Source organism: Equus asinus, chromosome 24 (genome assembly GCF_041296235.1).
Source record: "Equus asinus isolate D_3611 breed Donkey chromosome 24, EquAss-T2T_v2, whole genome shotgun sequence".
NCBI lineage: Eukaryota > Metazoa > Chordata > Mammalia > Perissodactyla > Equidae > Equus > Equus asinus.
The window spans coordinates 19127355-19367245 of NC_091813.1; the positions used below are offsets into that span (position 1 = coordinate 19127355).

Genomic DNA, 239891 nt, shown 5'->3' on the forward strand with positions numbered 1-239891 from the left:
AATAGTCAAAAAGCCTTCAACATAAATACAATGCTTAAGACAAAAACGGCATTCTGCATATTAATACGCAGCAGACGAGGTTGCTTTTTGCTTCTGTCCCGCTGTCACCGCTGAGGGACTTGTCTTCCTTCCAACCGTGATGAGTTCATCTGTGTAAAAGAAAGAGAAAATACACACCCCCTCCATATTGTGCCCAGTAACGTTCTGTTGTTCGCGGAATATGGGGTCTGTGACTTCCCCTCTCAAGTTGTTAGTTTTCGTCCTCGACATCCACGTTCCCTCTCTCTTTCCGTGTCCTCTCTCCGGTCCCAAGCGGGCCCCTCGCGCCGTCCGCCCCCGGTTTCCGTCGGGCCCGCGCCCCAGCCCGGCCGCGCCGTCCACAGCGCTGGGGGCCCTGCCGCCAGGGGCAGGGGACCCCGTGCTCCTTCCGCCCGGGGACCGCGTGTCACCAGGGCGCAAACCTGCCGCTGCGGACTCAGAGCAGAACCTCCTGAGGAAACTATTTGTGGAAACTGGTTGGCTTGGTGACTAACTTTTGACAGAAAAACCCATTTGCGGTAGAGTCAATAGTTACTGTTTGCGGAATGATCGACAGACGTACAGATGTGGAGCTCGGCTGTGTAAGAGCTACAAAAATACCTAAAGAAATGGAAGACGGGCTGTAACGGAAGGACACGTGGCCATCAATCAAGAGTCAGAAAGGCGCAGACGACAGCACGAGCCAAACCAACAGCGACCCTGCGCCGGGAAGCCCAGCTCCCAACCCCCGCAGGCCGGAAGGGAGCCCCGAAATACTCGTCGGCCCAAACGCCGGTCCAGGGCCCGCGTCATGGTCCAGGGCCCGCGTGCAGGGTCCTCGCCGGGCCCGCGCTCGGCTGCGTCCCGGGGTCTCGGTCCACGCGCAGCGGCGCCGACCTGTCCCCCGTCGAGGCCGGGATCCGGGCGGGCGCGCCGGGGACCCAGCCCCGGGGCGGAGCGTCTCCTGCGCTGGAGCCGGAGGCCCCGGACCGGCCCAGCGGGAGCCCAGGCCGCCGCCGGGCGCCCCCTCCCGCGCCGCGCGGCCAGGTCCCCGCGCTCGCTCCTCGCCTCGCGGTGGGGCGCAGGCGGCGGCTGCAGCGCCCGTAGCGGCGAGAGCCGCGCTCCGCCCGGGCGAGCGGGTGCCCCGCCCCCAGGCCCCCGCCCTCCGCCGCGACGCGGGGCCCGAGCATCGCCCCTGGGTGCGCGCTGCGCGCAGGCGCCGCCGCGGGGGGCTGGGCCGCACCTTCTCTGCCCGCTGCCTCCGGGCATTTCCGATTCACCGGCCGAGACAGAATCGGCCGCAGTCCGCTCAGAGCTCCATCTCAGACCCCAGCCATAGGCCATGGGACGTCCCTCCTTTGCCCAGTTGGTGTCAAGGGTCAGGATAGCCTTCGTGACCTCCGCATCCTTCACCCTCCTTATGCTGCCAAGGGCTGTACATTCTACCTCTTTCTCCCCTTTTCCTCTCAGGCCTCTACTCCGTTCCTATTGCACCTGCCTGAGCCCGGGCGACTGCCCCCACCGATCACCCTCCTCGGGTCTCAGAATGTAATTACTGGCAAATCCACGCCAGGACGCAGTGACCTAACTTAAACGCAACTCTGATCACGTTCTTCCCAGCTTAAAACTTTTTGGTGACTCCTGATGGCCAGCAGCATGAAAGGCAACACCCTCTGCGTGATCTCAAGGTCCCTCAAGACCTGGCCCCTGTGCTCTCCCCAGTCTCAGCCCTCCTCGCGGGCTCCAGGAGAATTGAACAGACTCCCTTCTCCGTGGTTACGTCCCCGGCTCGTCTGACTAATTCTCTCACCTTTGAGTCAAGAGCTCGGCTCTGACATTGTATCCTCCGGGACGGCCATCCCAGCTGGCTTAGACGACCTGTTGGGTCTTGAGGGCACGGGCATGTTTCTCTCCGTTGTAACAAAGATCGCTGCTCCAGCTATGTAGTTATTTTTCTCACCCCACTCCTAGCAATTTATGACCTGGGTGCTCTGTACCAGGCACAGGCTTAAGCAGGTGTTATGAATTATTTAATACTTACAACTACCCTGTGAAGCAGCTTCTATTATCCCCATCATACACATGCAGTATGGGCTCAGAGAGCTTAAGAAATTTGTCTAACCTCACATGGCCAAGAGGCAGGGAACTCAGGAGTTCCTATTTTTTCAAATCACCCTCCGAGCGAGTGTGTGTGCAGCCAGAGTTGAAAACCACTGCTCTAGCCTGTGAGCTCCTGTAGGACAAGGGGCCACGGGTTTCATCTCTGGACCTGGCACAGCTACTGGGACAGAGGAGGTGTTTGTGGCATACCCTGAGGTTTTATTTGATCCTGTCCATCACTCTAGAAAGCAAGCCGTTCAGGAATCATGACTGCCGTTTTTAGATGTGCAAAGAGACCCAGAAAGTTAAGTGACTTGACGGTTCATAGATGGCAGTGCCATGGCTGAAGACTAGGAACCTGCGACTCCTCCTATGGGAGGAGTCTTTTCACCATCTTAGCTTTTTCTGGGACAGGCTCCCAGAGGAAGATTTCGTTGCGATTCTTCCTGGAAACCTTTGGCAGTAAGAGATTCGTTTTCACATCTGACTGGATTTAGAGCATCTGTGGGGCCAGAATACAGAGTTGAGAGGGACTGCTGACAAAAACAAAGAGGAGTAGCAAACGCACTTGGCAACATGGCTATTTTGATGTATAGCCTCAGAAGGAATTGCTTGAGCGCAATTATCTCAAGATAATTGCAGGCCACGAAGCCACCAAGGTTGAAGGGTTTTTAAGTAAAGGAGTAACATGATCAGAATTGAATTTACTAAACACACATACACTCACCACCACTAAGAGTGCAGGGCATGTGTTGTCTGGGACAAAAGCAAACACAGGTAATGACGTCCATAGCAGGGCTGTTCATAATAACAAAAGATGGAAACAACCACATGTCTACTGGCAACAGAATGGTTACATTGTGATACGGTCACACAATAAGTATTAGTAGTGAAAACGAATGAATTATACCTTGTGTAAAAACATGAATAATTCTTGGAAATATGACAAAATTATTGTCGTATGAAGAGACAAAGTATGCCACCAAAAACGCAGAAGATATTAGACAGCACTCAGGCTCCTTATTTGTTAAAGAGAAATGTGATATCCATGTTTACACTTGCATACAATATATACAACTTGTTTCACAGATACTTGAGTGTTTATAATTCACAAGGCATCTATAAGTACATGTTACATGTGTTATATAAGCACATTATACACTTGGTATAGGTGGACTGTGAAAACGTGGGTGACGGCACAAATGTTAGTAGTGAGGAGATAACTGCATCTTTAAAATAGAGTTTAGCAGTGTGGAGTTCCTTGAAAAACTAAAAATAGAACTACCGTATGATCCAGCAATTCCACTTCTGGGTACATATCCAAAGGAAATGAAATCCGTCCCTCCAAGAGAAAGCTGTACCCCACGTTCACTGCAGCATTACTCATAATAGCTAAGCGTCCATCAGTAGATGAATGGATAAAGAAAATGTCGTGTGTATATATATATAATATATATATGATAGTTCACACACAGTGTGAAATATTATTCAGCCATAAAAAAGATGAAATCTTGCTATTTGTGGCAACATGGATGAAGCTGGAGGACATTATGCTAAGTGAAATGAGCCACAGAAAGACAAACGCTGTGTGCTCTCTCCTGTATGTGGAATCTAAGAAAGTCGAACTCGTGGGAGCAGAGGTGAGCAGTGGTTCCCGGGGCAGAGGAGGATGGGGAATCAGAGAGGCTGGTCAAAGGGCACAAACTTTCAGCTCAGAGATGAACAAGATCTTGGGATGTAATGTACAGCAGGGTGGTTATAGCTACTAACACTGCATTGTGTACTTCAAATTTGCTAAGAGAGTTGATCTGAAGCGTTCCTGTCACACCAAAAAAAACCCAAAAGGTAACTTATGTGAGGTGATGGATGTATGAATTAACTCGATTGTGGTAATAATTTCACAGTGTATATATCAAACCATCACGTTGTACACCTTAAATATATACAATTTTTATTTGTCAATTATACCTTAATACGTCTAGGAAAAAATAAAATACAAGTTTAGACCAAAAAGTGATAAGAATGAACTAATGAACACATATTAAAATGAAACTCCTACTCTTTTTGCTAGCGATATTTCAACTATTTCTGTCAAAGGAGTAAAATATTCGCATTTCTTAGATTTCTTGGAAAAATACTGATATTAGGTAAAATAGGGAAAAGCAAATAGGAATTGAGCAGGTAATACACACAATATCTTGAGACACTTTCTATATGCTCCTTAGTACCACAAGATGACAGAATTTAGAATCTATATTTATAACCTTTGCAATATTGTACTAAGCCAAAATGCTTGAGTCATAGTGTTCCAAAATAAAATTCCATTTGTAATATAGGCCATTTTAACCATTTCTCTAAATTAAAAGAAACTTGCTTTAACTAGGGATCAACAAATTAATAAATTTCTTAAGTAACTTCTACGTAATTTTAATAACTTGTAAGAAGACATTGAAAACTTTTCTCAAAACTCAAGAAAGTGTGTCTTAGCTTGCCTTTCAACTGACAAGAATTATGAAAAGGTTAACCCACAAAGTAACTTCTTTTAAAGTCTTGACTGAATCTTAATTTTTTTATTTTTTTAAAGATTGGCACCTGAGCTAACAACTGTTGCCAATCTTTATTTTTCTTTCTGATTTTTCTCCCCAAATCCCCCCAGTACATAGCTGTATATTTCAGTTGTAGGTCCTTCTAGTTGTGGCGTGTGGGATGCCGCCTCAGCGTGGCCTGACAAGCGGTGCCATGTCCACGCCCAGGATCTGAACTGGTGAAACCCTGGGCTGCCAACGCGGAGCGCGCAAACCATGACTTGGCCACGGGGCTGGCCCTGAATCTTACTTTTAAAGATAAGCCATTATCTGAGTTTTGGTCTCACAATATCCAGCACATTAAAATTATTTACATAATACTTTCATGTTCCTAAAATAAAATGTCTCATTTTTGCATATTAGGGCTAGTGGTGGACAGGCATCCAAACTGTAATAGAAAAAAAATTAGCGTTTCTCAGGCTGCAAAGCTCTATTCATGCGGTTAGAATCTGACATTTCTTATTATGTTCAGGGCAGCTATTTTGCCCTAATTCCATTTCTGAGTCTCTTGGCTCATGACTTCATGTAAAAAATTAATCAAGGCAACACTCCTAAACAATTTCAAAGCATATGTAGACTTGCTCTTAAGATTTCCACTGAATCATCCCTTGCCTATACGTAGTGATGAAACTACTCCCTGGTTAGATGAGCACAACGTTTGGCTTAATAAGCTGAATAAATTTTATTGGTACCAATTAATGCTTACAGTTAAGTTACAGTTTTGATATATTAGGTATTATAGATGGAATACCCATCACACATCACATGTGCACTTCTGGCCACACTTATGGATCAGTGTACACTGGGTTGCATCTCATGCATGAAATTACGAACTGAGACTGGCAGAGAAAATTATTCAAGGACTGTGAATCAGCATTCCGAACGTAACATATCAAGGGGTTAGAAGCCATGGCAGTAATGTAAGCAAAAATGTTACATTGACCTCATGACTAAAATAAAGCCAAAAACCCTTCAAATGCTCCAGCCTGTTTAGTAGCCACGAGACTGTGCCTTGAAGAACTCCATCTACAGGGACCAAGGGCCCCAGCAGCTGCGCTCTGAATCTCATCACTGCCTTTGTGCTGTGGATTCCCACTTCCCTGAGGCTGCTCCCAGCCAATACTGGGTACGCAGGAATCCTAAAGCAGGTGCATACCTGGGAGACCGGGGACTCCTCTGATGGTCAACTTTGGCTCAAGGACTCTCAGTTTTCCTGCCGAACGTGTTGTCCTTAGACTCCAAGGCCATCGAGGATGATTTCACCCAACCCTACTTCCCTCTCTCTTTCACTTGCGGTCTGACTTACATTGTGGTCTGAGGGATATCCCAGCCTTTTCTGGCTCTCTCCCAATTTTCCTTCACAGGCATTTCCTTTATTCAAAGCCTTGTATGTTTAATCCCCTCTTGGGGGACCTGGACTAACATATATATCTAGAAATCTGTTGGGGATCAATTAAAAGTAATATGATCCATGCCAGATTGATGAAATTTGTTAAATCCTAGATATTAGCAAACGATTATGGGTAGTACAAGGTGTGGATTATCTAATCAACTTTTTTTACTTTACAGATGAAGGAAGTGAAGCTCAGACATGAAATTCTCAACTCCAAGCCCCGTTCATTCCAGTCCACTGTGGGGCCAGCACGTCTAGCTAATTAGGCAGAGAGGTGCTTCACTGAATCCTTCCCAGCGTTCTTTTCCCCAACAAAAGCAAAGGTAATCAACAAAATGTGTTAAGCGTGAAAAGATTACAAATATAAGGTACTATATTGCAAGGAACAGAAGTTTTGTGCTTTGGTTTTTAATCTGACTGTCTAAATAACGGGGAAACTTAGCCTAGAACAAAGTTGACGTCACCACAAGAGAAAGCAGTAAAAAGTGGCTGCTGAAAAGGAATTTTTCCTGGCTGGTTCTTCTGAGTATACTAGGTATTAGGATGCTTTGGAAAGAAAAAGAAAAGGTACTCAAGAATGTTTACCTGCAACTTTAACTTAGAAATGTACCTTAAACAAAGCCCGTTAAACACAACTTCTTATGGAGAAACGATCATTAACAGCACAAAACCACAAATCACTCCCTCACATGCTTAATCTGAATTGTCATGTATTACAGCCTACGTATTCTTTATACTAAAATTGAGATTGTCAGTAAGTCAATAAAAATGTATGCCAATCTGACTCAAATTCTAGGAAAACAGCAACAGCTTTATAAATCTCATTTTGTATAGCTGCTTAACAAGTGAAACTTTTTCCTCATTCCTCTTTTTCCTGGAAATTTCACATTTTTGAGAAAATACTTCTGCGAACTATTCCTTTGAAACATCTCTATTACAGAAATCTCTGAATATTGAAGTATTTAGCGCCTAGTCTAGTAACTTACACACAGTAACAAATCAATAAAATTCTTTTATTAAGTGTATACACTAAAAGGCAAATGAACTTTTTTTTAACCTTCAGTTACTTTGGAATTAAATCACATTAGGGTACCCACAATCTTTAATTGTTAGTTATCTTAATATTTTGCTAAGCTGCCAGCGCATTAGAAACTCTTAATGTGCCAGCCTTTCCATAACAGCGTCTCTGGTATAGAGTCTGCTGAAATTATACACTGAATGCTTTATGTGTCACCAGGAGAAAAAGGGCAACTAATAAAGAAATCACGAGGCCTTACAAAATAGTTTAGAAAAACAAGTTTTCTATTTATTTAAAAATAAGTTTGTAGTTACTACATTGCAGGGACAGGAATTCTTACACATACATTCTAGTTTGTATAAAAGGATTCAAAGAATTATGCATCAAAACTAACATAGAAAGTGTCCACGTAACAGTAAAGAAAGGTCCGATCAGTATGTACAAAAAGCAAGGGCGCTGCCGTTCTGGTGCGAGACTGCGCTTCTGACATGATACTCCAGGGTTCCGGAAGGAAAAAACAAAAACTGCAATAAAGCTAAATAATTAATTTGTCTTTAAACTCTGTTACTTATTACATACAACAGATCTGTTTGTGTTTAACATTGTTTTCTGTACAAAATAAGCATAATTTTAATTTGAAAATGTGTCAGTTTCAACTTTAACCCTCTAGGTCAGTTACTTTTTAAAAATTGAGCTACATTCTACACGTCTAAATATCATGTGACAGGACTTAACAATTCTCTAAAAGATCTTTAATAAGACCCCGTCTTCTTGCAGCTTTAATATGGTCCAAAAATGTAACTTTCTTTTGTCTCAATTTATAGTTTATCACTGTGATTAATCAACACGCATAATCTCTAAAGTAACGAGCATGTGTGTGCACCTGCACCCTATGCGTGTGGACTATACATCATCGCAAACCTACTCACTTAGCTCCTTAAATGTAGAAACTCATAGCCACCCACTATCATGTATTTGGTTTGTGCCGTATAAGGTTAATTTCCTGATGATTTTATCTGCATTAAAAAAGTATTTCAACAGAGTTATCAAAACTAAAAATAATCTATCTTTACAGCTCCTAACATTTTCTAATTGTTTTACTGCAGCGTGTACAAGGTTTATCTCCGGAGCGTCAAAGTGGTACTTACAGTCTCCTGACTCAGTGTGACCTCTTGGCACTATGTAGTACGAAATGGCTCTTCATTTGGAGTGTTTATTAGCTCAGTATAATTAAGAAGAAAAATAGTTTCTTAGTAAATGTAATATTAATTCAGTTTGAATCACTTGGAAATTTGGGGAACTGACGGGAAGCTTAAGGAGGGAAGGAAAAGGTGTATTTTTCCAATTTTAATAGGAAAATCAATTCTCACCTAACTATAACTAAGCCACTTCTCAACCTGCTATGTAAAATACACTTTCTAAGTATGGGAGTAATTCACAGAACATAAAAGTACTTCCCCCCGTTATGACTTTTAAAATTATGTATTTCCTGCATATAAGGAGAATACTTTTAGCCCTTTAAACACTCAAATATTTTGGTCCTTTCAACCTACTCAAAAATAACTTTCAGGTGAACAAAACCATTCAGAATAACAATTTGTTTTCATTAGATGGAAAACTGAAAATCGAAACTGCTTCCAGTGGACATTTGAGAGAGAGATATAGGTATGTCTGAATGTATAAAACGGAATGCTGGAATTCAAGTAAATGCTGTAACTGGAGGAACTAATTTATATTACAAGTCGTATTTTAAAACCTAAGTATTCACTACTAATATCACATAACTAAAAATGTTGAGTACATTTGTCAAAATGTCTGATTAATCTACTGCATGGCAGATAAGGGACAGTTCTAAATGCTGCATGAGGATCTTTTTGCTAATCTGTGTTTATGTAATTCATTTCCAAGTGATACTAAGTTCAGCCAACCTCATGTCTCAGATGTGACCTAATCAAGCTCCCAAGTATTCTATACAGTTATTCTAATCAAATTTAAGGAGGAAGATAGTTTTGTACTAGTGCTATCAAATAAGTCTTCAAATCTGCGATGAAGCTGTGCAATAAGAATAATGGAAACAAGGCCAACGAATCCTTAGTACATGAATGTACGCAGAAGATACTCCAATGCCATAATAGCAGGTTGCAAAGGGTAACATTTTAAGAAGGTATATATCCAGTGCCTGGAGTTGTGAGACTGCAATTAGATTCGATGTTTAAACTGCTTACTTCCAACATTTTATAATTTTATAAAATTGGATTGGGACTTGAAAATATTGGGGTAGAGGGAGAGAATATTAGGGTTATGTACTTAAAAATACATAAATTTACATTTCCCATGCTTGTAACAAGTTATATTTCTGAAACCTTGAGGTTTTTTTTTTATTGCTCACCTAAGACAACTGCCAAATTTCCGTTTGGCCTATAAACAGAACACACATGGTGTCACTGTCTCCAAGAGGGTATTTTTTCAAGTGGTCAAACAGAACAAAAATATGGTGATGACTTAAATTTATCAATTCAACTGTTCCAATATGTAGAAGCTAAATTATAAAAACATAAACCCTAAATATATCTGGTATTACTAATACATTTTTAAGTGTTTTAATTACAAAGAATCCAATCCAAGTCATTTTGCTTTACTAAGAAACCAGTGTCTAATAATGTCCAAATAAGGTCATAAATATACAGTGTCTTTAGAACAGAGTAATACATTTACTTCTTGCAGGTAAGACGGTAAATACTCATTTCTTTGCTTAAGAGTTAGAACAAATCGATACATCGTACTAGAGGCATATTTCACTCTAAGACTGTGTACGCTCTTCCTTTTTCTGTATACACTTTAAAACTGTACACATTTTTTTACAAAAATGAATTTATAGCCTATTTTTTTCTAACACAATGCAGATAACATCAGGAAATTATGTTTCAAATAGATTGCCTTCAAAAGCAACACATTACTTCAATGACAAATTTCCAACATAGACGGTATTATTTTCAATACTGGTGTAACTGAAAGACTCATTTTACTATACAACCAAGCCGTCCATTTCTGCATTATGAAGAGTTTAACTACTTAATTTTAATTATATAGTTAAATATATTTGTTAGAAAAAAATAAATATACAAAAAACCTGAAAAATTTGAAATTATTTTTCAACTGCAAAATCACAGCAATCCAGTTAAGATCTGGAAAATGGTTTACTTAATTTCACAGGAGGATCTCTGTACAAATTTAGTTACAAACGATCTAAAAAGCCCAAATGCATCACTTTCCATTCTTCTTCAAGACAATTAAATGACAGCTAACGTATTTCCCTACCAGCACTAAGTAAAGAAATAATTATGTAATGTATTTTGCCACGGTTCCATTAAAGACTTTATTTTTCTACATCAGGGTCATGCCGATACATATTTTTCCATCCTCACTTTTTAAAAATGTAGTATCTGAAAATTTTGGTTACATTTTTGTACCATACCAGTCCTCAGAAAATACTACATTCTTTAAACTTTTAAAAAAATGGACAATAAGTTTTAAACAATAGAAATGGTATTTATGTTGGTTTTTAAGGTATAAAATAACTGTACCATAAACAAATAAATAACTGCTTTCCTTTCCCATAGCAGTACATATAGCAATACATTCTCCTAAGTCATATAGTTATCATTTACAATAGACAACTTAATTTCACTAATGATGCAAAAAATAATAGAATACAAGGCACAATCATTAAATGGAATTTTTCTTTAGGGTGTATATTGACATACCAGCGTGATAAGGATACCGTAAAAAGTGCAGAAAAACACAATGTGCAATGAGACCACTGTATAAAACATGATTGCATAAAAAGTGATTTGGCCTATTTTAACCTTTAATAATTGAAAATAACCAATCTTCCCCTTAAAATTAAACTATAAAGTATGACATTTTAAAATTATTTTTATTCTACCACTATCTAAAAAATCCTGAAAAAAGAATTTATACCTGGGTAATAGTATATAAGTATGTGTTTGTATATATATTTAATTATACCCATTTAGCAATATATACACATACACACACAGACACATTTCTCTGTAAGTCATTTTAGCCTATTAGATATGTCTAAAGTTTAGAAATGACATTAATCCAGATCAACAAGTAAACATCAAATCCCATACCTTTTTCCTGTATTTTCCTTGAATCCTTTAACCACTTAAACATTTTTTCTAAAACATCTCTGTCAAAGGACCCACCAGTGCATTATTTTCTACTATTAGTACCAAAAAAAAGATACATCTCAGCATAACTCTTTAATAACTTGCACTTTAGAATAATATATAGCCTTTCCAATATTGAAAAGTGTATGCTGTCCTGACAGTCAAAAACAGGCTTTCCACTGCACTGATTCTCAGTCTTTGGCACAATAAACAGAGATTGAGTGATTGATAGAAGAATCAAGGTCTGAAAAATTAGACAGTCAAATGTTTTCCAATGTGGATATGTTTCCTTTTCATCAGTACATTTTCTCTTACGTTTGGCAGAAATGGAATACAGCAAAAAGCCTCCTCTAGATTCTTTGTAGATGAACATTCTATAATTTAAAATTAAACTTTTTAGGGTATCAAATGGTGGGAATTTTATATTTATCTTTAGAGGAAACACATTTCTTAACTTACTGCTACTCTGTAAGTAGCACTCTGGTGACATCTGTCTTCCTAGGGGCACGACTTTTGTATCATAGAAATGTACCTGGCTTGGTCAAAAATAATTCATTTTAACATGAAATGCTCTATCACTAGGAATATTATGCTCCTTACGAGTGTAGCAGAATTGTCTTTTCCAGAAATAAATTGGGAATTCATTATAGGTCCTCAGTGTCTTTTGTTTTGAACAGTGAACGAAATGAATATTGAAATACATAACCTATCTAAGGGCAATAAATAGCAAACATTTAAAATATATATGTATATATTTATATATATATATATTCATTTAAAGAAGTGAAGTGTCTTGGAAATTTGTTGGTTTTTTTGCAAATCAAATCATAACATTCTCAAATCCACCATAGCAGCAAGGAAGCAGAGCCTGGGTTCTACAGATTCCTTAACTGTACCTGCTTTAGGATTTTGAAGTAAAATATTTTGGTACAAGTTACCAACCAATTAAATTAGCTTTTGCTTTTTCAGTCAACTTTCGGACTCGTCCTCTACTAGAAGTTCCAAAAGTCAAAGAGGTGTCCTCGAACAGCAGCTGCCTCTGCTCCTCTTCGGAGTCATCCTCGTTATAGAAAGCTGTCCTTCGCCCTTGGTTTCTAGTTCTCATGTGGGGTTCAGAGCCTTTAAGTTCCTCAAACTCTTCTTCCTCATCCATAGGATCATCTGTCTTTTTTCGGTTACTTCTCCTTAGCATTTTAACACTTGTAGGAACTATGAGATCTGAGTCTACTTTTTGTGTCTTCATCTTCCTTTTGGGTTTTCTGCCTCCACGACTCTTTTTCTGTAACAAATCCTCCTTTACAATATTAGTTTCAGAAAGAAAATTGCATGTTGAAGAAGGAACTACTTCATCTCTGATGGGATGCACATTATTTTGCTCTGAATTTTCTGGCTTTGCATACTGTTGCTTTTTGGGCTTTCTACCCCTTTTCTTGTGTATAACTTCACCACTATTGGTATTAACTTCTACCTTAGGTTTCCTTCCAGGTCCCCTCTTCACAAGCTTCGATGGCTGCCCTCCATGGCCATTTACTTGAATGCTTCCTGGTACAAGAGCATTGTTCTTACAATCTGCTAAAGGCAACACGGCACACTTAATGTATGGAAGTGCTTTTTTATTTGACTCTGAAACTAGTTAATAAGGCATTGCTATACTTACATATATATATAACACAATCTTATTTTTTTAATAAAATAAAAGACAAAAAAAGGCTAATAGCTTAATTTTACCTATTTCCAACTTAAAACTCACAGAGAAAGATCCTTATTAAAGTCATTAATGACCTCACATGAGGCAAACGAAATTCAGAGCAAATAAAGAACTGGTCTCAGTTAGAATTATGACAGAGCCGGGATGAGCTGAGATGTCCGACTCCTGCTGCCTTTACTACACATTCTAATGCGTGAGCATTGTTTTCATTACACAAATGACCCTGTTTACTTGGACGGAGCTTAATAATCACAAAACACTTTATTTACCTCATTAAACACAGGGTTTTCTGTATTTCTACTTTCAAGCAGCTCAATTACAGAAAATAATAGTATAAAATCCATGGACTTTTAACTTGGTAATAAGCATATCATCCCCCCTTTACTTTCCTCGAATCACTTTTTCCAACAGGGATGGAGGAAAAAGGAACTATCAAGACTGGCATGATTCTAACTCTTATTTGATCCCCTTTTGGATGTGATGTTTATAACCCCTCTAATATCAGAGAAGAGTTTATGGTTTACATGTTTCCTTACATTCCTCAGAACTAAAAAGGATCCCCTTTCCTAACGCTACTATGCAAGAGGTTCAGGAAGGCATCTACTGGAATGACTTACAGTAGCTATATTCTCGGAAGAAATTACCATGGCTCTGACATTCTTCATCCATCCTATCCACAAGAGTAGAAGTAAGTTACTCTTGGTCACAGATTATATTCTACAATTGTTTAAAGAGGATTAAAAAAACTAACTGGCAGTTTTCTTCACAGACTCTTTTTGAAACAGTCCTATCTCCTTACGTAAATGAATGGCAAACAACTGATTGACAATCATAAGCAACAGTGATTGCACTGTCAGTCAAATCCACTATGTGCGCCACCAGTACCATGAGTAAAATCCCACTGCAACAAATTCCACAATAAAGGCCATTATACTTCATGAAGAAATAAAAGAAAATTCTAGAGATTAAATTCTAAATCTGTAGGATCTGGAGATCAAGATGAACTGCCTTTCTGTGGTTAAAAAAAAAAAATGCTATTACCCTTTTTGATGAAGGAAAAAGATGACATACATGCACTACCACTAGCTTTGTTCATCCAAAATTCTGAAGTTTTGTCTGGTTGTGGGGGGTGATCTGCAAGGCAATATTCTACGGGAAATCCATAAAGATATGGAGACTGCTTTCAAAGAGAATGCTTCTTCATAATGGCTTTTTTTGTCATGCTTTTGAATTGTACTTCGTAAATATCAAGAAAAAACCATCAAGAGACTCACAGAAGGTAAGAAGGTAAGAGCCAGCGGCAGAGGGAGAAGGCAAAGCCCTCAGCTCCTGACTCCCACAGCACAATGATTTTCTTGACATTAGTGGCTTTCCACAATGATGGGGGGAAGCAGGGGAGAAATGCGTGCATGCAAGTGTGGGTGCTTGAAGTAGTTAAGTATTTTCTAATGAACAATTACACTTGACTAGTCTGAGGATTCTGTGTATCTCTTTGTTTTACATTAAGACACTGACAAAAGTCTAAACATTCAGTCCATATACCCACTGTAAAAGTTTATAAAAAGACCTGATGAACTCCTAGAAATGGTCCACGTTTTGTGTGGATATGCCCAGATGCATTTTCTGGGGAAAGGACTGCAGATTTCATCAACTTTACAGAGCAATATATAACTGAAAATGGTTAAGAACTAACGCAGCTCTCTTAAAAATGAATTTGGGGGCTAAAAAAGTTGAAAAACCACTCATCTGAACCTGTGCTGTTCAATAAGGCAGCTAATAACCATGTGGCTACTGAGCACGTGAAAGGTAGCTATGCAACTGAGGAACTGAATGTCTAATTAAATTTGAACACTGAAGCAGTGTGCATTTTGAAATATTGGTTACATGTTGAAAATGACACTATTTTGGATATAATGGGGTAAATAGAATGTATTATTAAAATTGATAATTTCACCTGTTTTCTAGTAGACCTTACTAGGAAAATTTAAAATTACATATGTGGCTTATATTATATTTCTACTGGATAGCACTGCTCTTGATTCTTAATAGTTAATTCAAGTGTCAATATTTACATAATAAGTCATCATTATTTAATAGCTGATTGTATTTCAATCATATTGGCTACTGGACCTCCCCCCAACATAATGCTAGAACCAACTCACTATATACATCTGGTTTCTCTAGGATTTAGGAGTGGCAGAAGCAAGGCCAATATACTATTGAAAACTCTGAATTCAGTTCAGAAAGGAAGCAAATATAAAAATGTAAAAGACTCATATACAAAGCCACTTGCTTATGTATTCAAACACTTACTGTCTGCGATATACTAAGTGGAGGTGATTAAAACATGAGTAATTAAATATGAGAGTTCAGAATCTAGCGCAGATAGACACATGATAATTCTATCAACATTATACGTGCCTCCAAAGACAATGAACAGGGTATCCTGGGAACATAAAAAAGTGTTTGATTCTGTCTAAAGAACCCAGGAGAAGGTTTCCTGGAGAAGATGACATATCAAAGTGAGACGAAAGGTAACAGGAAACATTAAACTGGGAGGAAAAAATCATTCCAAAGAAGGAAGAAAAGTACAACAATATTCAGGGACTTCCACATGGTTTAGGATGGCTGGGACATAAAAGGGAGAAAGAAAGAAAGGAAAGCTGGAACGTTAGGCAACAGCCAAGTAATGAAGAGTCTTATATAACACACAAAAACATTAAAATCTGATTCCATGTATGATTTGCAGGCAGGGAAGAATTTTAATTGTGTGCATATGTGTGCGCATGTGCACGTCTGCTAGAAGTGGTCAGAAAGATCACTTTGGCTGCAATGTGGAAGACGGACTGGGTAAGCAAGAGATGAGAACCGAGGCAGTTAGGAAACCAGGACAGCAGTCAGGTGAGAAATTAAGGCGGCCTGAATTAAGGTCGTGGAAGTGAGAATGGAGAATAGCAAATGAATTTTAGAGATGTTAAGGAGGCAGAAACAATAGAAACCAAAGGCTATCACGTAGATTTGGATGCTGAAGAGAAAGCGAGGATGATTCCCTGATTTTAAGCTTATGCAGGTGGATAGATCCCAAAGCCATTAATCACAATGAGGACATTTCAGTAGAAAAATTAAATTGTGAGAGGTTTCTGAGGAGAACACTGAAGAGGAAATGGTTTAGAGACACTTTGGAAGTCATGACAAAAAATGCTTATTCTTAAGCTGCCTGCTGCCAAGACGTCCCAAGTGTTTTAACATGTCACGGGCTGTACTCCATCAGTTACTGTCTCCACCTTTCAAACACAAAGCTTTTACGACGAAAATGAGCAGACAAAAGAACCGAGAGGCATAACTGTAAAGGGTCAGATGTCATACACTAGAATAGAGGTCTGGCTGTAGACGATCTTTATTTAGTAAAGGTCAGGGTGTTGAATTTTGTGATGTAATAAAAAATTTTTTCTAGAAAAGCGAAAACTGCTACATTGGGTTAAATAAATCCAATTTAACTTACAACTTCTTGGATACACTTTTTTACGTTTTGTAATAATGAGGTTAGAAACTAATTTACATCATTAAAAGCCTTTGATTCTAAAATTTTTATTTCTAGAGAGCAAGCTTCTCTTGGCTTTTTAAGTTTAATGACAATCTAGTGTGCTTTGGGCACAAAGCTGTAAATCCAAGGGTGTCTCACTGAACCTATCAACTAATACGGAACGTGTGACTTTTAAATGAGCAGCCTGCAAAGTCGATCTAAAGGCCAACTCCAACAAAAGCATCAGTTTTAAGAAAGATCTCCCGCATCCTGGAAGACACAAATAACCCCTTACCTTGCTCAACGACAGCTGGTGATTTTGAAAGAGTAGATGTCTTTGAGAGTACAGAGGATTTCATTTTACGTTTGACTGGCTTTTCCTTTTCCATGTTTTCTTTTGCAGAATTATTCCTAGTGCCGTGACTAAAACTGGACTGACCAGGACTTGAAAGAGTATTCAAGGTTTTGGAATGTTTCACGGAATTCTCTAGAACTAAAACACACACACAAAATGAAAAGCTAAGAATTAACCTAAAAAGAAGCAAGAAGGTTGGGATTACTTTTAAAAATTAGCCAAGAGGACAAAACCTGGGGGATGCTTAAAGCTTCCTTACAAAATCTACTTTCAAATAGGGAAAAAGCATACTCAAATAAACGCTTCATAGTTTCAGACCTTTTAGAAGCTGTCCAGTCACTTCAGGAACATGAAGGCAAGTCTTGGCAAACTGTTAATAAGTCTGGGTACTAGGATTTAAATTCAGGCAGTTTGGATCAGTTGCCGTTTTTAAGCATTAGTCTACACTGACACTCCTAGACTCGAATTTTCTTCTTATTATTAAAAATTAAAACAAAACAGGAGCCAGCCTGGTGGCACAGTGGTTTAGTTCACACGCTCCATTCAGTGGTCCAGGGTTCACAGGTTCAGATCCTGGGTGCAGACCTAGCACCACTCGTCAAGCCACGCTGTGGTGGCACCTCACGTAAAATAGAGGAAGATTGGCACAGGTTAACATTAGCTCAGCAGCAATCTTCCTCAAGCAAAAAAAGAATTAGACTGGTAACAGATGTTAGCTTAGGACCAATCTTCCTCACACATAAAAAGTTCAAACAAAAAACAATAAAGAGGGCAAAACCACCAGTGTTTGCTGGAATTTTCTAAAATCCAGTATGTTTTATTTGGCAAAGTAAAAGCTTAAGTTAAAAAAGTCATTATTTATACTTCAATTAGAAACTGTAACTGATTCTTACTTGTTTTCCCTGGCATTGCAGATGTATTAGCTTTTGAAATAAAAGTCTTGGTTGCTGAAGAAGTAGACGGCTGCTCAGTGCTAACTGGATCTACAACCACTCGGTTGCTTCTGGTTCGAACTACAGAACTGGATTCTGTTTTCCCATTGATCTGGGCAGCATTGTGTCTTGGTGGTACTGATCGTGTAGGTGGAGAGAATGGAGAGGTAGAGATATCTGACTTTAGCTGGGGTTTTAAGATCCTTTTTTTCCTTTCAGGGCTGTAAATAAAATAGTGTCATTAGTCATTGTTACATCTCTATGTGGGTGAATAAAACACAGTTTTAAAATACTGTTGAATTCAGTATTTGTACTATTATGAAATATGTTAAAATATGAGATTTGTAGTGGATTTCATATGGTTGTGAGCCTTTGAAAAGTGAATATTTAGTGAAGGATCGTCATAAATGCTATAGTTATATGACAGAAAGCATGATGCCACCACTATCCTAAAAATGCTGTTTTACTGTACAGATTTAGCAGTTTGAATTTAAGCACTTACACTAGTATAGCTTTAGTTAAAAGATTAAAAATCCTCCACATCATAGGAACTTGCATGTCAAATATATCATTCTGCAATATAGGGAATAGTAAAGGAAGTATTAAAAAACACCAAGTTCTATCATTTAGATGACAAAGTTACAGATCAGCTGATGCTATTTAAAGAAATCAAATACCTTGATGCGGCACTACTGGAAACAGAGCTGCTTCTGTTTCTCTTCTTCCTCCTTTTGGTTATTGTATTTCTTTTATGAAAACGAAGAGCAGATTTATAATCTGATAAAACTGAACTAATGTGTTCTTCGAAGAAAGCAGACAGGCGCAAACTCATACTGTAAATCTACAGTAAGAAAAAAAAGACTATTCAAACATTCCTCAAAGGAAAATGCCTACTCAGTAAATATTAACATACAAATATTTTTCCAGCAAAAAGTTTTTAGAATTTAAATATTACTTTTTCCCCCAAGCTCTTTTGATACAGAGTAAAACTGAAGCATTTTTACAATTAAAATATTTTTAAATTTAGATTAGAAATCTTCCAAGCTTTCAGATTCTTAAAAAGCCCTACTAAGGACAAAATTCCTGTGAACTCTACCATACTGAAACATCCCTGAAGGCCTGACCCTGTTTTCCATTGCCACCTAGACTAGCAACTACTCCTTCTCATTTCATGCCCGTGTATCACCCTTTTGTGATGTCTTGTCTGGCCAAAGAGAGGTAAGTGATATTAATAGTTTTACTCATTTTTATAAATCATTCACAAAAATGCTCCTTTCCATTAACATGGAAAATAACCGGAAAAGTTAGGCCTACATAGCCCTAATATATACCCAGACAATATATATGTGTTATCTATTCAATCACTTTTTTTTTCAAGAAAAGTAACCATTCCTAAACATTTGTGATATCAGTCCTATTTCACAGAAGGAACAAAGCAGAAAGATGTGAATTCTTTTTTCCACTAGGATACCATTAAGAACATAACAGAAAGTTAATTTTGCTCTAAATTTTAAATAAAAGCAACATTTAGTTACTTAACGTACTTTCCTACTGATTTCATTTAATTTAAATGTAACATAAAACAATTTAATTATATACCCTTGATCTTTTGCTTGGTGTATATGCTTTGGAATTACTAAAAATAAGTCTGACATCTTTACACAACTCCATTGGTGACTCATAATTCCCGGCCTCTAACGTTTCTCTGACAGTAGCAAAATCCATTGGAGTGTCAATGATGTCTCTGTAGTCCTAAACGAGGAAAACAGGTGGTATTATTAATATCATCATTACTACCATAAAGCATTTCCCCTCAGCACAGGGATTCACACGGTTTCTGTAATGAGAACAAGTCCTAGAACCATTAATAATCATTCCTTCTTTCCCTCATCTAGGCTCCCTTTTTTCTAATAATTTTTATTTTTTCATGCCCTCTCTCTTTTATTGTCATCAACACAGGATTTTTCTCATTCAAGAACCTACAAGTTATGCTTTCTTCCCTTGGGGAAGAGGAAACAGGGTGGAGTTGTGTTTGAAAAAAATTAGCTCTACAACTACAGATCTAAGTTTGATGTAAAAAACCTAAAACTTTATACTACCTATAAACTCTAAAGGCTGAAACATAATCCTAACTTTAAAAAAAGGAGATAAGGAGATAAAAACAACGGAAATATGTGAACATACCATACGTGTGGAGGCCTGAGTTCTAATAACCTCAACTTCAGTACTACAATTGGGAACTTTGCAGTAATCGAGAATTATGAATGTAAACAGCTGTCATAAAGCCTATGCACTTCACTCTACAGAGAAGTGGACTCACTCAAAGTCACCACCTATCAACTGTCTACAGAATAAGACAAGAGATGAGAAGCAATAAAAGCAGACAAGTGCAAGCAGAAAAAAGTAACAGACCAGTATGAAATTATCCAAATATGGTATCTTTTAATGGGGATACAGACTACTACACCTTTTCCAGAGCCCCAGAGTGTGTGACTAGATTTTTCAAAATGTAACTTGCCTTTGCACCACCAAGTTTAAATTATGATCAAATGTGTCTGACCATAAAGCAAACAGGATTACTACCCTCTACAAATAGGGACAGTTTTATTTCTTCCTTAACAATCCATATGCCTTTGACTTCCTTTTCTAGCCTTAGAGCGTTAGCCAGAATTTTCAGTACCATGGTCAAGACCAGTGGTAAGGATGAACATCCTTGCCTCATTCCCAACCCCAGCATGAAAGAATTCGGTTTTTCATGACTAAGCATGAAACCGTTGTAGAGTTTCTAATAGATGCTCTTTATCAAGTTATGGAAGTTCCCCTTTATTCTTAGTTTCCTTAAGAGTTTTTATCATTAATAGTGTTCTGTTTTCTTAGATTATGTATTTGTCTATTTGGCATCTATTCATCACAGGGACAATTACATTGACTGTATTTTTTTATTCTCTGTATTCTTTTTTTTGAGGAAGATTAGCCCTGAGCTAACATCTGTGCCTATCCTCTTCCACTTTGTATGTGGGACACCTGCCACAGCATGGCTTGACAAGCGGTGCGTAGGTCCACACCCAAGATGTGAACCAGTGAACCCAGGGCTACCAAAGCAGAATGTGCGAACTTGACAGCTGCACCACCAGGCTGGCCCTATTTTCTGTATTCCTGATGCTCTGGCATTTTGGAGGCCTTAAAGACCTAAGAAGAGACTGCCCTTCTCAGGGTTAGCCAATTCTCAGATACCAAAGGGCTGCACTGGGACCATGTCTTTCATATGCAAACCAACCACCTCCGTATCTAACTCACACAGCAAGCCAATATTTCCTTTGCCCGGAATCATCTCAGGGCCAGGTACCAGACAAAAAGAGCGCACTCCTCTGCCCCAGCAACCACTGGAATTATTCAAAGTAGCCAATCCTAAACTGTTTACCCTGCCCTGTCCTGCCTTTCTCATGGAAACCCCAATAAAGGCTCTGGCCTAAGCTTTCCCTTGCTCCTGTCTTCTGCCACCTGACTAAATCCTAGTGTTTCTTCTGTGGCCCTACATGGCATTTGTTGACTCATTCTAATAAACTTCTTCCTTCTAAGCCTTGTATTCATTTCCTCCTGTGGCCACAGTGACTGTACCGTGCTTTACCATATCCAACTGTACATTTTTAGAACAAAAGGCTATTGAATTTTGTCAAATGCTTTTCTGCACTGATATGATCGTGTGATTTTTCTCCTTTAATATGATGAATTACATTGATTAATTTTTGAATACTGAACCAGCCTTACATTCCTATAAAAAACCCTACTTGGTCATGGTAGAAAACAATTTTTAAATACTGCTGAATTCTATTTGCTGGTATTTTATTAAGAATTTCTGCATTTTCCTCTTTTGTACTGTTTTTGTCTGGTTTTGATATCTGGCTTCACAAAATGAGTAGAGAAATGTCTTGTGGAAGAGATTATGTAGAAATTGTGTTAATTAAACATTTGGTAGAATTCTCCAGTGATGACCTCTGGGCTTAGAGATTTCCTTTTTGAAAGCTTTTTACTACAAATTAAATTTCCTTACTTGTTAGAGGGCTATTCAAATGATCTAGTTCACACTGGGGGAGTCATGGTAGTTTGTACTTTGATAATTGGCCATTTCATCTAAAACGTCAAATTTCAATGTGTAGAGTTGTTTGTAGTATTCCTTTTGATATCTGCAGGGTCTGTAGTGATATCCCCTATTGCATTCCTGATACTTGCAATTTTTCTCTTCTCTTTTTAGCTTTCTAAATCTTAACAGAGGTTTGTCGATCTTACTGATCTTTTCAAAGAACTAGCTTTTCGTTTTATGGATTTTCTCTATTGTTTTTCTGTTTCCAGTTTCATGGATTTCTGCTCTTTATTATTTCCTCTCTTCTGCTCACCTTTGGTTAATTTTGGTCTGCTTTTTCCAGGTTCTTGAGGAGAGAGCTGGGATTACTGATTTGAGACTCTTCCTCTTCTGATGTACTATTTAGTGCTATAAATTTCCCTGCATTGTTTTAGTTGCAGTCCATAAGTTTTGATATATTGTATTCATTTTTGTTGAGTTCAGTGTTTTTTTAATTTCCCATAAGACTTCTTTGATTTGGGGCCGGCCCGTGGCCGAGTGATTAAGTTTGCGTACTCTACTTCGGTGGCCCAGGGTTCGGATCCAGGGCGCAGACATGGCACTGCTCATTAGGCCATGTTGAGGCAGCGTCCCACATGCCGCAACTAGAAGGACCCACAACTAGAATATACAACTATGTACTTGGGGGATTTGGGGAGAAAAAAAAAGAGAGAAGATTGGCAACACTTGTTAGCTCAGGTGCCAATCTTTAAAAAAAAAAAAAAAAGACGACTTCTTTGATTCTTGGAATATTTACAAGTGCACTATTTAGTTATCAAGTGTTTGGAAATTATCCTATTACTTTTCTGTTACTGATTTCTAGTTTGATTCCATTGTGGCTGGAAAACACACTATGATGTTTTCTGTTTGCTCTGTTTTTACTTTTTTCCAATCTTCTTGTGGGTCACTTGAACAGATTTTAGAATTCCATTTGCTTTATCTTTAGTGTTTATGACTGTAACTTTTTTTTTTTATTTTTTGCTGAAGAAGATTCGCCCTGCCAATCTTCTTTTATCTTGTATGCGGCTTGCTGCCACAGCACAGCTGCCAACGAGTGGTGAGGTCTGTGCATGGGAAGCTGCAGGGGAGTGCGCCGAACTTAACCACTAGGCGACAGGGCTGGCCCCCTGTATAGTTTTTTAAGTGGCTGCTCAGGTATAATACATACATAATCACCCAGAATATACTGGTGTCAATAACATTTTACTAATTCCAGTAAAGTATAGAAACCTCCCCTCCCCTTCTTTTCTATCTTAATGTTCACTGATTCTTACCTCCGTCCTTTACAGGGAGTTTCTTATTTCAGTTATTTTTTTTTAGTTCTACTATTACCATTTGGTTCTTCTATTTTTGAAACTTTCTTAGTACGATAAGTAACTTTTGATTGAAACCTGGACATTTTGGGTATAAGACCAGATTTTTAAAAATCTTATGTTTTAGCAGGCTTCCCCTGACACCACTGCGTGAGCTAAGAGGGGGCACTGCTTCGTCACTGCCAGGTCGGGGTGGAGTCCAGGTTTCACCTGCCCTCCAGTGCTGATATTTGAGAACTGGGGAGCAGCAACTTGAACCTGCTGGGAAGGCATCCTTACTAGGCTTCCACTGATACCATGTAGGGTGGCAAGGGAGTACCTTCGCTACTGCATGGATGGTGGCCTTGTTATCACTGATGGTGAAGCCCTGACTCCCCATTAGGCTTTCACTGATACCATCCAATGAGGCAGGGCAGGGGTACCTCATACTGCCAGGTGGGGGTGGAAGTCTAGGCTGATATTTGGGATGTATGGAGATGGCTCTGCACTGGCCTTTACTGACGGTAAAGCAGTGAGACAAGTGTTTCTGTGCTATTTGGCTGGAGGAGAGCAGTTATCATTTATAAGTTTTTTGTGTCACTAGGCTGCCCCTTTCCCGGTCCTTTGGCCAGAGAGAGTAGGCTTTTCTGGTCAGTGCACATTGGCATTTCTAGGTTGCCAGTTTCTTCACTATCCAAACTAGGATATATAAGGCAAAAAGCATACCCAAGAAACTCACTACTGTGTCATCACCTGTCTGCCTTCTTCTCTCCACCTTTCAGAATTTTCTTATATTTGTTTTATACATAACATCTACAATTTTTAACTCTACTTACTGGGAAGAAGAGGGGAAAGTATGTCTACTCCTTCTTTCCAGAAGAAGAAGTCCAATTACACTGTCTTTGACCAAATATTTTGAAATGTCTCACTTTTTTTTTTTTAAAGATTTTATTTTTTTCCTTTTTCTCCCCAAAACCCCCCAGTATATAGTTTATTCTTCGTTGTGGGTCCTTCTAGTTGTGGCATGGGATGCTGCCTCAGCGTGGTTTGATGAGCAGTGCCATGTCCGCGCCCAGGATTCGAACCAACGAAACACTGCACCGCCTGCAGCGGAGTGCGCGAACTTAACCACTCGGCCATGGGGCCAGCCCTGAAATGTCTCACTTTTAAGTGACTTTAGAAAGCCATGCAATAAAATCAGACTTAGTACCTTTTAGTAATTTTGATTTTGGCAAAAACATTGTATTACAGTCTACCTTATGTATCAAACCTCGTCTAAATGAATTGGCTATTTACAGAAATTAAACTCATCCTTAGTGGAAGACTGTCAATTAAAAAAAGATATTCCAAAGACTGAACCCCTGACTCTTAAGACAGCTGCAGGGTGGGGGGTCTGGAGAAAAAGTAGTTACAACATTGCTTTATGCAATGGGAATATCATCTGAACAGTGTTCAATCTCTCTACCCTCTTAAGGGTAACTAAGCACTTGGATGGAATCTATAATTACTTGAATATTATGACATACTGACTTTACAAACTTTGTAGATTTTGGGAAAATGTTAGAAAAATGATATACAAAATTTTAATGTTTTGCAAAACTTTGGTTAAATGTCAAATTTATTTATGGAGAATACTTCATTTTTCCTGGTTTCTATCATTCAGTACAGTATACGATAGCCACTCAATAAACCTCTGCTGAATAAATGAATGTGGCAAAATATTTACCATGCTAACACTCATCAAAAAAGTTTAATTTTTAAAATCTTGCTTTGAATATCTGATTAAATTCAGAATATGAATATTTTCATACAAAAAGCTGAAGTATGAAGAGCATAATCTGCCTTAAATATTCTGCTAGAGTAACGCTAAGTTAATTTATAGTTAGTTCTGAAATTATAAAAGGCAGATTATCCAGTTTTCTCTTCTCCTCTGTGACAGTAATAAAAAACAGTCAATAGCCATAAGTCTTCACCCTCCATCAAGGAGTACCAAAATAACTAAGAGATCAAATTAAAATTTTTTCTTGTTTCTGCTATTTTTGCTGGCTAACACTTTTAGCTGGTGGATGGAAAGGTTCTAAACACTATCATCCTCCTTATTTTGAATACTTAAGAGAGACTGCATTCCTACATACTGCTTATTCCCTAAGAATATTACATATAGCTCTGGTGCACCAGACACAGGAGATAAGGGCTCTTGTTCTTGCTTTGTCAATAAACAGCTATATGTCTTGGAAAGCTGCTTCACCTGAGCCTCAGTTCAACATCGGTGAAAGGAGACTGTTGGACCATAGTCTCCATTCTCTTTCACATTTTCTGTAGAGTTGGCTTAACATTTTTTTTTCCTCCTTAGAGTTCTGATTTTTCACTACTATTCCAGGTAAAGATTTTTTACTGCTATACCCTGCTCAGGAGTCATACATTTGTCAAATGTTTATCAACCTTAGAAAATGCTCAGCCATTAATTCCTCAAATATTGCCTCTCTCCCACTGAAATGCCTGTAAGATACATTTTGGACCTTCTCATCCTATCCATATCTCCTAATCTCTCTTGCAGAGAGTTTAATTTCAATGATTTTATACTTCATCAGAAGTTCTACTTAGTTTAACTTTTTAAAAATACCTGCCTCACTCCTTTCCCCCCTCAAATAAGGTCTTTTTTTCCCTTACGCGTCTCACCCCTCCATTTCTCTCTTAAACCAAAATGACAAAGTTAATTGGCAATATTCTTCCTTTCTTGATTGTACACAAAATAACAGTCATCTTACAATGAATGGTGTTTTAGATTTGATGACGTATAATATTTCAGAATAATCTATTACCTCAAGCTTTTGGGGACAGAGTGCTAATATTTCCATTTGCTGTTTCTATCATCATATACGCGATGGATCACTCTCATATGGTTTGTGATTTATTTTTATCATTCGTTCCTCATCACAAGGACTGGCTTGCTTTTCTCTCCTTCTGATGAATTTCTACACCACAAGGGTAGTGTAAAACTGGACTCTAAATCCACATAGTGCAAGCTTAGGGAGACTTCTCTCCTCTTGACACCTGAGTGCCAGACAGACACATTCTTCCTTGTGGAATGAATTACTCTACTCTTCTCATTTGAGGGTGACGTCTCAGTTCCAATCTCCTTCCTCACCATGGCTCACATGGCTTCACCTGTCTCTGCATGGTGATAATACTTGTGCCTCTAGAATCTAGACACTAAAATCTCTCTCTTCTTATAAAAAGAACAACAAACAAACACATGGCAACGGAGATTGGATTGGTGGTTTCCACAGGGGGAGGGGGGGACGGAAAAAGGAGTAATTAGGCTCACATGTGAGGCGATGGACTCTAACTGGTTTTTGGGTGGTGAACATGATGTAATCTACACAGAATTCAAAATATACTATAATGTACATCTGAATGCTAAATAATGTTACAATCAAATGTTACTGTCATAAAAAAAAAAAAAACTCTCTCTTCTTTTTTGGAGAAAAGCCCAGAATAACAAACAATTGCAGGCACTGGGTAAATTATAACTTATTTTCAAAAATACACAGTTGGGCGTGTAAGAAACAAAGGGAAATCCACAGGTTCCAAAAGACAGAGAATTGAAAACCAGAGCATGTAGCATGAGCTCAGTTCTTCTAAGAGTTTTTTGGAGGTTAGGGTTCGAATTAGCCCAGTTTATCACATTGCTGGAATTAAAGATTTACCTTCTATATTTAAGATTCCATGTTTCTTGATTTTTAAATGACAAGAAAAGGCATTTTATGATATTAATCTATTGATGAAATTTCTCTATTTTCATCACTGCAAGTTAGAATACATGCAGAAAAACCAGATAATGAAGTCAGATGATACTACAGATCTCTTATAAAATATTTCATTTGAAAACATAAAGGTTACTGAACTGTACAATATTTAATAACTGAATAAACGAATAAAAAAATTTTAGGGGCTGGCTCCATGGCCAAGGGGTTAAGTTCACGTGCTCTGCTTTGGCAGCCCGGGATTCGCCAGTTTGGACCCTGGTTGCAGACCTATGCACCGTTCATCAAGCCATGCTGTGGCAGCATCCCACACAGAAGCACTAGAATGACTTACCACTAGGATATACAACTATGTACTGGGCGAGAGTCATTTTAAGCTAAATTTAGATTGCTAAGAGTGCATGCTAAAATAAATACTTGGATCATGTCTACTCAACCTTGTTACCATGAATTTCATAAAGATCAAACCTAAATATAGATAAAAATGCCACCTTACATTTGTATTAGTGCTTCAATTTGAAAACTATTTTAATGTATTCTTATTCCATCGCTATAACCCTGTAAGGAAGGTTAGGTAGGTGGTTATTATTCTAGTTTCCTAAATAATCACCATAATAAATCCGTGGAATTAGTGTGGAGAAATAAACAGTAAAAAATACTCAGATGAGAAAACTAAATGACTTGCTCAATACCGTACAACTGTAAGAGACAGAGCTGGGACCATAACCCAATTCTTCGGAGTCTTAGTTCAGGGTTCTTTCTATTTTACCATACCATTCAACTTGGATGCTCTATATAATCAAACAGATAATGAGAACATGTGTAAAGTAATGAAGAAATAAACTATAATCATAAAAAATAACAACTTAAACAGCAAACTCCCATGGATAAGATATACAGCAAACTGACAGGTAAAGAAAATATTTTCAAAAATACTTACTGGATATTCAAGGAGATCTACTGGCTGGCGGAAAGGCTCAGAATCTTCACACTGAAATATGAGATTTAATAATTCTTGACATTGTTTCTTCCATGCTTGAATATCATAAGACTGAGCTCTGTTACGTAATCTTCTTCTAGGCTGATGGTCCTAAAATAAAAATGTTCAAATATATTAACATAATAACACTTTTAGTTTGTATTTTTAACGCAGTCTTAGATAATAAGGGAATATACAGTAATTCAAATAATGGAAAATATCATCCACCTAGTTCTGAAGACCATGCATTCTGTGATGGAAACCAATCTGGAAGAAATACTTAATCTGTCTTTAAAAAAACTAAGAGTTAAAAAATGCCTTTAATACCGTTTAATTCATATTAAGTACTTCTTTTAAAACAAAAAATACATTACCTTCCTTTTTCGGGTAGACGTTCCTGGCACATCAGCATCTTTCTCTTCTTCCTTTGAAGCAATAATTTCTCAGATTCATTAAACATTCTAGATTTCATTATACTCTACAGTTGTTTATATACCAATTATATCCTTTACACTTTGGACAACCCATAATATATACAGCTGGAACACTTTTACAAACTCATTAAAATTCTCCCCCATCCCTCACTGTTCAACAAATTTTTTTGTAACGAGAAAATTTTGAACCATTTTTTAAAAAATTAACCACAGCATTAGACAGGAATAATTTTTATAATGGCATTTATCTGAAAACTACTATGTGTAAATTTCTTTTCATACACAGAAGACCAATGTAGTAATTATAATGAAATATTAAATACCTCAGAGTCAGACAAAACTTTCTTCTTCATTGAATTGTAGAGTGGAATTATGTTATAACAAGTCTGATCCCTAAATAACACGGAAATGTTAGTATACAAGATTAGAGTCACGAGACGTTTTTTCCTTTAAATCTGTTACTAAAACCACATTTTAAGATAAAACTTGAAGTTGAAGGCTTTCTGATTGGTTGCTTCCAAATCCCCATGTGCACACATTTGCCCCTCTGGAGCCTCACCTCTGGCCTGTTTCATTACACCAAACCCAGTCCTCACCTCCCCGTCTGTGCTCAGGTCGCTGCTGGGATGCCTTCTCTCATTTCTCAAACCAGAAGGGAAATCTAACATATCCCCAGCCTTCGGATTTCTTCTTCCCTTCATTGTCAAATGTAGGCATTCCCTAAAATTTTGTCCTGAGTCATCGTCTCTCAACACTCTACCTTTTGCCCTGACAACCTTATGTAGTTGCAGTTTATCTGTGTAAATGAATTCCAAATTCCTATAATTTGGTCTGAATCTTCTTCTCCTGAGATTACTACCATCATCGAAAATCCCCATGTCTAAACCCAACTGTCACTCCTCACTTTTCCTCCTTTTTCTATTTTTTTAACAGTATTACCATTCTCACAGTCATGCACAGTTTTTCACTATTCCTTTCCTTGCCTTATTATAAACGCAATCACTGGCCAAGTTCTGAGTCCACCTTCAAAAGCTCTTGGTATCTACCTCTTTCTCATTTCTTCTCACTTGGTCAGTTGTAGCAGGCAATCTGCTGTTTATGCTTTTTGTCTCCTCCCTATCAATTGGTATTAAACCCTGCAGTCAAATTAATATTTTTTAAGGCATAGTACGCATCATGGTATCTTCATGTTAAAATACTTGCAACAGCCCCTTACTCCTAGTGCTCGTATTTTACAAGTCTAGTTCCTTAGATCAGTGTTCAAGGCCCTCCTTGATGTGGCCCAAACTGGAGTTTACAGCACTGTATCCCTATTACTTCTGCTCATGTGCTTTCTACTTGACCCAATTTAAATTGCAAAGTTCCCTAACAACTCTTCACTGTTCTACCTCATGCCACTCCTTATCCCTAGAATGGATATCCTTTCATCTAACTTTGCCTACATCTATCAATACCTACCTTAGCCGTAACATCTTAACATACTTCTCCCCTGTACCCGAAACCCAACTCTCTCAGCTAGAAGGGGCCCTATCCTTCATCTAAACTTTCATACAAACTCTCTTGTTACTTTTTCCTTACATTATTCTTTATCCTCCTACAAAATTGTAGTAAGAGGATAAATATACATTTCTATCTCCAAGTATCTATTACATCACTCTGTACGTATCTATTGCTAGAAATTTGGCCAAAAAATGCAACTAAAAAGTAAAATAATCAAAATTTCAAGACATACCTAACATCTTGAAAATTAGCTAAAAAGGGTTTTAACAAACTTCATATACCTCTAAAAAATGCCAGAAACTTATTTTTAGATAGATACAATATACATGCTTTAAATATTATATTAATCTGTCCTTATAAGGCATTTCAAAACAACTATTTGAAAGAAATACAACTTCATTGACTACTCCATATATAATTATTTCATCTAAATTATTTCACTAAAATATGAATTAACTATATCACGTGGTTCTATTGATTCATATCTCTTTGGAAAAACGGATGCACATACATATACATATAATACTTGTAAAATTACAGACCAAAAACATTATAGTTAAAATATTATAAGGTATTGTAACCAAGTTATATAAACTCTTCCGAGGATAATGAATTCCTGATTATCAATTTTACTGAAAAGCAGCAAAGCATAGCAATAATAGACCCCAAACCATTTGGAAGGTGACAGATTTCTTTAGAGAATAAAGTAGAGGAAAGGCATAAAGTTTATCTTACTAATTTTCTTCGGTGTTTTCTTATATTCACATTACCTACATTCCTTAGCAAAGAAAGAACAGAAAACAACTAATACCGGGAAAAGGGACCCTACGATTATGCTGAGTAACGAGAATGAAGCTGGAGATGTTTAAAACATACAAACAAAAGCCTCAATAACTACTTCATGTAAAAACGAAAGCTGGTAGTGCCTAAATGTTTAAACTTAAATTACAAAATACATTATCTCCTCTTAACCAGAAAAAGTTATTCATATAAATAACCTTAATATGAACTCAGAGCAACATCCTATACAAAAACATACAACTCATTCCTTTAGCTTCAATTTAGAAGGCTCAATTCATTCTATGGCTACACAAAATCCGTAAGACAAGGAGGTCAAGGCGTGGCGGCTGCCTTGCGAAGTGTAGTTACCACTCTCGGGATGGGATCAAAGACAAGGAATCAACTCGACTCTGAAGGAGAATCTTGAAAGTTAAATGTAGTTTCCTGCTAAGCTACTATAATGTATGTGTTCATAAGCTTGACAAGGGCAATATAATGTTAAGATGAAAAATTCTCAAATCAGATAGCAGAGATTTATTGTGAAAACTAAAAAAGTTAGCCTCAAAAAGACTCAGTTTCCTTAACTGTAAATTCCAGATAATGATCTCTCCCACCCATAAGATTATTATTTGGCTTAGAAGAACTATTTCAGGTAAAGCATTACATGTTCAATAAATACTATTATTATTACTATTATTGTTGTTGTTGTCCAACATTTGGATTTAGATAAGGATCCTTTTTTTTTATGTTAATTGTAGAACACAACTGTAACACAACTTTTAGGATTTCACACTATTAGCCAATGAACTACATGTTACTTCTTTAGACATAGACATTATATGCTTCCTACTTTGAGTGGAACTATGTTTACAGCACAGCACGTGACATTATGTATATAAAAATTCACTTTATTTTACAGTTTGACATTGTACATTTTAAAATACTGCCATTAATTATTACAGTAATCATACTTATATGGAAAAATAACTCACTTTATAAAATGTAGAAGAAGGTCAGTCACAAATTTAGCAGATTTCACAATAGGGCTTCCAGGCTCATTAAAGGTTCGTGTATTATGTTCTATATATCGAACTTCCCACATTAGGGAGGAAACCCGCCTTTAAACAAACAAAATACATAAGTCTTAACTTCATTATATTTAGAAATACGTGCACACAATTTAAAATCAAGACATTCTGACATTAATCGCAGTCTTAAATCAATTATAAAACATACACCTTAAAAAGTTACTTTCAAAAAAAATATAACCTCATTTGTGTTAGGGACAAAAAACAGAGCAGCAACATTAATTATGTATTTACATAGAAAATATCTAGGTTAGATATACTAGACTACTAACATGCCTTCTTTTAGGGAGAGACTGTCTATAGGGGGAGTAGCAGGACAAAAGAAACAGGAATTTTTAGTTTTTGGTTTATATATTTCTGTCATGTATGGTGTCATTTTTTGGTAATAAGCATATCTGACTTTTCTATAAAAAAAGAAACAATTTTAATCTAATTATCTAACTATTATCTAACTAGGAATCAAATGACATGTAAAAACGAAAAGCTAACTGATAACCTACTTATGAGATATAAAAATACAAAAACATGGTGAACATGTTAGTTTGCCAAGAAACCTAACTAAACGAAAATTAGTTTGTGAACACTGAATTGACAATACTATAAACTTTGGTGTTTTCTTTTATTTCTGAAAGTAAAGAAAAATCCAAAGATGATTCGTAGAATATCATCTGATATGTGGTCTCACTTAAAATAAGGAAGAAAACACTCAGAAAATCTGAGGTGTGAACAGAAATAAAATTATATGGACTTAAAAAAATATTATATCTAATTGTGGCTACAGAAGCAGAAAGAAAAGCCTTTATGCATTTCACATAGTATTCACAACTCATTCTAATATAGAATTACAAAGCTGTGTGTATAGTAAGGCATTAGATTAACACCAGCAGGGCAAACTGATAGTAGTAGTTTAACAAGACACTGAACTAGAAGTTTCAGAGAGGAAAACCATAAATTGTAAGAAGTCTGAAGCCAATGAGTAAAAGAGAAGCAAAAAAGCTTGAAACAGTGAAATAACACATGAAAGTATCATTGTATTAAATAAGAACATAACTCGGGTCTATATATTATAGGTTGAAAAACAGGCACTTCCTAATTTACATAAGGATTGTGTTCCAAAAACTTTTTTCCTAAATTCGTTACTAAGCTAGGCTAATGCAAAAAAGCCTATTTAAGTTGTGATGTACCTTGAAATATAGTAAACCTTAGCAAGTATCATATCGAGCAGTATTTCTAGAGAAAGTATATTTACAATAATAGTGGAAGATGCTGTAAGCTTGTATTTCTAGCTGTAGTCCAACTACTAGTGTACAGAACAACTCTTTCTCTCCCTGCTATCCTCACATGTCTTACTCAATCTCTGAAGCACTAGGTGTAACTCCTAAGGTTTAGCAATTTAGGCGTCTAGGGAGAAAGATCGAGATAAGAATTTCCTCTCCATTTTCTCTCAAACTTCTAACATGTGGTGTTGAAAAAAGGTTTAAAGAAGTGTGCTTCAAGGGTACCACGGTTGGAGGCATATATCATAGGTGATTTCCTTATCTCTATGCTTTTGACAAACATCAATGAAGCAACAGCAGAAACACCTCAAGAAATCAGAAAAATCTTCACAACTTGAAGTCTAATATCTTAGTTTTCTTTATTCCAGTGGTTCTGAATCAGGGTTGCTTCTGCCCTGCAGGAGACATTTGGCCTAATTGTCTGGAGACAATTTGGTTTTTACAACTAGGGGCTGCTATTGGCACCTAAAGGGTAGAAGCACAAGACAGTCCCTCATATTGAAGAATTTTCTAGTCCCAAATGTCAGTAAAGCTTTTGTTGAGAAACCCTGCTTTAGTCAGTAAGGAATAACAAATGGTGCTTTCAGTGTCAGGTACACAAAAGTACCAAATTAGAACTATAATTTAAGTAATAAAAAGAACCAAAGGCACATTTTATATAGAAAAATACAAATACAAAATATGAGTAAAAATTTCCGTAAGTTAAAATGACTAACAATGTAAAAAACTGCAGTAACATAAAACTGGTCACAAAAGAAAGTTCCCATGCAGTATTATTTAAATTGAAATATTGTTGGCCTGCTAAACAAGTCACATTAGAAAAATGAAAACTGGGGGGCTGGCCCCGTGGCCGAGTGGTTAAGTTCGCGCGCTCCGCTGCAGGCGGCCCAGTGTTTCGTTAGTTCGAATCCTGGGCGCGGACATGGCACTGCTCATCAGACCACGCTGAGGCAGCGTCCCACATGCCACAACTAGAAGAATCCACAACGAAGAATACACAACTATGTACCGGGGGGCTTTGGGGAGAAAAAGGAAAAAATAAAAAAAAATCTTTAAAAAAAAAAAAGAAAAATGAAAACTGGAAGTATGATTTCATTATGTAAAAACTATAGAGTTAAACTTAGTTTTTTGACAAGAGATTTTAGGCAATAAACCTACCAAGCCCATCCAAGATTAGAACTCAATGTTTATCAAAATTGTTAACTGGAAAAAGAAGCAAATTACTTGAAATTATATCTATTTTTTATAACTCTGGTTATATTCCAAGCTAAACTACAACGATGAAAAATATTCTGAATTTTCCTAATTTCATTTTTCATAAGTATTTATAAGGTGAACATAAGCAAAATAAAAAAATACACAAGTTTTTATATTATTCTAAGAAAAATCCAAGAAAAAACAAGTATTTCAATATGATATCCAGGAGAAAATGAAATACTTAGGCTTGCTTTATAAAATACAGTATGATGACAGTGAGCAGTGACGCAGATTAGCAACTAGGAAAAACTATCTAGGAATCATATTCCAGGTGTAGTCCATAGACCAGCAGCATCAGCATCTTTGGGAACTTGTTAGAAATGCACAATCTCAGGTCCTACTCTAACCCTATTGAATCAGATTCTGCATTTTAACAAAATCTCCAGGTGATCTGCATACACATTAAAGTTTGAGAAACACTGCTATAGATTGCTAAGTGGGTGAAAGGATCGTAGCTACAGCAAATACTTCTAACCTGTAAAACCTGTTTTCCAGTCTTTGTTTAATTGTACTTAAATCCGTCGGATACGCCACTACAGTGCAATACATGGGATAGGCCTGCAGATCCACAGGGGCCACAAATGCTGAAGCAATATCTAAAATAGATAAAACAAGTAAGTTTATAAATTTATTCTTGTATTGCTAAAAGTACTTCATGGACAATGCGGTTTGAATTAAGACAAGATCTGAATCACACAACCATTAGTCTGATGCTGTCTTTTCACAGAAAATGCAGAGAGTTTAGCTAACCTAACAGAGTCTCACTTTTTATTATGTCTACATTTACACTGCATAATCTAGGGATATCTGTTATTCATAGATTCCTTAGAAGAAAAGCGGTCACAGATAATATATAAATCCGACCTATTAAGAACATACACATACATTTCAATAATTAAAACTTGGCTATTTCTGAATCTGCATGTTTTTGACAGTTATTCTGTCAGTAACACTCTAATACACTGCATTGAAATGTAACTTTTCACTTTCTTAAAACTTATCACCTTCTCTCATCTTTACAACATAATTATGTGAAATATCAGGCAAGCAGAGAGGAGGAAACAGATCCAGAAGTCTCTGACTCAATGTCACTGACCCAATGGCACACAGTAAACTGATAAAACTCTAGAACCTAATTAAGATCACTCCTCATTTTTTCGCTCATTCACATACAATATAAGACAACTTCATTTCCTACAATGTTACCCAAAATTGTTTAAGATAGTATTTGAGACAATGTTTATACAGTGCTGACATTTTCTAAGACTTCAGATGAAAATATTACCCAATATATGTCTCTAGTGTCTTCAGCTCTTCTTATTCATCTTAATTTCTCCCTAGACTCTTTGAAACTGATTCCTTATTGATAGAGTGGGTTGCTACAAACCACACTAGTTTAGAATTATTTTGGAATCCCACAGTTCAAATAATCAAGTTTTGTGGTCACTGCTTTCTTTTCCCAGTGAGGCAAAGTAGTTTATGTACCTTCTCCCCTCCCCTTACAAATAAATATTCTCTTGAGTATAGGTACCGAAACTTAAAGGGGAAACTGGTGCAACTATCCATATAATTGTGATTCAGCCTTCTGCTCCCCCCTCCCAATTCACTGTCAGCCTCAATAGGTCAAGAGTTTTGAAATTAGGTTCTGGAGGATTCCGATTTTTCAGAGGTAGCCCTGGCACTTCTGAGGGCCCTCACTCTGAAATTCGGCTAGAGGAACCTCACTCATAACTGTTTTAGATATTTAAGTCCTGCATAAGATCTCAAAAAAAAAAAAAAAATTGAAAACCACCAGCTTATGATATTGTGAAAAAAAATTTTGTTTGAATAAGAGTATTTTTCCTTTCCTTTGCTTTCTGCCAGCTTTTTCTATATTCACGTGTTACTATTATTATTTACCTAGTGTCATCAACTGGTTTATTCCTGCAACAATTCTTTCACATTCTTCATCCCTGGGATTGGAACCCCATTCTCCATCAAGAGGTTTATAGATCAATGATCTACATTCAACATCAGTTAAAGGAACACTGGTACCTAGTTCTTCAGGAAATACAGCTGAAATACGCAGAAATAAAAGCAAATTTAGTGAAAATATGTGGTAATTTACTAACACTTAGGTTACCTTTAGAAATTAGAGTTGATATTGTCATAAAACTGAAGTATAATTTTGTAAAGATTTGGTAAGTATATTATTTTCATTAAAGAAAAGTATGTTGCAAGGATCAATAAAATTTAAATTATTTTTTAAAACATTAATTTTATAAATAATTCTTTGGATAAGCATATAATTACTTCTCCAAATATATCTGACAACTTCATTTATTATCAGAGATGAAAGCAAATGTATTTCTACAAAATGATACAAACGTAAAAGTTTTCTGAATCATTTCATTATATAATCTCCATATTTACTTTGATAAAACATACACAAAGTGAAATTGAACTAATGTGGTATTTCTCAGGAATACTTCAACAGAAGCCTTAATTTCTCTATATGTAGAAACAGAGGGAATTATGAATACTGACAGACGATTCTTATGCTTGTTGCTCTAAAATGATGAAGGTAGGCTTTCTGAATGCCTGAATCTTTAACTGAATCTTTAAGAAACTCATTCGAGAGTGGTGGTGACATAAAATCTACAAATCTGCCAAGTAATTTTTTCTTTGAACTAGATTTCATCAGAGAAACATTAGGAAATATGCTACTATTTGTGTACAAAATTCCTCTTCCTCACAAAACATAACTCTATGGGTGCATATGTATGTGTATTCAAATAGGAAAAAAAACAACAAAAATCATCCCCTCCACACACAGATATATTTAGGCAGGAAACAAATAGTATTTTAATCCCACTAACTCATTTTAAGAAATACCCCAGGCATTTCAACACCGATTAGCTTCAATTCTCTCATATTCACAATAGTCCAACGTGACTTCAAACTCAAACTTTCACAAAGGAGAGAATAAAACCAGAAGCTAAGCCAGGGTTACAAATTAAGATATTTTATAGTTTTACACACCTCTAATTTAGCAGTGAGATGAAAAATACATTATTAGTATTAAATTTTCAAAGCAATAATTTCTAGAAAGAACTAGTCTTGAATAATATCAAGATGACCATTTTCTCATTTCTAAGGTTTACCAGATTTGGTTTACTCTTTCCAAGTTACCTTTTCTCTGACTTTTTAGAACACAATAACTAGTGAACTCCTCCAATTATAAAGATTATTTCTACTGTGTCACAAGTCAGATTTTTTTCCTTTAAAAAATTTTTATTCTTATCTGATAGTAAAACATACTATTAGAAAAAATCAAACAATAGAGACTAACGTAAAAGATAATTTGTGGAAGTCCTCATATTCCCACTCTTTATAAATAATCATTATTAATGATCTGGAATATAAATCCTTTCAAACCTTTTTATACATATACTATTATGTTTTGTATTTTTTTTAAACTGGAACAAAAATGGCCAATGAGGTAGAAAGAAAATGCAATCTCGGGGACCAGGCCGGTGGCACAGGAGTTAAGTTTGCACATTCCCACTTTGGCGGCCCAGGGTTAGCAGGTTCAGATTGTGGGTCCAGACCTATGGACGGCTTGTCGAGCCATGCTGTGGCAAGTGTCCCACTTATAAAGTAGAGGAAGATGGGCACGGACATTAGCTCAGGGCCAGTCTTCCTCAGCAAAAAGAGGAGGATTGGCAGCAGATGTTAGCTCAAGGCTAATCTTCCTTAAAGCCAAAAAAAAAAAAGAAAAGAAAAGAAAAAAAAAATGCAATTTCCAGGTTTCAGCCACACTGGTCTTTTCTCAGTTCCAGAAAGATGTCATACTCACTACCTAAGACTAACTCTTAAATCCTAAGGCAATGTGTCAGGCCATATCCAAGATGACAGTTATTATTATTATTAATCATAACTACTTACTCATTGAACCCTTACATGTGTCAGGCTCTATAATAAGCACTTTACACATATGTCATTTAATCTTCACGGCAGCCCTGCAAGGAAGGTATTCATTTACACAATTTCAAAGGCTGAGTCCTAAGAATCTGGAGTTTTGAGATTTTAAGGAACTTGCCAAGATGACTTACAAAATGCAGAGCTAGGATATGAATCCATGTCTCACTCAAAAGCCTGAACTTTTAATATTGTTATACTCTAAGTATTCTGCTGGAGTTAAAAAGAAATCTTTGCTCCCAAGTGCTCACCTTCTAGGAGTGAATAATAATTAGCAAAACATTTTCATATTTTGCTGTAATTAATTAAAATTAATTTCAATCTTCCCTCGTAGACTGTAAGTTCCAAGTGGGCAAGGATTATTGCCACAATAGGTTTGCAATAAATATTTGCTGAGTGAAGATTTTCTATTTGATCTTTACAACAACCCTATGCGGTACCAAGTTAGCAAATCAGATTCCTTATTTAAGAAATTAATTCCATAACGCAGACACAAAGAGCCTTAACATACACTTACCATTATTCGGTATAAGTTCCATATCCCAAGGACTCATCTTTTCTGTATCTCCATTGTCCCAACTTAAAGGAAGGAAAATCCTTACATTAAAAAATCTAAATACTGTATTCCAATTTTTATAAAATCACATTATAAAAACAATTGCTTCAGTGTTTAAAAGACGTTATCTTTTATCATTTTATTAATAGACAGGGAAAATATTCAAAGCAAGTCAGGCTGAATTAAAATACAACAAATATTTTCTTACCAAACATTATAGCACTGAAACAAACTATCAGGGTACTCAGGTTGGAGAGGTTCCTGGCTTTCAATCGTTCCAAACCACCAGGCATCATCTATAACTGATCTGAAACGGTCACCTGGACAAGAAGAGAAGCCATCTCGTTACTCTGAAATGTACTACCGCTGCTGTTCCTTTTTTCCAAAGTATTCCTTTAAGATACTTAAGATATATAGGAAGTCACCTACACACTCCCAAATAAACTAAGTAAATAAATAAAATCAGCAATACTGAGCAAAAAATAGTTATTTAAGAAGCACACCTGCACTGCCACTTACCAGTTTCTAATACCATTTCTTACATTTTAGGGTAAGGAGAAACACCCTCTTACCTTAAAATTTTTTACCAATCTAGCACTCCAAATTCATCAGTAGGACTATGCCCGAACTTTTCATTCAGATAAAAATACAGTTTAGATAATTTCTGCTCAACAAATATTTATAGTCTATCTTTAATTTCTTATTTTCTGGAGGCAAGTTCTTCCAAACAACAATCAAGAAACCAGCCTAAAAACAAGAGAAACAAAAAAAATCCAACCTGCCTTCCTTTGTCTCAATCACCCGTAAGTTACAACACTCATATATACACTCATTTTCCCTTTCCTATAAAAATTAAAAAAAGGGAAACAACTAATGTTTGTAAAATAGACAGCACTCCTTGCATCCCTTTCCTTATCTCATTGTGTCCAGCTATTATCATCATTACTGAAACCGCTTTCCTCAAAGACCCTAATAATCTATCTTCTCAGCCTTCCTGTGTCCTATCAATCTGTAAACCACCCTCTTCCTTTTGCCACACATTCCCCTTCCTTGGCTTTCAAGGTACTCAGTGATTCTTCTCCTGGTGAGCATGGGTTAGGGTCTCAAAGACTTGAGTCCAAATAACTTATCTGTGTGATTTTGAACAAATTAACCAGTTATTTTAGAGCTCATCTGAATCAGTTTCATTTTCAAACTCATAAAGAGAAAAGTATTTGTTAATGCTTATGAAGACCTACAGCATAAAATGAATTAAAAATTTAAAAAACAAGATAAAAGAAATTTAATGATAAGAGAGAAAGCTGGAGTCAGGAGTAAGTTAACAGAACACAGCTGCATGCTGTTGCATTGCACAGATAAACTTTGAGGGGGTGTGCACTGGGACCCAAATGCAGATTCCAGTATTCTAACAGCCAGTGTTGAGGCAGACATGATCTATTACTAGATTGAGTCTCTAATGCTCCTCAGACACATATTAGTGATACTGAGCTTAGTGAAAGCTACTATATAATTTAATAAACAGCGTCCTTGACACCACCACAACCTTATAGTAAACACCATGATGAGTTTCCTAGAGCTATTTCTTGTGATCCTACAGAGACTGATGATATCATGCTGAAGAGGAAGAACTGGATCATGTGTGCCTAATCACAATGAACAATACTGTATAATGCTAACAATGAAGTTAAGCAAGGAACACACTGCACCATTCAGAGTAAGCCTTAAACATTTCTAAATATTTAAGACAGGCTCAAGTAATTACTATTGATGTAATTTTAAATGAGAGCTGGTACGCAGATGCATATATCTTCAGAAATAAAAGGCCAAATAGTAGTATTAACTTTAGAAGAAATACTAATCTATAAATTTAGGGGGAAAAAACCTATAAGATCAAAATGAGAAAATTCTGATATACATCCATCTGAAATATTTCTTTGATTTGTCCATTGTTTGCCATATTTCTTTGATTAGGTTGTTATCAGCTCATTTCTGGAATATTTCTGGACTCTGACTGCTAATATTTGTCCTGCAATTTATTGGCAGATGCACGTCCTTAAAAAGATAAAATTTCTCTTGTCAAGTAACACATGCAAATAATTAAAAAAAAAAAATCAAACAACATACCAAAGGCTTATAACCGAAAACTTAACTTTTTACACTTTTCTAAATACTGACTAGATTGCTATTTCTTCACTCATCAATTTCAGACATTAAATATTGACCTCTCTCCACATACGTGTATGTAATCCACATTCAGTTTTTATCAGAACGATGTAAATGTTGTTTGCTACTGCGCCAAACAGCATACAACTCCTTCCTTGCATAACTGCTTCATTGTTTTTATGATTGTCTTTCTCTGAATGTACAATTAAGTCTTCCCACATTCTCTAACAGCTCAAACTATAAAACACTCTTCCATATAATTTCCCACAAAGTCAAACACATTAGATAATTTATCAGTTCCATTTTTTTTCCCTGAAGACTTCACTCTTGGAGGACAACGTCTTCTGGACTGGTTGTTTTATAGACTTGCTAGACAGATGCTATCCTGTGACTTGTGTTGACTGTTACCTGGGAATTCCCTTCAGCTCTTTCCTGTTCTGGACTTCCTGTTTCCTGGGGGGTTTCATGTCTTTCTGGGTTTACTTACTTATTTGATGGAACACATCTTTCAAAGCTTCCAGAGAAATGGTACATGGGATGTAAATTTTTAAAAATAATTCCTATATCCCTAATTACAATAACCTGCATTTCCCTAATTTTTCTTTTTAGAGCACACATGTAAATTTCTAAGTTTATCAGGACCAAACAAGAAAAGACAAATCACCATGCCAACGCCTTCCAAGGGCACTGGAGGAAGGATGGACTGGCATATCAACTGATCTGCTTTTTCAAACCAAATATGCCATATTATGTACCACACCCCACTCCAATATGACAAAGAGTGACCCTATTTGAAATTTTTACAAGAAATAGTCTAATGAATAGTGTATCTATCTGTACATAAATTAATGCATCTTAAACACATGGAAACTTTTAAGGATTTTAAAGTTTCTTTGAGCCTTGATTACAATAATAATTTTGAAGATTATAATAGAGTTAACCAATGAAAGAAAAATGTGAGTTTAGCTTTAGTCCTAGTCCAAATTATGAAACATTCTGAACTGGAAGACTCCTTTTGCTTCAAGTTTGAATTATTAATGTTTTCAACAAGTACAACAGCTAAAGGAATAGCTATAGACAATCTTATAACACATAGTTACCAAATTATAAGAGAGAAAATGTTTACAATTTCAGCATCAACTAGATTAAAAGTATTTTCATTCTTTGAAAAAACTTTAAAAAACATCTGACAGAGTGTCTTACTTTGCCATTCACATTCCCACAAACAGCAACAAGATTTCTCTGATTTTTTCTAAATTATGAATAATAGTAAATCATTTATTAGACAAAAAAAAAAAACACAAAAAAACACCTATGGCTTCTAAATAAATTACCCACCTATATTCCACCGCCTATATTTCGCGTCGTCAAATTGTTGTCTCAAGACTAGGAAATCTATAACGTCAGGCATATCATGGTATCTAATTATAAACAGAAACAAACTGATTAGGTCACATACCTAAAAATATCTAAAAGATGTTCATATTTATCTGAATCTTCAATAACAATCTACAATACTAAGAAACCACTGCCTCTTTCAACAGTCCTTACTTCATGGTAAATGATCCACCAGTCAGTTTCCCAGTATCGGGATCTAGAAAAGCAAGCTTAAGGCAGCAAAGAGTAGGCAATCCTACTTCATACTTTATTCCAACTATTTTCATCAGTTCTTGTTCCTGAGAAAGATAAAGAAAATAAACCATCTTCACAAAACAAATCACAGGATAAACTACTAAACATAATCCAGAAAACATTTCTGCACTTCAACCTTGATCTAGGTAGTGGTTACTGTGCGTGCATATGTAAAAATTCATTGAGCTACGTACTTAAGATCTGTGTACTTTATAGTATACAAGTTACATCTCAATAAAAAAGGGGAAAAAAGGGAAAACTTCATCGAAATAAGAGTTTCCAACACAGTTCCAAAGACCTCTAAATAATTTTGAACTATTGCTGATAAATCCAGAAATAGTTACCAAAGTTACAAATGTGAAGTTTACCTTAGACATAGGTGTTGTCTAATTTTCACTATAATTACATTTTGTACCCAACTTATAAGCTACCAAAGTATATAAATTCAGTCAAGCTTGTGTTTCTTTGAAAATTAAACATCACCTACTCCCCAGGATTGAGCCAATTAAAAAAGGTGATCTTCATGATACAGTTTCTTACACTGAAAATACTAACACTCAGTACAGTTTTCTCCATAATCCATAATTGTATCTTTTTGGACTATCAAATAAATACCATACCCGTAGTTCCATTTTATGCCATGGCTGTTTTTTGGGATTGATACTATAAATTTTATTTTTCCGGGCCATTTCAACATATGCTTCATGTCCTTGTCGGAAATAATAAACCTAAAAAGTAAAGTCACAATTTAAAACTTGAATGTGTTTCCTTTAACCCCAGACACAAGGTATTGGCTAAAACTGCACAGAGAGAATTTCACGTCCTTTGAACTAGAAAGAATTCTATTTTGATTTTTTTTTTTCCTTCTTTTCCTCAAGTTGACCTACCATCACTTAATTATAACCAAAGTGTTCTAAATAACAATACTTTGGTTATATATACTAAGAAATTAAGATGAGCAATTTTTTTTTGGTTTTTTGCTTTCATCATTTTATTTTTAGATTCAAAATAAGTTAATTTATGTTGCGTAATAAAGTAAGTTGTAACTAGGGGACAAGATTAATTTACTATTAACTTGTGTACCAAGTGATCTGTATATATGCAGAAAACTTTAAAATGAAAAATGTATTTCACATATACTTTATCTAATAAGGGCAGCAAGGTGTATATTTACCCTCCTTTTATGAAGATCAAATGAAAATGACTCCTGACTACCATCCTGCAGAACTAGCATTTGAAACACAGCAGTCTGACATCAAGTGTTTTTCTCACCACTAAAAAATCGTAGAGCTTGTTAAAAAATGCTATAAAAATTTTTAAAAATATTAAGTCCTTAGTAAGATTTTAAGATATCCATTATTCTACATATTTTCATTCTATTCATTAATATCATTATTGCTCCAGTTGTCTGGAACTTCATATGAAGGAATTGTGAATAATGACATCCCTATTTAAGCACCAACAATTAGAGACAACATAAACATTTTGAAAGGAAATTATTCAACCAGGAATTACACACTTTCTAGCCATCTTTTAATAACATATTGAATATAATTTAACCAAGCATCTTCTTGATGCTGCAGGATCTGTCGTACTAAACTACAGTAATGGGGTAATGTTCTGTGCTCTTTAAGTTTTCTTAGGCAAACAGGGTCTCTAAACGAATTATTTTAGATGGTTCTTTAGAGCTACTCTTGCATTAAAAAATTTTTGTTCTTTTTTTTTACAGTCAACTGCCACTTTCTACTGCTAATTAGTGCGCTTTGTTAAAGAACACTCTATTTTAATTTCTAATTTATCACTGCTAATCTACTGGATACCAGATAATGCTGCCTCTTAACACTTATGCATAAAAGAAGACATAAACCACTGAGTGGGAAATTTTGATCTAAGATCTTACATGTTTCACTTCAAATTCGTACGTCAAAAATGATGACCAATCACCTTTTCTTAAAAATGAAATAATATTCTTTATTCTAAGGTAATAGATTTTTTTTTAAAGATCTAAGAAATAAATTATGAACACTGTAGGTACTTAAATGAAACACTTTTATGAAATAAAATTAAATGAAAATAAAATGCTGAATTTTGTTTTTCCTTTAATCAGTTACATACTTAAAGCCTTAGGCTAAGAAAGCTTAATATATTTTAATTTAGAAAGGAAAAGAAAACCAGCAATAAAATCCTATTAAAAATCAGATACTCGTTTTTAAAATGCCAACAAAATTTCCGTTCTCTTGCAGTATTTACAATAGCCTCAAAAAAGATCATTAGAGCTTTCCTCCCAATTATACTTTTTCCATTCATACCTACAAACATCTAAAATGAGATACTTCCATGAAACCGCTGAAATTTTCTAGAGTTCTGTATCAATAGCCATAGAAAATCTTTAAAGTTACTTGAAAGAAACAAAAAAATGTTTTTAAAAATGTAAAAGTACCTCATCACCCATCTGTGGCACAAATGGACATCTTCGGGGAATAGTATCTGTAATCCATGTTGAAGGTAACCATTCTTCTAATGTCAAACCATTTTCCGTTAGTTCTCCTACAGCCAATCTCTAAGAGTTTAGAACATTATAAAGTACTATTATCATAAAAACTCCTATCAATCTGCTCCTTAAAATAACTATAAGGGTAGTTAAATAAAAGGGAAAGGGGATCTTTGTACCAAAATGAATATTTTTAAGTATTAAAAAATATCTTATTCTAGGAAGATGGCAGGAGTGGCAGTGTAGTTATTCAAATGTTTATCCAAATCCTCCCATTCAAAAAGAACTAGATCAACCAAAATTCTACAGACTACATTCACAACAAAACTAGGTGACAAGATATTCCCACAAACCCCAAAGTATGAAGCTTCGTGTAGTCTCCCTTCCTCTCAAAATTCTATCAGTTTTATAAACATTCCATTTAATAAACCAAGGCATGTTTGAGGTCTTTTGTTTTTAAATCCTAGGCATAGTGTGTTATGAAGAACTAAATAAGACATTTTCATATGGGCTGAGCAGTGCAGGATACAGAAGGCTGTTTACATGGGCTGGACACCAGACTTGCACATAGCCCAAGAATACTCCTTTCCCCTTTTTCAAGTAGCTATTTCACACTGTTGGTTCACAGCTTCTAACAAAAAAAATTTTTTTCCAAACAAAACCTTGTCAAGCCAGGTCCTTTACTTTTTAACTTTTGTGGATAAATATAAAACCAGGCCTCTGAGAAAGTTTTTATACTTTGCTGGTCACCCACAACTGGCCATCATGGTCTGGATGTTGTTACCTTACACTTAGGAAAAATGGATTTTCTAAGAGCCTTTGAAACCTAATATTATTTTATAAGTAGAGAAACTTCATGTAATTGACTAAGAATGTTTTGATTCAGTATTTGTACACTAAGACTTGTAAATTTTATTCTCTTGTGTTTTCAAAAAAGAAGGTAGCTATCACTGTGAGTTAATACAGGTTCACTAAAAGAAGCAATGTCATAATGGACTATCAGACAACACTATTTGCAGCAGGTACTCCCATGGTTGCTATTCAATATTCATTTTCCTTTTCTTCCTTTTAACCACAACTTGCTGTTTCTCAGTCAAACATCAGGGGCACTCTCGCTTTGGAGAGTAACGGGGGGGGGGGTGCATTTATTATATGTGAGATGGGTCCAATGGAAATATTTAGTCAGAAGAGTGATAGGATCTGACTTTTATTTTAAAAGGATCACTCTGGATGCATCAGAGCAGGAATCTGCAAATTACGGCCCACAGTCCAAGTCCAGCCTACTGTCTGCTTTTATAAATCAAATTTTATTGGAACACAGCCACACACATTTGTTTATGTATTGTCTATGACTGCTTTCAGGCGACAACAGCAGAGCAGCTGGTCTTCTAGAGAAAAAGTTTGTCAATCACTGCTTTAGAGAACAGACCCTCGGGGGAAAAGTGCAGAAGCAGGAAGACGGACGGAAGGCTACTGCAGTAACACAAGTCAGAGTTCATGGTGGCTCACACTAGCGTGACAGAAGAAGTGGCAAAATGGTCAAGTGCTGAATATATTTAGAAGACAGAGCCATGATAACTCTCTGATGGACTGGATGTGGAACATGAGAGAAAAAGAGGGACTAAGGATAACACCTGGGTTTTGGTGTAAACCATTAAAAGAGCTGTCACTGCTAAGATGAGGAGGATTGGAAGGCAGCAGGTTAGAGAAGAAAGCTTAGAAAATCAATTTTGTAATTAGTTAGATCTGAGATGTCAAGTCAAATGGTATCTACAGATATTTTGTCCAGTTATTGAGTAGTCATTGCTATTATGCACTGAGTACATCACACAGAGTCAGAGATTTTATCAGTTTTATAATACTGAGGTTTTGAGTTCAAGTATTTGAAAAAGGTTTCCTTTGACTTAATAAAAAGAAAAAAGATAGAAAAACTCTGAAAATTGTTAATTCCAGACTTGATATGTATTATTACTTTCACCAGGCAAGTATTTCTCCACATAAGGAAAACACCTATGTCAACTGTGCCAGCTAACAATTCTTACATGAAGCCAGGTAACTTGGATATTAAATAGGAATGATCATATTTAAACTGTAGACTGTGGCATAGCCAAGAATCATTATGAGGACAAATCTTATTCCCCAATAATTCTTGGGGAACCTAGAATTTTTAATTAAAGTAGATTTCTATCACTTAGTACTTAAAATCACTTAAGGGATAAAATGCATTGAATTTCATTCAGTCCTCAAAATTTCCAGCCTCATGGGCTGGCCTGGTGGTGTAGTGGTTAAGTTGGCACACTCCACTTTGGTGGCCCTGGGTTCGGATCCTAGGTGCAGACCTAGCACCACTTGTCAAGCCATGCTGTGGCAGTGTCCCACATAAAACAGAAGAAGATTGATACAGATATCAGCTCAGTGACAATCTCCTCCAGCAAAAAGAGGAAGACTGGCAACAGATGTTGGCTCAGGGCCAATCTTCCTCAAAATTACAAAAGACAATTTGATTTTTTTTAATTTTGAAGAAATAGGTAATCGATTTCTTTCCTTTCTATCCATGGAAATTTTTCTAGGCCCATCTGAAGTCTCATTTCTTCTGGAAGACTTATCTGAAACTCTAAGATAAGATGACCCCATTTGATTTGTGAGTTATCATCTTTAAAATTAATCTGGCAATTAAACATATAGATGATGTGATAGTTGTTTTTCTGTTTTTTTCCTGAGGAAGATTTGCCCTGAGCTAACATCTATGCCAATCTTTCTCTATTTTATACATGGGTCACTGCCACAGCATGGACACCAACGATTGGTGTAGGTCCACATCCAGGAACTGAACCTGGGCTGCTGAAGTGGATTGCACCAAACTTAACCACTAGGCCACAGGGCCAGCCCTGTGATCATACTTTTTGGTGTGTGTGTGTGTAATTGTTCTATTTTTATCTCAGGAGATTTAAGCAACTTGTTAGTCACACATTGTTTTGAGAATAAGAACTGAGTCTTACTCTTCTATTCATGCACTGTGTTGCTTTATAAATTCTAAGCACTTGATAAAAATTTATTAATTTTCCAGAGTTCCTAGAAGCATAAGGGATATATATGTCAGATACAATCTGAGATGACATTACTGAATCTCTGGAGAATTCTACTTTTTAACAAGCATTTTCTATATCTGCCTTACCGTTTTTTGCTTAATTAGTTCAAATAGAATTAATAACATGGAAAATATTTTCCTTTTTTCATATGTGGAATATATATCAATTACTCAATGATCCCTCTCTAGTTACTTTCCACCTCTACAATTCTACAATAAGAAGGGAAAAATTATTGTTTGAGATAACAAGAAGACTAAAGAATATGAACAATTTTTCTACTCTTAGATCCACTGGTAGGCTAATACCAACCCATATGAACAAAATCCAAATTAAAGAGAATAGCCCATAATATCCTAACCTTATGCTATTTAAAATCTATCCCACAGAAATTTCATGGCAGACAGATCCTGACACAATACTCAAACAAAACAATGCAATTAAAATATGCCAAATATTACCAGTGGATCCAAATGTGGCACTGCACAAAGGAGCACAAGGTATTAATTTGTCGTTTATCAAATCAAGGGGGACCAGGTGAAGTAAATGGCACTCTTGGGACAGAAGAATTATGTTCTCAGAGTGACACAACACTGCAAACCTCAAAAGTTCATCAAAACTTCTTAAGATGAAAAAAAAAATGTTTACCTTACTAGCCAGATTTACGGCTAAATCAGTTTTCTTTAACCAACTTGTCTACCACATAAAATAATGAATCAACCTACATTTATCATCACTAACAAAGCAGAAAAGAAAAGCTGTGGGCAAATGTATGGTATTTTCTTTGGTAAATCTTCCTCAAACAAGCAAAGGAGGTGACAAAAAGAACAGCAGGAAAAGCAAAGGAGGTGACAGAAAGAACAGCAGGCTGTGGAATTCAAATTAAAGTAATTCATAATTATAAGGCTGAAACAATCAAGAGCTCAACTGATGAAGATACAATAAACACTTCAGAAGACATATTCTTAAAATTTTTCAAAGCTCTCTGGGAATAAAGATTTGACAGTCTCCCTAAATATTTAATTCTACAAATGACAATCTATATTTAATTCTACAACTGGCAGAAGTTTGGAAAAAAATCTTCCTTTTGTTTAATCAAATATGCTTCCCACTTACAGTCTTTTGGGAAACAGAAAACATATCCCTTGTATTTCATTTACTTTAGAGCAAAGGTTAAAAAGCTCTTATTGTTAAAGAATTCCAACTCCACAAGAGCTGACAGATCTTATTTCTATAACATTTCTCTCTTTCTCTAATCTGTCTCAAATTATCCACAGATGAGATATAGTAATCAAAACAGTACTGATGCAAGGATGGTCTAATTGTGGCGCACACACTCTGTGAATTAATAAAGGCCTGTTACAACAGAAGGTTCCAACTGTAGATTCATACGAGCCTTGTGGTCAACTATGCTAACTTTTGTCATTCTTATTCCAGGTGATCCCCTATGCTTTGTTTATTTTCAGCAATAACAATAAGGATGGTTAAAAGGCAAGGGCAATTCAAAGACTAATAAACTATATGCTTTGTAGCATTATATATTTTTTACATACATAAATAAATAAATCCCACCGTATTGTCAAGAAAAATCTGTTCATAAGAGTAAATGCTCAATATTTAAAATATGAAAATTCTACAACTAAATACTCGCACACGCTAAACATTTAAAACTTCAGTAAACTAAATATATTTTGGTATTTATTCTCCTACCATGTACTTCTGAGATTTTTCTACTAATCCTTGCCGGTACACCTCAACAATGTTTATTATGTTCACAACTGCACTTTTAAAATGTGTGCTTTGTTTTCATAGAAAACATTATATTTAAAAAAAATCAACCTTTTGTTTTCTTTCTTTGGGCTTCTTTTTCTTTGGTGATATTGGTCCATCTTTTTCTTCATTCACTTTTTTCCTTTCTTTTTTAATCTGTTTTTGCTTCTGTTTTTCAGATTCTTCTTCTTCATCTGAACTGCTTTCTGCTTTCTTGGTTTTATACTTAGGAATTTTCTTTGGTGGCTGCAGGTTAATTCCTGCATCTGCTGTCCAGTCAGAATAATCACTGGAGTAGTCGCTAGAAGGAAAAAATGCATTTAAAAAATACACACACGATATATACTTCAAGACTTTGTTTTATGAAAAATGTAAAGAAAGATCATAAATAAAGAAGAATGACAGAATAGTATATACTAAACGAACTAAAAATACTTCCCTCTCAACTCATCTTCTAGTTTCTTAAACTTCTGTAGGCTTACCTTACTTAAATATCTCAAAAAAAAAATTAAGATAAGTAAGGCCATAGCTTTAATTGAAACAAATTTAAGGGCCTTCTATGATTTTAACAAAATATTGATTTCTGAGAGCTACAAATGTTCAAAATATTGTGGGGCATACAAAAATGAGCAGAGGGTCACAGTCACCTTCCTCAAGTCGAGAGCAGAAAGATAGCTGGCCCCAGACAGCACAGGAGGTACCAAAATTGAGGAGGAGGTGGCAAAGGGGATTCCTTTTTTGAAGGGAGGTGGGAGCTCTTGACAGAGGGAACTCCCACAGAAGAGCACTGGTGCCCTCCTGGTAGCTGGATATTGAACTGGCAGGGTCAGAAGTGTTCCTGTCCAGTAGGAAGGTTGTGCTTTAAAATTTAGTTAGCCTCTCCATACACCTTAGGTATATCCTACGCTTCAGAGCATGCCATGATTCAGAAAAATACAGGCCTTGGTATTTTATGTATCACTACAATCATGTTTACCATTTCTTTTCAGTTTACTTTCAACAGACCTAAGTTTTACTGAACTAACATTGTTGTAAAATAAAGAATCCAGTTATTCTATTTTGTTTTAATTTTAGTACGAGAGAATATTACTTGATTTTGTACAGTTTTAAAAACATTACTGCCTTAAAGAAATCCAAATTATGTTAAAATCAATAATTTGTGTGCCTAGATTAAGCGATCTACGACCCCATTCCTCTAAAAACACTGCTGATAACTCTAACACTGAAAGGACAGATTTTTCTGGAGTTTTATTCCACTACCACCACCTCTTCCCCCGGCTCAAATGTCTTCTAGAGTAAAGGTATTCACCTATAGGCCCCCAAGAATAATCATGACAGATAAGAATCAAATAATTAAGTTGTTTTCCAGTATAATTTCATGACTTCATTTTAAAATTTAAAGTGATTTTAAAGAACGTAAATAAAAGACATTTTCAGACATTATTCTGGCTGCATGGAAATGCATCTGCAAAGCAAACATCTATCTAAGAACAGGCTGTCCTCAACTTATGAGCATTTATTCACACTAACCCCAGCCACGGTCACTGTAAATGGTACCTGCCAAATACTCAGAGCTGCTACTCTCTGGAGCACTCAGCTCTTACAGAAAGTCTTCTGCTGCCAGCATATACCTAACTACAAACCCCAGAGCCCATGTTCTTTACAATAACCCTCATCTGCTAAAACCACCACTGCTCTTTCAATTCAAGAACCTCTATGTTGTTTCATGGTTTGTGATAGTCTATTTCCATTGCTGAGCTGAAAGAAAGTGAGTTTTTCTCTCACTGCCCTGTTTCAAATACAGACAACTACCAGACATAACCATGGGTACTGGCAGATCATTACTGGGAGTCACTGTTGTGGGAATAGTAAAGCCCTTGATTCTAATACTGATATAAAAGGAATTTTTATAGCCTCCACCTCTTGGTTTCTTTGGCAATTTTAAGAGCTACTGCTGCCGAAAATAAGTGTAAAGGACTAAACATAATTCCCATTCTCAAAGGCTACACTCCTTCTTGCTACTAAGACCTTACAAGGTCAGCCAAGGCCATCAGCTTTATCACAATGTGAATCACCAGCATAAAGAGGGGAAAGAATCCTCACTGACATGGTCAAATAGGGTGAGGTAACAAGAAAAAAGAAAGCTTATTCTCAGTGCTAGAAGAAAACATTATTAGCATTCAACAAATCCCACTACATAAGATAGCTAATTCTATAAGATTTCATTACTTTTATAACTTAATGCTCAAATATTTCTAAAAACCAGTAATGAAACTAGTTTGTGGTTCAGTATTACGAAAAATAGCATTCAGAAGATAAAACATCAACTAAGAAAGTTAAAAGCATCATTTTGTAGATCTAGTTGCAATACCCCCAATTTTTTTTCTACTAGAGAAAACATGTCAGAAAGAAAATCTCTTAAATTTTGGAAACTACAGAAAAATCTCTGAAGAGGAACCAACTTTAATCCCAAAGAGACTTTTAAATATGTTGCTGGTAAAAAAAGAATCTTCAGCTTTCTAAAGGTTCTATAGTATGTTTGGAAAGAGAAAAAATACATGAAATTACCTAGAACTGCCATCACTGTGCCACGCTCTCTCTTCCTCTTCAGATGTTCCGCCACTGACAGCAACAACTTCACCTTCCTAAAAGACGTTGAATACATATTTTATTGCGTAATTTTACAAAACAACAATATGTAACTGTAGAAAATATCACTGATAATCTAATATAGCCATGCAGCACTTAACAGTGGAAATATGTTCTGAGAAATGTGTCTTTAGACGATTTCGTTGTTACGAAAACATCAGAGTATACTTACACAAACCTAGATGGTACAGCCTACAAATACACTTAGACTATCTGGTAGTAATCTTATGGGACCACTATAGTATGTATACGCAGTCCAGTGCTGACCAAAACATCATTCCGTGGTGCATGACTACAGTACCAATCATATTAGGATATTTAAGTTAAAACCTCATTTAAATTAGTTGGAAAAGATCTTATATTTTTACGCAAAAAATTAAGTGTATTTAATAATTATTAAATGTATCCAAATTATTAAACGTATCCAAAGATTAATACTTATTAATATTGGATCCAGAGCAATCTCTTGGATGATTAACATATTTTGTTGTTTCCCCCTCCCCCCCAGCCTCAAAACATATATTCTACATTGAATGATATCAAATTTCATAGTTAACATTTGAAATTAATTCTTAATTCTTGGGTCTTTTTTAAAATTTAAGCTTTCTTGAAATTTCTACAGATGCTTTGACAAGCTTAAAATTAGTAACTTTTATGGTTTATTATTACTATATCAAAACAGCTTTATCATACAGAAAAAGAATATTCCAACTCTGGTAATATTTTATCCAAATGGTAGAATATTAAAAACTACCCAAACACTCTGTTTCTCTTTAGTAAATATTCTCTAGTCAAAGTAGGATATTCCTGTGAAGCCATTTTCTTCATTAAAATTGGGGTTTTTTGAGTCACAAAATCTTATATAACTTCTCCCTTGCTCAAATAAACTTCATGCTCAACAAAAATAGCAGCTCACATTAATTAAGCTCTTACTGTATGTCAGAAACTATTTTAAGCACTTTATATATATATCACTCCATTTGACCTGGACAAAAGACTGCTGGTGGTAAGGAGCAAGTAAAGAAAAGAAACCAAAGCTTAAGACCGTTAAGAAACTTGCCCAAGGCAGTACAATTAATAAGCAACTAAGCCTGATGTGAACTCAGGACGTTTTACCCCAAAACTTAGACCACTCTCCAAAAGAATGGTTCAGTGTTATTACTTGCTGGGCACATTCAGATCATTTCCTTTACTGATTAAATAAAATAGTATATTTTGAAAGAAAAGTTTTCCTTTTATGATGGCTTATTAATGAAGAATGTGTATTATATAAATTTTCCAGAGTTTTGAAAACTAAGCAAATATAAAAAGATCAAAATTCAATAGGTTTTATTTAACCAAATTTAATCTGTGAATATAAGTGAAAAAAATCTAAACAAATGATCTGATTATTCTCACCCTTAGTATACTACTTTGTTAAAGAAGAAAAGAAACATACTCCCACATTCTAAACACAAAATAAAGACGAACTACATGGAAGTACAAAATACTTGAACCAAGGAAAACCAAGATTCTTTCCATGAATTAATATATTGTGCCCAAGGTGATAGTCTGTTCTCAACATATCCCTCTAGAAATTTATTCAATTGCTCTAAAACAATGTTAAACCATAAACAAATTAGTTTTGAAGACAAATGATGGATTTAGTAAATTTTTCTTATGTAACAGATATACCTGGAAATGTATGTTTCTAATAAGGCAAATCATATTTAAAATATTTTATAGAAATTTACTATTAAAAGAATCATACTGTACATCTTCAAAAATAAACATTTTATTTATTTATTTATTTTTTGGTTGAGGAAGATTAGCCCTGAGCTAACATCTGCTGCCAATCTTCCTCTTTTTTTGCTGAGGACGACTGGCCCTGAACTAACATCCATGCCCATCTTCCTCTATTTTATATGTGGACGCACGTGACAGCATGGCTTGATAAGTGATACAAAGGTCTGTATCTGGGATCTGAACCCACAAATCCCAGGCTGCCAAAGCACAGAGCGTGAGCTTAGCACTATGCCACCAGGCCAGCCCCAAGAAACATTTTATAAGGCAAATAATTAGCCCACACATATTTTATGTTTTGTGTGTATACTGAAATTGTCATGTATCAAATTTATGTAATTATTGCTAATTACATAATTTGATCTTTTTACCAGATTGGACATATCATTTTGACCTGGCCATACTAGGACCTAAAGCCACTGCAGACTAACTTATAAACTGTAGTTAGAAGGGGCCGGCCTCATGGCCTAGTGATTAAGTTCACATGCTCTGCTTCAGCGGCCCAGGGTTTCACCCGTTTGGATCCTGGGCACGGACCTATCAGTGCTCATTAAGCCATGCTGAGGCAGCGTCCCACATAGCACAACTAGGACCTACAACGAGAATGCACAACTAGGTACTGGGGGGCTTTGGGGAGGAGAAGAAGAAGAAAAGACTGGCAATAGATGTTAGCTCAGGGCCAATCTTTAAAAAAAAATAAATTGTGGTTAGAATACTCTTCAGTTTGAGTTAATACTGCCCTGTCCATAGAGAATATACTCAGAGAATTCCCATATATGTCTAACATTGCAAAGCACAACACGGGTTCAAAAATGTACAGCCGTCAATATCTAAGATCATAGTGAGTGACCCGGGGGTGGGGGGGCGCGACAGGTAGAGTGGGGGAAGGGAAGGGAGATGGTTCTAAGTGCTCAATAAGATTATTTGTGATTGCAAATTGATTGCCTTGTTGAAAAAATATATAATTTAGTAGGACAATGATATTTATGGAAATAATTATACATAAGGAATATTTTAAAAATTACATTGAGAAAGCTATAAACTGGTACAGAGATTAAAAACTAATCCAAAGTGCCAAATGCCTATTGATTAGTTATTACAGTTAAAGACTAGAGCTTCATGGTACCATTTAAAAAGTTTGGCTTTAGAGTAAAAGGAACCTGTGTTTAATCCCTGCTTTACCATTTAATAGGTAAATGTGTAATCTAAATGTCTTTGAACCTCAGATCCCTCATAGACAAAATGGGAAAATGGGAATAATTAATTCATATGCATTTGTTTTGTGCATTTGATATTACGAATATGTGTGCCATGCCTGGAACATACATAGTAGGTCTCTGGTAAATGGAAGCTATCACTCTCATTTATGTAAGACCCGGAAATACCATGTTTGAGCTACATCTATAAAAGATCAATTAATGTGAAGAATGAAACTCATATTAAAAAACAAATAAAAAGGGAAACAAATTTATGAATGTGCTGAGATCTTACATCTGAAGAACTAGTGCCATTTTCTATTTCTTCCGAAGGTCTAGGAGTCTCTTCCAATGCAGATCTCGTACGATAATTGTGTTGATTCGCTTGCTGCTTTTTAGATTCTCCAAGATCGAGGAAATGCTCATGAGCATGATTCTGGAAAAAAAGTACATTAAGTTTATTTATAGTATGCTTAAAGAGCATGCTTTTTACTGCAAAAGTTGTATATTTTTTAATTATAAAAAAATTCATTCATAAGATACCACATAAGCGGACTAGAGATTACAGTAGCAGCTCCAAATATTTTTAAATTACATCAAGTTAAATGACAGATTTGTGACGATCTGTTGAAATTTACTTACTGATTGATAAGTTATAAAAACTCTTTTTTTCCCCTAAGTGACACAGATTTAAGGATTCATATTAACAGACTAAGCCTAACATTGAACTCTCCTGTACCCACACTAAATCCATATAACAGATACAAGAAAGAGGACCATGGGCTGTGACGCATATGTAATAGGCAGAGGCAAACTGGAATCCAAAACAGTGATCACAAAACTACCTTGCCACTATGAGGCTAGGATACCAGATAGCTGGCTATCTCTTCTGCTGCAGACAAATGTGGGAGAAGTCTTCCACAGCAGATGAGAACACAACTAACAATCACCAATAAAAATCGATAAAGTTCAACACGCTGACAGATGAACAAACTCAACAAATACAAGAATTTACACTTGAAAAAAACCAAACTGGGGAATATAAAAAATAAAGGGAAAATAATAAAGATTACCTTCAAAAAAAGAGTAAGATTGACATCAGACTTGCACATACAATATATCATACAATAAGAAAAAGGAGCACTATCTTTAAAGTGTTGACAGAAAATAGCTTTGAACTTATAACTATATCTTCCTTCCTTTGAACCTACAAATAAATCTTCACTTTTTTTTCCTTATTATTAAACTTTGCTTTGATGGGTCTCAAAATTCTTTGACAGATTTTTGGTGAAGTTGTTTCCATTAAAAAGTACCGATTTAAAAATTAATTAACTTTAAAACTGCTTCACACAGAAAAAACAAACAGTCCACAAACCATTCCCCTTTCCTTCAAGGGTTTACAAAGCATTATCATTAAACGGTCTTTTACTTTTTAAACTTAAATGGCCAAGTGAGATAAACAGCTCTGAGATTGTTCTTCCACCAATGATTAAGATGAGGTGGCAGGTAACAGGGACAATAATCACTTAGTCACCCCCCCCCAAGATTTTACTTTTTTCCTTTTTCTCTCCAAAGCCCCCCAATACATAGTTGTAAATTCTGCGGTGTGGGTCCATCTAGTTGTGGCATGTGGGACGCTGCCCCAGCATGGCTTGATGAGCAGTGCCATGTCTGCGCCCAGCATTCGAACCAACGAAACACTGGGCCACCTGCAGCGGAGCACGAGAACCCAACCACTCGGCCACGGGGCCAGCCCCAATCACTTAGTCTTTTGAACTTTCTGGGCAGTCTTGGTGACCTTGCCAGCTCTACCAGCCTTCTTGTCCACTGTCTGTCTGTCCCATGCTGTCTCATGAACAGCAAAATGAACCAGAGAAGAAGAGTAAAAGAAGCTCTCAACACACAGCTTGCTAGGAACCATATCAACAACGGCAGCATCACCAGATTTCAAGAGTTTAGGGCCATCTTCCAGCTTTGTCTCAGATCAAAAAATTTTCTCCTTTGGTTCAGCAAACTTGCAACCAATGTGAGCTGTGTGACAATTCAGCATAGGTGCACAGCCAGCACTGATGTGGTCTGGATAACTGCATCATCACCTGAGCTGTGAAGCCCCCTGCTGCCATTGGTGGGTTATTTTTGCTCTCACCATCCATGTCGCCACGACGAGCATCTTTGCCAGACACATTTCTTACAGTGAAGCCCATACTGTCCCCAGGAAGAGCTTCATGGTGTAGTTCAACAGACTTCACTTGAGCTGTAATGGTAACTGGAGCAAAGGTAACCACCATGCTGGGCTTGAGAATACCAGTCTCTGCTTGGCCCACAGGGACCGTACCAATACCACCAATTTTGTGGACGTCCTGGAGGGGCAGGCACAAGGGCTTGTCAGTTGGTCAAGCTGGTGGCAGGATGCAAATCCAGAGCTTCAAGCAGCACAGTTCCACTGGTTAATTACCATCTTTACATGTGACTTTCCATTCCTTGAACCAAGGCATGTTAGCACTTTGGTCCAGCATGTTGTCACCATTCCAACCAGAAATTAGCTACTGTGTCAGAATGTTCTCTTTGTTTCAGGTGTTCTCAAATCTCACTATAATGCTTAGTTGAGGTTTAAAATTTTTTATCTTATATTAGTTTTTCCTTATTTATCCTGATTGACACAGAAGTAGTCAGAGGTTAATTCTAGGAATTTCTGGTGCATTACTTTTTTTAACTCTTCCCTCCCTCTGTATATTTTCTCTTCTTCAAAGGCTCTTATTAAATAATGCTTATGCTACTACTACTAATTGTGCCCCCATATATATACATATTACATAAATATACATAAACCTATGTTTTTTACATTTCTCTTATTCTCTCCAACATTTTATCTCTTGTTGATGCATTCTGGGAGAGTTCTTCAACTTGACTTTCCAGCTTACTAACTCATTTTCCAGTGTTATATATTCCTCTCTTCAACTCATCCATTGAGTTCTTTATTTCAATAACAATATCTTTCATCCCAGTATCTCTAACAGGATCCTCTCAAGAACTGCTTGTCGTTTCACCTTCTTTCCAATATCTCCTCATATCTCTCTAAGAAGGTGCTATTTTGCCTATTTGTTCTGTGCATCCCATTAGTTTCCCTGTGTCTATCATAAGTCCATTTGTGGTGTGGCTTTTTTTCCCCCATCACGCACTAGCTTCACAAGCATGTTGGGCGATAATACTACTTGGGGAAGGAGAGGAAGAAAAAGAGTAAAAATCTAGGTCTTGCTTTGCACTCCTAAAAAAGATTCTGGATGTGTAGCGAGAGACGGTATGTACCTCAAGACCTATAATACTGCAATGTGAGTTCAACCATTCCCTGTTCCTCCATCTATCTCCACCCTTCAGTTTCTTCTCCATAACCAGAGTTGTCACTAGAATTCTTCCTTGCACTTAAGCCCTTCTCTTGTCAGGGCAGCCACTTGTCATAACCAAGTGAAATAAAAGACATTTTCATATACAAGGACACAAGATTTACTCCACACAGATTCTCTCTGAAAGGATTACTGAAGGGTTTCCTAATTTTTGAAAACTTTGGGAAATACGTAAATGTATAAAAAGGCAATAATATTCAGCTATAATCTCACAAATTTTGAGTAATCCATTGTTAAGGATGCAATGTACCATGCTTCTTTCATTTAACATATTTACCTACTCAAATCCATTTCATTAAAAATTGCAATTTGTTGGGCTGGCCCCGTGGCCGAGTGGTTAAGTTCGCGCGCTCCGCTGCAGGCGGCCCAGTGTTTCGTCGGTTCGAATCCTGGGCGCGGACATGGCACTGCTCGTCAGACCACGCTGAGGCAGCGTCCCACATGCCACAACTAGAGGAACCCACAACGAAGAATACACAACTATGTACCGGGGGGCTTTGGGGAGAAAAAGGAAAAAATAAAATCTTTAAAAAAAAAAAAAAAAAAAAAATTGCAATTTGTTCCATTTTGTATAGCTCTATCCACAATTTTATACAGAAGTACCTCCTTATCCACACTCGCTTTCCATGGTTTCAGTTATCCGTGGTCAATCATGCCTCGAAAATATTAAATAGAAAATCCCAGAAATAAACAATTCATAAGTTTTAAACCTCAAGCCATTCTGAGTAGTGTGACAATCTCACTCTGTCCACCCAGGGTGTGAATCATCCCTTTGTTCAGCCTATCCATGCTGCATACACAGTACCTGCTTTCAGTCACTTAATGAGCCATCTCGGTTATCAGATGGATGGTTGTGGTATCACAGTGCTTGTGTTCAAGTAACCTTTACTTTATTTAATAATGGCCCCAAAACATCAGAGCAGTGATGCTGGCAATTCAGATATGCCAGAGAGAAGCTGTAAAGCGCATCTTTTAAGTGAAAACGTAAAAGTTCTCAACTTAGTAAGGGAAAAAAAAACCACGTGAGGTTGCTAAAATCTGTCGTAACTTTTATTACAGCATATTGTTACAATTGTTCTATTTTATTATTAGCTATTGTTAATCTCTTCCTGTGCCTAATTTATAAATTAAACTTTATCATAAAGAAAAAGCATAGTATATACAGGGTGTGATAACTAACTGTGCTTTAAGGAATCCACTGGGGGTCTTGGAAAGAATCCCGTGGCTAAGGGGGAACTACTGTATTTCTTTAGGATAAATTAAAAGTCAAAGGACATAAATGTTTTTAATGCCTTAGTAAATAATGCAGTGGAAGAGAAAGCTGGTTGTCCACCAACATCTGTTCTCCCCCTCTTGCACAAAAATAAAATTTTCTTTGTTGGAGTTTCATATGATTAAACTTTGGCCAATGAGACATCTGACACAATGTTGCAGAGCAACTTTGAAGAAGCTTCCTGAGGAAAACCATTTGTGCCCTCTGTATCTTCCTCATTGACTTGATCCTCCACTCTGCAGCCTTAAGTGAAGATGCTGATATCTTGAGGTATTAGGTAAAATTCAACACACGAGAGGATCAGAAAAACGAAAGAGCTTCAGTTTTCAATACTGAGGGCATCGTACCAGGCCTGGACAACCTACTCAGGCTTTTACATCAGAAATATATTTTCACCTTGTTTAAGCCACTTTAATTTGGGGACCAAATCTACTGCCAAAAGTCAACTTTATAACCACTTTCTAAACATTTTTTGTATTAATATATACTTTCCTCTATTATAAGAAGAAAAAAAACTATAACTGAGATGAAAGATGGCATCTCATAATTTGTACATCTGCTATTATCAACGTTAATAACCTAATAAGTGTGATTTCAAACCTTTCTCCATTCACATAAAATCTGAAAAGCAAAGGTGAGGTCATATTATAAACATTATCATTTTAACTTACTTTTTCACTTAACAATAAACACATCATGAACATTTGTCTAATGCAATGGAGTGAGCTCTAGATCACGGATTAAAAAAGCTGTATAACATTCCACAAGTACAGAGATGGCATGACATCCTACCTATCTTCCACCAATGAACACTCAAGTTATTCCAGTTTTTGCTCCCAAACTATAACTATCCGCATGGACACGCATACATACGTATAGACATTCACATGAGTACTTTTCTTTCTTAAAAAACAGTCTTCAAAGTATCACTACTGGCTTAAAAGATAAGCACATCCTTTTAATTTTAACAGATATTATCATATGCCATCCATAAACGTGTAAGCAACACAAACTCTCACCATCATTACATGAGTTTATGTCCCCACATTCTTGGATTCTAAGCAAAGCATACAAAAAAAGGCATGCTTTCCAGTCACCATGAAAAAAAAACCAACTAACAGCAACAAAAAAACAAAAACAAAAGGTTATTTCAGATTATACTAACAAGAATTCTCTGTGGGGTCCTAACGATCCTAGGGTATGATATCCTTAGTAAAGGAAAACATAAAATAGCAAAGGACTACTTGAGTCCTTTAAAGAATCACAAAACTTAAGAGAGCTCTAGAAAAGGATATTAATTTAGAAGGTTTAAGGAACTAAAATAAAAATGAAGGAGCATAAGGCTGGGTCAAGAGACCGATTATCTTTTCTTTGTTTAAATCACTGCTTAGGTGGTGACTTGTAACTGAAAAGAATTCCATATACATTTCCTCAATTTCAGATTCTAAGGCTCTGAAGCTTTCAAGCTAAGATGATTAAAAAAAAAAAAAAGGGAATGGAAGAGTGAATAATTGTGATTCCTTGATACTCAGGTACACAACATGTAACTCTCCAGATTAGGGCATGAGCAACTGAAATTCACTAGATCCAGAAGTTTTTCCAGAAGAGGATGACAGAGAAACCAAGAGGGCAAACTGAGAGACAATTTACCTTTTTTAATGGAGAAAATAAAAATTGTTATTTATAGCAGCATAGCTGACTTGAATATCTGCAATAAGAAACAGGTGCAAAACAGGAAAAAAAAGAAAAATGCATAGGACAACAAACCAAAAGCAAAACTGTTTTAAAGTGTGCAACCAATGGCAGAACTAAAAAAAGATCTTGCTTAGGCTCATGATATCATTTGTTAGATTTGATGGGCATATAATAATTGGCATTTGAGTAAAAGGTATGCTAGAAGGTAGGAAACGTAGAATTAAAATTTTTAAATGGTAAACACAATAGATAATTCAAAGAGATACTGAAAAATTAACTATATTAATTTTATTTCATTAATATCCTGTTTATGATGTTACCATTTTTAATTAAAAAAGGGCCTTAAAATGGTCATTATATTTATGAAGCAATTATTAAACATCAAATTAACTACTATTTACCTTTGAGACACTGGGTATTTTATTTTCTTTTGGAACAGTGAAATGTTTTCTTTTCTCTTCTGACCTATAGGTCTTTATTTCTTCTTCTCCCTTCGCAGTTCTCCATTCTTCTTGCCTACTGAAAGAGAATTAAAAGCCATATATACATGTTAATCTAGAATTTTTACAAATGACTTCTCCCTAAAAGGAATGTCACGTGTCAGAGAAGGAATGCTACTCCTGGTGTTTTCTTTTCAGACAGAGGTACACGATAAAGATTTCTTGAGTCTGAGCTCACAACATTCGGCATTACATGACTGGAATACTGGAAAGGCAGACTCTATCTACCTGAAGTTCATACTACTGTTTCTGCTGTAGTCTTTTGGCAAATCATGTATTAGGTTCATGGGAACATGGTTATTCCTAAGGTAACTGCTCCAAGGGTTAGAAATTGGGTTTATTTATTTTTTTAAAATTATGTCAGTGTAGGGCTTATGCTGTCTGTGATAATCTTGTGTACCATATAGATAGCTGGAATCTTTAAGGAAAAAAAAAGAGGGAGAACAGAACTTCGAGGTTGAACTAGCATAACTCCTAATGCTCTGAAAGAACTACATTCTCTCCAGTGAAAGGTAGGTCAGGCTTCAGCTACTGAAAAAACTTCAGCTCTATCCAGGCATCAAGCTGAAATTGAGCAACAGAAAAAGCTGAGAACATTAATTATGAACTTTAATTTCATGGAAGCTGAACTCAGAAGGACAAGAGAATTTTATTTTTACTTTAATTCCTTAAAAGTTTAAAGTTTGTGAACTGCAAGGGTATTAACCTTTCCCTGAAGATTCCACAGTTGGAAGGGAGTTACTACTCAAACTTGGAATAGCTCTATAATGTTGATATTTTATTACTAGAATATATTCCTGTCACTTTACTTAACTGCAGAATCTCTATGTGGCTGGTTATAATTCTGAATGGGAAATAAAATGAGTAAATTTAAATCCTGTGAAAAGAATATCCTTAATTTTTTGTTTGATTTTGACAATTTTTTATTTTATTTTTTTAAATTAAACTTTTTATTGAGATAACTGTAGATTCAAATACAATTTTAAGAAATAAAACAGAGAGATTACTTGTATTCTTTACCTAGTTTCCTCCAATGGAAGTATCTGGCAAAACTATAGTACAATACCACAACCTGGCTGTTGACGCTGATAAAACCCACTGAAATTATTCAGAATTTTACTTCTACTTATGTATATGTTTAGTTCTATTCAAGTTAATCAAGTGTAGGTTTGTGTATCCACCACCCCAGTCAAGATACAGGACATTTTCATACCACAAAGATCCCTCATGGTGGCCTTTTAATAATCATACCCATCTTTCTCTTCTCCTCCTCAGCCCTTCTCCCCTCCAATGTCTAGCAATTACTAATCTGTTCTCCATCTTTATACTTTTGTCATTTCAAGAACAGTCCATAAATGGAATAATACAGTCTGTAAAATTTGAGATTGGTTTCTCACTCAGTTTAATTCCCTCAAGATTCATTCCAATTGTGCCAATAGCTTGTTCCTTTGTTTGCAGAGTAGTATTCCATGGTGTGGACATAGCAGTTTGTTGAACCATGCACCCACTGAAGGAAATCTGGGTTGCTTCTAGGTTTTGGCTATTAGAAATAAAGCTGCTATACATTTTCGTACAGGTTTTTGTGTCTACATAAATTTTCATTTCTTTGAGATTAAGTCCCAAAGAGTGCAATCACTGGATCATATGGTAGTTGCATGTTTAGGTTTTTAAGAAAGCAGCAAACGGTTTTCCAGAGTGGCTGCACCATTTTACATTTCCATCAGCAGTGCATGAGTGATCCATTCTCCACATCCTACCCCCTGCATCTGGTGCTGTCACTATATTTTAGCCATTCTGTTGGGAATAGATTATTTCAATGTAGTTTTAATTTGTATTTCTCTAATGGCTAATGATGTTGAATATTTTTTCATGTGTTTACTTGCCATCTGTATATCCTCTGATGAAATGTCTGTTCATGTCTTCTGCCCATTTTCTGATTGGATTGTCATCTTTACTGTTGAGTTTTGAGAGTTTTTTACATATTATAGATAGTAGTCCTTTGCTGGCTATGTGATGAGATTAATTTTAATTAATGTACTAGTCTGACCCATTTAAGAACCTTATAGGGGCAAACTTTAAATTACCTATCAGTAGGTATATCGCAGGAAGATTCTCAAAGCAAGAGTACTAAGTGTTGGGGCAAAGCTCCAGGTTGAATATTCTGTGAATTAATGGCCACAGTCTCACCTGACCACAGGCTCAATTGTTAAGCCCAATGAAAAAGAGATAAAAAGGTGAAGAATATTTGAAGAGAAACAAATCTTCCCCACTCCTCATGTTTTCTTCCATGTGCAGGGACCTCTACCAAGTAGCAACCCACTCCTGGCCTCTTATCACCTCCTTACTCATTCTTCTTCAGGGGAGGAGGAGTAAGCTAATTAATTGGTGTGCTCTGGAAGGAAAACTCAGCTCAGCCTGGCCCAGTCTCATGCCACTTCTTACAATGTACACATTCTGCTCTGCACTTCAAAGAAGTAAAACAACTGCCTTCCGTGGGGAAATACACTATAGCCAAGTGCTACCTGTGTTTGGGGTTCAGTATTAGGAAGCACACTTTCATGCAGGTAAAAGCTACATTCTTCACAGCTGTATCAATAATAAATAGTAATATTCTCATTTCCTATCTGTCTATTCTTTTGCGTTTTCAATTACTTCAGAACTCTTGTTGAAAAGATAGGTGTTATTTATTGCACCCCCTACTAACCTTAACATTAGAATTAAAAAGTGGGCAGGAATCCAACTAAAAATATACTAGGGGAGTTATTTTTTTATTAAGAACATCTGGGTGTATTTGTCACCAGATAAAAAATGATTGTTTAAATTTATACTTTAGGTATATATTTAACCCTAAATCTTAACACAAATTTGAAGTATCATCCAATCAAAAAGCATAATCTATATAAACAGATTAAAAAATATTTAATTACTATTATCTTTTGAGTTTAAGAACTGCAAAGTCCTAAAATCAAATTCACATTTTGATTTTCATATTTTTATTATAGTATAGTATTATATGTTATATATGTTATATAGTCAGTATTAGTTAGGTTCATATGGACCACATTCATGAACATTTCATTACTAAAGAATCAAAAGAACTGGATATAAAGTATTCTCATAACACAGACCTTGAGAAAGGATATCAAATCAATACTTTATAAATGTATACTTTTAAATATTAAAAAAGAATCATTTTAACATGTAAAAAAGTTTATATAATGTGTTACCAATAAATATAATGTACTTTCACTATGCTCTGATATCATGTGAACAATAGTAAAGTCCATAAAAAACTTAATTATAACGTTATGAAATGTTTTAAGATGCAAACAAGACAGTTAAATATGCTACTCAATAAAATCTCATCTTTAGTCAATCCAAATTTATGATTCCCCCCATTTACCGTAACACATCACCCCCTCATATTATTTACATGAATCACTCTAGAAAAGAACATATATTGAAATTTAATTTTTCTCCAGAATCATCAATAGTTTAAAACACAGGGTCTTCAGATAAATTTAAAATATAGAGCTGAAAAGGTATTTTGGAGACTTTAATTCAAAACGAACATAAACAACTGTGTTACATACAAATTTACAACTCCCCTTACCTGGCTACACCAGCAGACAGCTCAGGTACTACCACCCTTCGACTCCAAGCGACAAGATCCCGCTCTGTGGCTATTTCACTTCTTGGTGCATTGCTGTGCATTTGCCGTACACCTTCAATTTGTCCACTGCGCCTTAGTCCTACATTTGGTGGTGAATGAACCTCTGAGGTAGAACTTACAGAACCTAAGTGAAAAAATTAACATAAGTTCTATTTAGAGACACTTCTCCATTAGCTCACGACGGAAAAAAAAGTCTATACTATTTTCCACATGAAACTTCATACTGTATAAATGACTAAAATACCAAATCAAGAACTACACTACAGGCAAAAGTTTAATAGAAATAAAACACGGTTCTTCAGTTGATTAGATAAGTTAATTAATCAAAACTATTGACTGTTAAGTCCCAAAGATGTAAAATCATTACTTGAAAAAAAAAACGCTATGTATTTTTGGGAAAACTTTATAAGAAAAAAAACCAGACAAACTCAAGAACATTTATGGTTCATAAATGTGCTTTAACTTTTCTCTTAAAATTTAATAATATACAACAATAACAGTGATGAGATATTTGACAGTGTGGCTTTGAATATATTTTTTAAATTACGGAATAAATTGATTTTTAAAGTTTTTCTAAGTTCTACATGTTTATTACAGAAAATTTGGAAGAATACATATATTAAAAAACTCATTACCTACAGCTTGAAACCTTATATTATGAACATTTTCACAGGTCATAAATACTCTTCAAAAACATGATCAGTTTTGCAGCCTAATATTTTATACATGTACCATAATTTGTTTAAATGCTTTTCTACTGTTGGGAGATTTCGACTGTTCCAGTTTAATATTTCACTTAAGAGAATCACTGCTTACCTCTACTTAAACGGCTGGTATTACTGATACCTGCTTCACCAGAACGTCTCAGGTCTTGCTCCTGTTGTAGTCTTTGAATCATGCTGTCCAGTGGGCTTATCTCCTGGTTTGCTTGCTGACTTAAAACTTGGTTCAGTCCTATGTAATACCAAGCAAAATGCTAAGGATACTGTAGTCAACTATTCAAATCATTTTACTCATTAACTTGACTGTGAGTCCAGAATTAAATATAAATATTGCTTGCGTAAAAGACCTAAAATGATCAACTATAAATGATGAGAGTCAAAAAAGGGAAACATGCCCCGCCAATCTTAATTTGTTAAAAATAACAATAGTGATGATGATCCCTAACTTTTACTAAGTGTTCACCATGATTCCGGCACTTATTTAAGCCTCACAATAACTCAATTAGGTATATATTATTAACTCTATTTTACAGATGAGAAAACCAACATAACTACTCAAAGTCATATATTAGTAAGTGACAAAAGTAGGATTTCATTTTAGATCACAGTTTTTTTAATAAAGGCAAATGTGACTACCCATCCTATCAAAGAACTTTACTGCTTCATTTATTCAACAAATTCTCAAGTGTCTACTATGTGTTAGAAACTACGCCAAGGAATGGAGGATTCAGTGGTGAATAAGAGACATCAAGGTCCCCGATCTTCAGGGATCTAACACTCTAACATCTAACTGAACAATAAACCAATACATAAAAGCAGATTGTGAAAAATGCTGTTAAAATAAAAATGATGATGAGAAAGAGAAAATGGGGAAGGAAGAGAGACGGTGAATCAGAAAAGTGAAAAAAACCCTCCTTGAGAAGGCAGCATTTGAGAATTAGTCATCCATGTAAAGACCTAGAAAACAAACACTCCAGATAGAAGGCAAGAGTTGGTACAAAGGCTCTGAGGTAGGAAGGAACCTGGTGTGTTTTAACCCATCCTACTTTTCCAGCATCAACTCTCATTCGTCCCAGTCACATGGAATTACTTGACTCTCCTCCTTTCCTATTAGTATAAACACCTTTATGCTCTGGAGCTTTTGACCACAACACTCCCACTTCAAGTATAAATGTGATAAATATTAACGTATCCTTCAAGCACCAACTGAAAATGGCACCTCCATGGTATTTCCTCTGTGAAATATTTCCAGACTACCCCTGAAAGAATTAGCTGCTATCTTCTTTTACTTCCTCAAACAATATCCAGTAGTCCTCCCCTATCTTCAGTTTTGCTTTCTGAAGTTTCAATTACCTGTGATAAACTGCGGTTCAAAGGTATTAAGGGGAAAATTCCAGAAAGAAAAACTCCTAAGTTTTAAATTGCACACCGTTCTGAGCAGTGTGATGAAATCTTGCACCATCCTGCTCTGTCCTGCCCTGGACATGAATCATCCCCTTGTCCAGCATATCCAGACTGTATAGGCTACCTGTTCGTTAGTCACTTAGTAGCCATCTCAGTTATCAGATCGACTGTTGTGGTATGCCAGTGCTTATGTTCAAGTAACCCTTATTTTACTTAATAATGGCCTCAAAGGATCATTAATCTTTTATTACACCTAATTTATAAGTTAAACTTTATCATAGGTATGTATGAATAGGAAAAAACATAACACATATAAGGTTTGGTACTATTCACAGTTTTAGGCATCTGCTGGGGGGTCTTGGAACATATCTGTCGCAGATAAGAGGAGACTACTGTATACATGTCTTGGTACTCAGCCCAACACAGAAGGGAAGCACACTACTTAGTTCCTCCAAAGCATGGATTGTCTTAATTACCTTAATATTCTAATTCTAAATCTTAGCACAAAGCCAGGCATATAAAAATGTTCAATCCTGCTGAATGAATTAAAAAATGTCTAAAAGTTATCAGACATATGAAAGCACTGCCATGAGAGCAGAGAAGGGAGAAATTAATATCAGGTGTGTGAGTATATAAGAGGATTTGATGAGATCAGACTTTTAAAGTGGGCTGGGAAGAGCAGATACAAAGGATATTCTCAAATGAAGGAGTGGTAATAGGAAGGAAGGTGTAAGGAAAAGGGAAATTAAGCACATAATGTTATTTCATTTTATAAGAGAAAACTAAAATTAAATGGGATAAAATAACTTGTCCAAGATCACGAAGCCAGAAAGTGGTAAAAGTAGACAGAGGTAAAAGTTGTTGCCTGTGCATGCTTCTTTCCCAGTATGTCGCTGGGAAAACATCTCATATTTGAACACTGATGAGTAGTATGATGTAGAACAAGTTTACAACTGAGGAAGTACATTTAAAGTGTACTGTTCAGTGTAAATATAACAAAACTGCATTCATGTCACCTTATTATTATAATAGCCATCATCTATTTTTATCTAACTCTAAGGGATTTCCCCAAATAAATTTTATTATAGATCTGAATTTGCAAGTAGAAATACAGGTTAGAAATGATGCTGAAGTTCTTTCAAAAAGTATTATTTCGTGTTCTATTTTTATACTCGATAAGTCTAAAATAATGAAAAAAATGATGTTTACCCTGAATTCTGTGACCTAGAACATTTAAAAATTCTGTGACTCACTCTGAACCTGTAACTATTGCTACAGATTCTCTTGTGGCCCTGTACTAATCACTGGCATCTATTTCATTTTCAAGCTCAAGTCTACTTCTTCACCGTAAGGGCAGCTAAGTATGGAAGAAAGAACAATGGACTTGGAGTCAGAGCTGGGTTTGAGTCCCTGTGATTCTACCTACTTTAACTTGAACAAGCCATAACGTTAAATTTCCATCTTCTCAACTTCTAGCTTTGGGATACCACAGATAAAAAGATGAAATGACATATTACTTATAAAAGCCTTTTATAAACTGTTAAATGGCAGAAAAAGTAATAATCACAACTAAGTGGCACTGATATCTTAACAAGTGAAATCTTTCCTTATTTCCTTGTGCCTGAAATCTCAGCCAAGGTATCTATTTTGAGACCTGGGCAAGATCTGCTTCTCGCCAATTTCCCTCTAAGAGAATGGAAGACATTTATCTTTATTTCAGTCTTATGACCAAGACTTCTAACAATTAAGACTTCTCTAATCTGAATGCCTGCCTAGACTTCTTGAATATTATGTGTTCAAGGATTCTTTGAGTTCATGCTGTGTCCACATACCGAGATATTTTAGTTTCATGTCCCACAGATATTCAGGTCTGCTGGACTGCACTACTCTCTACAAGCAGCAGCAGGGACTACTGCTCTAATGCTGCTCCTCCCCCTCCACCCTGAGTAGGCATGTCTAGTTCCAACAGCAGCCCTTCCTATCCAATATGTCCATCTTCATTGCCATTTCATGACCAATCCTTTAAGAAAAATAAAAGGTGGGTTCTCTATAATGCAATGAGACTGATTTTTACTGTGTTTACAGAATCTAAATTCATTATTTAAAAGTTACTTATTACATATTATATCCTATGTGTGTCCATTATATCTAAGTTTTGTCCATTATGCTAAAGTCCAGAACTTAAAACATTTTTATAAACATTTTTCTAGTCTAAAATATAACAGAAAGATTCATAATTGCAAAACTAGCTTAACCTTCTTTATGGACTCTCTCAGTTACTTTCACTTAATAAATTAGTGCTACATTTCTTGTCCAAAGTTGGTAAAAAGGGGTAAGGAGTCGTCTGTAAACCTTGTTTCCATCTAAACTTTCATTCAATTCTTGGACTAATTTGACTTTCACCCTCCATTACTTCACTAAAACAGATCTCAACACTTTTCATTCCTATCTTTCTTATAAACTTCTAAAAGTTGATCACTTCTTAAATTAATAATCAATGTGAATAGGCTGTTGAGTCTCATTTTCTCTCTCACGTTATACTGTTAGTCTCTTTAATAACATTTATCACAATTTTTAACTATGTATTTGTTTATAACTGTGTCTATGAATCCACCTCACTCCACAGGTTAGTAGGTATCAGAGACTGAGAAGATTTTCAATATATGTTGTTGAACGAATAAACAAATGAACTGACCCACCTCATACCAAATACAGGAAGGTATCCTGTTAGTCCCTAGAGGCTATAAATTGATACAGACCAAAATCACTGCCTTAAATCTTCAATGTTCCTTAACTACCTTGTAATATTTAAGCATTATTCAAAGAACAAAGAGAAGTATGAAAAAACTATTTTACTTCTCATTTGTTCAAAATAATTAAAAACAAAATAGCAATTTTATAACACTTGAGTAGTAAAAGAAAAATTTGGTTGAATATGAAAAAAAGCATGTACCTGAGGAAGTCACTCCCATCTGAGGAATGAGTTGCTCCTCCCTGCAATTTTCACGACCAGGAACTAATCTCTGATATCTTGATGGATGAGGGTTACCATCAACATCAACCAAAAAAGGGGGAGGCATGAGATGAGGCGCTTGCTGAGTCTGTTCATCTAATACAAAATTGTTGGCATCACGGATAAGGGGCCGATAATCACTATGAAAGAACATCTGATCTGCTATCTGTAAAAAGACAGGTCCATGAAAGATCAAAAAATAAAAATTTATTGTTATAAATTTCTAATGGAAGGCAAACATTTTAATATAAATCATGGTTAGTAAAGCAAAACATAAAAGAATATTGTCTTGAACTAATTGTAAATAAATCTTTATATTTTCTACTTTAAACTTTATGATCAGGAAAGTAGCTGCTTTGAATTTTCTCTGCAAGAAGGAAGAGATTGTATACATAAAAACCTCACATTAAAAATAAATTACATAATTTCAAATTAAATCATAAAATCAAATCTAAGTAGAAATCATTCAGTGGTACTATTACTTTCACAGAGTTACCATGCTTTATTTTTTAAAATTATTAAATATGATAAATATTTGTTTTAGCATTTTGCAAAGAGAAATCATGCAATGAATTTAGTCTTTGAATTAAGCTCTTTAATGAAATCACTTATACAATTTAAGAAAATCTTAAAGAGGAAGATCGGCAAGAGATGTTAACTCAGAGCAAATCTTTCCTAGCAAAAAAAAAATTGAAGGAAAAAAGAAAAAGAAAATCTTTAAGTATACAGTAAGCATGGTTTATATAATATAAAAAGATAACATGACATGACTTTCCAAGAGTTAAGCATTTTCTCTAAAATTTTTGAAATAATATAAAATTATTAATTTGAACTCAAGCTTGATACATCTGTAATTTCAAAATATTATTGGTTAATTTGGAATTTCTTAAACGAATCTATGAACTATTCAGTTTTTACTATGATTATCTTTTATACCACTCTACCGCAAATAAGAATGTAAGTCTTTTAGTCACTAATCTTAGAGTCTTTAATACTTAAAAACATCAGTAGCTACCATCAGGAGGCTATACATTTTTGAGAACCACATGAAAACCATAGATTTGTACCCCACATAAATGAATATCATTCAGTAAATAAATAAAACATTTTACATATTTCAGAGTCCCTCTGTGGACAACATCTCCCCTCCCCAACTTAAGAACTGCAATCTAGATTGCTCTAGCAAGCTAGGTAAAACGTTATGCCTTCTGAAATATAAAGATTAAATAAGATCTAATTACTATCTAATGTCCATTACAGAAAAGAGATTTAACAACTGTGTTCGCCCTCCTCTCCAGAACATAAGTCTCCAGACTATTTAAAACACGATTCTTCAAGCTTTATGCTGAAGTACAAATGATTTTCACCCTCTTCCAAAAATATACAACCCCTAAACATCCATGGATTAAAAAGAAAAAAGCATAAGAAGATACATGGTCACCATATTTTACCTTGTCATATTTGCTACTGGAGCCAAAGCCAAAAATTAAAAGATGTCCATGAGAGTCTGTGCATGCAAAATGCTGACCGTCAGGAGAGCATTTGCAGTCGAACACTGCACCATGTCCTTGGCCTTCAATCTGAAATGTATTTAACCAACAATCAGAAAACTGCCATTAAAATATAAAGAATTGGTCACTACTGTTACTAAAATTTTATGATAAAAGATATGTAAGTACACAAAAGATGTATAAGTATACATGAAGTGAAGAGTAAGTATAACACACAGTACAGTAATTGTGAATATTCAAGAAAAGTGCCAGATTAACAGCCTTGAAAAACAAAGCGTTCTCTTCATCCACAGACCAGACACAATCCAGGAAACAAAACACCAACAATTTCCCCCACCCATAGAATTCTGCTTCTTGTCTTTAATGCAGATTTAAAATGTAACTGCATCTTACATTCCTTCTTATCGGCATTTAATCAAGCCCCTTCAGCAAAGGCTGACATGTGTAGTAACTATAGTGATATTTTTTCTAATTCTTGGAAGTAGTAGCCAGAGATCACTGCTCACAAGACACTGAATTTTTTTCCTTTTGGTAATAATTCCCTTGATGGTCTGACTCATCTTTTAAATGGTGAATTTCAAAGGTTAAAGAAAAGGTTTTTTTTACCTGATAATTGTTTTCTGTTTTCCAGTTCCATTAATCCAGAACGAATGGGTTTCTCCCTGCAACCTGTCAATCAAACAGAGGTGGCCAATCACCACTCTGAATTTTTTTGCTCTCAGTGCTTCTTCAGACTACGTTCCAGTTGAAAACTTCTTTAGCAGTGCTCTGAAAGAGGTAAAAATTCTACCCTATCTAAAGCACATCTAGGGACTGAATTTCAGAAAACAACTAAAATAGGGAGTTGACTCCCTAACAAATAACAACTAAGGATGATTTTCAACAAATGCGATTGGATTTCTGGATTAGCAGAATCGGAACATACACACATTATCAGGTAAGAAACACCTCCTCTCAGTTCCGGTATCCACTGATCTAGAACAAACTGAATTTTATTAGTTATTCCAATATCCCAGGAAATGCTTGGAAAAGAGAGAAATAGTACTTTTCTTTCTTCCGTGATAAAAATATGGCATAGGGATGGACGTGCAGTTCACCAAATACAGAAGTGGAATTAAAATTAGAAGAATCATCTCAAGGAAAGTTTGCATTTGGTCAAAAGAGAAAGTATCACTCTAAAAGTATCAGCCTAAAAGTATCACTTAGGCTCCACCTAAGAAGTTTATATAATACCACAAATGAGATTGCCTCAAGAAGAAAACTAGTTTTTATGTTAGCTTGTTGAAAAGAAGGAATGAGCACACTGGTGTTTATAAATGCTGCTTTGGATGGTGATAATTATGGAAAAGAAATAAGAACAAGTTTTCTTAAAACTTAATCACATGAAAGAAAATATACTTAAACATTTATCAGAAAAAGAAAATGAATTGTAAATGAAACAGGATCATTTCTTGGTTGTGAAGAAAACTGGAAGATAAGACAGCAGAGGAAGGGAATTGATTCCAAGTCTACTTTAAAATGATTCGAAAACAACAAAGAATAGAACTACTTTTCCAGATTAACATAAGGGTATTACCAGCTTAGTATTTGTCAAAAAATTAAAGACTACAAGTAAAAATGTCAGGATTCAATGTTTTCTAGGCAAATAATAACTACAAGTATTGTTATAAATAAGTAGAATTTTACATCAAAATTCAAGACTAAAGAACTGAAATTGCCTTGGCCACGTGTTGTTAGATGTTTCATTTATCTCAGTTCACTCAAAATTTTACAAAAAACAAGAGAAAACAAGAAAGGAACTACTTTAAATGCTTTCAGAACCGTTAATAGAGTAAATCATGCATTGCTTAATGACAGGGTTATGTTCTGAGAAACACGTCCTTAGGTGATTTGGTCGTGCTAACATCAGCGTGCACTTACACAAACCTACATGGTATAGCCTACTACACACCTAGGCTATATGATACTAATCTTATGGGACCACCATCATATATGTGGTTCATCATTTAACCAAACATCATTTTTGTGAAGTGGAATGTTGAATAATTAAAGGAGACAGAGGAATGAGGCCTAGGCAAGACCTGAGAGACCAGAGCTCTTCTCCAGGAATGGGCACATCACCTAACATCTGCGAAATGATAGAGATAATTTAACTGAACACTAGAGTCCCGCGCAGTTCCAAAATCCTAACATCTGATATTCAGAAGGCTTTTCGAAAGAGATGGACAAATCTGAAAAGGAAGTATGCTAAAAGCACTAGAATGCAGACTAAAATTACCGGGTCTACATTACATCCATCATGAGGAACATATATACAGCTGAATTCGAGAAGTATGTAGTCCTAGAGGAACTCAGCACAAATCAGGAAGGTTAAAAATATGGGCTATCCTAAACAAAACCATCCTCTTACGGAATTATTCCAAGTCTATGACCAGGGTCAGTTTTTTTGGTCCCATTCATTTTTCAAAATATACCACTGATTAGAAGGGAGCATCTTACCTAGAAAATGCTCCACAATTTAAAATTATGAATCTCTTGAGATACCTCAAGAATTTTATGAGATAGACTCATCCCAAGAATAAAACAGCTGAGAAATTGAATTTATGCTAAGAAATAGCCTTAAAAAGTCCTTCCCTATGTATAAAGAATCTTTACAGTTTATCAATCTGGGGGAAAAAACTTAATTAAGAATGTACACTAGATATTGAAGACAGACACTGTCATACATATGATTAAGATATGCTTTGGCCACCTTCTAATTATTATGATACAGTGCTTAGTGTGAACAAACTATCTTACAGGAAGCTATCCAAACTCCAGGAGTCCAGGTGTCATCAAATTACTTTAGAAGATCATTACTGAATAAATGTTTCCTTTAACATTGAAAATTAATTTATGGTAACATTATTACATAAGAATTAGCTATTTAAAATAAGCGATGCCAAGATAAACATAAATAAAAAAGAAGACTGCTGTAATTGTCTTGATTATACCAGTAGATATATAAAAGTGAAGAATCAGCTCTAATTTTCATCAAAATATATAGGGGGGTGGGCACAAAGAGTGAAGGGGTGCACCTACAACACGACTGACAAACAATAATGTACAACTGAAATTTCACAAGGTTGTAAACTATCATAAACTCAATAAAAATATATATATATTACCAAAATAAATAACTCTTCTTCAAATTGAGTAGCATTTTGTTCAGAACGTTCACCCATGTTCTGATTTCTCTGAGGGCAGCAATTACATTAATCAAGTTCTCCTTGAAATTTATCGTCCTCCTTCGGCCTCTCTGACATGATAGTACCGTGGTGTCTTCCTAATACACTCTCCAGAGACTGTCATCTCTTGTCCATTCTGCTAAACATGACTATTTCTAAAAGGTCAGCTTTAAGCCCTCTACACTGCCCTCTCTACCTCCTTGAGGAGGTAAACACCACTCCACACGGAAGATTTTAACATTTCTTTCTCTCTACTCTGAGCCCCTCTAAGTATTCTATCTCCAAGTGCTGGCTGGCCATTTCCACATAGGTAGCACAACAGTACATCACAAAAAGTATGTAAGAACGAACTAAAAACAAATCAGTCTTCATTCACATCTTTCATATTTCCATTAATATCACTGTTATTAAGATCGCCTAGGCTCAACACTCTCAACACATTCATTCAATCTTCTGTCACTCTCAGGCTCTAAACCTTTTATTAGTCACAAAACACCAACTCCTATATATTTTTTTCTTTCACAAATTTCCTACTACCTACTCCTGTAATTTTTCATTATGATTTCACTGATGAAAAGTGGTTCTCCTCCCACCTTTCCAGTTTCATAGTTGAAATACTACTACTGGCAACAAAACTATTACTCTCTTAAGTTTCTGGAATACAAACATAAAGTAATTCATCAAAAATCCCACTACGTTAACTATTCTTTATGCTTACAAAATAATTTGAGGCCATCAACAATCTACCTCAACTTATGCTTTTCATCTTATCATCCATTTTGCAAATTCTATTTCACACGAACTTTCTAAACTACTCTATGAATATGTCTCAACATTTCTTACTTGGTTACTTATAATATTCCTCTTACTTAAAAAATTAGTTATCTTTCTCAATTGACTCAATTCTTATTTATCTTTCAAGGCAGAGTTCCAATTCTTCACACCCTCAACACCACTTTCTCTGACTATCCACTCTGAAGTGATCCCTACATCTTTAGATAGCAATTATTTTTTCTCATATGCCATGCTACTATTTGAAACTATTTATTAATACTTATCTTTTCAGGTGTATCTCATCTCCCCAACTTAACTGCAAGTTGGCTAAAAACAAGGATCATGTCTAACTCTTCCTGGTGGTCCCCATATTTTGTGCATCAGCACAAAATAAGCACTCATATATCTGCTAATAAAAATATCTTCACCTGTATGTTTACATTCTGCATAATTTTACATATTTTCCCTTATAACTATCAAATTCCAAATACTCTTGTGATAGTGACTCACGGAACATGTCAAAGAATTACGACATAAAAGTAATTCACTAAACAGTGTGACAAGCTAGAGACAAACTCACACTCATGGCAACAAATTTTAACATCTGTCTTTGATACCAGGATATACGGTCATGTGCCAAATAATGACGTTTCAGTCAACGGCGGACAGCATACAGACCGTGGTTCCATAAGATGAGCACCTACAGCCTAGGTGTATAGTAGACCATACCATCTAGGTTTGTGTAAGTACATGCTAAGATGTTCATATGACAAAATCACTTGACACATTTCTCAGAAGACATCCCCATTATTAAGCGATGCACGACTGGAGATGAGAAAAAAGACGGAATCTAAAGAACCCCAGAAACCTGAAAGAAAGTGACAATAACTAAAGTTTATAATCAGAAGATTGAAGGTAATTCCTTACCCAGAGAGGCTGAAACAAGGACTGGAAGCATCAAAGAATCCTTTTAACACACATGGTGCAGATATATGACAACTTGTTAGATGACAACAGATAGAGAATGAGATAGATGAAAGTAAGCAAGGAAGGAAGGAGAAAAAGAGAGAGATCCTGAGATGAAAGTAAGCAAGGAAGGAAGGAGAAAAAGAGAGAAAGAAAAAGAGAGAGATCTTGAAATCTTGATTCACAAGAGAACACGATATGAGATACCTATTTTAAGCTTCTCTTTCTACCTTTCCTAGATACATGCAGCCCAACTGTCCAAAACTAAAATAGAGGTCACACTGAGAACATGTTCATGTCAGAAGTAGGCATGTGCAAAAATTCTGAGTGGTGGATTGGCAGCCTCTGCTCGTTTGGAACGTTGCAAGGAGAAATACATTGTTCTGGATTAGTGGACACTGGAACATTTTTTAAAATCTCAAGTAAAAGAAAGGTTAACAATTATTAAAATAAGAAAAATTTAATTAAATAAATAAAAAGCGTTATTTGGAATTTACCCATGAAACAACAAAAGTAAAGCAAAAAATCAAATTCAGTAAAATCATGTTCTAGCAAGAGACATATTGTAGTCTTCAATTAAAATCAAAACCAGACAAGAGGCCACAAACTACAGTTTTGAATAACATTACAGAAATAGAAAGATATGGAGAGAGAGTCATAGACACAGCTGGAACAACAGATACAGAGAAAAGAGAACAGGAAGGATAAAGCAAAAGTGCCAGAGATGTGAGGAGAGAGATGTAAGGTCTCCAAATCTCACTCCAAACATCTTCTATTTACTATCTACTAATCAAATGGCCTAGTACAAAGAAACCTGAAACTCTTTTTTTCTTATCCTTTGAAATTAAATATTTAATTAAACATGCAGTCAAAACTTAGCTATACTGTGATAATTTAAGGAAAAAAGCCTATAAAACAACTCTGTATTTAGAAACATTTATGGTTATATTAAACTTCTAAACTAGCCTAACTCTTTCAGGGAATGGGACTATTACAAAAGCCCTCAGCTTCACAGAGTCTGCACACATTTTCAAGTGATGCCTGGGAATAATTTATCTGCCTCTTAGCACTTAACTGGAGTTTAGAACAACTCTTTTCAAAACAAAGCTATAGTGATATTTACCTCCTGCCACTACCAAAGACAAAAATGTGGGTTTGCTAACCTATATGCAGATAGTTTGGAATGTTCTTAATATACACTATGTGCCGTCAACAAAATATCCAAATATACTCTACTTTTGCCCTGAATACTCAAGTTATAAGGACTGTTCAGCTGAAACATGAATAATTAACATAGTTTTTATAAAAATATAGATAAGTAAAGCTTAAGGCCTAGAATTTAGGTTTTTTTACAAAAAGAATTAAGTTGTCTTAAGTTCATAATCTTCTCTACAATATTCTCTTTAGCTTCTTTCTCTGATTCATAAAAATAACAAAAAAAGGCTCAAGATTTCTACTTTAAATACTATGCTTTTCCAACAAATACTTTTAAAAAAACTTGAAGCTTATTTTATTTTTAAAGATGAGACAAGAGGGGGGAGGAGGAGTACAATGAACATGTATTGTCTATGCCATTTCACACCATCATCTCACTTGTCATATACTTCTTATAAGTAACAAAACCAAACCCAACCCACAATCACTTTTATCATTTAGAGCCTCTATTAAGAGGAAAGCTAGCAATAAAAATAAGGAAAATAACTCCATAACTTTTTTTAGACAATACCACTAGCAAGTTGAGAATCTATTTATAAGATTTTAAAATGAAATAAATTAGGGGATTATATAAGCATACAAGGAATTAAATATCTTTATCTCAATTCTCAATCTCAAATCTTTTGTTTACAAATTTAAGTGGTCCTAAAGTAGAAGATTTTTAAAAGTCAAAGTCATGGCTTGGTAACAGGATAAAAAGGAATTAGACTATTTATCTGAATGATGAATATCAGTACAATATTAAAATATTAATGTCTCATTTTAAAATTTATTAAATATATTAAAATCTAACTAATATATATCAAACATAGGCATTTAAAAAATTTCAACCTTTTACCTTTGAAAGCCTATGATACAAGATTATTTACTGCTTCTAAAATTTCAGAAAAGAATTTTAATTTCTGTAATAGGTAAGAAAAGTGTAGCAAAATTGGTGATTAATACAAAAATAATTATTTGTTACATGTTTTCATTACCTTTTGCAAAGGTATTTATAAATTTCAAGTGGAAAATTTAATTATCATAAAAAGAGGGGCCAATATTGAAGCAGTATTCTCAAAATATACTTGACAAAAATTTGTATCTTAAAGAAGTCATATATAAAATTTCTATTCTTTAATAAAACTCAGTTTACATTCCTTATTTCCAGGCCATAGGTTTAATGATGAATTTACTTATTCATGTTATAAGCTTTGACTTTAAAATACACACAAAACATTACTTAATCAATACATCTAAACTTTCACTATTTCTAATCTAAAGACAGAGTATTCCACTAGAATTATTCATCCTTAAATCCTCCAAGGCACTCTAATAACTAGTCCCTCTAAATGGCACTCAAACCAATATTCACTAAATTGAACTTACGATTACTAGTACAATTTAATATCAGAGATTGAATTTGTACTCAATTAACTTTTATGGTATTTTAGTAATTCAAAAATTTAGTGATTAGCTACACAGAGCCAAATATTTCTAACTATAGCCAAAATTCAACATTCTTGATAGTGGACAGTGAACACAAGCTTCTACTTCTCCCACAAACTGTTTTTACTTTCTTAATAGCAATGCTGGATGCTTTATCTTCCATCTGCCCATAGATAAAGCAAACAATGAAATGAACAAAACAGTGAAAGGCAAAACGTGGGGCACTCAGATAACTTATAAAAATTAAGAGACAGGAAAAAAATCATCAAGCTAAATTATAAGATCTCAAAAGATATACTCAGAGTTAATACCATTACGAAAACATTTTGCCCCTGGACATATCACTAACTGGGTATAGTTGCAAGTTAGCTGTGCAGTAACCAACCACAACTAGAGTCAGCATTAAGAACACTTTAGCAATGGACAAAAAATATAAGTTTAACCCCCAAGTGACTGTATAATAGCTGTGTGACCTAGGTAAACCTGGGCAAAGCACTTCATCTCTGTATAGTATCTCCATTCATAAAACCAGTAATAGTAAAATCTACCCTGATTATATTACAAGGTATTCATGAGACCCAAAGGAGGTAATATGTACAAGTATTTCAGAAGCCATTAAATACCACTCAAAAAGTTCAAGACAGGGGCCGGCCCAGTGGTGTAGCAGTTAGGTTCATGTGCTTCTGCTTCAGCAGCCCAAGTTTTGTGGATTCAGATCCTGGGTGCGGACCTACACTGCTCATTAAGCCATGCTGTGGCGGTGTCCAATATACAAAACAGAGGAAGATGGGCACAGATGTTAGCTCAGGGCCACTCTTCCTCAAGCAAAAAGAGGAGGATTAGCTACAGATGTTAGCTCAGGGCCAATCTTCCTAACCAAAAAAAAAAAAAAAAAAAAAAATTTTAAAAATAATTCAAGAGAGGGGCTGGCCCCGTGGCCGAGTGGTTAAGTTCGCGCGCTCCGCTGCAGGTGGCCCAGTGTTTCATTGGTTCGAATCCTGGGCGCGGACATGGCACTGCTCATCAGACCACGCTGAGGCGGCATCCCACATGCCACAACTAGAAGGACCCACAACGAAGAACATACAACTATGTACTGGGGGGCTTTGGGGAGAAAAAGGAAAAAATAAAATCTTTAAATAAAAAATAAATAATTCAAGAGAGTATTTTTATTTTAATGAAAGTAGCTCATTTTCTAGTTTTATAAATGCAAGATATATTTTTAAATCTTTTTAGTCTGTGCTTTGTTTTTCTCACAGTTTGAACATTCTATGGATACCATCCACTTCTACTTATTACGTAAGTTTGTTTCTTCTGCCCTTTAGAGACTTTTCTCTTATTTATAGAAAAACAGGAAAAATATCCTCATCTAAAACCTATTCAACAATAAATAATTTTTATGGAAATAATCTTACTTGATCCCTTAGCTAATTTCAAAGAGTATGCAATATAATATGGCTGACTTCAACTCCTGGTATACCACTACTGTGTAATGGTCTTAAGAGAAAATCACTTCAATCTCTAGGTGCTGCAATTTTTATATCTACTAATCAGATGGCATATTAGTGTGATCGACTTACCTGATGAGGAAAAATCCACCTTTATAACTTAAATGCCCTTTGAAAACATAAAATTACTAAATAAAGTCACTAATACATGTATAGGCCACAAATTGTTTTATTTTGAAGCTTAAAGACAAACTGAGGAATGACTAATTCCCTTATTTAAGAGAGATGTTCCAAAAGGAGCAAACCAGAAATACAAGGATAGAAAAAGAGACAAGGAAAAGTTCTTTACCAGTATATTTAAGGATTTGCTTTTAAAATAATCTCCTCTATACACATAATCACTAAGGAAATCCATCCATCACTAACAATTGTACCCAAATAATTAACAGTCTTATTAGAAAAATAAGAACCTGACAAGTCTCATTTTTTTTGGTCTGATATACAATAAGGCATATCCATACAGAAAGCAAAATAATCCTGACCACACACACTATTAATTGTATTGTTTTATGAATACTAAAAGTTTCTGTAATTGACTTCTTGAAAGATCTGAACATGTCAAAATAGTAAACACATTTTTCTTTTTGTTTTCTTTGTTGAAAGGTATCCCTGATATATAGGAAGTAGATTAAAAAATAGTGACTAGACACACAGCAGTATTTGAGGAGCTCTTTATACTTCACAGAGTGGCTAGACAGGAATGAAAACACTGCACAGTAAACTGTGTGTGATATTAAACCACTGAAATTCAAACAGCAAAATATGCTAAGAATCTATATAAGAAGCAAAATGTGGAGGGAAAGGGCTTAAACCAAAATAAATATCTAACATACTATAACTTGACAAAAGGCAAGAATGCCTGATTCTCAGGCTTTAATTTTAAGATGGGTGTATTTGAATCAAATTCTGTTGCACTAAAGGACTGCTAATGAAGTATAATAACATGATATAAATATTTATTTATAATTTCCTCACTATTTTCCAAACTTTTTTCTTATCTATACTGTATCTTCATCCTTGTGAGCTTCTCCAAGTTTCTCTGTTAAAATGATTTTAAAGACTAGTTATCACTAACTAAACTAGTTATCACAATATACATTACTGTAATATGTACAACTTTCTTTTAAATTTAGCATCTAAATAAAAGTGTGGAATAAGTAACTCTTTTTTGAAACAAAGTCAAAATGATGTCTGAATCAATTCTTAAACGGATTTCCTTTGTGATATGCAGAATACCTGTGTCAAGAAATCCCCAAATTTTTAACAGCTCTAAAATGAAGAGACTGATAATTACCATATTGAAATAAGACCGAATTTTGACTCCTCTTGCCAGATCCCACACTATCACATTTCCATCATGACCAGCAGAAAAGAGAACTCTTGGATCGAATGGGTGTGGCTCAAGAACAAACACTTCATCTTCATGACCCTGAAACATTTTTGAAGTGGCAAAGAACTATAAGTATTAAAAAGGAAAGAAAAAGAAAATTCAAACACCAAAATGAAAACATTTCTAGAACTGGAGTTGTAAGAATTATTAAAGTGGCAAAAATCTTCAAATTAATCGATGCATAATAATGAAGCTGAGCTAGTATAACTGGCCAGGGCTTGGCTATCATTTGGGGAAACCTGAGGATACTACTGATGCAGCCCACATACTAAAAAACAGCAGAGATCCATATTTCCAAGTCAAACCCATTTAACTGCATTTTAAAATTATTCCCAATCTCCCACAAAGACCTGTTACCTATCTAGAAAGGAAGAGTTTTAAGCTAACATAAAAGCTTTATTCCTCAGTGAAAATACTCCATTCTAAAATCGCCTTCAGTTATAACCCAATAAAAATTAGTCTTTTTTCTCACCATCAGGACGTGAATTAGTTGACCAGTATAAGAATTCCAAACTTTCAGAGTCATGTTATTGACTGCAGTTATAACTGTACTGTCATGTCGATCCCATGCTACCATAGTTACTTTCATTTTTGTGACTTTATCTTCCATTCCTTGAAGGTTTTGGCTGAAAGTAGTGGAGGACAGTATTTGTTTACACTGATATTATTTATTAAAATACCAGTATGACAAAAACCTAAATGTATTTTCTATAATTTATATTTATATTTATTAACATAGATAACCATCACTTAACAGTAAGAATAGTTTCAATCAACAAAGAATGATGGCAAAAATCACTGCAGTGATTCAGCAAACCCAAGATTCTAGCACTCCTAAGCCCTTAGTAATAGAGGACCTTAAGTAAATATTGCTGCTTTAACTCTGTCTGAATCCAGGACCTCTGTGCCATGCTGCTCACTCTCCATCTTTTACTGCTGCTGTCATGCCCTGCTAACTGCTTTGCTCTCCCATCTGAGACTACTTCACACAAATAGAGAAAAACAATAAAATATTAAAACCAAAATTATACCACAACATCCCTCCATGACGGATGGAACATCATATGTTCCCCTTTCTGATAAAACTGGTAAAACTTACAACTATTCTCAGAGTACTATCAGGCCCTTAACAAAACTAAACTGAAAAAATACTTTAATGCAGATCTTCTCATATATGGAAAAATCCTTTATAAAAATCAATGCTTTTCACCTCCAACAGCACCTCTAGTTATATAGAAAAGTAATCATTTTAACATGGATTCTGATATATGCTTTTATAAAGAGTGTCACATCAACTTGTAATACAGCATACTTTAAATGACTATCTAGACTGATGTAATATTTCAAACTGGATCTCTTACCCTGCTGGACGAGTAGCCATATCCAACAAAATACTCTTCCATTCTCTACGTTTAAACTGCCAAATACGCGCTGTCCCGTCACGACTCCCACTTACAAACCTGTATTAAAGGAGCCCACCCCCCAGAGAAAAATCAAAGGTGCTTTTATCAACATGGACTTCCCAGAGTTACGTTTTTAAAAATACTAAAAAAGACAGCAGTCGTCTTTATGTACACAGCATTCTAATACAATAGAGATGCCTCTATCAGATATTTTCTGCAAATATAAGAATTTCTGAAACTTTATGAGCTTCTAAAGTCCTATACACACAAATTCTAAAGTGCTCAAAAGTAACATTCAAAAGTTATTCAATGCCAGTATTTACTACCTAGAAATAGAATTGATATTTTCCAACGGAAAAATACTGATTTTCTTCTCAGTATTGAAGAACTTGACTTGTTCTACACAAGGTGCTTAAAAATCACTTTTTTTCATTTTAAAATAAGAACATGGAAAAATTTACACAATGCCACCTAAGTTTATCACCAATAAACTGTTCTGCCTCAAATATTACACTGTGATACACTTCCAACCCTCTACTAAAAGTTTCCCTACACTTTGATATGTATACAAAATATACAGGATGGATAAAAGTCCCTATTATTAAAAGCAGCCAAATAAACTAACATTATTACAAACAAAACATAAAGACATGTTCACATATATGTGAAGGCCATATTCACTTTTCAGCATACTAGACAAGATTTTTATTTTAGGTGGGTAATTCACACACAATTCTAATTAAAACTGACTACAAGAATTGTCTATTTCATAATTTTAAAAATGGAATTTGACAAACAAAAATAATTATTTTACCTGTTACTAGTGTTGGAAAACTGGATACTGTCAACTTTGTCCTATATATAAACAGATAAACAAAGAAGAGGATCCTGAATACAAACTCTTAGACTCATTTAAATTGTACTCATCTAATTCTTTCACAAATACTTACAGTATGAAACTCCAATTCTGATATTTTCTCTGGCTGACCTGATCCAAAAAAATAAACCCTAATAATATGATCTGTGCTTCCTGTAGCCAGAAACATTCCACCTGAGGAATAATAGCAAACATTTATGAGTAAAACATTATTTCAAATCTCTGAAAATTAGGTAATAAAATGCAAGCAACATTACCATAATATATACTGAATGATTAATATTTTACTCTAAAACTATTGATATTTATCCAAAATATAATACACCTTACCTGAATTTAAGAAAGAAGTTTGCTAACATAGCTTTGACTAGGATCATTTTTCAATATTTACAGAAGCAAAGTTTTCCATTACAAATTATTTCACTAAGTGATTACATAATCTTCTATGTTCAAATTATCAGACACCTTCACTAGAAAATATGCCTTTGAACTCTGCTGAAATCCCTCTCTAGCCCCATTTCCCATCTGTTAAAACCCTATCAAACTTTTAGGGGCTAACTCCTTCACTAAGTTGTCTTTACAAACTTTTCAATCAAAAGAGCCTGCTCCTCTCACTCATTAAGACTTTTGTCTTGTAGCACATACATTCTACTTGCATTACAGTTATTTGTATATGCAATTTACTCTCTCCTTGGAATCAATACTCTCCCACTGTGTTGAAAACAGTGCTGTATATAATTGCATTCAAGTACTTTGAACACATGTATAGTGCCTGTATTTGTTATTACTACAAGGAAAACTGTCTTCATGGCAGTCGCAGTGGAAATCTAGAAGTTAGAAATTAAAGACACTTGGATACTAATACAGCAAAAATAAACTCAGGTCATCAGTCTGCAATCATTGATCTCAGGTACCACTGCTATCCTCAATTATGAAACGAAAACATAAAGTCAAACTGGAAAGGAATGTGGAAGGAACTGGTAATAGGAACATAGTAACTATTAAATCTACTTGTTTCATTTCATTTTCTCATCAATGCACTTCAAATCTCCAGATCATAATTTGTTTTAAGACGTTAATATCCATGCAAAACACTGCTGCATGAACTCAAATATAATTGGGATATTAGCATTGCTACACAGCTACTTTTTAAAGAGCAAATAGGAACAATTTGGAGCAAACTAATTAATAAAGATGTACAAATATCAATCAAGTTTATTTTACTTAGCCAGAGGATAACTCCAAAATTGATGAAAATATAAGACAGATTTAAAATATCTTTCTTCCTATGAGATAATGATGCAAATATTTATTCTGTAACAGAGTCAATTTTGGAACTATTTATTCTCTCCCACCAGAGCACTATGCGTCTTCTTAAAGAAAAATCTTAGTCATGTGAGTATATAAACTCTAGCAAAGCTGAAATATTTCTAAATTAATTTATGATCATCTCCCAGTATATGTATGAGAATATGATTTATATTACAACAGTAAATATTTTCCAAAATTTAATGTGTTCTATTAGGAGTTTTCTGACATGCAATTTTAAGTGAACCTTACAGAGAAAAAAAAATCTTACCAGCACTAAAAGATGAACAGATCATTTGAACTCCAGGCCGAGGACGCTCTGTAAATTTTGCAGGTCTTGGACTACAATACAAAAAATAAAAAATCAAAAATATTCCAAAGGGACTAACACCAGAAATCAGCTGTTTCAATAAATAATCATAGGACAAAATTAAGTAAGAAGCAATAGATGGCTCCCTTCCTAAAAACAAGTTTGAAATCATGTGTCATGATCAGCAGATCTTGTGGAAACTCTAGAGACAGATTTTGTGGAAGTTTCTGATTATACAACAATCCACACATGAAACAATCCCAAAGCCACTGTCACGTAAGATGTAGTTATTAGTCACACTCACTTCTAATCAAATTTAACTAACAGGTTCTCAGTTTTTCAGGCAGTAGTATAGCAATGCATAAATACATAAGGAAATAAGTCATCTGTAAACATGAACACACTAACAAAATAGGTGCTGCCTCTGTGGCATATGTATGTACCATCAATAAGTAAACCTGTTCAATATTAGACATTGTTAATTAATCATCTCCCTCTGTTTACTTTCTGATGTGACAAAATGTATCTTTTAAGACTCCAAAACGTAAGAATCTTACACTTATGCTAGTGGAAACCTAAAGACTGACTCTTATGTGAACTATAATGCTCATTCAAAGCAGTGATCTACAGAAAATAGGTCACTCTCAACTATATTCACATTAGTTCTATAATTGTGTTAGATTATAGGTCTTATATTAATACTACTGACACTAAATGTTTAATGTTACAATCAACCATATTAAAGAAAAATTATAGATTTTACATGATATTAGCTCCAATACACATACAATTTATTTATAATCTTTCAATACAGTGATTACATTTAAAGCCCTACTTAATATACATTTTCACCTAGTTTTTCTCAGAATTATTAGGGAAGAAAATTAAAAAATAATGAGAGTCTTCCAGCAGAGTGCACTGCATAACTTTCACAATCCATAGCAATTGAACATAAGAGTGGTTTCAGTTTTGTGATCATTTAGGGAAAAAAAGTACAAAATATTTCTGATATATCAAGTATATGTTCTGAACAATAAGAATAGTCTTTCTTGCTGATACAGAACAAAAAGTATTACTTAAAATTCTTAAAAATATTTTTGTAAATAAATTTCTAAAAATTGACATTTATAAAAATTTTTCTTAATATTCTCAGCCTCTAATAGAGTTGAACCTAATGGATACAGTTTACAGAAAGTTAAAACATTCTGAAAACCTAAACATTTATTCAGAGTAAAATTAAACTAATTGTAATTTAAGTAAATTAATCTGAAATTATAAAGTCAACTAAATGCACTACTTTCATTAATATCTTAAGGATTGTAGCTCTGCATTTTTGTTAATTTTTGGCACAATCATTCATAAATGCCATGCAACCATGTGACTCATAACCAGAATATGCAATCATATAGACTACCATTTGAAATGTACTTTAATATTTTTAAAGAGAAAAAGCAGATAAGCATTTATTTTTATTTTTAAATGTACATTTGAGGAAATATTTTAAGACAAGGCTCTGGACTCAGACTCTCTGAGTTCAATTCCCATTCTGCCACTTATCAGGTGTGTGACCTTAGCAAGTTAATATTTCAGTACCTCAGTCTCCTCCTCTGTAAAATGGAGGTAAAACAAGAACATATCTCAGAGTTGCTGAGAATTAAATGAGTTTAATCCATGTAAAATGCTTGGTACTGTGCCCAGCTAACTCAATAAATACTAGTAGTATTAGTATTTTAATTAGGTTCAACCAGTTCTAGATAGTCTGTGAATGAATAATTCTATTTCATTTGGCACAGTTGTTAAGACGAGGTTCTGACAGTAGACTTCAGTATTCACCTCAATTTTCTCCCGTGTCTGTCCTGAAGATAATAATTGTACCTTCCTCACAGGGCTGACGTAAAGATAAATGAGGTAGCAAATGTAAAGTGCTCAGTACTAGCGTGGCTAAGTGCTTAGTAAAAATCTGTAGCCATTATTATTATCTGCACATTTTAGGATTCCAGTTCTCACCTTACATCTAACCTAAATATGCTACTCAGAGACCTCCTGAGCTGGCTTCCAAGTCATCCAGCCACTCAGATTACTCATCTAAGAAGCTGAATCTGTACTAGTGGAGATTGTTACCATACACATAAACCCTGTATAAAAGTAAATTTATCAAAAGACATGGTTTTCCAAAACAGGTTTCATTTACTGACAGAATTAATTCCTTCAATTAAATGCAGATTGAGTTGAAGTCACTTCCCCAGATTATACAAAAGCACTACAGCTCAATATAATTTTTGCCTTTGATTAGTAATTAAAGTCTATATGATCTAAATGTAGTAACATCTATGTCCTGCCAAGTTTTCTGGCAGTTATCAACCATGTGTAAATACACAAAGAAAGGTGTCCCAAAGCCTATATCTAAGGGAAAAATCACTCTTGTTTTTATGTTTGACTCTAGCTTACAAGTTTTTAAGGGCCAATTATCACAAAAAATAGAAAAGAATACGACTTATAAATAACTAGAAAAACGTCTATGTCCAAAAGTAGGAAAATCACTAAGCAAAGTATGGAACCACTTATCAGTGGAATAGAATGCAGCTATTAAAATTATTATAAATGTCTAAAATGTTAAGAAAAAACCAGCAGAAAACTACATACATGTTCCTACTTACATCTACATTAAAAACAACACCACACATTTGTGTGAAAAAAATTGTTAGGGTAGTGGGTTTATGGGGAATCTACGTAAAGGTTCTGAAAAAAAAATCATTTATGTGGAATAACTCAGTTCTCAAGGATCTGGACAAGCATTACTGTACTTAGCAACATAATCCTCAAGAGGCACAAATAAAGTGAGACTTTAATTTTGTAAAATCATTTTTGTTCCTATGCTAATTTGAAGACTGCTAATCACTTCTTCTCTACAAAAACAAGACAGGAAAAGACAAAGGTATCCCAATCAGATCCATAAGGTGGTAAAAAATATTCAAAGGAAAACAATTAACTATTGCTATTGTCCATACACACCAGCAAAATATTTCATTTCAACTTTTATCTAAATGTCTACAGAATGTCTTCAATATGAAACTAAAGTGAAATCAATTTGTTTTCTCTGAAAAACTGTCTTTGACCACAATCCTTTTTTCAAACAAAGTACAGTTTGGTTTATTATGTTACTCAAGCTGCCACGGCCCCAGAAGGCCTTGCCATAAGAGGCACTCTCCAGGAATGTTCACATGCACGAAGCTTATCTAAACACTACTATTTTAAAATAGCAGACACACACAAATTATTTTATTAAATAACTCAACTTGGGTTGATAATTTATAAACAGAAGTCTAAGATAATTATTAAGATACACCTTCTAATCAGAATGACTTTCTACCCTGAGAGCACAGAGACGGCCATTTCAACACTGTGGAATCACGGATGCACTACCTTCCCATTCACAGACTGTTTATGGGGTAAATACTGCACTTCCTTTCCCCACTACATCCACTCAAGAGGTGGCACGGCATAGACAGCACAGGATCAAAAGCCAGAGAAATGTTCTAGTCCTGGCCTTGCAATTTTTAAAAACTGTTTTAACTATGGGAAAGTCATTTAACCATTCTTTGACTCAGTGTCCTAAATCAAAAGATAATATTGTCCAGCCAACTTATTTTGATAAATCAAGGTAAGTGAAAGCACAAATGCAAAACGCTATTATGGGGTAGGGGGAAGGGTACATCTATCTACCTCAATGTAGTTTAGTGAAAATTTAATGATTGTGTTTTCCTAAGTTTCCCTAGATCTATGATAAAATCTAAAGTCTGTACATGTGGTAACAAACAATTACAATTCTTCTAAAGAACAGACTTAACTCTAAGATTATGTTCTTAGCACCAGAAGGAGCTATTGAGATGAAACTACACCGCATACAGAAAGGAGTGGAAACAAGACAGGCATATTCTAAGGGAAAGAGCCAGGGCTAGCAAAAAGTAACAGAAAAAAGAAACAAACGTTAACTTTCTTTGAAGCATAAAAATGAAAGAGGTCAGTGAAGAGCCAAAATGAATTTCTGTTATTTACTCAAAGAGAAAAAGTAAATTTATTCCTATCATTGACTACGTTATACTTCTGCAATGTCAACCACTAAATTAAAGACATTTATTCTATGAAATAAAAGAGCAACTGACTTTATCTTAAGGGTTCCAGCATCCCATAGCCAAAAACAAATAGTGCCATCTGCCCCAGTAGAAGACAGATATCTCTTTGAGCCACTGCACAACGGTGAGAACTGAAAAGCAATCAAAGAAAAAAAATATTTTTACAAGATGAGTGACATAGTCCAAATAATAAATTCACTTTTTACCATACAAATAGCAACTAACAATAACAGAGTTAGAAAACATGCAGAATTGATGAAGGTCATGACTAACATGTTACTTGAAGTTTACATTATTTATAAAGAAAGCAGAAATATTCCTTTCCTCATTTTAGCTGGCTTCATACAATGAATTATAAAAGTGATTTCTTAAAATTTGAGTTATAATCAAAACGACTTTATAAGGATTAAAACAATTACCTGTAGTGAGGTTATAGATGCACTGTGGCCCTGAAGAACAGCCAAAGGTGCACATGTTCGAAGACACCAGACTCTGATCATTTTATCACAACTTCCAGCTGCTATCATGGTATTCTCATAGTTTACAGCCATGTCTGATATTTCAGCAGCATGTCCTCTTAAAGTAGCTAATAATCTCCCATCATCTGTTGCCCAGATTTTCACAAGACAGTCATCAGAACCCTTAAAAGAACGGATATTAATAGAATCAACTCTATAAATTTTAATTCAAATTCTTAAATGTTATGATTTCAGATAAAGAAATCGTATCTGTATGTGCACTTACCAACAAATAAATTTTCAAGTACCGAAAAGTGTTAATTACTCATATTAGGAATTTTTCTCTATGCAAGGCTCTTTACTTTACTAACTTAAATTATTCACTCATAAAGAATATCCATGTGCCCACCATCTAACAGGTGAAAAGCAGGATGTTAGCAATAACTAACATTTACCTATGGTCCCCTACCCACCATCCATGGTCCACCTAGAATCTTGTGAAAGAATTCGAACTTCTGAAGTAACAAAATTATAACTGCAAACAAATGTAATATACAATAGTGACTAATCCTACCTACGCTATTGTGTTATATCAAAATGAAAGTAGGGGCCAGACACATAGCCGAGTGGTTGGGCTTGTGTACTCTGTTTCAGCAGCCCGGGGGTTCAACGGTTCGTATCCTGCACGCAGACCTAGCACTGCTCATCAGGCCATGCTGAGGTGGCGTCCCACATGCCACAACCAGAAGGACCCACAACTAAAATATACAACTATGTACTGGGGGGCTTTGGAGAGAAGAAGGAAAAATAAAATTTAAAAAAAATGAAAGTAAGATAATTTGGGGCTTTTTCTCCCAGGAAGCTATAAACATAATACATATCAGTTTCCCATCATTGGTCTTCAGTTAAATACATTAAACATAAAATCACCCAAAGCCAGTTATCAGACAAAAATTAATTTTATCTGTATGAAGTCAATAAAAATACATAAATTGTTTACTCTGCTAAAGCAGCATAAGCTCAGAAAGAAATGGTGAAGAGTACAGAGTTTTCTATGAGTACCTATATTTACAAATAGACATTTCAATTTCACATAGCCAAAGTAGAGATTACAACTTTTAGGCTTTATTGTTATTTTTTTTTCCTTCGCTAACTTTCTTTATTCATCTTATAGCTGAAAGTTTATACTCTTTTACCAGCATCTCCCTATTTCCCCCTATTTTTCATTATTAAAAAATTTAAATACAGAAAAAAGTAGAGAATATTGTCATTAACTCCATAGTCCCATTCCCCAGAATCAAAACCTACCAATAAGTTTCAAAGGTTGCATGTCAGAATTCTTTACAACCTTCCAACCCAATTCTTAAAAAAAAAAATTAAATCTGACATTAGAAAGTACTCAGATGATCTACAAAAGCAAATGATACAGCCAAGTTATCTGCTTCATGGTGACAAGAGATATGACATATAAATGATCATAAATACAGTATAACATATTAAATGCTGTACCCTAAACCAGACTCTGCCAAATATTACCTAGAACACTCTCAACTATAAAAGCAGTTCTTCTGATTGAACTCTGAATCAAATTAAATGGGTTACCAACCACTAAAGACTCTTAATAAAACTTAACTTTGGTAAATCATCCACACTGAAATCCAGTATTCCCATCACGTTCACTTAATCTCAAGTTCTTCATCTATAAAATAAGGTTAAACTGGATGATCTCTAAACTTCCTTCCACCTTTAAATTTCAGTCATCTACGCACTCATTTATCCATGAGGCTTGCAATTAAATACGTGCCAAACACTGGAGATACAAGAATGAGATACAAACACACAGTATTCCTGCCCTTAGGAAGCAAGGCAGAAGAGTGTAAATGCAGTAACATGTCCTCAGTGCTATACTGTTAGTCAGAAGACATTCAAACAAGGGAACAGTCTGTTCTTCCTGAGAGGTGGAGAGGTAGGACCTGCAAAGGAATCCCAAAGTAGTGATACATTAAGAGTCTTATGCATGAAGAGGCAATGCAGTGCAGCAGCTTAGAGCACAGACTCTACTGTCACATGTCTGGGTTCAGGACTAGTTTCTACAGGTTTGAGTTTGGGCAAGTTACATATGATTCCTGTGCCTCAGTTTTCTTATTTGTATCTACTTCATAGGGTTGTTGCAAAAACAAATGAGTAAATGAAGGTGGAGTGCCTGCCACACAGTAAAAGCTATATACAGTCTACCTACCATCATTGCTTTTCTTGGTGGTAGTAGTCTTAGTTTAATAATATTCTTATTATTTTAAAAAGGACAGATATTCCATATGGCAACTAGAGAGAAAAGTATGATCCAAAGGCATGAAAACGTGAATTTGAGAAGTGCAGGGAACTGCATGGAGTCTATAAGCTAACCTAGAGTGTGAGGTGAAGGCATGATGATGAGGTCATAGAAAAACTGAAAAACTTTTATGATATACTAAGGAATATGGTACATAGTGGTGATCACTTAAGGTATCCAAGCAGGTGACTATCAGGATCACATTTATGGTTTCCAAAGATCATGCTGGCATCAGAATGAATTAGGCTGGAATGTAGGAGACCAGCTGAATGCTGCTGAAATAGTACAGGCAGGAGAGAATGAATGATAAAAACAAGATGGTTACAAGAGCTATTTGGGAAATTAAAGGGATGAGGATCCTAGCACTGTTACCTGTGGAAAGTGAAGAAGGAACTATAGTTAGAACTTTCAGAAAGCTATCTACAATACCACCTTGCACACGAGAAGTATACTAGGTATCTACGGAATAAAAAAATGGCTTGAAAGCATGCATTCAACTCTCAATTTCTCTAAATTCCACAAAGTAAGTCGATTTATTCACTTCACTTGTTTATTTTCTAAAAATTAAGGCAATATTAGGCTGTGACCTACATTCACAGTAAAAATTTTAAGTATGCTAATACAGGTAGAATAGATGAAAAAAGTAAAATCATGATATCTCATCATGATTCACCAAACTGATACAATTCATTTTATTCTTATGTATCTGAATAAGAGTTTGCTTTACATTCTACTATAAGATGTTTTGCATCTTTTTCATGTTAAAAAAAAACAAAGAAATAGCCTTTTGACCAAAATGCCAACTTTAATGAAACAAACAATGGCAACCTGTATCTCAAATCAGCCTTTACCAACTTTTCACCAAGTAAAACCTGACAAAAAGTCCAACTATGTTCTTGAGTTTTTTAGTAATCTCACCAATTTAACATTACTTTATAATTTTACTCTATTTAGGCAAGTGTCAAAAAAACCCCACTATGTACATTTTCCCCATCTATTATTCCCATTAACCTTTCTTTTCCTCCACTCAATTGCAGGAGAGAAATCTCTGACTGCCTTTTCAGGAAAATCTCTCTTCCCTATCCTCTACCATGACCTACAGAGCAGTGTGCTCTCCCCACCCTCATCCCTGTTCTCCAGAACTCCTGGCAGAATTTCAAACCTAACTCTAAAGCAGCCTTCAGCAATTTCTATTTCATGCATCATTACTGATGATCATTAATTTATTTTTATGAGAAAAGTTGATCTGACACATTCAACTAAGTTCTTTCAAAATGACTATCAGAAATATACAAATAAATAATTGAAAAGGACTGCAGAAAAGAAGAAAAATTAAATTTACTGGGAAAACATTTTTAAAAGCACTATAAATTTAAATTGAATGTGGAAGAATGAATTGAAACTTGATAAAACCACTCTTTTAAAAAAAGACTAAAACAGAGCAGAATTTGAACAAACTTTCTTTCCACAAGCCTACCTCAAATGTTAGGAAGGTTAATAATAAACAAAAGAGTAGGACATTATAGTCTCTCAATCAAAATGTTAAAAAAGAGTATGGACTTTAAAATAAAAGCAAAGTTACATGAATGATGAAAGGGATGACATCAACAACACAGGCATGAGCGTTGGCCCTGGCTAGGAGAGATAACAGGCCTTTAATGTGTACGAAGGAGAAAGAGGTATGGTAAAAAGAGCAATTTTAAAATAAACAGCAAAAGAAATTAGATGATTCTAATCTTAGCAAGTAAAACAAATTATCTAAAAGAAGAAAGAGAGGAAAACAAAGAAATCAAAAAGAGTGGATAAAGTTTAGAAATAGGGCAGAAAAAGAACACATGAGAAAAAAGGAAAAGAACTGTAAGCAACAGTGAAAGTCCTGCTAAAATTAGGTAGCATGATTTTAGGAAAATCTCAACTGACAAGCTTTTTCAGCAAAGCTCCAACACCTAGGGGAAAACAAAGTAGTCATTTCTTTTCAATAACATCTAGATGTTGCTGCTAGGACTAGGGACTGGCAAGGTGAGAAAACTTGGGAGTATAAAGTATAAGTGGAAATAACAAGAAATTAAGCTGGACAGGGTTTATGTGAGGACAATAACAGAGGGTTTTAAATGCCTGTTAAGGAGTTTGGATTTAACCTGGTGAGGTAGCTACTCAAGAATTTTAAGCAGACAGATACCTTCACTATAATACTTTAGCCACAGTAACTTTTAAGAAATCCATGAGCCAGGTGCAAAATTGAAAATGCTTTTTTGATCACTTCTCAGCCTTTTGGCTAAGATTAAGTGTGAAAATGCTTTTTTGGCATTCATCTTTAAGTCAAATTAAAATATTAAGCTAGTGTTTAATGCCAAGTAAACATACGATAGCAGCAGATCACTAGTTTTACTTTTCAAGTCATGCGCTGCATAGTGATGTTTCGGTCAATAACAGATAGCATATTATGACAGTGATCTCATAAGATTTGTACCATACAGCCTAGGTGTGAAGTAGGCTGTACCATGTAGATTTGTGTAAGTACACTCTATGATGTTCGCACAATAAAATCCCTAATGATACATTTCTCAGAACATACTCCCATTGTTAAGCAACATATAAGCGTAACGTAAAACGCTCATAATTACTGTGACAGAGTGCTCACTAATATGTTATCATTTGTCTGTTCATGTCAAACCTAGCAGAAACTGAAAAAAACCACAACAAGAAGAATGTGTAGCTTTAGCTTACTCAAATCCCCAAACAAAATGTGACACCAAATTTACACTGCTTTTTTTTTTAATGTCAAGACATCTTGTCGATGAAAAAATAAGGCAAAGGAAGCTGAAAACGTAGCTTATCTTTATCCTAAAAAACAACAGTGTAGATATTATTTGTGAAACTGTCTGGTAAGAAAGAACGGGACTTAAACAAAACTTAGATTTGCATAAGCATAAGAATTTAGCTTGAAGAACCCTATAAATTTGTTATTCCACCACCACACCTGAACAAATCATACACACGATAAAACCACATGCCTTTAAAACAAACTGCTCTGTAGCTCAGGACAGAGTAAGAAAAGTGTATCAGACATTTACTCCAGGATCACTTTCATCCTTTTAATACTTTTACGTAGACGATGGTGATAGTGGCACCAACCCTTCCTTCCAGCAAGCAACTGGATCTCTTACACTGCAATTTCTGGTTTTTTTTGTCTATCCAAAAATGTTCCTGTATGTTTGAATCCCTTTTGGAAACTGCCAAGTTTCTTCCAGATAAAAAGTTTGAGAGGCAAAACCCAAATAAATAGAAACAAATACTGACTCTGATAAAGCCTAGGCATTGTTTGGTACACATCTGGCTTTGGTATTCTAGTAAAGGAAAGTTCCACACGTCTCTGTGACATAGCTTTCTACTTTGTCTTGCATTAAAGTATCAAAATTCTCCTTAAAATCTAGAAAAAATGTCCTACCTACTGATATGAAAAATGTATGAAATAACTTCAGGCAGAAGCCTTTGAATACTTAAATTCTATGCAGAAACTAAAGCAGAACCTAAAGTTTATACCCCCCCAAATCTAATAGTTTCTAGAAGGCAAGTTTTAAAGGCTTAACTGAACTATTTATGTATTTATTTAAACTAAAAGCTAGAAGATTAGAGGTGACCACTATGTGAACTGTTCAATGATGAGGAAAGTTCTTTACAGGATGGAGCAGTAAATGACAAAGTAAGGCTGACTCCTGCAAGCAGGAGACTGCATACATTTGGAAACAGTACAGCAGGTAATTTCTGCTCAGATGACCTTAAATTAAAAAGAAGATCTGTAAAGCTTTCTCTGCTAAAAGGGAAGCATCAGTTGTGCAGACTAACCAAAGATTACTTCTTGGACATGAAAACAAAAGAAATTATGTGATTTTTAGACTTACAGTATCGTGGAGGATTTGGCACTGCTTGGCAGAATCAACAAAGAGAATTCTAGTTTCTCTTGCTACCACAACACATGGCTTTCCTGAGTCAGATTTCACCTCTTGATGTCATTAGAACAAACAGAATTAAACGTTAAACACATAATGCATATTGTCAATGTACACTACAATGTCATTTTCTTATTCAAGCTAAAAAGTAGCCTGTTCTTCAGGCAGCTAAAAACTGCTTATAATTTAAACTTAGTTCAATGTTTTTTTCAGGAAAAGGTCATTGATTTTCTTTCTTACCAATCGATCAGACCTCTACTTCATTTCCCTTACAAATTAACCTAAACTTTAGTGTCAATCATTTCAACACGTGCCCAATTTTCTCACTCGCTTGTCCACCTAAATCACCAATGACTAACCTCATATCAATCTCATCATCATTTGCCCTGATCCTGCTCCCTGGATGCCAAGTACCATTATGGAAAGGAAGACAAGCATACTAAATCTGTAATACTGCAAATTCATGAATCCTCTATTTATTCGGGAGGGAGGCTAAGGCTACTCAGCAATTTTTTCCCCCTAACTGGTCCCTATTCATCACTCTTTTTCTCTTACCAGGCTTTATCACTCACCACTATAACCCAGTCTCATTCTCTAACGAAGACTCTTATCAGACAAAATATTTCACACTGAAAAGTAGAATCTGCTCATTGCAAACCTAATTAACTATCTTCCTTTTAAAAAGTCCAAGTAAATTGCTCTTTATACATCCCATCTTCCTCTATTTACTCATCTATCTATCCTCCTTCACGACCACTCTCCTATCTTTAAGTCTGTTCTCCTAGATCCTTCTCCTTGACCCAGTTTTTCAAAAATTTATCTTCCTATAAATTACCATACTCTCTTTTCCATTACTAACAAATTTCAAACTTCAAGTTTCAAGACTAGTACCAATGTCTTCCATATCTCCATCACCCAGATTCATCAACTGTTAACAATTCACTCCATTTGCTCCATCACCACCTTTCTTTCCACATAACTCACATACCTATTACCATTAGTCTTTTTCGCACCATTTAAGAGCAGGCTGCAGACTTGATGCCCCATCCCTTCTAAATGTCCCAGTGTGCATTTCTTTAAAACAAGGACACTCATCTATGTAAGCTGGGAAATCGGTACTGACAAAAATGCTATGCAATCCACAGGCCCCAGTCAAATTTTGTCAACTATCCTGACAAGGTTTCCTTTTTCCTTTCGGCCCAGGATTCCATATAGCAACACATGTTACATTTCAGTTATACTGTCTCTTCAGTCTCCTTCAATCTGGAATACTTCCTTAGGCTTTCTCTTTGTTTCATGTCTTCAGAAGTTTAAAACAGTAGGATGACCCTGAACCTCTAATGTTTCTTCACGATCAGACTCAGGTCATGCTGTCTTGGTAGGAATCCCACAGACAAGATGCTGTTTTTCTCAGTGTACCACTTCAGAGGACACACAATGTCAACTCAACCCACCATTAGTGAAGTTAACTTTGTCATGTTAGTGTTTACAGGGTTTCTCCCCTGTAGAGTTGTAATTTATCCTTTTTGAATTGATCAGTATCTTGTGGAAACATACCATATTTGTATATATCTCCTCTAATAACATCTAAGTTTCTTGCAAGAAAGGACATTATTCATTTTTATATCTCTAAGTGGTTGATTCATTAATCATTTGTTGGATGCCACTATATGCACCAGATACTCTGTAAGGTACTACAGATCTAAAAAGGTTTAAGAAAAAGTCCTTGCTAGTAAGAAGTTCACAACTTAATAGAAAGACAGACATGTAAACAAATTCACTCCATCATAGTAGGAAAATACAATATAAAAGAAGTATGAAGTTCAGTGACAGTACTCCGTATTCAGAAAACAGCCTATCTTTTTTAACCGTCAAGCTTTTTGAAAGACTAGCCTACATTAAGTCTCAATCCTACCTCAGTGATCCTAAAATGAAACGCAGTTTGTCCAGGTCATTAATGGCCCTGCCAAATCCAAAAGATGCCTTTCGGTTCTAATTTTACTTTAGTTTTCCATTTCTTGAAATACTAATTCTTCGGCTTTTAAGACATCACTTCTTTTTTTGTTTTTCTCTGGCCTCTCAGCCCTTTCTTAGTCTCAATTACTGACTCCACTCCTTTTCTTTCATCTGCTTTGAAAGCTGAAGTTTCAGTCTTCTTATGTTACATATATATGAGGTACTATAATGAATTTCCATATTCAATGATTCCCAAGCTGAATCTTCTAGCCTACATCTCTCTCCTGAGCTCACACTGCCTGTTGAGCAGTTCTATTTGGCTATCTGCACAAGTGTCTCACATTTGACGCAACCCACTTCACAAACTTCTCCACTTAAATCCCTACCACAGTAAATGACAGGACTTTCTAACCAGTCACACAAGCTAAAAACACGTCATCCCATATTCTTCCCTCTCAATTGCTCCCTACATTCAAATGAATCTCTTAAATCCTAGAGATTCTATTTTTAATCTGTTAATTCCATTCCATTCGTACCTCCACTGTGACTCTGTTCAAGCCCTGATGATTTCTTTCATGGGTCACTGCCGGAACCTTTTCACCAATTCCTCTGTATACAGACTTAGTTTCAATCCATCCTCTACAATAATGCCAAAGGTACCAGTAATGAGAAATTCTACTGACTCTTCTGTTTAAATCTGTCATTTTCTCTCCATTACCTTCAGGAAAGAATTCCACTCCTTCGTATGTCACAAAAGGATCTTGATGACCTTGTCCCCCACCAACAGCTCTCTAGCTCTTGCTTAATGATGACCCATATTTATTCTTTGCCATATCCAATAATACATAATTTGCCTATTACGTTCTCCCAAAGTCTGTAAATGCCTTTCCCTAAGTCTGCAATATCCAGCTCAACTCAGCTGAAGTATCACTTCTTAGTAAGTTTCCCTTACTATATCTCCTACCACACACTGGATTAGGTACCTCTCTCTTGTGATACTTCAGTATCTTGTGCAGCCTCTATCAACCTTCTTATCACATTATATCAATACTGTCTGCTGAACATTTGTGAACTCTCCAGGGACAGATACTGTCTTTCATTTCCATATCCTAAGTGTTTTGAACAGTGTCTGGCTCCTAAAAGACTGAAGTTCATTAAAGGAATGCATAAACTCATAGTCTTTATTATAACGTATTGCAATCATAGAAATATTTTATGCTCTTTTGCCTTAATTTGAAAAGAGATACATGTTTTTTCTGAAAAAGGAGGAAAATTTTTTTATATGGTCCTCAACATGCATACTCATATTATCAGAGAATGGCTTGCTCCTGAGAGAATTCATTGACTCTGCTTTTCTTTAGTAAATATTATTTGAGGCAACGATTCTGAAGCCAAGTGGAAAAAAAAAACAACAAAGAATTAGGAAGCAATTCTAACTTGGTAATTATGCTATTTCCCTCCCTTGGTTCTTCTCATTATTCCACTGAGAAACATCCATTATTAAACTATTCTAGTACAAAATACTGGTAAATTTTCCTAATAAAGAATTTCACTCATCAATTACAACGATGATAGCTCATTGTTTACCTTGTTCTATACCAATTATATACATTATTTCATGTAACCCCACAAAAATCCTGTGGAGTTGGTGCTATTATCTATTTGTCTCCCTCTTTTTTAAGAGATGAGAAAACTGGAGATGAAAAGGGTGAAGTAACCTGTCCCAGCTGCAATGCTAGGAAGTGGTACTAAGAGCTCCCTGATGCCAAAGCTCATGCTCCTAACCACAGTGCTATCCAGCTGTGCAGGACTCAAGAGAATTAGTTCTTTGGAAAAAGCTTTCAAATATATCTACACGAGAACCTTGGTAATAAATGTGCAAGGTCTTAAGATACCAAAGACATGAAAAAAGAAATATGAGTTTGTCTATTACTGAATTGTTACTCCAATAAATAACAACAGTGTCCTCTCTCACAGGAATTGTTCATTGGTCAATCAAGATCTACTATCCTAAACCCTTATCCTATCATTTTTCAAGACAATTTTCAAAGCATTAGTCAGTGACTACTGTATTCCAGTGGAATGAGGGAACATCCAACAGCCATGCCACTTTATGAAGTAATATGAACAGTGAACACATATGCATGCTACTGCCACCTGACATGATACTCATAAAAATAAAAGGAAATTTTAAATAACATTGCTTTCATATTTTGCGTTTCTTATCACAAGGTAACATTTTGTAGTCTATAACCACAAATCACCAGAAAAAAATTACAAATGAGACTATGAGTTTGGCACAACTAGCAAATTATACTACATATAAAAAAATCAACATTTTTAGACTCTTGGTAAGACCATGTAAAATAATACACTGATAATTTTCTTCCCTTTATGTATCTTCAACTAAAGGAAAATAATTGAAAACAGCTTCCTCTTCACATAGAATTCCTGTTCCCTAGGTCAAATGCTCTTAAAAGTAAGAATTAAATGTCTAGAACAGGCACTGCAATTCCTTCCCACACAGGGCCACATAATAATTATCTTCAGTTTGGCAGTCTTAACTACTCAACTCTGCTGTTGTAGTACACAATCAACCGTAGACAATATGTAAACAATTGAGCGTGCCTGTGGTTGAATAAAATCATCTTTACAAATACAAGGGGTTGGCTGGATGTGACCCACCAGTCCTAGTTTGATAACCCTGGCTCTCCCAACTCTGTACCTACCACTCTACTAACTCATGAGAGAGCAACAGCACATTATTTCACTGCATTTTTCCTCAGAAAGTTCTAGGAGATTATGTACCTAATTCAAATCAAAACACACACAATGCTCCATAAAGCTTGTGATTACCATCCCTCTCATTTTTAAAGAAAGAATTCCCACAAGGTATTTTTTGTTGCTAGTGCTGTGGAGTTGATTCCGACACCTAGTGACGCTGCACACAGCACAGTGGAATCCTGCCCGATCTTTTCACACCAACCAGCTTCTCATCTTCCAGCACTCTATCCAACAATGCTCCACTGCTACTCATAGGGTTTTCATGGCCAATTTTTTCCGAAGTGGGTGGCCAGGTCCTTCTTCCTAGTCTGTCTATTCTGGAAGCTTCCCTGAAACTTGTCCACCATGGGTGACCCTGCTGGTATTTGAAATACTGGTGGCATAGCTTTCAGCATCACAGCAACATGCAGCCTCCACAGTATGACAACCAACAGACGGACGGTGTGGTTACCTGACCAGGAAATAAACCTGGGCCACAGCAGTGAGAACACCAAATCTTAACCACCAGACCACCAGGGCAGCTGCATAAGGTACTTTACTAACATCAAAAATTAAGTAAGAAGTTATATATTTTTTAGAATCTCAATGCAATGGCAAAAGTTTATACTCACTGAAATGAGGCACAAACACAATATAATGCTTTCTTCTCATTATTTCAGTTTATTACTATTTTTGAAAGAATTCTTTTAAACATCAGATTTGCCAATTTACTCCATGTTTTGAGAGCTGAATTTCTATTAGTATATTGAATTTCCAAAAGGTAAATTAAATTTCCTTCCCCATTTGAGAACAAATTACCGCAATAGGGATATCAAGCACTTTAGGACATCTCCACTCTGAAAATAATAACCCCTGTCAGAAAATTTAGAACATTACACTTCATTTTGTATCGTAGCGAACAATGGAGATAGAAGAGAAGGTGAACCAGGAGAATACTAATGTAGAAAATGATCTGCAAACGCCTTAAGTGGATTAGAGCCAGGGAAAAGATATGTATGAAAATCCTTTCCCACATCCTGTTAGCTGTTTTACAGATGACTGGGTGTGCGGGTAGAGGAGAAGCAGACAGAAATAAATCTCAGTTTACAAGCATATTTACTTAAACGAGAAATCCGTAACTGTCGTGACTGTGTAAAATTCGCAGCTGCTCTCTTCCAAGACAAAGATAGGAATTTCACTTTAACTCGCATTTCCCATGTTCTTATTTCAAAGGAAATTAAGGACCTTGTGAAGGAGTGCATAACCTCAGGCCACAGGGTAGTATTTAATTATAAGCACAACCATAATACTGTAGTATTACCCTCAGAGGATCTAAGAGTTAAGGCACCTAAAAATAAATTGAAATATTTCCAAAAGTAATTTTCTCACTAAAGCTGAAAAACTCTGCTTTTCTTCATTCGACAAGTTAAAATAAGACAATAACAAATAAACCCAAAGAGCCTCTTTGAACACAACATCAGATACACTCAGGAATGCAGTGTTAAGGATGAAAGGTAATCAGCAAAAATGTTAGATAGGCTCAAAATTTTTTCTATCACTATTTTAAGGGAAATTTCCCATAGACTAGCAAGTGGTTTCTACAGATAATATAAAAAAATACATTTAAAAATCTCCTCCAGTTTGCTTACCACACTTTGGAAATGCCCTGGGTTTAGAATCAAAATTATTGTAAGACATTTTAAATGTCAAACGGCATATGTGACATAACACCGAGAAGTACATTTACCCCTGACTTAGGACCATAATACAGCTGTGACTATGCTACAACGTGTCTCTCAGGAACTTCCCAAACCTGGATAAAGCCCAACGTTAAGCAGAATCTTCTGTTACAGTAAGCTAAACTACCTGAATTTCCAGTTTTTCATTAAAAGAAAAAACAAAGGTTTTATTTTGAGTTCAACTACAAGCAATGTTTCTTCAACTTCATATACAAACTGAGACAATATTTTAAAAATTACTTACAGTAAATATCCGTCTACCAGTTCGATCAAAAGTTACACAGTACACAGATGACAGGTGTCCAAGAATTCGTTTATGCATTTTCATGTGCTGATAGACTGCAGTTGGAACAAGTCGCTCAAGCCTGTATTTCCCGTTCAGCTTCCTTGAAAACAAAGTATCCGCTACCAAGGAAAAGGGGGAAAATAAGTATAAGTCAGAAATTAATTTTCTTACCATCTTTTAAGAATTCATATATTCCAATTTTCATATTTAGTAAAAATAAAGATGTTTTCTAATGTATATGGCTCCCAAATAAAAGTATCCAAAACAGTCAATTCTCATTATAGAAACAAGCAAGTTCAGCTAAATGACTTGTCTAAAGTCACAAAGTAAGTTGGGCATGAAGCTGGGTTAAAATTCAGACTTCTTTACTCTTTACTAGAGCTCTTTAAAAAGCACAATCATTTTGTTTGATATAATTTCTTTAAAAGGTCCCTATGAGATAGGTTTCCTTACAAAAGCAGTTAAAAATTTGACTCTAATTTTTACTTTTCATCAACCAGCAATTCTTGAGCACTCTAAATTTGATGCCAAATGTTTTAACAAACTTTGCAACAGGGGGCTGGCCCAGTGGCAGTGGTTAAGTTCGCGCAGTCCACTTTGGCGGCCCAGGGTTTGCCAGTTCGGATCCCAGGTCCGGACCTGTGGCACTACTTATTAAGCCATGCCGTGGCAGGCATCCCACGTATAAAACAGAGGAAGAGGGCACAGATGTTAGCTCAGGGCTGACCTTCCTCAGCAAAAAGAGGAGGATTGGTGGTGGATGTTAGCTCAGGGCTAATCTTCCTCAAAAACAAAACAAAACAAAATCTTTGCAACAAATGAAGTCAGAGGAATAATTCACTGAATTATTTTTTTAAAAAATAATCAAACTGGGGATCTTGGCAAACATCGCATAATGATTCCTCCTCTAGGATTTATTGGCTCTTTTTTCAATTCACCCATTTTAACCATCTTTCAAGGTATGACCGAAACTGATCTTCTGCCCCCAAGTCTGCTGTGCTGACTCCGGCCCAAAATGTTCCCTTCCATCTAAATTGCTACTGTACTTACTTTCTATACTGAATAAGTATGGACAAAGAAGGCACTCAACAAATATATGCTGACTGATCTGCAGGCACATTATACAACTATAGATTGCCTTTTAATATGAGGCTTTTTTTCTGACTGTGACTGCTATCTACATTGGATAGTAAGCACTAGTTTCTCACTTGAATTTAGTCCTAAACAAAATTAAATGTATATACAAAATGCTATTTAACCTAGATTTAGAGCCTATCAATTATGCCCTAAAATTGATGAAGTATAAATTTCTGAGCTGTATCGTAAAAAGTCTCAGTATTTACAATTTTATTCACATACAATAAATGTTTGGTTCACACTATATTTGAAAGGAAAAAGACCATCTTGGGACTGGTGAGGAGATACATAGAAGAATGCTTTGCAGGTAATAAAGCAATAATATTTCAAGGAATAATGACATGATGTTTATACATTCTTTCACTGTCTCAATTATTTTATATTCTAATAGTATATCTCTTGTGCTGTTAGCACATAAGTTCAACATCTGGGAATATCTAAGACAAGCTTAGACACTTGTAAATTAGCATATTCAGGCTTTAATTTAGCAGTGATTCAATAAGTTTCTAATAAGCCCTGAGACATTTTTCCTTATGCACAGAAATGGCCTGGTAAAAGACATCCTTGAGAGGTTTGGTTCAAAGTCAATTTAGAGCAAGAATCACACAAAACCATAGACATCAACTGTCCTGCCAAATGAGAACTCAAACAATCTTGTCCAAACACTAAGGTTCAATGACATCTCAGACTCACCTGTCTGTTCCGCAAGAAAAAAATGATGATATATAACACAAACACTGACAGTGTTACCAGGACTTAGTTTAATTCCTTCCATCCAAAATTTGCAAAATTCTCAAAATGTCAAGTTTTATTAAATAAATATTTTAATAACACTGTTCAGGTATAAAAATGATTGTTGGAGATAATTACAATATGAAAACTATTATTTTAATGATGATCAAGCACTTGTATATATGTCAGAATTTTTTTAAATGAATTTGTTATAAAGACCATTTAAAAATCAGAGTTGATGAAGTGCTTTCTGTGCAAAAAATACTCCCCTTGAGCAAAGACAAAAAAGAAAATGTCACTGTTCTCTTAAATATAGTGTTTACTGAATCTGTGCCTAAACTGGTATTAAATCTTTATTTTCATTTTGGGAGTCAATTGAAAAAAAAGACTACCCCTTTCAAAAAGTTACTTTACAGTCAACTTTTCAAATAAAACTTCTCAGAAACGTAACATTAAGTGAAACATACTTATAGTAAAAACTATATTCCATACTACCTTTTGCTATGCTTGACTACCAATTAACTACTGAATACCTATACTATGACCATACCCTAAGGGGAACGTATCTGGTAGAGTCCTTGCTCTCAATCAAATTACAAACTTGTGCAACAGTACTAAAAATATGACCTCCAGAGAGAAGAGTATGTAGAGGTCTCAGGTAAGAAGTTGGTAGTTCAAACTTGATACAGGGTGTCAGAGAAGAAAATATTAAGTATGGTTCAACAGGTGAAATTCAGTTGAGGAGGCTGAATTTGAAGAAGTCCTGACCAGGTCGAATAGGTAGAGAATTTTTACAAAGATAAAGAGGAGGATGTTCTAGGACTCTCACTCAGTGAACTCATACTTTATTTTACTATCCCATTTGCATGTCTCTCTCCCCTACCACATCTCAAGGACAGAAATTCTCTCTTATTCTCCATTTCCCCACAACTGAGTGTAGAGCCTTTAAAATAAAAAAGTATCTAAACGAAAATTAGTTAATATTAAGATACACAGGATGGTTCAATTTAATTTATAGTTTTATGGCAATTATTCACTTTCTAAAGAAATTGTTAATAGACTAATTGGATTTTTGAGTAAAACGGAAATGTCTCTTGGATTATAGGAACTCCTTAAATTTTATTAACTAGAACATCAATTTTTAAAATGAGCATGGTTAAACAGTTCTAAGAGGTCACAAAAGAATAAGTTCTTTATATGACATTACTATAGTTTTAACCTTAAATCAAGTCGCAAATACGACGTTGGTTTAAAGGTACCTTTATTTCCATAAGAGTATGGTGATGGGAAATATTCTTAAATTAAGCCTGCCAAAGCAAATCTCTATCTTCTTCACCTGGCAAATTCTTTCTGACCCTCTAGAGCCAGTTAAAATGTCAACTTCTCTAGTAAGACTGTAGTGCATTTCAAAAGTAACCTCTTTGCCTCGTAACATCATTCCTCTGCTCAAAACCACAATACCCTTCATTTCATTGAGAATAAAAAACAAATTCCTTACACATCAGCCTATCAAGGCCCTGCACAATCTCGTCTCAAGTTATGTCTCTGACCTCACAGGCTACTTCTGTCCCCTTACTCAGTCTGCTCCATCCACTCTAATCTCCCCCACTCTTTCAACACATCAGGTATGCTCTTAACTTAGGGTCTTTCCACTGGCTGTTCCCTCTGGCTAGAATATTCTCCCCACATAAGGCTAATTCCTGACCTCACTCAACTCTTTTCTCAGATGTCTGTCACTTCTCAATGAGGTCTAACCTGATCAGCTCATTGAAAATTGCAACCCATTCATTCCCTAGTACCACCCATAACTCTTTATCACCCTCGATGTAGCTCTATATTTGCTTTTTTCTCATCACTTATCACCTGAGGCTATACATTTATTTGCTTCTTATGTTCACTGTTTATTTCCCACCTCCTCCCACTACAACATACCAAGCTCCATATGGACAGGATTTTTTTGTCTGTTTTGTTCTTCGATTAGCCTAAGAGCTGACAATGGTGGCTGACACTTAGTAGATGATCAATATATATTGGTGAACTTCATGAAAAAATTACACATTAACAATTAGGTTTAGGAATGAAACAAAAATGGAGGATTTCTTTATCAGACAGATTACAGAACCAAAATATCTCTACATAGTTCTTCATTTTAACTGCTCTGGCTAAATAGATTTAATTTAGAGGGAAAAAGAGAAGTAAATATATTTACTCGATTTTCTGAGTAAATAGACTGGTAAATGAAATAAGTATTCCAGAAATCAGTATTATCCATGTGAAATATCAGAATCTTTAAAGTTTGAAGAGAGAAAGGAGTAAAATAGTAAAAAGGTGCTATTTGTAGCAAATCATTCAGAACAGTCTTTGAAACAAAGTCTATGTGCACAAACTAATCACAAGAGAGAAACAAAAGGCCCACGATTTCTTAAAGCTAGATATAACTACATACATATCTAGCAAATAGGGTTTTACCCATTATTTCTCTAGATAGTAGGATGATAAATCAAATTTCCCACAAGTAATTTTTTCGTAATTCACACCTAGTTATTTTTCAAGAACTGATTTATTTCTCTAATCATAATACTAACGCATGCTCACTGTAGAAAACAAGAACATAAATGAAAGAAGAAAAATTCATAATACCATCACCTAAAGCAATTACGTTTAAAATTTTGCACAGATTTCCCTAATAAACAACATTTTAAAAGCTATGCTGTAATCTTTAATGAAATAAGAGCTAGGCTTTAAGTTCAACAGACTTGTATTCAAACTTGACACTGTACAGACTTTAAGTTATTCTCCCTCAACTTCAATTTATCCAGTTATATTCTAGAAATATTTTCCACAACATACTTGGCTTTCATATTATGCTGTTTTTTTGTTTTTTTTTTTTAAGGATTGGCACCTGGGCTAACAAATGTTGCCAATCTTTTTTTTTTTTTTCTGCTTTATCTCCCCAACCCCCCCCCCACCCCACCCCCCGCCCCCGGTACATAGTTGTCTATCTTCGTTGCAGGTCCTTCTAGTTGTGGGACGTGGGACGTGGGACGCCGCCTCGACGTGGCGTGACGAGCGGTGCCATGTCCGCGCCCAGGATCCGAACCCTGGGCCGCCGCAGCGAAGCGTGCGAACTTAACCACTCGGCCACGGAGCCAGCCCCCATATTATGCTGTTCTTTGACACCTCACGATCTCACAAATTTTACATAGTCAAGTCTATCAATATTTTTCCTTTCTTTTGTAATTCTACTAATATGAAGTCTTCCTACCAGTCAACAGTGAAATAAATATCCACTTACATTTTCTTTTACCTTTTTGTGGTTTAAATTTCACTCCTAACTCCTTAATATATCTGCAGTGAGTCTCTAAAGATATTTTTTCTCCCCCAAATAATCAACTATTTATTCCAGGCTTTTCATTTCCTAATCCTTCTATATTCCACTAAACTGTGATTAAATAATCTTATATATATATGCTGCATTAGGTCACTGATGGCATGCCTATTTATATGCCAGTACCAAAATTTTTATTTTATAGTTAACGATGTTTTAATATTTACCCAGCTATTCTTCATTGTGTGTCCATTTTAAAATGTCTTATTATTATCTAATTTGAGGATCACTGAAAAGTTTTTTTAAAAAAATCAATCTGTTGGAAATGTAAGTTTAACTTCCTTCACTTATAAACAAGTGACATCTTTCTATCTAGGAACATGACGCATTCTTCCTATAGCTGGGACCAAGTTTTCAATGCAAATGATTTTAGAAAAAGATAAACATAAAGTTACCTCAGTTTTTCTCACTATACAAATCTGTACCATTTGAACTAAGTTTCATGGAGAAAAAAATGGGCAGCTGCTGGAAAAAAGCATCTGCAATAACCTCAGTAACTACATTTTTGAGGATATTAGAAAATTACATAATAAAATCTCTGCAAATAAAGAAGTGAAGCAGAAATACCATCACCTCCCTCCAAAATGTTCAGAATTTTTTTCTCTTTCTGCTAAGTACTTCGTAAAACGGACAAGGACACATGGTGTAAGTGGAATAAATTATCCAAGATCAAAATTATCCATTGTTAAAAAAGATGAGTTGGGAAATAAAATTACTATGAATTAACAAAAATGTGGATGTTAGTCTCGTTTTAAATGTTAAGAACAATGTAACATACTATACAATGTCTACTTCAGTACAGGGAAGCTGCTGCCTCCTAATAATCAGAACTGGAGAATTAGTGTCTACAACTTCTGTCAGCTCATGAAAGCAGAGCCTTGCTGCAAGCATAATGAATGCAAGAAGCATGTGGCTAGAGGTTCCAAAATCTGGAGAACCCACGTTTTGTGAAAGTAGAAGAATTAGATGAGGAGGCAAAGAGAAGACAGACTCTATACTCAGAAGGTATCAGTATTTGGGCTCTTTCCAGATACAGAAAAAGGGGAACTCAGGTAAGAAACAATATCAGAGTATTTTACCAGAAGATTTCTTTTTTCTTTGCTGAGTAAGGTCGGCCCTGAGCCAACATCTGTGCCAATGTTCCTCTATTTTGTATGTGGGTCACTGCCACAGCATGGCCACCAACAAGTGGTGTAGGTCCGTGCCCCGGAACTGAATCCAGGCCAGCAGAGCAGAGCATGCCAAACTTAACCACTAGAACATGGGGCCAGTCCCCCCAGAAGATTAGCAAATTTTTATTAAATTCATTTTTGTACTATATTTTGACTAATTTTATTCTGTGGTTCTGGTTAAGGAAAACACTTGGAAAGCTCCCACATTCTCTGTAAATAAAATGCAAAAAGAGTAATAATTTATAATTAATAACTATATAAATAATTCCTAAATTAATGTATAAAAGAGAGTGAATTCTGAATAATCAATACCTAGGTTACATTTTAATCTCCAGGAGCTGTGTTAATAAAAGCTTTCTAAATGTAAGATTAGTAAGCCATAACTATAAAACAAGAGTTTAGAAACTTATAAAACTAAAGCTGAGTAAACTACAAAGATAATGATAAACATGCCAGCAAGACTACATGAAAACAAACTCCAAACTGATTTACCCCTTTAGATGATAATTAGTTTTCCCAACAAAATAATGCTATATCCATAACCAGGCACTCAGAGGGCAATTTCTATAGAAATGACCTTCCAGATTCATTGCAAATCCAAGAAGTTGTCTAAATATGGTGTTGGTGATTTCAGAATTCCCATCAGATAAATGTATTGTGTGGTATAGGTATTTGATAAGGCATTAAATTACATAAAATTTTGTTCGTTTTAAAGAACCACAAAAATGTTCTAATGAAAAGGAGATGTGACTATGGGGGGGGGGGCCACAAAAAATAGCTACATTAATTCTCTAAAAGAGACATTATGCTAAAGCCAGGAGTCAAATATCTAGAGAAAATGGCTACGAAGAAGAGGAAAGTCACCAGCGCTTGGAGCTAGAGAGAGGTTCTTAATAGAAGAAATTCAAGAATCTTATGACAGAAAAAGTCTTATTTGCTGCAATTACCAATGTGGATAAATGTCAAAATACAACCTACAACGTGAGGAGAAAAAAGGCTACAGAACACTACGATGATGTGTAGGTTTGGAAAACAATGGCTAACATTTACTGAGTGCTTTATTACTTGCCAGGCACTTTACATATATTCTCATTTAATCCTCACCCATCTCTTAATGTAGGTACTACTATTATCTCCAATAAGGGGATATTCCTCACCAATAAGGAAACTGAAGGACAAAATGTAACTTTCCCAGAGGTGAAGCCCAGGTTTGAATTCAGACAGTCTGATTCCAAAGAGCACACTCTTACTATACTGGCTAGGTAGACAAACATCAGAAAAAAAGACTGAAAAGAAACATGCCAAAGCAGTAACAGCAGATAACCAGTCCGACTGACTGATTTTTGAGCTGTTCTTTTTTCCAGGTTTTCTCCATTGAGCATATATTCATTCTGATTAATTTTTTAATTAAATAAAGCATAGCTCAATCTACCTCAAGGAACTCTAAAGAACAATATGAAAAATCTAAACTGTCTAAAGAGATTAACTTACATTCAAAGACAGAGAAAAATACACCCAGGGATAAAGATGCAAGGAATTTAAATTTATCTAATCAAAAAATAGAAACTCTAAAGACTATGTATATTAAAGTGTTTGAATATATACTATACTACAGAGAATAACCAGTGCCTATTTGACAATGGATTGAATATATGCTACAAAGAATTCAACATCTGGTTTGATTTGAAAGGCATAAAATGACACAAAGGATCATCAATTTTGTTTTTAAGTTTTGTTTCTAAAATCTTTCCCATTAAGTTTTTAAAGTAAAAGAGAAACACATCAAAGTTTAGGTTCACTTTTATTAAGGAAGGAATCATATAAGGTGGAACTTTTAACATTTAATTCACTATAAAACCACAATTAAAAAGCTTACCACAATTCTTCTGATGTTATAATATAGATATTAGTAGGAAATAACAACCAAATATTCATAATTTGAGGTCCAGAGATAATCTGGGAAATAATTTAACACAAGTTGGTTTATTTCTACAGCACCATCTGGTCTATATCACTTGCACCAGTAATTAGCACCCAAACTACACAGGAACAAGACAAATATACCACCGTAACAGTAACTGTAATAAACAAAACTCTCAACTTTAGTTAAAGTAGGAGGGGGTTACAACATTAGAAGGATAATCATGTAAGCAGCTTTTTGTCCCCAAAATGGGGGAAGGCAAGAGAGAATAGAAGAGTAAAGGGAAATAATCACCTGGGTAACAAAACGCCCATGAATGCTCCTCTCCTTATTTTACTACTGTAACTAAAGGAATTAGTATGCACAGGAGCTACCCTCCAAATCTCTACATGGTCAGTTTTGGTGTTCAGTTGTACCTCCTGTTTAAAAGACACCATGTTTTTAACATTTAGCAGATACCACAAAGATGAATAATATCTGAAAAATAAAACTCAAATACTAACTGAAATAAAATGCAGAAAGTGAAGAGATGATTCCAAGTGTTAAGCAAAAAAAAAATCTCATGAATCAAGTACACAACACGCACAAACAAAAACAAAAAACAACTATTACAATTACTAGGATTGTAATTTACTAGAATTGTACAATCACTTGATTGTATTAGTCTTCCTCCTCCTTTCTTTCCTAGAACCTAGTCTGATGCTACCTCAAACAGAAAGTAGGACAATGGTATAACATTTAAAGTTTTAAATATTTCTAAATTTTTTCAGTCATTTTAATTAAATTCATTTTTTAAAAAGTCATATAGTTGTACGTCAAACATTTTTAATCATTCAATTCTGAGTCAACAAACATTTATAGAGCACCTACATGCACCAAGTATGGGCTAAGAGATGTAACAGAGAAAAAGAAGAGACACAGTACTTACCTCATGAAGACTGCAGTCTAGCAGGGAAGACAGACATGAAACAAGGACTTACAACAATGAAGTGTCATCAAATAAACGGTACAGGGAAATCTTGAAAAACACAGTAGAGGGTCCTAAACATATGAGGGGTGGGGTATCAAGGAGTCAGGGTAGACTTCTCTGAAAAACTGACAGTTACACTAAGACCTGAAAAATGAACAGCCAAAAGAACGTTGGTGGGAGGAGAGCATATCCTACGTTGAGGGAAGAGCATGTGCAATGGTCTAAGGCTGCAAAGAGCATAGCATTAAAGCAACATAAGGAGTCAGGTACGGCTAGCACACAGCACAGACGGGCAGGTGTCAAGAGAAGAGACCAAACAGCAGGGGCAGACTGCAGAGTGCTTTCTAAGCAATGGTCAGGCACTTTGGACTATCTCCCAAGAACAATAAGGTGAAGGTTTTAAGGAGAAAGAAGCGGGAGTAATATAAGATTGGCTTTGTGATAATTAACTGCAGTTTTATCTCAACTACAATGAGAAGAGATTAGAAGGGATATAACTAAACGCAAAAGCTGATTTTGTAGAAGAAATCAGAGATTTCAAAAACCAAAATTTCATTTTAGAAAAGAATTAATCAGTTTGCCAAAAAGATTCTTAAGGCTGTCTCAAGGAACTGAATATTTTCTCTCAAATTTAAGTATTTATCTTGCAAGATACAAACTTAAAGAAAGTATCGTGTTTTAGTGTTTCTAGAGTTCACATTCTGAGACATAATTCAAAAAGCTCCTATACCCAAATCAATAAATGGACACAGGTGGTACAAGACTAATGCATAAATAATTTCAGAGAAGGCAAAAAGGTGCTATATAAATGTGACATAAAGTTAAGTGCATAAGATCAGAAACAAAGTAACCTGGGATATAACTGAGTTAGCTACCTCTCTTAGGTTTCAGTTTCCTCATTAACAAAGTGGGGGTATCTTGTAGAGATTTTATGAAAGTAAATGAGACAAAATGTTTTGTAAACTCAAAGGTATTATATATTAATATCTATACTGACTGTCCTTAAACAAGCAAATCCTCATATGTTTAAAAGTAAATGTTACTGAACACAGTTGTTCTTTTACTTTTTAAAAGGTTTTTGTGGGAGATCATTTTTCCTTTGCATCTTCCTTAAGGAGCTAAACAAATTGCTGCTCTGTTTATATAAATATCCACTCAGCCTGATCATGGACTTCTCAGTGTCAAGATGTCTAGGAAGATACTCAATCCTTAACTTCAAAGGTTTCCTGAAGAAATTCAAAATAAAAAGTCAGAGACTTTATGAAGAAAGTAGGGTAATTTGTTTCACTTACACCAATATGAAATTCAAACCCAAGAATCAGCCTGGAAAAGTATGTGATGCAAACTAAAAGGGGAAATGGCTAGTGCTTCCTAATTACTACTGGAACTGCTTGCCAGACACATCACACAGAGTGGGAGGGATACCTCTCATGACATCTATAACCTAAAAACTAATTTCACCTTATTATTTACATAAAAAAATAAAACACAGCTACAAGAGCAATTTAACTCACCTAAAGAAACCGTCATTCTTCAAAGTGTCTCCCCTTTTTTGGTCAATCATAATTTGAAAAGAAATTTAAGCAAAAGAAAAAAATATAAATAATAATGTCTATTTTACATATTTGGTACTTTGGCATAATGAACATTAGCTTTATTTCCCTTAAAAAACAAAACTACATATGCATCTTAGGAGTCTCTCACAGCTAGCTGTTCTTACGAAGCAAAGAAGGAAGGGGGGTGAGGGGAGCAGGGAGAAGAGAGTTAAACAAAAACCTGTGCCAAATAAAAATACGGGTATCATTTTGAACTTTTCTTGTCCCTTCCCAGCTCATCAATTACATCAATTATCCAGTGCCTCTTCATTTAACATTTACTAATGCTGAAGAGTTGGGTCTATTAAGAGCAATAAAACGTAATCTCCATCCTCCAGGCCCTAACAGTATAGTAGGAAAAAAAGGTAAATAAATGAATATCATTCAGGTGACAGATTAAAAACCAAGACCAAAAAAACAAGAAACACAACAAACATACAGCTAAGTCAGAAATGATTAAACAAAACAAATTATAAAACTCTAAGACTAGAAAAGAATAAAATGGTAGAAGAATATGCGTTATCAAAGTGTTTACTGAGAAAATATTAGGTCAAAATAAACTAATTTAAATAAATGATGAATAGTTACCTAACTAAGGATAAAGCATGCAATGAGTAAAAGGCAGAAAGGTACAAGACTGAAGAGAGAATACAAGGGAAAGGAATAAATGAACAGGAAAGAAATGAGATTATTATTACAATCTTATAATTTACTGAATGATATCTCAAATGTTAAATCTTACAGATTTATAATAATATACAACAATCTAATAATTATGTAAGAAATATAATCATATAAGGAAAAAAATTAACCCTGCAACTCCAGATCCTAGCCCAGTGCCAGATATGTTAAGAAATTACCAATAGAAGAATAAGTCAAAGATAATATTGGAAATATGGCAAAATATAACAGTGAAAATGAGAAGGGCAAAGAAGCTTCTCTTCAAAAAAGCACTCAAGACTTATTAGCAAAATAATTCATTAAATCATGACAATTATAGTAAGAAATGGCAGAAAGTAACATTTATTGTCATCTACTTTGTGCCTTTTTTTTCAATCTCATTTAAGCCTCTAAATAACCAGATATGGTAGACATTATCCCCTTTTTATAGATGAGGGCTGAAAAATTAAATAATTTTCCTAGGGCCACAGTTCTAAACTAAAACAGAGTCAAGATTTATAACCTAATTTTTAGTGAATCCTTGCTGTCTTTGTTCAAACTAGTTTTCTCAAAAGAAAACTACCACTATAGATGAGATCTAAGACTTCTTTTAATGTATAGGCTTCTTAACATTAACTGGATGTATGTGCGGTAAAGCTATTTTTCAAGGCAAAATTGTTTCCTTACATTCACACATTTTAAGAATCAGCTTCCCCAATACTCTTTATCCCTACCCACCAGACTATAACTTTGCCACAAAAGCAACAAGTAAAACAACAAAGATATGGAAGTACCTAAGCAAAACAAAAAAAAAGATATGGAAAACCTAGAGATTAAAAAGTTTACTTTCCTAATAGGTAAGAAAAATGCAAACAAGGCAATTAGCAAAAGACTGCTTTAATTTATTATAATCTTTTTCACAAGATAACCATGCATTAAATGAATCTCCAAATTTAACTTTAAAAATAGCTTTAATGAATCAAAGTCTCCTCTTTCTAAGAGACTAAAATCTAAGTTTCACCCCCCACGTCGTTTATTATTGAAGAAGGATTGTTTGTCATAGGTAAATCAGAGTAAATGATACCTGAAAACAGGCATAAAATGGCTAAAGAGGTTGGAGAAAGGAGAATACCAGAGATTCGTTAATATCTTTGAACGTAACTGCTGCCATGCCAAGTACACATTCACTTATCTCTTCCACAGAAAATTAGTTAGAACCTAGTGATAACAACAGACTGGTGGGCTGTTTTCTGTTTTTTTGCTTTTGAAACATTATTAAAGTAGGTTCCACAGGGCTGCAAAGCAGCTGACCACTTTGGTTCTCCTGTCCAAAGAATGAATTCCAGTTCAATTTCCACAATTTACATCAAGGACTAGGAGGTACAAAGTAGTCAGGACCTAAAAGCAGACAATAAAATAAAACAAGGTAAGAAAGCACTGAGATAAGCTCAAGAGTCCTTTCTTAAACTGTACAAGTATAGGTTTTTTATATTCCAAGCCCAGTTCACTAACAAATCTTAATTTCCTAAAAATCAGTTTCTGGGGTTTTTCCTTAACTCAAAGCTATCCTTGGACCAAGTCTCTCTCTTCTCCCAACCCTCTATATTCCAATTTTTTACCCCTACCAACTTCTGAACTTTTCTTGTCCCACCCCAGCTCATCCATTATGTCAATTACCTACTGCCTCTTCATTTAATATTTACTGATGCTGAGGTACGGGGTCTATAAAGAGCAATAAAACACAATCTCCATCTTTCAGGACCTAACAGTATAGCAGAAAAATCAAAGGCAAACAGCCACAACTAACTGATAAAAGTTATAGTAGAGGTTAAGTATAAGCACTTAATTCTGCCCAGTGACATTTAAGTTTTAAAGGATGAACAGATACATGTTCATAGAATGGACAAAAAAAGAGAGAAAGACTACAAAGAAATAAAACATGAGCAGACACAATGGGATGACATCGTCTGGCTGATTCTAAGAACTGCCAAAGAGTTGTACAAAGCCAGAGCACAAGGTACAGGTGAGGAAAAGGTGAGAAAAGTGGGAAAAAGTCAGTTTTGTGAGCCACGTTACAGGGTTGAGACTGTTCAAAGTCACTGGGGGAAAGGAGGCACGACATCATCACCTTTGCAACTTAAAACATTTAGAGCAGTGGTACTCAAGTGGAGGTAACTGTGCCCCAGGGAAATTTGGGAATGTCAGGAGATATTTTTGGTTGTCACAATTGGGGGGCAGGGAGGTTGCTACTAGCATTCATTGGGTACAGGAAGGGATACTGATTAACATCCTACAACTCACAGGACAGTTGCCTACAACAAAGAAGTATTGGAACCAAAATGTAAACAGTGCCAAGGTTAAGAAATCCTGGTTTAGAGCTAAATCCTAGAATAATAAGAATAAGAATGGAGGCAGGGAATCAGGTAATCTATTACTTCTAAGAGAGCAGAGGCCATGTTCTTGTTTATCCTGTGACTCCAGATCCTAATCCAGTGCCAGATACAATGTGGGGACTCAATACTTACTTGGTAAGTGAATGAATGATGTAGAGCTCCAGGCAACAAGTACCACGGCCTGACACACAGCTGTGGCAATGGTAATGGAAAACAGATACAAGAGACTAGAACAGAATATACAGGCCTCATTTACTAAATAGACATAAGAAATGAATAAAAAGTCTAAAATAAAATGACTCCCAGGCTTGGAATAACAAGTTTCAGAGGATCAAACGTTCCATTTTAGACGTTTTAAAGTTTGAGACAAATGAGAGATAGTCAAATAGAGAGGACCAATATTTTGCATATAGTTTGAAAAACATCTAAGAAAGGAAAATTCAATTTACCACCACCATGATCTTAAATGATCCTCTAAGTTACAGCAAGAAGTTCAATAAAAAAAAAAAAGAGGGGCCAGCCCTGTGGCCTAGTGGTTAAGTTTGGTGTGTTCCACTTCGGTGGTCCAGTTTCGGTTCCCAGGTGCCAACCTACTACACCACCTGGCAGTGGTCATGCTGTGGTGGTGACCCATGTACAAAATAGAGGAAGACTGGCACACGTTAGCTCAGGGTGAATCTTCCTCAAGCGAAAAAGAAAAAAAAGAACAAAACCTAAGTACAATATGGTATCCTGAACTGGATCCTGGAATAAGAAAACGTAATTAGTGGAAAATTTGGTGAGATATGAATAAGGTCTGGTGTTTAGTTAATAGTAATGTCCAATGTTGGTTAGTAGTTTTGAGAAATGTACCAGATAATGTAGGATTATATAACATTAGGGGAAACTGCATAAGGGGTATAATACAGGAGCTCTTTGAACCACCTCTGCAACTTTTCAGTAAGTAATTTCTTAGTAAAAAATCAAGTTTATTTTTAACAAACCTATATTCCAAATGTGTCAAAATTTAAATATCTGGATCTATATTAAACATTTAAATCTACACTCTAAGAAAAGTTAAAATGTTAAGAAGGTTTATTTTCTTACTTCCATTGATACTAGGCAATACCACATTGACCAAGGAAAGAGCAAAAGAAATCTTTGAAGGCAGCCAGACAGAATACAGCAAAGAGGAATCAACAAAGAAAATCTAAATCAGTACTACAAACTTTCTTCTTTTTTTTTTTTTTTGCTTGAGGAAGATTGTCACTGAGCTAACATCTGTGCCAATCTTCCTGTTTTATACGTAGGATGCTGCCACAGCATGGCTTGATGAGCAGTGTGTAGGCCCACACCCAGGATCTGAACCTGCAAACCCCAGGCCACTAAAGTGGAGGGCATGAACTTAACCACTAGGCCACCAGGCCAGCCCCTAAAAATTCATATTTTTGTAAAAAAATCTTCTGATCCATACTCTGTGATAACTTAGAATGATCCGTTGTATCCTATTCAAACAAAGTATTCTGCCAAAAAGCCCCATGAATTTTTTTCCCATTACCATTCTATTCACAATTTTATAGCAGTGACAAGACATTCAAGATTGTCACCAAGGTGAACTGACAAGACCTGACAAACTATGATGATTCTAAGTAGAGTCGTTTTGATTAGTCTAGCTTTTCTTTAGTGATCTCAAAAAATATATGTAAATATGAAAAAAAAACAGGTAAAAGTGGCTTTCTAGTATAGGTTTATTTTTAATATAAAGAACTAATTGGGGGCTGGCCCCGTGGCCGAGCGGTTAAGTTTGCGAGCTCCGCTGCAGGCGGCCCAGTGTTTCGTTGGTTCGAATCCTGGGCGCAGACATGGCACTGCTCATCAAACCACGCTGAGGCAGCATCCCACATGCCACAACTAGAAGGACCCACAACGAAGAATATACAACTATGTACGGGGGGCTTTCGGGAGGAAAAGGAAAAGAAAATAAAATCTTTAAGAACTAGTTGTTCCTAAAAATATGAACGGAAGCAAAAAGCATTTATCTTAAACGCTAAAAATGAAATAAAGTCTTTCAGAAAGGTACAATATTACCTACTTGGTAATTAACTGTTTAATATACCAGTTGCATTACTCTGCTGTGACACAAAATTTAAGATATTTTTGCCATATTTACGTTTCCTATATCCATGTCAGCAATATTTACTGATCTGACCATATGATTAATACCAATTTGAGTAGCTAAGTGTTACTACTTGAAAGTTTAGCTTATTGGGAAGAAGGCATAGCAGAACGGAGTCAATCTGGCTTCATGACTCACTGAATGCGTAACCTGTCGCCAAACCTGTTCATGCCTCAATTTCCTTTTTTGTAAAATAAGAATAATAGTTCCTGTAACAGACCATTTAAGGTTTCAAAAGAGAAATGAAAAATGCTTAGAGTAGTTCCTGGCACATGGTAATTACTCACAGAGCAAACGTTAAGAGGAAATTTACTTACTATCAATCATTCTTGTGCTTTCATTGCCTACCACAGGGATGCCTGACAACGTGTTAAAAGAAAAACATAACATATTCCCCTTATTATATGGATCTGCAGTTTTTCAAAGACAAGATAACTTCTCCCTGCAGGAAAAGCTCCTATAATATTTATCTTTCTGTTCTTTCAAGAAAACTATTCTACCCCCTACTATCATTTTCCAAGTACAAAAATACTCCAGTGTCTCAAATCCTTTGTTGTTGGTTTTTCTTCTTTGGTGAGGAAGATTGGCCCTGAGCTAACATCTGTTGCCAATCTTCCTCTATTTTCTATGTAGGACACTACCACAGCATGGCTTGATGAGCAGCGTGTAGGTCTGCACCCAGGATCTGAACCCGCAAACCCCAGGCTGCTGAAGCGGAGTGCACAAACTTAACCACTACACCACTGGGCTGGTCCCTCTTTTATTGCTTTAATAGCTGTTCATTACAGTAAGATTACATAAGAAATCATTATTTAACCAAGAGTATCATATGTTTAAAAAAAAAAACCTATCATCCGTGATTACCCACCATACAAATATTAAACAGGATACTTTTAGAAAACAGGCCAGAGAAAACAATCCAGACTGCATCAGAGACAAAAAGATGAAAATCATAAAAGAGATAATGGAGAAGAAGTGAGAAAGTCTAGCACCTGTTTAACTAGAGTCCCAGAGGATAGGAGAGAGGATGGATCAGAGACAATATTTTAAAAGATAATGGCTGAGAATTTTCCAATGCCAATAAAATACATTACAGATTCAAGAAGCCTAATTCATTTCAAAAAAGATAAATTACAAAAATTGACACCAAGACATATCTCAAACTGCAGAAAACCAACAATAAAGAGAAAATCTTAAACGCAACCAGAGAAAAAGAGATCACCTTTTAAGTAGCAACAATTAGGTGGTAGATTTAAACCCATACATATCAATAATTACATATAAAGGACAAAATGCCACAGATAAAACACAAAGATTGTCATACTGCATTTTTAAAAAGCCACTTACATGCTATTTTTAATAGATATGAAAAATAAAAGGATACAAAAAGGTTGAAAGTAAAACTATGGCAAAAGATATTACTTCATAAATATTAAGCAGAAGTTACATAAAACTGTAATATTGATGATCAATATTTTACATATCCAGAAAAGGAAGAAGTAAGAGGATTTGGATAGGTGGAAGAAAGAGGGAGAACGACATTCCTGGCCAGGCAGAAGGGTAGGAGTGGGAGAAGAGGCTATGATTAAAACGTGAAGGTCTCTGAAAGTCACAAGTTTAGACTTGGCAGTAGAGGAAGTATGACACCATTAAAGTATCTTCAACAAGTTCTTTATCCTACCTTCAGCAGAAGAGTAACACAGCAAAGGCAGAACTAAGTAAGATTAATATTACAGTGTTATACAGGATGACATGGAAGGGAGAGAAGGAGAAGACACCAGAAGCAAGAAGACTAGTTTGGATGATGTTGTGGTAATCCGGGTAAGACAAGGGCCTGGTAGTAGAGGGATTAATCTAGGAGGCATTTCAAAAAGACTTATCTGCATGAGTTTTCTTTCTTTGAAATTTTAAAGGCAAAAAAATGCACCAGGCTTTATAAAAATTAACCAAACTATTTTTGTTTTCCACCATTATAACTAATCTGTATTACGATAGTCACCAACTAAATTAACCTAATAATATACATTAAAATTTTAACAATTTTGTCTAAAAATAAAACCCAATGAGCTAATTAGTCTACATTAGATACAATATATACAAGCCATAATTACACATTATTATGACTTCACTATTAAGATTACTGACATACGAAAAAAATTTGAGAACTTTTTCCTCTTTGAAAGTTAATGTATACACTATGAAATTCTCTGATTTCACAGTAACTAAAAAACATTATTTTCAAAAGCTCTGTACCAAGATGATTATCAACTTGATAATGAACTTAAACAACTCACCAATGCTGGGTGGGCTACCATAGTTAATTGGCGACTCAGGTGGTCTTCCACAATGCAATGCAGCCAGAGCAGATCCTTTCCACACAACATGCCTGCAGCCTGTTAAACACACACAATTTCATGAATACAAAGATACGACACAAAGACAAAAAGTGAGAAAAAGAATGTCTAAATCCTATTAGAAATTTTTCATACTTTTATTTGTGCGTAGCAAGGACTGCCTTCCAGCTCCCAGTAAGGTTTGTACTCCAGGAACACTTTGTGGAATTTCTTGTTCAAGAAGAGGTCCTAGTCGATGACATATTTGCAGCAAGTGATCAGGTGCTAAATGTCTGTAATACTTCACCTATTATGTGAAAGACACATAAAATATTGCTAAATAAAGTGAAATAATTCTTTATAGTAAATACAGCTTTAAAAATATAGCAATTTGTTCTGAATATCAACATTTCATTTTACTTGAGGGAAAAGTTCATGTTTATTCTGGAAACCACTTAATTCAGAATACCCCAACCATTACTTAATCTGCTGAGGAGGAAAAACGCTAAAGAACTAATGTAACCTAAATATAGTAAGTTATAAATTAACAGATGCTAGTCGAGGCAAATATTGAACAATGAAAAAATATACAGCATTATAACTTAAAATGGTATGTTTCAGTTTAACATTTTAATTTTCAAAAACTTCAAACAAAAAAACCATCCAACGATAAAATACAACGTTTTGTATCTTTTATATCCTAAAGAATATCTCCAGAATAATTAAGGATTAAAGAAACTTGATAGTCATGTTCTCAACAAAATTTTAAAACACTTATAACAACATCTATACTGAATTTTATAATTTATTTACCAGAAACTTTACAGAGAGAAAGGAGAAATTCCAACTGTTAACTTAAACAAGTTTAACTATAAAATAAATCTACCTACTATAAAAAGTCTGAGTACTTTTTGGAACAACTTCAAAATGCTACCTAATTTATGCTAGCATTTGAAACCAAGATATACAATGCTAATGTTTTTATTATCCATCTGAAAGTCTTTTAGTAAACACACATTTGCATAATATCTGAAGAGAATTAAATTAGAAAAAATAAAGTATACTATTTTATCACTTTATAGTTAGGCTATCAAGTTACAAAAAATTTCTCACTGTAGTACCTAAATACTCTAGAGTCCAGCTTTTCTCAAAGTGTGCTCTGGGAACCCCTGGGGGTTTTTAAGGTAAAAATTATGAGTGATACTAAAATGTTATTTGCTTTTTCACTCTCATTTTCTCATGAGTGGATGGTGTTTTGCAGAGGCCTCATAACACGTGATGTCACAACAGACTGAATGCAGAAGCAGATCTAAGAATCTACCTGTCTTCTATTAAGCCAGACAGCAAACATCGCCAAAAACATGAAACAATGCCACTCTTCTCTTTTGTTTTAGAAAATGTTACAAAAGAGTTATTTATATTAACGTGAGTTTATTATATTTAAATACAATTTTTAAATTTGTTTTGATTTTTTAAATGGTAAATATGAATAGATTATAATCCATATAAGTAAAAAAACTAAATTTTTACTAACGTAAAGGAGTTGTAAGGCCAGGAAATTTGAGAACTGATACTCAAGTTCACTTAATAACGCCAAGTTTCTATGAATTCCTTATGATAAGTCTAATTTGGTGAGGGGTTAAATCATTTCATTCTATTATACTCCAACTGCAGAAGACCAGGAATAGTATTTTTAAAAAGTTAGCTAATATTCATCCTTCTAAGGTGAAGCCAATTAAAAGGAACCTACGTTACGTTTTATCAAAATACACTCTGAGTATCCTGGAGACAACATGGAGCCATATTATCACATTTCAATAAGATAATTTAAAACATTACAGAGTCCGGCACACAGGAGAGGTTCTAATACAAATTATACATACTACATCTTCACTTTGGAGATTCACAAAACACAATGATACTAACCCTCTGAAAAACTGAGAGAAATCTATTTAATTTTGTGTAATGCACAATTTCCCTAACTCATTTTACTATAGATGTCCTTTTTCCCTAATATCATCTTGACTCAAAACATACTCTTCCAAACACTAGTATGATTAGCTAAACAGAAAAAGCATTTAGAATATACCAAAATAGGAATTTTTAAAACTGTATTTATACTTTTCTCTAATCTTCTCCAAAATAATTTACTTAAAAATAAAATTGAAAAGAAAAAGTCTAGAATATTTATAGGATCCCTCCCAGTTCTAAACTTGCATACAATTATTCTAACAGGACTTCTTTAATAAAATTGATCAAAATTCATCTTAAAAATTTTACTTTATTAAGAAAGTTCAAGTTTTGTGATAATCCTGTTTTAGGGTCTTCTTGAAAAATACATTTCAGGTAACGAACCTGAAAATCCTTAATGCAGAATTTTATCTCTAATAAAATGGTATGAATCTACTTTTTCCAACTAAATCTCTCCTTGATGATTTAATGTACTTCAATTTCTCAAAATCAACTTTCATTTTAAAGTTAGAAGAGATACTTTCACTTCTTAAACTCCTCATGCTTTCTGGCTTTTGAGACTCTGTACACACTGACCCCTCTGCTGGAAATCTTTTCTTTACCCACCTATCTCCACATCTCATTCTCTATGCCTCACTGCTTCCCAACACCTGTTACACCACCTCTGGCCCCTTCTTCTTGGACATACTATCTTTGTGTTTCCATAGCACATTATACTCCTTCCCAAGTGTTCCTTTACCCCACTCCCCCAGCACTTTGTAGAAATTATTAATTGTTCTTAACATATTTTGATACCTAGACCTCAGTGGGAATCTAATGATAGCTATGATTCTTTCCCCCCGCCAAAAAACACACATATAGGGCCTACCACTATCTTGCCCTGTTCTGAGGGTTCATAAGACCCCTGGCACTATATTAAAATGGCCAATTTACTTGTCCATATCATACATAAGACGACATGGGATTAGATCTTGTTTACCTGTCCAGCCAGTACCTAAGGCAGTACTTATAGTTAAGCGCTCAACAAATCATTAGATAAATGAACACATGAAAATACACAGAACCTAGTGACTTCTCTTCTAGCTAGCCATTAAATGGTGAATCTCCTTAAGGTCTAGGATTCCAGAGCCCAATTCCAGACCCTGCTTTTCTTCTCACTCTATACTCTCTCCTTGTACAATCCTTATGCCAATGATTCTCAAATTTCCATCTATAACCTAGGACTGCATGTCAAACTTTCTTAAAAGACATTTCTCTTGGGAATCTCAAAGCGTCCTCACCTCAGTACATGCAAAAATGAACTCATGATCCTCATGCCAACATCCTCCAAAAATGTGCCCTAACTTGGGGAAAGGCAACACCATCTATTCAGCATCAAACCAAGAAGTCACATCTTTTTCACACTGCCCATTCCCTCCTCCCACCTCATTCCCAATATCTAAGCAGTCACAGAGTCAAACTGATTTTTCCTTCCTGTCCTTAAATCTATCTACCTCTCTCTATCTCCATAACAAAAGGCCAAGTTCAAATCATCTTTGCAATAAACTCCCATCTTTCCCACAACCACTCATGCCTTTTACCTCGCTCAAAATCTGTTTTCTATATTGCAATTAGAATGCTCTTTCCAAAATATGCATCTGGTCAATTCATCCCTACCCAAAAAGCTTCAGAGGCTTTCCGTGCTCTTTCGAGATCCAAATACTTAACATGGTCTACAAGCTCTGAAATCCAAGTATGGTCCATTCATATTTCTCTGCTTCATCTGGCACATTCCCAGTCCTACACCCTCTAGCCCCCACTTGCCACATTTAGACATATTGGCCTTCTTTCAAGGTCTTTACCTGCAATCTCTCCTGTCAGGCTTTTCCCATGTGGTGCACTTTCTGCATTTCCCCACATCTCCTTGCCCAGACAACTCTTCTATGTGCTTCAGATCTTCCCTCAAATGTAACTTCCTTTGTTTTCCCTTACCTTATTTAGTCTAAGTCTGTTATCTTGGTGACAGTGAATTTTCCTTAATTCATGTACCAGTTTACGATCATACATCTAAAAGTGTAACGACTCAATGCTTTTCTTGTCAACTTCACCATAAACTACAAGAGAACAGGAATTATGACTCTTTTTGGCCCCAACTGCATCTCTTTCACACACACATCCAATATATATTGTTAAAAATAAATGAAAATTATCTTTTGCTATTGTCTTTTTCTAAACGTTACTCTTGCTGAAATCTAACCCATGTCAATACAGTCACGCACTGCATAACAACATTTCAGACAGCAATAGACTGCACATCTGACATACCTGACAGTGGTCCCATAAGATTAGTATCATACATCACAGGTGTGTAGCAGGCTATACCATCTAGGTTTGTATAAGTATAATCTATGATGTTCACATAACGACGAAATCACCTAATGATGCATCTCTCAGAATGTGTCCCTATGATTAAGCATTGCATGACTGTATGGTCAATATTTAAAATGTAAAAATAGGGGCCAGCCCCGTGGCCAAGTGGTTAAGTTCTTGCACTCTGCTTCGGGGGCCCAGGGTTTTCCCAGTTCAGATCCTGGGCGCAGACATGGCACCACTCATCAGGCCATGCTGAGGCAGCATCCCACATAGCACAACCAGAGGCACTCACAACTAGAATCTACAACTATGTACTGGGGGGCTTTGGGGAGAACTTAAAAAAAAAGAAAATTGGCAACAGTTGTGAGCTTGGGTGCCAATCTTTAAAAAAAAAAAAAAGTAAAAACAAAACAAATTAAAATAGCTCATTTACAGCTATACATACGATTTCTAATTTTCAAATTACTAAGAACCCTGCATCTTTTTTTTTTTTTTAAAGATTGGCACCTGAGCTAACAACTGTTGTTAATCTTTTCTTTTTCTTTCTTTTTTTTTTTATTCTTCTCCTCAAAGCCCCCCAAGTACATAGTTGTAGATTCTAGTTGTGAGTGCCTCTGGTTGTGCTATGTGGGACACCACCTCAGCGGGGCCTGATGAGCAGTGCCATGTCTGCGCCCAGGATCCAAACTGGCAAAACCCTGGGCAGCTGAAGCAGAGCATGTGAACTTAACCAGCTGGCCATGGGGCCAGCCCCAGAACCCGGTATCTTTAATATTAAACTTAAGTTGTTTAGTTTGAATGAACTTTTATTTATTTATACTAGTAAAAAAATAAAAAGAAAATTAAAATAGAAAAACTTGAAATAAAATTCCTTATCCAAAATGTCTATATTTGGATTCTCAGTAACTGTTTGTACACTATTATTTGGGAAAAACAAAACAAAACTTGACCCTCCTCAATTCTAATATACCTACTACTTTCCATGACCAGAGCTGCTTTCAAGCCCTTCAACACAAAAAAATTATGACCAAATTATAAAGTGTGATAAATATTAATGACACTAACATAGCTAACACATACTAGCCGCACAATAATTTCTAGGCCTTGTGATAAGTATGGTAAAGTTTCCTGTGTAGAAGCTCAATTATCTTAACAACCTTAAGTATGTAGTATTATTATTCCAATTAATTATGGTACAAAAAGATAAAACACCTTCCCAAGGTCATATACATTTAGTGGATGGTAGAGATGAGAGCAAAACCCAGGCAGTCTAACTCCAGAGTCCACACTCATACTGCCCCCGCAAAAGTACATAGTGCTTCAGATATATGGCTCTATCGATGTGCAAGTAAGCTATAAAATAGACATTTTGAATAGTCTGAGACACAGACATTAAACTGAGCCAGAAAAAAAAACACTTTAAAGTTCACTTTCACTACTAAGCAAACTAGCACAAAAACATAAATTCCTATTGGTAAAAGAGAACACTTAAAAGTATAAGGATAGAAGTAGAATATAAAACTACAGTGATATAGGACAACTCTAAATACTCTCTCCCAAAATGGCTAAAGGAAATCAATGTGATCGATCCTACTTTTCTCAATGTTTCCACAGTTAAAATTTTAAACTCTTAAAGTTAGAAGCAAGGTATAAACAGATTAAACAACTAAAGGGTTAATATCGTAAAATTTACGATTACTATTAAAAAATAAGAATTAAAAAAATGCACATATATCAGTATTGCTCTATTTTTTTTAATCCATTCCCTTTTTGATAAATATTTCATCTCCTCTCTAAGATGTGAGAATCTGCTTTATGGATCAAACTCTAATGCCACCCCACGGAGATTCATTCCGTGATAGTCAGAGCTTTTTCAAACTTCTCATATCCCTACCCTCACCTCCAATCCCAATTGAGAATCACTTGATATGGTGTGACAACAATCTTTGGTTAACTGCCCAAAATTAACCGTTAAAATTTGAATTAAACAAAGGTATCCTTTTCGTAAATATCATGTTGTCTAGAGCAGAGGTCAGCAAACATTTTCTGTAAAGGGTCAGGTGGTAAATATTTTAGGCTTTGGGGGCTACTTTCTCTGTTGCATATATATGTTTTCAACAACTCTGTAAAAATGTAAGAACTTTAGCTCATGGGCCTTGCAACAACAGGTCTCCCGCACAATCTACGTGCAGCAGCCAGTCTACCCACCCCTGATCTCAAGAACAGTTCTTGGTTCTAGCAACATTTTCAGCGGCAGAGGTAATAGAATTCTGTGAAACACGGGCAACTCTGCTCATGCCTCACCCATCTTGGCCCAAATCATAAACCAGTATCACTCCTTTCTAGGCTGCATATGTTAAAATATTTCTAGAATTACCAACTACAATTTGAACAATAGAATTATCATCTTCTCAAAATGTGAACTGTAGCAAGGGAAGAAAAAGAAAAGAAAGTGAGCTATTTGAGTGGTTTATTTTCCTATATCTTTCGGTAAATCAAACTGCTTTTGCTTGGTATGCTACCCCACATAAACAGTCGTCCCTTCTATCCAAGAAAATTTTGCCATTATCGGTGGAAGGTATTGTTAGAAGGTAAGTGTTATCAGTGAGAAGAGAATATAAAGAACCTGAAAGCCACTGCATTCCACCAGACATATTGTCATTAAGAACTTCTCTACTCAATTTTTTAAAGAAAAGATCAGTAGTTTAAGAGCTCTAGTCAAACAGCCTAGACTGAAACTTTCTGAGTGTGGGGAAAACGTTTACTCTAAGTCTCAGCGTCCACATCTGTAAGACTGGGATTGCAACTGGGATCAGCACCTTGGAAGCTGGTCATGGCACCTGACTTAAGAGTTGCTGTTACTGTAATTACATTCCATATTGCATACTACACGTTGAACTTTTATGTTGAAAAAAGGCTAGTTTCTAGATCTAAAAAGGGAAAAAAATTTGGCTTTTTAAAGACCTTTCAAAGTAGGGTTGATAATATACTCATTTCCAACTAACTGATTTACTTGTGAGACCTAGAATGCCAGTCCTCCTCCTAACACATAGTTAAGAAGTCCCAATGAAAATAAGAAGCACCTCATGGGAGGCACTAGCCTGATCTGATTTGACGAGGCTCTTCACTTCATCCCTACGTTTTGAACACCTGACTGGTAATTTAAAAAGTCAGTTTTTCAAATCTTATCACATCTGTTTTTGCAATTTTTTCAGATCTGAGTTCTAAAAGGTCAGATTAATGGAATATATTATTTTTATGACTATTTTAGCATATAAACAAAATCAGAGATTAAAAAATGCTATTTGCTATTCGATTATTCTGTAAGGCCTATTATTAAAATCTGGCCCCTAAAATTCTCAAACTTTTAAACTTATAAATCTGTTTGCATTATTACAAAGTGTAGGTTAAATTATATCTATAATCTTTCAAGCAAGTTCACATTTTCTGAGCATTTTTTTTTTTTACTGTATTAGTTTCTCCACATAGAAAAACATATGGAATATCTACTTCGTGTCAAGTATTCTCAAAATTTATTTATCTTCACAAGCAAATAAGGTTAAGCGTTCTCCCCATTTCACAGGTAAAGAAAACTGGAGTCCAAAGGTTACAGTTTGTCCAAGGTCATACATTTAGAAAGAGGGAGAAACAGTGCTCAAACCCAGGTCTCCTGATTGCAAATCACTGTTATTTTTCTTACATTACAGTTTTCTTCTCAAAACTTTAGTCTTCCCCACCACCTCTGTCACACAGCTTTTAGGATTACAAAATTAATGAAACCCAAAAAGCCACTTTGCAAGCCAAATCCTCTAAGCTGGGTAACTATTCTCATGACTCTTACACGCCTATGATTTCTTTGTAATTAGAAGTATATTAAAATTAATATAGGGGCTGGCCCCGTGGCCGAGTGGTTAAGTTTGCTCGCTCTGCTGCAGGCAGCCCAGTGTTTCGTTGGTTCGAATCCTGGGCGCGGACATGGCACTGCTCATCAAACCACACTGAGGCAGCGTCCCACATGCCACAACTAGAAGGACCCACAACGAAGAATATACAACTATGTACCGGGGGCTTTGGGGTGAAAAAGGAAAAAATAAAATCTTTAAAAAAAAAATTAATATAGACTCTTATTAAGTGACAAAATTAATCTTGGTGGTCTATTTACTCCTAATTAACTATGAATAAACATGCATTAAAGACTGTCTTATAGTCACAATTTAGTCAACCACCTAAAAATTCTTTTAGATAATAATTCAGTTGGTATTATCAATACAATTCTGAATACAAATTTGTCATTTAAAGAAAAGGCAATCCTACTCTTCCAAATTTTACTCATCACAATCTGACTAAATTTTGCTAAAAATACTGTAGCCAGAATTAGGGTTTCCACAAACCACAAAGAATGCCCTGCAAAAATTAACTTAAAACACAACAAAATGAGAAAATTTCACTTTTTAAAATCACACATTTTGTTTTGTTTTTATGTTTTTGCTGAGGAAGATTAGCCTTGAGCTAACATCTATTGCCAATCTTTCTCTTTTTTTGCTTGAGGAAGATTAGCTCTGAGCTAAATTGCAATCTTCCCCTATTTTATATGTGGGTTGCCGCCACAGCATGGCTGATAAGTGGTGTAGGTCCACATCCTGGATCTGAACCCACAAACCCAGGCCACTGATGTGGAGTGCACCAATCAACCACTAGGCCACGGAGTTAGCCCCTAAGTTTTGTTTTTAAATCAAGTCATGCTTGTTAAGCATAATTTGTGCAATAAGAAATTTTCTTTGAAATATTATTTACTTAGTAAAACATAATTTAAAATTCAAATCTATAATTCTGTTAGAAAAGTTATTGTCTATTAATTTACAGATGAAAAATTCAACTTATTCCTAAAATGCCAATGTGAATAATCTTAAGAGAACAACCAGTTCATTTTTAGTAAGGTTTCAAACACCTTACTCAGAATAACTAACACCACACATATAATGGCAGTGAAGCTGTTTCAGAAAATGCATATTTCTCCAAGTTGCCTAGAATTTAGTATTTGCACACCCAAAAACTAAGCCAAAATCAAATGATACAAGGTAAATGTGTCTTGTATTTATACTATAATCTCTGCCAAGATATGTTACGAGTCTGCTTTCTATCCGTGAGAGACCATATAAATGGGTCATGCTACCATGACCACAGGCCATCTGGAATGCAGAATACACGGACTCTCTATGTGCTTCATAAAGCTGCAGCAGGCTGCCAGCATCCATGCTGTCAGGAATAACAGCCTAAGCCTCATACTACAAATCTCTTTCCTCTTACAATTTAAATTAGTTGTAATCTCAGCAGAAGCTGCATCAGACTGTGTTGTTACCAAAATTTTTTTTAGTATCAAAAACTTCTCATTCAACCATCCTTTTCCTTATCTGTGATCCCTGAGCTCAAATAAGGCTGCCTTGGCTGTTGGGGGGGGGCTTGGGGGGGGGTAGAATAACTAATGGTGGACCTGCTTCATACCCGATGACCACCTTCTCTGTAGTGACCAAAGGTCTCACCACTTACATATTTCATTGTTCAATATCATAATTTTTCACTTTTCAGTACCCTGAATTCTCAAATTCCATAGAGAGAAAAGGTATTAACATTTTCCCCAATCTGTTATAAAATACTTACTCCTCTATATTCCATACGTTCAATAACATATTTATTTTCACAAATTACTCATAATTTCACCAACATAGCTTCTCACAAAATAATAGAAAGTGATAATCTTAACACACTTGAAATTTATTTCTAAAATTTTACATTTGGTTCCTAATTACATAACAGCCTTTATCATTTTTAGATATAATTACAAAAGCAACTTAAACATCCTAAAAAAGCACTTGCTGTTAAAAGACTTTCTCTAGTATATTCATTTTAATGTCTAACTTTCCTAAAGTCAATTAAAAGTACATTAATAGGAAACTATTCTAAATGGATATGCTTAGTACTCTGTTAACTAACAGCCACTTTACTTAATATGACAGATATTTTCTATGAATTCTGAAGATTATGCGAGGAAACTACTAGCAAGTATGAAATTAACCTGTGTGGCATTACTAGTCCAAAATAAGTTATGTAGGATACAATTTTATTTGTTACAATTCTGTAGTGATAGGATAGATAACCACAAAATTTGGAAAAAAGAAGAATGGCTGAAGTAGGTGAGATAAGGATCTTTCAGATAAAAGAAACAAAAACTTGTAGTCTGACAAAAAAAATTGAGTGGATTAAAAAATTGACATTCATATGATTTATTTACCCTAATGCTCACTTAAGGATTCATTTTAAAAAATCTTTATTAAACTGTTTAAAACATACATATCTTTGAGCCAGATAGACAAAACATCACCTTTCTGATGATTTCCAAAAAGAATACAAACTACTGCAGTGATTTTAAATTATATCTCCGTACAAAGGGAGCCAGAAGCAACAGGCAAGCTCCCTAAATTTCATCTGATCGTTAACAAAAGAAAAAAAGCTTCATATAAGCTCAAATGAATTCTGGATATTTCAACCACTCAAACATTTCTTAATGTTAATTGTTCCACAAAAATAGTCACAGTTAGAATCCCTGCACAGACCAGGAAAATTTTTCTAGAAATCTACCCACAGTGCTTTCAAAATTATTTATTTTTGGTATTTACTATACATTTTTTCTTTACATTTTAGGCTTAATTATTTCATCCTTGAATCTACAAAGTAATTATACTAATAGTATCTGAAGTTTTAAACCGGCCTTATTTATACCACAGCTGCTATGTTCAGAAACGTATATGTACCTGTTTCTGCAATAAAAATGTTTTTCTTAAATTACACCTTAATTCAACATTATAAAGCTATAATTGGAACAAACTCTACTACCACTACTGAAGTTGTGAAAATAACAAACACAAACCCTTACACAGTGCCTGATTTGTGCCAGTCAGTTATCACTCACCAAATCTTACAAAATAGGAGCTATTATTAGCCCATTTTACAAATTGGGAGACAGACTCCTGCAGTACTATTCTGCCTCATAACAAACACATAAAACACCACTGTGTAGTTGGGGAGGGGATAATCCAACTCCTCCCTTACATTCACTCAACTTTACAATTACTGAAAAGTATTAAAAATTTAACAGGAACTTACTTCATTTAAAAATTTTTATAAATCCCTCAAGCTTTTTAAAATAATGGTACAAGCACCAATAGGATAATTACAAGTATAAGAAAGGATGAAGTTTGCCCACATCAGCCCTTCAGGACGTAGTATCTCCTTCACATCTAACATTTTTTTCTTCATTATAATGATCAGGAGATAGGAAAGCCGTGCTCTACAGACTACCAAGCAAAGCTTACTATTTCATTGATATCCTATTAAAAAAGGAAATGGTAACTCTACTACACACATTTATTTCATTATATACCCCCCTAAATTATACTGGCTAAGTTTTGAAAGTATCATGTTATCTTCAATATAAAATGGGAATCCTTGATTCAAAAACATTTAATATGTTACCTACTTTTTTCCTAAAATGTGTTTTCTAGGTTTTATACCTTCCACATTAACTAGCATACTCTAAATAAATACATACTTAAGATATATACTTAAGTAAATCCTATTCACGGTTCCTATTCATCTCTGATTTTAAGACCACCAATAATTTACGAAAACTAGTACTTAACATGGTGAAAAACACACTAATTACAGAGTGAAGAGGTAGTCTACAATGTAGTGTCTCAAAAAACTTCATTTTTTTAAGCAGAAATGATACTACAACCTAAGAACGGCACTATAACAGCATTTATACAATTTTCTAATCTGCACGATTTCTGTAGATCTACTTTTCTCTGTTTTGGATAATCAAACTCCAAAATGAAAGAGTTGAGCTTTTAGAGACAATGCGCCACTATTTCTAGTTCAACATCGTATCTTCAGATTAGAAAAACTTCAATTCATTTTTTCCCCCAGAGGAAGATTAGCCCTGAGCTAACATCTGCTGCCAATCCTCCTCTTTTTGCTGAGGAAGACTGGCACTCAGCTAATATCCGTGCCCAACTTCCTCTACTTTATACATGGGACGCCTACCACAGCATGGCTTGACAAGTGATGCCATGTCCGCACCCGGGATCTGAACCGGTGAACCCTGGGCTGCCAAAGCAGAACATGCAAACTTAACTGCTGTGCCACCGGGCCAGCCCCTAATTCACTTATTTGACAAATGAGGTTACTGGGGCCCAGAGAAATTCCATGACTTTCCAGAGATAACCTACAGGCTAACAGTTGGCAAGGCTAAGATCACAACCCACATCTCCTGACTCCCACTCCTTTCACTTGAATAGAAAAATTTCTAATCAAGTGTTATCATTTTTAAAAAAACAAATATCATTACAAAAAAAATAAAGAATTATATCACTTTAATAGATTAGCAAAACATGAACCCAGTTTTGAAAAACAATGTTTTGTAAGCCAGAAATGTTATAAGAGTCCCAAATCTGGTAAAAATGCTTAAAATTCTGCCTCAAGATCTCATAAGTATGCAATCACCACTAACTAAGGCAACAACTAGAAAGCAAAACTTAATAAACCAACTAATTTCACTATTCAAACTAAGGAATAAAGAAGTAATGACAGAGCTTTCTCTTTGTCCAAAGATTAGTTGAGTTTTTCTTATTCTACAAAAAGTTTGCCACCTATGCTTGGCTCCATTTAAAAAATAAGAATTCTAATAAAAGCTTTACAAAACGCCATTTTGCTTTAAAATCAACCTCACATTTAAAAAAATATAAATCTGATTAAACATATACCGTGGAGTGAAAAAAAACCTTCAGCTTCCTATCAAATTCCATTCACTGTTATAAATGTTTTAAATATTCAGGTAGATGGCAATAATCACAATCAATGCCTTTATCAACCACACTTGAGACAAATGCATCAATTTTTATTTTTAATCTGTAAACTTTTAAAACTGCTCTTAAGACTCCACCTTCCTCCTGGTCAAAACTCAATCTCTGCGATTTTGTCTGTAGGCTGACTGCAGATGCTGATCTATGCTTATTTTTAAGCACACAAGTACAAATATACTCCACCCTAAAAAGCTGTAATTGGAGGTTTTCTAAGAATTTCAATCTGACACAGGAATCCTTGCATTTAAAATATTTTACTCAATTTATCAGCTAACATAGCAACAAATTTCCAAGTGGACGAAGACACTACTCAAACCACAAACAAAAGTTATTACTCTGGTTTCACTCACCAAAATAATCTTCAAACCAATGTTAATAAACTCAATTTGATAAGTGATAAAGGAAAACTTTTTAAAATCAGAAATTAAGACAATAAAGAATACTGTATAAGAGATTTTGCATGTGCTCACCTAGACATAAAATTTCAAGATCCTACTATTGAACAAAAATGTGCTCCGACACATGATGCTCCAAAATGTTTTCAGAGATAACTATCTCAATAAAAAAATCAAAGTTAAACCAAACACGCACACTAGATACAGTTCGGTGCTTGTACCCAGTAGATATAGAATGAGCAATACGCTGAATGAAAAGAGAAAATGAGCCAAAAAACTGAATTCTAATGAGAATTCTTAACAGCTTCATGAGCATGCCAACGACTGTTCAGTGAAAAGGTGAAAACAATCCAAGCAAGAAAAACCACTTTCATGCAAAACAGATGGATTTGGAAAATAATACATTAATGAAGACACTGCCTATTTGTGTCCTAAGTCTGATAAAGAGACTAGGAATATAAATTCATTTTACTATTATGTGAGAGATAAACCCTCTCAAAAATTAAATTAAATAGAAATCGACATTGGTGCCCCTCTTTTTAGTGGAAAAAACAAGATGACATTCCTACAAGAATTAGACATTACCATAATTTGACCAGATACTTAGCCACTTCATTTAAAAATATAAATGTAACATTACCAAGACTCCAACTTAAGAAAACAGCAATCTTCAGTGGGGTTTTTACTAGATAAAAAGATGAGTTTCGTAAAATCTGCCCAATTCTTAAAAATAGAATATTATAATCTTTAAGGTAATTTTTTCAAATAACAAGACATGGAAATTCACTCAAGACTGTCAACTATTTACAACCTAAAGATTAATTTAAATATTGCAGTTACTGAATCTTGGAGTTTGCTTCAAACTCCATTTTAATCAAGTATTTAATGAAACTAGCCTAAATCACTACTTGGAAACTAACGAAATACGGAAATGAACACATTGTTAAGTTTAAAATTCACTAAACCTAAAGACCCTTGCTTAGTTTATCATCTGCGAGCACTTAACACCCTATATTAAATCATAAGAGATTCAGACGCAAAAGTTAGACGTTCTCCATGCAAATGAAACACGCACCATCGCAGTCACGCCCTGCCTTCCCCTCGCGAAGACGCGGACTCTGAGCCGGGCGTCCGAGCAGCGCAGGCCGCCCGCCCTGACGACCGCCCCCAAGGCCGTGGCAACGGCGTCCCGGCAGCTCGGCGCCCGCCCCCGCGGCGGCCCCGACACCGACTCCCGCACAGGGCGCCCTGGCCTCCGGCGCCCAGGCTTCAGCGATAGGTCCACTGCTTTCAATCACTATTCACCTTGAAGAAACCACCAAACCAAGGCATTTTTCAAGCTATTGAACAAAATACTCCCCAATACAAATCAACAAACTTTTACTTGCCAACTTCCATCCCAATAGCGAATATATGGGCAAAATTCAAAACTCGTCGGCGGCCTCCAGCAACAATTTTTGACTGAACGAGGGGCGTTCACAGGAGAATTAGCAAAAGGAGAACACGCCCGTTCAACTGGCTTCGGCGAAACGGAAGCCGTGCCGCGGCCGCCGTCAGCACACATCGGAGCCCCTCCAACACACAGCAGCTCGGAACTCAGGGAAGCCCCGGCGCGGGAGCGGGAAGGGGAGCAGGAGCGCCGCGCCACGGGGCCACGGGGCCCGGCGGCCCGCCGGCGCGAGGCTGCGGCCGCGGCGGGCAGCGCAGCCATTGTGTGAGGCCGGCCGGCCGCCCGCGCGCGCGCCGCGAGCACAGCGCCGAGCGCGCACAGCGCCGAGCGAGCGCGCCCGCCGCCCGCGCCGCCGCCGCCGCCGCCGCCGCCGCGCGCGCCCCCGCCCCGCCCGGCCGCGCGCCGGCCCCTCCTCCTCCGGCCTTGCACTGCACAACACTCATGACGTATCTTTATTTCTAGCACATTAACAAAATATCACAAATAAATCCTCGGCAGCCCCTGCGGCCCCGGGGTGCGGGTCCCCCCAGCCGCCGCCCCCGCGGCCCCGCGCCGGCCTCCCCACCCTCCCCGTGGCCTTCGAAGCTTTCACGTTCTGGGGCCAAGTTTTTGTCTCTGTAAAAAATTGCGGGAAATTCAATTTTTATTCGACTCGGGGAAAAGTTTCTTTGCTCCGCGACGGGAATGTCTCACCAGATTCTGGTAGGTCCGGGGATGCTCCTTCCCGGTCCAGTCGGTGCGACGGGGCAGCAGCTGCGGGGAGAGGACGCCCGTGAGCCGCCCGCCCGGCCGCCGCGCCCCTCCCCCGCCGCCCCGCGCCCGCCGGGGACCCCGCGCCCCGCGCCCCCAGCCCCGCCGCGGCGGGCGGCGCCGGCCGGGCCCAGGGCGGCCGCGCGCGGGGGCCGCGCCGGGCCGCCGCCGCCCTTACCTCCTTCTCGGCCACCTCGCGGATCAGCACCTGCAACAACAAAGCGGGGAAGCTGAGCCCCGCGCCCCGGCCCGGCCCCGCGCCGCGCCGCCCTCCCCCACGCCGAGCGCAGCGCCGGCCCGGCCGCCGCGCCGCCTACCTGGGCCGCCTGCTGACAGGGTCCATCTTCCAGGAACCGGGCGATGAGGAAGTAGAGCTCTGCGCGGGAGAGAGGGACGGGGAGACACAGGCTGAGCGGCGGGCGCGGGGGGCGGGGGCCGCGGGCGGACTCGCCCGGCGCCAGCGGCCCCGGCGACCCCCGACTTACCCGATCGCAGCTCCGAGAGGCCTTTCCTCTCGCAAGACATGTTTATGGGTCACTTCGGGGCCGCCGGCGGGACACCCCGCCGCCGAGGGGAAGCGGGGACGGTGCCGCCGCCTGCCCTATAGCTGTCACTGTGTGCTCACGAGCCGAGCCTCGGCTCCACCATTCAAGCAACGGCGGCGGAGGCGGAGAAGGAGGAGGAGGAAACAACAACTCTCCGGCAGCCGCTACGGCCGCCGCCGCCGCCTCCGCTGCGGATCCCTCCGCCGCAGAAAGGAGTCCGCCGCCTTCGCGGCTCCGGGCTCGCCCCTGCGCGGCCCGCGCCCCCGCCCCGGCGCAGAAAAAGGAGTGCCCCCGGCCCCGTGCCCCGGCGCGCCCGCCCCGGCGCGGCCAGGCCCGCGCCCCCGCCTCCCCGTCCGGAGGCGCGATTTATTTATTTATTTCCAGGCGGAGAAGATGTCGGAGCCGGAGCCGCGGGTTGGCTGGAAGGCGCTTTCTCTGTGGAGGCCGATCGCGGGAGGGAGGGCGCCGGCACGGCCGCGGAGGGATCTGACGCACACGGAGCCGCAGCACTGGCTCTATTCAGCGGCGCTGGCTGGGGCTGAGATGGAAGTTAGTTTCTATGTAGCAGAAATAGGAAACAAATGAAGCAAAACTGCCCAAAGAGGGGAAATGCCCCGAGGATGGGTCTCACTCTCACGCGCGCACACAGACACACACGCAGAGAGCACTCTCACGCTGGGCAAACTCGGGATCGCGCCACCCTGCCCGAGCTGAATGATAGTGTTTGGTTTCTGTCTCTTGCCATGTGCATGTGTATAAATGCTGCGGATTGGCATCTGTGTAAGTCTCGTCCTGCGTTATTTCTGCAGCCTATGCAAAGTGTTGTGTAATTTATTGGAGTGCTGTATATCGTGATAGAGGTTCGGACGCTTTTTGTTAAGCACTTGCGTTTGCAAGCCCGTTATTTGCCGAAGCCACCTCTGCATATATCTTTTATTACTGCCATTGCCTTAAGCGTACATTTTAAAAATGTTTTTCATTGTTATATGAGCCAAGAGAACTCCTGATCTGTACTTCAGGTACTCTTTCCTAATTACTAAAAGGCTAGTGATGGCTAATTAAGGATTTGGGATTAAAGAACCTCCAAGCTTTTTTAAGTGTTAACAAGAGGGAATAATGTAATCTGAGAGAAAGGAAAGAACGCTAATATTTAGCTCTAACTGATCTGGAGGTAATTTAGTGACAGATCAATAGCCTACCGAAGGATATTGAAAGAGTATACTACTCTTTAGCCAAGGTGATTAGTGATTAAATAATTTAAATTATCTGTGTATCTTGCAATTGACTTCGTCATGCTAATTAATGGCTTCTAATTTGAGGTGCAAACCATTCCTGTTTACAGTTAATCACGGGATGACTTCTTGAAAACTGACAAAAAGAGAAAAAAATTAATCTTTCGTAAATTATTATGTAATTACCGGTTATATACGCTAAATCATACATCTGTGTTTTGCTGATGAGGATAGGGCCTTGTTTTCTAAAAAAACGAATATGGGTGAAATTAATGGAAACAATGGAAAAAGCCATTTGTTGGAAAACAAGGACACCAAGTGATATTTATCTCCAGATGATTTAAGCACTTTTGAAAAAGACTTGAGTGAATTTTTTTTTAAGAATTGCATTTTAAAGGGAATTAGGGTAGTCGTCCTTTTGTTAACATTTAACAAAAGATTCTCCTTAAAAATTTTAGATAATAAACTGCATTTTATGGATCTGATGTAAAAAGCTTATTTGTGGGAAAAGGACCAAGAAGCAGTATTGTGGTTTTCTTGATTGTTTCCTCAAACCCTGTACCCTCCTAGCTCCTTAGTTGCTAGTGGGAAATACTTGCTGCAGCTGCCTTGGGCTCCACTGCAAGACTGCACGGGTGTAATGCCCCAAACTAAAACATCCAGAAGTCATCACCTGTGGGAAGAAGGAAAAAAGCCTAAACTTCTTTGGAATAATAGGATCTAAAAATTGCCTTTTATAACAGACTTAATCAAATAAAAAAGAGCAATTACCATGACTTGTCCTATTGCAGCCTAGTTATCAGAGTGTTATTTATTGAAATAGCTATCCTTCAAATATTGAAAACATTTGCGTTTTTAAAGACATTAGTTCCTTTCTGGCTATTTTAGGTTCTAGATGGTTAGGTTTGAAAAGATAGTTATTTAATATACCCTTTTACAATTCTATTTAATTCTATAACTGATGCTTTCTGTTTTATCTTAACTTTTTAGAAAGTATTATGTTCTTCAAGTAATTGTGATATTTTACATTATGATGTTCTTCAAATAAACAGATTTGAGGAACTAAAAACTATAGTTAGAATCTTGTGGTTTTGAAATGTTTGTATTTGTCTGATTCTTGCTAATAGATGTTTTCTCCTTGCAAAGGAAAATAAACCAAATTGTGACATGGAGTATAAAATTACTCTGGGTAAAGTTTTCCATATATATCTTGTGAGTGTTATGGAAACATGGAGAGCGAGTATGATTATCTCTTGTATGCTTTTCATTTAGAAGCCACGAAAGCTTTTCCTAAGTATGCTACTAGTACTTCTCTCCTGAAAATTTTTTAAGGAAAATTTCCCTTCTAAGTTTTCTGAATATGATGTTCCTGTCTCTTTGACTAACCTTTGACAATGTTTGTAGTTTCTTTTTCAAGAACCTAATTTGAAGATAGTTGTAACACTGCCTTTGAACTAATTTATAGGTATCAGTCTGTTATAAGAAAACATAGATTAACTGCTAAAAATTAAAGCTTCTCTTCAGCCAAATAAACCATTTGTTTTTAACAATAGATGTTAAATTGAATTTTGCTAAGTCCTCAAATGTAACAAATTTTCCTTATAACATTTTAATTTCTTTAAACATAAAAACATTTCTGGATTCTAGCATCATCAGTTAACTATAGGGTTTATTAAGTCATTTATTGTGCATATGTTCACAAAAAGTCTGTACATATCAAATAGACAGAAAATCTTACCTTGACGTCCTGTATTTTAGATCCCAAGGCAATGGGTTTGCAGTTCATTGCTCAGCTCACTCTTCTCCATAGGAAGATAGTGCAGATTCCATCTCCCTTTCTATTTGTTTATTTTAACTTTTTCTTGGACTTCGAAAATCAAATGTCAATTTAAAAAGACTTCCATGCTTTTTCTATAAGAAGGCTAACAAAATCAGTAAAAGTTTGGAAAGCCAAAACTAACATTTTTATATAATGCATTCTCTTTAGAAGAATTACAAACTTTTGAAATGTAAAAGTTTCTGTGAAATTCATAATTTCTTTTCACTTGGCATCACGAGAAACAAGATAAACATTTAACAAAAACTTTTTCTTGATTGTGATAAGCTATTATTCCAATGAAATAATCAAATGCTGCCACTCCAGTCCTTTCTGGGACAAGATGGGATAATATTTATAAATAAAAAGATTCCACCACATTAATGAAATTTGGTTTGTCTCCACTAGTATGATGAAATAATACATAGCTCAAAAAAAAATCTCTGCAAATACAGCTTTTAAAATTACATATTAACTCTTGTTTTTATTTTGATGTTATGCTTTTTTTAATAGCAAAAGCTTTATCTTATAAAGTGTAGAAATGGAAAAGTAGAAAACACTCTTCTTCAAAAAAATACCTTCTTATTAAATACTCATCTGCCCTAACAACAAAACTCAGCCATCGAAAGAGTCTTGTTTAACACACTGCACTCCTCCTGGATTGCTCCCCAATATTGTATGTTTCTCTCCATGTCCGTCTGACTTTTTCTTCCTCAACATGCACATTCTTCTCCTTCACAAAGCTTGAATATATATCCAACTTGAAACATACAAGCAGGTATACTGTTTGGCTGCTACAGAAAAAATAGAAATAACCAACTTTAGTAAGCTAATGCATTATTTAACAATTTGTATTGTCTCCCTTATATATCACTGAGAAAACTTTTAACTTAAATTAGAGCACAATTCTTTTTAATCTATAACAAAGATTAGCTGGTTACCAACAATCATATAATCTCTTATTTAAATGTTATTAGTAATTCACCGCTCAACTTTTTTTTCCCAAATTAATCCAAGTAGCTTGGTTTTTTTAAATATGTCTTAGTTTGCACAAGAAGTGTGTATCTTCATGGGTTTATATTTTTTTAACGTCAATTAATGAGTTAGTACAATTACAAAGATTAAAGGAGAACAACAATTTTAGATCATATTCCCCCCAAATTTGGAGCAACGCAGTGGATAAAGTAGAAAAAGCTGTTCCAGATGGGAGAAAACTTAAAGGAGAAGTCTGTTGACATGTTCCATCATACAAAGATGTCTGATAGATTGAGAGTGGGCTGGACTGGACATTGACCAGTGGGAAAGAGAAGGTGGACTCAGGGAAGAGATGCAGAGGCTTTGAAAGTTGCTAGTGGTGGTGTATTAAATAAAGCATACTCTTAGCAATGGGATTTTAAGATGGAGTTTGAGGACAGGAGTTACGTAGCCACTTGCCCTTACATGTACCTGAATTCATAAACTTCTAGAACCCCAAAGAAGAAAAATTATTTTATTCATGGAAAGGAAAGAGGGAGGTTTATCTGACAAGTTAGTGAGGGATCTCTGTGTAACAAAAACACTCTGAATCAAGGACACCAAAGTAGACACTGTTGGTGAGGAAGGAGAATGTTTGTTTAAAAGAATACGATCTGACCACCAGAGAGCCCACAAGTCTGACTTGAGACAAATATGAGAGGAAAAGTAATATCCAACTCAAAATTGAAAATGAAGCCAACTTAGATTTAAACTGACTTTGTAGTCAAAAATGGTGTTTCCATTTTCTGAATTCTTGTAGGAAGGCCTTTCTAATTATACCACCTTATTTGTAAATTGCCTTTGTTTTTCTTCTCATATGTATATACATATATATATAATGTAGTATAAATAATATATATATATATATATATATATATATAAAGAAAAGTGTATATTTGCAAAGCTCCCCTTGACTTATGCCTCTGTTACTTTATTCCCTTTAATGGGTATTCTCATACATATTCATTGAAATAGTGATTAGCTAACTAGCCCAAACAATGAATAAGTTCTATTATACAGTTATAAAATTTAAAATAATGTTGATAGTAGGTAGATCTTTCAACTGAGGTGTGTGTTCAAAATTTAAGGAAGGCTTATAATTTGATTTTGAGATTACACCTACAAATCCCACTGCATTCATAATTTTCATGATTACATTTGAGCACGTAAAAATATAGGGGCAAATGAAATGGTTATAGTGGATTTTTTAATGCTCATAAAAACACCGCTGCCAATGATTTATAGAAAAACTAATATAGCCTTTAAATGGGAGCTCCTGGTAGGAATATATCTGTCATTTTCTCTCAAGAGTTATCAGAAGTGATGTCACTGAACATCATTAGGGAATGTTTTTCCTAAGAATAATAGGAATAAGTAAATAGTATCATAGGAGAAGAAAGAAATATATTGCCTTTTTGTCTTGCCATCCTCACCTCTCTGGTTTGCACATGCTATACTTTACACTTGTTTTTGCCATTCATTGTTTTGGGGTTTTGGTGAGTGTATGTACAAGATTTCTATCTTTCCCCAATATTTCCTCATTTTCAGTTTTTCCGGTGTCTCTATAAAATTTACTTTATCTTCCATCACTGAAACTTTAGTTTCTAATGGTGAACTAGATATAGGGATTAAGATATATAATTATTTTAGATATATCCTAAGAGCTCTAGAAATATTAAGTTGATCTATTCTTTGCTGCTTCTGGTTGAGACTGGCACATTAAAATCTTCAACATCTCTTATTTTTCAGCTCTCCTAGTTATTATACAAAAGACTAGAGAAACAATTTACACAACAGTGTGAAAAGGAGGGAAAAACACTCTTCCTTGCTTTCTCTACTTTTCCATAAGGAAAGAAAGTGTCAAGCAGCAAGTGTTTTCTGTTTGTGAAATACATATATGCATTTTTGTGTTACTAAATTTTTCTTATTTCAACATTTTTGACAAGTCAAGGTAATGTGCCCTTTTTAGATATTAGATTTTGCTGAGTTATAGAAATTACTGATTTTTAAAAAATTATTTTTGGAGTAATTAAAGCATCTTTCACACTCTAGTTTGTAAAGCTTCCAATCTAATAGTCCTGAAGAGGACTTACATTGACTCAAACTACTCTATGATCACTATTGCTTAACTTGACCTCTTTGAGTTATTTAAGGTGGGCAACTCTGCATTTTCAGATCCAGATTCCATCACACCTAAAAAAATTGTTTAAAAGGGAATCCTTGATGAACACGCAATGGCAAATTTACGTGGCACAATAATAAGCTATTTTTCCCTACTGTCTATTAACATAACATTTTTCTATTAGAATAATAATTACAAACATCATTTTCCCTTTCAATTAGCCAGTTTCTCATATGGCCCCTTCTTTTTCCTTTTTATGACTAGGAGAATATTTTAGTGAAAATTTATTTTTAAATTGTTAAAAAGAAAAATAAATAAGAACTTCTGTCACAAGTTCTGGTGACCTGTACTACTTCTGTGAAGCTGCTTGCTGCTTTTAATTTTCTTGCGTAAAATTACTAGAGGTGACATAAGGACCCAAAGTCAACCTTTAACATCTATCTCTTGTCTCCATATGCTGTTTCTACTTCTATGGTATGCTCGGTGCAGCATTCCTGCTTTCTCTCTGTGCATCAGCTGAAGCACCATCATTTAAACACTGGTTTGCAGTTTGACACTCATTGTGTACGTTGGTCCAGCACACAGAGATGCCCAGCTCATCAGAGGCTGATGGTAGATATGAGAGTTAATCAAAGCAGCTGAGGCCCCCTCTAATGGCTACACCTGGGGAGTGAAGGGTTCGGTGATAGTCTGGCCAGTCTCCAGAAATTGTCAATTATTAAAATCTGACTTTATTTAGCAGCAATAACTCAATTTATTGGATGGAGTGCAAGAGATATGGATCAATGGTTATATGTACCATTCAAATTTAGCTACAAAGAAGTCACATTCCTGAAATAGAAACAATGATGTGCTTACACATGTAGACTATGTTTTTGTGTCTTAACCTAGTTGCTTTTAGTACAAAATGTTTATATTTTACAAATACTAGCAGGAATATATTCCACCAAGTTATTTTTAGTAACTGAAAAATAACATAAAATTTTATGAAATAATTGAGTATGATATAGATTAATGTAAAAACAATTTTTTCAAAACACTTTTTGGAATGAGGGTATGATTTCCATATTTTAAAAAAATTTAACAACTAATTTCTAATAAATTAATTTCAATCTTATAATATAAACTATGAAGAGGTTTGAGTCAAGAAGTTCTCTAGCCACAATTAGATTGAAAACTTACAAACCTAGAGTCAAGAGTTTCGTTAAGACTCCAACAATTTTTATAGTATTCAAGGTTTTCTTTTCCTTTTAGTTTTTTTAAGTTACAAACGTATATTATTCTTTAGAAGTTTAGTTCTTTTTAACCAAGATATTTGTACTTCAACACATTAATATTTGAAGTGTAGAAATCAAGTCACCTTAACTCAGGAACAATTTTTAAAACCTCTTTATTATGAAAAAATATCAAACATTCAAAAAAGTAAGGAAAATAGAAATAGGATCCTCCAGGTACTAGACTCCTAGCATTCATAATTATCCACATTTGGACAATCTTATTTTATCTATCCTCCCTAACCACTGCCTTTCTTGCTTAAATTTTTTTAAAGTAAATCTCATCATTACCCCTGTAAGTAATTTGGTATGTAGTCGAGGCAGATTCCAGCTAGCGTAGTTCTTTCATTGACTGACTGATTTGTTTATTTAGTCCCTCAGTCTTCACCTCAAAACCAGACCAATTCTCATCCAGTTTTCAAGACACCAATCATCTATCGTTTCTTTGAGAAACCCTGTATGCCTTTCCTCCTAGCAAACAAACAGCTGGGTGTTCATCCTCTGCGCTTCCAGAACATCTTCTGTAGTCTCTATGATAGCACAGCTTTACGGGATATTAGAGTTTTGTATTATTCTGACTCACTAAGAGATTTTTTTAGAACAGTTTCTAGATTTTGAATTTCTGTATCCCCAGTAGATGCAACAATTCAAAATATACAATAGGCGCTTAATAAATTCAATGTATTTTTTTCTTGGAATAGGTTTATTAGATAAACTATGGCCATTTCTGGAGGTATATTAGGATGAGGTTCTTAACAATGATCCCAGTTTGCCAGAATTTTATAGGCCTAACAGGGGCACATGGAACCATTGATAGTTTTCCTATTGAAAGGAAGGAAACAAAGTATGTGTTGTATTTAAAAGAAACAACAGAATATCATGTGACATTTGAATATCAGTCTGTCCTTTCAGACCCTTCATTACGGTATTATTTGAATATAAAATGAAAGGATCATACGGTCACTAAAAGAAGGTCACAAAATACCAAAATAATGACCAAGAATAGAAAGCCTAACCCCTTTTTCCTCCCTCAAATTCCCTTTGCACTTTAACATGTCTTTTTTAGTAGATTTTTCTTATGTGTCTTTTATCTCTGTCTTATATCTTGTGCCCTAAAGAATCAGAGGGAAAACAAATATACATGTAAATAGGATGTCAAATAAATAGAATGGTGCATCAACAGGGCCCCTATAGCACGTGGAAAAGAGGATCTGGGTCATTGCAGCCATAAACATGGCGATTCCACACATAGGATCACAGGATGTTAGAGCTGGAAAGGACCCTAGAGATTATCTAGTTCAAGTCCCCTTTCAAAGAGGTTAAATGATTTGTCCAAACTCATACCCTCCTTTTCAAATTTCAGTCAGCCTTGCAATCTTTCTGAGGTTATTGGTGAAAGGGTAGGATAGCTGAATTGCCAAAAGAGAATAATTTAGCATGGAGAAGTCAACATGATTTCTGCAAGAGAAATGATGTGTGTTGGTTTCACTAGAGTTGTTTGAGGGGATAAATAAGCATGACTAAGGAGATTTGGAGAGAAAATTCATATTTAAACTTTAAAATGCTTTTTTACAAGTTCTCACACCAGACTATTTAAGCAATCCCCATAAGAAATTGGCTTGGAGAAAAATAAGGAGAAATTTTAGTAGTTAATAACATAGATAGACAAGAATCAAGTCTAGTTCTGTTTTTACTGAGTGTCCTTGGGCAAATTATTTCTCCTCACTTATCATCATTTTCCTACAAGTAATGTAAGAATAGTGATTTTACCTAACTTGCTGGGCTACTGCAATGACTGAAGGAGATAATAATACTGTTTGTAATAAAAACTAACAGATATCAAGTGCTTAGTACATGTCAGACACTGTTCTAAGTGTTTAACAAATATTATCTCATTTTATCCTCACAAGGCCCCCATGAGGAAAATACTGTTAGTACCGCCCCACTTTAAAGACGAGAGAACTGAGTCATGGAGTAGTGAAGTCACTTGTCATGAGTGAGGCAGCTAGTTATTAGTAAACTCAGGAATTGAACGCAGGAAGGCTGTTTCCAGAGCCCTTACTCTTAGCCAGTCAGTCTCCTGACGCTTGTTCTGTTAATACACACAAACACATTTTCATTCACAGCCTAGCTACAAAATAAGGGCTTACTACATGTTAGTTATTACTATTTTTATACTTTCTCAGGTGGAAGAAGAAAGGGAGGCCTAATATTGACTGAAGACCTGCTTTAAGCATAAGGCATTCTCTTTACGACCAGCTTGGAAGGCCCTAAACGCCCAGAGAGTTTCCATGGTTCAACCATGGTCAGAAACCAGTAGAGGCCAGAACTGGGATTCAGGGGACATTGGTCTTGTTCCAAAACCCATGGTCTTGTTACTACATGCCAGCCTGTGCTCTTATATGGATTCACACTCTTATTTGTTACTCCTTTTCTACCCAAAGCACGCCTAGGTGTATGAGTAGGTATGCACATAAGACATAAGGTACATATGCACATAATATCAATGTTTTATTTAAACTATACATGAGCAAAATTTAGTAAAGAGGAAATGAAGACTAGCAAGAGAAGAATTTAGTAAGTTCTGAAGAGCAGAAGCTGATAGCTGATGCCCCAGAGTCAATGCTGGAGCCAGTCGTTCGTGTTTTGGAATGTGATGGGGCATACAAATACACAGTAAGATTTACTTAGTTTCAGTTGATAGCAAGCTTTTATGAGGAGAAAAGAGCCATGCCAATGATATCAAATGGCAGGATCCTAAGATGAACTGCTAGACAAGGGATCTACAGTCATTTTAGAGTATTCCCTGTAAAAGATTGTCCTGAAAAGCTTTAGTTGGGGCTGGCCTGGTGGCACAGCAGTTAAGTGTGCACCTTCCGCTTCAGTGGCCTGGGGTTCACTGGTTCAGATCCCGGGTGCGGACATGGCACCACTTGGCAAAAGCCATGCTGTGGTAGGCGTCACACATACAAAGTAGAGGAAGATGGGCACGGATGTTAGTTCAGGGCCAGTCTTCCTCAGTGAAAAGAGGAGGATTGGCAGTAGTTAGCTCAGGGCTAATCTTCCTCAAAAAAAAAGCTTTTGTTACAAAAATTGCAAATGTGCACACAATAATGCAAAGTGCTTCAAGGAAGAGTACTGGAAATATAAAGCATTATTCCATGATACTGTACATCTGCATTAGAAATATTTTGTGGTCCTAGTTACCACACCTCAAGCCTCCATAAAGCCGTAAGGCTAGAAACCATCTAGAGAAAGGTAATTAAAATGACGTAAAGATTTGAAAAATTGGCTGCCAGAAAATGGACTAAAAATATTAATACCTTTCAAAGCTGAAAAAGGATATAATATAATAAAGTCAGGATGCAAATGGGTAGGATGAACACAAACATTCATCAAAATCTAGAACTCCAGAGCCAGCAAGAACCTTGTTGTTCTTGTTAACCCCTGAATTCTTCAGAGTGTGTCTCCCAAGAGGACGAGTATTTCCTACAGGCTCACTATCTATTATCACACTTAGGAAACTGAACATTAACACCATTCTCTAACAAATACTCCATATCCAGATTTTTCCAGTTGTTCCAATACAGTCCCTTATAGCTCACCCTTCTTTCTTTCCTTCCTTCCTTCCATTCTTTTGTTGATCCATAGTCCAATCAAATATCTCACATTGCATTGGCATGACTCTACTCTCCCTTAATCTAGAACAGCCGTCCAGCCTTTTAAATCTTTCAGGACATTAATTGTTTTCACGAGTCCAGGCAAATTATTTTGCAGAATGTTTCTTAATTTGAATTTCCCTGATTGTTTCCTCATGATTAGATTTAAAAAATAAAGATTTCTGGCAAGTATACTATATAGGTAATATTGTATCCTATAAGCTCTTCTTAAAGCTTGAAAGAGGAGAGATTTAGGACCAATAAAATCCTAGTGTACCCCCAACATGTATTTGCTATTTCCAAGAGAAGACAAAGTAATATTATTGGTTCAAAAGATTTAAAATAAAAGTTCTTAATACATAAAAGTTAAGTCCATTAAGAAATAAGGGATGTTTCAGAATACTTCTCTAACTCTTTGTAGGTAACATTATGGAGCCTAGTATGCCTTTCCACAAATCTCTCTTGACATCACTCTCAAGAACAGAACGCTGACTCTGCTATATTATCTTGACTAAAAATGGCGTTTTCTAATGTCTCTCTCTTTTTTCACAAAACCAAATCCCTGTCTGTTAGGTATTTGCAGTGTTTACTCTAAGTGGTACTTTCAGGATGTACTTGAAGAGATTCAAAAATCTTTGAGAGAACATAGTTTGTATATCAAGACTGGCTAACCCCAAGTTCCCTATATCCATAGTGCCCTTGAGTGTATATTTCTTTAACTTAACAATCCCAAGTCCCCCAAACTTGGGCAAGATGTAAGATGCATAAAATTGACAACGGATACAGATGATAATTAATATTTCAGAATTTCCAAACTGAAATTTACTTATAGTACTGTTTCATGACAATATAGAATGATAAAATTAACATCGATTTGGGATCAGAAAGAATTTAAACCTTAACATTGTTACTCTCCGGCTCCTTGCCTAGAGGTAAGTCATCTAACTTCTGTAAGTGATGTTCTCCTCATCTGTAAAATGGAAGTGATAGCACATACTTTTCAGTGTTGTTATAAGAATTAAATGTGGTATCATATGATAAAGTGACAGTTTTATCTAATTGTTGTTATAACTATTAAAAAGAGAAAAATCTTTGCTTTGATCCAAGAACAGAATGGTCCATCTGAACAGTCAAACCGTCTCTTTACATGAATGAACCAGTTGTTTGATCATGTCTACTACTTACTCAATTTTCCTCCATGTGAAAGGTGCCAGAGCAGAAGCTGTCCAGTCCCTTGTTCTGCTCAATGCTAAGTTCCCACTCTCAGCTTGGGTGATAAAACCCCATATCTATACAATAAATTCTCTGTTTGCTTAATATAGATCCTGTTTGATTTCTGTCACCTGTGTGCAAAAGGACTATAAATAACATCACCACTTAATAGCTGGTTAGAAGGGCCACCTTAATTAATAGCTGGTCAACTAATGTTAATGATTGCTTCAACAATCATCTGCATTTTTTCACTATTCTTATCACACCGGAAGTTGAGATATGCTTGGGACTCTACATGACCAGATATAGTTTTTGTTTTTGAAAGACTTTTTTAGAGAAGTTTTAAATTTATAGCAAAACTAAGAGGAACGTACAGAGATTTGCCATATACCCCTTACCCTCATTATGCATAGCCTCCCTCATCAAAATCCCCACTAGGAGAGTACATTTGTTACAATTGTTGAACCTATCTAGACACATAATCTTCCGAAGTCCATAGTTTACATTAGTGTTCACTCTTGGTGTTATATATTCTATGGGTTTGACAAGTGTGTAATGACATATGTCCATTACTATAGTATACAGAGTGTTTTCACCATCCTAAAAATCTGTGCTCTGCCTGTTCATCCTTAACCCCACCCCCAACCACTGGAAACCACTCATCTTTTTACTGTCTCCATAGTTTTGCCTTTTCTAGAAGGTCATACAGTTGGAATCATATAGTATGTAGCCTTTACAGATTGGCTTCTTTCACTTAATAATATGGATTTAACATTCCTCTGTGTCTTTTCATGGCTTGATAGTTCATTTCTTTTTAGCACTGAGTAATATTCCATTACCTGGATGTATTACACTTCATTTCCATTCATCTACTGAAGGACATCTTGGTGGCTTCCAAGTTTTGACAATTATGAATAAAGCTGCTATAAACACCCATGTGTTTTATGTGGCCATAAGGTTTCAACTCCTTTGGGTAAATACCAAGAAGTGCAATTACTGGATCATATAGTAAGAGTACATTTAGTTTTGTGAAACCTTCAAACTGTCTTCCAAAGTGGCTGTACCGTTGTGCATTCTCAAAAGCAATGAGTGAGAGTTGCTGTTTCTCCACATCCTCTCCAGCATTTGGTGTTGTCAGTGTTCTGGATTTTGGCCATGTTAATAGATGTATAGTGGTATCTCATTTTAATTTGCATTTCCCTGATGACTTATGGTGTTAAGCATCTTTTCATATGCTTATTTGCCATCTGTATATCTTTTTTGGTGAGGTATCTGTCAAGGTCTTTAGCCCATTTCTTAATTGGGTCGTTTGTTTTCTTATTGAGTTTTAAGAGTTTTTTGTATATTTTGGGTAAGAATCCTTTATCAGATGTGTGTTTTGTAAATATTTTCTCGCAGCCCTTGGCTTGTCTTCTCATTCTCCTGACATTGTCTTTCACAGAGTGGAAGTTTTTAATTGTAATGAAGTCCATCTTATCAATTATTTCTTTCATGGATCATTCCTTTGATGTTGTAGCTAAAAAGTCATCACCATACCCAAGGTCATCTAGATTTCATCCTATGTTATCTTCTAGGGGTTTTATAGTTTTGCATTTTACATTTAGATCTATGATCCATTTTGAATTAATTTTTATGGAGAGTGTAAAGTCTGTATCTATATTCTTTTTGTGTGTGTGTGAATATCCAGTTGTTCCAGTACCATTTGTTGAAAAAAACTATCTTTGGTCCACTGTATTGCATTTGCTCCTATGTCAAAGATCAGTTGACTACATTTCTGGGGTTCTATTTCTGGGCTCTCTATTCTGTTCCATTGGTCTATTTGTCTATTCTTTCCTCAATACCACACTGTCTTGATTACTGTAGCTTTACAGTAAATCTTGAAGGTGGGCAGTATTAATTCTCCAACTTCATTCTTCTCCTTCAATACTGTGTTGGCTGTTCTGGGTCTTTTGCCTCTCCACAGAAGCTTTAGAATTTTAGAGTTTGTCAATATTCACAAAAGAAGTGCTGGGATTTCAATTAGGATTGCATTGAATCTATAGATCAAGTTGGGAAGAACTGACATCTTGACAATATTGAGTCTTCTTATCCATGAACATGAAATCTCTCTCCATTTCTTTAGTTATTCTCTGATTTTATTCATCAGAATTTTGTAGTTTTCCTTGTATTGATTGTATACATATTTTGTTAGATTTATACCTACACATTTTGTGGTTTGGGGGCTATGGAAATGATATTGTGTTTTTAATCTCAAATTTCACTTGTTCATTGCTGGAAATGATATTTTCTTGAAGATTTTTGTGTCTAAATTCATGAGAGATTTGGTCTGTAGATTTATTTTCTTGTAATGTCTTTGTCTGGTTATGGTATTAGGATTATATTGGCCTCATAGGATGAGTTAGGAAGTATTCTCTCTGCATCTATTCTCTGAAAAGATTGTAGAGAATTGGTATCATTTCTTCCTTAAATGTTTGATAGAGCACCAGTGAACTTATTTCGGCATGATGTTTTCTGTTTTGGAAAGTTATTAATTATGGATTCAATTTCTTTACTAGATACAGGCCTGTTCAGATTGTCTATTTCTTCTTGTGTGAATTTTGGCAAATTGTGTTTTTCAAGGAATTGGTCCATTTCATCTAGTTTGTCAAAGTTGGGAGCGTAGAGTTGTTCATAGAATTCCTCTGTTATACTTTTAGTGTTCATGGGATCTGTAGTGATATCTTCTCTTTCATCTCTTATTTAGAATTTGTGTTATCTCTTTTTTTCTTTGTTAATCTGGCTAGAATTATCAATTTTTAATTGATAATTTCATTACAATTAAAAATCCACTTGTTCATTGCTGGAAATAATATTTTCTTGAAGATTTTTGTGTCTAAATTCATGAGAGATTTGGTCTGTAGATTTATTTTCTTGTAATGTCTTTGTCTGGTTATGGTATTAGGATTATATTGGCCTCATAGGATGAGTTAGGAAGTATTCTCTCTGCATCTATTCTCTGAAAAGATTGTAGAGAATTGGTATCATTTCTTCCTTAAATGTTTGATAGAGCACCAGTGAACTTATTTCGAACCATTGATCTTTTCAAAGAAACAACTTTTGGTTTCGTTGTTTTTGTCTGTTGATCTCCTGTTTTCAGCTTCTCTGATTTCTGCTCTAATTCTTATTATTTCTTTTCTTCTGCTTACTTAGGACTTAATTTACTTTTCTTTTTCTTTTTTCCTAAGGTGGAAACTTAGATTATTGATTTTGGTTCTTTTTTCTTTTCTAATACATGCATTTAATGATATAAATTTTCCTCTAAGTACTGCTTTCACTGCATCTCACAAGTTTTTCACAGTGTGTTTTCATTTTTAATTAGTTCAAAGTATTTAAAAATTTATCTTAAGATTTCTTCTTTGACCTATATGTTATTTATAAATGTGTTGTTTAATCTCCACATATTTTGGGGACTTTCCATTTATCTTGCTGTTATTGATTTCTACTTACTTCCATTGTGGTCTGAGAGCAGATACTGTTTGATTTCTATTGTTTTAAATTGTTAAGGTGTGTTTTATTGTCCAGAATATGGTCTGACTTGGTGAACATTCTGTGTGAGCTTGAGAAGAATGTGAATTCTGCTGTTGTTGGATGAACTAGTCTTTAGATATCAATTATACCCAACTGATTGTTGCTGATAGTAAGTTCATCTATGTCCTTCTGATTTTCTGCCTGCTGGATATGTCCATTTCTAATAGAGGGGTGTTGAAGTCTCCAATTATGATAGTGGATTCATTTATTTCTCCTTGAAGTTCTATCACTTTTTGCCTCACATAATTTGACACTCTGTTGTTAGGTGAATATGCTAAAGATTCTCTGTCTTCTTGAGGAATTGATCCCTTTGTCAGTATGTAATGCCTATCTTTATCTCTGATTACTTTCCTTGCTTTGTTAGCATGGTATATTTTTCTCCATCCATTTACTTTTAATCTATGTGTGTCTTTATATTTAAAGTGAACAACATATAGTTAGGTCTTGTTTCTTGATCCACTATGACAATCTCTGTCTTTTAATTGGTGTGTTTAGACCATTCACATTCAAAGTGATTTTTGATATAGTTGGATTAATATCTACCATATTTGTTACTGTCTTCTATTTGTTGCCCTTGTTCTTTATTCTTGTATTTGTCTTCCAGTCTTTAAGCATACACAATAAAATACATTGTGGCTATTATTATGTTGAACAAACTGTTATCTGTTAAATCAATTAAGAACAAAAAAAACAAAAGCTTTTATTCTATCTTCATTTATTCCTTCTTCACTCCTCTCTTTTTCTTTATGTAGATCCAAGTTTCTAACCTATTTTATTTTCTTCCTCTCTAAAATCCTTCTTTTAACATTCATTGCAAGGCAGGTATACTGGCAACAAATACCCTCAGTATCAGTTTGTCTGAAAAAGTCTTAATTTCTTCTTTCCTTTCGAAAGATAATTCCACAGGGTAGAGAATTCTAGGTTGCATTTTTTTTCTCTTAATACTTTAAATATTTCACTGTACTCTCTTCTTATTTGCATGATTTCTGAGAAGAAGTCAAATGTAATTATTATCTTCTTTCCTCTATAGGTAAGATTTTTTTCCCTTTGGCTTCTTGTAGAATTTTTTGTTTATCTTTGATTTTTCTGTAGTTTGAAAATGATATGCCTAGGCATAGTTTTTTTTGATATTTTTCCTGCTTGGTGTTCTCTGAAATTCTTGGATCTGTGGATTGGTGTCTGACATTAATTTGAGAGAAATTCTCAGTCATTATTGTTTCAAATATTTATTCTGTTTCTTTCTCTCTTTCTTCTCCTCTGGTGTTTGAGTTATGCATATGTCACACCTTTCGTAGTCATCCCACAGTCCTTAGATAGTCTATTATGTTTTTCTCAGTCTTTATTCTCCTTGCTTTTCAGTTTTTGAAATTTATATTGATATATCCTCAAGCTCGGAGACTTTCTCCTCAGTGATATCCAGTCTACTAATAAACCCGAGAAGATGTTGTTTATTTCTGTTATAGTATTTTTTTTTTGTATCTCTAGCATTTCTTTCGGAATCTTTCTTAGGACCAAATTTCTATCTCTCTGCTCACTGTTCTATCTCATTGCCCATCTGTTCTTGCATTCTGTCTACTTTATCCATTCGAGCCCTTAGCATACTAATCATAGTTATTTAAAACTTCTGGTCTGATAATTCCAACATACCTGCCATGTCTGGTTTTAGTGCTTGCTCTGTCTCTTCAAATTATGTTTTTTGCCTTTTAGTATGCTTTGTAATTTTTTCTTCATAGCCAGGCTTGATGTACTGGATAAAAGTAACTGCTGTAATGGCCTTTAGTAATGTGAAAAGATGTAGGGACTGATTCCCTGTTTCTCACCACTTCACTGGTAATGAGCAATCTCTAGAACTGGAGTCTTGTGCTGGCCCAGCACATAAAATGAGGCATCCTATCAATAATGACTAAAACTAAAATGTTTCATAAACATGATACATGATGGACTGAATTGTGATAAATAATGTATTTTCCCAGGTTATTGCTGTTCTCATATGTTAGGGATAGCAGAGGGAAGTGAAGCAATAAATGAGATATAAAAACTCAACATTAGCTTATGAAAATAATGCATCTATAGTATCCACAAACTATCTCTATGTATACACACACTATATATGTGTGTATGTATATATATTTTTTTACATCAATAAATACGTAAGATATATTTAGTCTAATTGGTATACCATCAACTTGAAAGATTCCTCACTTTCATCCAACATTCATGATAACTCTATTGGATGTACTTCACATATTCAAAATAAACTTTTTTATTCTAACAGATTTCAGTATAACAGTTTGATGGGTAATCTTATATACTTTCGTAAATTGACCTGTTCTCTAGTTTTCCATGACTCAACAATGAACTTGAATTCGATTTTCAGTATTCCAGTTTTTTTCAACATTTTATTGAAGTATAATTTAAAACAAATTGCACATATTTAAAGCATAATTTGATAAGTTTTGACTTATATATACACCACTTCAAAAAGATTCATGTCCCTTGGTAATCCCCCTCCCTTGCTTTCCCCATCCTATATATCCTCATGTAACCAACAATTTGCTTTCTATCGTTGTAAATTGCATTTTCTAGAATTTTATATGAATAGAATCATACAGTATGTACTTTTTTTGTCTGGTTTCTCACATTCAACATAATTATTTCGAGATGTATCCAAGTTGTTCCATTTATCAATAGTTCACTCCTTTTTATTGTTGATTTGTAGTCTATTATATGGGCTACAAATCTGTGTATCTGTTTACCTGATGATAGACATTTGGGTCATTCGTAGTGTAGGTATTACAAAAAAAGAAGCTTCTAGAACATTTGTGTACAAGTTTTTATATGAACATGTATTTGCTTTCCCTTTGAATAAATACCTAGAAGTGAAATGGTTGGATCATTTGGGAGATATATAAATAAATTTTTAAGAAATTGCCAAACTGTTTTCTAAAGTGGTCAAGCCATTTTACATTCCACAAGCAATGTATGAGAATTTCAGTTGCTCCACATCCTCAACAACTTGGTATGGTCATTCTTTTTAATTTTAGCCTTTTGAATAGGCTTAGAGTGGTCTCTTGTGTTTTTAATTTACATTTCCCTAAAGACTAATGATGTTGACCATCATTTCATGTATTTATTTGCTATTCTTATATCATTTTTGGCAAAAGGTGTGTTGAAATCTTTTGGCCATTTTTAAAATTGCATTATTTGTTTTCTTATTTATTGAGATCTGAGAGGTATTTTCAGATACCTGGATAGAAATTCTTTATCAGATATAATTATTACTTGCAAATATTTTCTCCTAATCTATAGCTTGTTTCTTCATTTTCTTAACAGTGTCTTTTGAAGAGCAATTTTCTATTTTGATGAGGCTCAGTTTATTAAGTTTTTCTGTCATGGGCGATGCTTTTGGAATCATATCTACAAAATCTTTGCCTAACCCAAGATTTTCTAGCACGTTTCTTCTAGAAGTTTTACAGTTTTACGTTTTACATTAAGTTCTATGATCCATTTTGAGTTAATTTTTGTATATGATGTGAAATATGGATCAAAGTTTATTTTTTTGCACACGCACATCCAAATGTTCTAGTGCCATTTGCTGAAAAGATAACCCTTTCTCCACTGAATTCCCTTGCTTCTTTGTCAAAATATCTTTTCAATTTCCAATTGTTCATTGCCAGTATATAGAAAAATGATTGGATTTTGTGTAATGATCTTATTTTCTTCAAACTCACTAAACTCTAGTAGTTCTAATAGCTTTTATGTGATTCCATAAAATTTTCCATATAGGAAAATCATGTTGCCTGTGAATAATGGTACTTTTACTTTCTTCTTAATCTCCATAACTTTTGTTTCTTTTTCTTGCCCTAGCCTCCAGTAAAATGTTGAGTAGAGATGGTGAAAGCAGACATATTAGCATTGTTGCTGACATTAGGGGGAAAACGTTCACTCTTTCACCATTGTCTGATGTTAGCTGTGGGCTTTTCATAAATGTCCTTTATCTGTTTGAGAAAGTTCCCTTCTTTTCCTAGTTCGCTGAGAGTTTTTATCAGGAATGCATATGGATTTTGTTCAGTGCTTTTGCTGTACCAGCTGAGATGATCATATTTCCTTTTTAGTCTGTTAATATGATGAATTACATTGATAGATTTTTCAAATGTTAAACTAACCTTGCATTCCTGAGAAAACTCCACTTGAAATCCACTTTTTGATTAAAATTGGTAACATTTTTTTTAAGAATTTTTGCATCTATGTTTAGGAAAAATATTAGTCTGTAGTTTTCTTCCTGTGAAGTTGTGGCCTGGTTTTGTATGTGAGTAAAGCTGGTCTCATAGGATGAGTTGGGAAGTATTTTTTCCTTTTTAATTTTATGGCAGAATTTTAGTAAAATTATTATCTTCTTTAAACATTTGGGTAGAATTCACCAATAGAACCATCTGGACTTGGAGTTTTCTTTGTAGAAATATTTTTAGCTAAAAATTCAACTTCTTTAATCGATATATGGACCATTAAGGTGATCTATTTCTTGAGTGAACTTTGTTAGTATGTGTGGGCTCTCTCCCTTTATTCAGTTCTCTCCTCCCTGCCCTGCAAATTCAAGCAGCACTGGCTTCCAGCTATGCTTCTTGAACTCAGGGAGACTGTGCATCTGCACCTGGATTCCCCCAGTCTGCACCACGACCTAGAAACTGACAAGAAGCTGGGGCAAGCTTCTGGTGCTCATCTCATTTGTTTCCTGTTCCTTAGGATCGCTGCCACTCATTTCTTGATGTCCAATTTCTTGAAAACCAATGATTCATATGTTTTATTCAGTTTTTTATTTGTTTCAGGCAGGAGAGTAAATCTAGTCCCTGTTGTTTCATGTTGATTGGAAGCAGAAGTTCATTCTTCAACTTTTAGAATATTTACCTCACACAAATTTGACTAACTTATCTCTCTTACATTATGCTTAATTTTTTTAGTAATATTTTAAAACTTTGACACTCTAAAAAAATGTGACTTTTCCCCAAGGGGGAGAAAGCTTTTCACTCTTGCATTCATCTTGGTGCTTGACTCATAATTTTCACCCATCAGCTTCATAAAAGGTCTTCAGTGTAAGCTTTTGGGATCAATTTGACAGTAAGACTTTGTATGACGAATGCATTCCCTAACTGTAAAAAAAAAAAAAAAAACTAAGCAAAAAGATTTAACTGCTGTGCCTAATTGTTCTTCACCACTGCACTATTCTTTGCAGAAAAGCTTGGAAATCAGCCATATTCTCTTTTGTATCCACTTTTTCTTTTTTGCTACAAGGGTTACTTGGAATGTCATAAAGACATATTTTTTAACCATTCGAAAGAGGAAAAGTATAAATTCTTCTGTAATTACTTATGTGAAGTGCATTTGTCTATCAAATCTACCAGAAAATCAAGAGCTAAAATTTGAACATGAAACAAATTTTAAATTTGACTTCTTTGAGGCTGTCAGTGATGACAGACTGTCTAATACCTAGGGTTTGTTCATTCCTTTTGTGTGCTGGTGTGTATCCTTCTGGGGTTTACTACTGGCGGACAAAGCTCCTCTCCTCTGCTGTTTTATCCTCCAGCAAGCATCATACCTACTCGCATTATGTAGACTTCAGTGGCAGGGAAAAGGCTGTGCTCACAGCAAGCTCATAGCACATGTGACATTGCAAAATAGTTTCTTAACCTAAGACCAGGTACACAGAAGCTTTGGAATCTGTGAACATCTTGAAACTTCATGCAAATGTTTGTGTAAGTGTTCACATTTTCTGTACACAGAATTCATAACCTTTATTTGATACTCAAAGAGAATTTTTAAGTGATGAGAGTCCTCCATGTAGCCTCATTACAGAGAAGGACAATAGAACAACCAGTACCACTGCCAAAGTTCTGAAGAACAATGTCCCCACGAGATTATCCTCCGAGGATAAATTATGACTCTAGATCACTCATGCCTTAGAGTGGACATTTTTGGCTCAAAGATCTCCTGCCATGTCCCGAATTATAGCTGTTTATTTAACACCAGGCTAATCAGCTCTTTTGGTGCCTTAAAAAAGGTAACTATCTTGTATTTGGTTTTTATGTTTTCTTTCATGTTAAGAAATTATAAATAAATAAAAATTCAGGTGAAATTGTTGTTTTAGGCTACAAAATATTTCTAGGAAACTCACATTAAAAAAAGCAAAGTTGCCCATGAACATGGTCAGCTTTTCAAATGAAAGCAATGAAATGTTAGTTTGCCAATTTAAATCATGATGCTAAATCATAAGTCAGTTGGATAAGATTAATTGCATGATATATCAAGACTTGAATGCTTTTTAAAAATTATATTATTTTTTCTCATAATAAACCATTTCTTTGCTGCTTTCCTCTTTCTAGTCAAGCAACACTAGATCTCAGAATATAGGCCAGTCATTTTAATCATTCCATAATAATTCACTCTGTCATGATTTTCTAGGGGAAGTGTCATAATTTCTATGTCATTTCTAAAAAACCAGAACCTCTAAAACACCTTATGTTCATGAGAAAGTCCACCTCCATATTTTTGAATAGTGCTTATTGGGTGTCACGTTTGGATCTAAAGTTCCCTTTAGTCTCATTTTTGATACCTATGAATGCCTTTTTGGTGAAAATCATGGTAATAATGAAGTCATCCTTTAAAAAATATTCCCTCATCCATTCATATTCTTCATTTTTCATGCCATGAAAAACTTATACTCATCAACTTATACTCAATTCTCCCTTTGGCAGTTTCTCATTTTGATTTTTTCAATTAAAGAATTAAGCAGTGTATATCAAAAACACAGTTCACCCATAACAACAGAATCAGTAATATACCAAGATAAAATGTATTTCAAGAGGGAAGTGCTTTCCTTTATCACTGAAGCACTTTACTGCATTATTAATATTTGGAAATATATCTGACTTGCCAACTATCCAATACAACAAATAGAGCTAGAGATTCTGGGTTTTTCTACCAAGTCTCTTTTTTTTGGTAAGAACTACATTTTTTAATTTTATAACTATAGTGAGTAAACATTGATTTTAAAAACACCAAGTCTCTTTTTTAATGAAAACTCATCCTTTATATAAGCTCTTTCTAAAGTAAGTAATTTAAATTATTATTTGTTTGTCTATTCTACCTATTGTGTTGGGTGAACTATTTCTCCCTGAAAGGAAATTATCATTTATCTATGCAATATTGATATAAAATGCCAGAGGTAAAAAAAAAGCTAAATTTAATACCAGCAATTATAATCGCAAAGTAGTATATGATTGTAGGAAATGCTTTTAACGTGCTCTCTTAATTTATGGGCCATAATAACAATGATAAAGATGATAAAATCTAGTCATGCTTGCATGTGGCTCCCCATGAACAATAACGGGCAGTTGGTGGCAAAGGTGGCGAAAGTGACAAGTTGCAATATCTTAGCCTGATATGGGGACTATTTTAAGATCCATCCCTGTGGAAAAACGCAGATCAAAGGAACTGAATCCGATCTGTTAGTATCAAGCTACAATACTCCATGCTGCTTTTTACTAGAGTCCTAATAAACAAAGGTATTCAATTACTTTTAAAAAATTAAACATCTTTACATAATGAAGTTTTGCTTTACAAAAGATCATACTGACATTAACATATCGTGACATAATTATTCATAAAACAAGAACATGAAAGATCTATGAAAGCTATGTATTGTTGACATAGAACACAAATTCTAGGTAGCCTATGGAATTCAATTAAACGAGCGATACTAAGATGAAAAGTCCCAATACTATGGCAATGATCTAAAGATTACCTAAATATTCTTAGTCAGGTCAATTGATACTAGAAGAAAAGCAAGAGTACGTTGGGACCAGTACATGGCTGGCTGCACTTACTATTTGCCTTGCTAATGATCCTGCCATCTCAGTTATCACTAGCTCAAAGCACACAGTTTTCAATTTTTTCAGAGCCAGATTATTCAAAGGTTTTAGAGATTTCTTAAATCTCTAAAGGTTTAAGAGATGTTAGAGATTTCTTCTTGTTTCAATCTCTATTAATTCCTAATCTCTATGAGAGTTTAAAAAGAATTCCTAAAGTGGCAAGGAAACTCATTTAATCGTCACCAGTTGTTTTCAATAGACTTCCAGATGGAAACTTCTCATAAAACTTTTTCTAAAAAGATAATTTTTAAAATATGGTAGCAGAAACTTCAATTTACAATGTGTATTAACTAATCATGTCCTGAAAGTTTTAGAGGATGAAAAGAATAAAATAATCTGTTAAGCAATTCAATTGGACCTGGGCGTGTTTAATTCAACCACATTTTTCTGGACCCACGTATTCGAAAAACAGATCCTTGAGTCACAACTAGCAATCTTTGAGCAGCACAGAAAAAATAGATGAATCCCTCAGTTATAAGTTGCCAGGAATTTTGAGACACCTCATCCATTTTACAGTAGCTTTCAAAGGGAGGAAATCTATATTAAGTGAAGATAATTTATTTTAACTTGCCAATAAAAACATTCATTTATCCATATAATTACATGTACTTTTTTTTTCTTTCAGCAGCAAATTCAGAATTTGAGAGTAAATCCTCTGCATGTCTCATGTCTAAGAAGTCTGCATGATGTTAGGCTATTTTCAATTATGGGTAATACCACGGTGACCCACTGCATTTCATAGTTCATGCTCAAACCTTGACCTTTTTAGCATCTTAAGGCTTGACAAGAGAATTTCTAGGCATATTGAGGAATACTAGTATTTTTCCTGTACTTTCTATTTGTGTAAAATCACAGAATTTTAGTAAATCAAAAATTACTTTTCTTAAAAGCCAGCTGGGAGCTTTTGACAGATAGATGTTCAATGCTTTTAGTGAAAGGCTTTCACTTCACATAAACAAGATCCCCATTTAACTTAAAATGCAACAGCAAATAAAGCTGAACAGATTCCTTCTAAATACAGGTTTGCACATGAGCAGACAATGACAGCATATTCCCCACCCCCTGATGGCTGGCAGGTTTTTAAGAAAATATCACTGTAAAATATATTCCAATTCTAGACACATTAAATGTGAAGAGAGAAGACTAGTATTGAGGAAATATGTTTCAACTTCTTTCTTTCCTACTTTGCATATCAGTCTGACTCGTCAAACCTTCTATGTTCCTGTCATGCTTTTGAATATTACAGCTATGGCAGTACACTGAAAGGTTAAAGACTTGACGCAAAGCTAAAGTGAGTAATGATCACAACATAAACAATACCAACTGTGCAATAATATCTCACAGTATCTACAAACGTAGGAACAGTTACCAGACAGTCCTCTTGGTTGTTCTTTAAATCTTCTCTTGCTGATGCCTTGGCTCTGTACTCTTTCATACTCACTAGGTAAAGTTCTTGCATCTTTGCATGCTGCATGATTTTTTCTTTGTTGCCAGCTTCACGTTACTTTCACCAGGCTGCCTACTCCTGTTCTATACTTTCCCGCTTGACCTGCTCAGCTCAGCATGCCATCTAACAGACAACACCCTGACCAGGTAGACCTTAATTGTGGCAGGTGTTAGTTGGATGATGAGAGACAGATACCAATTTCACCACATTCAAGGCAAAAGAAAACTTAAATTGACTCATGTAATCCAGGGAAGTATTGAATAACCAAATTATAAGTAAGTCAGGAATCACCGAATCTCAGGAAATTCTGGAAACATGGACCAGGGCGCTGGACCAATGTTAATTATGTGGATGAAAAGAGGGCATTTTCAGACACTTCCAGATGTCTCCTGTGTAGCAAAAAATAACGTTTACGTATTGCTCATAATTTGTGAGGACTTTCTGACACTCCAGGTAGGAAAATCTGGTGTACAAGTTCTATGATTATGTTCAATAAAATAAGGTATTTCAATAGTGGATCATTGACACATTCTGAAATTTTGCTCTCCAATACTAACTTTTAAAGGTTTAAAAAGTCATTAGACTCGCAAGAGTTATATTCATATTAAAATATTTCTTCTTCAATTCCTGTGGTGATTTACTCTATCTTCTACTGCCCCAAAAACCACAAATATAAGAGAGCACAAATATCCAATGCTTTTCATTTTTTTGTCCATAGTCTATTAATATTTTGAGACTGATTATATAGTCTAAGGAAGGACGAAAGTGTCAGAGCAAATGTTTTTCCTAATTTCCTGATTTTGTTAATGAATATTCAAGACAACAAGAGGACCAAGGGAACATTGCTCCAGAGGAAACAGGAAGAAAAACCAAACAACTAATAACAACAAAAAGAAACACATTTTCAAGAAGAATGAACTGATGATGTGTGAAAAGAGAAGAAAAGGAAAATAATTTTGGAATAACTTTCTAAAGTCAGACGTATTCAAATCATCAGAACAAACACAACATGAAAACCCAAGTTTATAGAGTTCACTACACCTTAACCATAATGTTCACGTCAATCCTATCATTATCCCTGTTTGGTCACACAGCTGCCAGTGGCAGAGCTATAGTTCAAATCCAAGCCTTCTGGCAACAAATTGAAGTTCTTTCTCTTTATGCTGCCTCCCTTTGAAGCTCTTCACATGCTTGAAATTAAGCACGCTTCCTACAGGTTTAGAATCAAAAGTCCTTCCTCCAGCACCTGTTAGCTCAATGACCTCAGACACATTACATTAACCTCTTTGTACGTTACATTATTCATCTATGCAATAATAATCATGACATCTTTCCTGTCATTGAGTTGTTGGAAGATCAAATAAGACAGTACTTTGTAACAATAACATTTATACATATAAGGGATTGTTATAATTAAAATGCATAAAGAAAAAGGTTGATGAGATTTCCCAGTCACTAGTTGTTATTTTTAAGAACTCATGGTAGCAATAGTTGGAAATAATTTCTCCCTCAATTAGGCCACATTGAGCCATTGTGGAGTCAGTATTGCATCCAGTTTATGTCTCCTCACCTTGAGGACGCTGTGAGGTGAAGAAGTTCAGAGTAGTTTAATAACATGATTAAAGTGGTGAATAAATAAGACCCGTGAGAACAGGTAGAAGGAGTTGAAATTAATTAGTCTGGAGACAATAATTGTCTCCTAATTCAAAAGACATTATTATAAGAAAAATGTAGACCAACTTTTATCCATCTTTTCTAGAAATGACTTGAAAGTCACTCTGAAAATACAGTGGTATAGTATAGGCATAAGAAAGAATTTACTGATAGGGTTGTTTGTTAAATATTAAAACAGGCTATTAAAAGAAGACGTGGAGTCTCTTTTGTTGATGATTTTTCCAAAGGAAAATAGACACAAATCAATTTAGTATGGTCAGGGAGCAGATATACTTGCAATCAGGGAATTAGAATAGCTAACTTATTGAGATCTTCTTTCACTGCTCAATAATTCTACAGTTCTCTGGCTAATTCCTCTGATTAATCATGAAATAGGTAGGTAGCAAATTTTCTAATTATCCTTGTCCAAATATGCAGGCTACATGAATTTGCTAACATCCTATAATAAATATAGTTTGGTTTTGGTATTTTTAGAGGAGGGTGGACCGATGCAGAGGTTGAATTAACCTAACTCTTTGGTTCATAGCACAGTCTCACCACTGATCTAAGCAAGGCAAAACAAGCAATTTTAAATGGATTTTCCCCCATCATCACATTCCTCACTACCATCTATCCCTCCCCAACAGGTAACTGCTCTAAAATGTTTGATGTATATTCTTAAGCTTAAATGTATCTTTGGAAATATGTAGTGTCATTTTGCTTGTGCATATTTTTAAATTTACGTAAGTAGATCTCATTCTTGTTCTTTTGTTTTCAACCAGCCGTCTGTTTTTAAGAGCTGTGTTGTTTCTAACCGATGCGTCATATTCAGTAGTGCGCATCCTTGCCTTCTTCTTCCCCTAGTGGTGGACAAGGTTGTTTCCAACTCTCTGCTTCCACAATGTTGTGAAAAACATATTCTCTTATGTGCTTTTTTTGGTAAGGTCTCTCTCTCCCTTTTCCTTTAGGAGTGCGTTTGAAGAATCGTACATAATTCGTACATGTGTAATTACTTTGCCAAATTGCTCTCCAAAATGATATCATCCAAGTATGCAGGAGTTCTTGTTTCCCTATCAACTCTTAGCGTTATAGAACTGGGCATTTTTTTCTATATCTGATGAGTGTAAAGTAGTATCTCATTGTTGATTTTCTTCTCTACTTACAGAGATAATATACTTGTTGTTTATTCATATACTTTTCCATTTTTCTAGGGTTTTCCATGTTGTTGATTCTAGGAGTTCCCTCTATATTATAGCTATTATTCTTTTATCTATTCCTTATGTCTATTCCATTCATCTATTTATCTATTGAAACTGACATTTGGATTGGGATTGCAGAGTAATTCAGGGATAGTTGGCATCTTTATACTGTTAAGTCACTCCATCTATATACGTAGGCTAGATCTACATTTATTCAGATCTTCTTTAACGTCATTTAGTAGCATTCTAAATTTTCTCCCTAGAGGACTAAGGCATTAATGATATCTCATCTAATATGTAGTTCTCTCTCTAAAAATTGTCATTATTAACTAATTTAATGTACATGTTCAATATTAGCCCTGTTTATGCTGTTTATGTCTGTAGTGTTTATAAACTCCTCAAGACAACATCTGTTTAACTTCATCTTTGCAGTTCCTACACAGTGCCATGTAAAGACAGATATTGATATGTATTTTGATCAAAAAATTCTTTAGTTTTTCTCTTATAAAATGCCTCAAACAAAATGATAATTTCTAAGACTTAACTATTTTTATAATAAGGAACTGCTGAATCAATAATAATAGACTCAAGTAGTAGAATGACCCAGCCCCTCATTTATGTTACAAAATTTTTATTGACTTCCTACCATGGGCGTACGTGTTCTCATATGTCTGTGGATCCCTGTGACCTGGAGACTCTTTCAGGAGGCCTGTGTAATAAGAGTTACATTCTTATAACAATTCTAAGGTATTATTTGCTTTTTCCACTCTGTTGACATTTGCACTGATGGTGCAAAATCAATAGTGGGTAAAATTGCTGTTACCTTAGCATGAATCAAGGCAGTGGCACCAAACTCTACTATTTGTCACTGTGCTCTTCTCCGACATGCATTCACAGTAAAAAACGTAACTCCAGTTTTATTTACTAAGACTCTCCTTGCTAAGGCAATGAAATTATTAATTCTATTAAATCTAACCCTTGTATATGTCTTTTTAATATTTTGTGATAAAATGGAAAGTATGCATACTGAAGTACAATGGTCATCTTGAGGAACAGCAGTTTTCCCATTATTTAAAAGCTGAATTAGCCACATTTTTCATGGAACATCATTATTAATTGAAAGAATGACTGTCTGATAAGCTATAGTTATCAGACTTGGGTATTTGGCAAACATTTTATCAAAAATGAAAAAAGTGAGTATTTCATTTCAAAAGAAACGATAGTTGATGCCAATAAAAAACTAAAGCTTCCAAATGAAAATTAAAATTTTGGAGAATTTTTATCCACCACCATGAGCTTGACTGTTTCCCAAAACTTAAAGACTTTTCTGATGAGATCAGAACAAATGTGATTTTTTATATTGTATAATAAAATGTGTCAACATTCGAAAAATCTGCATAAACTAGTTACCAAATGACCTATGCATGAAGTTACAAAATCATGCATAAGCAAACCATCCATTCAAGTTTCAAAACAGACCAATGAATTTTAATGCACAGGGAAAAAGTTAGTTGATATGGTTTCAGATTCCATGTTGAAACTAGCCTTTAAGAAAGTGCCATTTGTTGAGTTTTAGAGTAGTATCAAAGAAGACATACACAAGTATCTGAAAAGTCTATAAAACATTCTTTCCTTTCCCACTACATTTGAGTGTAAGGACAGATTTTCTTCATCTACTTCAACCAAAACAACATAACACAACAGATTGAATGAGGAATAGTTATGAGAATCTAGATGTCTTTTATTAAACCAGACATTAAAGATATTTGGAAAAATGAAGTGTAATACCATTCTTCTCACTATTTTTTCTGTTCTAGAAAATAGAATCATTTTTCATAAAAATGTCGTGTTAACACGTAATAGATTTATTATTGTTTTAAAATAAAAGAATACATATTCTCCAAGTTTCTCAGTTTTAATTTCTAATCATAGATAATAATAGATATAACTCACATATACAAAATCTCCTTGGGGTCTTGAATGATTTTAAAGAGTGTAAATTTCCTGAGACAAATAAGTTTGAGAACCAGTGCTCTAAGCAATACTGGTGAACGCAAATATAAAGATACCTTCAGACTGCGTAAAACTCTAAAACAAATGAGGTGATATCATGCATAGTACGTGGGTAAAAGTGCTTTAAATACTAAGCTCAGTGAAGACTTCTCTGAGGAAGTTGCAATTTGATGAATAAAAGTGACCAATTAAAGAGCCAGAGGAAGAGTATTCCAGGTGAAAGGAGAACGAATTTCATCAGTCTGAGACAAAAAGATTTCATATGACGGAGAACCAGAGATGAGTCTGGTGTGGCTGGAGGTGAGCAGTCATCAGAGAAAACAGTGCTAAAGAAGGTTGGATAAGTGGGGAGAGGAGCAAGGACCTTGATGGTCACCATTTGGGTTAAAACAGAAGTCTAGTGGGAAGCCATGAAAGGCTGAAGTAAGGGACTATACAATCTGATTAAGATGTTAGAAGCTGACTCTGACTGCTGTGGAGGATGGATTGCTGGACAGCAAGAATGGAGAAAAGGAGATCAGTTGCACAGCCAAGACACTGGCTCCAAGAGGAGGCAAGTGGCTAGGCCAAGGTAGTGGCTATGGAATTTGAGGAAAGATGATAAATTCCAGATGTGTGTTGGAGGTAAGAATAGAATCTGCTGACGGAATGGTTGTGGAGAATGAAGAAAGGGAGGAATCAAAGTTGATTCCTAGGTCTTTGAGTAGAGCAACCAAGTGATTGAAAGTGTATTTGCTGAGAAGGTCCATCACTACATAATAACCAAATTGCCTCACCTTTAGATCCCTTACATCTTTCCATCAAACTTGCCAGGCAAAACCCAAAACCTGGTCAAATCTAAGTCTCCATTGACTCTTCATCTGCACCTGAGCAGTGAAACGAGGATGGAGACAGGCTAACTGATCTCTCTTCATGACCTCAAACTTCAAGGGGGTCTTTGCCCTGCAGTGAAATCCTACCACAATTTCCTAGTTAATTGCCTTCCTACTTTCCTAGATAACTATTTTACACATTGTTCTCTCTCCTTCAACCGCCTATACCTCTCCATTTCTCAGCTGTTAATGACCTTGCTTTTTATTTCAATCAAAAGTGAGCTTCCATACCTCTAGACACAGCTGCCTTAAATACTATTCATACACTCATGAGGCCCAGTTAATATCTTGCACCTGACCACTCCCTCAAACTCCACACTCACCATTTGGTTGTTTAACAGTTATCTCAAATTTAACATGCCCAACTGAGCTCCTGTCCCCCTGCCCCTCCCCCCAAGTATCTGTTCCACCTATAACCTTCATCATTTCAGTAACAGCACAATTCCATTTGTTCGTCAAAAACCTTGGATTATGCTTGATTCTTCTATTGCCCAGTCCCTCGGTAAAATGCTGTTAGCTCTAAGTTCAAAGCATATCCAGAATCCTGCCTCTTTTCAGCACATCTACTACCGCCATTCTAGCTCAGGTCATCATCATCTCTTGCCTACACACTGCTAATTGGTGTCTCTGCTTCTGCCTTTGTTCCTCTACGGGATACAGCAGCTGAATGATTTGTTTAAAACATCATTTTCTTTTTAGTGTCTGTTTAAAACCTGCCAAGGCCTTTCCTTTTTATTCTGAATAAAAGTCAAAATCTTTACCAGGGCCTCCAATAAATGATCAGGCCTCTTGCCACCTCTCTAACCTCCTTTTCTAACAGTCTTCCCTTTCCCTCCCACCTCTCAACTCCTCTTCAGCAACACTAGACTCCTTGCTGTTCCTTGCACACATCAAGCACTCCCCTACATTAGGACCTTTCTCACTTGCAGCTCTCTCCATCTGGAATGCTCTTCTTTTAGATATCTACATGGTTCACTTCTTTCAGGTTTCTACTTGAATATCATTTTCTCATAAAGACATTCCCTTAACACTCTTTAAATTCTAGGTGAATATGGAGGATTGAACACATGCATTGCTCTCAGCACTCTCCTCAAACTCCACTAAATGGCAGTTAATGAATGTATTTTTAAGCCCATGAACACACAAGGACAAAGAGAGCAAAAGAGGAGACACTAATGACAAAATTTTGTAAGCTGGAAAGAAGAGAAAACAGAAAACATATATGCATATCGTAACTATCCATTCCTGCTAGTTAGTTTTATTTTTCTCAATAGTACTTAACCTAGATAAATGGAAATAAACACAATATAATTATTTATTTTTAAATATTTGTCCTGTCTCCTTCCACGTCCTCCACCCAGCCCCCGAGAATGCACGCTGCACAAGAGCAGTCATTTTGTTTAGTGTTGTAGTCCCAGGCTTGGGAATCATAGTGGGCGTTCAGGACAAATTTCTGACTGAATAGCTGGGGTGGCCTGGGCAAGATGCTGTTTGCGGAGGGGGTGGGGTTGTGGGAATCAAGAGTTCTGATTTGCATGTTAAATTTGAGGAATCTGCAAGATATCCAGGCGAAGATATCAAGTCGGGATCTGGATACCTGGAGCTGAATGCAGAGGTCAGGGATCAACGTAGAAATTTCGGAGTCCTCACCATTGGGACTAGGCGAGATCACCTTGGGGGAGCATGAACACACAGAGAAGAAAACCAAGCTCTGGACCCTGGAGAACTCTGCAATTTAGATGCCAGGCAAAGAAATCATCTTCAAACCTTTATAATCACTTACTACTATCCATAAGAAGAAGAAAAAATAATTTAAATTGAGCGATTCAATAGTAGGTATTTATTATAAATTGTATGTTTGTATTATTGTACAAATATATTACGTACATTATAAAAGACACAGACATAGATATTAAAAAAGAATGAGCTTAAGGACTTCCAGTTAAAGAGGAAGTATTGAACACATGCATTTTTCAGCTCCCTCCTGAAGACCACTACAGAGATGGTAAATGGATTTTTAAAAATAAGGTATAAACCCACAAGGACAAAGAGAACAATAGTGAAACAACAGCACCAGAATATAAGAAGCTGGAAAGAAGAAAGATGAATGGCAACTAACTTATCAGACCCAGGAGAGCTGAGGCTGCAGTGGGGAGAAGTCAGGAAGCAGGATGATTTATAACGCAAAATCTCGTCCCCACCCCAAAGACTCCGGAATTCGTGTCCAGCCCTTCTGAGAGAGGAGGTAAATGCTGGGCAGTAATAGACCTGGCCGAAAGTTTGAGAAGCAGTTACACCTGCAGACGCCTCCACTGCACCCACAGGCATCGCAGGTGACTAAGCCTCTACCACACAGCAGCAGACTGCAGGGTGACCTCCTGGAGAGGACTAAAGAGAGGGTATTGACTGGAGAACAACAGGTGCTCTTGAAGATGGGAATTCCAAATGGAAAATAGATTATGTCAAAGTTAACATCACGCTTAAAACGGAAATATCAAGAAGGATCTCTATATGTTTCTTAGGGATGTGGAGGTGAATGACAATAAGAACATTATTTTGATGTGCGGCAATGATTGCCAATGGAATTCGCCTACATAAAGGGAACTTTAAAATAAGGAATGCTATATAAAATTTTCTTTATGTCTTAAAGCCATTTCAAATATTTATTTCTATTTCTTTTAAGGTGCATAGATTGTTTGAACACTACCTTGGTACATGCCTGCAGGCGTTTTAAGGTAATTGCATTTGTTGTATCCTGGATTGGAAGTAAGTGTAAGTATTGATTCCTTCTGTTCTCTGTAACTGATGACGGAGTCCACTTTGAGTACCATGGCATCACCAAAACTTACTTACACATTTCACGTGATGTATGTGTATATCTAGAGAAACAATTCTTAGTGATACAATAATAATATTTCTTTATAACACCACATTTTTATATTTCTATACCTTAATTATCCAAAATATTCTCTACTTCATTCACAGAAACTGTCTTTGTTCTTGAAAATCACTATGCTTTTATTATTCTTTGTGTGGAATGTCCTTTCCCTCTTTACCTGTCCGAAATGCTCCACCTACCTTTCTTATTTTAAATTAAGTCTATTTTGTCTAATATAAGTATTGTTACCCCCACTTTCTTTTCTTTGTCATTTGCATGGAGTATCTTTTTTCATGCATTCACTTTCAGTTTGTGAATGTCTTTAGTTCTGAAGTGTGTCTCTTGTATGCAGCATATATATGGGTCTTGCTTTTTTATCCAATCAGCCACCCTATGTCTTTTGATTGGAGCATTTAGTCCATTGACATTTAAAGTAGCTATTGATAAATATGTATTTATTGCTATTTTGTAACTTTTTTTCTGGGTGTTTTAGTAATTCTTCTCTGTTCCTTTCTTCTTCTCTTGCTTTCTTCCCTTATGGTTTGATGGCTTTCTTTAGTAATATGTTTGATTTCTTTCCTTTTACTTATTTGTTTACTTCTTATAGCTTTCTGGTTTGTGATTACCATGAGGTTCCTATATAATATTCTACGTATATAGCAATCTATGTTGAGTTGATAGTCTCTAGAGTTTGACTTGTTTCTAAAAGCTCTACTCTTTTACTCCCCTCCTCCCACATTGTATGTTTTTGAAATCGTATCTATTCTCTTATTTTGTGTGTGCCTAATCACTACCCTCTTATCGTTGAAACTGGAAATTTTACTACTTTTGTCTTTTAATCTTCATATAGTCTTCATAGGTGGTTGATCTGCTACCTTTACTGTATTTTTACAGTGATTTTATTGCCTGGTGTTTTGTTTTTTTAAAATATAATTTTCTTGGGGCTGGCCCCGTGGCCGAGTGGTTAAGTTCACGTGCTCCGCTGCAGGCGGCGTGTTTCGTTGGTTCGAATCCTGGGCGCGGACATGGCACTGCTCATCAAGCCACACTGAGGAAGCGTCCCACATACCACAACTAGAAGGACCCACAACGAAGAATATACAACTATGTACTGGGGGTTTTGGGGAGAAAAAGGAAAAAAATAAAATCTTTAAAAAAAATAATAATTTTCTTACCCCTATTCGTGGTCTTCTCCTTCCCACTTAAATAAGTCCCTTTAGCATTTCTTGTAGAACTGTTTCTTGGTGATAAACTCCTTTAATTTTTCTTGTCTGGGAAGCTCTTTATCTATCCTTCCATTCTGAATGATAACCTTGCTGGATAGAGTATTCTTGGCTATAAGTTTTTCCTTTCAGCACTTTAAATATGTCATGCCGCTCTTTTCTAGCCTGTAGGGTTTGGGCTAAGAAGTCTGCCGATAGCCTTATGGGCTTTCCTTTGTATGGTACTTGTTGCCTTTCTCTTGCCACTATTAAGATTCTCTCTTTATCTTTAATTTTGTATATTTTAATTATAATATGTCTTGGTGTGGGTCTCTTTGGGCTTATCTTGTTTTGTGCTCTCTGTGCTTCCTGTTCATGGATGTCTGTTTCTTTCCTTAGGTCAGGAAAGGTTTCAGTATTATTTCTTGAAATAGATTTTCTGCCTCTTTGTCTCTTTCTTCTCCTTCTAGGACACCTATAATATGAATGTTTGTGCACTTGATATTGTCCCAGAGTTCCCTTAGACTCTTCTCATTCTTTTGAATTCTTATTTCTATTATCAGTTCAGAATGAGTGATTTCCTGTAGTCTTTCTCCAAGCTGACTGACCCATTCTTCTGTATCATCTACTCTGCTGTTGAGTCCTTCTACTGAATTTTTCATTTCCAGTGTTCTATTCTTCATTTATGATTGGTTCTATTTTATATTTTCCAATTCTTTGATGACGTTCTCACTGTGTTCATCGATTCTTCTCCCAAGATCAGTGAGCATCCTTATGATTTTTTGTTTGAACTCTTTGTCAGGTAGATTGCTTATTTCTGTTTCATTTAGTTCTTTTTCTGGGACTTTGTCCTATTCTCCTTGCTCAGAATGTACTCCTTTGCCTTCTCATTATGCCTCTTTCTCTGTGCTTAAATATGTGTATTAGGTGAGTCAGCAGTGCCTCCTGATCTTGGAGAAGTGGCTTTATGTAAGAAATGCCTTTTGAGGCCCAGCAGTGTGTTTCCCTCTCATCACCAGTCCAAATGATCCAGGAGTGACCTCTGTGTGGGCTCCTTGTGTCCTTCTGCTGTGGCAGGGTTGCTCCTACTGCAGGTACCCAGGGAGTCTAAGCTTTCCCTCCCTGACTGACTGTAAATCAGGTTTGCAGAGCACCAGCATGGTTGGCTACAAGGTCTAATAGCACACTCCTGTTGCAGTTTTCCTGTTAATTGACTAGGTACCCAGCATAGCTAGGTGCTAGGCTCAGGGGCTTACAGTTGCTGTAGCCTCAGGCCTGCAAGGCTCTTTTTTTTTTTTTATTAATGTTATGATAGATTACAACCTTGTGAGATTTCAGTTGTACATTTTTATTAGTCATGTTGTGGGTACACCACTTCCCCCTCTGTGCCCTCCCCCCACCCCCCCTTTTCCCTGGTAACCACCGATCAGATCTCCTTATCAGTATACTAATTTCCACCTATGAGTGGAGTCATACAGAGTTCGTCTTTCTCTGACTGGCTTATTTCGCTTAACATAATACCCTCGAGGTCCATCCACGTTGTTGTGAATGGGCCAATTTTGTCTTTTTTTATGGCTGAGTAGTATTCCATTGTGTATATATACCACATCTTCTTTATCCAATCATCAGTTTCTGGGCATGTAGGCTGGTTCCACGTCTTGGCTATTGTAAATAATGCTGCAATGAACATAGGGGTGCAACGGACTCTCTGCAAGGCTCTTTTCAGCTCTCTTAGGATTGCAGCTGAGTGGGGCTGGCCCTAGGCATGGGAGCACCAAATTGTTTCAGGCTTAGGAAGTTGGGGCTGATCCTCTTTGTGGCTGTTTGTAAGCACATGTCTTCTGGCACAAATAAGCCCAACCCCCCCCCCCACAGGTCCACACACACCATCAACACAGCCCTGGACCATGCACATTTCCTGACACTCTGAAGCAAACCCAGTTGCCCCACTGCAGAGGCCCTCACCTTTCCACCAACGCCCCCCACAGTTCAGCTGGTCCTCACACAGGCCCTGCCCCACAGAGGCAGACACACTTGCCTCCCTGTAGAGGATCAATGCACCCAGTCTGTGCAGACTGACAAGTAGCCTGAGGCCTTGCTGTTGGGTGGGGCTGGTCCCGAGGGTGGGCTACCTGCCCTCACTGAACTGCATTAAATTTGCCCTGTAGTGGGTGTGGCAGACCCCTGGGCTAACAGGCCAGGGGAAGAATTTCAATGGCATCTGCCAGGGTCTGTGTCAGCACACCTGTGCTAGGTCACAACAATGGCTGCCACCAATGTCTCATTCTCTAGAGAGGTCTCACCTCTCATCAAGATGCACCCAGAGTCTACCAAGTGAGTCTCTTTTCACTGAAGGACTGTGCACCTGTCTTTTTGGTGATTTTAGGTTGCTCTCTGAGATGGGTGAACTTGTGTGTGGACCCTTTAAGAGCCAGGTTTTTCCAGCTTTTGTCAGATAGCTTTTCTGGGGGTACTCCCCTGTTGCAGTTAATAGCCAGCAAAGCCAGATAGTAGGACACTCATCTCTGTTGGGCTGAGTCGGAAGGATACTTATAGTGGTAATGTGCCCCCACTAAGGTCCCCACTCCTCCAGGGAGGGCTGTGTACCTTAGGGTGGCTCCTGCCTGGCCAGCTGTGAAGCTCTGCTGCTCATAAAGGTGGCTTTCTTTCTCTCCAGAAGGGAGTCCTGCCTCTTTTATCTCAGTCAGGACTATCCCTTGTTGTGGGGGTTCTTTTTATCAGGTTTTCAGTTTTCTCTCCAGGGTAATTTTTCCAAGAATAGTTGTAACCTCATTGTGTTTGTGAGAGGAGGTGAGTTCAGAGTCTACCTATGCTGCCATCTTGAGGAGATATCCCACCTATCTTTCAACAACTGCTTCAAATATGACCTCCTCTTTAAGGGCTTGCTTGACTCCCCTCAGCTTTTATTGCTGCACTATTTGTGTAACATACCACTTTGTACTTTTATTATGGCAGTTTCTGCATTGTTTTATCATTATATTTATAAGTCTGTTAACTCTCTTAGCCCAGGTACCATGTCTTATTTTTATTTGTAGTTTGTTAACCTACCATAGTGCTGGGTACACAGTAGTTATTCAATAAATGTTTAAATAGATGTTTGAAAATAATTTTATGTTCATTATCTCATTTTATTTTCCCATATTCAATCAGTCAGTAGATCCTATTGCTCTAAATATTTATTATCTCCATCACTCCTTGGATATAATATACCATGTGACTATCTACTGCCGAGAATTCATGCTCTTGGTCTCTGTTGCTGGGACTATTAGCATCTTAACCTAATTTTGGTCTCCAGTCTCACTGTCCTCCAAATAACATATATTTATCCATCAGAATAACTTAATCACAAATGTTACCATGTTCTCTATAGCTTAAAATCTTTATGTTGGCTACATCCACTTCTAGACATGATAGAATAAAAGAGAGTGCATTTATCTTCCTACTTTAAACAATTAGAAACTGCACAAAACAAGTTTTAAACAGTTAGACAATAGGCAATGCAGGACATTGATCTCTGAGAAAAGATAGACTAATAAATTGAGCTCTTCAATTACCCTATCTTACTGCCTGGAAAGAGTTTCCAGGTGACAGCAAAGCAAGAGAGAATCAGAACAAAGCCTGGCAGTCTTTTCAGTTGAAGAGACAGAGTTTGGAGTTCAGAGAGATGAAGGTAATAGCATTTGTGAAGCAAAATACTGAAGAGGTGAGAGCTTGGGGGTGGGGGGTACAGGGGAGGGTAGCTCCAGAGATTTTCTGAGAGATCCCCACAAGTCTTGAAGCTGAGTACTGATCTGTGAATGTATAGAAGAAACTGCCTGAGGATAAGGAAAAACCCTGAGGAAGGAATAGGCTAAAGAATGCTTGAGTCCACACAGGTAAGCAATAATTTACCTTCCCACTAGCCAGAGTAGCACAACCTCCTAATTCGTAGGCATTGAGTAGACTGAGAAGTATGGTGCCTCACTAATGGGGACACATTAGCCTAGACTAAAGGTTATTCTACATCTGCTTCACAGAGCTTAAAAGCAAACCTCAAAAGGAGCAAACTGATTCCAAGCAAGAAAGCCCAACAATATTTAAGTGAGTACAACAAAATCCAGCATCTAGCAATGTAAAAATAGATAATGTTAGCAACGTATCAAATATTTCCAAGCATGCAAAGAAGCAAGAAAAAGTAACTAATAACCAGGAGAAAAATCAATCAATAGATACAGATTCAGACACGAGAGAACAGATTTAGCTGACAAGGATGTTAAAATAGCTATTATAAATATATTCCATACGTCCAAGAAGGTAGAGGAAAACATGAACATGAAGATGAGAGAAATGGAAGGTATTTAAAAAAACAAGTTGAGCTTCTAGTTATGAAATATACATGATCTGAAAAATGAAAAGTAACTGAATGAGATTAATAGCATATTACACACTGAAGTGAAAAAGATTAGTAAACTTGGTGACACAGCAATAGCAGCTATCCAAAATGAAACGAAGAGAGAGAAATTTTTTTAAATAAACATAAGATTAATGACCTGTGGGGCAATATCAAATAATAGAATAATATATGTGTCATTAGAATACCAGAAGGGGAGGACAAAATAGAAAAAATATTTTAGAAAATAGTGTCCACACTTTCTCCAAATTTGATAAAAAATCATATATCCATGATCCAAGAAACTCAATGAACCTCAATCAGTATAAATATGAAGAAAAGCACACCAAGACACATTACAATTAAATTACTAAAAATCACTGATTAAAATGAATCTTTTAAGAGCATCCAGAGATAAAGGACACATTATGTTCAGAAGAATAAGGACAAAGACAACAGCAGGCTTTTCTTCAGAAACCCTGCAGGCCAGAAGAGAATGGAGAAATTTTATTAAAGAAATGGAACCAAAAGAAAACAAAAAATTTTAACCCAGATTTATTTTTTTTTCTGCTTTGTCTCCCCAAACCCCACCCTGTACATACTTGTATATTTTAGTTGCAGATCCTTCTAGTTGTGGCACGTGGGATGCCGCCTTAACGTGGCCTGACGAGCAGTGCCATGTCTGCGGCCAGGATCTGAAGCCATGAAACACTGGGCCACCGCAGTGGAGTGCACCAACTTAACCACTTGGCCACGGGGCTGGCCCCTAACCCAGATTTCTATACCCAGAAAAAAATATCTTTTAATAATGAATAAAACTTCTGCTTCCTCTTTGAATGTAGAAAGCTGGAAACAGTGTTGTTTCTACTGTAACAACAAGAAAAAATTTGTAACATGAGTTACAAATTCATAACTTTTCTTGAACCCATCAGAGAGCTAAGATTATGGGTAACCATGAGGTCTTAAATCCCAAAACAGATAATCCTCTCCAGAGATAGAGAGAATGTAAGAATTGGCTAATCTGTGGCATAGTATGGGAAAAAGAGATGATATGCACCATAAAAGAGAGTAAGAAGAATTTAGCAAAAAATTTAAGAAATTGATGAAAAGGCCATTGTGGCCTAGCAGGAGAGTATAGATTGCTGGGAGCCACAAACGGAAGGGAGGTCTGCACCTACATGCAAATCCTTTTCATTTGGATGCTCATAAGAAAGATTGTGGGCAGGACAAGAGACCAGAAAGAACTTCCTTCAGTGGTGCAGCATCACTGAAAGGGACTGGGTGCTGCTTTGGAAAGGCATGAAGCACTTCCTGGACCCAATACCCTTATGAAATACAAGCCTTAAGTCACAGAGGTAGAAGCAGCAAACCCTGATATTCCCAGGATACATTCGAACACCACCGTGGCTGGTGGATGGATAAAAGAAAAATACCCTCCACTCAGAAGAGAGAGGCAGGAAACAGTCTTAGACACAGATCCCATGTCTATACCATTAGAAGTCTCCTACTTTAGGGGAAGGTTGGGGGGTGGCAGTCCAGAAACTCTTGAACAAGTCTCACTGAGAATAAAAGGCAGAATTTGGCTGTCACGGGGAGAAGGGACAAGATTATAAGAAAGCATCACCACAAAGACACACACACACAGGGCATAACTAAGACTGAACTGGACCAGGACAACAGAGAAACTTCCTGCCCCCTCCCCAGATAGCAAGCATTGAATAATAAGCAATAGTAAGCTACCACTGGAGAGGAGGCAAGATCAGGGAGAAAGATCTCCAATGTGGCATAGTTGCACAAGAAAGGCTAAAGTCTGAGGCTGTATCAGGAACATTGAATAAAACTGTTTAGCATAGCATCCCCAACCCTAACCACAGGTAGGGCTAGAAGAAATTGAAACTGGTGGAGAACTTTAATCAGAGAAACAACAAAACCAAAATCTAGTTGAACTTCTGACAAAGCTGACGCAACACTAAAAATTCATGGTCTAGTGGAAGAGGTGTGCCTATTTCCATATGTAAAGAATATCTACTTCCATTTCCACCATTCTACATGCAATGTCTAGTATTAAATAAAAATTATCAGACACATGAAAAGCTAAGTAGGGCAATCCATTGTTAAAAGACAAAGCAATTAACAGAATCAAACTAGAGGTGATCAAGAGGTTGGAAATCACGCAGGGGATTTAAAATAAATAATTATTTACAATAATTATTAAAATGTTAAAGGTTCTACTTGAAAAGGTGGGCAACATATGTAAGCACATGGGGAATTTTAGCAGAGAGGTGAAATCCATAAGAAACAATCTAGTAAAATGCTAGAAATTAAAAAAACAAGGCAACATAGATAAGAATGCCTTCAATGTGTTCCTCATTTGACTTGATACAGGAAATAATTAGTAAACTTGAAAATGGTTCAATAGAAATCATCCAGACTAAAACACAAAGAGAAAAAAAGAGTGGGAAAAAAACCATAACAGAGCATCCAAGAGGTAGGGAGCAATATAAAAATGGTCTAGGGACTGGCCCTGTGACTTAGTGGTTAAGTTTGGCACCCTCTGCTTTGGCAGCCTGGGTTCGGTTCCTGGGCACAGACCTACACTACATATTGGCAGCCATGCTGTGATGGCGACTCACATACAAAATAGAGGAAGATTGACAACAGCTGTTAGCTCAGGTCCACTCTTCCTCAGCAAAAGAAAAAAGAAAAAAAAGGTCTAACATACATGCAACTGGAACTGCAAAAGGAGGAGGGAGGGATAATGGCACAAAATGCATTTTCGAAAAGATAATGGCCAAAATTAGTTAGAGAAGATTCAAGAATTTCAGAGTATACAAAAAAAAAAACCCAATGATACAAAAAATGAACTCCTACACATGTTCAAAGTGTGAAAAACCAAAAAGAAATAAACAATTTTGAGAGTATCAAAAGAAAAAACACACATTACATACAGAGGAATAGAGATGATAATTAAAACATATTTTACGTAAGAAACTATGCAAGCCAAAAGACAGTGGAGTGACATCTTTCAAGTACTGAAGGAAAAAACTGTCAACCCAAGATTTTATACCCAGGAAAAAAAGAGTCTTGTAAAAGTAAAAGCAAAAGAGAGATTTTTTTTCATAAAAATCAAAGCCGAATAAAATTATTATCAATAGACATGCTATAAGAAATGTTAAAGGAAATTCTTCATGCAGAAGGAAAATGATTCCATGCAGAAACCTAGATCTATGCAAAGAAATGAGGAGCTCCAGAAATATTTAAAATGAAGGTAAATATAAAAGGCATTTCCCCATTTTAAATTATTTTAAGAAATAATTGACTGTTTAAAGCAAAAATAGAAGCAATGTATTGTGGGTTTACAGCACACGTAAAGGTTTAATGTCTAAAAAAATAACATAAAAAAAGGAAAGGAACAACTAGAAGTATGTTGTTACAAGATTCTTATACTATATACAAACAAGTATAACATAATTTAAAGGTAGCGGGTGGTAAATTAAAAATGTACATTGTAAACCCTAGGGAAACCAATAAAGTATTTCTAAATTATAAGTAATAAGCTAGTAATGGAGAAAAATGAAATAGTCAATTAATTCAAAAGCAGGCAGAGAAAGAGAAGAAAGAGGGAAAAAGGAACAAATTGAAATGAACCAGCAAGACAGTAGATTTGAATTATATCATATCAACAATTAAATTAAACAAAAATGGTCTACACCAGTGCTGTTCAATAGAAGTACGAGTAAGACATGTAATTTGAAGTTTTCTGGTAGCCACATTAAAAAAAGTAAAAAGAAACTGATGAAATTAATTTTAATAATACATTTAACAGAATCCATGCAAAATATTATCTCAACATAAAAATTGTTTATGAGATAGTTCACATTCTGTTTTGTACAAAGTCATTAAAATTCCATGTATACCTTACACTTACAACACATCTCAATTCAGACCAGCCATATCACAAGTTCTCCAGCCGTTTGTGGCTAGGAGCTGCCTTACTGGACAGTGCGATCTAACCAATCATACAAGTTGAAGGACAGAGATTGTCTGATTAGATTAAAAAGCAAGACCTGACTAAATGCTATTTACAAGAAACCCACTTTATATATAAAGACATTTGTAGGTTAAAAGTAAAGGGATGAAAAAAAGTAGAAGAATGGAAAAACACAGACTATGAAAGCACTAACCGAAAGAAAGCTGAATTTACTACATTAATATCAGACAAAGACTTTCTATAAAAAGAAAAAGAGACATTACTCAATGATAAAGAGCCAGTTTACCACAAAGACATAACATAATGTATATGTACCTAATAATAGCTTCAAAATGCATAAAGCAAAAAAATGGTAGAACTGAAAGGCGAAATAGACAAAACTACAACCATATTTACATATTTCAACACTCTTTTCTTAGTAATTGATAGAAAAATTAGGGAGCGAATCAGTCAGGATGTGGAAGACTTGAACCCTGTTAACTAAGTTGACTTGATTGACATTTATAGAGCACTCTACCCCAACACATCAGGACACATACTCTTTTCAAACGCGCATGGAGCATTCACCAAGATAAAGCATACTTTAAGCCATAAAACAAACCTCAGCAAATTTAAAAGAATGGAATTCACACAAAATATGATCTCTACAATGGAATTAAGGTAAAAACCAATAACAGAAAGATTTCTGGAAAATTCTGAAATACCTGGAACTTACACAACATATTATAAATAAAATATCAGTCAAAGAGGAAGGCACAGGGGCTGGCCCTGTGGCCGAGTGGTTAAGTTCGCGTGCTCCGCTGCAGGCGGCCCAGTGTTTCGTTGGTTCGAATCCTGGGCACGGACATGACACTTCTCATCAAACCACGCTGAGGCAGCGTCCCACATGCCACAACTAGAAGGACCCACAACGAAGAATATACAACTATATACCGGGGGGCTTTGGGGAGAAAAAGGAAAAAATAAAATATTTAAAAAAAAAAAAAAGAGGAAGGCACAAAGCAAAGTAGTAAATATTTTGAACTGGTTGCAAGTGAACATACAACATATCAACATTTGTGGGACATAGTGAAAGTAATACTTAGAGGGAAATTTACAGCATTGTGTTCATATTAGAAACAAGAACAGTTCTTAAATCAATGATCAAAGCTTTCACCTCAAGAAACTAGCAAGAGAAGAGCAAATTTAACCCAAAGCAAGCAGAAAAAAGAAAATAATAAAGTTAACAGCATAAATTAATACAATGGAAAACAGAAAAACAATTTTAAAAAATCGATGAAACCAAAAACTGCATCTTTGAAAAAAAAAGAATAAAATTGATTAACCTCTAGCCAGGCTGAACAAGAAGAAGAGAGAAAACACAAACTAACAATACTAGAGATACAAAAGCAGATGTCACTGCAGATTGTACCTACACTGGAAGTAAAATAAGGACATATGAATAACTTCATGCCTACCAACATGGGAACTTTAGATTAAAAGGACAAATTCCTTGAAAGACACAAAATATCAAAGCTTACTCAAGAAGAAATAAATAACTGGAATAGCCAGTGTGTGTTAAAGAAAATGAATTTATAGTTAAAAATCTACAAATAAAGAAAAAGCCAGGCCCAGATGAGTTTACTGGAAAATTACATCAAATATTTAAAGATGAAATAATACGAACTCTTCCCAAAAACAGGAAAGGAGGGAACACTTCCCGACTCATTTTTTAAGGCTAGCATTTCCCTGGTAACAAAATGTGATGAAGAAATTACAAGGAGGAAAAATACAAACCAATATCTCTCAAGGACACAGGTGCAAAAATCTTCATCACACTATTAGCAAATCAAATACAGCTATATCTCTCTCAAAAAAGGCAATGCATCGTGACCAAGTGTAGTTTTTCTTGGGAATTCAAGGTTGGTTCAACATTAGAAAATCAATCAATGTAATTCACCATATTAAGAAACAAAAACAAAATGATGTGACCTTCTCAATAGATGAAAATAAAAGCATTTGACAAAATTAAACATCCAGTCATTATAAAAATTCCCGGAAAAATGGGAATTAAAGAAAATGCCTCAATCTGATAAAGGGTGGCTATAAAAAACCTATAGCTAAGAGAGTACCTCATGGTGAAAGACTACATGCTTTTCCCCTAAGTTTGGGAGCAAGGCAAGAATATATACTCTTGCTACTCCTATTAAACACCCATATAACTGAGCAGTTTCACTCCTAGAGATTTACCCCGGAGAAATGAACACATATCTTTACAAAGACTTGCACAGGAATGGTTATAGAAGCTTTACTTATAACATCCTCAAATTGGAAGTAATCAAAATACCATCAACTTGTGAATGAATGAACAGACTGTGGTTTATCCATATTATGAACTACTACTCAACAATAAAGAGGAACAAAGTACCGATACATGCAACAACATCAATGATTCTGTAAAGCAGTACAGTTAGTAAAAGAAGTCACACACAAAAGACTATGTACTTTTCATTATATGAAATTCTAGAAATGGCAAAACTATAGTGTCAGCTAAGAGGTCAACATTTTCCAGGGCGTGGGGAAGAATTAACTGCAAAGTGAGTAACTTTTCATGGTGATGGAAAGTTCTAGAGTATGACTGCCAGGGTGGTTACCCTACTGTGTCCAATTGTCCAAACTCATTGAAGTATACACTTAAACCCGGTGAATTTTATTTATGTAAATTTTACTTCAATAAAACTAACAAAAAATATTTAACAGGAAAAAAAGAGTGGTGAGAAACAGTCCTTTCAGTGACTCTACATCGTCCATAGTAAAGTTTGCTGAGTAAGTCACAGTAGCCACCTGAGTGGGGGTAAGAGAAGAGTTGCCCCAAGGCAGAGGGTGTGGAACAAGGAGGAAATGAGGCGAGTTTCTGAAATGTACATATAGGAGTGGCAAAAGGAATAAACTGGTTTTGGCAATAGAGAAGAGAGTGACTAAGGAACTGTTGAAGGACAGCCATTTTGAACAAAACTCATATTATTTACATAGTCCTTGAGCTGGGCTTGCCTACCTCTCCACCTAACCTGCCTACTGTCTCTCCTGCTCCCTGTTTGTTTTAACTCTTGTTTCTCTATGAGCTCTTTCACAGATTCCTTTGTGGGCTTCTCATAGCTCTATGCTAGGCACCGCCTGTTATTCACTCTCTACTCTTTGCCCTCTCTAGGTCAGTCATCCACTTCCATGCTTTCAATTATTATACCAATGATGGCAAAGCAGGAAAAGCCACAGAGGTTCTTTCTTTTCTCCATACCGTCAGTGTTCTTCTTAGGTGTTGAGACTAGCTGCCTGAATTGGATTTGGGAATGGGGAAAGGAAAAGGAGGCATTTACAGAAGAGAAAGATGGGCAAACATGAGGGAGGGGAACAACATTTGCTGGTATTTCAAATTATTATCCTTCCAGACTTAGTAGGATGCTCTCCTAGCATCCTGTGTTTCTTCTCCGAAGCACATAACACACTTGAAATCCTTTGTTTAATATCTGCCTTCTGGGCTAACCTGTAATCTCTTTGAGAGCCTGTCTTATTCATTTCTGGAATTCCGAAAACCAAGCTGGGTGCTTGGCACTTAGTAATCAACCAGTAAATATTTGTTGCCTAACTAACTACTCCACCTCTCAAACTCTTTGCTTAATCCAAGCTGAGTTTGTGCGCTATATTGTTACATGCCCCTTATGAACATTTATCTTAATGTTTCGTCTGCCTGGATTACCCAAACCTCCTGATTTCTTCCTACCTACCTTCCAACTTTAATCCACCAGGAAAATTCTAACTTTTACTTCCAACCCCAGCTTTGTTAAATTCATTTGTTAAATGAATGATTTCTTTTCCCATCAATCATGTGATATATACAGAGAAACATTATGCCTAGATAATTATTAGGTTTTCGAAGAGAATGAGCCCCAAATTCCTTACATGGAAACTAGTTAAAAACAGAGTGAATCAATTCCTACAAAGGTGGATGTCAAACTTAGAATCCGTGGAGAGAGCTGTTATTGGAACTTCTAACCACGGCTATAATGAGATTTAAATAGATAGTAAAGCAACCCAGTTTTTGTCAAGAAGTTCTCCAAAGGGAAAACTATGAATTCATGCCTACAATTCCTTTAGAATCAGAGGTTAGATACATTAGCTTGGAAATAACTAAACGCAAAGTCACGCAGAGACTGTGCAGAGGAACTTCGCAAATGTCTTCATTCAACCTTGTGTGAGGCGAGTGCCTCAGTTAACTCAATGGGTTATTTTTGTGTGTTATAACTGTATTACCTACTTACTTCCGGAAATTAGAATGAAAATGTGATTACTGGGAAATTTCTAACCACGACAAACAAAAGAATTTTGATGGCATGTGGGACAAATCATGTGCATAGTTTATGAGTGTGTTAGATCTGTAAAACAATGGTTTAGTTGAAATGCAAGGACTTTAAGATAAGTATACAGATGCTTCCACTTCTATAACTTTCACCAACGTGCTAGAGAGAGGGACGTAGTTCAGTGCTGGGTCTGAAGTCAACATATTCAATTCTCCCCAGTGACACCAAGGTGTTAAAGCAGGTGATCTCACTGATTGAATGATTACAGCTTTGATGGTTTATAAAAACATGCACAATATAGAAACCTCATCTCCTACTTCCTTGTCATATATGACACCCTGTTACAAATGCCTGAAAATCAATTTAGGTTGAAAGAAGAAGAAATAAAAAGTATGAGAAAGGCCGTAGATAAATGTCTGTGGATTGTCTATGATTGGTTAGTCTCAGGGTTTGTAGTGGGAGTGGGGCAGGAAGGAACTGGAAGGAGTCTTGAGTACTAGCCTAGTCTCCTGTTCTACTTGAGTCACTTAGGAAAATTCAATTTCGTTTTCATGTAAAATAAGTCCTGCCTACCTGAAGCTCCTTGCATAATATTTATATATATATAAAGAAATACACATAAAAAATGAACAAGAAAATGGTATGATTACAAATTGCAGTAAGTGCAATGAAGGAAATAATAGAAAGCATGTGAAGTGACTTATTTTACGTGTGGGTTTCAGGGAAAGTCTCTCCAGGAGGTGATATTTAAGTTGAAATCCGAAGAATAAGAGGGAGCTAGCTCTAGGGTGTGTTTGTGTGTGTGCATGGATGTTCCAGACAGCAGAGCGACACGTGTAGAGCCCTAAGACGGGGAGAAGCAAGGCAAATGTGAGAAGCTGAAAGAAGGCCGGTGGATGACAGCGGCAAGAGCTGAATTTGAGAGGTAGAGACATGATCATACAGGGCCGTATAAGACAAAGTAATCAGTCTAAATTGTATTCTACTGACACGGGAAACCATTGAAGGATTTCCAGCAGCTAAGTAATATGATCCTCTCCGTATCCTGAAAAGATTAGGGAAGGCAAGAGTGAAAGGAGCCAAGTTAGGTCCGTCCTCTCCCCTTCAGCTGGATGTAATAGTGAAGAGAGTCGGTGCTGCCTCTCAGGGCCTAGCCCTGAGCCCAGAGAAGGCATCCAACACGTGCTTATTAAATGAATGAATGTAGTAGTTACATTGTGTGATATGGTGGACTCTAATATTTTAATAACTTTTTAAAATAGTAACTAAACAAAAGGTGAGTGCATTAAAAGACATGGCATTATGGGACTAACAGCACTGGTTTTATTTTTGCATCTAGAATTGGGTATAAAATGAAAACCACATTCAGCCAGGCAAAGAAGATGAAGAATGGAGGGAAGAGAGATGACGATTTTTCTCCTCTCGCCCATGATCCGATTTCCTCTAACTCATTTCTCTGTGAATGTCTTTGGCTAATTTAAGGAACCTATTCTTGACTACAGGAACCATATGTTGATTCTAAATGTTATGCCCTTAGAAACTGCTTAAGGTTTTGTGTTGGTTTTTTTTTTTTTTTTGGTTACTCATACTTGATCTTTATAAAAAGCCTCATCACAATAATAAATAATCTGAGTAGGAGTACGATCTTTTGAATGTTTGATGGAGATAGTAAAATACTTTACATTTGATTATTCACTGAAGCCATGAAATTTCACTATTAACTGTGTATGTACAGTAGGATCTGGACTTTCACTCCATGATGACACAATTCTGAATAATGCATCATTTGATTCAGCTACTATTTGATTTACGTACGGAGGTCCACAACACTGGAAATATCAGAAATATATTTCTTGCTGTATTTCACATTTCTACTTCGGGTATGTTCACCTAGTCTAAATTATAAAAAGAAAGCCTAAATTGGTTCTTAATGTATTACAACCAAATCATTTATCTATAAATTCTATTTAACTTGCTTTAATAAAAAAAGAGTTTTCATTAGATGAAATGACTCTATGGCCTAAATTATGTACAGATCAAAGATGTGGGCTCTTGGGCTCTCTGTGAATATAAGTTTGAGAATGGCTAAGAGTGGGAATGGGAGCCAACTATGGCATGCTCAGGTGCCATGCTCAGCCTCCAGAGATCCCTACTCCTTCAAACAAATATGCACTGATTCTCAAGAAGCTAACCAGTCATTTTTAGAATGAAGCATCTTGGGCACAATTCTGTGAGAATCACCATCCATCTGCTGTGGCCTCTACTTATAAAGGTGGACCCTATAAAGCAAAATTCTCCAAGAAATTAGAGATATGAAAAAGATTGTGTTTAAGAGTAACTTACAATTATTTAGGAGTTTTACATTTTTTAATCTAACAGCATTATTGCCTGTGGTAATTGTAATCCAAGATTGGTGTATAGCTTTTTCATGATCATAATAATATTGATAATTTACAACATGTTTTGAATAATTACTATGTGCAAGATCTGAGCTGAACACTTCCTTTGTATCATCTCATTTACTCCTCACAGAAACCCTTTGAGCCAGACATTGCCATCCCCATTTTACCAATGAGGAAATGAAGGTTTTGTACTCTTCACGACAATCTCTTAATACCTTTTACAAATGTAGTGCTTCCTTAGAGAGGAGATTGGTTGGCCTATACTTCTCGCCCTACTCCATCTTTATACTCACTTCAAACTTTACCTCTGAACAATTTGAGATTGTGTGCTAGGGTCTGTGTTAGATTAGTAAAGAGATATTTCTATTTTTCTTGACAGTTGAAGAAATTGAGGCTCAGAGTAAATGTACAACTTGCCTGAGGTGAAAATCATAATTTTGGAGTCAAAGCCAGTTTTAACGTGTGATTCCACCATTCACTAGCATTGCTACCTTTGCTAAACTTTAAAACCTCTCTGAACTTCTGTTTTCACTTAAATCATGCTGATAGTAACGCCTAAATAATAGGATCCCAATTATCAAGATCCTATTGTGAAGATTAAAACAGGAGCCCATGTCAGTGCCTGCTACGGAGAAGTTACCCAATGGAGGTAGCTATCATTGTGACTTCAATTTGCCAGCCTCACAGGAGAAGAGCTGGTGCCCACTTCTCTCCAGGCACTCAGAGACCCTGCCTGGGATGTGCTTTCCTTGTTATCTAAGGAGGGGATGTTTCATGAAGCATATCTCCACCATGGGAGAATTCTTGGCCCCAGTTTCCTCCTGGAAACAAATCTGAAATTTAATTTTGCCAAGGTGACAGTAACTGTAAGATATGACCATTTCGTGTAGATTTATATGTTCTTTTTTTAATGCACCATAACGTCTTGTAAGATAAACAAAACAGCAAAACGTTGACTTGAATACTTTATATTTGTTCCTACTTAGTAAGAGATGAATAAATCAGTGAGATAGAGCATACAGAATGATTGACAAGTGTTTGGTTACTGTCTTCCAGGGCAAAAAAGTATATATATATATATATTCCTCTTGTAGGATGGAATTTGAAAGAACATATAGGGAAAAAAGGCTTCTATGAATTTTAAAGAATTCCTCAGTGTTAAAAAAAATTCTCAGTTGCACGTTTTTACCTTTGAATTTTGAAATGTTAAGACTTTTGCTCTTTTTCTTGGAGAGAAAGAAAATATTTGTAAGACTTGAAATGTCAGAAGCCATTCTTCGTGCCTTCAAGGCCTGGGATCAAAACCCCCAGAATGGGGAGATTAAGAATAAACAAAAGTAGAAGCAGAGCGCAGAGTCCAACAGGCTTCTGAGCAGGCATCTCGCTTTGAACGCCCCTCCGGCACTGTCATCCCACTCACCACTCTGCCCTCCTGATTCTCTCTCGTGCTGTGTTGTATGCTCGCCACCGTGCTTACATACACGCCTCCCGTTTGCTCTTGTTCTTTTCCATAACTCTGTGAGTGCTCAATTTGCCCCTGACCCTTGGCTTCAGCTTCTGGATCCGCTCTGCACCCGTGTGCATCCAGGCTCACCCTGACTCCTTTTGGTTTCTGACTCTTATTTCAGGGCAAACTTTTGTTGAATGTTCGCATGCTTAGCTCCCCTCCTGATGGCTTCCTGCTCCTCCCAGCACCCCACCGTCTGAGAGTGCAGTCCAGGAGATGTATACATACGCATATGTATCTCAAGCTTAATGATCAACAGTCTCCATTTTGTGGATTGGTAGTGAGCTTAATATAGGAAAGAATCCTAGTTTTTAAAAAGCATTTTCTAACAAAAGCAAGGTCCACATTGGCTAAATTCTGTGTGGTATGACTTATGATGAATGAATGAATAAAACATTTATTTGGCCAGAATCTCCTTGTCTATTTGCGTATATTTTAGAACAAAAGAGAGATTCAGAAGATAGTAATTGTTGTCCTACAATTCAAGTACAATGGTAGAACGTAAGAATCAAGTGAATAAACATTATAGAAATGCCCAAAATGAATGGTTGAAATGATATGCTAATACTTTAGTTTTATTCATAATCCAAACCTTATACTCTATTTCAAATTTAAATTTAAAGGACTCTGACTAATAATTTTCCTCAGAATATTTAAAAATACTTTTCTTAAACATTCGGATAGCTTTATTATTATTAATTAGTCAACTCTTTTCCAGCATTAATATTATATATTGGAGGGGATATGTTTATTTATAACATCTATCCTTCGTACGGAAATAAAATTCACTCCCTATTACTGATGTTATAAGCATTATCACCAATCACGGGAGACATGCCAGAGCACCCTGGCCTTTATTATAAAGCATTGTATCATAAATATTGAGACATATATTAACTCCTTGAAATGCATAGTTTGTTCAGTATGTATTTTGTGTCGTGCTATGTTTATTTAATGTTGCATAAATAATACATTATTATACTATTAGTAATTCTTTACCTCATACTACTTCTGCGACCAACTAAATTTTTAAAATAAAAGTTATTTATTGTGTTCTCTTTTAAAAAAGATAAAACAGAACCCTAACATAAATAGTATTGCAAAAATTGCAGCATAGACCCTCCGCTATCAGTTTTCAGAAATTTTACTATTCACTGATTTATTCAGCCATTTATTCACTAAGCAATTACTGAAAGCCTTCCATATGCCAGGCACTACTACGCAAGCTGTTAAGTATATGAATAAATAAAACATGATTATTCTCTCAATGATCTCACAATTTAGATGAAAGGTCAAGAAATCATGCAAATAATTATAACATATTATGACAGGTTAAAATAGAGTTATTTATAGATTGCAGATATGAAAGCCTTCTTTCTGTCTACTGGACTTATGGAAAGCTGCAGAAAGAAGATAAAATTTGGGTTGGCTTTGAAGAACGAGCAGGGATGCTGCTGAGGCAAGGGATGTAGAAAGCACGTTCCAGGAAGGAACATCCATATTCGTGGAAGCTGGACTCGCATAAGGAGAGACAAGGAGGCAGGTGACTGCATGAGGCGTGTGGGTAACACCAAGCAGTACAGTGTGGCTGGAATGCGGGGAACATATCAGAGAAAGCATAGAGATGAAATGGTGGGTGGGCACTTTTCAAGACAGTCTAGACTTGACACTATTTGCGATAGAAGGAAAAGATTCAGCAAACTGAGAGAGATGGATGATACAAAGGTGAAAGAAACAATTCTACATGGCTCCCAAATCTGTTTCATATTTTTCCTTCCCATGCGCAAAGAAAACTTTATTTCTGGCTCCCTTGATGTTAGGCAAGGTCATAGGAACAGTTCAAGACGATAAATTGTGAGCAAAATTTACTGTGTTACTTCTGGGTTGAGGCACTGAAACGCCCCTGTATTATATTCCAGTGTTTCTCTTTCCCTATTATGAGAACTAAGGGGGACTCATGCCGATGTGGCAAACAACAAGATCATAGCTGCTTGGGGGCTCACCTGGGGGTGTAGTGGTTGAGTTTGTGTGCTCTGCTTTGGTGGCCTGGGGTTCTCCAGTTTGCATCCCAGCCACAAACCTATACACCGCTCATCAAGCCATGCTGTGGCGGCATTCCACATGCAGGATAGAGGTGGATTGTCATGAATGTTGGCTTAGGGACAATCTTCCTCAAGCGGAAAAAAAGAAGAGGAAGATTCGCAATAGATGTTAGCTCAGGGCTGATCTTTCTTACACACACACACACACACAAAACATCATAGCTGCTTGAATTCATGGCTCACCACATCAAAGACAATTGCCCTGGAGAACTGCCAAAGCTACAATGGATTTGATAGAAGGAATACATTAAAAACTTTTTTTTATTAAGCCATTCAATTTAGGGGTTTTTGTTACTGCAGCATAGTATAGCTGATCCTGACCCAAACACAAATTTGAAAGTCAATATTTAAAGGGCATTCAATTCAAAAGAGGCAGAAGAAGATAGATTCAAGGTCATAAGTTAAGAGGGCTGGAGAGAAAAGGGGCAACTTATTCTTCTGAAACATATAGCAAAGTTTAGGGAGGGACAAAAATATAGGAAAATTTGGAGGCTGAAAAGGAAAAGTTGAAGGACTTTATTCATGATGGATCCTACATTCCCGTGATATTAGAAAATAAGTCTTCTGCTGAGAGGGTGAGTGGCAAGATGGAGGGAAATAAAATGATTGAGCAGTTGCTGAGGGTATAGTTACTACACGGAATGGGAAGGGGAGCCAGGTAGATAGAAGGGGCAGGACTGCGGAGCAGTGGTCAGTGCCTGGCTGGGTGGGTATCTCATGCCTTTATAGTAGAGTCAGTGAACACGAGCCTGTCATTTTCTACAGTAGTGACTGCTGGCCTGAAAGAAGGAACAACAACAACAACAATAATCCAGACCATTACGCCTACAGCAGGGCTTGGAAAACAGCTTATGGTGTGAAGAGGAGATCTCTAAATAATTAAGGAGGCTTAGGAAAGTACAGTTGAAGTGACTGACTGTAGTATTCAATCCAAGTTGGAAGAAAGTGAAGCTAGAAGGAGGCTGATAGAGCAAAAGACTATATGAAACTGGATGTTTTAATGGGGTTAAAGGGAAAGTTTAGCAGGACTATTGGTGTCGAAATGGGAAAAAGATAGGAGGTTATGCTTATGGAGATGGCAGTATAATGTAGTGGTTAAGAGAGGGTTGTCTGGGTTTCAGTAGCAGCTCTGCTCCTTACCAGCCACATGGCATTAGGCAAGTTACTCACATTTTTTTCTGTGCCTCAGTCTCCTCACAGGATGCTTTGAGCTACATTGAAGGATTTTTGTGATGACTGAATGAGTTGATATACATAAAGCTCTTAGGACAGTGCCTTGCATGAAGTGTTCTATGGGTGTAAGTTGTTACAATGGCAGAATTTATGTGGCCGTGGAGACGGTTGTTGAGGTGTGAGGAGATGAGCACTGCAGATGGAAAAGAGGCTGAGAAACTGGAAGATGGGGGATTTGGTGAATCATCAACATGAGTGCTGGGCATTCGCAAGATGTGAGGAGAAACAGCAACAAAAAAGATCATGAGCCAGCATGATCTCCTCAGTTGATGTGGTGGGATCATAAGTAATGACCACGAGGATGGGAGAGGAGAGTGGCCTAACTGTGGAATGAGCTTCAGAATTGGTAATTTAGTAGTCTAGAAAGCTTGTCTACCCCCACACCTTGTCGTTGAGACACAGAGGGCATGAGAAAATGAACACCTTCCCCTTTCAAGAGTTTTCAGAAAATTTTATCAAGAAAAAGCCACGTTTTTCTCAATGCAAAGAGGAGGAGAAAAGTGGAAGTTGCAATTAAGCAAAATCTTGGACACATATGAAGGAAGAGTCCCAAAGTCACTTTGGACAAGATTTCTTTATTTTTTTAAAAAGCAGAACCAGTAAGAGCAGGATGGGAGAAAGAAAAGGTAAGGGGCTTTGTAAAGGGGAATGGGAGAAGACACACCTTGAGCCGTTATCATGATGTAAGAGGAGTGGAGTGGAGATACCTTTCGTTTTCAGTTACCTCAGCTTGACATAGCCATTTTCTAGTCTACATTGACCATTCATAGTATTTTTAGAGTGATATTTTCTTATGTGTAATCAAGAGCTGACTGTGGGGCTCTTTTATTATGTATACAAAACGTAAGTGAATTTAAAATTATTGAGGAAAAATAATTCCAATGTTATTTAAACTATTCCAAGTCATAGAAGATGATGTCGAGCTTGTTAATACATTCTATGAAGTTGGCATAATGTTAATAGTAAAGCTAGATAATAATAATAGAAAAAAGAAAGTAATAGTCCACTTTCACTTAAGAATATAGATGCAAAATTATTAATAAAAAATTAGCAAAGTACAGCAGTCTTTCAGTAGTGACCTAGTATAGTTCATTGCCAAGATGCAAAGATGGTTTCATATCAGGATCTCTTTCTATAACGTAATTTATTACACCAGCATATTAATGGATTGAAACTATATTAATAGATGCTGAAAAGGCATATGGTTAAATTCAGCACATTTCTTCTAAAACTTCAATTCAAATAGGAATAAAAGGAAACTATCTAAACACGATAAATACTACTTATGCAAAACCAACAGCAAACATTCTAGAACTTAACCCAAGAGATTCTATTTTAAAACTGTTATAAGGGCATTTGGTAACATGCCTATATACACAATATCTATTTTGAAAGCAACAGTGTGGCTCTATACAAGAAATAATCAGATAGAATTAGAGATGGAAAAATAATCCACATACAATAATAGAAAAAACTTTAAAATATTTTGAAATAAATTTAATAAGAAATGTACAAAGCCTACAGAAAGAGAACCATAAAATTTTATTGAAGGAGCTGAACAAATGGAAAAACATACCCAGTTACTGCAAGGGAAGACTGAATTTTACAAATTTGTCAATTCTGCTTATATTGTTATATACATTTAATGAAATTCCAATTAAAATCTCAACGGTCTTAGAAAGTAGAATTATCTTATATTTTATACGGAAGAATAAATGTCTAAGAGAAGCTAAGAAATGTATGAACATGAAAAATAATGACGAGGTCCTTGCCAGATATTAAAATGTTATAAATTTAGCTTAATCAAAGTTGTTAGCTATTAACGTGGGGATAAACTAATTGATTAATAGACCAAAACAAAAATTACAGAATGCATGGGAACTCAATATAGGATAAAGGTGGTATTTCACTTCAAAGGGGGAGAGAATGGTTTAGTAAAGGAGCATATTTTATATTTTCATATTAGTAAATAGTAATTAGCTATTCATCTGAAAAAAGTTAAAGTTGGACCACTACCTCATATGATATATAGAAGCATTGCGTCCATCTTAAAGTTAAAAAATAAAATAATAAAATTTTTAAAAGATAGAATTTAGGAGATCGTATGTTTAACCTATATGTTGGGGACACCTTTTAAAGCAAGTTAGCAACCCAGAAATTATTAAGAAAATACATGATTGACCCTTTACAAATACAAAGTCTTTCTTAGGGCAAAAAATACCTGTGTTAGTTAGGATGCATTCAGCTTCAGGTACCAAGGAGTGCAACTCATACAGGCTTAAACAATAAGGGAATTAATGGGCTCACATGCCTGGAAGGCCAGGGGCAGGGTGGCCTTCAACAATGGCTTAACCAAGTGTCTTTATCCAAATCACTTCTCTGTGTTTCTCTCATCTTTGCCCAGTTTTTTGAATTGGCTTCCTCCTGAGGCTGGTATCAGGATGGCTGCAGCAGCTGTTCTGGAAATGGCATTTACACTTGACAATGGCCAGGAGAAAAAGCTGATTTCTCTCAGTGACTTATTCTTAGGAGTGAGGAGAAAACCTTTCCACAACTTTCTTCTCCCATCTCATTGACCCCAACTGGCTGCATCTCTGAGTCTCTGCGGCTAAGGAAACTAATGGATGCGCTCAGGCCTAGGTGTGTAGGCACAGAAGGATTGTCACAAAATTTGGTTTTCTCAGTGTGGGGGATTTTGTGTAATTTTTACTTTCTTTAATATCAGATTGAACTTTTAGAAGCAAACATTTGTTATTACTATAATGAGAAAAAAATGATAAAGGTTTTTTTTTGTGGAAAAAAGTTATTTCATAATAACATGGCTGGAGAGAGTATGAATTTATATATATTTTCTCTTTATCATTTCATTTCTGTCTTTGTCCTGGAAGGGAGTCTCTTTATTTTTTTTTAATGTAATCTTCCTTTAAAAATGGTCCCCAAAATATTATGCATGTATGAGAAAAAATTTTCCTCCAACAATTTGCAATAAGTTTAATTATGTTTGTTAAACATTAGCAGTTCAATTAGCATTTATTCCTCATCGAATTTCTCTACTTAGTTGGAACAATGGTATGGTTGACAGGCCTGAATTATATTTCACCCTCAATGATTACACTTGTTTTATGCCCTTGAAACAATGATAAGTTATGCTACTCACATCTGAGAAGAGGAAACACGCCAGTTCCTTTTGATCTCATCAAAAGTCCAAGAGTGACTATGAACATATTCCTGCAGAAGTCTGAGCATCTTAGCAGTGGGTGCGGGGGAGAAGTGTAGGGTGTCCCCACACTCGCAGAATTTGGTCATCTCATCTCACCAGTTGTTCTTACTGGGACTCTCATACCCCAGGAAATGCCACCGGTGCTACCACACATGATGGGCTATTTTTAGCCCTGAGCCCGCCTGGGGAAACTGGAGAACTTGAACACTCACTACGACGACGAGGAAGTTGAAGAGAGCAAAGGCTTACGAGAGAAAGATGAGATGCCTTTTCTTTTTTTCCTCCTGTGATTTTGTTTGGCAGCCAGTCATCCAGTTAGCAAGGTCTAGGAGATAACAGAGAGAAAGTGCTGAGTAGTGAGAGAAGGCTGGGAGAAGGGAAGATAGCTGGTAGTGGGAAGAAGCGTGGAACATTTTACGTGGAGAGGAGGAAAAGCTATGGAATTGAGTTACTTAAACATAGAGGGAAGGTTAAGGGCAGACAGGCTGTTTCTGGAGAAGTCAGTAAAGACCTGAAGTGAAAATCTTTAGAAGTTTTGAAAGAGTGACTGAAAAAATTATATATGACTTATGATAGCTTTCCAGCCATGTGAATTTAGGCAAACTACTTAAACTCCTCTGAACCTCAGGTTTTTAATTTATAAAATGTGAGTATTTAAAACCTACCTCACGGGATTATGAGGCTTAAATGGGCCAAATGTATGTAAAACACTCAGCATGGTGCCTAGAACATAGGAAGCACCTATAAAGAGCGGCTATTATTACTATTTTGTTTTAATTTCCATGTTCTGAATAACATTGCTCTAGTGTTCATAAAGACGCAAAAAATAATAAACTATATGGCAAGGGGGACATTCTTGTTTCTCATACACACACACACACACACACACACACAGGAAAACAAATTACAGATTCGTTCTTGGTAGCATAATCGATCCATCAGGAGGCAATGCTCCAAAGAGTTATTACACTATGCTATTTGGACACGATCCGCCTTTGTTTTGTAGTTGTTCAGAAAAGAGGGAAGAACTTCTGAACTATGATGAACACGGGTTAAGTGTAGTGTGAGTCTGAGGGCAAACCAAAGTAAATCCAAGTATCACCTTTAGATGCTCCGTGCTGAGCAAAAGTAATAGATCCCGGGGCAAAATTAAAGAAAAGATTGAAATGCATCAATATTAACACAATCAAAGAACAAGAAAATGCCATGTAGGGCACAGGGCCTCAAGTTCATATTTAGCAAAGATCATTAGTTAAACTTTAAATGAAGAAAATATAAAATTAATATTAGAAATATAAAGTAAAATAACTCACAGAAGATATTCCTGCACTGGCCAAGACTTTAGACTATATGACTTCTCAGATCTTTCCAACTCTCAGGGGAAAGTAACATCACTCCTTTGCACTAAAAAAAGCAACCAATGTTTTCTCTTTTGATCTCACCTTTTCTTCAATTTAATTTTCTTCAGTTTTCCAGTGAAAAGCAATTGACACTAAAAGTCTTGGCATACATATTTCATAATCTGCATAACAAACAACCAGCTCTACTCTTCAAGATGACTTCAGTTATTTTGGTTTTTAGAGAATTTTATAAAATTTTATAATTTGCACTTAAAAATTGTCAGCAACTTTCATTTACACTTCTTATTTTTAATTCTACAAATGTTCCCAATGTATATACATAAAATCCTTCTCAATGCAATCTAGAAAGAAGTAAATGTGCAAAACTTTTTGTCTCCTTTTTCTTTTCCCTTTCCTTGCAAAAATATCCCCATTGACTGTATCCAAAATCTAAGCCTAACAGAAATAAGCTACCATTCTTTTCCCAGGTGACTTGTTTGAGGGAAGACTCTAAGCAACTGGAAATTCTTCCTCCATAGGTTTCTGGAACTAGGAGATAGAATGATGGAAAAAAATGTAATCGCAGACAGAAGGAGTCTAAAGGTGGCTGCTGCACGACAAGCTTCCCAGGAAGTAGACTCTGAGACAGAGATGTGTGTGCAGAAAGTTTAGTGGGGACTGATCCTGGGGACGACACTGATGGGGGAAAGGAGGGGGGCAGGCTGCAACCAAGAAAATGGGCTGTAATGTAGTCCCAACAAGACTTGAGCCAACTCCTCAGATTAGGTTAGCAGAAAGGGTTGGCCTTTATACTGGATATGAGATGCCTAAGGGAACGGGCTGAAACCCAGGCAAGGAGGCTTTACAGCTGAGAGCAATTCCCAGGGGAAACTGAAAGCTGGTTCCTGTCAGCAGGCAAAATTCCTAGCTCCTGGGAGAATAAGACCTTTAGTCATAGAGGGAGAATCTAGGCAGCGCAGCACAGGACCCAAAAGTCATGGAGAACAGACGTCACCCTTGGGTCAGGTGCTCCCTATGAATGTGAGGGGGACTGACAGTTGAGATGACATTTGTTTGGCCCCCTCCCCCACATACACATTCCTATACCCCATACTTTTCTGCCATTCCATCTGCCATTATCTTGGCAGAAAGATGAAACAGCAGGATATGGAGAACAAAGGGATCAATTCTTCACTTTTGAGTTTCAAAAACTTTGGCCTTGGCAAAGACAAAATATTTGGAAGAAAGCAGGAAGTGTAAGAAGAGAAGGTTTCTCAACCTCTCCCTGACTAGATAAAGATTCCCCGGGCTTTGGTGAGGAGAAAAGCAGAAGGGAAAGTAAAAACACCGTGGAAGAGTGTGGATTCCCGGGGAGAACTTGGGGAGCTGAGAGCACAGGAGTGAAGAAGACAAGACATTGTCCATGCCCTCAGGGAGTTCACAGACTAGCATTCAACAAATAAATGCAATAAAGCGAACTATTATGATAGAACATACAGGAAGGGGACCTAACCTGGCTTACAAGTCTAGGAGTGACCTGCTGAACAAGAGATATTTAATTGGGAACCTACAGCACAAATAGGTATTGTCTAAATGGAGAGTAGAGAGAAAAACTGTTTCAGGGAAAAGGAAGACGTGGAAAAGCGTGGAGGAGGAGGATGTGGCATATTTTAGAAGTCAAGAGAAGTCCAAGATGATTGCTGGAACGCAGAAAGAAGAGGAATGGTAGGAAAGGTGGGTAAATCCATTGAGAGCATAGTGTTGTAATCATAAGGGAAGGGATGATTACAGAACTCAGGAGGAACCCTGGGAATCTAGGAAATCAGACGGATTGGAGAGATCTTTAGGAGGCAGCATTGATGAGACTTTGTGATCAATTGCTGTGGGAATGAGAAAGCGCTTGTGGCAAGAGTGAAAGATCTAGTAGGATTGTGGGGAAGTATCAAGGACCCAGTTTAGTATGATGACCAAGAACTTTATAGTAGCACAAATTATCTGGGAATATAACATATCTAATATCCATGTATTCATACGTGCCTAAGAATCAGCTTATTTCAGAAGACCTCTCTGCCTTGGTCTTCCATTCCTATGGAGTTATTTTATGTTTCTTCATAGACCTAGAGAGAAAAAACTACCTCTATGAGTTTGCTTAGGGACCCAGCCTCCTGCAGCAACTTCCTAGAGGAAGGGATTTGCTGGAGGGAGATGGAAATAGGACAGAGGGAAGGGAAAGTTTTGGGTCCTAAGGAAACTTTCTGGCCTTCCAGGTTCCCCCCTTTTCTCCTCTACTCTTCTTACTGAGTAAGTCATGAAGGGAAGCAGAGGCCTGTAGCAGTCGGAGCTTGGCAGGAGTTGACCTCTCTCTTCAATTCTCCACTGGAAATACTTGAAGTCTTAGATCACCGAGATATGCAGAATTCTATTAGAAGAATAAAATATTGCAGTTAGCTTGCTCAGTCATTTGCGAGGTGTACGACTTCAGGTAAGTTCTCTCTCTAGCCTTGTATGTATAATTAAACTAACATGTGATTGATGAGTAGAGATGAATTTATTAGGAAGCCTATGAAGCTTACTTCAAGGCCCCTCATCTGCCCAGGTCCCTTTCCAACACCCTGTGAGCGGCCATGGGAATTTTGCATTGTTTTCTTAAAGATCTACCCACCCCCAAATTGTATAAACTTGAAGCCCCACCAAACCTAGCTCTGCCTGTACTGATAGGGTTTTGTGAGAAAGAAAGAAATAGTGCGTGTAAGGCACTTACACACTGGCAGCTATTGCTGTCACCATTATCATTATTAATACTACCAAATTATTTATCTATAGAAAAGATAGTAAAAAGCTTAATCAAAATTTAAAAATCAAACTTCAAAAGCTCTTCAAACAAATGAAAATAGACATTTTTCCAGTTTTTATAAGGTTTTGTTTTGTAACAGTAACAGTATTTTTCAAATAACTTCAAATTCATTTTTTAATTATAAAAAATAGTGTGCTTGTTATAAAAAGCCAAACAATATGGTTAAAAATAAAATTCTTGAGTTAAAAATAAGAATCTTTCTTTTTCTCCACTCCCTCACCATTGCCCCTCCATCCCCAAAAACACTCTCCTCCCAGGGTAACTATGAATTACTAGTTTGGTGTATATTTTTCCAAATCTTAAAATGTACTTTACATTTAAAAGTAAAGATTTCAATTTTGCAAATAATAGAAGAGAAATTTTTTGTTTTTCTGGAGTCTTCCTTTAGTTGAAAATTGGCACAGAATAGCAACACCAAACAGATAACTAAATGGACCACACACACATTCTAGTAGTTTCCACAATCACAAAGCCCAGAATTTGAGGACTGTCTTCTTAAGGATTTTGCCAATTCATGAGAGAGAACATTTCGGTAAGTGTTTTCAGAGAGCGTTTGTTGAATGTCAACTCGTGCATCACCTCATTGTCAACCCTCGCTGGAGACCAGGGCTTTGGGTTCTACGCAGGTCAGGGAGTGAGAGGCAATGGAAAGCAGCCTCAGATGAGGGGAGGGAGCAGGTACCAGCCTCACGTCTCCCTTACCTTTCTTATAAATGTTATATACATAGCTCCCATATTGAGGAAGAAGTAGAAACTAGTTGCCTTTGTGTGCGTATTTTTTTAATTCAGGAGTATGCCAAGCAGAGAGGGAGGCTGCCATATTAACTGTTGGAAAATTGCTTGGAATATGTGTACATGTATTATGCAAAATGTGTATTATGGGCAAATTCTTGGTAAATGTTTGCTACCATTATAAATACTGCCTTAGAATTATTTCCAGTGCTTGATGTAACATTCTCTCTGCGAAATATACATCCACCCAAGAAAGAGTTAAATAGATTACACCTTTTAAAACCTCACAATCAAAAAGACAGATGGGCAAAGTCTCCAAATATTATTTCTTGAAGACCTTTGTGTCATACTCTTCCAAAAAATTATCTTTGAGAGAAAACGTAGATGATTGTTTTAAGGACTTTTCATAAAAACTTTTTTAAATGAACACTTTTTATGAACCTTCTAATTTAATTTATTAAGTGAAATTTAAAATTAGAGAACAGCTATACTTCATAGTAAAATCATTAACATAGGATTTACACAGAATTTTGCATATATCTATGTATTCATAAAATGTAATATTTTTTAGCTTAGTATTAATAAATGTGAATACATTAAGCTACAATTACATATTATTTTCTCTAATTTATGAATTTGATTTGTTTTATTGTTTTACTATTACCTACATATATAAACCAGTTTAATTTAAATATTAAATTGTAAGGGAAATATACATTTGGTTAGTTAACAAAGAACCTAAATTTAAAAATGTATAGTATAGAGAAAAACCTGTAATATTGCATAATATGTTTTTAGAAAAGAGTTACGACAACTTTAAATATGCAAGGGAAGCTTTCAGTTGATAATTAAAATTCCAGACCATCTTAAGATACAGATTCCCACGGTAAAATCGTGGCTGGCCTGTTTTCCCTTTGTACACATTGGAGCTCAAAGTCTATTTTCTCTTGTGCAGTTACACACTTAGTAGGTCGCACATGCACAACCTTTTCCACAGTTACTTCTTTTTCTGCTAGTTTGGTTTGCACCCACCACCATGGTTGAAGTCCAACCACCTCTAGGGTTTGACTGCAAGCAGTGAAAACAAACTCTGCCCAGTTAAATATAAAAAAAGTTTGTTGGAAGGATACAGGTTAGCTCACAGAATCGAAGGGAAAGCTGCTGAGGAGCCCTGGGAAGGAGGATCCCAGAGCAGTTCCGGGGATCTCGGTAGGAGGAGCGTCCTCAGAAAGCTCGTTGGAATGGATCTGCACCCACTGTTTTCTGTCTCAGCATCACTCTGCTCAGGATTCAGATTCCCAGGCAGAGAGTTCACAGGTCACACCTTGAGTAGGGCGGTCTGGGTATCTTCACCGGAAGTATCATGAAGAAGGCAGGCAGCTGGGAAGACATAGATTCCCAAAGGAAAGTCAAGGTGTGGGTACCAAAAAGAGAAAACGATTCTGAGAAGCAAAGGCAGTACAGGTTCTTAGATTCTAACAAGTAGCATACCATAACTACTATAACATTTATTTGTATTTGCTATATATGGCTTTGATCATTAATAGTTAAAACATTCATATGGGAGGATATTGTAACCAGAAAGGCTTTCATTAAGAATAACGAATAAGAAAAACAAGGTCATTTCTTATTTATTCTATTTCTCTTCTGCATCCACTCCTAAGCTTTCAAAGGAACATGAAAACCTTATATGGAAAATTTCTTTGCACTTGAATAAGTATAGACTACAAGCCAGGAGACCTAGATTGTATTTCCAGTTTCTCTAAGATGCTAGGAGATCTTGATGAATTGAATCTTTTTAGGGTTCCGTTTCTTCATTTGTAAAGTGAAGGTCTTAGAGTACAATAAATTCCAGCTACCGCTTTCCTTCTACGGTTAGATGACAGAAGGCAGAGCTCTCTGCTATTGGTTTCTGCCTGGGTCAGACCCTTTCCCAGGGTCAGGCCACTCGACAGAAGAGCCATGGGCCTTGCTTATATTTCCTGGAGGTTGACTAGCGGTGGGAGAATATCCAGCCCTTGCTGAGGAGTTGGGATGAGTTCATTCATTCATCCACTAATTCAGTCAATCAATCATTTGCCAAGCCTACAACATGCCAAGAAATAGGGGATGACGGCGAGAGCCACTACTCTCAGGAAGTTCACAGATTTTAGTTCATAGTAATTCCTAAGTAAGAAACATGATCTTGTGAATTTGAAGAAACCTGAAGAAAAAAGAGAAAGAGTCATAGTGATTGGGTATTCATCAGGGCTTATGGGAGCAAGGAAGCACTCTCTCCCATAGGAGAGGCTCGGAGGACCAGGGATGGTTCTGAGGGAACTTAAAAAATAAAAAGGAGTTTGGTTCACTCATTCAACAGTTTTGGAGCACCTTTGTGAAGGCACTGTGTTAAGCAATGGAAATTGGCCAGGAAAATGAAAGATAGGCTAGAAGATGGGCGTGAAGGAGGAAGGAGGAGAGGAAAGAAAAGACGTTTTAGGCAGAAATGTCAAGAAACAGCACATCTGCAGTTATCACTACATAAAAACAGAATAATGCTAACACTTAGTGCCTGTTCTTTGCTAGGCACAATTTTAATTGCTTTCCATGTACCAATTTATTTTTGAGACTGGAATTGTTATTATTCCTTTTACAGCTGAGAAAACTGTAGAGAGTTTAAGCAGCCACCCAGGGTAACGTAGCAAGAATACAGCAGGTTTGGGATTTGAACCCAGACAAGTGAAAGTTTCCAGGGTCTGGGTGTTTAAACACCGTGCTGTACCACCTCTCTGCACATATGGAAGAGCTGAACAACCAGCCAGTGTAAATTTAGTAGGGCTGGTCTATTTTAGACCAATTCAAAGTACAGAGCCAGTTTAAAAGAATAAATTAGTACCCACAGCTATAAATATTCTTCTTAAAATTACACTATCATTTCCTTTATATAGCTTCTTCTTTTATCCTAGGTCTAAATGTCCCCCAAATTCAGCCTTTGTGACAGAACCTATGGCCAGAAATTAATATTTGGCTAGAAGGGGGAAAAATCTGATCTATTTGGGTTTTCTTGAGTTAGAAAAAGAAAATTTCTTTTGAAAATTAAAAAGTGTGGTTATTTTGTTTGTATGAAGAATAGTAATTTGGGTTCATAATAATTCCTAAGTGAGAAACAAGATCTTATGAATTTGAAGAAAACCTGAAGGATAATAAATTCATGTACTATTGTAAGATAATCCAGTCACATTTTTTCTTTCAGATTTAAGTTGTAACATTATCATTGAGTTATAAACTTTTTTATTCAATTACAGGGTCTTTTGTTTTCTTAGTACCGCCAGTTTTTATAACTACGAATTTATATAAATACATTATCTGGAGACACACAGTCATGCAACCAATTTTTGGGGTTTTGTTGGTTTTTAATTGGTAACTAAAAGAATTTAGGGACTAAAACCATTAAAAATTAAACAGCATGACATACCCAATCTCATAATAGAGTTACACGGCACAAACAATTTTGAGTGCTCATGAAAGAGATAACTTTTTGGTCACTATAGAATTATTTTCCATTAAATAATGAGAATCTTAAGTCTAAAGCCTGAATTTTTCTCTCAGGATTCTTTCTAGACCCTGAAACCCACAGACATGTTTCCTTCCTCTGAACTTCCATGACATCCACTGCCTCTTCAGTGTGTCTTTGGCCTTGTCATACCCTGCCTGAATGACATGTGACTGTTGTTTATGTTTATGGTGTTATTACCTGGCGGGAGTGTACGACTGGCCAAGATGGGGCCAGTGATTCGAATTCCTCTGTGCCCTCTAGGGCAACCTAGCACATGGTAGGCCCTGAGCGAATATGTGTTAATGAGATATTTGAGCAACAAGATACCACACTGGGTAACTTAGGCTAAAATATTTCATTTGAGAACATTATTTAAACAGTCTGGCAGTTTATGTTGAATCAAATGGGTTACTTCAAAGTGCCAGTTCACATTAACTGTCTACTCCACACACAAATATATCTGATTAAATGCACTAAGGAAGTCAGATTTAAATCAAACAGTTGTTTTAACTGTAAAAACAGTGTTGACACATGTGGGCCATGTCATCTATTTCCTTTATGTATTTTTTTCTCAGCATCCAGTACACTCCCGGGAAAAGCCCGTTAAATGCTGTGTGATTTTGAACGTATAGCCATATGACTACAGCTTTGCAAAACTTGTTTAATCATGGTTTCCACAAATGTATTCTGATAGACTTCTACACCTCCTTTTAATACTCTGTCTCTCTCTTTTTTTTTGGTGAGGAAGATTGTCCCTGAGCTAACATCTGTAGCAATCTTCCTCTATTTTGTATGTGGGACCTTCCACAGCATGGCTTGATGAGCGGTGTGTAGCTCTGTGCCCGAGATTTGAAGCCATGACCCTGGGCTACTGAAGCAGAGCGTGTGAACTTAACCACCATACCACTGGCCCGGCTCCAACACTCTACTTTTAATAAATAATTTGAAGCAGAAAAAAATCAATAGTCCTCAACTAATGTTAGAAAGGAAAAAAAAAAAATCTCTTTTCTGATAAGTAAGTCTCATTTCTAATATGTCACTAAATTCCAATTCTTCTCTTTCTTTTTGGACTTTCTACTGGTTTTTGGAGTGTTGTATGAATGTGGCTGATGGATCTAGAAGTTAAGTTTTGCCATTAATACAATGTTTAATAATGTCAAAGTTTGTCTGGCATCTGGAATTAAAATAAAACCTCCAAATAGTATTTTCATACCTATTTCATACCATGTCCATACAAATAGTTTTCCAAACTCACTTTTCACAAGTGACAAACACACTGGCCTTGATACAGAGTGCTCGCCCTCTGGGACTTTGCCAACCTATGAATATGTATGGCAGACAGGAACTTTGAGGCATTGGATCTGGTAAACAGATTTCAAATGCTTAGTTTATATCACAATTCCCTTGGAAGTTTTGTAACATTATGATAAAACAGAAACTCATACATGGCAAGACAATTGTCTTTTTATGAAAGGCAGCTCTCTGTCTAGCTCCAATGATTCCATTTGCATCGAATAAAAAGTCCACAGCGAACACAGAGCATGTTGTGCGGTGTTTTAACAAGAGCCTGACCTTGCAGACACCAGCCTCACAGCCAAGCAGCGCCAGCCTTGGGCAGGCAGTGATTGCCCTGGGCCCTGTGGTCAGTCAGGGCTCGAGGCCTGGAGCCGGCTCTCCAGCCCATGTGGTTCTGCTGAGAGAAGGACAGTGATGAACATTTCAAAATCAAAGACATTTTTAAGTGTATGGCAGTTTGCTGAGCTTAAGCCACAAGTTACTACACAGCTGTAAATTAAGCCCCAGCTACACCAATCAAGGTTGTTCCATGGTAGTATTTTCCAAATTTATTGACAATGAAAGATGGTCAAAATTTTAGTGTTCTTGTATGCTTGGATGAAGGTACATGGTAAAGAAATGACCTCACGTAGACCTTAAACTTACACAATGTTTTATATGTCAATTATATCTCAAGAAAAAAATATTAAAAATTTAAAAATTGGAAAAAGAAATGACCTCACGAATTGAATTCTGCAAGAAATGGTTAAAATTTGATTTATGGCTTTAAAAAAACTATACTCAGGCTCTAATAACAATAATAACAAATTAGAGAAATTAAATCATTTTAATTATGAGTAAAAAGAACAATATATAAAGTTAAAGTAAACACGCATTTTATAATTTTGTTAGAAAACATGTCGTACAAAAAGACCCCAACATTTTAAATCAGTAAACTTATTTCTTTCTTAATTACCAAGTACTTATTTAATATTAGGAATAATATTCTTGATTCGTACTTTAAATATATTTCAAAACTTTGTTTTTATGATATGGAATTTGAAAAATAAAAGCCATTTTACACAGCTCTATTGAAGAAAAGAGAAGACTTGAACACTATTTTTCAATAGTCGGGAATCTCGAATCATGCTGATCTGCATCTTCAGCTGGGACCTTGTTTTAGAACTCCAGGCCCAAACAGCCAACTGCTTCCCTGGGCTCCGCTTGGCTCTCTCGCGGGAATTTCAGATTCAGCACGCCCCCGCTGAACTCCGTGTGCCTTCACCCACACACGCTCGCTGGGTCTCCCAGGTAGCTTCTCAGGTAAACGGCACCACCAGCTGCTCAAGCCAGAAACCTGGGCTGGTTCTGAACTCTTCCTCAGCCCTGAAGTCCACTCAGTCCCCAAGCTCCATCCCTTGTTCTTCCAAATAGCTCTTGCATCCATCCTCCCGCGCTGCTCCCTGGCCTCTGCTCACTTCTCCTGCCTTATCCACCACCTCTCCTCCCACCTGTCCTCAGGGCACAGTGAGCCTTGCCCAGACCCTTCAGTGTGCAGTTCTCTTCCGTTTCAGGCCCCTATCCATGCTGTTCCACCTGGAGCACCTTCACCACTGGTTTACCTAGCTACTGCCCACCCCTTCAGGTCTCAATTAGATACTGCTGTTTTCAGGAAGCCTCTTCCGGCACGCCCATTCACTTCCATGTCCTCTAGGTCAACCTGCCACGTGGTAGGCCCTAGGTAAATGTGCTCTGAGACACTTGTCAGCTAGATAGCACAAAGCCTTGTTCAGGCTAGAAAACATCATTCTCCCTCTGTTCCTCCTCTGTGCTCCCCATATCTCCCCAATATTGTGCGTTTGTTTTAAAGGTCTATTGACTTGTCTATGTTCCTACTGGATCATTATCTATCAAAGAACTCTTTCTTACCTATCAAAGAACCTGGCACCTGTTAGGTACCATAAATATGAAGTAATTAACATATAGTCCATCAGAATCCCTGAACCTTTTTTACCCCACATTCTTGCAAAGACTTTATTTCCACAATTTGAAACTTTGAGGAAATTTTCCCACAAATTAATTATCCTAATCTCTTTTAGTTTTACGATTTAACCTTCTCGTATTTCTCTATCCTGACAAGATGATTCTTTTTTTTTTTATTGAGTTATTGATAGGTTATAATCTTGTGAAATTTCAATTGTACATTAATGTTTGTCAGTCATGTTGTAGGTGCACCACTTCACCCTTGGTGCCCACCCCCCACCCCACCTTTCCCCTGGTATCCACTAAACTGTTCTTGGTCCATAGTTTTAAATTCCTCATATGAGTGGAGTCATACACAGATTATCTTTCTCTCGCTGGCTTATTTCACTTAACATAATTCTCTCAAGGTCCATCCATGTTATTGCAAATGGAATGATTTTGTTCTGTTTTGCAGCTGAGTAGTATTCCATTGTATATATGTACCACATCTTCTTTATCCATTCGTCTGTTGCTGGGCACTTAGGTTGCTTCCATGTCTCGGCTATTGTAAACAGTGCTGCAATAAACATTGGGGTGCACAGGACTTTTGGGATTGCTGACTTCAGGCTCTTTGGATAAATACCCAGTAGTGGGATGGCTGGATCGTATGGTAGTTCTATTTTTAGTTTTTTGAGGAATCTCCATACTGTTTTCCATAGTGGCTGCACCAGTTTGCATTCCCACCAGCAGTGTATGAGGGTTCCTTTTTCTCCGCAACCTCTCCAACATTTGTTGCTATTAGTTTTAGATATTTTTGTCATTCTAACGGGTGTAAGGTGATATCTTAGTGTAGTTTTGATTTGCATTTCCCTGATGATCAGCGATGATGAGCATCTTTTCATGTGCCTATTGGCCATCAGTATATCTTCTTTGGAGAAATGTCTGTTCATGTCTCCAGCCCATTTTTTGATTGGGTTGTTTGATGTTTTGTGATTGAGTTGTGAGAGTTCTTTATATATTAAGGATATTAAGCCTTTGTCAGATATATGACTTGCAAATATTTTTTCCCAGTTAGTGGGTTGTTTTTTTGTTTCAATCCTGTTTTCATTTGCCTTGAAGAAGCTCTTTAATCTGATGAAGTCCCATTTGTTTATTCTTTCTATTGTTTCCCTTCTCTGAGAAGGCATGGTGTCCGAAAAGATCCTTTTAATACTGATGTCAAAGAGTGTACTGCCTATGTTTTCTTCCAGAAGCCTTATGGTTTCAGGTCTCACCTTTAGGTCTTTAATCCATTTTGAGTTTATTTTGGTGAATGGTGAAAAAGAATGGTCAATTTTCATTCTTTTACATGTGGCTTTCCAGTTTTCCCAACACCATTTGTTGAAAAGACTTTCTTTTCTCCATTGTATGCCCTCAGCTCCTTTGTCAAAGATAAGCTGTCCATAGATGTGTGGTTTTATTTCTGGGCTTTCAATTTTGTTCCATTGATCTGTGCACCTGTTTTTGTACCAGTACCATGCTGTTTTGATTACTGTAGCTTTGTAGTATGTTTTGAAGTCAGGGATTGTGACGCCTCCCGTTTTGTTCTTTTTTCTCAGGATTGCTTTAGCAATTCGGGGTCTTTTGTTGCCCCATATGAATTTTAGGATTCTTTGTTCTAATTCTGTAAAGAATGTCATTGGGATTCTGATTGGGATGGCGTTGAATCTGTAGATTGCTTTAGGTAGAATAGACATTTTAACTATGTTTATTCTTCCAATCCATGTACATGGAATGTCTTTCCATCTCCTTATGTCGTCATCCAATTCTCTCAGAAAGGCCTTGTAATTTTCATTATATAAGTCCTTCACTTCCTTAGTTAAATTTATCCCAAGGTATTTTATTCTTTTTGTTGCGATTGTGAATGGTATTGTATTCTTGAGTTCTTTTTCTGTTGGTTCATTACTGGCATATAGAAATGCTACTGATTTATGCAAATTGATTTTATACCCTGCAACTTTGCTGTAGTTGTTGATTACTTCTAACAGTTTTCCAATGGATTCTTTGGGGTTTTCTATATATAAGATCATGTCGTCCTGACAAGATGATTCTTAATTTTAACTCAAGGTTCCCTCTGTGAGCCCCACTCTATTGCACACCTTCAGTGAACCTGCTTTTAGATCTTCAGTATTTTACATCATACATTTAACTAAGGACAACATCAGATAGCACCAGGTCCTGTGTCCTTCCTGGGGAACAGACCTCCAAGTCGCCTCCCCACCTAGGGAGCTTGTGCTCGCATCTGGTCCTCTGCTGCCACTTGGCTCCCTCTCCACAGCTTCTCTGCCGAATCTGCGCCTCTGGACTCCCAGCTTCTTCTACCTGGCACCTTGTAATTGGCTTGAATTTGGCTTCTTGTCTGTGTTCTCGCCTCCAGGCCCTGAGCTGAGGTGTGCGTGCTGCTTGTCTGGTCCCGATCCCACCACGCTCAGGGCAGGCGTGCAGCTGCCACCGTCCGTACTGCAGTGAGCGCTTCACTTTTCAGAGTTGCTCCCATCAACTGTCCCATCTGATCCTCCTGGCAGCCGGGGAGGGAAAGGCGTCCGTCATTTTCAAGTCCTCTCTTTGTGATAAGGTTGCAAATTTAGTATCTTTGTCTCTCATAAATGACTTACTCTTTCTCACCTACTGGGTAGAGAGTGTATTTTAAATTTATGGATTTACTATAACTGAGTTTTTTGTGGTTTAATCAGTCTCTTTTGGACATGTCAATTTCTTTTGTGAAAATGCTAATTATTTAAGATTTTCTCTTCTTCCCCTTACTCAACTCCAAGACACTGTCATGATGTCATGTGAGGGAGTTGGTGATGGGGAGAGTGGTGGTATGGACGGGCTTTGGATTTGGATGGTGACCTCAGTGGACCCTTTCCGGTCTCTACAGTTGAGTGCCTGGTCTGGTTCCTGGACTTGTGACTGCCAGTAGCTCACAGTCCCATTTGCCCTGTGGGTCACTGTGTGAGCACCCACCACTGGATCATTTGCTTCTTTGCCTCATTCCTGGATCTTGTCAGGCCACTGGGCCTTCTTGGATCTTTGCTTCCCCCACCGGGACACACAGACACTTCTGGAGCCCCTGCTCACTGCACACCAGCCAGGAGAGCAAGGAGACCAGACTCTTTGGTCTAGGTAACGTCGCTCCACCTAGTGCCATTGCTGAGCCACTCGGCCCGTGTCTCCGCCCTGGTGCCACAGAGGAAGCAAAGCAAAGGCCCTCTGCTTTCAGGGTTCTCCTACATAGTAAAAGGAGCATGCCTTCGGGCAGGGCTCCTGCCTGCAAGGGGATGGTCAGGAGTGAGTCTACTATCCTCTCTCTGTTTCTCTTTGCTGCAAATCTCCCCTGAGCCGAGAGAGAGAGCCTGACCCCTCCTTCTCCTTCTCTGTGATCTTCCCAAGGTACGAGGTCTTCCTTCGGATCTCATCCTGAATTCTGTCTATCTGGGCATTTGATAACTTCCATGGACAAAGTCCACATGGAGCTAAAAAAAATTTAGAAAATTGTGGAGTCTTTCGACAAAGCCTGGATTTCAGGATTATTTTCTTGCTGCAAACTCAAAACTTCTGCTTTAGATATTAAAAGCTGAATATCAAAACTCTCTTTATTTTTGTGTTCCAGCTATAATACAATCCTAATGCCTTGGGCAGAATGAGCAAAGGTCACATGCTAAGAAACGCGAAGGAGAAAAACTCATTAATATATAAAAATATTCCCATTACAGCATTGATTTGGAGAAAACATATTAACTATAGCAAAATTTCACTAATTTGGACCGAATGGTGAAGACAGTCTGAATTAGCAAAATGTTTAAGTTATTGACTATTGCTAAAGAAAAGTAATATTAAAGTATATAGAAATAAAATAAAATACTTATAGATTAAAAAGTACTTAAAATATTAAAGATAAGAAAGGGACAACTGGTATTGAACATTTGGAAGGGCTGGGCTCTAGATATTTTGTGTGTGTGTATATACATTACTCATACATGTAGATACACATACGTGTTACACATCCATGTAGATACGTATGTTACATATATGAACCAATTTATCTTAACAATTGATTTTACAGAGGAGAAAGCAACACAGAAAGATTGACTTTCCCAATGTCAAATAGCTGGTAAGTTGTTTTGCTACATTTGCCGGGCTTTGGAATCCCAATGGATGACTTTCATAAATCGATCTTTAAAAAATAAATTCTATGAAGAGAACTTTAACCAATAAATGAAAAAAATTCAAGTAATATATTTTCTATAGAAATGACAATTCTTGAAAATGTTTTATTCTGGTATTGGAGTTAAAAATTTCCATTTTTTTATTTTCTTAAACACTTCATAAATTTTACAATAAAAATTTTAGCTTCTGGTTTACCTGGCTATTCAGAAAATCCGTCTTAGAAAGATTCGCCTTAATACATTTTTACTGTATGATTTCCAGAGAAATAAATGTAATCTTTTCTTATGATATTTGCCATTTTATCCACTTTCTCTGGGTATTTTGTAATTACAAGATGTCAAAATATTTAGTCAATTCACTAAAAATTAAAAAAAAGCAGTCAAAGGTCACAGACACGTAGCATCACTTAACCAAATAGCCACCTGAACTGACTGAATTGGCACTATGTAGAAAAATTCAAATTTTCAGACTCTAGATTTAATAGTAAGATACATAGAAACAAAATATGTGTGTAAATTACTTGCTTTACAGAAAAGGCTTAATGTTCAATAGAGGCAGATGAGCCTATATTCTTAGACTAAAAATGCCTTTTGAAAATTGGAACTATAAAAAAATCAAAATTTTATAATAGCAAGTTATAACAAAAATAATTTTATAATTCTGAAATAGACAAAAAGGCAGGAAAAGAATGATTTAAAAATATTTTATTAAATTTGGTGCCCAGATCTTGGTTTCTAATATCATTCTCCAGTATAAGAAACCCAGAGATCCCTGGAGAAATGGCCGATTCTAGGATGGGGGCAGGGAATACACATGATGAGCTGGGGTAGCTTATATGCCAGAAAGTAAGGAAATGCTTAAAAACACGCACATACACTCACAACGATAAGTGTGTGACAAAGGGACACAGTAGCCAACTGAAAGGGCTCCTAATGGCCAAAGCTGGGACAATTTGAGCAACAAAATAAAATAGTGCTGTATAGGATTATATCCAAAGTGTAAAATAAATATCCATGAATCATACTGATAGAACTAAATGATTGATTGAATGAATGAATGAATGAATGAATGAATAAATAAATAAATAGAGGTGAAGAGACAGATCTCCCATGCAGAATTCAAAATAATTTCTGTAAATACTCCACCTGAAGGACATGGAGCATAATTCTCCACTCTGTAAATCAGAGTTTCAGACAGAGCTTTCCTTCCAGAGGGGACTGTATGGAAAGGAAGGAAACAGTAACTTCGTACTGGAGAAGCCTGACGAACACCGCCTCAGCCAGGGGGATCAGGGTTAACATCCACAGTGAGAAATCATGTGTGTACTCTGTACTTTTGATGTAATGGGAGGAAAACGGCACTTTACCTCTGTGATCTTCCTCCCCAAAGCCCTTAACCCGAGTTCAGTCATGAGAAAGACGTCAGACACGTCCCAATCGGGACACATTCTACAAAATAACTCACCAGTGCTCCTCAAAACTGTAAAGGTCATTAAAAACAAGGAAGGTCTGAGACACTGTCACAGCCAAGAGAAGCCTAAGGAGACCTGACAACTAAATGCGCCATGGGATCCTGGATGGGATCCTGGAACAGGAGAAGGACACTAGGTAAGAACTAAGGACATCTAAATAAAGTACGGACATTACTTAATAACAGTGCATCAATGTTTGTTTATTAATTGTAACAGATGCACCATGCCAATTTCAGATGTTAATAATACGGGAAACTGGGGGTGAACCCTCTGTGCTATCTTCACACTTTTCTGCAAATCAAACTATTCTAAAATAAAAAGCATTCTAAAAAAGCTACATGTGGATATCACATTGGACAGCACAGTCTATATCCAACTACTAATATTCAGGAAGCACGTAGGACTGAAAAACATGTTAAACTCTACCACAGGATACACTCAGCGAAACCCGGGCTGTAGAAAAGACCACAGGACAAATGACCCAGTTTCTTCCGCAGATAAATTTCAAGGGGAAAAAAGAGAGAGCTGAAGATTAAAATAGAATTTAGAGACATTTCAACCAATTGTGATGTGTGGAACTTATTTGAATACTGATTGAAACAAGCTGCAAAAAATTATAATATTATAAAACAGTTGGAAATGTGAACACACACTGAATATTTGATGATATTAAGGAATTACTGTTAATTTTATTTTGGGTGTGCTAATGCCATTGTGGTTATTTTTTCAACATCTTTATCTTTTAGAGATACATATTGAAATATTTAAGGATAAAATTATGTGATTGCTGATGTTTGCTCCAAAATAATATGGAATAAGGGAGAGTTGGGGGGGCACAGGGAAGCTGAGTTAGATGTATGGGGACTCTTTATACTGTCTCATATGCCTGAGTACATGTTTAAAATTTTCCATAATAAAATGTTAAATGAAATAAAAACTACAAAGTGAAAATAACTGCCTAATAAGCTTTACCGTATAGTACTCTATTTCTAAATAGTAAAGTGTTTTCCACCTACACATCACCAATTCTCAAAATAGCAGCTTGAAGATAGAAAGTGACATTTAAGCTGTGTCTACAGAAGCCAAAAACCTACTGGTTGATTTGATTAATTCAGACAAAGAGCTAGTCAGTTTAGAAGAGGAAAAAAAAATGAAACTGCTCAGTTTGCTGAGTTTCCTGAATAGTATCTTGTATAGCGCTCTGCACATAATAAGAGAGTAGTATTTGCTGGTCAAGAAATCAGTGAATTTAGCATTTGCTCTGGCACCTCAATGAAGACATGATCTGGCAGTCAACAACAAACATAAGAGAACGCGGAGACAAAGGTAGAAGGCTAGCTCTGGGCAAGACTGTGCAGAAGGCAACATTTACCTCCCAAGTACTCCTGTGCGACGGACGTCACTGTAAACACACGAAGAGGATGACGAGAGCCAGATCACAAAACTAGCATTAGACTAAGTTTTGATCAAATTCTACCAAGGGTTATAACAACCGATACTTGTGCTGAATTGACGCTTCAACGATTTACATATTGCATATATTTTTAGGCCTAATGTAAGGACCCGAATGTAGAGAACCCTTTAAAATCTACAAAGCACCATCATATTGCAATATATCATGTTACCTCATTTGGTGAATCAGACAAAAATAGGTAACACTATCTCTGTTTTTCAGGTGGAGAACAGGCTCCAGGAGGGCTGCCAGCGTTGTCAGTGCCAGAAGCAAAGGAAGGGGGCTGGAACCCAGGTGTGCTGGCTCCCAGGCCTGCGCCTTCGTTACACTCTGCTGTCTCTTAAGGGGAGACTCGTAACACGTTCTTGTTGCTTCTACTCAGATTGTGGTGGAAAGAAAGTTGGCGTGAATAAAGATTGCTAGTTTAGGAACACAATCTTCCCTTTCGTCAGTTTCTAGTATTTAAATCATATCTGTAAACTGGTGCTTCTTTTTTTTTTTTTAAAGATTGGCACCTGGGCTAACAAGTGTTGCCAATCTTCCGGTTTTTTTTTTTCTGCTTTATCTCCTCAAAACCCCCCTGTACACAGTTGTATATCTTAGTTGCATGTCCTTCTAGTTGTGGGATGTGGGACGCCGCCTCAACATGGCCTGACGAGCGGCGCCATGTCTGCTCCCAGGATCCGAACCCCGGGCCACCGCAGGGGAGCGTGCGAACTTAACCACTCAGCCACGGAGCCGGCCCCTGGTGCTTCTTTTTAATGACTGTATTTATAAATAGTCAATATTCTGGGCAAAGTAATGCTCCATTAATATTACATTCTGTTTGTTCAGTGATGCACAGCTGAACCCCAGAAATTAAGCTCTGTGAGGATACTAAACTTTCTTCTCACATTATTAAATTCTTTGATGTTGAAAAAGAATATGTATTAAAGTATATTAAAATATTTTATAATAATTTTATAATGTCAATTAATACAAAGCTCATTATTCTGGCCCATTATTTGGCCAAGGGTTTTATCCTTTCAGGGCATCTTCCTCAGGAAGGACTGCAATTTGTCCTCTGTAGATTTAGTCCATTTATTTATCACGCCTTCACTGCTGCTTGAATCCATTTTCCATCATAATAGCTTATGTGTGACTTTCTCACTGCCAGCCAATGATCATTTCCATTCAAACTATTTTAAACGATGTTTTAGAGTTAATCCATCCCTGGCCTTTGCACACATTCTACATCTTTTTCTAACTTTCCCCAATGACTCGCTTTTGCCTTTGTTTTTAATTAAAGGTTCCTCTTACGATTTCTTCCTGACTGGCCCCTTTGGAGCTAGACAGATGCTTGTTTTGCATAGCAGCACGTCCAGCTGAGAACAAAAGTATAGACATGCGTTGCAACAAGGTTTAAGTGGATTTAATCAGAACGCAGTTCACCAGTTGAAATAGCTCCATGATTCAAGGCCCACATAAGAACTTCACATTGTATGTTCAGCAAAGTGAACAAACCAAGTCATCAAACACTGTACCAGTATACATGGAGGTACTTCCCACGTCCTTTCCCCGATCCACTGCAAATAGTCTGATCACGCGAGAACACGCCCCCCGAGGGGACGCCAAAGTGTATTTTCCCACTTTCTCTCCTGCAGGATAATTAAGCCAGGAGGATCTGTGACGTCCCTTCACAAACACAAACTGAGGGAACTGAAGGAGCTGAACTAGGAGAGGCTGCTGGGTTGGAAAAAATGCCTCGTGGGCTGTGAAGAGCGGCAGTGTTTTTACCTGGGAGAGCCCCAGAAACTTGGGTGAGGGTCAAAGACGAGGACTTGGTGCTGAGGTTTGGGGAATTTGATCTTCCTGGAGCATTCACACTAGGGAGTTAAGGACACCATCTGCCTATGTCATCAGGTGACTCACATCCCTGCTTCACCTAGAGTATTAGTTTTTGTTTTGTTTTTTCTTTCTTGGTGAGAAAGATTGGCCCTGAGCTAACATCTGTGCCCATCTTCCTCTATTTTGTATGTGGGATGCCGCCTTGGCATGGCTGGACAAGCTGTGCGTAGGTCCACCCAGGATCCGAACCCGCGAATCCTGAGACACCAAAGTGACGGGTGAGAACTTAACCTCTGCAGACACCAGGTCGGCCCTCAGGAATATCAGTTTTTTATTGCTGCAGTAACAAACTGACACAAACTTAGTGGCTTAAAGCAACACGAATTTATTATCTTACAGCTTTGTAGGTCAAAAGTCCAGTAAGAATCTCATTGGACTAAAATCAGTGTGTCGGCAGGGCTTTCGGAGGGCGGCAGAGCAGGCGGAATCTCTCCCACAAGTTTCACCCACCCTTCTTCTGTCACCACAGCTGACCACAGCCAGCAAATGTCTTTGCCTTTAAGGATTCATGCGATGAGTTGGGGCCCACCTGGACACTCCAGGATAATTTCCCCATCTCAAGGTTTGCAACCTTAATCATACCTGTAAAGTGCCAGGTTCTGAGGCTTAGGACATGGATTCCTTTGGGGGCCATTATCCTGCCTACCACACCGAGTGAAGAGCAGAGTGATAAGGGCTGGAGGTGCTTGTTCTTTCTGGCCTGCCCTCTCCAGCTTATCCCTATGTCTTAACCTACTGACTGAATCTGGGCCTACCACCATGCACCCCAACATATTCTAACCCTATACCCTTCTTATTGTTTAGTTTCAGCTCACCTGGCTGGAAAACCATACCGTTTATAATTTCCCCCATTATTCTTAACAATATCTAGGAGCGCGGAAAATTTATAAGAAATAAATTCCTTTTTGTGTTAACTGAAAAAAATGTTAATTCATTCTTAGTAAACATCTTACACCTACACATCAGCTACCTTCTGGGGGGGGAGGGGGCCAGAACTGGTTTCCAAAATTAAACATATTCATTACACTAGCACCATGAAACACGCCATAATATATTTAACAATTATAGCCAATTTGTATTCTTTGAATAAATAAAACTGTGAATAGATGGGTTTCTTCAGATGAGGTTCTCCAGGGAATTCCCGCCTCCCTTTTAGTCTGTGACTTGTGGCCTCAGGAGGACAGAAGATTATCTTATTGTGCTCTTAAATCCAAATAAGTAAATATTAATATTTTAATAATTTTTAAATAATTTAATTTAATAATTTTAATAATTAACAATATTTTCATAATTTTAATATTGCATATTAAAATTATGATAGTTTATTTTTAAAGAACTGTGTTAATACAAGTCTTGAAGTGTAGGATATAAATTTTGCTACAATTTTATTGATGAATGGAATTGGATTTTTTTACATTATATAACCTGCAGGCAAAATCAAATTTACCTTGAAGATAAACTTAACCTTCAAGGCCTCTAATTTTGTAATAGTATTATTTCATCATATTTTCTTTCTTTCATTTTTGTTTTTTAGGAAGATTAGCCCTGAGCAAACATCTGCCACCAATCCTCCTACCTTTGCTGAGGAAGACTGGCCCTGAGCTAACATCCGTGCCCATCCTCCTCCACTCTATGTGTGCGACGCCTGCCACAGCATGGCTTGCCAAGCGGTGCCATGTCCGCACGCGGGATCCGAAGTGGCGAACCCTGGGCCTTCAAAGCGGAACGTGCGCACTCAAGCGCTGCACCACCAGGTGGGCCCCTGATCATATTTTCTTAAAGAGGATCGCTAAAATTGCATATGTTTAGGACCTCATAAAACTTGGGTCCACCACTGACTGGAGGAGGTTTCTGTTTGAACTGCATAAGTGTTTAATAATCGTAATATTTTCTTAAAAATATATATATTTGGCCATATCATTTTGCTGTTTTCTACATTTTAAGTGTGATAGACTATTTTATTTGTCCACAATTTTTCATTTCTCTCCATCCCTGCCATGTTTCTTTGTAATGCAGCATCCTTTGTGGACCTACTGACTTTGAACTTGCTTTGCCAATGAATTGTGAGCAGATGATCAACGTGCCATGTCCCAGCAGAAAATTACAATGCCCTTGTGTGGTTTGGCTCCATCCCTCAACTTCTGCCCTCCGCTATGACTGTTGCAGGTGGCTGCTGCTTCAACCTGAGTCCCAGAATAAGACACATAGAGCCCAGACAAACTCAACACAAGCCCTCATGTAATGAGAGCAAGAAATAAATGTCTGCAGTTGCACTGAGATTTGGCCATTACTTGTTACTGTAGCAAAAGCCAGAGTGATGATTATTCCGCCTACTTTTCATTTCACCATAAGCTATCTATTCTCTCTCTCTCTCTCTCTCTCCATCTCTATCCACACTAGTATTTTCCTGGATTTACAGTATGTATATTACACTCTTTAGTTGCCTTTAACTAGCATACTTATTGACGGTTGCCAAGGACTGAGTCATTAAATGCATACCTTCTCTTCCCCGGAGACAATCCTTTGTAAGTGTTTTTTTCTTTTTTAAAGTAAATTAGCAGGTGTACACAAGGAAGGAAGCTTGCATCACTGGGGACTTCAGAAAATGCAAAATCCATCTCTGTCTGTTTTCTTGATGTTATTTTATAAAATATGTGAGGTTTTTTCCTAATTAACTTTAATTATGCCCCTATAGAATTAGTGCAAATTTCCGCTGCTTGTTTATCTGAAAACCCATTATGAGAAGTGAGGCTGTGTCCCCTGATGGGCACTATTTACATTTTAAAGCATCTAAACACAAGTTTCTTCTGCGGATCCTCTCCAATGTGGCCAAATTAATGTCATTTCAATTTTTACATTTCCACTAAATTTCCCCAATCAGTGATAACAGAAGTTGTTTGTGTGTGAGCTTATTAAATTTATTATTTCCTTAAACATACAAGATTATAAAAAAATCTATCCCTTATCTAAAAGGTGCTGTAATTCTAAAATATCAATCTCTCTTTTGACTCTCTGAAACGTATCGCTCTTGAGACACTGTAACATATATCTGTTGAAAACCTTTGTCAGAGGATGAGCTGTCTTTGAAAAGCAGCGAGATGTTCTCTTTATTTCACAGCTGCTTTGATGGGTCTGACTAAATGTGCACCCCTGGCCCTGTTTCAAACCACTCCTACATCTGAATTGTAAAAAAGTTTTATTTAAAAAAAATTTTTTTAGAAGTAACCAGTTGCAGTTATGTAAATCCTTAACGCTATTTAAAACATCCTAAATTTAAGCGAAGGAAAAAAGTAAAACAAAAAGTTAACATTCAATAAATTAGGTTAAACAATAATTCAGGATGTAGAGAATGCCAGAAATCGTCATACCTTTTTTTTGTGGTTTGTGTGTGTGTGTGTGTGTGTGTGAGTTCAAATGTATCCATACTGTAAATAAAAATGTCCAAAATAGGGGAAGAAAGACTTCAAGGGAGGTTATACCATAAATTATAGTAGGTACTCAACAAATGTTAAGAGAATAAATTGGACTGAGCTAAAGAAATGTGTCTTTTTTTTTAGGGAATAAGAAAATGAAAGAAGGCACTTTTGGAACATTGTGTGCATATCTAACTTTAGGTTAGGCTGACACCTATTTGGAATTGATAGTGAGAAGAATACATTTTATCGCTGGGCTATGTGTGTTTTTTCTTATATTAGATTGAATGCTCCTTTATCAAAGAGAACTTCTTCTTTTAGGTCAGACCAGTGGCGTGTACGAGGTCACCTGTGAACACTGTTGTCTGAGGCTGACTTCTGCATTCGCAAGGACAGTGCCGTGTAACTGACCGGGCCCTGGGCAGCCCCCGTCAACACTGGTTCTGAGTGTCAGTGAGCCTCAGGGCCAATCTCAGCTGTGGCATAGGCCAGGATGCTTTGGCCAAGGACTTATTCTTTCTAAACTTCAATTTCTTTACTTGTAAACAAGGGTAATGATGACCCATGACAAGACTGCTAGAAAATTTAACAGGATTCTGGAAGTAAAGTGTAATGGGCTGAATGGTGGTCTCCCAAAAGATACCAACGTCTCAATCCTTGAAGTCTGTGAATGTTACCTTATCTGGAGAAAAGGTCTTTGGATATTTAATTAAGTTAAGCATCTTAAGATGAGGCGATCATCCTGCTTTGGCCAGGTGGGCCCTAATCTTACAAGGGTCCTTATAAGAGTGAGCAGAGGAGCCGGCCAGGTGGTGCAGCGGTTAAGTGCGCACATTCAGCTTCGGCGGCCCGGGGTTCGCTGGTTCAGATCCTGGGTTCAGACATGGCACCGCTTGTCAAGCCATGCTGTCGCAGGCATCCCACATAGAAAGTAGAGAAGAAAATAGAACCCAGTAGAGGAAAGTAGAGCACAGATGTTAGCTCAGGGCCAGTCTTCCTCAGAAAAAGGAGGAGGATTGGTGACAGATGTTAGCTAAGGGCTAATCTTCCTCAAAAGAAAAGAAAGACTGAGGCAGAGGGATATTAGACAGGCAAAAAAGGAGAAGGTCATCGGAGGCAGAGATTGGAGGAAAGCAGCTACAAGTCACAAGTTTGGGTTTGTCACAATCTTGACGACAGTCTTCCTCAAGCAAGAAGAGGAAGATTGGTAACAGATGTTAGCTAAGGGTCAATCTTCCTCACCAAAAGCAGAAAAAAGTCAACAAAAGAGTTCAACATTATAAAAAAATATAATTTATATATTTGTGTACTTAAAACTATATATATGCCATCTGAAAATGTAAGATGTAACGTAAATTCTTAAAAGATAGATATAATGTATCCCGAATGTATCTTCAATTAATATTTTTAAAAATTATGCTTTGCCAAATTAGAAATATGTGTCAAAGCCTTAATATATATAATCTCTAACTCAGTTGTGCCATTTCTAGGGATCTCTCATAAGGAAAAAAATCTTAAATATGACCAAAGAAGTATACACAAAAATATGCATTGCAATATCGTTCATCATAATACAAATTTAGAACAACCTAAATGTCCAACAATAGAAGAATGAAGAATGGTCATGTAAATTATGCCACATCTAGATAACGGACTCATATGCAACAATTAAGAATGATCTTACAAAATATTTTTAATGATATCGGAAATACTTTTGAGAGTAAAAAATGGTATATAAAATTCATTCTGGGCAGAGGAACTGAATAGACATTTTTCCAAAGAAGAAATACAGATGGCCAACAGGTACATGAAAAGATGCTCAACATCACTAAACATCAGGGAGACGCAAATCAAAACCACAATGAGATATCACCTCACAACTATTGGAAAGGCTATCGTGAGAAAGACAAGAAATAGCAAGTGTTGGTGAGGATGTGGAGAAAAGGGAATGTTGATGGGAATATAAACTGGTGCAGCCACTATGGAAAACAGTATGGAAGTTCCTCAAAAAATTAGAAATAGAACTGCCATAAGATCCAGCAATTCCACTTCTGGGTATTCATCTGAAGAGAACAAAAACACTAACTTGAAAAGATATTGGCACCCCTGTGTTCACTGCAGCAATATTCACAACAGCCAAAATATAGAAACAACTTGAGTGTCCACTGTTGGATGAATGGATAAAGAAAATCTAGTGTGTATATATACAATGGAATATTATTAAGCCATGAAAAAGAAGGAAATCCTGCCCTTTGCAACAAAATGGATGGAAATTGAGGCCATTATGCTAAGTGAAATAAGTCAGACAAAGAAAGACAAATACTTTATGGTCTCACTTGTATGTGGGATCTAAAACAAGTGAACCCAGCAATACCGAGAACAGATTGGTGGTTGCCAGAGGAAGGGGGTCGGGGATGGGGGAAATGGGTGAAAGTGGTCAAAAGTACAAACTTCCAGTTATAAGATAAGTTCTGGAGATGTAATATACAGCATGGGGTCTATAATTAACAATACTGTATTGTATATTTAAAAGTTGCTAAGAGAATAGATCTTAAAAGTTCTCATCACAAGAAAAAAAAATGTGTGACTATGTGAGGTGATGGATGTTAACTAAACTTATTGGAGGAATCATTTTGAGATATATCATTATGTTGTAAGACCAAAATGAATACAATGTCATATGTCAATTATATCTCAATAAAACAGGAAAATAATTTATTTTATTTATAAAGTGTTTATTGCATCCAAATCAGAAAAGAAGAAATAAAATTATCCTGTTTGCAGATGACATGATCTTATCTGTAGAAAACCCTAAAGATTCCACAAAAAACTGTTAGAACTAATGAACAAATTCAGCAAAGCTTCAGGATACAAAATCAACACACAAAAATCAGTTGTGTTTCTATATACTAACAATGAGTAACCTGAGAGAGAATTAAGAAAACAATTCCACTTACAATAGCATCCAAAAGAATAAAATATTTAGGAACAGATCTAACAAAGGAGGTGAAAGACTACTACACTGAAAACTACAAAATACTGCTGAAAGAAATTAAGGGAGACACAAATAAATGGAAAGACATCTAGTGTTCACAGATTGGAAGACAATGTTGTTAAGCTATCAATACTACTCAAACTGAAACTACAGATTCAGTGCAATCCCTATCAAAATCCCGATGGCGTTTTTTTGCAGAAATAGAAAAAAATTCATCCTAAAATTTACATGGAATCTCAAGGGACTCCAAATAGCCAAAACAATCTTGAAAAAGAACTAAGGTGCAGGTGTCACGCTTCCTGATTTCAAAACATATTACAGAGCTACAGTAATTGAAATAGTGTGGCACTGGCATAAGGACAGATGTGTAGACCAGTGGAATAGAATAGACAGCCCAGAAATAAACCCTTGTGTATATGGTCAAATAAATGATCTTCGGCGAGGAGTCCAAGACCATTTAATGGGAAAAGGATGGTTTCATCTGCAAATGGAGCTGGGAAAAACTGTATATTCACATGCAAAAGAATGAAGTGAAACCCTCATCTTACACCATGTATGAAAATTGACGCAAAATGGATTAAAGACCTAAACGTAAGACCCCAAACTATAAAACTCCTAGAAGAAAACATATCAGAAAAGCTTCACAACATTGGATTTGGCCATGATTTCTTGGTTGTGACACAAAAAGCACAGAAAACAAAAGCAAAAATAGACAAATGGGACTATATCAACCTTAAAAACGTCTGTGCATCAAAGGACACATCAGCAGAGTGACAGGCAACCTATGGAATGGGAGAAATTATTTGCAAATCAGATACCTGATAAGGGGTTAATATCCAGAATATATAAAGAACTCCTGCACCCCAACAACAACAAAAAAATATGATAAAAAATGGGCTAACTTGAATAGCCATTTCTCTAAAAATGATATACAAATGGCCAAAAAATATGAAAAGGTGCTCAACAACACCAATCATTAGATAAATGCAAATCAAAACCACAGTGAGACAGCACCTCAAAACTGCTAGGATGGCTACTATCAGAAAACCAAAAAATAGCAAGTGCTGGCGAGGATGTGGGGAAATCAAACCCTTGTGTGCTGCTGGTGAGATTGTAAAATGGTGCAACCGTGGTGGAAAACAGTATGGTGGTTCCTCAAAAATTAAAACTAGAGCTACCAAGGGATCCAGCAATTCCACTTTTGGCTATCTGTCCAAAAGAATTCAAAGCAGAGTCTCAAAGAGATATTTGCACATCCCTATTCATAGCAGCTTTATCACAATAGCTAAGAAGTGGAAGCAACCCAAATGCGCATCAATGGATGAATGGACAAACAAAATGCGATATACACATACAATGGAACATTACTCAGCTTTAAAAAAGAAGTAAATTCTGCATTATGCTACAACATGAGTGAACTTGAGGACATCACACTCAGTGAAATAAGCCAGTCACAAAAAGACAAATTTTACACGATTCCACTTATATGAGGTATCTAAAGTATTCAAATTCATGGAAACAGAAAGCAGAATGGTGATTCCCAGGGGCTAGAGGGAGGGGGAAGTGGGAGTTATTCAGTGGGTATAGTGTCTCAGTTTTGCAAGATTGCAATGTGAATATACTTAACACAACTCAACTGTACACCTAGAAATGGCTGTGATGGAAAAGATTATTTTGGAAGGACTTCAGAGTGGTTTATATAAATACATATTTCTAAAACAAGATTAAATATGGAAATAAGAGAATATGAAAAGGAGGGTAAAAGAAATCTGAATAGAAAAACATAAAATTAAGCTAGAAGTGAGTTTTGTCCACCATATGAATGTTGTAAGGCCTTGTGCTCTGGACTCCAGGCTTTTTTGCAGCTATTGCCAACAAGAGACTAGTTACATGATTCCTGTAATCTACAAAACAATTTACTATATGATCTCAATTGAGTAAAGAAAAACCTATATATATATATATAACCTTGGAAAGAAATATGTCAGAATGTTCAGAAAGGTTATTAGTAGGTAGTAGTTGTATTTTCTTCTTTATACTTTTATATATTTTCTGAAATTTTCACAATTGACTTACAACTTGCAATTAGGAGAATGCTGTTGAGCCTCGTGAGGACTTCGGCAGAAATACGTTCAAAGCCTCGAAGGGAGAAAAGGAAAAAGTACCGAATGTGCAGATCTAGTGCCAGGTAAAACTGACTGCAGAGGGAAAAGGGAAAATTGCCAAGGAGGGGCACCGGCTTTGGTGTGGTTGACGGGCCACGGCCCTTATTCTCGGCACAGAAGTAAAGATGTGAGGAGCTCTGGGTCCTTTATGGGGACAGAGCACTGGGAGAAACAGCTCCTCCTGGGCCACAGTCTTATTCCACAGCTTCCTGCCATGAGCAAGGAACGAGGTGCAGGAGAAGACCCAATGCAAGCGGGGAGAGAGGGCTGAGGTTCTAGCATTTTCTCCTGAGGGAAGACATACAGTTATTGTTTGCTTTTGTTGTTGTTTCTAAAGAACCCAACTTTACTCCCGGGCTGTAAGATTCCATTAATTCGGGCAAATTTTGGCAAAGTCAAATGGAAAGTTATGGAGTTCAGTTCATGATCTGAAAATTTTTAACAGTTTTATTGAAATATAATTTATATATCATAAAATTCAGCCAGTTACGTGTATAATTCAATGGTTTTTAGTATATATACAGAGTTGTGCAAGAGTTACCATAATCTAAGTTTTCATCACTCCAAAAAGAATTCTCATGCCTATTAACCATCACTCCCCATTCTCCTTCATCCCAGCCCTAGGTAACCTCTAATCTATTTCTGTCTCTACAGATTTGCATCTGTACACATTTCATATAAATGGAAACATATAATGTACGGTCTTTTGTGACTGGCTTTTTTTCACTAAGCATAATGTTTTTTGAGGTTCATCCAGTTGTAGTATGTATTAGTATTTCATTCTTTTTTATGGTTGAATAATATTCCATTGTATGGCTATACCTTTTTTTATTTATCATTCATCAATTGATGAGCATTTGGGTTGTTTCCGTTTTTTGACTAGACTCTTAAACTGCTAATAATTTTTCCTCCATGGAGCCTATTTCTTAAAAGTTGTTTTTATGGAAGTCTTATTGGGTGATTAACTCATTTATATTAATCAAAGACTGTTATTCAGAGTTTCCAGATAGCATGAGATAATCAAATATCAATCAATTATCCTCTGAGATAATCAATTGTTATACTAAGCTGATGTTCAGTTCAATCAAAAAACAGAAGCTTGACATTTTAGTTAGCTCACACAGCTTTAAGTTCAATGCCCCATTTCTGGAAGGTTTTCTGATAGAAGGAGAATAATGCACAGCTTCCCATCACTACCTCGGAGGCCATCGAGGAGCCTGGACATAGGACCTCAGGTTGGGCGTCCCTGTTTCAAAGTACAGAAGAGTATACCAGGCACTTCACTTGATTGTTTCCAATTACATAAAGTAACAAGGACTGACTTGCAAAGCATTGGCATAAACCTCCCCAGGGGATCTGGTTTACCGAACAGCAAAAAGTGATCTACGATGAACACATTTGCTGTTGTATAAAATGGTGCTTTGAAAGAGCTTTAGAGTTTTATTCTTACGGAGGTGAAATCTGTTTTAGCCTATTCGTGTTTGGGGTGCACAGAAGGGGACTCCCACCAGTGCAGTCCGTCTCAGTGCCCACTGTCATGGTCCCCAAAAGAGCGAGCACGAGTCCCCTCTCCCTGCCCTCTTTCCGTGCTGCTTGCTCCCAGCCCAGGTGGAGGGGCTGATCCCAGCGACCTGAGTTCATCTCAGGGAAGGGGCTACTCTTGCCAGGGGTGGAACTATCAAAGGAGTTTAAAGATCCAGCAGTTGCTGGTGGAGTCCCTTTTTTTCCAACTCCATTTTAGCTCCCTTTTCTCTTCTCCATCATGGTGTCCAACTTCACTGCCCTGGTCTGAGAAGCAGAAGCAAAGCAAACGGAATGGGAACTCTTGAATGAATTTTTGAAAAATGGGTCTGATGTTGATGAGAAGGTAGGTAAAACGTTGTGAAAAGGAGGCTATTCAGGGAGCGATGCCCTTTTTCTCACTCCCCTACCAATCCAACTAGGCCTGCCCCTGCCCAAAGGCTAGGTCTCCTTGACCTGATTTTCTTTGCCTTCACTAAGACGATCTGTAGCAGAAGGTGCAGGTCAGCTGGGTGGGTCAGCCTAACTGCTGTAACAAACGGTCCCAGACCTCAGTGGCTTAACTCAATAAAAATGTATTGCCGCTCACATCACAGTCCACTGTGGTTGGCAGTCATTCAGGAGGAGCTCAGGCTCCTTCTGTCTCGTGACACCACCATTGTTAACACACGGCCTGGTCATCACAGAAGGGGTGCTCGTGCCTGTAGGTAACATACATCACGCTCTCCAATTTCCATTGGCCAGAACTCACGTGGCCCCAGCACAACTGCAAAGGGGCCTGAGAGGAAAGCCCAATGGGCTGGGTAAACACTTGGCAATGTCTCTGCCTCACCAGCTATGGCTTAGGGGAATGAAAGATATTTTCTATTGCTTTCTGGAGATCTGATTCCATCATCTCTGGAAGAGACTCCTTGTCACAATCTGGTAGTAAATTCTGAGTTTTGCTTTGAATTTAGTGATTAATGGGGATTCATCTGGGGCTGGATCCTTGGATATTCCTGCTTCTCCAGGCTGAAACACCCTCTCAATAGCTTCTAATAGTACCTAAATCAACAGTCAGAGATTCTGAAAAAGTAAAACTCAAGAGCCTTGCTGGATCCATGAGGTGAAGTGGATTTTGTTTATTACTGTAAAGGTAGGAAGAATCCAGCAATGCGCTAGCGCTTCAGCTCTCTCCTGATTTATCTTGCTGGATTTTTTCATCATTGAAAAAAGTTTTGCCTTTGGCAAAAAATGTTGTTGGGATTTTCATTTAGCCTGTGTGCACAAACAACCATAACCTGACTACAGGGAGGCAGTAAAGCCCAGTGGTCAGGAGCACAGGTTCTCAAGCAGACTGCTTTGGTGTCACCTTGGGCCATTTACTTAATTCTCTGTGCCTCAGTTTCCTTATCTACCAAAAGGGGCCAAGAAGATGGCAACGACAGTACCCACTTTGAAGAGGAATGTGGACCGCCTTGCTTATCTTAAGTTCTACCTCCCTCCTTGGGTCCTTCCTCTCCTGCAGAAGTTGAAATGCTAAAAATCTGCATTTCTCGAGCCCCTTTGCAGCTCAGGGTTTGACTGTGATTTAGGACCTGTCATTTAGATGGATTTGTTTGAAATTTGGTAGCCAGACGTGAGGAGGCCATCCTCCCATCTCACTTGGCCATTTTTCTGCGGGCAAGCAAAATCCTGGAGACGTGAGGTGTCCTCTGCAGTGGGGTTCCAGTATCCTTTTTCCAGCTTCCTGGTTGTAACAGCTGTGGCAATGGTAGCAGCTTCTGGAATCTGGCTTCCTAGTCTGGGACGTATTCTTGAATTTACCATCTCTAGTGACATTTAAGGTAGTTGCTCTCTTAGTGGGCCACGTCTGTATTTCTCTGAGAATTACTTCCTTAGGCCCAGCCTAGAACCTACTCCTCCTGTCCATCTGACAATTTTGTAAACACCCAATTTCTTCTGCCAATGCCCATCTTGCTTAAAATACTTTGAGTCGTTCTTTTTTCCTGTAATGAATCCTGATGGAATCAATTATCTCATAGGGTTATCATGAGAATAAAATAATAGCTGTAAAGCACTAAAGCCTGCTATATAGTAAGTACTAAATACCTGTGAGTTTTATTATAATGCAGACTAACGACCAAGAAAGTGAAATGAGCTCTTACCGGATCCTCCGACGAGTTCCATTTTTGGAGATGAATCTGGCTATAGCAGTATGTCAGCCAGCAGCAAATAAAGTGGAGTTTAGTCCTACACGGTCAATCTGCCCACATTTCCTTTCACATGCTAATTCGGGAAAAGCTATTTGGCCCTCTGCTGGCCCCATTACATTGGTAATTGCCATTTCACCCGGTTCTGAGAGGGCGCCACCCCAAATTTCTCTTTAGCTCTTGGTCTCTGTGAGGACATTGTGGATGGAGATACAGATGCATCAGGAACAGCTATTTTATTAAAAAGCTCTCTTTTAAAATCTATTTAATTTCAGAAACCAGCTAAGGAAAAACAACTGGCTATTCTAAAACAAATGCTCATATAAATGAAGAAAATTTGAAACAATAAAATTGTATTTGGTCATTCATTTTTTTTTAAGATTGGCACCTGAGCTAACATCTGCTTTTATTCTTCTTCTCCCCAAAGTTCCCCAGTACATAGTTGTAGGTCCCTCTGGTTGTGCTACGTGCGATGACACCTCAGCACAGCTTGTCCATGTCCGCGCCGGGGATCCAAACCGGCGAAACCCTGGGCTGCTGAAGCGGAGCACAGGGACTTAACCACTTGGCCACGGGGCCGGCCCCCGTATTTAGTCATTCTTTATGAAACTTCCTTTAAGACTTTAAAGGACTAATTTAACATTCGTTACTTCATCTGGAAATTCATTCAGATAAAATAATAAATTACTTTACTTTCTTTTTTGGTGAAGAAGATGGGCCTTGAGTTAATATCTTTTGCCAATCTGCCTCTTTTTGCTTGAGGATGATTGTGGCTGAGCTAACATCTGTGCCAACCTTCCTCTATTGTCTATGTGGGACGCCTGCCACAGCGTGGCTTGATGAGTAGTGCATAGGTCCCTGCCTGGGATCCGAACCCACGAACCCCAGGCTGCTGAAGTGGAAAGCATGAACTTAACCACTACACCATGGGGCCAGCCCCATAAATGATCTTTTTAAAGATGCTCTTCATTGAAGCCACCAGAATTGTCTCTTATTGCTGTTCCTCTTACTGAGCCCATATTTTTATTCCAAAGTGGCTATTAACTTGCCATTTATGAGGAATTTTCATAGCTCAACATCATTAATGAAAATTGGTTTCTTTTTGGCAGATGTTTGTCATCGGTTATGAGAATGGTGATGATTTTTCAACAAAAGAGAGTTTAATTAACTAGCTTTTCCAGAAATTATAATAATTCATTTTCACATCGACACCTTTGCAGAACTGCACATGCATTCTCTATCACCCAAGAAGAATTGCTGGATGCCACCTAGAAGAGGATGGGTAACCCAGAGGACCAGGTGGACTCTGATGAGATTCTCGCTACAACTTTTATTACCAACTTGGGGAAGAATTATTCCTAAATCCCTCTTTCTTCATCCACAAAATAAGAGTTCCTGCTTAGATTTTTTTTTCCTGAGGAAGATTAGCTCTGAGCTAACAACTGCCAGTCCTCCTCTTTTTGCTGAGGAAGCCTCATCCTGAGCTAACATCCATGCCCATCTTCCTCTACTTTATACGTGGGACGCCTACCACAGCATGGCGTGCCAAGCGGTGCCACGTCCGTACCCGGGATCCGAACTGGCGAATCCCTGCCGCTGGGAAGCAGAACGTGCGCACTTAACCGCTGCGCCACCAGGCTGGCCCCCTCCTGCTTAGATTTATTATGAAGATTAAAGGTCATATTGTATATAAAATGCTTAGCACAGTGCCTCGTACTGCAAATCTATGAAGCTGCTCCCTATGACCACAGGCAAATTGCTTTATTTTTCTCACTAAAACTTCTTTGCAGAATATTAAGACAAGCTTGTGTGAAGACTTAGCACATGTATGTAGCTATTATTATGCATATTATTCTTCTTTACACGTAGTCAACTGTCTTTGAACCAGAGTATTTGCTTAACGCAGTACTCCTAAAATATGGCAAATAACAAAAGATTGCTGTATTTTTCATAAGTCTCTCAATATTTCTCAAAAATAATAGATTAAAAAAACAACAAAATAAAGCTTAAATAAAAATGGCTATGGGCCAAAATGCCATAGAATCAGTTCATGAATTACATTGTTGCATTAAAAAAAAGGAATATTTTTTTCCTGTCGAGCACCAGTTTATTTCAATCACCAAAGCATGGGAGATCATATCTGAAAACTTTGCTTCTCAGCCCAGAATCTAAATTTACTCCATCGATAGTTTTCATGATATTTCCAGACAGGAAATACAAATTGCTCACAAAAGTATTAAATATTCTTGAGGTTGTTTCTGGGAACATTTTATGTTTACAGTTGTGATTTGAATTATAAGTGTGTAGGGTTTTAAAAAGCCCAAGGCAGAGGGCCATTGGTGGGAATCCTGCCATTGAATTTTTTTTTCCCCCCGCTGAGGAAGATTTGCCCTGCACTAACATAGGTGCCAGTCTTCCTCTATTTTTCAGTATGCGGGCTGCCAGCACAGCATGGCTGCTAATAGAGCAGTGTAGGTCCACACCCGGGAACCAGGCCTGGGCCGCTAAAGTGGAGCACACTGAACTTAACTACTAGGCCACTGGGGCTGGCTTGAAATTTTCTGCAATGATCACTTGTAGATCCTTAGGATTGCGTTTTCCTCTTTGTCTGCAATGACAGTGAGAGTTGTTGAGAGTTGACTGTTGTTCTGAGCTTTCTGTTTGTTTTGGACCAGGACACCTGTTCTGGTCCAAAGTGCTGATTGGGTCTTGGAAGTCAAGGAAGCAGTTTCTTTCCAAGTACCCAGGGCCTCTTGTCTCTGTAGGGTGTTGTGACCCACGCAACCCCGGGGAATAAGGATCCCGACCCCCCAGAACTGTCCTGACTGCCTGACTTCACCTTTCACTTCCCCTCTGTCACGTTTGGTCACCAGGCTCCTCAGTGCTCTGCCAGATAAACAGCAACACGAGCGTGACTGCTCCAGTTCCGCCTGCTGGTGTCAGCGAAGAGGTTGACGACACCGCTCACCTCACTTCTGCTCTGGAAATGGCCTAGAAATGCCCCAGCTGGGGCTCCACCCCTCACTGTTAGAGTATTTGACACCAGAGATTACAACATAGAAATTAGGAATAAATAATGAGTAAAATTCTCCTTTCATGGAAAAAATAATGCCTTTTATGTCTTTTTGACATCCTCTAAATTTTAAAAACTTTATTGGAATACAATTTACCTACCATAAAATATATTCATTTTAAGTGTACAATTCAATGATTTTTTGGTAAATTTACTAAGTTCTGCAACCATTTTCAAAATCCAGTTTTAGAGCATTTTGGATTGTTCATTGCTAGCACATAGAAATACAGTGGATTTTTGTACATTGATCTTGTTTCCCAGGACGTTGTTGACTTTTTTCCTATTAGTTCTAAAAGCCTTTGTGTGTGTGTTGCCTAGGATTTTCTATACACAAGATCCTGTTGTCTGTGAATAAAGAAAGTTTTACTTCTCCTCCAATTTTTAATCCAACAATAGATGTCAACCCTAGTGTTGCATGGGAAGGAGGTGCTGGCAGGAGGTACCGGGCTTGGCCCGTACAGGCCTCTGGAGGGTGTCTGTGTGCCAGGCGATGAGAACCAAGAACCTAGTCCTTGGCTTCAGGAACAGGCCACCTCTTCATAGTTATTTCCTTGTAACTGTGGTTATAATTATTTATTGATATGTATTTATTTATAACTGTGTTTATTTACCGAAGTTAATGAGGATATTTTCCTTCTTAGGTTGAAAGAGAAGAGAAATGCAAGACTGGCGATCAAACGCCTTTCCACGGCAGTTACAGACATAAGCTCTACATTGCAGACTGTGCTCTCTACCAGGTGTTCGTTGCCATCAGTTCTTAACTGGACAGTGAAGAATTCCTCACCCCGCTCTCCCCGAAAACACTGTCTCCTCTCTTTTCCTTCGTAATTTCTCAATAGCACTTGATCTGATAACTTCATAAACTCCCTTCAACTTCATGTCCATTACTAATTTATTGCTAAATCTTACACCTCCTCTCTTACCATATCGCTGCTGAAGGCTTGTCTCTTTCAACTGTTCCTCTCCCTTTTTCTCCTTGACCACCTAGAAAGTCAAAGATATTGTTAAAGCCATTCAATATTCTTGCAGATAAAATATCAATCACCACATTTACCATTTTCCATCTCAATTAATGTAAACTTCTGTTGGTCATATTTACAAATCATATCCAATCACCACAAATCATTTTCCGTCTTTGTTCTTTTTCTTTACTGGCCTCCTCTTTTGTTAACTCCATTCTCCTCTCAGGATCTTTGTTATCTTATGAATCCAGTTTGTCCTCCATGGCTATCTCTTTCCATCTGTTTCGGCTAATGTTTTCAGTTTTAAGGTGCAAAGCAAGTCGAATCGGAGAGGACTTGGACTCTGTGGAGGGATCCTCCTGGAGCCGCTGCTCTCCTATCCATTCCAGAGAGCAGCGCTCCTGTGCTCACGGACTTACCAGAGCGGACGCTGGGCGGCCAGGGAGTGTGTTCTGTCCTAGTCGTCGGTGTCCTCCCAGCACTTAGCACAGCTCCCGGCACAAGGACGCTTCTCACGTTCACGTTCCCAGACCACCAGCACCTTCTATGTGCCTGATGACCTGCTGGGCTCCGGGGACAGAAAGGGGAAGCAGAAGCTGCCCAGGGCTTTGACGAGCTCGTGATCCAACTTCAGGCAGTGTGAAAAGAACAACTACGATTCGTTGTGGTGAGTGCTACGATGGAGGTGTGGAGGAACCGCTGGGGACTCAGAGAAGAGACCTGCCTGGGGAGGGTCAGCAAAGGTTTCCGGAAGAAGGTGCCATTGGAACGGGGCCTTGAAGGAATTTTTGCCAGAAGGGAATCCAAGGAGAATAGTCGTGTAGACACTTTAGCTGTTGAAACAAGGTTGAAATCAACAGTTGTTAAGAGCAGATATTCTGGGGTCTAGTCTTAGCTTTGCTATGTTAAAGTCATGTGACGTCGGGCACTTATCTGTGTTCTCATTTCCTATCTTTTAAATAAGAACAACACTAATGATATCCCTCTCAAAACTTCTGTGAGGATCACATGTAATGATACATGTGAGAACTCACTTGTAAATTCTAAAACATTACATGAAAATAGCTTAATTTGAATATATGCTGTACATATGGTGTGAAATTTTATATTCCCTATATGAAAGCCAAAAGGTAATATTTATGATTACAAATTATTTTAACAATATATAATTTAAAATTATTATGATTTAAAAAAAAATCAAGCGCTAGGGGGGGAGAAAAGCATATTCTTTAGAATTACAGAAGCCAATACTGAGGAAACACCTGGGGGTATAGGCCTTCGGGGAGCCTGGGGGAGGAAAGTGGCAGGTAACTACTATGTACTGCTAGCCTCTTTAAACATTTGATTTAAAAAATTTTTTTAATTAAAATTAAAAAGTTAGAGTGGAGAAACACAGAGGAGGAATTTTGCTTGTGACCTTGAACCCTCCGTTCCGTCGTTCTCCCCAAATGAGCCAAGACCCCACCCTTGGAGGCCTGACGTCACCCCCAGACTCCCACTCGACCTCACAGGGTTGGTGGCCCAGGTTCTGGAGGCTGTGTAATATGCGAGGGCAGCTGTACTGTACCCTCAGAGGGCGTTCTGGTCTTTTGTGGAGTCATCATTGTCACAATGACCGGAAGTGGGATGTGGGAGAAGGGGCTCTGGAAGAGGTTCCTGGCATTTTCTGGGTGGAAACCAGGGATGCTAGACATCCTACGAGGTGTGAAGAGCCCCGCACAACGCAGCATCGTCCTGCCTCTCTCACGCCCTCTGCACGTCCCCCAAGCATTCATGGAGATTTAAAAATCCTGTTTATAAGTTTCTAAGCCTAGAACCTAACTCTGTTTTTACACATACACACTGAATATTCGGAATACTTTTTGCACAGTTTTAAACACTGTGCTTGGTTTGGAACTTGAACGAATGTTGTGCACCATTTCAGTAAACCACATTGTCAACAGCAACGTGTGAGGTGCCAGTGCGGCCCCAGCTGCTGCGTCACGGTGACTGGAAGTGGGAGGCCAGGTCCTTCTCCCTGGCCTGGAAGGTCCGCCGATGACCCTGCTGGTGTTCGAAACACCAGTGGCACAGCTTTCACCGTCACAGCAACATGCAGCCACCACAGTATGACACCGACAGGCGGTGGTGTGGTTCCCTGATGGGAGGTGACCGGGTGCAATGGTGAGAGCGCCGAGCTCACCCTCCAGAAGACCAGGGCCGGCTACACAGAAACATAGTTATCCCCCATTTCAAGGTTTCAAGTATAAAGGAGGCACGTTGAAAATTCACAGAATGTGTCTTATTTTTCTTAAATTCAAATTTATTTTGTGCATCTCTCTGCTCTGTTATGTCTTCTTGTGAAGTCATGCCCAAACATTTACATACCAAAATACATAGTATGTTACAAATTTCTTTTCTTTTAAATTCCTCTTTGTTTTGCAGTTAGAGCAGTGCACTGGGTTTTTGAAATTATGCCTGTAGGTATGTTATATTGTCTATGAGCTTTAGTTCAGGATAGGAAAAGGGATGTTAACAAACGTTTTTTAAACAAAGTGGGAGGGTCTGACCGGGCGAGTACAAAGGCTGTAAGAAGGCCTGGAAGTTTTTTGTGTTAGACCTGGGTCCCTTCTGTCACTGCTTAATGCCCTTTTCAATTTTCAGTCCTTTCCCCCGTCCCTGTTGAGATGGAAAAGAGCTACTCAGAACCACCTCAAAACTTTCCTTTCAAGGCCCAAAGTGTAAATGATGCAATATCTAATGCCCACTGCGTTTGGCATTACAAAGCCTTTTCTGGGTATAAATATAATTTTGCATGGCTCAAAGTTCACAATCCCCATTCCCATGGAATCAGCCAAAAGATGGCAGCAGCTTTTCTGCAGTCGCTTTCCTGAAGCCTTACTTGAGCGTCCTGACCAGCTGCAGGACTGGTCCTGCTTCGTGGTCTGTGGGGCCTCATGTGTCTCCACCCCCAGAGCTGGGGCCCCCTGCACTCGGCACTCGGGCCTTCGCACTGCTAATTCACCAAGCTAATTAGGCTGGTTAAGGGTCCAGAAAGGCAGAAATCTGTTGGAGTTTAGTCTCATTCATTTCTTTTAGAAAAACTTGCAAGGAAGCTCCTGTCAGCTTTTGGAACGGGAACAGAATCTCAAAGGCTTGGCATAAGAAACAGTGGAAGGCGCCAACCTTCCAGGCCAGAGATTCTAGTCACAAAGAGTCCCAATTCAACTTTTTCCCTTGAGGCTAAGTTCAAAGTATGCAGGAATCAAAAAACTCCTATAATGAAAATAAACCAAGGGATAACACACTTAGCTGGGACTTGCTGGGAACACATCTCTCCCACTGTACCTCATTCCTCTCTGCCCCAAGCTGCCTCACAGTACTTAATTACTTGTAAGGAGGACAAAGGCACGTTTTCTGATGTTCACCCGCTTTATTCCACTTGTGCCTGCAAAGTGGTTTTTACTTGTATTTGAAAAATTTTATTAAACAAAGTTATATAGTTTACTGTGTTCCAGGCACTGTTCTAAGCACTTTAAAAATATGAATTCATTTACTCTTCATGACAACCCTAGGAGACAGGCACTTTTATCATCCTTACTTTACGGAAGAGAAAACACATAAACACTATTTCCTATTTTCCTTTGGTGGTTTTGTCTTGTTTTGTTTGTCTTTTTTCTACATAAGGTTTTAGGACAGTGCATAACTATGTTTTGGAAGCAATTTTTTTTTTACCGATTGAAAAAAAATCAGAAAATGACTATAGTAGAGATCAGAGCAAAGCATGATCTCAAGATGCAATGCTTGGAGTTGTGAGGGGTTTTTTTGTTTTAGGTGAAATATAAGCCACTTAAGGAATTCCATAGAAGGGCATAAACTAAAACCTCTTAGAGATCTGTTTGGCCATTAGGCTCAATTGTGCAGAATAAAGCAGCACCAGAGGTTTGATCTCTTGCATTTCTCTTGTTTTTCTGTGCTCTCGGCATCGCCTAATTTCCGCCCCCCCCCCCCAACTAGGGAATTGCTTACCCCCAGGCTTTCTGGGGGCGGTGAGAGAACAGCACCCTCGCAACCATGTAAGGGCGTTGTTCACACATCACTGCACGCATTCAAAGAGCAGAAGCCCAACTTCGTGACTACTGCTGAGGGTCATTCACACTTTTTGCTTGCACCTATGTAGTACTATTTATCTGGAAGCTTTTTGACGGTTTGATTCAAACTTAACGCACATTCAGCTGGTTGGTGTAAATAATGACCAAAGTGCTTGCAAAGTCTTGAAACTTGTGTCCTGTTAAAATTAGATCTTTCCTATTAGAACATTTTGAATTTTGCAAAAGAATAGTATACAGGAGCTTGACTTGTTAGATGGATCTTCTTCCCTCATATCATTTCTTCCGGGTATTGAAATTTTTACCACCCCCGATTTTGATTTCTGAAGTACATGCCATTTAGATTTGGATTATTGTCAACTATCAATTAGTGGAGAGAGGTGTGGTTTCTCTTCTAAAGCATTTTTTCCATGCCACTGAAATTTTACAGCAAGGCTCCTATTAACTGGAATGGTCAGAGAATGTGGAGGTCTGGTTTCTTGGATAAGGGAAAAGTTTATGAGAAAGCCCATTCTGTTAGAACTCTTGGACTTTTTAATAAAATTAATTAGTCCACTTAATGGCCTTAAAAAAGTGTGTAGTATTAAGCATGACTGAATCTTCCTTCCAGGGCACAGTGTCTCACTGTCTTCATTCTGAAGGCCCATTGTTATTATACAGAATTGCAGTTAGAGAGTGGAATAGACAGGACTCAACCTGCATTGCTCCCTGGACCTACCTACTCTGGAATTTTTTTCACTTATACCTTGATATAAGCTTGTTTCCTTATCAGCAAGATGCATAAGCTTCGGAGCAGCCTGCCAGGGTTTAAATTCTGGTTCCACCATTCACTCACTGTATAACC

At 36.6% G+C, this 239891-nt stretch overlaps 1 protein-coding gene, 3 long non-coding RNA genes and 1 pseudogene across 7 annotated transcripts; 2 read left to right on the forward strand and 3 right to left on the reverse strand.

The window, feature by feature from the left end:
* Nucleotides 1-12099: 12099 nt before the first annotated feature.
* Nucleotides 12100-139931, reverse strand: PHIP (pleckstrin homology domain interacting protein). 4 transcript variants are annotated; one of them, XM_044757541.2, is made up of 40 exons: nucleotides 139597-139931; nucleotides 139429-139487; nucleotides 139290-139319; nucleotides 139055-139114; nucleotides 123432-123582; nucleotides 123237-123335; nucleotides 104778-104938; nucleotides 91758-91979; nucleotides 91369-91469; nucleotides 87167-87237; nucleotides 85661-85761; nucleotides 85525-85565; nucleotides 84669-84767; nucleotides 83780-83933; nucleotides 83212-83346; nucleotides 72740-72868; nucleotides 71229-71454; nucleotides 66966-67103; nucleotides 66090-66273; nucleotides 62378-62495; nucleotides 55903-56043; nucleotides 52549-52625; nucleotides 50050-50281; nucleotides 45074-45193; nucleotides 43254-43361; nucleotides 42553-42677; nucleotides 42340-42422; nucleotides 39047-39158; nucleotides 38800-38861; nucleotides 36222-36377; nucleotides 34798-34918; nucleotides 31693-31818; nucleotides 28744-28813; nucleotides 28361-28411; nucleotides 27948-28097; nucleotides 19428-19580; nucleotides 18506-18669; nucleotides 17790-18049; nucleotides 16837-17034; nucleotides 12100-12879 (listed from the first exon to the last, which is right to left on the reverse strand). In XM_044757541.2, the coding sequence occupies exons 1-40, from the start codon at nucleotides 139634-139636 to the stop codon at nucleotides 12245-12247; spliced, it is 5463 nt and encodes a 1820-aa protein (XP_044613476.1). In that variant the 5' UTR covers nucleotides 139637-139931; the 3' UTR covers nucleotides 12100-12244. The 4 variants fall into 4 exon arrangements, with proteins under 4 accessions (XP_044613476.1, XP_044613475.1, XP_070352604.1 ...); XM_044757540.2 differs by having other exon boundaries at nucleotides 12100-12882; XM_070496503.1 differs by lacking the exons at nucleotides 139055-139114; nucleotides 139290-139319; nucleotides 139429-139487; nucleotides 139597-139931 and adding an exon at nucleotides 138300-138667 and having other exon boundaries at nucleotides 12100-12882.
* On the reverse strand, nucleotides 56050-58801 carry LOC123280427 (elongation factor 1-alpha 1 pseudogene; annotated as a pseudogene).
* On the forward strand, nucleotides 138928-218177 carry LOC139041825 (uncharacterized). The gene is made up of 5 exons (XR_011497804.1): nucleotides 138928-139063; nucleotides 173345-173433; nucleotides 213724-213771; nucleotides 216974-217045; nucleotides 218040-218177. It is a non-coding gene; the product is annotated as an uncharacterized lncRNA (long non-coding RNA).
* Nucleotides 198106-230997, reverse strand: LOC123280438 (uncharacterized). The gene is made up of 4 exons (XR_011497803.1): nucleotides 230880-230997; nucleotides 204171-204226; nucleotides 201559-201679; nucleotides 198106-198245 (listed from the first exon to the last, which is right to left on the reverse strand). It is a non-coding gene; the product is annotated as an uncharacterized lncRNA (long non-coding RNA).
* Nucleotides 219084-220914, forward strand: LOC139041826 (uncharacterized). Its single transcript, XR_011497805.1, has 3 exons — nucleotides 219084-219200; nucleotides 220173-220392; nucleotides 220655-220914. It is a non-coding gene; the product is annotated as an uncharacterized lncRNA (long non-coding RNA).
* Nucleotides 230998-239891: the final 8894 nt, after the last annotated feature.

Excerpts from the sequence above, each read along its gene's own strand:
- PHIP (XM_044757540.2), bottom strand. The coding sequence starts at position 139,636 with ATGTCTTGCGAGAGGAAAGGCCTCTCGGAGCTGCGATCGG. Across the intron at positions 87,238-91,368 it reads GCTGGAACCCTTAAGATAAA|TCCAAGACCTGCAAAATTTA; the intron begins GTCAGTTGCTCT and ends TTTGTATTGTAG. Across the intron at positions 39,159-42,339 it reads ATATAGGCGGTGGAATATAG|GTGACCGTTTCAGATCAGTT; the intron begins GTGGGTAATTTA and ends CTTCTTGTCCAG.